Source organism: Conger conger, chromosome 17 (genome assembly GCF_963514075.1).
Source record: "Conger conger chromosome 17, fConCon1.1, whole genome shotgun sequence".
In the NCBI taxonomy this organism is placed as follows: Eukaryota; Metazoa; Chordata; class Actinopteri; order Anguilliformes; family Congridae; genus Conger; species Conger conger.
In genome coordinates, this window is record NC_083776.1 from 18472032 (window position 1) to 18730238 (window position 258207).

General features: G+C 40.8%; 5 protein-coding genes across 14 annotated transcripts; 1 reads left to right on the forward strand and 4 right to left on the reverse strand.

Annotated features, from left to right (window-relative positions):
- Positions 1-1130: 1130 nt before the first annotated feature.
- On the reverse strand, positions 1131-82985 carry LOC133116929 (beta-1,3-galactosyltransferase 1). The gene is made up of 3 exons (XM_061226951.1): positions 82763-82985; positions 38009-38057; positions 1131-3934 (listed from the first exon to the last, which is right to left on the reverse strand). Exon 3 carries the CDS (start codon positions 3660-3662, stop codon positions 2679-2681), a length of 984 nt encoding a protein of 327 aa, XP_061082935.1. The 5' UTR covers positions 3663-3934; positions 38009-38057; positions 82763-82985; the 3' UTR covers positions 1131-2678.
- Positions 82986-88471: 5486 nt separating this feature from the next.
- On the reverse strand, positions 88472-116258 carry LOC133116417 (xin actin-binding repeat-containing protein 2-like). Of its 5 annotated transcripts, none has more exons than XM_061225926.1 (10): positions 116124-116258; positions 115319-115427; positions 105811-105968; positions 102138-102263; positions 101548-101640; positions 101127-101196; positions 100805-100893; positions 90537-100263; positions 88717-88850; positions 88472-88610 (listed from the first exon to the last, which is right to left on the reverse strand). In XM_061225926.1, exons 3-9 carry the CDS (start codon positions 105859-105861, stop codon positions 88756-88758), a joined length of 10251 nt encoding a protein of 3416 aa, XP_061081910.1. In that variant the 5' UTR covers positions 105862-105968; positions 115319-115427; positions 116124-116258; the 3' UTR covers positions 88472-88610; positions 88717-88755. The 5 variants fall into 5 exon arrangements, with proteins under 5 accessions (XP_061081910.1, XP_061081907.1, XP_061081911.1 ...); XM_061225923.1 differs by lacking the exons at positions 115319-115427; positions 116124-116258 and adding exons at positions 108404-108442; positions 111419-111473; XM_061225927.1 differs by lacking the exons at positions 115319-115427; positions 116124-116258 and adding an exon at positions 111494-111570.
- Positions 116259-149545: 33287 nt separating this feature from the next.
- LOC133116708 (cysteine/serine-rich nuclear protein 3-like) lies at positions 149546-182350 on the forward strand. Its single transcript, XM_061226589.1, has 6 exons — positions 149546-149752; positions 157465-157571; positions 171287-171434; positions 176197-176456; positions 177006-177302; positions 178451-182350. Exons 3-6 carry the CDS (start codon positions 171302-171304, stop codon positions 179564-179566), a joined length of 1806 nt encoding a protein of 601 aa, XP_061082573.1. The 5' UTR covers positions 149546-149752; positions 157465-157571; positions 171287-171301; the 3' UTR covers positions 179567-182350.
- A 2447-nt stretch (positions 182351-184797) lies between these two features.
- On the reverse strand, positions 184798-198627 carry LOC133117105 (polypeptide N-acetylgalactosaminyltransferase 3-like). Of its 2 annotated transcripts, none has more exons than XM_061227234.1 (11): positions 198470-198627; positions 196183-196734; positions 194755-194927; positions 193066-193215; positions 191418-191652; positions 190963-191080; positions 189712-189912; positions 188446-188577; positions 187545-187646; positions 187004-187156; positions 184798-185862 (listed from the first exon to the last, which is right to left on the reverse strand). In XM_061227234.1, the coding sequence occupies exons 2-11, from the start codon at positions 196641-196643 to the stop codon at positions 185749-185751; spliced, it is 1839 nt and encodes a 612-aa protein (XP_061083218.1). In that variant the 5' UTR covers positions 196644-196734; positions 198470-198627; the 3' UTR covers positions 184798-185748. The 2 variants fall into 2 exon arrangements, with proteins under 2 accessions (XP_061083218.1, XP_061083217.1); XM_061227233.1 differs by lacking the exon at positions 198470-198627 and adding an exon at positions 197277-197460.
- A 17743-nt stretch (positions 198628-216370) lies between these two features.
- Positions 216371-255721, reverse strand: LOC133116674 (sodium channel protein type 2 subunit alpha-like). Of its 5 annotated transcripts, none has more exons than XM_061226516.1 (26): positions 255446-255721; positions 254279-254397; positions 251000-251089; positions 250722-250850; positions 248932-249023; positions 244074-244271; positions 243413-243476; positions 242726-242867; positions 241318-241524; positions 240559-240831; positions 239752-240123; positions 238240-238363; positions 237213-237451; positions 236817-236993; positions 236335-236706; positions 235345-235803; positions 231863-231986; positions 229969-230123; positions 229138-229311; positions 228594-228716; positions 222115-222393; positions 221257-221310; positions 220817-220954; positions 220083-220187; positions 219629-219899; positions 216371-219463 (listed from the first exon to the last, which is right to left on the reverse strand). In XM_061226516.1, exons 1-26 carry the CDS (start codon positions 255719-255721, stop codon positions 218370-218372), a joined length of 5850 nt encoding a protein of 1949 aa, XP_061082500.1. In that variant the 3' UTR covers positions 216371-218369. The 5 variants fall into 5 exon arrangements, with proteins under 5 accessions (XP_061082500.1, XP_061082501.1, XP_061082502.1 ...); XM_061226517.1 differs by having other exon boundaries at positions 239785-240123; positions 241315-241524; XM_061226518.1 differs by having other exon boundaries at positions 238240-238348; positions 241315-241524.
- Between the last annotated feature and the right edge of the window lie 2486 nt (positions 255722-258207).

The window sequence follows — 258207 nt, forward strand, 5'->3', positions numbered from 1 at the left end:
ACTCTGACATCCTATAAAAAAAGCTTTAATCCAACACACAATTATTTTACTTCATATATCCTGTGACAATGAATAAGAAAGGCATATTTGCAATGTACATTATTTAATGTTTCACCACCATGGCATGGGCATGTTTCATCTCTATAAATGAAAGCATGTTATTGTTCATGAAGAATGTGTAATATTTAAATTAATTTCATCAATACTTATTTGAATAACATTACTAAATATCAACAATATTATGCAATATTTATTTGTCAGTGCAAACGTACAATAACTAGAAAGCGACTTACCAAGGAGATCAATAAGTTGAATCCGGTTTATAGATTTTAGGGCTCCATGTTGGCTACAAAGTGCCAGGAACACAAATGCAGGTGTTCCTGCTAGTGATCCACCGCCATATTAGCAGTCCACCAATAGGCAAACGCAGTTGCCTTCAAATGAATGGAAGATGATATTCTGATTGGGTTATTGTATGTTACGCCCAAGACACACCTATTAATGAATTATGCCACAAAGTCCAGCTCATTTCAACCTGGAATCTTTGTACTTCACTAATCCAGCGTGAAACTAGCTTGTGAGCACCGTGAAAAATTACTTGTGAGCTGCAATTCAGACTATGTGACTAGACAGTGGTTTTCACTCCTGGTCTCGCAGGGTCTGCAGCAACCAATTCAGACCCAGGAGACCAGGTGAGGTGAGTTAACTGGTGATTAACTGCTTTAATCCATCAGTTAAATGTTGAGTAGCCAGGAAAGCCAGCACACCCTGTGGCTCTCCAGGACCAGAAGTGAGGACCACCGAGCTATTGTAAGACTACTGTATGAATACAGAGCCCTTGGTGTGTTTACTTTATTACATATACAGGGCATGGTTGGGCTATTCTGTTGTGGAAAGGGGGAGGGGAAATGAGGCTAGATGCATCTGAGCTTTAATTAATTAGCAAGTACTTTGGTGTGAGGGCATTTACTGAGTTTTTAATAAACTTCTTGGTGAGAAAGTTCAACTGTGTTCACACATTATGTGCAAACATTTTTCAAGCCTTAAAGCTACACTTTCACTTTTTTATACACTTTTTGTAAAGTTTTTGTATAGACTTTCGGAGTATAATTAAAGTCAAATAACAGTAATTGACAAGTATGTATATTTTTAATGTAAAAATGACATACTGTACATTAATATAATCCTCTATAGGATAATTGTTCATCTTCTCTTTCACAGTAAAATATGGCGACAGGTCATAATACTTGAGAATAAAAAAAATATCCATTTAAAATTAAACTAGAGAATGCAGCAATTGTAACATATTTCCCCAATTCAGGAAAATATATGAATTTGTAATAATTTCATTAGCAGTTATTGACTGAAGATTGATACAACAAATACACAAAAGAATACATTCACAGAGGAAAGTAAGTGGTTGCTTTAGGTTGTTTTTACAGCATTGTAAGTATGCCTGTTGATGCATACAAGTGTTCTTCAAAAAAAAGTATAGATACACAGAATGCCAACCAAATTAGATTTGATTAAAAAAAAACAGTTTCACCATCAATTCCAGAAAGTAAAAAAATACTTAAAACGCATTAAGATAATTTGATTGAAATTAATTTAAATGTCCACAAATATATTTCTTTAAATTTTTCCAGGACACTTCACATGAATTAAGCATCTTGATATAATTACACAACTGATCATTAACACTGAGCAACAATGATGCTCATCATTTTACAATATTGTCTTAAACGAGTTATACTACTGTACATCCAACAAAGATACTGTTCTGTATGTGTTTTATGAAGTTTAATGACATTCAGTGGCAGAAAAGTCCCATTGGTTACACTGGTAAACCGAGTTTGTGCTAAGTTATGATCTAAACTGAAGCACTGAGCTAGCAATTCTTTCTGAGCAGTATGCTTTAAACATGGGTAATGTAACATATGCTACAGTACCAAAATGACGCATGAGACCATGGTCAATAGCACAGGTTTTTAAAATGAAAAATAATTATGTAATTTCCATGCCTTGCCTTCCAATTTGCATACCTGCAAACCTCACATTAAAAAAAAGAATTGTACTTGCATGTTACAGTAGAGCAATCCAATACTATAACTATTGGATTTCACATTGGCTCAATTAATTCAACTGATTTCTGCTTGCATTTTGTTTGTTCTCTACTTTATTTCAGAGAATATTAACAATATTAAAATATTATTTCAGTATTAAAATACTATTTCCAATTTCAGGGAGAATGTGCTCCTGCAGAGATGCCTACACTTATACCGAACAATCTAAATATCAGGGAGGATAGGATCACTTAACAGCAGTAATCAAATTAAGTAATAGGGATTATGGGATGTTGGCCAATGTTGATACTTCAGTGTTGGGTGAGATTGTGTGATGTTGGCCAATGTTGATACTTCAGTGTTGGGTGAGATTGTGTGATGTTGGCCAATGTTGATACTTCAGTGTTGGGTGAGATTGTGTGATGTTGGCCAACGATGATACTTCAGTGTTGGGTGAGATTGTGTTATATTGGCCAACGATGATGCTTCAGTGTTGGGTGAGATTGCGTGATGTTGGTCAACGTTGATGCTTCAGAGTTGTGTGAGTGTGTGACGTTGGCCAATGATGAAGCTTCAGTGTTGGGTACAAAACGCGGAGGGTCCTCAAGCAGGCTCTTAACATCGGAGGTGCTTTTTGCTGGACATGTCGTTCCAGACCCGGTGCATTTCCTCGGGGGAGATCTGGTGCACGGTGACCACCCTGCGGTACCTGCAGAGGCTGTAGGCCATCTTCCAGTGGTTGAAGCCACTGTTCTGGAAGGGGTGGATGCCCAGTTTACGCAGGCAGAGCCCCACGTACACGTCCTCCAGGTGGAGCAGCCTGGTGTGGAGAGACGTCTTGTAGATGAGCTCGGCAACGTCGGCCGAAAACACGTACCCCGTCCCCGAACAGAACGGGGGGTACTTACTCTCAGGGTACAAGTCCCGAGGCATGTACCACTTGCTGCGCACGTCCCGGATCGGACCTCCGTTTATGACGTAACCCGTGAAGTACCTTCTCCTCGGTTTGGTGGTGGGCTTCAAAAGCTTGTAGACCAGGTTGTCCATATTTACAAAGATGTCGCTGTCCGTCTTCATGACGTACTTGGCCTTGGAGCAGAAGGTGGCCACCCACCGCATGCCCATCAGTGTCTTGAGGGTGAGGTTGTGGTAGGAGTCGATGAAGTCCTCCACCACGATGTCGTGAAAGATCTGGCTCTCCTGCTCCACCATCTGGTTGAGGACGGGGTCGGTGTTTCTGCCCAGCAGGAAAAGGGTGAGGATGCTGATGTCACCGAAGGTGCTCTCATCCCCCCAGGTCTCCCGGATGGCCTGTCGAGCATCGAACTCCTTGTGCGTGGTGCTGATCAGTATAACCAGGAACGGGGAGACGCTCTCACACTTCTTCGGCTCGTTAATAACGAAGTCAAAAGCATGCGGGTTCAAGGGCCGGGTTCGGATATTGCTGAATGTGGAGTTCTTGGGTTTCACAGATTTTCGGATGGGCACCGATATCTGCCCGACGTAAGAGGACGTCGGCCGTGAGATGCTCAAGTACCACAGAGCGCTCGCCCAACAAACGACTGTCAAAACGTACAAGCATGAGACTTTTGAAGGCATTTTGTTGCATTTAGTCGCGTATAGTGCATTGAATATTAAGTGTCTGTTCCTGTCCGTGATGTTGTTTCCTTCAGGGCAGCACTGCTCTGCTTCCACGTGATACTTGACATTAATTGCCGGGGATAGATAAGTTTACAAGGCAGAGACGGGATTTCTCCTTAAGGAAGAACATCGTTTTTCATTTGTTTGGTGTTTGAGTGCAAGACTGGCCTGCAATCTTCATGCCTCTCCGCTTTCTCTTTCTGACACTGCTCTTCTCCCTCCATTGGAATCTGAAAAAGAAGGATAAAACATAAGAACATGCATGAAACATTAATAAGAGCATAAATAATTATAGCAGCATAATGTATGGTCTCGCTTGTTTTGAAAATTTTCCAATAAGTGCATTGCCAATGAAAACTTCACACAACATAAAATGACAACAGTATTGTAAACATGAAAAATTTAGATATTTTTTATTTCATTTGCTTTAACTGCAGTAAATATAATTTATTATGATGATCATGATCAACATCAGCATGACAAACCAGCGACACTTACATCTTTACACATACTGATAATGTATGTGTAAAGAGTCATATACCATCCACATAAAATTAAAAGAGAAAATTAAAAGCAAAAACACTTAATCACATTAATCTCTTCTCAAACAGATTAAACCATGATTAAACAGTGCTCAAGTCAGACAGAAAAGTGTCATTAGAAAGGGAACAAATCCCTTCAGATACTATGTCCACACTGAGAAAACAGCATGTCCGTCAAAATGAAACCGTAATGCCTCGGTACATAGGATTACCTGCTGTTGTTCTACTGCAATGTACAAAATACCACCAGGCTAGGGTACTTAAAAAGTGCATGATTATGCACATTTTGTCAGTTTACTGTATACACATGCGTTCACGCACAAGCGCACACACTCACAGTCACACTCTGCTTTTTGAATTGGGCCCAAGCAATAAAGATGAAGGCTTAATATGGAAAGTCAGAATTTAAATTACTTTTCACAATTTAACAGAAATGTAGTTTCTATTATTGAAACATCTGAATGATCTTTGTTATATTAGAACCAATTATCATTCTACAGGCTTACTTGCCACATAAAATGTACCGGCAGTCTGCCAACCGCTCTGACGCAAATGGTCGACTTTGATCATGTTTTATGTAGGTACTTTGTCAATTTGTCGCTGGTCATTTGTAAACACATGGCACACAGCATATTATCCAAGCTGAAGCCAAGTCGACTAATTTGAACATCCCCTTGCCTCTACTAAAAAATAGCTGCTGGAACCCATTTCTGATTTGAGATCCAGGAATGCCAATCAATCAATCTATCGCACATAATCCTGATGTTACACAGGACAGATATTCATTGGTTATACTGTAGTCCCTTTGGAATTTAAAATGAATGAATTTGCCTCATTGACACACTTCCCAATTCTGCTATCATTATTCCAGCACAGATTTCTGAAATAAAAATATAACAAAGAAATAACGGAACTGAAAACATCCCAAACATCCCAAATGATTTCATGGATATCTCGTCTTATTAAACATTCAGGAACCGCTATCAATTATCAATGCAAAATAAAAACAATGTATCTAATTTGCAACTACATGATTAGTCTCTCTCGATAAGTGCAAGCTAAATGCAATCTTAAGGAACTTTAACATCAACAAATCTTCCCCACCTGGTTTCATATATACTCAAAACTCTTGTCTCTGAGGGGGCGGTGTTGCTGTTATTTACAATCACTTCATTCATTCAGTTCCCAAAAGAGTCAAAATCTGATTCATTTTAAGTATTAGTCATTAATCTTTCTCAGCTAGATGTTGATGGTGCCTGCCCTTTTTCCCAGTCTACTGACCTGGTGACAGTCCATAGACCTCCTGGCCCTTACTCTGGCTTTATTCAAGAATTTTCAGAAGTGGTGATGTGAGGTGACTTTAATGTACACTTTGAAAATATAGATTATCCTTTTACATCTGCATTCATGAATATTTTTTAATCAGTAGGCTTCACTCAAAATGTTGTCGGCCCCACACATCGCGGACATATTTTAGACCTGGTCCTAAGCTTTGACATTGATGAGGTTGAAATTCAGTCACACAATCCTATTCTGTTTGACCATTTTCTTATCACACTGCATTTACAATTACTCCACCCTGTAACAACTGAGTCTAGAATGTATACACGTCGTATTATCACTTTTTCCACTGTCAACTTAACTGATGTATTACCGACTTGCCTTGATTTCAATATTTCAGCTAGCCACTTGTACACTGATGTTATGGCAGATGGATTAGCTATTGCTCTATGCAAAATATTTTTGATTAATAAGTAAAAAGTTATTGCGAAGACCTGCCCCTTGTTATACGGACTACACATGGGTTCTCAAACAAAGGTCTCGTCAACTGGAACGCAAGTGGCGCTCCACTAAAATTCTGATATTTCTTTTGGATTGGAAAAAGAGCCTTGGTGCTTATAAGCATGCTCTCACTACAGCTAGGGCTTCTTATGTTGCAAAGCTTATTCAAGGAAATGAAAAAACAATACCTGATACCTGAACTAACTGATAATCATACAGCAACCAATCCTCAAATTCCAGCTTCTTGCAGCAGTAATGATTTCTTACATTTCTTTAGCGATAAGATAATTGAAATCAAAGACAAGATATCGGTCTCTACACCAGTCAGTGGTAGCTTTATTGAGAACATAGGACCACCTTCTAGATATACAGAACAACTTCAATCCCTTTCTCCTATAACTCAGAGTGAACCTGTCAAATTACTTTCTTCTTCCAAATCATCCACATGTCTCCTAGACTCCATACCCACAAAGTTATTGAAGGAGCTTCTGCCTGTTCTTTGTAAACCAACTATTCTGTTACTTTTTCCAGGGGCATCTTTTGGACCATTCGAACCGGACCCCCACCCTGAGGTCATGGACGACTGCTGCAGCCCTGCTCCTCTCCTCCACACTTCCTGGAGCTACAGATTAATTCCCCTCCCCTCTGAACTGCATACTCAACATCCATCCATGTGGAATTTCTAAACCTGCTAGCTTAATACCTGAACTGCTACCATCTCAACCTACTGTATAGGCCAGCAGAGGATGGGCATCCGCCTATAGCCGGGTTTCTCTCGAGATTTCTTCCCATCAGGGAGTTCTCGCCATTGTTTAAAGGTTTTCCGCCACTTGGGATTATTTTACTTTATATGCTATTTGGGGGGTTTAGGACTTCCCCTCCCTGTCCCGTCTCTGGGACATTCTGCTGTAAAAAGCACTATACAAATAAAATGTTTCTGAATTTAATTGACCTGTACTGTAATTGCAGTTAAAAGTCCCCCCAATAAAATAATATGTGACTAGGCTGAATCTTTGAGTATAAACAGTGCTCTCTCAGTCTGTCGATACATCTCGTGCTGCATTAAGCATGTCTAATCTGAGATATCACGCCCCCTCTTAATCGCATGCTGGAACAGTTCCCGCTATACGTGTGATCTTGTAGCAAGAAGAGTCGCATCTCAGTAACAGGTCTTCTCCACGGAAAAGAGAGAGCCTTGAGGAATAAGGAAATGAAACGGGTACGATTACTCAAGCTTCTGCAATGTCATGTGCTGTCCCAATTCACAGCACAGGTCAAGGGTGTGGAAACTGCTCCAGATATGAGTTGTTTTCCCCAGAGGAACCCCCAAATACCAGCTATTTCTCCTCAGTCATCTCCATAGTAATTCCCTGATCATTTTTCAATATCTTTTGCTTGTAAAAAAAAAGCTTATGTTTGAAATGTCTTCAGTGTTCCTAAACACTAAATACTGTACAATCTTGAAAATACCAATGAGACTGCGGAGAAGCCACAGGCAGTATTAATTTTAGTTGAATCAAGTTTTTTTTCCAGTAACAAATAATAATAATAATTTAAAAAAGTAATAATAACCACAATTTTTGCTGATTTAATTTTTTCCCTGCGCCCCTCTAGAAAACAGTGCAAGTGCAAATACAAAATATAAAAAGTAAACACATTAAGATTTTATGGTCAGCACAGGTTGTTAAGTGATTCCATGAAGGATTTCACATAATTTTAAGTTTAAGTAAAAACTTTCAAAACCTAAAATCTGTGTACCATGTTAAAGGTACAAGGTAGCTTTCATCCTTGTTCAGTGCAAAATACAGGAGAAACACTGTATGTATTGTACTACATTTAGTAAGTAGACTAGAGAAATGAGACAAGAACTTAGTTCTGAATTGACCTACCGTGTATAATAAAAGTAGCAAGCATTTAAAAGAAACATTCTCGGCTGTGGGTGAACGACCCCAAAACCCCGCTCTTAGTTATAGCTCTCTAAGTGCTGATGGCAAAGAAGTGCATGCCTGCATGATATAATTGCCGATTCATAATGTGAGCAAAATGGGAAAAAGTTCTGCTATATCTGGGTGTGTGAACACTTTGTAAGCTTTAATTCAGCTATTTTCCAAACCACACACCACAAAGCAACGCCTTAGGGGTAATTATGTATCTATCAGAGAGCAGGCTCTGTGGTGTCTGGATAGCATTAGCAGTACAGAACCGAATGCCTAGTTCTATAAACTTCACAGGCTACATTAAAGCTGTAGCAGTACATTTAATTTATTTAGCAAAACTGCACGTGAGGAGTATAAATAAATGATGTACTTAGTTCAGTGTACACACAAGGGAAGCTAAGCATGCTGGGTTCAAATACTGAACAACGCAAACTGGACTGACCGTTAACATGCCTGCGGTTATTGCCACTGCGGTCATATTTCTTCATACCTCATTGCTTCAGCTCAGAGTTCATTATGGCCAGCCTTCAACAGCTAAATCCCCATTTAACGGCTAAATTACCAGACTGTAATTTCAGCTGGAAATGCATGAAACACAGTCTGCCCCCATGGTACCAATCTGCAAAGCAGATCTTCCCAGGATGTGTTAAATAGGCCTAGATTTCCAGCTGAATATCCACTAAATAATTGGCTTGTGCTATATTTGGCCAAATATTTGCAGTCAATTGATTATGCCATCTTGGGAATTTTTACCCTTTTTCATTTTTTGTCGCTTTAGCCACAATTATGAATTGTTTTAAATTAATTGATTAAGTACTGAATATGTGTATTGTTTAAACAAATGTTTTAATGTACACAGTAAAATGTTGACTGTTAAATCAACTCAGTAGTTAGAGTACATTTTACTCTGAAACAGTAACTGTTTCGATCTCTTTTAGAACTGAATATTTTATTGTGTACAGCAACTGCAAGCTGAGCTCCATATAGTATGATTCAGTGCATGCAATCACAGTGCTTCAGAAGTAAAAGGATCAGCCAATATGTAATGTCCCAAAGCGCTTTATATTTCAAACCGTTTCATTTGTTTGTTGTTACAATACATTACGCTATCTAAATAGAGTTTCTCATTTGATCCTTTAGCCTTTGAATTTGATGAAAAGGTACTAAACATTTGCTACTCTACCACTCTGTAATTAATAATACAATGCTTGATAGACAGGGACTTCTGTTGCTATGGCTACAACCAGGTGACTAGAATGCACAGATGTGTGCACAGATGTCATATTCCACTACGACAGCTAAAGTATAAAAATACATCATAACTGATAGATGCATCTCCCTATGCTGGGCACATTACTTATAGTGTAAGTGAATTTTCTACCATTTTGCATTTCTTGTAAAATGCCTAAATCTCCAGCAGGAACGTTTAATGTACTGTACTAAAAAGCAACTGTCACGAATGTATCGCTTGGAAGCTCAGCTTTTGAAACTACCACAGCACAACACACCACAGAAAGTCTGCAACAGGAACAATATAACAATATTTTCCATCTTTAATAACCTACAAATTTAACTTTCTTCTTAGTGCATGTGTCAATGCAATCATTACCAGATTTGCAAGGTACAAAACAGTTGTATTAATTTGCAGTCTTGATCAGAAAATGTATCTGTACAGAAATACAAGGTAACCCACTGAATTGCATAGACGTTAAACCAACAAGAATAAATTATGGGAGAAACTAGATTTGTCCTAATTTATTGTGTGGCAAGGAGCAAATTTGTAGTAGGCGTACAGTACAAAGAAAACCATTTGTTAGAAAGCGACACCCATTCCCCAGTGTCCAATAGGGCTCTATGCTGCCTGGACTGCGGGAACAGTAATTACATTTCCTCTATTCACAAGAGGGAAATTGCCTGATTTATGACTGAATGCAGATTTATGGACATATCTGTCAAACACCATGCCGATAAAGACATGTCTGGTTAAATAGATGCCAGGTTCAATTTACAACTCTGCACATAACAGGAAATAAAATGAATGAGGCCCAAACATTTCTGGACTGCACATATGTAAAGACATACACAAATTCCCAGGGGTCTGTCTTAAACCTGTGTGTAAAATGATTGACCAAACATAGGAAAAATTATTGTAATATGTTGAAACATAAAACGTCATATGCTGTAAAAGTCTTTATATGAAACATTGTAGCATATTTATCAAAGCAGGGTATCCACCAAAATGGTCTGGTTTTGTGATGAATATATTTACTGAAATGAAGAGCAGTTGTTTTGCATGAATACTTATCAAAAATATTTATGAGGCCAAATAAATATCATAGTAAAAAAGAATTTGAGAAACAGATTCAATCCCATGTTGATGGAACACCTTTGCAATCAACAGATCAGGAATCTGAAATAATGGTTTAGTCGTTTACACAGTATCTATCAAACACAATCCTGCAGAAACATTTTATTAATTCGGTGTCACGTCAATCTATACAGCCGCAGTCAGACAGAGCAAAATTATTCTGAAGAGATGACAGAGCACAGGTGACAGTCAGGCTGCACTCCATCACCGTGTCTCTGGACAGCCAGGGTCTTGTCGCGGGATCCTCCGTATCCTCTCTATGAAACGGTGCATGAAGGTCTTGACAGAGGTAGCTTTCTCATTTGCCCTTTCACTTTCAGCTTTTTAATTAAAACGCCCCTGATGAGGACTCTTGCCAAGGTGAGGGCGTTATTATTCACAAAACAGATTGCCGAAATGATTACTGCCGAGGTCAGACACACACTGCTTTTCCACAAAACAGTAATGCACAGTGAGACAAAACTAACATATTTAGATGCAGTATGCGGCAAAAGGTTTTTTCCACCCCTTATTTTATGGAGACAGAACTGTGTTGTTTTTAGTTGATAGACTAAAAGTTGGTGTCACTGTGACACATTTATCGATGCTGGCAGATGACTATTTGTTGTTACGCAATTAAAATTTTGTTTGTATAACGTTGTTCACAGAGGACTGTCACAAAGACGCTTTACAGAAGGGAAATGCCTGCCCTAAGGCCCCAGTTACTCAGTGTAAGCAAAGCTGAGCTTATATATACCCATGAAGCTTTTCTTTCCCCAACAGGTTTTTAATCCCCTGGTGGTTGGTACAGCCTAAACAGATTTTTTACAGTGTTTGTAAAATTATAATAAAGTCAGTGTATACTAGAACTAGAATATTTACGGACCCAAAGAACAAGCTAGCAGTGGCTATTTAGATTTTTATAAGTAGTCTACAAAGCTTGCAGAGCATAGCCTAAGCTTCCTGTAAAAAAGGAAAGATTATAAGTTAGACATATATTTCAAATAACAAGGACGAAATGAACCCTTTACAGATAGAATGAAGGGAAATGAACATCAAAAACAAAGCCGGTTTTGGCCGCTTGTTCCCACCCCGGGTGTCGATTCGGTCAGTTACGAGCTGCCTTTGCGATGCTGCCTGCTGTGGCCAGCACTGACCTGACCCAGAGTCAGCACCAGACCGTAGAGCCCATCCAAATACTACAGCTGCTTCCACATAATGAGCAGACCACACTCACCGTGTACATGACAAATCTGAGACTGCGACTGGAAGCAGAGCTCTATGAAAAGCATAAAGGCAGAAAACAATTACACAGCTATTTCTGCGCTGTGTTTGAACGCTCATCTCCAGACAGACCTCACACACGCACGCTGTTTTTCCAGGCGAGGCGAATCTCCTCGCCGCAGAACAAATATGTGCAGAATGAAAGCAGAGATCAGCGCTGGAGACAGAGCAGATATAGCTGACAGCATCGCAAAGCCTGCCATGACTCTCGGATGGCTGCCGCGCTTTTTAAGAAAGACCTTGGAAAAGAAATGACAGCTTGATTTATATGGGTGATATATTTTAACATTTTCATGGCTGTGTACTCACAGTGTCAGATGTTTGGCTGAATGTCTCAGGCTGAAAGGCACATCATAACTTGGTTGATCATTTTGCCTAGCTGCTCATAGCATGCTTGTTAAAAACGTGTGTTTACACCACTTACGCATGGGCTTTGATTGGATGAATAGCAAGTCCTCTGACATTGCATATGTAGAAGACCCTTGTTGCCTTGTGGGAAGATCATTTTCACTGAAAGAGGTGCTGATATGGTCACGATCAAAAAATCCATAACACTTCAGACCAAAAACGAGCCATTTTCTATGCCGAGTACAAGTCTGAATTAAACATTAGGGGATTGTTTAATTTACATTTTTTATGCCTTAGGCTTAATTTAAATTGGATACTGTGATTACAGAAAACAAAATAGAAAAAAAATCAATCAGGCAATTAAATTACTAAAGTCACATTGGGCACAAGATAAACTTTGGATAGACTATAGATGACTAAAAAGTGAAAAAATAAGTCAATAAAACATGCCGAACAGGTTCACCGTTGCAGAAAAAATTCAATTAATATTTTGTTGCTGATGCTACGAGATGCTGAGCATTTTGCAGATTATGTCCTTGTGTGACCATCATGATAACATTACTAAAGTATTCAAGTATTTATTACCCCGTACCCAGACAACTTCACAGGGACTAGCCAGAGATAAGGAATGCCGGAACACGTGAAGCTCAGAGCAAAACAGTTTAATGCAACGCGACTAACGTCTACGATGTCTCCTTCAGAGTCAGGAGTGCACTGGTACCTGTGAAGTTGTCAGGGTAAGAAGTCCTGTATTGTCCTGGCTGTTCAGCACCTTATGGTCCTAGTTTAGGTAACCATCTTTAAGCACGTTGGGGCTCTCCCTTTCTGCATTACTAAAGTGTCTCCCTGTTTCTCAAGCCTCTCTGAGCAACTACATTTATGCTGAGCCATACCTGTTCCGCACCATTCCCCCTGATATGATGAATCGCACCAACTGTAAATTAGGGACTAATGGAGATAGAGGCAGATGCTGTTAACGTCGTCAACTGCAACATTTTGTTGACTACATATTTCAGACCAAACAAATCACTCTTTTTCATGCTTGGGAGACGCTATGTAGCACTTTTAATTGCCCTACAAGCTGTGGAAACTCTCTGGTTAAAGACAAGCTTAAACTAAAGTTTGAGCAGCACTGGCTTCTGCGATATGATGTATACATGGGTGAACCTGAGATTCATAAACAATGGTGGTTTCAGTGAGACGTCAGAGGAGAAGGGCCAGACTGGTCGAAATTGACAGGAAGGTGACAGTAATGCAAATAACCATGCATTACAACAGTAGTATGCAGAAGAGCTTCTCTGAACACAGAATACATCAAACCTTTAAGTGGATAGACTACAGCAGTAGAATATGTCTAAAAAAAGAAGTCTAATAAATACCTAATATTTAGTGCTCACTGAGTGTATATACTTTAAGACATGTTCCTACAGTATGGTTATTGATTCAATTGGCAATGTTCAGGGTTTAGTCCATGTCAAATTTGCTCTACTGACCCCTAGAGCTCCACTGGATGCCGCCAAGTGTGCCTGTTAAGCTGCAATGTCCTGTGATGCCCATGGTTCTTTCCTTCCGCTGGTGACCCCTGGAAAGCAGCCACTGCCCCCAGACTGCAAACAGCAGGGTCCAGCTCAGCCAAGCACAGATGATGCATTTATTAATGTATTCTTTATCAAATCTATCGGTAGCCACGTTACTAAGCTAGCTAGTTTGCGGTCTCCATTACTAGTTCTAAAAGCCGCTGGCTTGCAGTCGTCACTGAGGGAAGGACTCCAGTGACTCATCATTGCATTGGCATCCCATGATTCCCAGGAGAGACCATGCTTGGCTGCACACTCCTGGAATGACAGAGGGCTCCAGATTTGGGGAGAAAGGAAAATTTCAATAAAGCAAAATTAAAAACTTAAACCAGGTAGCTGAATTTTATTTTATTTCTGCTGATAACTGCTTTGGCAAGCACATCCTGAACAGCTTGCGAATAACGGTTCAGAAGACAACTTTCGGGGCCTGACCGGACAGCCAATATCCACTAAAAAAGAACAGGTCTGAAATTACTGCCAACAGTGGATTTCACCAGCAGTGAGGGACTTTCCACAAGTGTCTGCCAATCATAAATAATAATTCAATGAAATGCTCAGCAGCATTAAAAAAGGTCTGTATATTTTAACCATGTTGCAACACCCCTGAGCACAGAATTTAAGCAGATAATATATAGAGCTATGGAAATATGTGTCGTATTTGAATTGTGAAATAGTTCAAAAAGGTTGACTTTGATTTTTACTGTTGTTCATTCATCTCATATTCAATCATGACATTACGGCAGCTGACATTTTATTGAAATTTGTAAAATGTTCAATATATTTCTATATTGCTATATTAGTTCCACATTTCTTTCTCCATTCAGTATTTGAAAGAAAGCGAAGGGCATCATATCAGAATGACTTGAAAACCCTCAAGAAAATTTGTGAATTTAATATTCATTGCACTTACGTATATGCCGCTGAATGTGAATGAGAATCAGAGCTGGGAAGGGTTTAGTTGTTGAATTTCCATTCTTGAAAAATTGAATTTATCCAACAGGAAAAATATTATTTGATAAAGGGAACCTATATTTATGCATCCACAAATTCCATACTGCCAAGCAACAGTGACTCTTGGGAGACACTGTATGGTCCCAAATTCTTGATTTGATCCTGAGGTGCCGATATGCTCCCCCATTCAATATTTGCATGGTGTGTCATTCTGTTGTGTGCAACTTTCCAGCCCTTATGCAAGTCTCCTTCACTTGCATTAAATTTTCAACAATCATGAGCATGGTGCTCTGCTACATATACAAACAGGCACTGCAAAAACAAACATGCTGCATGAACAAATGTAAAGTAGAACTGGACACAGGATCAACGTCCTACCTTTTCACAACATTACAGTCTTGTGTGACCATTCCTGTGGTGTTTGGTTCTGTTCTGATGTGATCTTACTCCATTTCAAAATATATCTCTTTTTAGCACATCTCACCGTTCACCTACAAGGGATTGGACAACGGCCAAGAACACAACCAGAGTGTGGTAACAGGCCCGTATGGGACCCCTCTATCGCGATCCTCCATTCACATTGATAAGGCAGACTTGTTCATCTGGAAGGGTGATCGACATTTCACGCATGACTGCCTGTGTGACACAACCAGAATTTTATAAGAGCCACAAAGAGAATAGGCAGGCTGTTCCTAAAATATTAAAATATCATATACCTGTCAATAACATATTTAAACAGAGAAGCCTTTTAGTTCCAGTGCCCGATATGAAGGGAGTCTATTCACAAGAAGGATGCAAGTCTGTTTTTATGTTCTCCATCACACACACACATACACATACACACACAAATAAATAAATCTTCAGCACAACCTCCCCTCTCATATCTGATGGTGATTAGGCACACATTTACTGAGAGGGTAATTGTGCATCTCTCTCATCCCTCTGCATCTCTGGCACCGAATCCACACCGAACACTGCCACGAGTTGCCCTACACACAGCCTCACTAAGACGAAAGCACTTAGCTGTCAAGAAAAAAGGGATAGCCTGCAAAATCTCCCCTTCTCTGCACTTAATAAGATGAAGGAGTTTCAGGTTGAACAGTGCTCTCAGTTTGAGTGTGTGCTTTCGCTTTCAACAATGAACAACCAAACTGCAACAACATCGTACAGCAGGTCAAACATGACCACGGGAAGGAAATCACATTCAGAGTAATAAGCGGCGCTTTCAAATTCCTCCTCCTGCATTATTAAAGCAAGGAACAAAGCGTGTCGCTTTTGAGGAGATTATATCTGAACTCATGCACCATGCTGACCCGGGAAAATCCATGTGTTGCTAATTCTGAGCTGTGCACAGCTGAAGTGGTAAATAAATAATTAAGCTTGTCAGAAACAATAAAACTCATCTGTCAGGCAGCCAAGGGAGAGGATGGTTGCAGGGTATTCCAGGAGAGGATGGTTGCAGGGTATACCAGGAGAGGATGGTAGCAGGGTATCCCGACCTGATGTCATGGACTGCTGCAACCCTGCTCCTCTTTGAGTTGATGCCCACGCTTTGACACATCCTGGAGCTACAGATTAATTTCCCTTCCCTCTGAACTGCATACTCTACATCCATCCATGCAGAAGTTCTACATTACCTGCTAACTCAATACCTGAACCGTTACCATCTTAATCTATATGCTATTTGGGGGCTGATATTTACCATGTTTATTCCCTTCTGTAAAGCGTCTTTATGACAGTCTACTGTGAAAAGCGCTATACAAATAAAATTGAATTGCATTCCAGGAGATGATGGTTGGAGGGTATTCAATCTCTTTAAGACAGACTTGATCTCTTAAAACACTGCTGTGTTTGCTTTTCTATGTATATATTTCATGCTTGTTTTCAATTTTTTTTTCAGTGACCTACAGAATGACTGCTACCCTGAACCAACAGGATTACCAGAGCATTCTTCAGCACTATGCTATAACATCTGGGTTTACCTTGGACTGCTACTGCACAGAAGAAAGTGAACAGAAGCAAAACATCAATATTCTGATAAATATTTCATAAAAAAACATTGCAGAATTAATCTAATGCCCTGGGACATAATGAAGAAAGTGTCAGAACCTGCAACTCACTTTTCTCTGATAACAGCATGCTGATGACAGATGGTCGTAGTGATTAAATTTACTGCACCTCCACTGAATTGTTTATAGATACACGTTAAAGCACATTCACTTTAAAATGAGATATTCTCATTCTCAGTGTACTGCTAACAACCCCATACTCATGACCTGAATAATATTATTATTATTATAACTAAAAATATTATCTCTGAGACTGGGTAAAACATTACCTCTTAGACTGGGTAAAACATTACCCCTGAGACTGGGTAAAACATTACCTCTGAGACTGGGTAAAACATTACCTCTGAGACTGGGTAAAACATTACCCCTGAGAACGGTAAAAACATTTTTTTAAAAATTTTGAAATTATGTTTTAAATAACTTGATTGCAATAATGTTGTGCACAACACTGGAAATATACAACCCTACTATTGTTGCACACTGCAGCACAGTGACTGCAGTGACTGAAAGAAAAAGGCAGCCATCTGCTGTTGCTGACATGTGAGACTTACAGTACATGTCCTGCCTCAAAATCCATATACGAGCTCCCCTTTGAAAACGGCCTTCATTCAAGGACAGTGAATACAGCCAACACACATCACAACTTGTGGTGAAAGCGTTTGGTTTCCCAGTTTCTCTGTACTCCCATACTGCTCTATGTCATGCACTCCCTCTCGGGTCTTTGAGAGATCGTCGTTGTAGAGACTCAAGAACCTTCAAAGCGATCTTCATTTACTTTGGAAAATGTATTCGCAGGCACAGAGCCTCCTCAAATCTGTAGTCATTAACACAATCTGGCCGCAACCTCATCTCATCCTGATCCACAGCACCACAGTAACCAGGGTTACATGATATAATTAAAACAGCTCTTTGTACTGCGAAATACTGTGAATGAACACTGAATCCGTGATGGTATAAAGTAAAAATATTCTCTGTAGCACTAGGCGCAACACATTTTCACAACTATACTCTTTGTATGTGCCGCAAGCATTTATTTCTGTCATGGAAACACCTTAAATCCTCAACGAATCAGCAAATTGGAAAGTCTAATCCAGGAATACACAGAAAACAGTACATAGTCCCAGCAATGATAATGAGTCTCCACAATTGTGCCAAATTAAAATTTCTCTGCGACCATAACAAATCAGAAATGTTTATATTATAAACAAGTCAGACATACAGAACGTTTTGCTCACCAAAACCAATTTATTTATTTTTCACATTTTACAAAATATTTGTTGCAATGTGCTTCACAGCATACTCCAGCCTAAAGCCTCACAAAAGCTTTGGGCAATGAGGACCAAGGAAAGCTAAGGAAAAATGAGGTAGCTTCTTAGCAAGTTAAGCCTAAGGGTCATATATTAATAATGCAAAGAGGCAACACATGGTGCATGAAGATATTGGTGGGTTTTGAGTCTGCATTGAAATAGGGGGAGGGATTCTGCTGTCCTGACAGTGGTAGGCAAGTCATTCCACCACTGAGGAACCAGAACGGAAAACAGGCGTGAACGTGCAGCTCAACCGCCAGGTGCACGTAGAGAGGGAACCATAAGGCGACCAGAGTGGTCTAGCTGGGGAGTAGGGAGTGATCAAGGATTGTATGTAAGGTGGGGCAGTCCCCTTAGCAGCCTGAAATGCCAACACTAGGGCCTTGAAACGGATGTGTGCGGCAATAGGAAGCCAGTGGAGGCCAATGAGAAGCGGAGTGACATGAGCCAACCTGGGCTGACAGGTGATCAGGCGGGCTGCAGCATTCAGCATGCTGGAGGGGCTTGATGGCACATGCTGGGAGACCGGCTAGGAGGGAGTTGCAGTAATCCAGGCGGCAACTGACGAGCGCCTGGACTAGGAGCTGGGTGGCTTTCTCCGTCAGGAGATGACGGATACGGCGTATATTATACAGAAAGAACCTGCAGGTTCTGGCAGTGGAGGATACTTGTGGAGCCAGGATGAGGCAGTTACCAAGATTCTTTGCCGTACGGGAGGAGGAAACTACAAAGTCCTCAACAGTCAGTGAGAGGTCGATTGACGGAGAGGACTTAGCAGGGATGTAGAGAAGCTCAGTTTTGGCAAGGTTGAGCTTAAGGTGGTGGGAAGTCATCCACGCAGAGATATCAGCCAAGCAGGCAGCGATCTGTGTGGTGACTTGGGTGTCGGGGGGGGAGGAAATAAAGAGTTGGGTGTCATCAGCGTAAGAATGATAAGAAAAGCCATGGGAAGAGATAACAGAACCAAGAGACATGGTGTATAGCGAGAAGAGGAGAGGCCCAAGAACTGAGCCCTGCGGGACTCCAGTTTGAAGGGGGTGAGGGTCAGAGACCGAGCCCCTCCAAGTGACCTGGTAGGAGCCACCAGAGAGGTAGGAGGAAAACCAAGCGAGGGCAGACCCTGTGACACCCATCCCAGACAGCGATGAGAGCAGAATCTCATGGTTGACTGTATCGAAGGTAGATACAGTTTCAATAAATATAAGGTAGATATAGATATAAAAAGAGGTAGTGGATTGGGGTATGGGGTATGGGGTCACTAAATGGACAAGGCTATCTTCTTCTGTTGTGTGCATTCAGTGCTTGGATAGAAAGAGGGATAAAGGAATTTTTGTACCTCTGTTTTAAAGCAATGGGAGTGTTAAATCGTAAGACAGATGGCAACAACATGTATTCTGTATACAGAGGATGACTTGTATCTTGATAGATATTCACGGCTTTGTTAAACACCTGCTTGTTGAAATACAAGGAAATACAGGAAGACTATTGAACTTCACTCCCACTACCTTATTGGCCACATTCACAATTTTAGAAAGTGCATTCTTGTCTTTGATAGTGACATTTCCATACCAGCGTGTGGATGGGTGAGCAGGGTCTGTCACCCAGGCATGTGGATGGGTCAGCGGAGTCTGTCACCCAGGCGTGTGGATGGGTGAACAGGGTCTATCTCCCAGGTGTGTGGATGGGTCAGCAGAGTCTGTCACCCAGGCGTGTGGATGGGTCAGCAGAGTCTGTCACTCAGGTGTGTGGATGGGTGAACAGGGTCTATCTCCCAGGTGTGTGGATGGGTGAACAGGGTCTATCTCCCAGGTGTGTGGATGGGTCAGCAGGGCCTGTTACCCAAGAGTGTGGATGGGTCAGCAGTCTGTCACCCAGGCATGTGGATAGGTGAACAGGGTCTGTTACCCAGGCGTGTGGATGGGTGAATAGGGTCTATCTCCCAGGTGTGTGGATGGGTCAGCAGAGTCTATCACCCAGGCATGTGGATGGGTGAATAGGGTCTATCTCCCAGGTGTGTGGATGGGTGAATAGGGTCTATCTCCCAGGTGTTTGGATGGGTCAGCAGAGTCTATCACCCAGGCATGTGGATGGGTGAATAGGGTCTATCTCCCAGGTGTGTGGATGGGTGAATAGGGTCTATCTCCCAGGTGTGTGGATGGGTCAGCAGAGTCTATCACCCAGGCATGTGGATGGGTGAGCTGGGTCTGTTACCCAGGTGTGTGGATGGGTGAGCAGGGTCGGAAATGTAATTTTCCATAATATGGGACATTGGAAATGTATTAGAAATCATGAAATAGAGTGACATTTAAATTAATCACATTTTTTGGAGGAGTGCATAATAATATTCCACCTTGACTTATCCAACATCTGAAGCACATTTTCAACAAACATTCTCTCTATGACAGTGCACGTTTTCAATTGAATGACAGTATTGCTTTAGCTATAACTGATGGCAGATAATGGCAGGAATAAACACAGTTGGTTAAAATAAAGGAGTCATTACTTGATCCAGGATAATGTGCAAATGCATGCGCAACCCTAAAAGTAGCATCCCAAGTTGCTTGAATATTGATGGAGTGGGCTTCCTTATGGTTCACACACATAAAAGTATTCCCTGCTGGAGTATACACGTGTTTGTGAGAACTGAGAACCCCAGTTTGCCATAAATGCCTGCGTTACCCATTCTTGGTTGGCAGGTGTTGTGGAGAATTGACTGCATTCCTTGGCACGTCTGACTAAGCTTGAGGTAAGAGTATGTACAGTGCGGCTGAATTTATGGCAGATTGGGATATGCCTGCAGTTGAACAGGGGATGCTGGAACAGGCCACTGGTAAAACATATGTCATGCTGTTGTGACTTTCACAGCAACAGGGAGTGCCTAGAAACAGCAGGCTCCAGCTCATCTACCAGGAGACTGCATATGGGGCAGCCTGTTGCCTAGAGGCTAAGTTGCTTGACTGGGACCCAGAAGGTTGGTGGTTCAAGCCCCAGTAAAGCCATAATAAGATCTGCACAGATGTTGGGCCCTTGAACAAGGCCCTCAACCCCACATTGCCTCAGTCAGTCTAAGTCACTTTGGATAAAAGCATCAGTTAAATAACAACTAAAGCTTATTCCAGCCTGAAGGGACAGGCACACTTCTCCCAATCCTTTGTGCAATCAGGTACTCCATGTGCATGTGGATTAAATGGTAAAGGGTAAATGGTTGGCATTTATATAGCGCCTTTATCCAAAGCGCTGTACAATTGATGCTTCTCATTCACCCATTCATACACACACTCACACACCAATGGCGATTGGCTGCCATGCAAGGCACCAACCAGCTCGTCAGGAGCATTTGGGGGTTAGGTGTCTTGCTCAGGGACACTTCGACACAGCCCGGGGGGGGGATCGAACCGGCAACCCTCCGACTGCCAGACGACTGCTCTTACTGCCTGAGCCATGTCGAGCCTGTTGAGTAACTTCATAACAAATAATTTTTCTAAGCTGGTTAATTAGGGACATGCAGAGATGTGAAAATATTAATGAGTGGATTTTAAATAGAGTGAACTTTTGGCAGGAGTAGCCAGATGCTGAAAGCCTCATCAACACAAAATGTCCTAAAATATGAGCAACGCCTCGCTAACTGTTCTTGGGTGAGAAGCAGAATAGAGCCAGTGGATCTTTAATTTAATTACATATTATCTAAAATATAGAGAAAACTGAGATGTCCTGCATTTACAGAATTCCCCAAAATATTTTTCATAAGTCAAACCTCGAGTGAATGTACCAAGGAAGTGCTTTAGTGAGCAGAAATTAACTAGCGTCGGCCAGCTGCCAAGATATGAATTGGTATCAGTTACACTTGAGCCCAGCAATGAATCAGCATAAAAATCATTGCTGTACTCAAGCAAGGCTGTCGAAGAAATGAAAAACACTAGGGTACAAAAGAATCCCAAAAACAAGAGGCTACAGGCAACCACATAGCTTTAAAAACCAAACAACTGTCCACAAATGATACACACAAGAGTAGATTCTAAACTTAATAAATAAAGTCCATAAAAAGTGCACCAAATGCGAGACAAATGAATGAATCCTGACGTAAAGTCCATTAAAAGTGCACCAAATGCGAGACAAATGAATGAATCCTGACGATAATAATGCAGAAATATATTGGCAGTTCAGCATATGCATCATGATTATACCTAGGGGAGTGAAATGTATTTTAAGCACATCCAGACACTGTCTGCAAATTGTATAACATTATATACATTATATACATTATATTATATAACTTATGAACTTAGGCAAAGTTACGTAAAAATTATGAAAGTCATATTTTGTGACCAGGCCAGATCATTCCACTGGATGATCATCCTGAGCATACCTCAAAATGAAGCAAACAAAGAGTTAAAAATGTGATGCCACCAAAGATAAGATACATGCATTTTTTACACTGACACTAATTTTTCCTTCCACTTTATGACGGTGAAAGGAATGTATGTACAATTTACAATCTTTATCTTGAAAAATACAGATTTAAAAAAAATTCTAATAATTTAGTGTGGGCTTCAAGTATACTTGGACCCTAGTACAGACAAAGACAGCAAGCCTGTGAATCGGAGATAAGTGCTGGAACAAGGTTCCCTTGTAAAATGGCTGGACCTTCTGACTTTAGACTTTATAGACTTTATTTCATACACATCTACAAACAATAAATGTTCCAAATCTATGCCAAATAAAATAATGTTGTACATAAGTCACTTCAGGATTATACTGTATTAGGTATGGACAAGGATCAAGGGCCATTATATTAGTGGCTGGTCTCTGAACATCTGCCTGAAAACTGAACCAAATGTGAGGAAAGTGAGAGAATGCCATGAAAGGCTACAGCCATCTGTGAAAGTAGATCAGGCAGAACTGGGCAGGGCCTTCAATGTACAGCAATGATAAATATATGACACAGGCAACAAAGTGATAGAAATGTGTGTAAATACCATACAATACTACACAATTATGTGAAAAGCAAGGTGACATGAGTATTAATAACAGGAATAAAGTCAGTCAATAAACTAGGAGCTCTGACATGAAAGGCTGTGGCACAAATGCAATTCCAAATAAATTCTCTTTTCAATCTGTAATTGACATACAAGAAAATCCCTGTGATTACCATCTTAGAGTTGAAGAAAAAAAAGAAGCTCCCTGTCTAGCATTCCTTCCTCGTCTTCTTGAGTGCCCTGAAACAACCACAGACAACCCATGACTGACATTCTACCACAATGCATCTCCAATGAGACCGGAGATGATCAACAGTGCAGTCCGTAAGTATTTGGACAGTGGTGCATTTTCAGACTGTCACCTTTAATTTCTGGGCATTTACATCCATATTGGGGAAGTTTTTAGCTCAGATATTTCTGATTAGTTGGGTTTATTCAATCACTTCCTTACTGCAGGTATACTAAAGCCTTGAGTATCTAGTCTTGATTCTAGGCTTTTGATTGCCTTTGGAGTCTGTTATTGGCGATTGTCAAAAAGAGGGCCAGAGTTGTGCCAATAGATGTCAAGGAAGCCATAAAGAGGCTGAGAAATAAGAAAAAAGCAGTCACAGGTATAGGCGAAACAGACTGAGCTGTGAATAGAAACACATTAATAGATCTGGGAATAAATCTGTAACATGACCTCGACATTCAAATATGAACTCAAAATATCTTTTTAAAGCATACCTTCAGCTCTCTACATAATTGCGAGATGCTACACTCATCTTGATTCTCAACCAACAGATGCTGCAGCCGACATCACAACTTGTGCCTGGAATGGGTAATCGTGAATCGTATTCAGTTTTTAGTCGTGGAACAGCACCACTGTGTCTCAGCGGGCTGACCAGACAAAAAGTACCTCAGGGAAATGCTGGATTTCTACGGAACAGAGCAAGACAAATCACTTGAGAAAGCTGAATTCCTCAGAAGCATTTTAACAGCTTGTAGAAATATGGCAGATGGCCACTCCTAAGACACAAAAACAAGTTTACAGATTGTTTTTGAGAAACAGGTACTGTTAAAAAAAAAAAAAAATTGAAAAGGATTACCAAATGCAAAGGTGGTCAGAAAACTGCAGGAACAGGAGGTAAAAGAGTTCCTTTGCAGCGGTTCATAACGCCACCCTACTGCTGCAATGCACCAGCAGGAAAGCTTTAATCTGCCACACAGCAGTACGTCATTTCTGTTGGTCTAGGCAGATGCTGAACGCAACCAGGTGTTGGAACGCAAGTTATCAAGATGGAGCTCTTCACACAGCTCTCCTTAAACAGCCACATTTATATTGTGTGTCACTGTGTGTTACAGAGTTTACAGTTATTAAGTGATTAAGTGTTTAAGTGTATTTGGCTGACGTTTTATCCAAAAGTTGATTTGACTAAACAGGGGCCCACCCCCCTTGGAGCAATGAGGGGTCCCGGTGAAGCAACTAGGCGGCTAATATCAATGTGATGAACGAGTTTATGAATAGCACACGGTTTGAGAAGACTTCAGCAATGGGCTACCGGCTGTTATTCCACCAATGCGAAGACATTTGGTCCCTGGTTAGACATGACTTCTGAAGCAAAGCACCAAAAAGCAGGGCTTGTAGCACCTTCATTGGAACAGTCAGACTCCATTCCCTGAACATATCAAATCCTAACCGTTTCAATAACAAATCAGAAAAACAACAAACTGCAGCATCCAGAACATTTCAGAAAAATTGTTACCTTCAGACAAGATTGCACTGAAACACAGATTGAGTAAAAAGTAAAAGGGGTTTTCAGCTCTGAAATGAAACAGCAGTATTTGTTTCTTCCCAGTTCTTCAGCATACCACATTGCAACACAACCAATACGGCCTGTTCTGGGAAGGAGAAATGGGAAGAGAAATATATTGACATTTGAAATTAAAAGCAATAATGAGTGCAATTGTGTCTTACAAGTACAACATCCATTTTCCACTATCTGCAAAGGAATAACTGGGCAAATAATTTAACCTCTCAACTTGCTTGAGCTGAAAATAGAGTAGAATATTTTTCTTACAAAAAAGATAAAATCTTCAGCAAGCAGTTGTCAAACCAGTTAAAAGCTAAACCACATATCCAAAATATAATATTAATAAAAAATAGATGTATAATTTATCATTCTAATAAAAATGTAGAAAAGGAATTATAAATGAAAGATATGTCAAGATCAAACCGAAGACTCAACTTATTTAAAGCAAGAGCATGCTTAAAGTGCTTAATCTTTCATCAGTTTCATCAGAATGAAATCTCTCAAGTGCAAATCTTATACATGCAGATTTCACTAAAGGGTAACATTATTTGAATGGCTAAATTTGTTTATTTTCTAATGAAAACATTGCTTGCTGTAGCTTGTGAATACAAAAGGCCATATCATACTTTAGTAGTCGCTTTCCACACAGGCCATTTAGCCAGCTATTAACAGACATAACTATGTATTTACGTAAGCTAAAGGTTAGCTAGTGGTGTGCTGTAGCCTGCCTGCACAATTCTGTAACATAAGCACACATACTCAAAAATGCAGCAATTCATTACCACTTTCATTTATTTATTTATTTATCTCAAGTGTTGTGAAAGTCCGGGAGTGTTTAGGATTAAAGCAGGAGTCCCCTGCCCAGAGGAAATACACCTGTAGAATCTCTTGAATATTTGAGCAGTAATGTTAGTACTGTGCAGCAGGACCGAGCCATCATGGCCAGCTGAGGTACAAAACTGAATTTAGTTATTAATTAGTGGCCGCATTATAAGTGGTTACTGAAAGCTGGCCAGCCACTTGATTAATGATTAGCCACCAAGGCTAATCTCTTGCAAACCCAGCTCACCACTGTAGCAGCCAATCACACAGGTTGCCAGTCTATCATTGTAATGACTGAGCATGTTTGTTTTATAATATTTCATTATATTTAATATTTTATAAGTGAAAGTTCTGCATAGTATGCCTTTAATATCAGCAACCAATTCAGACCCAAGAAACCAGGTGAGGTGAGTTACTTGATCAAATGAAGCAATTAATTACAGTTAAGTGCTGCGTAACAAAAGCCAGCACTCCCTGCCACTCTCCAGGACCAGGAGTGAGGACCACTGCTATACATTATAATTTAGCCTATCTAGGGTGAATATTTATCTACCATATACAGTATCCAACATGATGTAATTCCAGGATTTCACACCTCCAGGGTTTTTGTCTCAATCGTACAACCCGGTAAGCTGTTCCACACAGAGTACAGAAACAGAAAAAGAAAAAAAAAAGATGCCTTAGTGCAAAGTTTCCCTGATTGAATTACCACCTACGGCTCTCCTTCTGCTGACAGAACTCACCAGAAATATGTTTTTGTAGCTTCTGCCTTAAAACCTGGGTACGAAAGTAAGAAATGCAAATAATTGCTTGCTTAGTCTCCCTTTGCTGAACCAGAGAGTTCAAATTGTCTGAGGTCTTTCTACATAAGTTTTACATTTAGGTTCTATTGTTGTACTTGTCCTAAGAGCTTCTACATATTTAATTATACAGTAGTATCCACAAGGAAACAATACTCCAAAATTGATTTGATGGAGAGCATTGTACTGTACATGGCAATATGGAATCAGTATAATTTGATCTGTGTCAGCATGACAAAAGTTTGTACAAATGTAAGTTACTTTCTCTAGCCTTAATGCCAAGACTTTAACATAGGTATAACTTTATTCAATAAAATTGGCCCTCCGTAAGGTCTTGATGAAAATGGCATTTTGTTGCTTGTAACTTGTAACAACTTGAAGTCAACTTGAACTATGTATGTATACAGTACATTGGTACCAGCACCAGTGCTGCCCCATCTAAGTCTGGAGGCTTTGCCTTTCTTAACACCTGTAAGAACTTCAATTCAAATGAGGAAATTGGTCCATCCATCTCCTCCTGGCTTCCTCCAGAGAATATGGAAAGATGAAGAAATGAATGCGGTATTTCAGATGGAGAAGAAAGCTGGTGAAGTCTAAAAGAAGATGCTCTGAATCTACTACATTAATCTCCCTAGTGTCAGATACTAGGGTTTCAAAGAATCAATTACTACGGCAATCAATTCTTTGAAATCAAAGGCTGTTGTGTTTTTTAAAGCCCAATCTAGTTCCAGTGCCAATAATCGGTTTTGCCAACCGATAATTTATATATATGTATACATAAAAAGAAATGGTAAAAGTTAAACACAATGAAATGAAAACAGAGTTTCTAAAGATAGATAGATACTTTATTCATCCCGAGGGAAATTTTAGGCAAATTTCATCTACATAGAAGCAGCACAACTACACAACAGCCTCTTCTGTGTGAACTCATGACACTAATGCAGTCAACAGACTCAGATATTCTTTTCATAATTATCGTTCTTGGTCTGGTGCCACCGAGGACAATGATTTTCTCGGACAAAGGTACTTTTGATATACACAATATGATGTTAAGATGCAATTAATTAAAAAATCTTATCAAGTGATACTTCAAGGGTTTTGGCGCAATGCCTTTTAACACAAAATTATCTTGCATTCATTAACAGGATTTGTCTGACTACTGCTCTTGCAGAAGTCTTACTGTGTGATTGTTTAATCTGATTTCAGACAAGAAAATCTCATTAAAATAAGTTATACTGCATTTTTTCTCTTTTTATTTCAGCCAGACACCACAAACACAATAAAACAGGACCCCTTCCATTTCTCTCAAGTTTCAGCAAAAAATCTCCAGTTCTTTATAACTTTAATTTGATTTAACAAAACAGAGTGGGTGATAAAATTTGCATTGTGTTCCACATCACTATCCTGCCATGTTACGAATCGGTACCATCCTTGCACAAACATCATTTTATATAGATAAATACTGGACAAAGTACATATTAAAAAATGTTTGAGTGGGCTATAACATCTTCAGCAGTCAGATACACAAGAATGCTCAGTAATGCAGGTAGGAGCCAATACATTGTAAAATAAAATAAAATAAAAGTGACACAGAACCGATCTAGGTACTCAGTGTCACTTTCCGTCAGTGAGAGGGAGTCACAGCATAGAGTGGAGGTAGTTTGCCACTGCAACAATGTTACGGCTAAGTCACTCAAAGCTCCTCTGCTGTAGAATCTGATGTGTCAGAAATAATAAAAACAAAATAGACAGTTTGCACAGGCATAGAGGAAATACAGAGTACATACACAGACTACGCATATTCAAAATAGGGTTGTAAAGCACATCATCCAATTTTAGGCCATTAAGATACTGTTGAGAATCGTACTGACATGATTAAAAATGTATTTACTGCACATTTCTTTACCTCTACAACAAACAGATGTCCACAAACAGATTACTTTCGGCTGATGCCATGGCCATCTCTGCTAATTCAAGCACTGATGCATCAACCGAATTAGAACAGCTGGGTCTGAGGAGACAGGAATCTACACCCAGGACAGTACAGCCACACAGAAACAGAGCACAGGGGTAGAAATCATGATCAAGCAGGAGAATGGCTTTGTGTGGAAAGCTAAGACATTTAAAGAGTAACTGCACTCACTGTTTCAGCCTGGCTCTGCCTATTACACAGTTTAGAAAAAAAAAATTCAGGGGTAGGTAGACTTGGTGTGTCCATCTTATTTGCATGAAGTATTTGCTAACCAATCAGGGTCCGGCAGCGTCCCGTTTCGTATTGATCCGTAACAGCTGGCTTGCAGCCGTTTAAACTAAATTGATGAACAGGGTGGACTGCAGAAAGCATGTTCAAACTCTATAGGGCGTCAGAACAGGCTTTTCCACCAGTTTTATTAATGCCAAAAGATATTATTTCATTAATGTTGTAATAATAGCATGGATTAAAATATTTCACTATAAAGCAGGCATGCAAACACGTTAACAGCTAAAAATTATTTGCGAAAATGTGTATAATTTAAGGTTCCAACACCTGAAGCTCCACAGCTGCGTGTTGCTGTAGGTTTAAAGCATCTTACAGGAAATCCTGTAAACCCATGGCCCCAGACAATGTAAACAGAGTGTGAAACTGCTCTCTGCACCAGCTGCCAGAACACAGCCAGCTCCAACTCTGGAACATCTCATTACCTGCCCGCGCAAAGCAGCTAACCATTACAGAATAACACTCTCAGAATGAAAATACCTGCCTGCTCAAAGCAGTGACAGTACAGAATAACACTCCCAGAGTGAAATTACCTGCGAGTGCAAAGCAGCGAGCCAGTACAGAATAACACTATCAGAGTGAAATTACCTGCCGCGCTCTGCTAAGTGGTGCACAGTGGCTGCCAAATATTATGTTTGAATATTCCTTCTAAAAGAAAAACACATTTTTGCATATATTTGAATATATATTCTATATTTCTAGTTTGAAATGTGTAATTACATGCCAGGATGTGACCAAATTTCAGGCTATGTCAGGCCTGCAGATCATTTGCCAAAAACACCAGATGGTCAACTTGTCAGGGGGCCAGAGCCAATCTCTTTTTATTGACTTTATTTGCAGCGGAGGAAGAGACGTTCTAATCGTACCAAGGAACCAGGAAGGAAAAGTGCCCATGAAGTAACAGCATAGCAACAGCGCATATAACCTAGCAACTTTGGTTTTCGAAATGCAAGATTTATTTTTGGTTTGACACATCCCAAATTCAAAGGAAGATAGCTGCAATAAACACACACATCATTTTTTTCCTTTCACTTTCGAATGTCAATTTTCACACACAAACAGCATTGGAATATCAAACCATTGTTCGACAGCCATAGCGCAGGCCCTTTTCAGCGACCTCTCAACTCCAATAATTGTTCCAATAATAGGTTGAGTATCACATAATGATGCAGAAAATCAAGAGGTTCGTACAAGGAGGCTGGTCCACAAATTCATGCGAAGTAAAAGATTGCCTGTGACAGACATTCCATCATGTTGATGAATCGAGTATGACACTGATATTCTCAAGCAGCCATTCTCAAAGCGCAGGTCTGAGTCTGGATATCTGCATTACGTCAAATAACAACTAAGGGCTACAGTTACTTAGCAGCAGGGGCACAAAAGCTATTTGTAGTCAGAGAAAATGTAGTGGTCGATGCATTCCTGTTTTCCATTTAGCGGTGTGTCTTCGAAAGACCTGGAGGTCAATGCATGCAAAAAAAGTGAAAATGTACTCCTGTTGCACTGGAGATTTCAGCTGTGAAATCCAATAGATACTGTGCTACATGAATGCTCTACAGCAATGCAAGACGGTACTGTCTTAATACAGCAATATAGGACAGCATTGCTGGCAAAGTAACTGCTGCGTGAAAGGAAAGACCACAGATGACATAAGCAGTAAAAAGAAGAACCGGCTTTTATTAAAACGGCACAGGGTCGCGGTGCTGCCAAGAAGGACCCCCAAATTCTATTAGAGGAACCGACTCACACTTAATTCAATAAAGCACACAGGTTGAAGGCACTGATTCCATTGACACCACAGTGAGTGGGACAAATCCTCTCAAGCTACTTCCAGTGCATTAATGACTGCCTTAAAACATCTCTGCCAGCACCAAAATGATCTAATGTACTGACCCAGGCCTTTTCCCAAGTGCCAATTACCACACTGATCCTAGGTCCGGAAGCAGCAAGTTCCCCTACTGCACTGTACACATCATTCACACATTTCATAACTCATATCGATTCCTACATGTCATCACCATTATCATAAATGGCATTAATGTACATACTCACTGGAAGTACATGTAAAGTTTATTTACTGTATATGAACACAACTTGACACAGCTGAATTATGGTTGAAGATGTTACTGTGTGCAGAGGAGCAGCCTCAGATGCCAGAGGAGACTGGGGCATGGGCTGATCACAGCCTTGTACAGATTTCACAGGAGAAAGATGGCGTGATATAACTGTACGAGAGGCCGGGAAGCATCAATGAGCATGCGTCCTTGCACAAGTCTACTGTCCCTCTCTGAGAAAAGCCAGAAAGTATTACATTTCAAGACACTGCGCATGTGCAAAGGTGACCTGCGAGAGATTACTTTTTCTCTGCGTTACCGCTACATTTCACACAAACACCTAACAATCTGGGCTATCCAACGACTCACGCAAGAGTAATAAGGACTCAACAGCTCATCGTAAGAAACGTTCCCATAGGGACCCAGTGTAAAAACGGCACAGTGGTCTGCATAATCAGATTTAACCGCAGAGCAGTTTAGCCTCTAGGTTGGACCTCTCTCTGACAGAACGGCCAGAGGGGTACAGGGGAGGCCTGCTGCTCCAAGGTCAAAGCACAAGAAACCTGGCAGTGCTCGGCAGCCAGGCACTGTCGGACAAGTCTCTTTCAGTTCTTCCCCCTCGAGCTCAGCCTGCTGTGGCTCCTTCTCTTTCTGCTACTTTATGATTCATAACCGAGAGCTTATGAAGTCATTTATGAAGATCTGAAAACATAATTCTATAATTCACATCTTATACATTCATCCGACAGTAATTAATATTCACTCTTTTTCACTCTCATATTCACCCAATGTTATATTGAAATGTAAACATTATTACATTCATGCCTTGATACAATCGGGGAAACAATGATTTATGATCAGCGCTATCATGGTACTTTGTAGTAACATACAAACAGGTACAGTGCATAGCGCTGTCACTTTCTATTTCATGGAAATGACACATGAAATCGATGGTGAAAAATGACAGGAGGTAAACGATGTACCAAAGCCTGACATTGAAGTCGATTTTCCATTTGATGAACGCAGTGTGGGTTTGTTGGAAATTGAAAAGCTAGGCATAGCTGCAGCTGTGTCCTAATTTCAGAACAGTATCGAGCACAACCCGTCTAAAATTCTTCATCGCTTCACTGCATTACATTACAGTCCTGTGACAGATGCTCTTTTCCAGAGAAACTTCCAGAAGTTGAGAACAGTAAATGCAACAGAATTAGTCGCAGAATACAAGAGTGTGATATCACCAAGAAAGCCAGAGGTAGCATTAACCAAACAAACTAACACTTAGCATTGTACACACAGGTAAATGCAGATAACACACAACTGACCTATAACAAACGTTCAATTTGACCCCAAACAGAAAAGCGGTCAAACTCTTAACATAATAGGAGGGTTAATTGAGCCCGATCGCTTATTTACCAACATTTCAGTCCTTTTTAATACATTTAATAAGTGTGTGAATGGCAACTGAAGTGTCCATGTATAAAATGTGTGTGTGCATAGCTTTTACTGGAGTTTAAACTATGGGTGAACCAGTGGTACTACTACTGGAAACAAAATTCAGCATACACACTGAAACCTCAAGGAATGGACTTGGGACTGCCCACTAAACCCTTACATGCTGTCCTGTTGTAAAATACCAAAACTTATTTCTCCTTTGGGCTGTCCTCTTTGTCTGGTATTACATTATGTGAGGGGTTTTGCAAAGGGAACCTAAGTAAATACAAAACACATTTGTAAAATTATTATTTAATGTATTTAATTATAAATGTTATCAAACACTCTTATCACCAGTGTGAAAAAGTAATTGCCCTATTGACTAGTGTGCCACATGACTGGTTGCGCCACCTTTAGTAGAAATAATCAGTCTTTCACATCACTGAGAGAAGGAGAATGTCCAATCATCTGCCCATGATCTGAAGCTGAAGCACAATTGGGTGATGCAACAAGACAATGATCCAAAACACAAAAGCAAGTATACACATGAATGGCTGAAAAAGAAACAATATTAAAGTGTTGGAGTGCTAGAGGATTTCTTTCCAGCATTTGAAGACAGAACACACTCTTCACAATACACATAATAAATGTCTGATGTGTTTATATGTAACATATGTGACATTACTCAATGCTTGATCACCTTTAAGAGACCATGTTTTATTCCCTTACTCATGCAGCAAATGCAAGAGGAGAGATGCAGTATGAAATGGAGGTACCATATTTCTGTGCATTATCTCATCATATAGAGGGATCCCTTCAGCGTACAGTACCGCCGAGGTGTGTTATCTCTGCATAAAGGGCAACGTCAATGCACCTCTGTCTCTTGGTAAGCAGAGGTCAACAATACAATTGCCTAGGGATTTTTTTTCCAAATTCTTTGCTTTCTTTCATAGAGGGAATATTCAGCAGGCAGTTGTTCCATTATGTCCATTATATAAATCTATGATTTAGATTACACTTTCATTCCTCCAATGCAGAAAGGGATGATTGAGGGCCAAATCTCCAATACACCCAGACCCTCCTCACCAATAGCTTCTGAGAAAATTTTACATTCTGAAGGGTGGCAACCTGAGACACACAAAATTACAGACAGAGACTGGATCCTTGTGTTCGGTGCACTGAATACATGGTTCCACCATCTCAAACTGAAAAAATTAAACTTGGAATTTGTTTCAAAGGACAGCGAATATGCTAGAAGTCACGACATAACCCAAAACATTCATAAAGAGGAGGAAGTACAGTCGACAACACTTGAGTATAAACACATTTCACCTCCAGAGTCTCCCGCTTTAAAAGGCATCAGCTTTATTCAAAAGGCTAAGCTTTCATGTCCTTCATTACCTTCCACAATGCAGGTGTAATCGATTGGCGATATTGACAGATGAATTAAAGCGTGACGGGCCCGAGGGTGAATGGGGCCATTAATTATCCCTTGCTTCCCTGGCTCCATTCCCATTTGGACCCTTAGGGAGGAGCAGTGTCACATCCCATGTCCTCTCTCTATTCTAAATTTGTCCCAGCAAAATAACGCGGTGACAGTTTTGAGCCAATCTTGAATTACTTAACAATTTAAGAAGCATCTCATCTACACTCAGTGAGCAATTTATTAGCTATTTATTAGATTTATTAAGTCTTCTGCTGCTGTAGCCTATCCACTAAGAGGTTTGAGGTTTGAGGTTCTTCTGCATACCACTGTTGATATGTGGTTTATTTGCATTACTGTCACCTTCCTTTCAGCTTCGACCAGTCTGGCCCTTCTCCTCTGACCTCTGTCATTAACAAGGTGTTTCTGCCCGCACAACTGCTGCTCACTGGATGTTTTGTTTTTTACACCATTCTCTGCAAACACTACAGACTGTTGTGTGTGAAAATCCCAGGAGATCAGCAGTTTCTGGGATACTAAATCCACCTTGTCTGGCACCAACAATCATCCCCCAGTCACTTGAATCTAATTTTTTCCCCATTCTGATGGTTGATGTTAACATTAACTGACCCGTATGTGCATGATTTTATGCATTGCACTGCTGCCACACAATTGGCTGATAATCACAAGAATAAGTGGGTGTGTGCCCAATAAAATGCCCAGTGAGTGTATATGTGATTCACTTGAAAGTTACAATTAAATAATTATTGTAAAAATGTAGACTCTCAACAGTTGCTCATAAATACCTCATTATTGAGTATGCAATCCAGAAGGAAGCTGTAATGAGATAAAACACGCAATAATTAAATTAGCTTCCTTAATTGAAGGACTGTAATTTCTGATCTGAGAGGGGCTTTAAATGGTCTCAAAACCAAATAAAAGAAACTGTTTTAAATGCTGATTATACTGACTTAAACAATGTCTCATCTCAGAACTCAATTACCTTTTTTAGGGCTGAGCTGATTTCATTTACATATGGTCCTGCACTGTTAGAATTAACACTGGAAATTTTACTCTGCACCATTTCAACTCCCCAAGCAAGAAATCATCAAAAGGCAGCCGACAGATTAAGTGGCCATGCAATAATAAAGACAGGGTGCTTGTCACAGACAATACTGGCTAAATCACAGAGCAAAACTCAAAATCAAAAAAACCCAGAAAGCAAAAAAAAGAAGAAAAAAAGAAGGGCGAATCACAGAAACCATGACACCTGTGACTTCTGTCACACCAAGCCATAAAACTAATTGCACTTCTGGGAGAAATAAGAGATGGCCCGGAACCTCCCGTATGACATTCCCATTCCACCACAGCAGTCATCAAGCTCTGTGCAGCATTCCAGTCTCCTGAATCTGGATTAATTTCATTCAACTGACGATTGCCGGCTCAGCTGGAATAGCACAGTCCTGCAGTCATCCGTTCTGTGCGGTGTTTAGAGCCGGATATGCCCACACATCGCACCAGAAGAGGACAGGTCAGACACCACATTCAATGAAGATATTCAAAGCACTAAACAGTGTGCCTTTCAAGCTCTGCATCATATGCAATGTGCGTTTAGCAGGCAGGCCCATTTGCTGATAGCTGTAGCCTTAGTAAATAAGACGTTAATTTCACACAGATTGCGTAACGCACCAATTTACCCTCACACAGATTGTGTAAGGCATCAACATACCCTCGTCAGGCTACATTTTGCCCTGTGTGTCCTGTCCACTCAGTGAGCACTTTGAGTATTTGTTAGACTTATTTTTTAGACTTATTGGTCTTCTGCTGCTGTAGCCTATCCACTTAAAGGTTTGACGCATTGTGTGTTCAGAGATGCTCCTCTGCATACCACTGTTGTAAAGTGTGGTTATTTGCATTACTGTCACCTTCCTGTCAGCTTTGACCAGTATAGCCCTTCTCCTCTGACTTCTACCATTAACAAGGCTTTTCTGCCCACAGAACTGTTGCACACTGGATGTTTTTTGTACCATCCTCTGGAAACTCTAGAGATTGTTGTGTGTGAAAATCCCAGGAGGTCAGATATTTAAACCACCCTGTCTGGCACCACGGTCAAAGTCACTTGATGATGACATTTCTTCCCCATTCTGACATTTGGTCTGAAAAGCAGCTGAACCTCTTGACCACATCTGCATGCTTTTATGCATTTAGTTGCTGCTCAGAATCAATATTTGAATTGACAATCTAGTGTACAGCTCTACCTAATAAAGTGCTCACTGAGTGTACATCTGGCCCAAAGTATTTTCCAACACTGGCACTATTGCACTTCTGGTGCAAGCTGCCACTAATATAATTCCCAGGCTAATGTCAGAAAAAAATGGGTCTTTTAAAATGTTAGTACATTCAATATTGAACTGTAACTGACTGGCCATCTCTATTCTACAAAGAGACTCCCTGGGGTACGATGCCCCCAAGGCTACTTATAACTATTTCAAATGGCTTTTTGCACAGTGCTATGCTACATGAATGCAGCCATTTAAGACTCAACTACAACTCCAAACACTTCTCTACCAGGACACTAGAGAAGTGAACATCAACCCTTTGAATACAAAATGTATTTGTACTAAAATCGCTTGTATATGAAGTGACGCTGTTTGACAACACTGCGCTATAATCATGTTGTTTGGGTAGTGGTAAGTGAAAGCATATAAATTAGATGAAGGAAAACAACACTGTACAAAGAACCAACCATTTTTTAATCATGCAGCAAAGCACATCACAGAAAATTTCTAATCTTTCATAATTATACCGCGCTATGACCAATTTCTCTGCCCGTCTGAGGTGTAGTAATTCCACTCTGCCTTTATTACACATTCTGTGACAAAGTATAACTGGCTGTTTGGCATTGATAATCTGTACACTGTAATGTACTACTTTCTCTCGATTAGTCCTGCTTTAATCAACACCATCCCATTTCCCCATCAGTATACCCCAATAACAAACTGAATAACTGTTAACCATGACTCTTCTGACCGAACAGAATATAAATATAATAAATATAATAATATAATATAATATGTTTGTTTTTTATGTGCACTGTGTGACTGTAAAAGAAAATTAAAAAGAGCCGAGTCCTTGAGAACTGACCACCATACTGTAAACTGCATACCATATTCATTTTATTGATCAGTCCTTCATTTCACACACATGCTATGAGTAAGGAACAGTACACTATAAACGATGCTGTACTTGCACACTGTAGCAAAGATATATACCTTCAACAATCCATAAGCAGCCAGTTTGGAAGCAATATAAAATGAGACACAAACATGATACATAGATGTGCATCACTGTCATTGGTAGCTCACTGGTAGTTAAGCCAACTTCTGTTCTTAATTATTTAATTAGCTAAATAATATCTTGATCAAGCATCCATCTTTGTATATGCACCAGCTACAGCTGGAGACTGTTTGTATTTGTATGTTTGTATTGTAAGGATTGTGCTGTGCTCAAGTACAGGAGAGAACAATTATCACCTCCAGAGCTGTCAGAAAAATAAATTAAGGTAATTGGTTGGAAGAAAAACCAGCTGACCCTCCAGGACCGGAGTTGTGCACCCCTGATTTAAGCCCATTACACATCATGCAGAACAATGTCTGTCATCTGAAACAGCATAATCTCCGGGGCTTTCTTCAAGATGTTTCACTAGAGCTGTGTAAGCTGGAGATGCTTGTACAGGTATGCCTGCCGCATCGGTGTCACGCCCTGCAATGCCTGCTGAAATTAATTTTACGCTGGAGACACAAGCGACCTTTCTACCATTAAGCACACAGGCAATGAAAACAGCGCTTGAAGGTCAAAGCCGTATAAACACCCCCTCATTCGTCAGGGAGACGGCGTTGACGAGGCGATGAGAAATTGCATTACGTTACACAGCAGATGTGGCGTTGGAGGCCAGCTGCTGATGCCAACACAGTGACAAGGTGTTCTGCTCAGAGCTAAGCCAGCAAAACAAAACAAAACAATGCAAAGGTGCACACATCGTGGTCAGCAATGTTCAGCGCAGTGTTATTGGGTGCACAGATCAGTGTTCCTCAGTATGCATTTTAAAATGCAGACAGTTTCAGATTTGGAACATGGATAAAAAAAGAGGCACTCACTGTTTAGTTTTTTTGTCTTAGAGCAGTGGTCCTCACTCTTGGTCCCGGAGAGCTGCAGGGTGTGTTGGTTTTTGTTGTTACTCAGCAAATAAATGATCAATGAATTACTATTATTATTATTATTATTATTATTATAATTCACCTCACCTGGTTCCTTGGGTCTGAAGTGGTTGCTAATATTAAGGTGAATACAAAAACCAGCACACCCTGCAGATATCCATGATCAGGAGTGAACCACAGTTTTAGATAACAATATTGATTGTTTTTGGGCTATGGGTCATTCTAGTGCTGACACTTCACTGGCCCAGTTGCCCAAGATCAACACTGGCAGTCTGCCATTTTATGGCTTATGTCACTAGACAGTCAGGGTCAAACACTTTGCTCTACCAACGAAGAAGAACATTTGGTAACATATTTCGTAACAGAAACCGACGTCATCTTCTTTACCTTGTTCAGCTGGATCTTAATCTGATGAGTGGCTCCCTCTTCTCCATCTCTGAAAAAGAGCACAGGATATGCAGTGGTGAGAGACCACACACACCAGAAGAGTTTTATTACTATGGCAAACCAGCAAAGCTAAACTAATATTTTGCTTCAAACGACTTCCCATTTATTTTCCGAGGGACATGACGTGAATCATGTGCACAAGTCTTGGGGAATTGGAGTTGTTGGCTCTGTTGCCATAGTCACTGAAATAAAAATAATCTGTTGTCCCTAGGACTTACTATACCACTCTTCTAAAAAATTGTTTTTTTACCCATGAGAGATTTAGAAAAGAAAAAGAAAAAGCACACTTGGATTGATAATTGGTTTTCCTCTGAAATCTTTATACATTCCAAAATTGCCTTGCTGAAACAAGCTTGCCCTTTGTGTTAACATAAAATGTCAAATTAAATGAGAATTCAGGATTCACATCTATTCCAGAAAACATCATATTTTCTAATTATACTGCATTTGTGTGCCAATTGAGCTGTTGACGCACTTGAAAGTGAGGACGCCGATAGCACAGTACATCTCAAAGTCATTTTTTAAGAACTTTGAGTTGAAGCATAAGTACGGTGAGGACCAGGACCAGGACCATATTGAAGAAAATTAGGTATGGACTTGATTGGATGGGTCCCAAGTACTTTGAAAGGGTCGTAAGGGGAAAAGTCTTCCCTTTGAACCAAACATAAAAGCCAATGCTCCATTGCAATGATGTGGGCACTGTGCTGTAGATGGAAGGAGCTGTCCTTTCAGCCCTTACTGACTGTGGTTATTAATCTTGGTGTCCTGGGCAAATTCCCAAGAAATTGTCTACATTTGGCTACCTCTTCACCGCTTCTAATTGGCTACACAAATCCCTTGCATTCCTACAGTATCTAGTTTGATTCTACAGCAACTTATTGCAAAATACAACAACATTCTCAGTTGACTGACCGGGCTAAATAAAGGTTAAATAAAATATTAAATTATCTGGAACCAAAATGTTTTTTAGCCCATCTGCCCAGAGAGCAAAATTGCCATACTAGCACATTCCTTTCCATATTTGGTAGTCAAAACAAAGATGCTAAGCCTACTTTCAGAAAATGTAAAGTACCTAATTATTAGTCACTACAGTGTGGCACAATATAAAAGCACTTAATTCAAGGTAATTCAAGTATGGTTAAAATGTAAGTAATGCACAGGCAACTGCTGTTTAATTAACCTGCCAGACAATTGGAAAATTAGCCGGCACCTTTAAGATGTGTTTACAAAGGCCAAAAAGAGACAATGTGAATCTCCAGCAAATACCAGCATTATTGAGCGTTCTAACTTCAGGTCATGCAAGGTAGCCATTAACTTGGTAGCTCTTTGTCACCAGCTATTCAGTTTTATTGTGTAAGTGGTTGAGAAAAGCGGTTTATAAGCAAAACATCCCAAGCCAATAAGTCAGCTATCAGGGACAGGCACATTCCCAGAAACTACAGTATGAACACTATTCATCACTTTTCACACACGCTGCAGACCTGTTGACCCCTTTGTGCAAAACACTACGCAGAAATCTCTCCATAAAGCACTTGTTCCATGTTCTCATTTAGGAAGCAGAAGTACGGACACTCAATACAATTAACTCAAGTCATCACCACCTGCATTCAATTTACACACAATTCTCTCAGTGCAAACACCAAGAACTAAAATGGTTAACACACCAATCATAACCTCAGGATTAATAAAAAAGGGCCACAGGTGAGTTAATGTGCTTTGGAACAATGGATCTAAACAATGCAGAAGGAAGAGGAAGAAGGGATAGGAAAAAATATTGGGACATTGACACAATTCTCATCTTTTTAGCTCTATACACCACCACAATGGATTTGAAATGAAACAAACAAGATGTGCTTTAACTTCAGACTTTCAGCTTTAATTTGAGGGTATTTACATCCAAATCAGGCGAACGGTGTAGGAATTACAACAGTTTGTATATGTGCTCCCACTTTTTAAGGGACCAAAAGTAATGGGACAAACTAACAATCATAAATCAAACTTTCACTTTTTAATACTTGGTTGCAAATCATTTGCAGTCAATTACAGCCTGAAGTCTGGAACGCATAGACATCACCAGACGCTGGGTTTCATCCCTGGTGATGCTCTGCCAGGCCTCTAATGCAACTGTCTTCAGTTCCTGCTTGTTCTTGGGGCATTTTCCCTTCAGTTTTGTCTTCAGCAAGTGAAATGCATGTTCAATCGGATTCAGGTCAGGTGATTGACTTGGCCATTGCATAACATTCCACTTCTTTGCCTTAAAAAACTCTTTGGTTGCTTTCGCAGTATGCTTCGGGTCATTGTTCATCTGCACTGTGAAGCGCCGTCCAATGAGTTCTGAAGCATTTGGCTGAATATGAGCAGATAATATTGCCCAAAACACTTCATCCTGCTGCTTTTGTCAGCAGTCACATCATCAATAAATACAAGGGAACCAGTTCCATTGACAGCCATACATGCCCACGCCATGACACTACCACCACCATGCTTCACTGATGAGGTGGTATGTTTTGGATCATGAGCAGTTCCTTTCCTTCTCCATACTCTTCTCTTCCCATCATTCTGTTACAAGTTGATCTTTGTCTCATCTGTCCATAGGATGTTGTTCCAGAACTGTAAAGACTTTTTTAGGCAAACTCAAATCTGGTCTTCCTGTTTTTGAGGCTCACCAATGGTTTACATCTTGTGGTGAACCCTCTGTATTCACTCTGGTGAAGTCTTCTCTTGATTGTTGACTTTGACACACATACACCTACCTCCTGGAGAGTGTTCTTGATCTGGCCAACTGTTGGGAAGGGGTTTTTCTTCACCAGGGAAAGAATTCTTCTGTCATCCACCACAGTTGTTTTCCGTGGTCTTCCGGGTCTTTTGGTGTTGCTGAGCTCACCGGTGCGTTCTTTCTTTTTAAGAATGTTCCAAACAGTTGATTTGGCCACACCTAATGTTTTTGCTATCTCTCTGATGGGTTTGTTTTGATTTTTCAGCCTAATGATGGCTTGCTTCACTGATAGTGACAGCTCTTTGGATCTCATATTGAGAGTTGACAGCAACAGATTCCAAATGCAAGTAGCACACTTGAAATGAACTCTAGACCTTTTATATGCTCCTTGTAAATGAGATAATGAGGGAATAACACACACCTGGCCATGGAACAGCTGAGCAGCCAATTCTGTGCTACTATGACATTGCAGTGTCACCATGGTTAGAGCCAACAAAGAAACTCTCATCTGAGTTTCTCACATTTACTTGTGAGAAACTCAGATGAGAACAAATGAAGAAATTTTGAATCAAAAAGGAGTAAAAGACCTGCATTTTGAAATATGTGCAAGACAGTCATCATATAATATTTCTTGGGTTATGTATTTCAGGAACATGTAGTGCAGGCTATATGATGGCCTACTTTCCCTAATACGTTTTAGTGATTTACGGCATTTCTACAGTAATATACATGTACGTAATCACATATTTTTTTGTTGAGAATATTTGTGCTTGATGCCAGAAACACACTACATCTGTATTGATGCAGGATTTGACCTCAGAAAATGGAGGATAAGAGAGCAGAACATTATTGGCCACTGGGCCATTGTGGAGGCAATGTCACACTATGACACCATCAACCAACCGGGGATCCTCCACCACCAAACCATCTTGGACCAATACAACACAGTACATCTGCTGGCCTTCCTCAATGGTCTCTGGGATAATATATCTCAACAAGAGCAGAGGGAACCAGAACCCCAGAACAGCCATGCTACATTGCAATCTGGGACAAAGTCAGTCTCCACCACACATCTGTGGTGCGCAACTGGTTCACTGATGATCCAAGATTCTGTAATCAGCTTCCTACACCCCATTCTCCTAATCCCTACAGAGGAGTTTTCATGGGCATAGCGGTGGAAGATATATGGTACAGTATAAAAAAAAATCTATATGAGCAGAAAAACCTTCTCCTGGAAATCGATGAGGCTTGTGGGGAGAATACCGTGGAGTCTTGTTAGTTGTGGAGAAGGCATACCAATGGCCAATTCCCCCACTGCCTGGCCTGGGTTAACATTGCCTGTGATGTAGACAAAAGCCTCTGACCTGACCCAGCCCAGAGGCAGGACTGCAGAGACAGTGTAAAAATGACCTTTTTCTTTCTGTAATAGAAATGTGTATACCTCACTCAATTCAGTTGAACAATTCAGAATTATTGTTTTACTTCACAGCTTTTCACAACTGCTTTTACACATTTCCTGAAATGAACATGTCATTTATGTTTTTAAGTCAGGCGTTTCATTCTGTCTTTGAAGACTGAGGTTTGACCAGAACAGTCTGTTTTGTGTTTATAGTTTTATCGTTTTGTCAAAATGGCGCATCATTTCAGGAAATGTGTGTAAGCAGTTGCGTAAAGCCAGTAAAAAGGCTCTTCTGGCCCAGAATTACTAGCAGCACAAAAAATACTAAAATAATATTGTTATTGACATGAACTTTATTTTCCAGCATGTATAGTGTGCTTTATATTAATCAACCAAAATGTTAAAATCTTCCAAGTAAAAAAGCATTCTCCCAAAAAACACCTTTCACAATTAGCACCCTGGTTTAATACTTTGTCTAACCACCGCTGACACAGAGTCTTTTCTTATAATTTGTGATAAGGTTAGAGAACACATTTGGATGGATTTCGACCATTCCTCTATGCAGAACTTTTCAAGATTGCGGATATCCTTGAGTTTGCTCTTATAGACTGCCCTCTTCAGTTCAGACCACAGGTCTTCAATGGAATTTCAGTCTGGAGACTGAGATGGCCATCACAGAACATGGATGTTTTCACTTGACCATTTCTGTGTGGACTTCAATGTATGCTTGGAGTTTTTCTGAACCAAAACTAGAACCAGTTTTTCTGCCAAAATGTCCTGCTGAATTAAGCCATTGATCTTAAATGGTGTCCACTGGCAGCAAAACCTCTCCAAAACATCAATGACCCACCTCAATATTTGAGAGCAGGTATGAGGTGCTCCTCCTTGTATGCATTCCTCTTTTGCCACCAAACATGGCAATGGTGTGTATGACTAAAAAGTTCAGTATTGGTCTCATCTACCCAGTGAATACATCATGTAATACACACTAATTTCCCTGGATGTTTAAGCAGATTGAAAGTTATAGCCAAAATTCAATGCTTACTGTACAACCTATCAGGGAAGAAGGTTACTTATGAACTTGTTTTCTGAAATGGAAAACCTTTGGGATCAGCCTGGATGCCAGCTTTTCGTATACTTAAAAACATATTTTTGGAATAGCATCAGATCCACAGGCAAAGACTCAATTCACAATGGTAAACACAGTTCTGAACAGTTGCCCATTGTTCAACTGCCAATGACAGATTTACCCCTCATCCCTCTAAAACCTAGTGTAGAGGAGTATGAAGAGAGACAGGTCAAGCTGACAATTCCTCTGTGCAATTCGCTGTCAGAGTAACAGCTTTCATTTTGCTGGATGCAGCTTGATAATAATTCCAATGGGAAAGTTTAAATGGAATATATGTATTCACAGCTTCAGTTATCAATAAAATAATCAGGTTCTGATATGCATCCCTGTCTTCTGTGCATTAGGCTCCATTTCATTAACAATGCTTCAGGGGCTAAGATCTACATCTCTTTGAGATTACAAGTAGTGTCAGCGCACTAATCTGAAGTCCAGCCTACACTCTACAGCATAAGATTTGCCACTCATTTTGACACACTGAGCATATGCAAATACATTTTTCACTCTGATTGGATTGGGTTATGAATTGATATGGTTTGACAATTGACCTCTTAATGTATAAAAGTTGTGCCAATTAGTCATGCTCCTAGTAGTTCTTTGAAATAAAAACAACACTACATTTTATTTATAGTACAGTGCTTTTCACGGTACTCAAAGACGTTTTACATAAAAGTGTCAGTATAAAACCTGAGGTTCTGATGTTTTTTTTATCATGGGTGTGAATAAGTGTTGTGGTCCTTGTATCAGTGCTGTGTATTTGAGAATTTACCTCTATCACACTGTTTATATGAGGTTTGCTGCCTTCTTGCTGATTGATGTGATAACGTTGGTAAATAACAGCATTTCCCAGATAGATTTATGGGCCTCTCTTTACTGATCCTTTCCCATCCCTGTCAAATGCCAGACAAATGTGCATCAGTGACCAAAGCCATTAGAAGCATCAATCAATGTTCATCTCTCAAACTTTGTATTGACGCTTTAGTTCACTAGATCCTAATTACAAAGAAGAATGGGCAGCTGTGAGAGCAGTTTTTAAAATTCAAAGCACAGCGCCTCTAAAAAAAGGACACCATCTGATCCACTGCAGAACTCTGAGTTAGGATGCGACTGACCTTCATCTTATAAGTGTCCACCTACCAAGCCCTACCAGTCGTCATTAGTGCAGAGACACCTCCAAAGACGGATTACTTTAAACAGCCATGAACTGTTCGCAAACTCAAGTCAATGACAGGGAGTTACAGCAAATGGTTCGCAACATAAACCACTCCATTTACAGTCAATAATTCATTCCTTAATACCACTAATACTTGCTTAATACATTTTAGATGCATTTCAGAACCTTAAGTGAAGAGGTAATTTTGATAATGCCAGTTTGTCCATCTGCATGTCCGATAATTTGATAATCTGAGATGGATATCTTTCCTGCCGGACCACAAGCCTCCATTTTTCAAACAGCAGCTATGCTTCAGATCATGTTCCCTGACCTCAGATAAGAGTGGGATTTAATCCTTTCTGTAGTGCCCCATTTTCTTAACACAAGCTTGAAAATGACATTCCAAAAATAAAATGGTTACCATTCTTGAACCATTTTGACTATAGGCATAATCCTCTTCTGAAAGGAGGTTTGTTTTCCAAGAGTCAGAATTATCCAAATATTACTTATCTAAAACAAGCATTCATATTCAAACATAGACAAAGCTTTTCTCTCACCTAGAAGATGTTTTGTATTTGAGCTGATACAGATGCTTGTGGCTTGTTTCCAAATAAGCCATTTGGAGACTCCAAAAGGACACATGGTAATAATATTCCGGGACTGATGTGGTGTAAAAACTTATATATTGTATACTAATTACTCTGGAAAAGTGTCCTGAAATTCTTCGGTAAATGAGCTAGCTTCCCCTCTGCCTGTCACCCTCCCCCTACCCGTCCCTCTCCACCTCCCTCTTCTTGCTCACCCCTCTGCCAGCAGGAGGTCCGGAAGTACCATCTAGTATGCTATATTATAATGATTTAGATCCACCAAACCCCATGAAACCGGTCAAAAAGATCCCATAAATCCATATGGTATTTATTCAAAAGCAGGCCTGCTCCTTATAAGCCCTCTACTGTGGAGTCAAAGGCTACTTTACTGTCCTGCACAGAAATATTCACTCAGACAAGTGATTTCAGGCCTACATTTTTTCATTGCATTTTTACAATACATTTGTTGGAAAACATCAGCCTTTTTAGACATCAAGTCAAGAACTATTTTTAGTTTGTTTCTGGCTTGCTTATGCAGTGGAGTTTTATACAAGCCTAACAAACTATACACCATTGGAAATTAATGTCACTCACTAAAATGCTCCTCAGTCATCACTTTAATAGCGCACCACTCGCCTGCAGTTTATTATACTGCAGTCGCTTGCACACGGAAGGGGGAGAGGCTTATACTGAGAGACCAGTCCAGCTCAGACAATCTCATTGGTGGGCTGATCACAGAGAGCCTATACAAAATATAGATAATAGCATTCCTATGGACAGGTACTTTTGTAGAAGTATTCAATGATCAAATGGATGAAGATGATAAATCCTCCAGATATATTCTGAGTTCATATTTAAAAAAGTTAAAAACTACGATGCACTTGGTTCGCAAGACCCTTTCCGTCCAAAACATATTTGAGGACCCCAAAAATAAGGAAAAGGAAGGAAAACAACAGCATTGGAAAATACAGATGGAACCAAGAGTTTTAACGCTTTCAAATGGTATATCCTGTGACCATACTGATACTACTGCAAATGTCACAGTGGAAAAAAAGGGATGACTGCAAATAAACCCACTCCGGCCTGTGCAACTTAAATGGTTAAAGCAATTACACTTCCACAATACAGAGCTCCTGAAGCTAATTCCAGGGCATTTTATTTCACCATGTCTCTCAGGCAGTGTATATGTCCTTGCTTTCAAAGGAAGCTCCCATCTACTGAAAAACACCCAGAGGTAATCGGTTAGCATCCCAGTGTCACACGGACGGACAGGCAGCTCAGGGCAGAGGCCACAAGCATGAGGGTGGGAAGTGAGCTTATTACCCCTGCAAGGCACACACTAACAGAGAGACTTCAGGGGTTTCCTTGGGTATGGTCTCTCTCTCTATGAGATGGTAGGAAAATGCAAACGCACTACGCCAAACACACTACAGAACACTACACACACAAACAGAGAGACAGGGCATTGGGCTTTGTCTCTCTTTGTCTCTCTCTATCTCTCTCTCTTTGAGATGGTAGGAACACACACACACACTACACCAAACAACACACTACACTACACTACACACACAGAGAGACTTCAGGGCATTGGGCTTTGTCTCTCTAAATCTCTTCTATAGCTTGGTAGAGAAACAGCTTCAAGAAGCATGCACATAAATATGCACGCATGCGCGCGCACACACACACACACACACACACACACACACACTACACAACACAATGCACTACAGAACACACTGGCTGAAGCTGTCACTTTCAACTCGAGCAGATTTTAGTATCAGAAAATGCTGACCTGATTAAAGTGGCCTATCTCTTCCAGAGTCTATAATGCTGTGCACTGAAGTGTGATACGGGCATGGTGCATCTCAACCTGGAAAGTGAAATCAAAAGCGGCTTATTTTCCACCGTTCGTGCCATGAAAGATCTCATTTTCTCGCTCTGCGATTGATCCAGACTCCAGATTAAAAGCCCGGTGCACACTGACATTGTGAGGTCTTGGCAATTGTACTTTACAACATCAGATTATTTAAAAACAACACTTGATATGACTATAGGGATCAACGTGAGTAGGCCTCTTCAATAACAATGATCCGTGCAGATGCTAGTGGGGGAACAGAGATGTGGGGGCATACCAGCTTCCTTGCACAGGGTCAAGAATATTGTTTTGATACCTCAAGATAGGAGAGCACCACGTAGGTTTGTATTTGCCTAGGTTCTGCCAAACTCATGGACGGTTATTATGATCACTGACTGATACAAAATAAGCACACTTGGTCGCTGCGTGATGTAGTCAAATTAATCGGGAACACATTGCATTTACAACATGGAAACTTGATGTACTCTTCAAGGGTTTTATCGATGTAATCACTCTAGGACTTTCCACTCGAGTCTTCGAAGCAGGTTCCGATTTGCACTTTATTGTATGTTGCACTGGATAAGATCGTCTGCTGAATGACAAATGTAATGCAATGTAAACATTGTTTGCTCACTGGCCCTACATCACCGCATTGTCGCTGTTCAAATGAGTAGCATTTAGAGTGACTGCTTGCTGGCTTTACGCCGCTGGGATGTCGGTGTTCGCTGCATTCTACAGTGACGTCTAATGCTCTAAACACAATGTTGTCCCCAAATAATTTGTTTGTGCATTGTGCAAACGTCAGGGCGACGTACAGTATGCGTGCATCCTGGGTAGGAACCATTTTGAAGACATGAGTCATAGACCAGAGGGATTAATATTCACACAATCTGATTTGTACTCTACCCACCTGGGTCGACAGAGACTCCCTGCCGTGCCCATCAACATGCCACTGTCTCCCTGGAGAAATTCCTCTTATCTCTCAAGCAAGTTTACTCCACCGCAATCTGACAGGCCTCTGGAGTCTAACTGCTGTCTGTTATACAGTAAGTATGTGTGTTGTTGTTTGACATAGACCACTGCGGCTGAGTGTGGTTGTTTCGCTGCGTCTGCCTCATCCTCGCAGGATTATTGATGCTCCGAGAAAGCCTGACATATCCCTCAGAACAGCAAGATCTTTAATCCCAGACTGGTAGAAGAAGCTGAAACCCACTCTAACGCGTGCCTGCAAATTTTGCCAGTTATTCCCAGTGTTACTGCAGTATCGCAATGCTATGTATGGGCAAGTACTGGTATTGGTCCACATTTTGAACCAGACGACCATGGTGAATACTGTATGTGCAAAGATTTTCAGGTTAGTCCAGTTCTGTTGAATAGAACCAGCAATGGTGTCATTTTAACATTAGTGTGCTCTAAGTATAACATTTCCTACCAAAACAAACAAGCATTCCTTCAGCTTTGTTGCCTGATATCGTGTCAGGATGTGTGAGTTTATGAATACCATTGAAAATAGCAAATTGAAGAAAACCATAAATGCTACAAGGTATGAATTGTTAAAATCAAAAGTGGCTCGACGTCCTAACAATTACATGTATGATCTAAAAAGCCTACCAATTAATATAATGTACTTAAATTATTAAAATTTTAATAAAGTATTAAAATCAATTTAGCAGAATGCTTTGACAGAGGCCTGATTTCCCCCATTAACCTTATTAAAGGCCTAAAGAAGTCCTCAGTGAAGCAAAGTATTAAGAAGAATAGTTTAACTATTATTACTAGACAAATCCATGTGCTTATTACACCCAGAAAACATCTCAGAAATATGTTGCTAACCACGTACTTAAAATATAAAGATGTGCAAATCCCTGCAGTGTCCTGCGATAAAAGCAGCTTTAATGTTGATTTTTGTAAAAAAAAATCATAATAATTGCAACCCAGGTGTGGGATGTTACCAAATTTGAGATGTTAAAAAAATCCCCAGAGAACTGGAGGAGTGAGAAAGGCACTTTAAAAGCAGTCTACTGCAAATGGAGCTGCGTTTAGCCCTGAACTCCAGCAGTGCTGAGAGTTGTCACTGCTTCTCGTTTCTTCCCCCCCCCCCCCAAAAAAAAAAAACAGACCAAGTACAACAGCTCCCTGCTCATCAGTAAAACAGCAACATCATGTTCTCTACTCTGGTAACAAGGGCTTCTTTTCTTTCACCAACTGTGCGTTTACATCACTCTAATCTTCTAACAACATGAACACAATTAATTACATCGTCCATTTGAGCAAGACTGCGGTGAGGTTATCCGTATAATTATACACTAATGTACGCGCCGAGTTGCTTTACACACACGCACGCGCACACACACACACACACACACACACACATGGGTTAGCACTGTATATATTCAATTCTTTCATCTTACTTTAGAACAGGATATGAATGAAAGAAAAAAATATATAATTTGTCAATCTGGAAGGAAATCCCTCGGGTTCTTCAAATTAGATTTGTTATAAAATTAAAAGGAAAGGAAACTTCCTTGGGGCAATTAAAAGTCATGCCAATACACTAATCTAGGCATACAAGCTATGGGTCCCACCCTATGGGTCTCTGAAGAGAATCCAGAACACAAAGCCATTTCTGTGGTGTCAGGGCTTAGCACAGCCACAGACCGCCTTAGGTCCAGGCTTTCCTTTTCAGTTATACTTCCAATCGGTGACAGTTGATTGAAATCATCAGCTGCAAGCCCTAGTGTCTGTGTAGAACTAGTTCTTCAGGCCTGGCAGTTGTAATTTGCTGCCATCAAATCTTTTGTTAAAAGGAGTACATTGCCTCCTTTTTCCACACATTAACTGGGCTTCACCCAAGCATCCTCAAGCCAGGCTTATGCTGAGAAAGGCATTTAAGACGGCCGTAGCAAAAAGTTGTAGTCGTGTTATGTTGCAGTTGTTTTTGGAGCCTTGGAGCGGTTTCCCTTTTTTTCGTGTTTTTCCACTGAAACTACTCTGGAAAAATGACTGGCTTATTGATCGCACCCTCTCTCATTCCTGGTCATTTAGATATATGATTTAAATTAATTATTCGAATTATTCTTATTCAATACAATTATTTAATCACAAGACCTGGTATAGAGTTGGTTTGTTTTGACTTGTTGGTTGATGCCACCTGGTTACTGTAGACTGGCCATCAAATGTAGGTTTAATTGATAACTGCCATTTTCAATAACAATAACACAAATAAAATTAAATCAAGGTTAATTGAAGGGTTCTAGCATGCAATACCACTTGTGTTCATTTGAACATTTTTGACTGTTGGGAGTGCTGGATAAAAATAAAAAATTCTTATAAAAATGTTTACTTGATCTTAATTTCCCTGGCACTACAGGGGAAACATGAAGCCAAAATACAAAATACACATTTTCCTAAGCACGTAAATATGAAATTGTAAAATACATTTTAAAATACAAAAATACAAGTAGCTAGATTATCCCTTTTAAGCAAGTACATAAATAATAAAACAGACTTTATGTCTCTTTCCCATCCCTCAGAGAACAAGTGCATCTACTGGGAGTAGGGAGACAGGCAGACAACTCAACTTCTTCGTAGAAAAGAAGGGTTGTCTCCACTGACCACTGAGGAGATTCACAAACCATCTATCATTTCACCTTGATTTAACCTGGAAGGCCAACTGAAAACTTGATTACCTGTTGCAGTGAGGACCAGGGGAATCAAAATCAATCCAAGGAAGTGTTCAGACAATGTGATTCTTTACATTGGTAGGTATGGGGGTAACAACTCATTTTAAAAGTTCCACAGCACAGCACAACAAGCCTCATCTGAAAGGTAACCTCAATAGCACAGTGCACCCATCACTGTGTTGGAGTACTGGATTTCAGTTTTTTGCTGATAACTCCACCAGCACCTCTTTAAGCAGCAATATAGCACACATAGCCATGTACTAAACATGTGCCCACCTGCTTAGCTTCAGCAGTAAGGGTTACAGGGAACAGGCTGGTTTTAATCTGGATTTAAAACAAACTTCACATTAAAATTAACACACGTTTTAAAGATGATAGGTGTGCCAAGACTCATGAATAGAGCGCTCTTCCATTCCGTTCCGCTGTTCCAGACAGAATTCGTCCCAGACTACCAGTGCCTGGAGCACTGTGATCTTCTCTGCCAGGTACTGTAGTAATCCTATGAATTAGGATAAAACAGGGCAGTGCTGCTGTCAGTTTACTGGACACTACAGGAACCAGATCAGCCTTCAAAGCCCATCCCGGCCTGGAAAACCAGGACCATTAAGAGAGCAAAAAGCAACAAACCTCCTCCTGTCACCCCAGGACTGAGTCCATTGAACAGGCTTGAAGGCATATTACATTACATTTACATTTATGGCATTTGGCAGACACTCTTATCCAGAGCGACATTACAGTTGATTAGACTAAGCAGGAGATAATCCAGCTTAGTCTAACATCCGTACAATAACATCCGCACGGATGTTATTGTGGCTAGACTGGGAATCAAACCAGCGACCTTGGGTCCCAGTCCCAGTCCCAGTCATGTACCTTAACCACTACAGGCCACATAGCCACAGCATCCTCTGATCCAGCACTGCATGAGTCTCCTGCTTCCATACACCTTCCCTACCAGCTTCCCCACCAAGGTATCCACCCACTGCTGAGCTTGCAAAACACCTTTAGTTATCAAGGACTCCATTGTGCAGCAGCCTTTGAGCAAGAAACATTAGAAATCCCTCAAATCCCGTTCACTCCGGAGCAAATTACATCTGATTGCGGCACATGGAAACTGCGAATTGCCAACTGCCCCCGGCCCACCAACAAAACGGTCGATTGTTAATGGTTTTTTATATTGATTTTATATACTCATCTCTTGTGTGCACCTTTCCAAAAAAAAAAAAAAAGTTAAAACAGCCAAGTTAGGCTGAATTGCTTGTTCTCGTCAAAAGCAAAGAAATTTAATAAAAATCGATTAGGTGAATATGGCACCACAACTTCCACACAATATCCACAGATATTAGCAAAAACAGGTGGGAAGAGGACTGAATGAATCTGCAACTCCAAAGGTGATGAGACGTAATGCAAGGTCAGGAGGCCATTCCATCCCATCTCTTCTCACCTCTTTTTGCAAGATATCTGTCGCTATTTTGTAGAAGTGGTGATGCCACATTCATGGGGAGATATTTTTTTTGGCTTTCACCAGTCAAGCCCAGCATTCAAAACACAGCAGGCTATGGCTGAGTGGCAGATACGAGCAAGAAACGTATCTGTGGACAAAGCACAACAGGATCTCCCCGCCCGCAGGAAGCCTGGCTCCAGCTAGTGCTGGAACTAGCAACATGTTTCTGGGTGTAATAAGCACATGGATTTGTGTGAATATGACAAACATCTTAAGCATTTTGGGGAACAGGAGGTCTGGACAGAAAAGATGGCAATCTTGACTATCAGCTCCTATTCCGCTTTAACCTTGCCGTACGAGAGGCCGGGAAGTGCCATGAGCATGCATGGTTATGTAACAGGTGAGAGTCCGAGGTGGGATTTGAACCCCGGCCTCTCACTTGTCCAAATTATTTGTTGAACGAACGCGTTACCAGTCAGCTAAAGACGAACTCGCCTCTAGCCAAGGGCAACAACGTTCTTTTGAATTTGAGGGTTACGTCATTGGGGAGTGTTGTCGCGATAACCTGCTACCAGCCTTCACTTTCACTGCACCATCCGTGCTTACTAGCGAACTAGCTGAGCTAACCATGCTACAGTTACACAAGTCAACTGTTCCTCTCTGAGAAAAGCCGGAGAAAACATTTACTTTCATGGCTCTGTGTATGTGTGATGTGTGAACAACTGCGATAAAATGCTTGTCTCTGTGTTCATACTATATTTTGCCCAAATAAATATTCAATTTCATACCTACAATCTAGGCTATCCAAGGGCTCATGCAAACCCAATAACAACTCAGAAAGTTTGGATCAACAGCTCATCATAAGAAACGTTCCCATTGGGACCCATTGTAAAAACAGCGCTGAGGTCTGCATAAGATTTAAGCGCGGGGCAATTTAGCCTCTAGGCAGGACCTCTTTTGTTATTCTCTGCCACTGGTCTCACATAGCAACAATTCTGTCCCTCAAGGTTCCCATCAGCCATCTGGGTTTCAGCACAAGGACTTGCAGTACAGGTCACAGGGCTCGGCCACTGCACCCATACAGTGCCCCAATCACACGTGTCTGTTCCAGGCCGGCACGGACACCGCCATACTGTCATCTTCACAATAACGGCACCCCCCTTAACTGTGGTCTAGAGAACAGACAAGGCTCATCCCACCTGAGGTCATGCTCAATAATTGAGCACTCAAGCTTCCACAAGTTTAACAAAATACAATTAAAAAAACAAGCTTTATTTTCCAACATGTGTAAAGTACATATGACATCCATTTTGATGTGTATGGCCAATGGAGGCACCATTGTATGTTTTAATTTCAGACTTGGTGACCCCAAGACACCAATTTCTGCAATTCTTAAACTGCGATCCTTGGGTTACTTATCGCTTCCCTCACCATCTTCCTTACTGTCCATGGGGATACTATCCACTTACAATCTCTTCCTAGGAAGTTTGCAATGTGTTTTTACACCTTTTTATTATTGCACTTACAGTGCCAAGTGGTATGTTTTTGTACCCAATACAGTACCATCTGTGCCTTCTGAATTAACAGTTCTTTGGCTTTTCCCATGCTGATGGTTGACAAAGGGATTTTGCATGCTTGTTACCTCATTTCTATTCTCAAGTGAAACAGGAAATGAGGGAACGACACAATATAGTTCCTTTAGACAGATGAACAAAATTGCCAATTTCACTTAGTTTGATATTATGTAATAATTGTTAGGGGTGCCAATAATTTTGGCACCTGTGTTTTTCTGAAAAAAATAGATTACCAAAGAAAAAACACTGAAACATGAGAGTAAATGTATTGAAAAAAAGTATATAGTTTTCCCATATGTTTGAACATAAAATATAGATCATTATGCATGTTGCAGCCTTTTTTCTCCATTTCTATTAAGGCTGCCAATAATTCTGGAGCCCACTGTAGAAAAGAAATTGAAATTTGAGCACCATTGATAAACACATAATTTACAATCAACCCATCAAGCAAAATTCATTCCAAGGGGTTTTAAAATTGATGTCTTCAGGTTTTGGACAATACAGCATTTGAACAATATTGGCTATCGATACGGTCTTTTTTTATAGAGACGCTGTATGAAAAAAATGCTGTTGTCATATGTATTTACAGAGAAATTGACGAGGTCAAATTCAACAATAACATTTTTTTCCCAAGAAACAAACAGCAACAACACAGACAAAATGCTTGGCAGCCATTCCTGATTTAAACAAGTCAGCCAGTCAATGTAGCTAGAACTGTGAGAATGAGGAGTAGCTTAGGCCTACAGTAGATCAAGTTGTATAATGTGACTGGCCAATCCAGACATTTTACATATTCCTTTCAAATGGGTGGTTGCGTCACATATCATTTGGTATTTGGTCACAAATAAAAGGCAGTAGAGTGGACAGAGTTGGCCTGTTGACCTGGGACAGAAAGGACCCCTGTACAATGAACATGAACAACATTGAGTAAGTGCTAAATTTCTGTCATCCATACACAGAGACCAGGTAAAGCAATAAGCAAATTTTTTATATTAGATGTACCTTTTTAATCAGAAGGGCTAGAGACATAAATTGGGTGTCTTTTTCCCGCAACCAATCTACAACAGGAGATTTTTCAGGCCACATTAAAATTTATTTAGATACTGTGCTATACATTTATGCCACTCCATAACCCAAAAGCACCAATCAGTACATATCAAAGTGGTCTATTCCTTGTCGTAGTGATGCTTGTGAAAAAGAAAAAGAAAGAAAAAGTGTTGGTGTGACAGCAAGGCAGTGGGAGGCGCGATGCAGCAACACAACATCTCACAACAGCGCCCCCTTCAGTGGGCCCCAGCAGAGCCAGACAGGAAGCTGCCCTCTCCCTGGTAATGAGAGCTGGACTCTAGCCTGAGTCCTGCAGCTGATGGCACGGGTGTGTAGTGCTGGCTTCATTCCACAGAGCCGATCTGCAACTACAGGTCGAACCTGAGCTGAAGCGGTCAGAAGGCAGAGACATTCCGTCTGTGGTTCTGGCCTTTCTGTTCGGTGCGTGGAGCACATCAGCGGTGGAGCTTTGGCATGAGTGAAGGCCGTCTGATGCCCAATGAGCAGGGCTATGGCACAGCGGGAAGGAGGTAGCTTAGCCAAGTGCATGGGTGCACAACTTCGGTCCTGGAGGGCCAATCTGCGTGCTGGTTTTTGTTCCAACCAATTGCCTTAGTTTTAGTTTTCAGGCAGCTCTATGAACTATGCTGGTTCACTCCTGTACTTGAGCACAGTAAAATCTTTAGGATACACTTGCAATCTGTGGCTGTGGCTGGTGCTTATACTGTGGCTGGTGTCGGATCAAGATGCGATTGAACTAATGAAAACATTAAGAGCTGAAGTTGGCACAACATCCTGAAACAGATCAGCCCTTGTTGTGCACACTAGTATCACGACGGCATGATCGTAGACTGATACAGAGATGGAGCTAATTCTGTGTACTAAATTTCTACAGTACTCAACATCTTTGTTTTCTTCTACAGGGGTTCCTTTTTTTAACCTTATGCTAACTGGGGGCTCAGGGCTGGCATTTCCCTTTTGTCACTCTGTGGTGACAGTCTTGTTTTGTGCTATACAAAGGAAATTGAATTGTATTTAATGGGGGTTGGATGACTGAGAAAAGGGGGTTAATAAAATTGCTCCCCCACCACAAACCCCTGTGGACAGGAGAATACTGTATACTGGGGGTTTGAAAGTACTCTAAGTGCAGGAAAAAAGCTGTTCAACCACCACCATCCTTGGCACTGAGCTGTGAAAGAATAGCCAATCAAGCTGACTAGTGCCAAGAAATTACAGGTTGTAGAACAGGATTTAGTAGCAGAAAAAAGGCTCTAGGTTTCTGCATTCACACTTTGAAAGAGACCCTTTTGAATCAAAAAGAATAGTGAGGAGGCCATAACTCAAAGCTGTCATGTAAATAATAATAGATATTTAGCCATGTCATTTAGCTGATGCTTTAATCCAAAGAGACTCATAGTTGATTAGACGAAGCAGGAGCCAATCCCCCCTGGAGCAATGCAGGGTTAAGGGCTACATCGGGGCTTGAAGAACCAACCTTCCAGGTCCCAGTGATTTACAGTACCTTAGCCACTAGGCTGCACCCTGCATTATCCTGACATTATGAACCAGGGCTGCTCCTACTCAAAGATTAAAAAGATTAAAAAAAGAAAATCTTTAAAGTAGTGGCCGGAGGCAGCCGGGCTGTGGTCTTACTCCATACTGTATGAGGGAGGGGACACAGCATAGACAGCAGGCTCACCAAAAAGTATTAGGACATTCTCACGCACACTAGAGAAGAGTACTGCCAGAGCACTGCCACCGCCCCCCCCCCCCCCCCCCCCGACACACACACACACACACACACACAAAACACAAAACACACTCGCATTTTGAAACACATCGTTAAGCATTAGAATGACAAAAAGCCAGTGCCATTTAGCAGAAAGGAAAAATTGATGCGAAAAATATTTTCTGATTTGGTTATTATAAACACTAGATGGGCACTAATGGATCATTTCTGAAATATGAATCTCTACACACAGCTCTCCTGAGCCCACTTAGAGCTGGACACTGAGATGTAGAAGGAATGAGGTCGGCAAACTGCACTGCACATCCATACTCTGGGTAAGACTGCCAATGTCCTCCAAGGGTTCACAAATGAGTCTCCGTCATATGTTGCAGCCCCCACGCTAAACTGATGTCCTGTGAATTATTCATGTTTCCTTTTATAATTTCTATGCAGAATTCCAGTGAAAGTATGGTAAAGCAGTTTATCACCCCATCTACCCAAATTAGCATTCAGGCGGCTCACAGTGGAGAAGTGGTGCCAAAGCAAACGTCACAAAGTTGCTAACGGTGACTCACCCAGGTGTTTGCACTATTGGCTTCCATTTTTGTATATGTAAGCAAGGGCAAACCAGACATACAAAAATAAATTAACCAATACAGTTTGAACGATTTTATATGTAAATTCACAGGAACATACTGCACATTGTGATTACATTACTTCTACTATTTCAGTGTTAACTTCAGTTAGGGTCTGAATTCATATAGAGCAGCACTTACCAAAGCAAGTAATAAGTAAATAAATAATTTCATTCAATGCAAAGTCAAGGCCTGACTGCCTGACATTTTTGCATTATCTAGAGATGCTTGTAGTACAGTGGTTGTGAACATGCATGCAGAAATGGTATGTAGACATTTAAAACTACAAAAACATTTGAAAAAGAATTTGAAAGAAAAAGGGAAACTTTAAGAAACTTCACACTTATCTGTAGCAGCAGACATGGTGGATTGAATGGTTTTCCCTAAATTCACTTACTGTGTCGCATACCTGAGTGTCTAAACAAGGGGGAAAATTTTCTCTAAGTGATTCCAGGAATAATTGCTGTTCATCTGGATTGTTAAACAGCCGGTTTGTATTCAAATGAGCAGACATTGTTTGACAGACATAGATTTGGCAGGCAGTCTGTTCTAAATTTATCATACACATGCAAATAAGGAATTAATTTAGTGGCGATGTTTGACTGATGTACGTCTCTTCTGGGACACTAGTAACTGGAACAGCATACCAAATCCAGGTACTCAAATTTGATTGATGATTGCCCAAGTGTCCATGAGTATAGCTAGATTATGCAAAGAGTTGCATTGTCACCATATCCTTTTAAACAGTTCCTGTTAATTTCACATTGATGAAAACACACAACATACTGCATGAGGGCAAAGATTGGTCTAGCTGGCAGATTAACTGGTTTCCATTTTTATTACTTTCAAATAAATTACAAAAACCTTCATGGATCAAACGATTCATATTGTTTTGGTGTGGTACCATTTATAAACAAGGTGCCACACTGCTTCAAAATTAGTTTGGTGGCTACAGTTACTTTCAGGGTGCAGTTTAGAACACCACAACTCAGGCAGCCTACAGATTTGAATTACAGGGATATGTGGAGAACCATTTAAAAAACTTAACTTTCGTCTTGATTTAAAGACCAACGTGTTTGTTGTCTGGTGGAGGTCATTCAGAAATACTGTAAGCACACAATATGCCCCCTTGCTTGGTTTTTAACATGGAGTGCATTAAGACAGGAAATGACTCCAAATTACCGTGATGGTAATGGCCATTTAGATCAAGCCAGTATGCTTGTAATGCACAAAACACAGTAATTACCGATGTTTCATGTGTACAACAATTTGGAATTTTGTCATTTGGCAGATGCTTTTAGCCAGAGCAACTTACAAAAGTGCATTTCACATGATAAACACGGTGAGACTGCTAAACTCAGAATGCCAGTTAGGCTGCTAACAACTCTCTCCTTCTGATTAAAAGGAGCCTGTTCAGTTACAGTGCAGTCCTCATCCAGCACACAGATACTGTCTGAAACTGGGTTCAAATGTAAAAGTACAAATACTACCAAATGAAACCAATCAACACACTTTGCATAGTTTTAATAGTAAAAATTAAATGTATCTACACCATAAATAATTAGTTGAGTTAGTTGCCATGGTTATATTTCCCAAAACAGCAATATACAGCAGTGACTGCCATTTTAACAAACAGGGGACAATGATTTGACCCCCAGGGCTTCATAACTAAACCATGTAAAAACATAAATATACACTGGAGAAGAGGTGGCAAGTCAATAAGAGAGGAAAAATCAAGTCTATATACCGTAATCATTTCCTTAGCTAGAGTAAGCAATGCATTTTGGATTGGATGTCCTGAATATGCTACGCCAGTGGTTCTCAAACTGGAGTACCCCTGTGTATGCTGGTTTTTATTCCAACCTTAATTGCGATCCAAGAATTTTAACAAGATGTGAATTTCCCAATTAGGTGTTTTTCATGTTTAGAGGGATTACTTACCTTAAACCAAATTATGCCAGAAATAGCTTGACAAATAAAATGTATATATTGTGCTAATTGCATGCAATTGCATACAAAAAGTTGACAAATTAATGCCTGTGGTTAATAGGCTCCTAATTCCTAAGTCGAAGACGTTCAATTTCATTTAAATTTCCCCTGAAAGACATCAACACAATGCAGGTTTGCCTCACTTCCTTTGCATTTGAATTCTTCATTGCCTTCCAGATGGTTAGTTTTGGTGGCTATGTGTCCACACATTGACCAATTATGAGCCAACAGATTCACCAAAGTCTTGATCAGTAATCCATCTAAACATGAAAGCACTCAATTAAGAAATGAACCGCTTGTTAAAATTCTTGGATTGCAACTCCTACACAGGAGTATTCCAGGTGAGACGGGTGCGTGGGGGTTGGACCCAAAATGCACGACTCAGAAACAATAGTAAAATAAAGTCCCGTTAGGGCTTTATTCGGGACGAGTCCCAGGAGCGTAGTCAATACAAGCAAAGTCCATACACGAAGATCCAGCCAAACAAATACAAAACAAACAAAAAGCACGGTGCCGAGGGAAGAGGCAATCTCGTAGTCGGTAGGCGTGCAGGGAGGTCCGGTAGCAGGAGAGCTGTCAGCGGGGCAGATGAACAGGCGGACGGCAGGCAGAGGCGTAGTCGTGGGCGAAGCGGGAGTCGAAACCATGAAACAATCAGCGGGGCAAAAGTACAAAAACGGTAGGCGGGGACGTAGTCGAGAAACAAAACGAAGGTCACAAAACAGAAATCAATAGTCGATGGTCAGTAAACAGGCGTGGATCGTAACGTGTAATCAAACAGTAAATAATGCTCAAGAGTTGCGTGAAAAAACAGAGGCAGACAATTTCGCAGTGAACAGTTGCGCGACTGGGCTATAAATGCAGGTGTAGACAGGTGTAGACAATTAGTTAGAGAGTAGCAAGGAAATGGAAAACAGGTGCGATGGATGACAAGTTTAACAAGGAGATTAGTAATCGTTAGTAATAAACCTATCCTGCCCTAGCATTAGTAAATTAGTAAATGACATGCACGAGAAACGTAAGGTAACATGAACACATGATTAGTTTGTTAGTCTCTACCCAATCCTGATCTAGCGTTAGTAGTTTTAGTAAATAGACAAGTAGAAACATTAGGGGAGTGAAGGACAGAACGAGAGAGAGAGAGAGAGAGAGAAAAGGCGGAACGCAAGGTTTGCGGAAAAACATGTAAAAGTGTATGCATAACAACGACCAGTTAACGTAACAATAAACACACATCGAAACATAACACAAAGCGAAACTAAGACGATAATCACTCAACATAACCAGGTAATATAATCGTACGAAAACATAACTAGACATGACAAGAAAATAAATCGTAACGAGACATAACTAGACATGACGAGAAAATAAATCGTAACAAGAAATAAACTAAACAACATGACAAACCTAGACTAACATAATACATGATAAGACACTACGTGACTAAGACAACATGAATAAACATAAATCAACATAAAACATGGTGAGACAGACCTGAAACGTGACACCAGGGTGGATTTAGAGAGCCACAGTGCTATAGTTTTGTGTCCAGTGTTATGGCCAATGCCCCAATACACAGGTACAAAAAGCAGCAGAGAAAAGTAACAGCAAACGTTGAAGCTTACCTTAGACCTACTTTTTAGACTTAAGTCTTCTACTGCTGTAGTCTATCCACTTAGAGGTTTGACTTGTGTGTTCAGAGATGCTCTTCTGCATACCACTGTTGTAATGCATATTTATTTGCATTTCTGTCACCTTCCTGTCAGCTTGGACCAGTCTGGCCCTTCTCCTCTGACCTCTCTCATTAACAAAGCATGGAGTATAAAACGTCAGACCGCAAGACAGGGGGAGGTCACGGCTCCTATTAGCAGGCATCTAATCTTAAATTCAGCTCCTGACTCCAGACCTGATCTATAGGGTACCTGATGTGGCTGAATTTTGAATGTCAATGCCATTTCAGGAACCTGTCAACCCAGTACCTTCCACTACTTCTAAAGAAGTCATTTTCAAAACGTTACAGATCTTTTTGTGTGTTTCCTTGCTTCTAGACCTCTTGACACTGCAGTGAACTAGAAATGAGAACTGAGGTCATGGCATATCTGTCAAATAATCCGCTGCTTCTCAGAGATGAAACTGAGATGACGGAATCAGTCTGGGGCTGGCCAATATTGCTCTTTACTCGCAAACAAACTGCAAAAAAACCAAAAAGCATTTTGACAGCATCCTTGTTTTCATCAATGTCAAAGCTGGTTCTGACTGATGAAGACACAGTTTTGACTCTGATTCAGACTTGGTTGTCTTCATCACAAGGCATGTTTACAGTTTGTTTGCAAAACATATCTGTGGGCTCCAGACTGATTGTTTTATCTCACTGTAATGAGCATGTCTGGGAGCTTACTGGATGTGCTGGTCTCTTCCGCTAGTGAAGCAGACCGCCCTCTCGGAGCAGAGAAATGCATTATGGGCCGCAGAGCAAGGCTCTGTAACACTGCCAGACAGAAGGACCAAGAGCTCCAGTAGCCTTCTCTGGCTTGGTCATCGCAACAGCCAATGCCAACAGCCAATTGCCATCAGAAAAAAATTAGCATAATGTGGGCTTGTACGCAGTAGCAAATCACAAACTGCAATCTGTGCCCGGAAACACTACAAAAACAAACTTCTGGGTTGAGTCCTCTGTCAAAGCAGCTTAGTTTGACGGAGAGGCTGCAGGGCAGTGAAGCCAGTTATCGAGGCCAACTTTGACTATCTGCTGCTCTGAATTTCTGTGTAAGGTTCGCCTGGCACAGGACCTGGGTGAATGGCTGACCAGTGGATTGAGAGTGAGAGAGAGAGAGTACTATGGAACCTGCAGAGAATGGAGGACTGGTCAGAGAAGGCAAGCCTGAAAGACCTCTTGTCCTGGCCTGTACTAACCATGAATATAGCCGTAACCCCAACAGTCTCTTTTCCACATAGATAAATTAACTTTGTCCATTTTCATAGTAACCAGAATGCACTGCTTTATGGGTGAATGAAAGCAAATTGTTTCTAAGTGAGTAGGAATAGAGCAACCCTGACAAGCGCAAATGTAGGATTATCCACAGGTGATAAGTGCAGGAGAATAAACATAAATAGCTAGTCAGCATGATGTGCACAGTGATTAATGGGATTGTAAACAAAATAAACATTTGCTAAATATTACATTACATTACAACACACATATCTGGTGGTCTGGAAAAAATACAGTACAGTACTGTAATCTTAATGTTTTTTTACAAGCATCATTTGCATCACCATTGCTGTGGTTAATATCATTTACCAATAAATATTTTTACTTTTTTATCACTTACTGAAGCTATTTATGGCTGACAGTTCAATTAAAAACAGCACAGAATTTCCCCCTTATGTTCACACAACACCATACAGCTGCTCATTTGGGAGGGAGGGGTCTGATTTAAGAATGTCTGATTCCAAGGACTGTTCCCCAACCATTATAGGAGGGGTGCACAACAAGAACTGATCACAATCATATCTCAATCATATCTTATCTGACATATGTATGCAGCTACAGCTGCAGACTGCAAGTGTGTGCTAACGATTTTACTGTGCTAAAGTACAGGCTTGAACCAGGGCCATTTATAGAGCTGTCAGCAAATTAAAAACAAGGCAATTGGTTGGAACAAGAGCCAGTTCACAGACCGGTCGTGGAGGACCGGAGTTGTGCATCCCTGCACTATATGAAAGCACCAGGGCGCAACCTGCAGTATAGCACCAGAGGCAGGCATCTGAAATCTTAACTTAAAGCTCAGTTCCCTAACCACTGCACTCAGTGCAAAGGGGAAAAATGGTAATAAGATTTAAAATCTTTAGATCTAAAAATCTAATTAAATAGCTTTCTTAGGGAGGTGTAAAAATGGCCATTATTAATCTCAGAGATAATCATGGGTCAGAGGAATATGAATAACAGTAAATCCATAAAGATGGCATAATCAAAGATAACGAACCAACTTAATTCATCTCCGTGCCACAGCCAATTAAAGAAGCAAGGTCAAGAGTAAAAGTTAATGTGAGGCATCATCTCTCACAAAAGAGCACTTCAGCCTGTTACCTTTTATTATTCAGCCTCTAACGAACATGACCAAGGGAACACCAACTTCTCAAACCTCACATGCCTCATAAGCCCTTTCTGCCATTTTACATTTTGCAAGATAATTGAGGGACTACCAAAGCCCAGACATACTATGTCTACCGACATACCGGTTAATTATTCACTGTATTGTCTTTCCCGCAGCCATGAAATAATCACAACTCCCTTACTAGCAGCAGGAGAATGTGTCATCAATGCCCACTTCTGTCTTTCATGTACGCCATTTTACATTATCTTGCAACTGCAAATGTGCCTGACTGTGCAACATATGCTATGTCTGTGTCACTGAGTATTCTCCATTTTAAGTAGTAACTGCTGGCAAGGGTGTGACAGTGAATATAATAGGATTAATATAGTCATGGGTTAACCACACAGTGTAGCCATGCTATACTAGAGCACGGTGAGTTATTTGTCGGTGCATACTTGTTGCAGTAAAATCTGTTCTACAAACAGAAGCCTGTATCCCAGCCAAATCAGGCGAACATTTCTCCCAGTATGTTGTCTCCCCACCAGCCCAATTTGAATAACGGTGCATGCACAAAAAGAGGTTGAAGGGCATCACAACATGAACTTCACATCCACTGCATACACAATAAAAAGGGCTGTGAAGGTGTAAACATGCTCAACACCAAACTGTGCAAAAGTTACTAACTGTTAGCTGACAGAGTCGTTTTTAAAAAGCCACAAACTTCTTAGACGGGGAAATACACGGCTCAGGCAAATCCTGCCTTTCATAGCTTTTTATTCCACACAGAGGAATTACCACACTTCCAAACCCGGCAGGAAATAACAGCTCAAATAAAAATGCCTGACATTTTCTTCGTCCCCGACACAAAAGAGCCGTAATACCTTTCCATCCATTGTGTCCTTCCTTTAGAAAAAAAAAAAACAACAACAAATAAAGCATTTCTTTTCACATGGCTATTTTTCACATAAAGAAAAATCCCAAGAACTGCTAGGTCATTTGTTTTGTTTTGTTTTGTTTCCCATGACTTTTTGTACTCACTCCAGCTGCGAGGATGTCAGAAGAGACTGAGCACCAAGGCCAGTGGATATGAGCCGTCCATTAAACATTCTCCTCTCTGTTTTTAAAGGACAGCTGAGTGTCTGTCCTCCTGCCATATGTTCTGCTTTACAGCCAGTAGGCAGAGAGGATAACAGAGACGGGATCACAGCTCAGAAGGTGCTGTGGTTGGGATCAAACCTTCGCCTGTGCACCACTGAAACATACTGTACAGTATAAGAACTGGAGACAGCTTCACGTACCGGTTCCATGGATTCCTATGGGAGCCGCTCAATGGAGCGAGAAGCCAATTCATTGAGGCTGTCATGTTTGACTATGGGGCTTTTTGGCACCAGAGCATGCACACTGGGCACCTAAATGGTATGGAATGAATATGAAAAAATCTTCCATTTTCTTCTGCGTGGCCCAGAAAAACTAATTTGTCCCTGGAGAGTAATTAGTTCAGTGTGAAGAAATTTATAAGTACAGTCCAAAATAGTGTAAATTCGCCAGGGTAAAGTCGTAGTTTTGAATGGACTTCTATGGGGAAATGTGTTTTTGGCATTAGAGGCTTAATAAGTTGCAATACCTGTGGTTACCTCAGGAGTTTGCGAGCTTCTGGGGAACGTCAAACCCTGGTCCCCTGGAACTCACTGTATGACTCAAGAGATAATGCAGCTATCCAACGAACTGTTACATGTTCTCCCTTTCACCGGGGAAATCTCACCGAGGAAATAACCGCACTCATTTCTCCATTCAAAACTGAATGTTTAACAGAAAATTAGTCCCAAAGTGTTCTTTTTTTTTGACTGTCAAATACATTTTCTCACTGTTATGAGCAAGCCGTTCCTTATTAGCATTTTAGGAGCTTATGATATTGGTTCAAATTTATGATAAAAATCCAGATAAGCTATATTCTTTCATATGTTTCTGCTGCATGAATGGGATAATAAATATGTTTCCCATTCAATAATGTATAACTGCCGTAAATGTTTAATGGCTTCCAAATTGTTGTGTCAGATAATGTTAAACCAACCATGTCAGAGTGAGAGAAGCTGCTTCAGGATCACTGAAATCTCACAAGATGAAATTGAGTCGACGTAAATTAATTATGCAGAAGGCCTGCCACGTTCATTCATGTTGTAGGCTTCCATAACAGACACTTGGAGAGACTGCATCCTATTCTTGGATATTCTTGGGGTGCCAACAAATGCATATGTCAAGGCCTGGTTTGAACAGCATGGCTACCAACAACACAATACTTCGGGGCACAAATGCTGCAATCCATTGTACACGGAACTCAACCTCCATAGCGGTAAAGTGCAATTGAACAGTAATTTGAGTCAGAATTCCCGGTCGGAAACTAGCCCGAGATCCATGTAGCCCGAGTTCGCCGACATAGACAAACATGACGTCACAGTGATGACAGTTGAACAGCAAACATAACTCCCATTGCACCAAATTTTACTTGATAAAACTTACTTTTACTTTATGTTGTTATTGCGCTATGAAAATGTGTTGCAGCAATTGAGCACTTTCCATTCATAATGTAATTCAGTTGAATTATACTTAGCATTACAAGTCTTTCCCAGCATGCGGTAGGCCTACCTACTAACATTAATAGGGCATTGCCAGTTAGTGGGCAAAACTCGTTTTCTTAATGAGTAGTTAGAGCAAACAGCAGTTTGCTGTGGGCCATCTATGTTTTCCTGAGCACATGTACTGGGACACATTTAGATCGGAAGTCGGGAATACCAATCCGGAACTATCCACTTCCAAAGGACTGCAGCATATAGATTGGTCTCCATCAGTCTGTGCATCGGTCTGTGCATCGTCTTTTGTTAGTCTAACTGTAGCATTATGCGTCCTCCACAGGGTGGTGACGAAGCTCGGTCTCGGTATGAACTACAACTAACATTTAGCAGGCACTGTTTTTCAACATTGAGTCTACAGCATTGCTGAGACCTACAGCGTATCAGTAAGTGAGTAATTGATTTAATTTAAAAATATTTATGTAGTGTAGCCATCATGAAATGGCTGGGCTATCATGCGCTCACTCGTATGCGGTCTGATGCATAACTGCTCACACACGTAATTTAAAAAAACAACAACTTTCTAATAATGTTTTGAATATTTGCTAGTGGCAATATCTCCACAATCTCGTTCATCTTCCTTTCCATCACCAGGCTATTACGCATGTAATGAGTGAACCCCGCTGTCATTTCAGGAAAGTGTAGCCATCCATAGTTCTCCTCTAAAACACAGTGCAGCTGCTCCACACCCCAGAATACCCTCAAAGACATTACATTTTGGCTTCCCGGAGCTCTATACAGCATTTATTTTAACATTAGGAAGACTGAATTAAATTTTTTATAATACATTTAAAAACAAATTTCATGTTTTTGTCATCCAATACACTTGTATTACGTTATGTGAAGAAAATGTAAAATACTAAAACTTTTCTTCTACTGGGTGTCAGGGGGATACAGCTGAGCTTACATAGAGTGGAGTCAGAGTCTGTTAATATGTGCTTTAGCATGCAGCTCAGAGGCGATCAATGACCTCTGACCGCATGAGACAGCGATGAACACAGACCCCTAACTGAACCCTGTGTGACGTTGTGCTGGGGTTGGCCACTGGTCATGAGGTGGACAAACCAGACAAAAAAATAAAAAATGTAAAAGACATACTGCCTTTTACCCACAAACATGCAATACGACCAGGCCCCTTATGTAGCCCAGTGATTAGGTAATGGGCCGCAGCTACAGTGATTACAATGAATCACAGCTGCGGCCATACCTGTGTGTAGGGCCGGTGTTGCCCTCTGGTAGACATAACCTTAATATTGCCGTCCCAGAGCCACACCTTTCATATCTTGGGCAACACCATCAAATGCACGTCGTCTTATGGAGTGACTAGCCACAGTCAGTACTGGCATGACCCAGACTGGATTTGTGATGACGGGGCTCAACCATTCACCACAGCCTGGTGTCATTACGTGTCACCCAGCAGTCCTGGACTGTCCCCCTCCATTTTAAAGCAGACCAGCTACAGTATGTGTAGCTCAGCGGTGATGTGTCCTGCTTGGCTGTCAAAGTGTGAGCTGGGTGAATGGGGTTATTTAACTATATTCAATTATATTTAGACTTTAAATCTTAGTTCTATTACTTTTGGGATGAGACAATTAGGTGAGAAATTTTGACTCATTCCAAGATTTGCCAATGGGCAAATTTAATTTGTCAAGCAGACAGTAACTTAAAAGAAGCTAATATTTTCTACTTGTGAGGAAAAGAAAGAACATTTTAAGTCTCATTAATTAAAACACTTATTGGGACATTTGTTTGCAGTGTAGGTGCTGGAGCTGGAGTAAGACAGACACTATACACTACACACTCCAAGAAGAGATGTGTCATTTTAACTCATTTGGAGAGGGCGCTCAGCGACAACACATATTGTGTTGATTTTGACACTGTAAATGTGTGAGCCATTCATTTGAATGGGCTCAATGACAGTGGTTGGGCAACAAAGGTCTGTCGTTTTTTAATCATTTTTATTTTCATTTGAAATGATATATATTTCATCCACTCAAAAAAAAACCCCCAAAAAACATATTTATATGCACGTAATACTTGTGCATTTGCATTTAATGTGTACTTTATGATTTTGGCCAAAATGATTATTCTAGAGTATTCTTGCACATTGTGTGTGAAAAGCATTCAGAATTAACACAACCTGTGTCAAAGCACTCTTATCATAGCATGTGTAGAAACAATGGAGTGTAATGCTCATCCATTTTGTGCACCACGAGAAGCGCGTCTCTCCCTCCGTCTGCATGCTGTGGTTTGGAAGCCCCTGGACAATGTAGTTGATGATGGCTACATTATAGCCCTGAGGGTCTGCTTCTCTCCAAGACAAATGGCTCGTTCAGTCGCTTATTAACCTCCTGAGACCCTGTGTCCTCAAACAAGGACATGGCATTTTGGCTTCCCTGAGCTCTCTACAGTATTTCTCTAAACATTCAATTCAAAGAAAATGTGTATTTTTTACACTTGTATTGTCAGAAAAATGTCAATACCTTCCTATTGGTTCTCAGGAGATTAAAACAGACTGCCCAGGGCTGTGCCTTGTGGCAATTGCGTGTGAGGCTCAACTGGCCACCTACTGTATGCAGCTCATCGTCTCCTTGCCTAAAAGTTCACCGATTCCATTATCTTCCAAGCTTACTGTATGTACTCCTTTGTCATTATTGGATGTGCTCTGAACTATGAAACCTTGTCATTTTTAATAAGTCTTGGTAAGGAATAACAAAGAGCGGGGAAATAATGAGCACTAATTCTCTCCTGTTGATTAGGCAATTAGGGAAACCAGCCACCGCCCACACATGCAGTTAGAGTTCTCAAATTAAACTATCGCACATGATTGAACTTAATTAACTAATATTGACCCTTTGCCAACATATCTATACTCAAGGTGATGCAACAGTACAGTTAGTTGCATCTGGGCTGCATGGTGCGGCAAGTTTAATTAGTCAATAGCCTCAAAAAACATATTGAGGCAATTAAAATATATGTAGCGAATTTGTTTTGCGTACTGTTCAGACCAATATCCCCCCACGCATCCAAAAACCTCTTATAAAGGAGGGGAGAAGAGTAATACAATATTCTATACAGACCAGTGCTATTACTGGCCCAGGAAAGAGTGAATACATAGAAAGCATTAATAATAATGCTTTATATGTAATACATATACATATGTAATACAATACATGTAATTAATACATTCAGAATGGTGTTATATTTACACACCAATTCTGCGGGTACGCTAAGATTTATGGCTAGCGTAACCACAGTTGCACGTGATTCTAAGTCATCTTCAAGGCCGGCCTGTAATTGCATGCAAAATGCGTACCAGAAGCGCATGGCGAAACAACAATGCGACGGCCGCGCCCGACACCGGCCACGTGCGAGTTCTCACCCCGGCGGATGTTTTTCTCACGGCGGCGTAAACGCGCGTTACTGAGAGCTCCTCATCGGTATGCGGGAAGCGAAACACCTTAATGCTACGGCGTGCGCTCCACAGTTTCGTTTGATTGCTAATGTTCCCTAGGAGACGGGCTGCTAAAGAGGGGCGGGGGGGAGCGAGGGGGAATGTGCGCGGGGAACGGAATGGCGGGCGGGGGGATAAAAACGGGGAGCAGAGGAGGAGGAGGAGAGGTCTGCGGAGAGGGGTAGCGGGTGTGGAGGGGCTGTTGCTCTGAAAGTCCCAGAGAGTTATCGCCTTTATTTAACCCCCCCCCCCCCCCCCCACTGATAAATTCAATTCAATACTGTGCCACAAAGGTGTCGGAGATGAAGAGGGAATCTGACAGATAATTTGTTTTCCGTTTCTTAAGCACTATGCTTTTGCCTGAGAGCATTGATTTCACGCTCTGGAAGACCATACCAATAACGCGTGTGTTTGTGTATGTGCATACTGCATATATACATATAAAAAAATGTGTGTGACATTATAGGGTGAACATCACATTAATTTAAATAGCATTGCACAAAGGATTATTCCCAATAGGCTTCACAGTACGTCGTAGCCAAAGACCCCCACAAAGCAAGCCAGAGGCAACCATGGCAATGAAAAGCTCCAAGAAGGCATGTAGGAAGAACCTTAGGAGGAACAAACCTGTGTACGGGCAGTCTATCCTCTTCTGGCCCACTCATTGGACCTCAGAGTACTGTAAATATCTACTCTACACCATGGAAAAGTCTCTATTTACAGTGCACATTGGATAGGTTGATATTTTACAAACTTGATAGAATCACCCAAAGTACAGATTTATTTATAGTGCGCAATGGATTAGTGATGAGACTACTTACAGTACTTTGCACACTGCGAAGGTGTCAGTTACATCCATTTTTGTCAGCAAATTTGCTCAAGCTCTGTCAAGTCGGTCAAGAACAATTTTAAAGCAATTTTTCCAGTTTGTTTGTGATTGATTGCTGTCAGAACTTGGACTGGGTCACTCAAGGACACGCTCAGTCCTTTTTAAGCCAATCTAGCCAACTACCAGCCTTGTAGGTTTGTGAATCACCGTCCTGCTAAAAGGTGGATTTTCACCTGACCTTTTAAGCATTGGGCTGATGCAGCTTTTCTTCTAGAATGTGAGTGGCCTAGGTGAGAGGCGAGTGTATAAACATGCACTCAACTACTATTATTGCACATAGAAAAATGCCAATCAAATATGCAACATGCCATGGGTATTTTCTGCCATATATATTTTCTATATATATATTTAATTTAATTTTAATTGAATGTCCCTTATGGTAAGAGAAATACTATATAGAGCTCAGGGAAGCCAGAATGTAATGTCCTGGTTTGAGCATGCAGGGTCTCAGGAGGCTAAAAACATCACCAAGAGTGCATGCATGGCTGACCCGTGTTTAAGTGTAAGTAAGACAAGTGACAGGGGAGCAGCCAAGCAGGCACTTTAATCTCACAATGCCACCATAAATCTCCCTCCCGCTAAACAAAATGGCCTCGTTCAAACACACGCAGCCCTTAAAAGCCTCAGAAGACCTGCTGATGAGGCCCAGTGAACAGGAAATCATTCAGCTCAAACGGAAACATGCAATTCCCATTATGCATCTGACACAAATGGCAAGATATATAAAGAAACGTGATAATGAAGGAAGTTAAAACACATTTGAAAATAAAATGTTAATCAATAAAACAGATAACCTGCATCGGAAAAGACCAAATTTACAGTAATCGCATTATAATAATGTTTTGGCACATCCATGCGTTGGCTCTACAAAGGACACAGGCAAGTTGTATGAATCTTGTTGAGAAAACTAACTTTAATCATTTACAGTGTTACTACCTACATGCAGTACAGAGATTATTCATTGTTTTTATTTATTTTTCCAAATTGTTTTATGGCCTTCACTGTGTTTGCAGTGAAGCCTTGTATCTTTATTTCAATGCTGCAATGGTAGATCAATTGATTCATTTTATCCATTGCTTTCAGACTGTAAAGCAGGCTTAGGGCAAATGCACAGAAGACATTATAGGAATTAACCACTTAACATGAGGATTAGAGATTGGTGGTTAAGTGTGCTGAAAATTAAGTGCCGGTACTTCAGTAAAATAAGTTGAATTTTAATATTGCAGATATTTTGGTGTTCCTCTTGTTCCACACTGGGCAACACAGCTTCTCTTGGGATCTTCTAGGAACAGAAACTATAAAGAAAGAGAGTGTCACATGGCCAACTTGCATATGTTTGTCCCATAATATGATAAAGCAATATTAATTGTATCACTTTAAAATCAATCTCGAAATAGTACATTCCTATACATATGCACTTTAATGTAATGTCTCTGAACATTAATATTGAACATGATTGTATTGCTTGCTGTTGCTGGGCCAGGAAACCCTTGAAAAAGAGATTAATCTCAATGAGACTCTCCCGGTAAAACAATGGAAAAATAAAATTAATGAAACTGAGTCAAAACAAAAAAGATATTAGATTTACAATAGAAATACAACATTTTATCTTCATTTCTCTTCTCTCCTTCTCTCTTATCAAATGCAGTGATCACTCATTGTAATCAATCCTTCTCATCATAATTTACTGGGTCAGAAGCCCCTCTGCACAGTTTTATTAAATCCCAATTATATCAAGATAAAAGAGTGCTGTAACGATTTAATCAACACAAGGCCCTGAGGCTAATCAGATGCAGTCATGTTCCTTTGTGATGAAATCAAGAATCTTCGATTAAGGAGGGGTACAGGATCCACCTCAAGACTGTAAAAGCTTTCAAATCCTTATAAGCTTTAGCATATTCAGGGTCACCAGTGTAGAAGCTAAGAACAGTAACTTCATTGATCAAATAAGACATTGTTCAAATAACCATCAACAGCAACTGAGAGAGAAAGATAGCAGCAGATACTATACCCAGACAGCACTGTTACAAAGGGCAATTTGGCCATTTTAACATGAACATTCAACTGTTTCCACAGAGGAACACTACATTGCTGCTATTCCTACTAAAACAATGATTGCCTTGTTTTAGAGAAATTCCACTACATGCTAAATGCTAAGTGTCACACGGTACACTATTACTGAATAATAATGAACAAAGCCATTCCAATTACATGATCCATTTTATTTTAAGGTCACTGGTCACCTGTCAATCATGTATACTGTATTTGCTCAGAGTTCAGTCTGTAACTGGAACTAGTAACAAGTAACAAACGCTTAGTATGAGTTTAGTAGTAGCTCAACAAATATAAAGCATCAGGCTTGATATGTTCACTTCACAGTCCCTGAAGATAAATAACTGCAGTGTCTGAACACTGCAATATCAAACCTGGCCTCTCATAACAGCTAGATATTGTTACGACAAAACACACAATCAGTGCAGATAAAAATATATATATTTAAATATTGTAGACATTACCTGTGAAGTAAGTGATAACAGTACACTCTGAAATATCATTTGGCCACACTGCCCGTCTGGGTAATGCATTATACAGAAGAACAAGCTGGCCTCTACTGAAGAACGTCCTACAGCAGTGTTCCTGAGGAAAATATCTACTCTATATCGTCGCCTTGCATTTCTCCCATATCTCTGTACTTTGGTGACCTGAGCAGTTTCGCTTGTTTCTGAGAAACACTCCAAACGAACAGTCGCTTGTTCTGGGACCAGAGAGGAGATGAAACAACCTCAGAAGCGAGGCTTTTAAAATCCTTCCCTCCATTAACATGCAAGGCGTGATTTTTCTCACTTCCATGTGCAAGCGTCGCGTGCAGTAATCAAGCGTACCGTTACAGACAGATCGTCCTCAGAATTCAAACCACAACCAGAACGTCTGTATCCCTAAGCTGAATGCAGTTTTGATTGTCACGTGGTCTATAGCGTTCTTTTTTTTCAGACTGAAGATGCACTTCTGGATATTGTGGTGGATCAAATGTTGCACATGTCACTTTCAAGATCACCCAAGCTGCTAATGAAGAAGCAAAGCAGGTAATGTACACTTTCAGAACATACTGCCTAGATGCACTCCCCAACTTTGTTACACTGAATATTCAGAAAAAGGTTTGAAGAATATACAGTAGTATACACTCACCAAGCACATTATTATGAACATTTTTACTTTATTACACCTACTTATTAGCTAATGCGATTATCTAGTCAGCCAATTGTGTGGCAGCAGTGCAGTGCATACAATCATGTAGATACGGGTCAGGAGCTTCAGTTAATGTCCACATCAACTCAAATCAGAACGGGGAAAAAAGTGACTTTGACCGTGGAATGATTGTTGGTGGCAGAAATTGCTGATCTCCTAGGATTTTCACGCACACTTGTCTCTAGGGTTTGCAAAGAATGGTGCAAAAACCCAAAGAAATCCAGTGATTAGCAGACAGAAACGCCTTGTTAATGGGAGACATCAGAGGATAATGGCCAGACTGGTCAAAGCTGACAGGAAGGTGACAGTAACGCAAATAACCACACATTACAACAGTGGTATGCAGAAGAGCATCTCTGAACACACAACGCATCATAACTCTTAGTGGACAGGCTACAGCAGTAGAAGTAAAAAAAAAAAAAAGTCTAATAAATACCTAATAAAGTGCTCGGTGAGTGTATATTTTCAGTTGCTCTTATTATAAGTGCAATCAATGGAGGCCAGAAGGACTATCTTTCTATGCAAAATCTTTGCAGATTATCTCTGAAGCCTGTACAGTTTCATGCTGTATACTGGTACCAGCAAACATGTATTGTTTTTTTATTTATTTATTTATTTGGTAAGCCTAAGATTTGGCCTGTGTCTGACAGATTCTTTTCTCATTTAAAAGCCACAAAATCGACTTTCTTTGGCACAACTCTAGTCCAAAGGCAGTGAACAGCCAGATACTGAAAGACTAGATACTGAAATGCATCGTATACCTGCGCAAAGAAATACAAAGTGAATACACCTGACTAATCAGAAATACCTGTGAAGCCATTTGACTCAAACAATATGGCACCCTGAAATGGGTGGCTATGTATAAAAAGTGCTTTAATTAATAAGCTTAATAAGATAAGAATACTTATAAACACAAAAATACTTAAATAAAAGCTATGCACTTATCCACATATTAATTATTTTATTGGGAAAATTGTCAAATCAAGAAAAAATATCCCAAAATGTCCCAAACATTATGGAGTTCGCTGTATACATGACAAAAATACTCAATATAAGGAACTGCTATTTTTTAGTACTAAAGGAAATTGAATTCTGATACAGGGGATTTCATGGGAGTGAGAGGACAGCAACACGAGTAATATCATGTTTTTGTTCTCGAGAAGAGATGATACACAGGTGATAACAGGTTCTGAAACAACCTGCCACTAGTATGGCAGAAATATCAAACGGCCGGTGCAACACTGAAAGTGGAGCTTACAGCCCATGCCACCAAACAATGTAAAAACAGGCAGAAGTTACCAGTAAGTGGCAAAACAGCTTTCAAATGCTGCAATTCCCGCAGATGTTTTGAGAAACTGAGGCCTAAGTGAACTGACAAAAAAAGGGCACGTAGCAGCCAAAACTAGACGGGCTGGTGGAGAAGGAATCGTCTCTGCTTGGAAACAGTGCCGCTAATCCTGTGATCTCCCCTGCCTAGAGAGCCGCCAAACATCCGGCGCACTGACAGCAGGGACCGGAGAGCCAGAAAAACTCAGCAGTGAAACCCGATTACGGCCCCTGCTCTGGGGACGCGGTTTAGACACGCTCAGTACCACCCCCAGCAGAACACGAGAGCTGGGTCAAACAGCTTCGTGAAATAAAAAACAAAAAACAAACACACATCAACTGTCACATTTAAACAGTTCTAAGGAGTCCAACATTGACATTTTTGCCTTGTTTACAAATGCGATGTGTGACCGTTGCCTCAACCTGTAACGTATTAAAGGACTAGTGAGAGTCTAACACGTTACCAGCTTTACAGAGATGCGATGGCCATGTCCAAGGTGACCTAGTCTCAAATAATTTTTTAATCAACCCTTTTTTCCAGGGGCTTGAAGATATATCACTTACAAAACACTGCCCTTTTATTTTCCTCTTTAAAGTGAATTATGAGACCCTTTTCCAAACCTTGGCCTGGGTACTGCAAACACTCGGTTTCAAAGAAAAACAGAACAATTGAAAGCATTACAACAGGATTTTATGCCATACCACTCACAGTATTTGTTGAAATACACAAGGAATAAATATGAGGTATTATAGCCCTGAAATTGAAAAGACTAAAAGGAGACCTCCATGTGTGCCCTTTATAAAAACAAAACCTGAAACAATATGTAATTTCCAAATTCCACTCCATCTTGCTATTCCATCGGCGATTCTTTAGGTAGAGCAATCTGACCACATCAAATACAGTAAATCTTTCACAGCAAGACTCATTTCAGGTCCTTACAGAGGGACCTCAGTTTTGAGCTCTTGCCACGGGAGAATGCCACCATCTGTCTGCATGCACAAAGAAATCAATGAGCGCCCAGCTGCTTCCAAACAGAAATGTACTGTATCTATCAATGTCATTAAAGTGGCCTCAAGAGAGTAATTGGAAAAGGGTTTGTCCGCTTTATTTTAAAAAAACCATACTGGAAAACAGAAAAACAAGGTTAGCAATTTAATTCAGTTAACAGTTTCGCCTTGGATTTTATTGCATTGTATGTCCCTCGGGAGATACAGAGAAGTTGTGCCACTGCGTGTTAGTTTCATGGTTAACATGATTAGGGAATAGTCCCACAACGCTTCAGATGCCAAAGACAGAGATTATTACAGTCAAACCATGAACTGCACAGTCCCACTTGACACATCTAAAACCAATTAATTTCCCATAGAACAGGGCAATACATGCCCCAATGCATCAAGGATAAAGTGAAGAACATCTGTGTCTCAAACAGTCTAAGAAAAATTTGTTGTAGTGCCTATATTAAGGCTTTGCAAATACACGCGCGCTCACACCGCACAACTTTTCTAAATAATTGCTCTGCATTTGGGAATGTGAAAAAGAGAAGTGTGGAAAAACAAACAAATAAAGAATCAAAATAAAGATATCTCATGAAATTGCAAGAAAACGCCAGTCTAGCTAGTGTAACTGTCTGCCTGTTTCACAAAAAGTAAAATGCAGAAATAAATCCTCTCTTGGAGACTCCACCTTCATTAAAGTATACTCTATATGTCTGGAGGGGAAATTTGTGGATAGAATGAATCTATAGGCAATGGTAACCAGGGAGTACAGAGAAAATTGGAGGAATGGCATTTCCTTTCAATGAGGTAATGATCCAAATATTTTGAGTTAGAATGCAGGAAGAAGAGGCAGCTATTTAGAATGAAACCCTTTCCAGTGAGAATTCTTCCCAAAAAACAAAACACTAAAGTTCAAGAATATCCATTGTAAAGAAATGTCTACAACTTTTTCCGGAAGTGTTTCACTAATGCAGTTAGCCAAAGAGTGTTACTACACTTAAATGTCAGCAATTTTATTGAATTCATCCCCATCCCATTCAAAATATACTCAATTACATTTGTACCACTTTATTAGGTACACCTGCACACAAGCTTAATGCAACTATACTGTACAATTAGCCAATCATGTGGCAGCAATTCAATGCATAAAAGCATGCAGACATGGTCAAGGGGTTCAGTTGTTGTTCAGACCAAACAACAGAATGGGGAATAAATGTAATGTCAGTGACTTTGAATGTGGAATGATTGTTGGTGCCAGACAATCATTCTCAGAAACTATCGATCTCCTGGAAGTTTCATGCACAACAGGCTCTAGAGTTGACAGAGAATGGTGTGGGAAAAGAAAAAACTTTAATGAAAGAGATCAGTGGAGAATGGCCAGACTGGTTCAAGCTAACAGGGACGCAACAGTAACTCCATCATGCGTAAGTCTAATAAATACCAAATACAGTAGTCACTAAGTGTACATCTTGGAGATACAAAATACCAAAATGATTCCATTGACTTGATGGCATTGATACCATCTTTCATTTCACAAAACATTCCAAATGATTGATGACCGTGAGTGAAATGTATAAACCTGGACTCACTATACACCGACTAGTATACAGTAGCGTTATCAACCATAAAATGCCATCTGTACATGCACACCGCAGTATAATTAACTTTTTCTTTTTACGAAGGCTGCAATTGTAAAACCTGTCAGTACGCATTTGTTCCCATCACTAGAATGCTTTTGCCAGGAATTAAGATGGAATCAACCCACCTTATCTTCATATTGTAGTCTGCCTGCACTTGTTTAACCCAGACATCAGGCAAACTAAATGGACCCATATAGATTAATATCCCTTGACAGAATGAATGGGGCCTCTAGCACATTCCCCTTGTAATGATGCTCAAAAGCAGTATTTTATGCAGAATATATCTTTTATTACTGTGGCTTTGGGACACCCTAAATCACATTACAGCCATTGCTTTTTTATCATTCAAACAAATGTTTCCTACATTTTAAATTGGCAATTAATAAAAGGCACAGCAATGAATAGTTGAATATCTCTACACAGAATATCTTGTATTGAGCCAATACATGCATTTGGTAGAGTAAGTAATGATTAAAGTAATAAAAATAAAAGTAACAATCTTTAATAAGTGGCAATATGTGACATTACAAATCACAATATTTTGCAATTGGCCAGAAATATACTGTGTCTCGACTATGCCGATCCAAGCTGGCTGTTAACAAAGACCCAGAAAAGAGCAGGGCTGAAAAATATATATATATGAAGCCATCCCCTCACCACACGCATCTTTTACCTGAAAATATCTGTAATATAACCACATGTGCTGCCCAAGGACAGGCAACAGAGCTGTACTGGTTTCTGGATTTCATGCCAAATTGTACTCTAAATATTTAATCAGCTCAATCATTAACTTGACACATTTATTGATACGTTTCAAATGACAGATGAATTCTATTCTTGTGTCCATGCATATACTGCAGCTGATTTCATTGTATTGTAATCTACAGCCAATTAGAATGATTTGTGACAAAAAACATTGAACTAGACAGTAGGCAGCCTACTCACTTACAATGAATGAAAAAATATAGGCGACAAATTTACAGATAACCTAAGACTATTACCACACCATTTACTGTATTTTATGTTCAAGCATCCCGTACCCCTCCCCATCTTCACTAACTACTTTTATTTTCGATTGCCACTAATGTCCCGAGTGGCAGTGAACAACCTCTTTATTACAGCCAGGCTGATTCTCCTCTCTGAAGCCCAAGTACAAATGCATCAGATACATTGTTCTGATGAAATTCAAAATAAGTATTATTTACTGAAATAAAGAATTAAGAATGAAAATAATTCATACTTGGTTTTGTAATCCATACGCAATTGCATGTACTGCAAAAAACTAAAATAAAGCTTACTAAGGACAAATGGGACAGTTGTAAAGGCACCAGGGAATAGTTGGTAGTGACAATGGATATGGTGCCAAAAGCGGCTAAAAAATAAATACTACAAAATGAGTGTGCTTAAAGTGCACTGTATGGTTTTTGAATACACAGACGCCCATGAGAATAATGTACCCTTTCCAACTCAAGCTGTTCTGTTTGAATTTGCATCAACACTTAGTAAACAGAACAGACCATCTCCTTGTGCTGCTGAGTGGCTCATCGTGTTAAGGCACTGTCCTACGCCATGGTTGAGCCCCAGAGTCCAGCATCAAATCCCAGCATCAAACCCACGCCAGGGCTGAGTGTGGCCACCGCAGGGTGACATTTCATCGGTGGTAACATTACCCAGGGTTTACGGCCATTTTGTAGTCCTTCACCGAGGGCTTTAAGGCCATTTTGTAGTCCATTACCCAGGGCTTTAAGGCCATTTTGTAGTCCATTACCCAGGGCTTAAGGCCATTTTGTAGTCCATTACCCAGGGCTTAAGGCCATTTTGTAGTATATTACCCAGAATTTAAGGCCATTTTGTAGTCTATTGCTCAGGACTTAAGTCCAGAAGGTTCATGAACGTTCATATTGTCACCCAACATAGACTGTGGTCATTGTCCTTGGCAGTCCAGCTGGCCAAAGTATAAAACCACATACAGTCATATGATTCAGCATTACAAATTTGGGGGGGTGGGTCTATACAATCTGTCTCTCTGTATAGGCCTATTACACTCGTTGACAAGAAGTGCTATCCGCTTCCTTAGAGCAAAACCTGTACATTGCAGTCAGAAGCAGGGGATGTGAATATGAACAAATCTCATAAATGTCAGACTGCATAAAATTTAAGCTGCCGTGCCAAGTTTCCATCCATCTGGGGACAAACTGCTGAATTTTAGGACAATATAGGCCACAACAGGTTCAATATAGAGCATATTAATGCAGAATAATTCACGTAGAAATGATTGAAATGTTCGGAAACAAATGCCACTACAATCCTTTCCCAGAGAATTTGGCGCACACTCCACTGTCAGGCAGATTCTGTTTTGATCTTTATGCATTGGTGCAGTTAGAGAACAATCAGTAAGCTGGTATTAAAGAAATTATAGCTTGTGGTCAATATAACGTTTTTCAACAATAAAAAACGCACTCATTACATTACATTATTGGCATTTTGGCAGATGCTCTTATCCAGAGCAACGTACAGTTGATTAGACTAAGCAGGAGACAATCCTCCCCTGGAGCAATGCAGGGTTAAGGGCCTTGCTCAAGGGCCCAACGGCTGTGCGGTTCTTATTGTGGCTACACTGGGATTTGAACCCCCGACCTTGCCTGTCCCAGTCATTTACCTTAACCACTACACTACAGGCTGCCCCTAAAAATGTCAGATGTTTGCTTCGGAATGAAGGGATAGCATGCAGAGTATGAAATCATGATTTCAGCCAAATTGGTGAACAGCAAATGGACTGCAATACACTATAGTACTTTTATCCAAAGTGCTTTACAGTGAATGCCTTTCATTCACCCATTCACACAGACACTCACACACCAACAGTGACAGGCTGCCATTCAAGGCACAGACCAGCTTGTAGGAAGCAAATGGGAGTTAGGAGTCTTACTTAGGGACACTTCCACACACCCAGGGCAGCAGAACATTCCGGCAACCCTCCAACTGCCAGACGACCCACCGACTCCTGAGCTAATGTTGCCCCACAAATATTTTCTCATACCTGCCAAGAAGAGCAGCCATATTATAATTTTAGAAGGGTGTCCGGTAGGTGGTCAGGATTTGTATGCTGAGTGAGGATGTCTTGTCACTCAAGATGAGCATATCATGGCTACAACTGGGTAGCTGCACTGCACAGTGTAAAACCAACTCTGACAGTGCACTGTTAACTCTAATAGAGACAATATAGGCCCTACTGGACTAAACTCATCATCTGAGTGACTGCTGAGTGCTAATAAATCGTCTTTAGAGTAGACGTATACAGTACTAATACATTACAGATGTAAAGACAGTGATCTATAAAAAGGCTTTAATAAGCGTCCATCATCTCTTTGAACAGACCACCCCCGGTTGTCCCCAGCTTAGTCTAATCAACTGTAAGTCACTATATTGAAAAGATAATGTATGTAATGTAATATTCAGCTCCACAGAGACTAGCTGCAAATGTGTCTCAATGGACAGACAGTAACATCACCCCAAATGGCACTATTACCAGCACCCACAATATAACAATGCACTGTTGCTCCTCAGTGTCATTCTCCAGCGCTGAGATTATGGATAATGGATCAAAATGGATCGCACAAATGTGTTACAAATGTGTGCTGCAGACATGGCACAGTGGGATGCCAGTGCCTAGCTTAAAGGAGTATTAGCTTGTGTAACATTATAGGTTACACTACCAGGTCTAAAACAGTCATGTTGTCATGTGGAAAATGAAAAATTATCAGATCAATTTATTGCCATTGGAAGCCACTGTTTTCCAAATTCAATGATGTGCAAAGTATGGCCCCAACATGTAACAGGTAACAAAAACAGACAAGCTCAGTGCAGAAACTGTCACAAATTTCACAAGGAATCGTCTTGTAAGACCTTTTCATTACAAATGATCTGGCTTAAAGGCCAATACAATGCTGTCCACGGAATTTTCTGTGACGAATGTGCATAATTATTGAGCAATAAGTACTGTACTTCCATGAATAGTAGTCTACTTAAATTCCAAAAGAATATAAATGATAGGCAATTAAACTTAATTTTCATTTTAATCGGAATTATCTGAATCCCAGCAAACATTCGTCCTGAGATCACACGACTGGACAAATGCAACGCGTTACAGCATTCAGAAGTTTCAGCAATTGTACTTAAATTATTGATTGAAGGAAGACTTTCACAGCAGTATGCCTTTTGGTGGTGAAAACCAATACGTCTACATATGAAAATAATAGCTAACAGTTGTCAGTTATATTATTTTCTTTATATATTTAAATTCTATAAACGTGTTTATAATATTGAAAAACGATGTCGAAAGAAACAAGAGCGAAATACACATCCTTGATTTTGGCCAAAGGCTGGGGATGAAAGCTGTTCAGTAGCAACCAAAGGACCAATCACATTCTTGATTAAAGCTTCCTGTCTTCAAAGACATGTCAGTTGCGGGCATATAAAGAGTTCGCTGTCTTCAACTGGCTTTCAGAAAATGTTCATCCCCCCGCCCCCCCTTAATTAAGCAAGTCGTAGCTTACTACTAACTGTGAAGGCTACCACATTTCCGAATATTTGTATCAATGGAATGGAAAACGTGGGCTTCACTTATAAAATTGCGTAGCCTATACAGATTCCTCGCTCCCATCCCATCATTTACGACGCACAATGTTTTGCCCCAAGACATTAGGCTACTCAACAAAATAAATGAGGGTTTGCTAACTTTCTTAAGTTATTACAATATACAATTTATTAAATGTTAACGTAACCGGCTTGACATAACATCCCAATGGTTTCGCACATGCCGGCAGAAGCTATTGCTAAGAACGGGGGATGACGTCCTAAAACGTTAGCACATCGGGAACGACGAACGTTTAAACAATAAATGTCCCTTTATTCGCCCCTATTTTTTTCTGTCTGACATGCAGACATGCACAAAAACTAGTTACCTTGATTTTGATTTTTACAAATAAATTCACATATGAACTCGTTTTAAACGCGTTCCCACGTTTACGTCCATGGGATTATCACTTAAAGGCTCTTTGATTAAAGGAACGCTGTTTGCTGCATCTGACAGATCTTCGTATTACTTATTTCGTAGATAATATAATGTGGCAAACAAACACTAGCGTGTAATTTCTGGAAAGACTGCACACAGAAATCTTGATAATCTTTGACATAATAAAGAACTTTATGAATATAAATACAATCACGAATACAATTAACACTGCCATATTCAGTCATACAATAGAATGAAAATTAGTATACTGAACATACCGATATACTATAAGGGTTTAAACCCATCATAGTATAACCAGTGCTGCTCCGTGCAGCACAGGTGCAAAGTCCTACAGCACGGAATTATTATTGACGTGTCCTGCTATGGAGGGAAGAACAAAGCCAATTCTTTCTAAACAGTGTAAAACTCCCCTTAAATTATCAGCAACTAAAAAAGTGTCACGACTCGACTCACCTTGATATGCAGCAGCCAAATAATGGAAAAATAACTGTTGGTCCGAATGCAGTGCCGAAACCCTCTTCAGCGTCTTGATAGGTTTTCCATGCGTCAGACACTCTCCATGCGCTGTGAATTCGAAATGATCCAGCAAGAGCATTAAAAAATAAATGTATTCAATTCATTCCACCAATGTTATTGTCTTCATCCTATGAGATAAGTGGTGCTGATGCCACAACCGTGTCCTTATCAGCATCTTTGAGCGAAGAAGCCGTAGGTCCCAAGGAAACAACGTGATAGAGAAGCATAGGGTAGGTGCACAGGCTGACAGGAGGACCGTCCAATCAGTGTGAATTCAAGTCGAATCATAGCCAATCCGGTTGAAAGAAGGAAAACGAATATGTGCAGCAGGATAGACTGTCGTGGTCGAAAGCGAGAATTTCCTTACTAGAAGTTTACTCAAGTTATTTTTGTTTATATCAGTAAAAAGAAAAAAAGAAAAAAAGAAAAAACGCGTGTAGATTACAAAAACTTCGCGATTAGGCTCTTTGTGACTTCGATCATTGTTCACATTGTTTGAATAATAAAATAAACATTTCAAAATAATTCAAATTTACATTATAATAGGCTAGCTTTAACATTTACTCGCATATGCTATATTGAGAGGATAACAAAACAATTTTGGAATGAGATTACCGCAACCCTGTTAAACATGGCTGACGTCAGCAGAAGTGTTTATAGCTTGCATGTTTTTTAAAGCAGTGGTCCCAGACTCGGTCCGATAGTACCCCTGTGTATGCTGGTTTTCGTTCCAATGCAATCAAATAATTTTAACAAGCTGTTAATTTTCTTAATTAGGTGCTTTTCATGTTTAGACGGATAACTTACCCTCTTAAACCACATTTTGTAAGATACATATGCATACCATAATAAATAAACCATGTTCATATTGTGCTTATTGTGCTATACTGCAAACAATGCATACGTTTTGCAGAAAGATTGCATTAAAAGTGGTAAATTATTTTCATTTGAATTTGGGAGCCTGATTCACTTTTAAAGACAAAAGTGAATCAGGCTCCCAATTGGTGAAACCTGACACCTGGTCGGCGAAAGTAACCATTTGGAAGATAAGACAAAGCAGGCAAATCTGGATTGCGTTGATATGTTTTTGGAAACAAATTAAATTAAATGCATATTCAACTACCTAATTATGAGCCTATTACTTAACCCCAGTCTTTTATTTGTTACCACTTCTTAATTGTTTACAAGATGGTGCAATAAGCACAATATGAACGTGGTCATTTTTTATTCTTCATGCTATTGCAAAGCTATTTTTGGCATTTGGCAATGTGGTTTAAAGTAAATTTTAAGATTAAAATAATCTAATTAAGAAATATTAACAGCTTGTTAGAAGTATTCGATGGCAATTGGGGTTGGAACAAACACCAACATACACAGAGGTAGCCTACTCCAGGAGTTTGGGAAACAGTGTTTTAAAGCACCAGAGGAAACCCAACCAGCTGTGTTCAACCGTGTGGACTCCTGCCGGTCATAATAATTTGAATTACTGGCAAAAAACGTCTATAAAGGCTGAAGTTAATAGCTTACATACAAGTGGAGTCGGAATTGTCACGAAAAAACAAAACAAAGTAATTGGTATCCCCGCCTGCTTGTTTCATAATTAACTTGCAATTGTTTGTAATTGTGTTGTGATTTACAGCAGAAATTCAAGAAAGAAGAGCTCATCTTTAACAATCAACACAATCCTACAAAGAGTGATTTGGTTTAAATATGTGGATGAAATACTTCACCAGTTCATTTCTTATAAGCCTGAAGGTTACCTTTTTATCATGACTCAAATGTCATACAAAAATAGAAGGTGTTAGTAGCAGCCAGAAAAAAATCACAAGATGTACAACTGTTTTCTGTGTCTAATATCTATACTAGCATATCTTCCTCTATGTGCTCAATATTTTGGCTGTCACTGTATGATGTCTGTGAGAAAAAGTCACTTCATAACTATTCAAAATGACACCAAAGGGAATTGCATGAAGCATGGCTCCATTGTATAGTGAGGAATGTATGACTAATGCCAAAGTTCACTGCTGAATGTTGACCTTCCTTCGCATGTGTCAGAAATATGTGACTAAAATATTTAAAAAACGGCTGTAAAAACCTTTCAGATGTTATTTCTGTTATAATATTTGGCATTGATTTAGAGTATTGGAACATTTCATCACAATGTAAAACAAATTCCCTCCATTTGCAGTTTATTTACACTGATGGGGATACTATTTGAGCAAATAGCACTAAAAATACAAAGTATTATGTTTGGCATTCATTTCAAATGAATTAAATGTATACCAAATTATTATTTTTAAAAGCCAGTTCCCATGGGGGATTCCACATTTGCACATAATCAATTGGTTCCAAAACTTGGGTGCATCAACAATAGTCCCAAACCCTGCTGCTCTACCCAGAGACATTCCATGGTCTATGGGGGTCTGTTTAAAACATGAGGCCATCTCTGCTCTTTTCACCACTGCCACTTTGCTGTATGGCCCTAGCACAGTTCCATGAGGACTCCCCCCTTTATATTCTAGGAAATATCTAGCTAGCTAGTCTGCTAACGACAGATCACTGACACCAAGGGAGGACTTCTTGATTGCTCTAGCCACAGCACCCAGTTTGTGAAGTTTGCTATGAAATAGCATTAGTACCTACTTTTTTCTAGGACTTCCAGAAACATTAGTGCAATCAAGTTAGATGGACATGCAGCTAAGTTTTTGGAGGCCTGTTTGTATCAGAGACTAGCCTAAAAATGGAGTTTCTCCGAATATTGCAATGTTTAGTTATTTTATTTATCTTGTGTGAGCCGCATACACTTGCTACTGTAGCTACAGTACTACAAATGGATGTAAACAGAAGTTAACAGGAAGTTTAAAACTGGTTTATACGGTTGTCAAGGATGTTGTCATGGAAGGGAGGCTCAGGAGATAAGAACTGGCAATCAGGATTGCTGTCTTGGTGAGGGTGACATTGGCTTAGCAGGTAAGAACTGTCATCTGGCAGTCAGAGGGTTGCCGGTTCAGTCCCTCCCTGGGTGTGTCGATCTCCATGATCAAAGTGTCTATTTTCCTCAGGGCCTGTTTCATTTGTAACTGTTGAAACAGTTGTTCTACCCCATAGCAAATGTTACAGATTGAGAGATTGTCCTGCAATCTGACTGCTATATTACTGTATCCTACAGTACATCGCAATCACTATCATTTCCACCTCCAGTTGGAGCAAGAATATGATTGGATCTGCTCAGTCTCATAGTACTATGAGTGAGGGTATTCTGACAGCCATCTTGGTGACCTTTATCATTCCATTTACCATCTCTGTTCACTCCAGCAACACCTGGCTCATGTGTACCTGGCTCAACCACAACAGGTTTTCACTAGGTGTAAATAATCAATCGGAAGTCAGTTATACTGTAACTTCACACAGCAAGAATGTTAGTTATGGTCTATTCTTTTGGAATATTATCTGTTAGTCCAATGGCATTTCAGTTTAGGGTAACCTTACTGAAACTGTAGAGTAAAGCTGTAATACATGTTTAAAATATTGTAATACTCCTGATACTGTAACATTAGACAGGATGAAATACTGCATATTTGCAAATTCCATTATATAAAATGAATTTGTACTAGGTAATATAGAAAAGGAGGGAAATTATTTAAAAGATCATATGAATAATTTGTCAAACACTTTCATTTGAAGGCAATTGCTAATGAGGTAAAGGATATCATATTTGATGTTTATTGCTGTTATCTCAGCTTGAATCAATACAATCCTTATTGTTATTATGAGCTTGTGGTCCCAGAACAGTTATTGATATATAAAAAAGATATATAACTTTACACTGAAAGCTGCAAAAGTGCAATGCTCACAATCCCATTATATACTGAGTAATTGAAATGATTTGTCAGAATGAAAAGTAAACACAAAGTAGTAAACATCATATAGATTTTATTTTCATTGTATTTATGGATCAAGATAGATTGAATAGAGTGTACTGTCAGTTAACCAGCCTCAGTATAGGTTATGATATCCCTCAGGAATCCTTTTAAATAAAATAAAGTAGAATAATCAATTCAGATGACATAAAACCGTCCTTATCAAACATCACAGATTGAGATCATAAAGAACAAAATTTGTTGTCTTATAATATTGTTTCTGTTCACTGCACTCCAGGTGCTTACTAAAAACCAGTTTAAAAATATGGATATTCTGAAATGTAGATCCAGGATAGAAAACCTTGTAAAGTACAAAAAAAATTACTGTGAGCACACATTTAAGTTGATTAAGTTAAGCTGTCCATGGACTTGACTGTAAAATTTTAATTAATTATAGTAATAAGTAAAAAACAGATCTGACTAAATTGCATTTGGTGTTGTCAGTTAAACATAAATAATGCTGGTTCATTCATCATCATCCTCACAACATCCGTTTCTTCTGATTTGTTCCTCCACAGACACTATTTCAGTCTTACTAACATTGCCTGTTCATTCCAATGAGCTGCAAACACTTATGGCAAGTATGTCAAGATATTCATCTCTCTTCATATTGCCCATTGGATTCTTTGGATATCCATTTCCCTTCATTCCAAAACCAACAAGATTGTTTTGCACAGACAGTTTTTAAAAGGCTTCTCATGGGAAGATTCCCTGAATGCATCATCATTGAAACTGTAATTTTTGTTAAGAGCTGCAAAAATGTCCTTGAGAAAGCTTGAAGCGTTCAGCTGCTGTTCTTTCACAAATGACAATCTATTTTTGGGATTCACATTTGTGAACAAGTCATTGGTAATACTGTCCTCTGTGACCTCCTCACTTTTGGCACCCAATGGTACAAAATGCGTTTTACAGCTGATAATGGAGTACTGTCGATTGTGCGTTCCTTTGACCCACTACTGCACGTGTCCTCTTTGAGCAAGTTCTCCCGTATGACACCATGTGAAGGGCTCAAGGCCAGAACCGTTGGGCACAGCTGGCTGTTATCGCCAAGCATCACACAGTGATTGTTGTTGTTGTTGAAGTTGGCCTGCTCGCCTGGTGCCTGGGCATCTATCACTGTGACCTTGACTACTTCTGCTGCTGCTTTTCCCTCTTTTGTTTCCTGCTCATTTACTTTTTCATCAATACCTTTCCCATCCTCCTGCTCATTCACTTCCACAACCTTCACTTCCTGACCTGCTTCTTCCTGCTTTTCCCCGCCGTTCTCACCACCTTTAGGTCCCTCCTGTTCTTGCACTTGCACAGTATTTTCAGTACTTTTAACTTCCGGTGTCGTTTCTGAGGCCGCGAGAGGTACTATGGGCTCTACAGGTTTAGGTCCGTTTTTAGCTCCAGTGTTTTTGTTCACCTCTCTCAAAGAGGACTCACTGGACTGACTTTCAGGGGCAGTCTTGCAGTCATCTTGGGGGGGCCAGCTTGGCTTGACCAGCTTGACTTCCTCGTCCATGATAAAGGCTTTCTTTGGGGAATCAGTTTGAGGGGGCCATACCACAGCAAGTTTACTTGTGGGTTTTTTGCTCTCATCAAATGGTGTGCTCATGCTAACTTCTGTGACATGTTGGTTTGCTGTATTTTTGTTTATTGAGCTTACACTGTTTCCTGAACTGGAGCTTTTTATGCCAGCCTTTTCTGGGGAGGAGGATCTGAGTGTTGCCTTCTCTGTTAAATTATTTGGATTTTTAGAACTCCTTAACTCCTTGTGAGGTTGTCCAAATGCCTCATCGTAATTTCCTTTGGACTTGAAAAGCTGTTTGTAATGTGGCTTGCAGTATGTATGTCCATGGAGGGAGGCATAGTTGCCAAGGCTGCAGGGGACAACAAAATAAATTCATTTAGAATTAAAGGAACATTTACCAAATTTCTCTGGACATTCGTATTTATATAGGATAATCCATCCATGCTTGAGATTACCTTAATTTACTACTGCAGTGCTCACAGCGGAAACAGGATTTATGGAAATTCTGTTTGTCCGCAATCACCGACTCCATGGGATAGACCCTCTTCCGACACACCCTGCACAGTTCTGACTCGAGAACTCGAACCTTCTGGAAAGACAAACAGCTTTTCAGACATTGTTTAAAAGCAGTAACTCTGTTCTACACTACATGCCACACAGTACTACAGGAGTGCTTGCACTGATTAGAGCTTACAATATATCACTGATGACAGCAGGCAATGCCTATAGGTGGAGCTAATTAGAGAGAGGTGTCAACCTACATAAGTTTGCTCAAAATCTGATGGAACAAACCAGATGCATTCCACCACTGTGAATCCTTGGTCATAATCATGACGATTTATTTCACTAAGTCAGTTGAGTCCCATTAAGAATGTAAAATGTGGATAATTTGCAAGATTCTAAAACTGCATTTGTGAAAACCACAGAACATACCATTTTCATTCCAAGCATTTCAGGAATGCAAATACAGATTCTATTAAAATACAGCAGTACCTCAGAGATACAAACACAATGAATTTCTTTTTTTTTTGTCAAAATACACAAAAATGTAAGTCTTCATTGACTGTAAATGTGACTTACATTTTTACTTCTTTTTTACTTACATTACTTTTACATTACTAAAAATATTTTTAAATAGGGTACTCTCAATTCATATTGATATGAAACCTAGAGTATACAAATGGAGGTGGCAGAAAATATCCCCCTGAATTGATTATTGGCCTTGATTTCAATCATTTACCTTGATTAGGCTAACAAGTTTGCCAATGATCTGAATAATCCCTTGGCTGGTGCTTCTTTCTTTACACCATGTTAGGGAGATATATAATATATAAAAAGTTTTATTCACTGCCCAGTAAGCACACTTAAAAAGACAGCACCGCTAACTACCGCATAGCAATGAAGGCTATCTAACTGGTGCTTCAAGATTGTTTCAATTACAAAATTTGCATCTTGTAGATCGTTGCCAAGAATATTATCTGAGTGAGTGTGTAAAACAGAGAGTAGCTATATGTGTCCACAATTTAGAATAATTTTTAAATATGTGCACAATGTTTGCACAAATAAAAGGTTGTATTTCTTGTATTACGTACTTGCTACACCTGATGGTATTGAGATGGCTACTTAATCCTATTAAACATAATTATCTTGTTAATAAAGGAACATTTAAAAACAATTAAAACAAGTTGAGACAAATGACTAGTAATAAGGAGATGTTTTCTGCCTCCTTAGTTTGAAGCTCAGCTGCCACCACTGGCATTTGACCTTTGAGAGAGGTCTGTCTCTTCATTCATTTCATTCAGTCCAAAGATTTGAAAAATCATAATTAAAAGCAAAATCTAGCTTGTTTTTGAATGTGTCACTCACAATTAAGGACAAAGCAAATAGACAGAACATAAAATACATGCTTTCATGCATTTCACATGGAAAGTCTTTAAAAGAACACACACACACACACACACAGGATTTCATACGCTGAATAAAAATATTTGTTCTGGTTTTGTTTGTTGAATAATTAGATAGATATATTCATACAATGAATAGAAATAGCTGCACATAAGGTTACAAAAACACCTCCCGAAAGACTGGACAATGAGAACCGGGCTCCGATGCTAAGAAAAGATTGCAAGGCTGTCAGATTGAAGTACTTAAAACCAGTTGATGGAAAATGTGGATAAAGAAGTAAAAACATGTTAGTTGGGGTTGCAACTAAAAGCCAATACATTCAAAAGCACACCGTTATATCAGTTTCCTCATGCTGCACAACTCTGTTTACCAGATATGACAGTCTCTTCCTTGTGTGACACTATCTCTGATGTCCTTTCCTCCGAGCTGCTATACTTTAGACTCGTGAAAACACTCTCACTCTCTGTACAAGTCTTCTGGAAGGTTTTTGGCAGTTCCTCACAAGAGGCGTTGGCAGAGTCTTCACACTCAGAAATTTTCCTTTTTAATATGTCCGCATACGACGGAAGGTCCTGCTGGGTTGTGGTACTCTCTGAGTGCTGGGAGACAGTTCTTGCACTTCTTGATCCACTTATCTTGTTGCCAAACTCATCAAGACCTGAGAAGTGCTCTGTGATTGACTTAGTTTCAGAAAACCCCACTGGTTCTGCTGAATCCCCAGGCATAATTTCCGTTTGAACAGGCAGTGGAGAGCTCTGCTGGAATCCTCTGTGTTGTCCCAAAATGTTCATCTGCTCCGAACCATCCTTCATGATTTCACCCACCTCCAAATCCTGCTTCTCCTGTTTAATTTTTTGTTCCTTGATGTGAACACTTTGATCAGTCTCTTCAAAGAATGTTTTAATAGCCTTAATGTCAAAAACAGGAATTTCTCCGACGTCAGTTGTTTTTTCTTCTTCTTCTGTGTCACTCCCAAGTCTCTCAGGTATTATAATTGGATCTTTTCTAACATATACCTTCTGTTCCTGTGATTCAAATTTGTTAACAAGTCCCAGAAGGTCAACCCTTGGAAGCTCCTCCTGCTCTTTTTCTTGTTTTTTTTCTTTTCCAGACTCCTCCATATCTGGACTGAAGTGCTCTGGGGTGTCAGTAGGATCACTCCAACTATAGCTCCTACTTACTTCTGACATTTGAGCAGGTGATTCAAACTTGTTGACAAGCTCAAGCAAGTCAACTTTTGTAACCTCCTCACATTCTTTGTTTGAGCTCTCAGTGTCAAACTCATCAAAACCTAGTCGCTCTGGGATATCAATAGGATCCTTATGTATGTCAGTATTGTTCATTTCTAACATTTCAGCTGGCGATTCAAATTTGTTAACAAGTCCCATCAAGTCAACTCTTGGAGGCTCCTCCTGCTCTTTGTCCATTTTGTTTTCCAATTCAGACTCCTCCATGTCTGGACCCAAGCGTTCTGGAATATCAATAGGATCCTTGCGTACATGGCTCTTGCTTATTACTGGTGTTTGAGCCGATGATTCAAATTTGTTAACAAGTCCCAAGAGGTCAACCCATGGAGGCTCCTCAAACCCTTTCTCCTGGCCTTCAGTCTCCTCTATGTCTGCACCCAAACGCTCTGGGATATCAATGGGATCCTTCCGTACATAACTCCTGTTCACCTCTGCCTTTTGAGCTTCTTCAAAGAAGACTTTCTTGTTTTTCACTGACCCACATGCTACATGCTTCTCAGATAGGTCAGTTTCCTCATGGATTATTTGTGGACGTTCTGCAGTCTCACAAATTTGCACAGTTACCTCGATAGGTTGTGGGGTTAAAGGGGGGGAGGACTCCCGTTCAGGACTCTTGACTGCAGCATCAGTTTTAGCAGTCTGATGAGGCTTAGATGCCTCATCAGACTGGTTAAATGTTGATGAAGACATGTCTTTGTCTGCCTGGGATGTGTGCCTGTCAGACTTGCAGAGAGGTGAATCAGTTACGGAATCACTGGTGGTGAGGCTGGGTAAAGGAGATTCCTGTTCTAGTGAGGGTGACAAAGATCTGGGCTCATCTGTTTTTACCTCACCCAAAGCTTGCTTCTTGTTTTTACGTTTACCAGAGCCAGAGCTCATTTTAGATATTGTTTGTTTTATTCCACCTACAACTTTCTTTTCAGATTGACAGATTTCACTTTCATCCTTTTCAATGGAAGCAATGTTTTCATCTAAATACAGCAGTTTAGCTTGTGCTAAATTTCGCACATATGCAATAATCTCTTTTAGCCTTGGCATATTATGCTCAACTGCTACTCCCTCTAAATCCCCCTTTTCCTCTGGTCCAATCAACCACTCAGGAACATTGTTAAGCACCCTCTTCACAGATACTGAGGTTGTTTTTCCTGAAGCACACTGCAACTCTTTTATGTGACTTAGTAGCTTTTTGACTTCTTTACGTCTTTCTGAAACATCAACTATAGCTGTTGTGTGCTGAGTGGCTACCTCTCCTTCTGCTTGATCATCTGTCAATTTTACTGGTGAATCCTTGTTTTCATCTTTTGTTTTCTCTTGAATATTTTGTTTGCTTGTTTGTCCTTTATGTTTTTTAGAAGACTTGGTCTGCTTCTGAACCTGTTTGGTGGCCTGTTGAGTGTGACTTTCAGTGAAGGTGATTTCTTCTTTGACCTGGATGTGCTCTTCCCGAAGGGCTTTAGTCTGAACTATACTTGTTTCCTCTTGCTGATGAGTTGCCGATTCTGAAGCAGGTGGTATTATCTCCTTGGAGAATCTTTCTTGTGTCTGCTGCCTCATCTCCTTCTCCTTCTTTGATTTCCGTTTGAATTTTTTTGTTGGAATTTCTACCTTGTCATCCTTGGAAACTGGGGCCTTCTCTTTTTGATTTTGCTCTTGTTGTACCTCTGTTTTGTGTTCAATTTCTGTGTGTTTCACCTCACTGCTTGCTGTCTTTTTGGTGTTTTCATGAACCACCTTGACACAATCTTCCTGGAACACGTTTTCCTCCATATTTTGACATAAGAGCTGTGTGTTTGTGGGAGAAACTTGGTTTTCTTGTCTGTGTTCCTTATTTTCATCTTTCTCATCTGTCTTTTCAACTTTTGGCATTTTAGGTGAATTCAACTTGAAATAAGGAGTTACTTTTGGAATTCTGGTTGTCTGAACAGGAACTGTACCTATTCCCTGCATCATAGGTCTTTCATTTTTCCTGGAATCTTCCATTTTCAGGGATGTAGCACCTTGTCGATTTGTAAAGTCTTTTGAAATATCCATTTCTGATATATCATTTGAACCGATTTGCACAACTTTTTCAAGATGCTCAGAGGTGGCAACAGCAACACTGGTAGAACACTGTTCTTCAATGTTAGTAGTAGAGTGATGCTGAGAAGATGAAACTGAGGTTACCAGTTGCTCACTAGAAGAGACAGTTTCTTGCCTCATCGAGGAAACACATGTTGTGTGATGTGTACCAGAGGTTAAAGTATTCTGATGAGAAATAATGAGTGGTTTATTTGAGGAAATCTCAGCTGATTTCCGATTTATTGTAGAGATCAAAGGTTTGCTTTGGGGAATATGTGAGGGCACTGTTTGCATGAACGAACTGTGTGATATTGACTTTGGTTTGGGTTTAGTCAGAATCTTTTGGGTTTTCTTCTGAACAATATCAGATGTGTCATTTTTTTCTGATTGCTCCTTTGAAATTCTTTCAACAGAAACCTCTTCACAAGCATTTTTGGCCTGTACATCCTCTTTAATAGCAGAAGAAGAAACTGAAGTTGCCAGTTGTTCACTCGAATAGGCAGTTTGAAACGTCTTGTCAGAAATGGATTTAGTGTGCTGTGTGAAATCCTGATCAGAAGTAAAGTGCTGTTTAGTTGAAGAAATTCCAGCCAGTTTCTGATTTACCAGAGTAATAACTGGCTTGCTGAGGGGAATATGTGAGGGCCCTGTATGTGTCGAAGAACTATGTAGTATTGTTTCTGGTCTGGGTTTAGTCAGAGTATTATCCATTTCCTCTTGAATTACATTGGATGTGATGTTCTTTCCTGATTCCTCCTTAGTTATGATCTCTGTGGTATCTTTTTCAAAAACAACTTTGGTTTGGACATCCTCTTTAATGAAAGGAGAAACTGATGTTGTGACATTCTTGTTTTTCTCACTTTCTTCTTTCTGTTTCCTGTACCGTTCTTCAGCCAACATTAGTGGGGTTTTGAATTTCCTTGCGTATGGCTTTGGTTTGATGGGTTGTTGCTCAACAGGTGGAGGTAGTTTTACTGGTGGGATAAAAACCTTTCTTGGTGGACGAGGAACTTCTTGCGGTGGTTTTGGCAATGGAATTCCGGATTTTATTTTCCTTGGGGTTGCCACTGACACTTTCCTTTCCTTTGGAGGAGACATTGGAGGTGTTTGAGATGGTAGGGAGCACAATTCCTGCTCAGGAGGTGGGGGTGGTAGACAGTCTTGCGCTGCCACTGGAGCTGCAGGGGGGGGTGGAGGAGGAGGGAAATGATCAGGCTCTGATATGGATTCAACTGGTGGTGGAGGAGGAGGAGGAGGAAGGTCACTATCCTGCCTCATAACAAACTGAGGGTGAGTTAGATTTTCAGATTCTACAAATGGTGGAGGTGGAGGTGGAAGGGGAAATTCAGACTCAGATAATGGTGGTGGGGATAGTGGTGGTGGCGATAAGTCTGGTTTCAGTTTCTTCTTATCTAATGTGATGAGGCCTCTCCGACCTGTGTTGAGATTGCGAAACTTGACGTCATGCTTTTCCCTCACAGTTTTGTGTTCAGTGACTGTCTGCACCTGTTTTACTGTTCTAATTTGCTGTGTGTGCTCTGTACTGGTGCTTGTACTGGCTGATTGCTTTTGGATCACATTTGCCCCTAAAGCCATTGCATTGTCAGTCATCTGATTGGTCACATTTTTCTTCTTTATGATCATGGATCCAGGGAATGGCAATTTCTGTTTCACATGTTGTTCTTTAACATTAGTATCCTGTGAAGAATGAGAAATATTGATCACTGTGGATTGTGTTGTAAGCGAATGATCCTGGGTTAAAGATTTGCTTTGAACTGATTTAGTGATTGTGTGCTTTTGTTTACTGTTCTGCGATTCAACACTTTGAGAAAGATTTTTAACAGCAGGGACCGGACTTGCCATCTCGTCCTCTGTTTTAGTCAAAATTGAGCATTCATGGATCTCTTGCTGAGAAAGTAATGGAGTTTTCACTGGTACTTTGATTCTCCTAGAATTATCAATTCTGCTTTTGATTCTATTATGCTGTGTCTCCTGTAGCAGACTTTTTATTGTGCCTTTAACATCACCTTTTATAACCTCCTCTCTCTCAACTGGAGTTTGCTCTTGTATTTTGGGTGAAGCAGGCAGTTCCAGCAACTGTTGTATAGTGCCTTTCACATTCCCTTGCACTGTCTCTTCCTGCTGATAGACCTTCTTCTCATGAGATGCATCTCTCAAACACTGCATTGCAGTTTTAATATCACCTTTAATGATCTCTTCTTTTTCCACATCTCTCACCACCCGCTTTGCCATTTCCAGTGATTTTAGGGTGCTTTTGATGTCACCTGGCACTAAATCTTCAATGATAATTTCAGCCTTTGTGCTTGCTGATTTTTCCAGAGAGTTCAGTGCTCCTCTGATATTACCTGGGACAATATCAGGCTTTTCAATTTCCTTAAACTGATATTGAGCATCCATAAGTGACTTCAGAGCTGTCGGTATATCACCTTTGACCACCTCCTCTTTTTCAAGAAGCACTGTCTGGTTTATAGCCTCTGTCAGTGAAGTTAGGGTTGCTCTCAAATCCCCCTTCACTATCTCTTCTTTCTGTAGGCCATCAAGGGCATTCACAGGCTCAGTCATGAAAACCTTGACTGTACTGTGCACATTACCAGGGACAATGTCATCCTGAGTAACTGTACGTTCAATTTGAGCTTGATTCCTTTTCAGGATTAGTTTTGTCCCTGCAATATCACCACCAACAATCTTCTCTTTCTCTTCCTTATCTGGGAGAGTCTCGTCTGGCTCACGCTGAAGTTGTTTGAGATAATCCAATGCTCCAGATTCTATGCAGGTTGAGTAAAAGCTAACATTTCCTCTCTCTGTGTCACTCACTTTTATTTTTGCAGACAGTTCAGGACTACCCGGGTTGGATAGAAGTCTTTTGAGGGTATGTCTCACATTCCCCCTGACAACATCCTCTTTCTCAATTCCGTTTTGCTGTCTTTTGTTGAGAAGAGAATATATGGTCATCCTGACATCACCCTTCTCATCCTCTTGAATGAGGATACCATGTTTGGTAGACCCCTCCTTCTTCAACAGGTTGTTTATCGCTTCCTGAATGTCACCCCTTATTATTTCCTCCTTTTGTACATGTTCTCCCATCTCCTGGTTGAACAGCCGTTTTACTGTTGTATTGATGTCACCCCTCTCCTCCTTGTCTATGATGATCCCCTTTTCAGTTGTGTCCCGTTTGTTAAGAAGGTTAATCATTATACTGTTGAAGTCCCCCCTGATAACTTCCTCTTTTTGAATCTCAGGAGCTTCTTGATTCATAAGCTTGTACTTGGCCATTCTGACATCACCAATCTCATCAGCCTCTAACAGTATGCCTTGTGAATTTACCATTTTCTGACAGTACAATTCTTCAAGTGTTTCTTTAATACTTTTACCTACAATTTCAGTTTTATCCAGACTGCTTTCATTGAAGTCATGGAAGGGGGTTGTTTCAAAAAGCCATGTTGTTGTCTTAACATCCACCTCTGGAATTTCCTCTCGGGTTATCACATTAGTTTCTGATTGGTTTATGTGATCCAGGGATTCTTTTTCAAAGAGCCACACTGATTGCTTAACATCTCCCTTCAACACCTCTTCCTTTGTCACCGTCTCCATCTGATCATACTCTGAGCCTTCACCACGAATATTGTCGATTGTATGTGTCTCAAACATCCAAGTGGCAGTCCTAACATCACCCTTTTGGATTTCGCTAACACTAACTGTTCTGATGTACTTTTGCGATTGCTCATCAGACTCAAAAAGTTGTTTGTTTGATTTGACATCTCCCCCTTGAATATCTTCAATGGTCTTAATGGAGACTTTCACGTCCTCTGCAATTTTATCAAGAGGCTGTGTTTCAAATCTCCACCTGGCTGAGGTCACATCTCCTTTCTGAATGTCCTCTTCAGTGACAGCTTTAATGACATATACCTCCTCACTGTCCTTTATTGAATCAAGAGGCTTGGTTTCAAAAAGCCATCTTGCACCCAATACATCACCCCGCATAGTTTCCTCTTTGGTGACAGTAGTAACTTCATGATAATGGCCCTCTTTATCTTGGATTGCATACAATGGCTGTGTTTCAAACAGCATAGTGTAGTTTTTTACATCACCCCTCTCCATGTCATCACGACTAATCGTCAGAACCCTTCCGATTTCTGTTTCAGAGGAATCCTGAATCTTATCTAATGAAGTGGTCTCAAAAATGAAACGTCCTTTGTCAACATTGCCTCCTTGTATGTCAGTCACAGTACGGGTATTCTTGGGTTCCTCAGTACTCTCACAGATGGCATCTATTGGTTGATTTTCAAATAACCACTTACAGTTGACCACATTGCCTTTCTGAATTTCCTCAGCCTGAGTGGCCTTTAGCTTTTGCATGATTTCCTCAGAGGTTGATGTCACTATATCAGAAGACTGGTTTTCAAATATGAACTTCATTCTGGATACATCTCCAGATTGAATATCGATCTCAGTGACCCTCTTAAAAGAGCCACCTTCTTCCCCTGTGATGTTCTCAAGGTTCTCAGTTTCAAAAAGAAAACGGGCCATGCTAACATCTTTTCCTTGGACATCCTCCTGTTGGACTGTGCAGGGTTTTAGGATAGTTTCAGAATCATCTCTGAGGGTATCCAATGCCTGTGTCTCAAAGAGCCAAGTGCAGGTTTTCACATCGCCTTTGTGAATTTCCTCATCTTCACTTTTGTTCACCACTTCCTTCTCATACAGTGCATCCATTTGTTGAGTCTCAAACAGCCACCTGCATGTTTTGACATCCCCTTTGACAATTTCAAAGCCTTCCTTAGTCACAATCTCTTCATCATCAACATTGCTGAAATATTTAATGGAATCAAGAGGCTGCGTCTCAAAAAGCCACTTTGCTGTTTTCACATCACCAGATTCAATCTCTTGTTTGGATATCCCCTTGATAATCTGGAAATTCTTTAAACTTTCGTCAAACTGGTCAATTGGTTTTGTTTCAAACATCCATTTGCAACTTCTGACATCTCCTTCAACTATCTCTTCCCTTCGCACTGTTTTTACCTCATGGTAATGGCCAGAGCTGTCCTGCATAGCATACATGGGTGTAGACTCAAAAAGATCCTTGTTTGATTTCACAGACCCACGAGTGACACCTTCAACTTGTATTTTTTGAGTTGCATCACATCGGCTTAAGTCCATAGTTTCAAATCTTTCCTTATAGTTTGTTACATCTCCTTTATCAAATTTTTGTAGATCCACAGTCCGTGTGAACTCCTTCTTCTCTTCTCTGATGTTTTCAAGTGGTTGGCTCTCAAAGATCCACCTCTGATGTCTCACATCCCCTTTTTCCTCTTCGGATGCAACTACCGTTTTAAGTTTACCAACTTCGGGACTATCCTTCAAAGCCTCCATTGGAACGGTTTCAAATAAATGCCTTGCTGATCGCACATCACCCCCTAAAATCGCTTCTGTGGGTACTGGTCGGTCATTTGCATTGTCTTTCAAAGTGTCCATTGGCTGAGTCTCAAAGGCCCAGCGATACTTTTGTACATCAGCTCCAATGATCTCTTCTTTTTCTAGCTTAGAGCTTTGCCATTCTTCATAATTGACGCTGTCTAAAGTTTTTGTCTCAAACAGCCATCTTCCCAAATTCACACCACCCTTGTAATTATCCTCCATTGACACACCACAAACCACCTTTACTTCACTAGGATCCTTATTAATTAGGTCCAGGGGTTGGGTTTCAAAGAGCCAGCGTGAGGTTTTGACATCCCCTTTCTCCATTTCCTCCCTACGTATAGTTGTAATCTCTAGCATCTCACCCGAGTCTCCTCGGATAACACACATAGGTTGTGTCTCAAACAACTTGGTTGTCATCTTAACATCACCTTTGATTTCTTCCAGTTCTGATTTAAGATTCAGGAAGTGGCTTTCGTCAATGGTTTCAGTGTGTCCCAAAGAGTCCAAGTGCTGTGTTTCAAACAGGTACCTAGCAGTTTTAACATCCCCTCCAGTAATGTTTTGTGTGTAGCCTGCTTCCTGGGTTTCCTCTTGATGTATCTTATTGAGAGTGTCTAAAGGCTGGGTTTCAAACAGCCAGGTGGCAGTTTGCACATCTCCTCTTGCCAACTCAGGGAATCCTTTTACCTGTTTAACGGAGTCAGGGGTTTCTGTGCCCAAAGTGTCAATAGGCTGTGTCTCAAACATCCATGCTGTGTACCTGACATCATTGCCCGCTATTATTTCCTGCTGGGCAATGTTTTTAGTGTTGTCATCATCATCTAGAGATTCATCTTTAATTGAATCAAGGGGTTTATTTTCAAACATCCAGCGCATGGACTGAACCTCCCCCTTGAGGATCTCGTCCCACTCCAAGTACTCCCGTTCTGGGCTCATACTCTTGTTGGGACTGCTTCCTGTGTTCTCAAATGCATACCTAGCCTGTAGGACATCGCCCATCTCCTCCTCCCCACCCTCCAACTGGTCTGTCACTTCGCCGAAAATGTCCCGTTCCAGATTTTTCCGCACCTCTGGGTGGATGTGCTTGTAAAGGCGCTTCAGCTCATAGAGGTTTCTTTGTTTGGAGTACTGCTCCTTGTTCATTGTATACTTGGGAGTGCAGGTTGGTTCTGGAAGCTCTGGTGAGTGGCAGTGCTCTGGAGATGGGGGAGGGAAGTGTGCCACGCTTCCATAGGCAGAAGCAGTGACTCCCCCCTCCATTTTGATAGCCTTGGATGTTTCACACCTCTTTTTTACAGAAGCTTGGGACATAACATTTACAGCTGGATCCCACTGGCTGTAATTGAGATCGATCTTTCAGAGACAAGAATAAAGGTGGTGGAATCAGTATGCATTTTTTTTACCACTCTCCTCCTTTTTATTTATGAGGAATGTGTTTAATACTTTCAACAAAACTTCACCAATGGAAAAATTACCTCTACCTGAATACACTTTATTTTATTTTTATGTTTTAATAAATAGCATATTCATCATCTCAGTGTATAGCACTGAATATGTACAGTATATGCTGTCCTCTATACATTTTTTATTTAGTTATCACAATTTTGCACATTTTACATACTGTATATATTTGAGGGAATATTTAATTTTGGAGGGAATAAAAGCTAAATAAAAAAGATAAATATTCTCTGGCATTATCTTTGGCTTATATTTAACAAGCAGAACGCTATAGAGTAGGTGCAATTTGATAATTATATGTGCATAACACTACCATTCAATGTAAAAAACTGTATCATTACAGTAAAATGTTTACAGTATTTCATAGTTTTTTAAAAAGACTGGGAGGCATGTAGAATAATGGCAATAACTGGGGTACGGTATTATTGTACTGTACCTTTATTTGTTTTGGAGTCGACTCCTCAATGGTTTTTTCAAACTGCTCCTTCAATGTCTGTGTTGAAACCTTTGCAGAGTCTTCACCAACTTAAAAAGGTGAAAGTAAAAACGCATGATACAATATTTTTAAGTCAGTCATTAAAACTGAAAAACAGTATTGTAATATATTTAGTATAAAGTATTTTTGTGACAATAATCTTATCTTTGTTGAATTAGGCATACAAATGGAAATGGAATACACAAAGCATGACAGAATACACAATGTATATGCTTTCACTACATAAACTCAACCTAGAAGTGACTACATCATAATACTTTACCCATTTCATCAAAATGGTTTTCATAGCTGGAGGTCAGGTTGCCATGGTGAACGCTCTGATTATGTGAGACCTACAACAAGTAAAGGAAACGAATCACTGAATCATTATTAGTGTCCAATATATTTTATTAACCCAAGAGCAAGGACACTATTCAGTGAACCACATCACTGATGAACAGCATCTGAGCTGAAGGACGAAACACAGTTGGTTTTGTACGATTTAGATTGTTCAATCAGTTTTTATGATGGCACATTTCGAAAAGAGAAAAAAAATCAAAAGGTATGATTATGTCATGGATCAACAATAGTCAAGTTGTGCGACTTACCCAAGAGTGTTTGAATTTCATGCAGTCATACAGTAGAACTTAACATCAGAGCTCTTAAAGCATAAGAATGCAACTCTGTTTCTGCCCTGCTTTTACCTTTTCATTTTTGAGGAGAGACACCTGCTGAGAGGAAGAAAAGACCTCTTTGCCACTGCTCCGCCCTGTCACCTGTGATGAGCTCGACACATCCTGCGGGAAAAGACATCCTGTCCCACATTACTGTAAACACACACACCTAGGCAGACATGCACACTCAGACACGCATATACATATTCACACTCACACGCACAAGCTCACGCGCGCGCACTCACACACAGAAGCACACGCATGCACGCACACACATATACACACACGCACACAACACACGCACACGCACACACAGGCATTTCATGTCCTGCATCTGACTTACAGTCAAAAGCTAACTAAACAAAATACAACTGCACCTATCCAGAGAAAATCTATAAAAGTTACAGGCCTTCATGACTTTTGATGAAGCTACAATACTACGACCCAATTTCCTGATCCCTTTCAGTACAGAATGGATGACAGAATGCAGTAAAAATCAATGGTCTGGTGGCATCTGTTAACTGCTGATCTCTCATCCTTGTGTCCCACAGTCCTAGGAGCTCCCCTTCTATCTAAATTGTTAATAATGCCCATTATTGCCCATAAGGCCCATTGGTTACCTGCACAGATCTTTGCTTGAAGTGGAACTGGGTGACGGTGCTTTGCGAAGACGACACTTCCTGGCTCTCAAATTGTCTCTTCACACTGGTGAGCCCACCTGGCAAGGCCATGCTCTCGTCCATAAGCTAATGAACATATTTATAGTTATTTCATATGAAATTCCCTGCCATTCACTCCAATGGTAATGTTATTTATTTTTACATCCTATCAATATCCTTTTATATTTTTCTTACCCGTTCTTATTTTATTATTGTTCTGTATACATAACATCTTATGAACTGGGAAGCTTCTTGCTTTAAATGAGCTAAAGTGTTTACGCTGCAAAACAAATCAGTATTTCTGTCTTATGTTCAATCTTATTTCTATTACTTTTTGCTGTATATGGCAGAAAAATGGCCAATGAGATTTTTACTGTTTTACTGTCTTACAATGAGGTAAGAAAATTTGGTAACCCTTTATTTTACAGCCCATTAATTACCTAGTACTTACTGAGTAAGTACACAGCTATTGCACGACAGCTACTCAAGCAAAAAGTTAAAACAAGCTATTATTGAGATAAAAAATAAATAAGACAAATCAACTAAATATCTGTACACAAACACTTGTTTAGACAGACTATTATTTGCTTTGTAAGCATTTAAGTCTAACTATAATTAGACAAACATGCCTGGCATTTTGCTTGCACAATGACATAAATATTTATTTTGAAGCCCTGTGAGATCTGCTTTATATGTATAGTGATTTATAAATAATGTTTACATTTTTAATACTAACTAACAAAAAAGCATGTGTTATTTTGCTTGCACAATTATATAAAGATTCCTTTATCTCCTTGCTTTTGTATGAATACACAAGTGTCCAGCATGTAACCTTATACACATTCTGTATCCAATGTAGACACATCCTTCCCAAAGAAGTGGAAGTGAGCGATTGATGATGCATTAATGGATAATGGTTTCTGAGGCTATCACGTACGGCACTGAAGCTATGACGTACAGCACTAAGGCTATCACGCACGGGGCACTGACTGCCATGTTGCCAAAGTCCGCCGAGTAAAAGATATTTCAATCTCAATGGGCTCTTCATGGTTAAATAAAATAATATGAATAAATAAAAATGTGCATCATATGAGTTTTCCTAAGCCAGGAAAATGATTAATAGCTAAAACACTAAAGTGTCAACTACTGAACAATGATAAAATATTAAAGAAATGCATGTTGCTATTAAATAAATATTAATGGAAGGATTCATTACTTTTAAACATCAAAAAAATAATCCTTTTTCTGGAGTTCAGCAATCATTCTTTCTCCACATAGTTTGAAATGTTTTTTCTTCCTCTAAAAAATGTATATTGCAAACTGCTTTTGAATTGTTTTTGAATTGCTTCAGTATACAGTAAAGATTGATTGATTGAACAACAGATTATGTCTTTATATGGATGTAATGGCTCACTATGTACTGACAGAATGTATTGATTACAGTGGTTTAAATGTCTGTTTCAATGAATCTGTATGTGATCGAAAGCTCTGAGCTCTAAATGGAGTTAAACATGAGACCTTTCTGCAAATTCTAAAAATTTTGATTTAAATTTTGTACTGTTATGAATACAATGAGTCAGGTGAGTATAATACCAGGGCTGAACCTTTTATTCTGAAGTAACTCCATGCCTTCTAAAGTAGTGGCTATTCTGTCTGGTGTTAACAACCATGGGCTCCTCTAAACAGTTTTCCAAGGATTTCATAATGAAGATGGTTAATTTCCATCAAGAAGGAGAAGGCTACACACACTCCATCAAACTGCCTATTTCCACTATCACACATTATTACAAAATGGAAGATAAATGGAACTGCTCAATTCAAGGCAAGGTCTGGAAGACCAAGAAAGATTTTGGACAGAATGGCCCAAGACCTCATGAAAAATGCTCAGAAGAACCCACACATGACTGCAAAAGAGCTGCAAAAAAGAGTAACAGACACAGGTCTAGCTGTTCACAGGACAACCATACAACATACTTTAAACAGCAAAGACCTACATGGCAGAGTTGCCAGAAAGAACAACCTCAACACAAAATTAAGTATCTGAAGTATGCAAAAGAAAACATTGAGAAGCCTGAAGCCTTTTGGAGCAATGTGCTTTGGAGCCTTTATAGAGAAGAACACCTTGCCAACTGTGAAGCATGGAGGTGGATCTTTTTGCTTTGGGGTTGTGTGGCAGCTGAGGCCCAGGATATATTGTGTGAGTGGAAGGAAGAATGGATTCCACCAAATATCAAGACATTCTACAGGCTAATGCTCAAAGGTCAGTGCAGACATGGAAGTTGAAGAGAAGTTGGATATTCTAGCAAGACAATGATCCAAAGCACACCTTGGAATCAAAAATGAAGTACCTCAAGGAAAGATGGATGAAGGTTTTGGAAGGGTTTGGCCATTTTCATTTTTATATTATATTGAAACTGTAAATAAAATTAAATAAAAAGTAATAAAATTTGAAGAATGTGTCATGTTTAACGTTGTACCATTTAGAGGTCAGGTCCATTTCTGTTCACTTACATATTAATTGTAAAAGGCTTTTTGACCAGGGGTGCTCACATTTTTGCACACTACTGTATGCCGAGTGTACATGTAGTTTCTCACTGTGCTGTTGATAGATGTACAGTGGGGAGAAAAAGTCAGACTACACAACCAACTACACACAATCATTTTCATAATTTATTATGGGCTAATACCATTATGATACTGTGTTTATACTCAAGAATATGTTATTTTTGAATGGTATATGTCAATGTCAGTGTGAAGTATTCATTGAAGGTCTAAAAACTTAGTTAGTGTCCGCCTTTCACCTTGATTACTCAATGTTTCACCTTTTCCCTTTTTAACACCTCCTAACAATGTTGGATTCCCCCAGCGGTGGGAATGCCATCCTAATAAGCTCTCCTACTTGTCATGTATTCTTGAATAAGAAGTGTAATTAGAGTATAAATAATGAAAACATCCAGGATTTGGTCCCAAATATATTGATTATGTCCAGAGTAGTGTGGATGTAGTTTTTCACTTTACTATTGACAGCCAGTCTAATGTGGCAATAATCAGTTTAGATTTACACTCACTGAGAACTTTATTAGGTACTTATTGGACTTTTTAAAAACTTATTTGTCTTCTGCTGCTGTAGCCTATTTACTTCAAGATTTGACACATTGTGTGTTCAGAGATGCTCTTCCGCATACCACTGTTGTAATGCATGGTTGTTTGCATTGCTTTCACCTTCCTGTCAGCTTTCACCAGTCTGGCCCTTTTCCTCTGACCTCTTTCATTAACAACACATTTTTGCCCACAGAATGTTTTTTTTTTGTTTTTCGCTCCATTCTCTGCATAATCTAGAGACTGTTGTGTGTGAAAATCCCAGGAGATCAGCACTTTCTGAGATAGTCAAACCAACCTGTCAGGCACCAATAATCATTCCACGGTCAAAGTCACTTAGAATACATTTCTTCCCCATTCTGACTTTTGGTCTGAAAAACAGCTTTTTAGTTGCTGCCACATGATTAGCTGATTAAATATTTGCAGTAACAAGCTAGCGTACAGGTCTACCCAATAAAGTGCTCAGGGGTGTCTCAGTGTGGTCCTGATGGACCTACAGATGAACTGATGGTGCACAGTAGTTCCAGCACCTCACCTCACTGGAGGAGCCTGGACCGTCCGTTTTGGAGACAGCTGCCTGGTACATGGCCACACGTTCCTTTAGAGGGATGTTCTCAGCCTCCTCAGAGTGAGCTCCTGTTGTGTCAGAGTCCTCAGGAAGTCCTGTCCTGGGTCTGTTCACGCTGCCTGCAGCTAGGATGACAACAGCCATCAGTTAAGAGCTGCCTCCATCTTACACAGCACAGGAAAATAAAACATCACATCCATATTTTATACCACTTATGCAGGGTCATCAGGTTTGAACAATAAAGCTTTAACTTTGAAGTAGACTATTAGGAAGAGTAAATTTGCATACACGCACACACACACACACACACACACACACACACACACACCCTTAACCCCACATTGCTCCAGGGGGGATTGACCACTGCTTAGTATGATCAACTGTAAGTCACTTTGGACAAAATCATCAGCTAAACAACTATAATGTTAATTGTGCTAATTGCTTATTTTAGCTTACTATATGAACACACTGGCAAGTCAAAACACAGAGCAGAAAAATGTGCCCAATCAGCTAAGCAATTCCACTTAAATGTCCATGTCCAGCACTCTGCTTCTGTGATGTGAAGCTTGACAGACCCTACCTGGTAACAGCAACTTATTTGATGCAAGTGAGCCATAAATCAAGTGACGCAAACAAACCAAATGTTGTCCAGATCAGTAAAATCTTTAACCTTTATTTAACCAGGAATATACAATTGAGATCAAAATCTTGAGACCTTTGAATTACACAGTTCTAACTGACATTTTTGGCAAAAATGAGTTGGTGTCATGAATGCGTTTTTATAGGGCAGTATTTTGACATTGTACATACTTTTCTGTTTTGTTGTGTAGGATGTGAAAGCTTTCAAGCTCAACATCTCAACACCCCTCAGAATGCAGTCAGAACCTTATACTGTAACCCAAGGTCACAATTTATTTTGAAAGCGGGACCTGACTGAGAATGAGCCAGGAGTACAACAGTAACTAAAGAGCAGTGCAGAGGTTAAGAGCAGGAGCATACTTCAGTCACACAAATTCATGTTCACATGATTTACATAAATTACATGTTCACATGACATATGTGACACGTCACAGGACAGTGATATATCTTGGTTTCTGATATGTCTTTCACACACAAACGGATGCTATATTTTTCTCCCATTTTATTCAAAAGACTCAAAGCAAGCCAACATTGTCCCTCTCTCTGCTTCTGTACATGATTATTATTAAAACACAAATCACTTTTACAATTAAACATAATTACAGCAAGGGGGCAGTTGTAAACAAGAACAATAAAATGGAAACCATTATAAACAATAAAGAATGATGGCAAAGAAAGGTATTAAAAAAAACACAACAGATGCTGAGGATTAATGGAATTTATTACAAAGCATAGCCTTTGTTCAGGACATTGCTAAGGAGATGCTAAGCAATTGAGCTCAGATGATGGTTTAATAGCATGTGCAATTAAATAGTAGCTTCAGGTAAGTGTAAGTACCCCTGGTTGCATCGGAAGTTTTTCTAAATGAATTCTCTCAGTCAAACCAGTCGATCCTATGAATCTTGCCTTCAATGCACATATATAACATATTCCCACCCCAGATTTCAGGAGAGATGTTCATGAATCTGACAGTGGCAACTCCAACACTATTCACACCTGCAGGTATTATGGGCTTTCACAGGAACAGCCAACAAAGTGAATATGAGAATATCCATTTTTATTTTCCCCACTACTGTTAAACATCCTCAATCCTCAATACACCAGACCAATTTAGTCTCATATTGTGAATTCACACCTATGTCACATGTCATTGGAGATGTACTGTTTCTCCAGATGTTGACTGTTGTCGACAACATGTTGCACACATCATGGTCTAGACAGGAAAAAGAGGTGACAATTACATATACCTCTATAGCTACTTGATTCTGTTTTGCAGTCAAGAAACTATTGACAACTTTTAATTGCTTACTATTGTTATGTGCATAGAATGAAATCTATTAATACCATATACATGGTAGCAACATGCCACACTTCCCCAACACCTGGTGCACTGTGAACATGGGCATGGAGCCAGTCCTTTCTCTTGCTCTACCCTATATACACAAATCTAAATAACATCTTGCTGTAAGTAGGAAGACAAAGTGTATGTGTAGAACTCTCATACAGAACAAGTCATACAGTAAAATTATATAATATTTGATTCCAGATTCCAGAGATTAGGTTGCCTCTCTTGGGAATGCAATGCATAAAGAGCATGCTGAATTAGTGTTCTTTCTGCAAACCATCAGGTCTCTCTCCATATTTCTTCAAATGAACTTGTAATTCAAAGTTGATGTGAAGAAATTAACTTGTGCTGAATTTCTCATTTTGTTAGATGAACATTTGGTTATGTACTCTACATTCCTTCAGTGAGATGAATACAAAAAACCACAAAGTCATCCAGGATTAAGCTAATTCTCGGTTTTTAAATTTCATTCAAACGAGTAACAATGCATAAACAATTATACGACACAGGAATTAATTTGTGATAGTAATGCCTTGAGGGATGTTTCACTATTAAACTGAAAGCCTTAATTCTCACCATATGGAAATAATCTGTGCGCATTCATTTGACGGAGACCTTGGGGAGAAAACAGACTTCATAATGTTGAAGAAAAACATTATTGGAATACAATGCCTGCAACAACTGCTGGATGGCAGAGTGCAATAATACAATCTGTACTGGTAGTTTGCCTGTTCCAGAGCAACTTACAATGGACACGGCATCACAGTACAGCAAGGAAGACATATGCAAATGTATTGTCTTCAACAAAATAATATTTTTAATGCAAAATTGAAATGCGACTAAATCAGTGACCTTTAAGCATATACTGTGAGAATGCTTGCATCTGTCTCTTCAGAAGAGACTAAAACAAAGCGGTACAATTTTAAGGTACAATTGCACGTTTCAATTTAACAAACTGCCCGTATGTGCTTATTAGAATTAAGATATAATTTAACAGAGATAGAGATTACCAATTACTGTCATTGGCAGCATCAAACAACAACATTAACAAACAGAATGGGAAATGCTGAATACAGTACATTCACTGAAATGCAAAACAGGTAGGATGAAAGTTTTGAATTTTCTATAATATACTGTTGGATGTACATCAATGCACATGTTTAATGGCTTTCTAAAAACACCTCAAGGAATTAATGAACAGTCTGTGAAGTTCAGGCTAAAATGTCAAGCCTACCCTACCAAACCATATGCAATGGTACATTTCTTAATCTATGTTGGGGGTGGGGGGGTGGGTTACAGTTAGGGTTAGGGTTCGGGGGTGACTTCTGAATTGGTTTTATTGTGCTGTGAATACAATTGACACCAAAATGATTGTATTTACTAGACTGGGGTGAGCAGACAGTGCTGATGGATGGATGTTCTTTAGGCCTACTTTATGCTTTTATAGGAAAACGTTTTACTTTTTCACATCGCACAGGTGCCACATTCAAAAGGAGTTATAAGAATTTCCATGCAACCGGTTCGAACAGATCCCTAAAAAACTGTACACCAGGCTACTAATTATCATAGGGCTATGCAATGAAATGATGCTCTACTTTAACTACCATTTTTAGATTCACAGCTCTGTTGGGTACGTAGGTGTAAACCTATCGGTCAGCAGAAAAATTATGAGCGGCCAGCGCAGCAAACTCCCAAAATAAACACGGTTTTATCATCTCCAGCCATTAAACACAAGTGGCACGCAGCGTAAAACACCTGAGGTGATGTACACGCTTGCAACAACCTGACAGAAAAACGTGACAGCCTCTACTCATGAATTCCACTGGATCAGTCTGTTTATGTGTATGGAAGCACAATCTATGCTGAGACTTGTTTTGATGCCAAAAATACAGAAAAAAAAAATCACCTTACGAGTTCAGGAGACTCGAGCGCTTAAGAGGAAAGTGAAGCAATCGACGTGCCAAGCCCATTTGAGAAATAAATCAACTTTATTTTAAACCCCGGTGCCCAAAGAATCATGTTTCCCAGTGAGAGAGAGAGAGGCTCTCAGGAAGAAGAACTTCCTCTGAGAGAGGCTCATTACCGTAGAGCTCTCTGAGATCTTCCCCTTGTCAATTGAAAAGCATTTTCTCAATATAAGCATATACAATGTTTCTATGTTTTTCACTAAGTACTATTTCAAGGTGCAAAACATACTTGTAGCATTGTTGTCTTTATCATGGCTGTGAGACACCACTTGGTACAAACTGATCCCTTATTTAGATGCACTTCATATACAGTGAATGTCTCAAAACTGCACTTGCAATCACTTCAACGGCAACTCACTACTGTCTGTCATAAAGACAGACAACCCTGAAGTATTCTCTGCGAATCTCTCATGAATGATGCAGGAGAACTCAGCCTTCTGGTGGAGGTTTTGGGATTTCATTAGAGACGGCGGTTGGTCTTTGCCTTTGGAATGTGCTCAGCAGTTATATTGAGCAGTTCTGGCCACTGACCTTAGAGTTACTGCTGTCTCCAGTCAAGGAATTAAAATTGACAGCTGTGCATGTTTGGTTGTAAATAAGACATTTGCACCTCAGAATTGCCATGCTCAGTGAAAGATTGTAGGTCTAACCATTGCAGTGACATAATATGTTCACACGTTGGTCAGTGACAAAAGGCAGGTGTTAACTTGTGTGGCTTCAGGTGCAGTCAAGAGAGAGAAATCGCTTTGAAACGTGTCCCAATAGTTCTGGCAAAAAGTGAAAGAGAAACTGTAGTGATTTAATGTGAGGAAGAAAAGTTCCCATGTTTTACATTAATCAAAAAGTCAGATAAAACAATACACATCCCAAATATTGTTCTGCTGTAGCTTATTACTTAACTCTCTGCATAACAGAGAATCTGTAAACGGGAGAGAAAGGGGAGACATGCTAAATGACGTCATGCCATACCCTGTGGGTTTTCACATGGACATGACTGTTCAACCTTTCACATGGATGTTTGCAATAATACACATAGCTCACTAACTTTCAGAAATGTTGACATCCTACCGCTTCAGACTCAAATTTCATAAGTCAAATTCTCTCATATTTCAGGAAGCTTCAACAAAATATGCCATCGTACACTGAAGTAATCATCAAAGCCAATAAGCTGACCAAACAATCAAAACTAATTTTCATACCTTGTCCAGAAAACAAAAAGAAAATCTGTAGAAAATTTCTGCCATTAATTTTTTAAATTTTAACACCACATATTTCACAAATAAGAAGATGTTTGAACCTATAACAAACATTCTCTTTTGTCTGCATCCATTCTGTAGTAACTGACCACGCAACTAAATTTTTTGTATTCATATGCATGGGGAATCTACAGAAGTGAAAATGTAAAACTCACAAAAAAGCAACAGGTACAGAAAGACCGACAAATCAAAACATCTGGTCCAATCAGCAGTCCCCTTTCAACACTACATGAGCATTTGCTGATTTCAACTGATTTCGCTTAGTTTCGCTATGTGAAAGTGCTGAGGTAGCTATCACACACAAACCAGGGAAGACCAGCTATAACAAAGCAAGGCCACTGTGCCTGCTGACGGACAGCGGTGCTCACCAAGTCTTCGTTACTGGATCACAGTGTGGTCAGACCCATAGAATCCCACAGAAAGGCCCTGAGGGTGTTTCTCACCAGGAGAGCAGTGGAGCAGTGGCCCCTTTGGGTGGGAGACCAGCTCCAAGCGGGTGTCTTCACCTCTGTTACCCAAGCAGACAGTGACAGCTGACTTTATTTTAGACCCCTTCCCTGTAAAAGGATGAACGGGCTGGGGCTTTTTTTAGAAGGTAAAGGCCAACATGCCCTTAACCTCAAGGCAAAATTGTATTTGTGAAGACTCCTGTCGCTGTCCACTGACTGCCCCCCCCCCCCCCCACTGTTTTCCTCCCTCAAGCACAGGAAATCATTGTGTGTGCCCTCTGTTTTGTTAAACCGAGTGCACGGTTTTCAAAACTGAGGGTACTGAACGGGGCAAACCGAACGCGTGGATCTCAAAACCGAGAGTATGGATTACCACTTTTAAATATACTGTGTATTTTTAACCTAGGGGGGCTCCATTGCTTTTGGCCAGATTATTCAGTTCATGGCAAATAATAATAATTAGTAGTAAAATTAATTGTTATTTATGAAGTTATTTACATTTGTTTCATAATATATACAGTATATACACTCAGTGAGCACTTTATAAGGCATTTATTAGACTTATGTTTTAGACTTATTGGTCTTCTGCTGCTGTAGCCCATCCACTTCAATGTTCAACATGTTGTGTCTTCAGAGATGCTTTTATGCATGCCACTGTTGTAATGCGTGGTTATCTGAGTAACTGTTGCCTTCCTGTCAGCTTCAACCAGTCTCGTAATTCTCCTCTGACGTCTCTGATTAACAAGACGATTTTGTCTGCAGAACAGCTGCTCACTTTTGTGATGGTTTTTATTTTTCACACAATTCTAAACACTAGAGATAGGTTTGAGAAAATCCCAAGAGATCAGCAGTTTCTGAAATACACAACCCACCCTGTCTGGCACCGACAATCATTCCACAGTCAGAGTCACATGTCAAGTCAATTTTCCTAATCTAGACATAACCTCATCTATAGCCGGGTTTCTCCTGAGATTTCTCCCCACGGTGGAGTTTTTTGCCTGCTTGCTATTTTGTAGGTTCAGCTCTGGTGTTTGCCCTTCTGCTACTCTGTAAAGCGTCCTTGTGGCAGCCCTCTGGAAAAAGGGATACATGGATAAATTGAATTGAATTGTGTGCAGAGCAGCAGAGAGTGGGCTCCAGAGTCTGAGCCGGCAAGATGTCTCTCCTCACAGGAACCAAAAAGCAAGCATCCGCCAGGAGTCACTTAAAGGTCCCACATTGTATGCCTTTCCAGTGTATTATTGTAGGTTTTAAGTACCACAAAACAAGCTCTAGCCAGCTTTACATTTACAATCTCCAGCACCTCTCATGAGCTTTACCAAAAACAGGCTGTTTTAGTGACTGTGTCTGATTGGCAGGCTAGATCAGCAGCTATAAGGCCGGCCATGCTGAAGGCAGACATATGCAAATGAGCGTATTAGTAATGTCAAGTTATGGAAGTCCAAGTGGCTAGTTTAAATGCAGTTTCTTCACACAGATTGTGTGGATTTATTTGGGGACTACAAACTACTACATTTCTTTGGGGACTGTGCGTTTTGATACTTTCACAGTATTTTTATAGCAACTCCTTTACAATCCACATAACAAGGGAATGTCATTTATGGGACCTTTGATGTGTTCACAGTGCTCGTGGCTATACACAGGCCTGGCATGGCAGACAGCATCCATAGGCAGAATAAAAATATCATAAACTATCGTAATGGCTTATAACAATTATATGCCATTTGTAATCATGGTAGGTAGTAACGACAGTATGTAAATGTCTTATGCATTATCTTAGTTCTATTACATTGAGGTGATATAATTTCACCAATGTATTCCTGTCAGTAAAACTGAATAAAAGTAACATTGAGTAAAAATGATGCAGTGCCATCATGATTTTAGCACATCCCCAAAATAACAAGCAGCTGAGGATAATATTGAATTACTTTGTCACCAGTGTAAACTGTGTTGCACGAATAATTGCAAGGAAGGAAACGGGTCCACAAAGCATTTTTTATCTATCCCAATGTTTTTTTCTTTGTGCTGTGAAACCTAATGAGATCTCTGGCAATAAAATGGATAATATATGTAAACGTATATTTGTTTTACTTTGGATAATGACTTCCTGACATCTTAAAATTCCAAAAGAATTTGTTTTCCGCAGCGGCGAACTGGATTATTACATAATGTAATTACCGAATCTTTGAATCACACAGATTGCTACGCCAGATAATTAAGGTCCCAGCAGTGTGGGCCTACATATTTCAGCATGGAGACCTCAAACTTACAGACACATCACCATGCTTAATAAACACCGATCAGCTACCTCTCAGAAACCTGTGCACTGCTGATAACACTTCTCGAATTCCCAGACTCCAAACATCAAACCCCGTCTTCAAAGAAAACACCATCTGGCGAATGCGATGCGCAGCTCTCTCCCTCCCAAGATCTGCAAAATTCATCACATATGCTTCTGCTTCTCGTTTGTATGGCGAAGAGACGTCTGTTTCTGTAGGACTGTTTCTGGAACGTTTCTCTCGCAAGTAGTCAAGCATCAAACATTCTCAGTGGGGTTCCACTGCGGGCTTCCTTTGGGAATAACAACTGCCTCTGTCTCTGGCTGGCTTTGTTATGAAAGACCTGTACTGGAATGGTATATTGAAAGTGCCTCAAATTGCTGTTGCTGAGCAAACCAGAGACAGTCCAAAAAGCAGGCTTGAGCTTCACAAAGCACCCCTAGAACCACAGGTGTGAGCTATGAAAACCAGTCTGAGCACAATATGAGTCTGAGCACAGTCTGAGCACAATATGAGTGGGTCAGTAAATGGAATGGTTCACTTAAAAGCAGAACTTAAAACTCACATGTACCATTCCTATTATTACCCTTACTAAAATTAACTCTCATAGCAACTATCTCTCCTAGCAACTGTTGGCCATTTCTCCTTTTTGTATGGATTTAGCAATCCGTATTCTTCATCCCAGAAAGAAATAAAAACAGCTAAAGAAAACTGAAATTGGTACATGTTTCAAGGATTGATATGAGAAGTGCAGTAGAGCAGGAAATGTCTCTCCGCTGCGAGTGAATAGCTCTGTGTACACCTTTACTGCCACACAGTAATCTGTCAGCATTTATCATTCCACTCTCGCACTATAAAACCGGCCAAGGCTCAACCTCAAATTACCCTTGCAGACTCTCTCCTATGGTCTGAGATTCTGCATGGCGCTGTGTAAACATCACACTTTATGCCACATCAACGCAGGCACATCCTGTGGCCTTATCAATATTCTGACTGAATCTAGATTATGTAGTCGTGCAGTTAATTAACGATTGGTTATGTTCATTTTCATTCTAGACAAAGAAGATGAAAAAAGTATGATAGACCTAAAAAATTACACTACATCTGAAAAAATAGAAATTGGGATACAGTAATAAATGCTTAAAGCAGAAAATATGTACTGCATGCATATTTATCTCAAGACATTAATATGTAAATCTGTTACCATACATTTTTAATCAAAAGCTTGCCCTATGTAGGGTAGCTTGCATTTCTGACACACTTTCGTGGCAGCTACTTCCCCTTTGTTCATAGTTGATGGAAAGTTAATGTAAATCAATAACAAAAACATCAACCTACTGATTTACTGCAACCAAACATTCACTCACTTCCCCCACCTCTGACTGTAAAACCGCTTTATTTCTTTGGTTCCAAACAGAACTCGTTCACTGGTTGTGGTATTATATGGAACAAGTGCAGACAAAGAATTTGATTTTTTCTTTATCTCCAAAATGGCACCTAAAATGCAGCATCAGTGCAGGAAAGGAAGGTCATGTCTTACACTGGCTGAGGTCTTGGTTGTGCTGTCGGGTTGGTTTCAGGTCTTTCGGGTTGGTGGCTGGTGCTCCTCTGGTTGTGGGAGTGTGGGAACCTCTCTCAGCTCTGTGTGCCTGGTGCAGACAGGGGGGGAAAGAAACCAATGAACACACCCACAGCTGTCCTGCTTGGTCACTGTGCAGGTCATGGTCCCACAGACTCACTCCACTGCCCCCATAAACATACTACTTGGTCAGCGTGACCGTCTGAGGGGACAAAATAGAAGACAAATAGAAAGATGGGAAGGACATTTTTTCAGTGGGTTTTTTCAACCATTGGGACACAGGACTGAATAACAAGAATGCCTTTAACTCCTGAGACCCTGCATCCCCAAATTACATTTTTGATTCCCGATACAGTATTTCTGTTTACATAAGGCACATTCAATCAAAATAAAATAAAATAATTTGGTCACAGGATACAAAAATTACCTTGAATTGATTATGAAAAATAGTGTTGAGCTAAACGGCAATCGGGAAAGAAATTAAATCCAGACCTCACAACAGAATTCAAAGCTCAGTAAATCATTCATAGAAAATAAATCCACCATAAAAGTTGTTATTCCCTCAGTCATACATTCAGAATGTATGATGCTATTCAATATCTGGGAAATTTGGTTAATTGGATCAGCTTCAGCTTATTTCATATGAAATATTTTTTTTCTTCATAGCTCTGTGTGTGATACTTCCTTATTGGTAATGGAAACTACCAGCAGCAACAATACTAATAATGATAATATTCTTTTGTACAAACAAAAATTAATTTCTTACTTAAATTCCAGTCCAGGGGGTCCACACTTTTTTGTATTTCTGAATAGTTAATCCATGGGATTTCACCACACTTTGTAAGAACATTCCAGAACCCAGTCCCTTCCTTCCTCAGCAATGAGCCCAACTCAGCTCTGAGGAAGACATTCATTCATAAAACGCTTGAAGTGCATTCTTCCCATACACAAAAAAGACAAATAAAGGTCAAACCCCTACTTTTCAAAGAAGACGCTTCGTCCTAATCAAATTACTTCACTACTGTGATCCTTCTAGGACACTTCCCTGTTTACACACACATATAACTTCCAAGCACTCATATACCTTCCACTTATTTTTGGACCTGAAGACATCCGAGCTATTGAATTTAAAAGTACATTATTAGCTATTCTATTTGCGAAACTATACTGTTTCACTTTTTCGTCATCTACATTAATATACTGGACATATTTATGGACAGGAGCCACATTTAAGAGACGGACTCATGTTACAACGTCGAGGAGCTCGGAGCCAGGGTATCTGAAACTTCTCCCATACACGTCTGTCTTAGTTATATTCAGCCAGGGAGTCAAAGGTCAACAGCCACACTAACAAAATGGCTTCCACCAATGTCATGTGACAGGACAGAGAAGACAGCCTTAAGGCCTCCTGTACCTTCAAGTTCCAATAATACAGCCTATGTTGTGAAGAAATAAAAATGATTAGTAGACTGAATTCCTCTGAAATTCTTGCATTTGCTTTTAAAACACCACTGATACAGGCTCACTAAAATGTGTTAGCTTAAAATGTTCCAATGCAGATATTTGTCTTAATTTAAAAGTATTGATTTTGTTATATAAGAAATGTAGGAGAGGCAAAAATATAACATATTTCTGCTGTTACCACTTTTAAAGATAAGAACTCTTCAGACCTGGGCAATCAATTTGCACAGTCAGAGTAGCTACGTTTTCACTTGTGGGTTTTAAATCACGTGCATTCTGGGAGTTGGCACTGGGAGTTTCAGCTTTGGAAGTGTATTCCTGGCTCAGAATCACACAACCCCTTTCCCATTTGCGATAAGGATGTACCAACAGATTAACACTGCTGATATAGCTGATTGGGAATCGGGTTTTGAAATGTCAGCCAAAGACCAGTTTCACAGCTTCATGCCCTGCTATTGAAAAAATGCAGAGGGATTTAAAAAATATATTATTTGCAGTGAGCACAATCTCTCCCATGCAGCTTATCAACAGTAGCCTTGGAAGACGCCTTATTTGAAAGTGCTGATGAGGAACAGCAGCAAATGTGTACCTCCCTATGAGCGGACTGTTCTTTTCTAATTTCAGGTCTTCCTCGATCCTATTGGTCTGTGCACAGAGGCCCATTACATTACATTACATTTGATTTAGCAGATTCTTTTATCCAAAGCGACATACAAAAAGTACATACGAAGGTCATTAGAACAAACTGCAGAACAGGTTGGATAAGGCACAATTCACACAGAATCAGTTGTACAGCCATGAACATTTAGTCGGGTACACACGGTAAGTAGGCAAAGTATGTATTAATTAGGTCAGTAAGTGCAATACCAAGACAAATACAAATGGAAATACAATATAAAGACAAATACAACTGCAACAGTTCTAGATTAAACTACAAAGAACAACGGACTAAATTGCGACAGGTGAAACAAGTGGCGATAGATCAGCCCTGTGTGATTGCTTTTTGGAAGGGAGCACTTTTCTTGCTTGGGATGTCTGCTGACTGCCTTATTACTTTGGTAACAAACCACTGATTTATTAACATCAGGCAAGATGGAGTCCAACAATAATTTAGGAAGACCACCACCTGTGGCAAAAAAATGTTACTATTTGGGAGCATTGATAATGGGCACTAGTCTTGGGTATTCAGCGACATGAACTCACAATCTGTGTTGTTTAATAATTACTGCAGTTATTTAGCTGAAGGTTTTATCCAAAGCAACCTACAGTACAGTAATGTACTGATTTGACTATGCAGGGGACAATCCTCCCAAGAGCAATGTGGGGTTAAGGGCCTTGCTCAATCTTATTGCGGCTATACTGGGGTTTGAACAAATATTGAACAAATAAACAAATATTATTTAGGGTGCAACCTGTAGTGGCTAAGGTCCCCCGAAGGACTGGTACCCAGAAGGTTAGTGGTTCGGTGTATCCACAATAAGATCTGCACAGCTGTCGGGCCCTTGCCCAAGGCCCTTAACCCCACATTGCTCCCTGGGTGCTGCAAGGTGGCTGCCCACTGCTCCTATGAAATTACGATGGGTCAAATGCAGAGCCAAAATTACCCCACGGGGTTCAATAAAGTATATTTTCATCTTCTTCTAATGAATAACTATCAGATGTAATTAGTAACAACGATAGGTTTGTAGCATACTCTAAACTACAACCAACCCAAGAGAAAATTAATTCTGTTTGAATTATCCTCACTATACACAAGGCAAGATACAAGACCCAAGGCAGGGTGGCAGGGTAATTAATGTGTTGCACTAATATCATATTGGATTGCAGTAGACTAACCCTGAATTCAGATAGCAGAGATACTTTTTGTTTTCTTTTTTATATTGTGTAGATACTTGCACACTAGTTTTAGCATTCATTTCCCAAGAACAAAGCACACATTTCAACCAGATTAAACCTGCCCCCAAGTCTCCACAATTTAATTTGATACCACAGTGCTCTGCTACAAAATGTTTGAAGCTTCCTTCGGGAGTTGTTAGTTGATAGTTCTGGATCTTTCCTGTTCTCTGTTTGTTATGGTAAGGGAATTTAAGCTGTCGTATGCTCCCATGACTAACCTTTTCAGTGGTGCTACACTGGGAGGCGCATGTCCTTGTGAGAGGTCTATGTTTCCCCACTGTGCTGTACTGCTAATCATCTGCGCACACATTCATCACTGCTGGGTCTGTCAGGCCACACTACACACACACACACACACACACACACACACACATTATTCTCATGTCTGCGGCAAAGCCCAAGCACACATCAGACCTGGCTTCAAACACTATTTGTTTCAGATTCAAATACTTTTCTGTGCTCCATTGGTCTTGCCTGGTGCATTTGAGCCTGCAAGGAGGAGCAGATAGGCTTTTGGAATCCTTTAATTTGTTCAAATACACTAGGCAAGCTTATTCAAATACACTAGGCAAGCTTATTCAAATACAGAAAAGTAATTGAATCCAAAACAAATGCTATTTTAGCCCAGGTACTGGCACTCAGGCGCACTGGCGTGTCAAAAGTATCAGACGCCGAGGCATTTCGACCCGAGGACAGGACAGGAGAGGAGAGTCGAGGGGAAATTTAATGGCAGTGGGACTCGGTTGTCTGTACCACCATTTCAGTGACAGTAACTAAAGACTCACTCGGGACCAGCATACAGCCGAAGCCCATACACTCTGCCAGCTCTACCATCTGCTTTGTGACAACTAGGCTGCAAAGGGCAAATTTTTTCCGAAAAACCATTTCATACATTCCTTGTATATTCAAGGCAGATTTGCAGAGAGGGATATGCACCAGCCGCCCACTGGGGCCTTTTGACTTTTCCTGCCAATGAAATAGTGAGCTCCACTCCATCATGCGGACTTCTGCACAAAAACGCCCTGCATTTGTCCCTCTGATTCAAAGCAACACATTCCAATGCAATATGTGCAGCTAATCTATTTGGTGATAAGCCAAAAAAATACTGGAGAGATTTCAGTGAAGGACAGACCAGGCAGATCATGTCTTTGAGCCATTGGGCTCATTTATTAAAGTGTAACTCCACTCGCTGTTTCAGAAGGCTTGTTGGGGTGTCCATCTTATTTGCATAAAGTATTCTCTAACCAATCAGGTTCCGGCAGTGTTTTGTTTCTTATTGATCCATAACAGCTGGCTTGCAGATTTTGAAAATGAGCCGTTAAATTAAACTAACTAATTTGTTGGTGTCAGCAATTTTCCAATTGGATATCTGATTGGCATCTATAGATGACATCACCGCTCCCTTTCACGATTCGGGTGGGGCCAGAGTGAACTGTAGATCACCTTTTTCACACACTTTATATGCAACAGAACACAATTTCAGTGAATTTTTTTTTAAGTACAAAATGATATTATTTCATAAATAATGACATGGATTAAAATGTATACATTAAAAGCAGCTATAAAAAGATTTGATCTAGAGTGTAGTTACCCTTTAACATGCAAAGTAAATGCAAATAAGCATGGGGTGAGAATATTTTTATACACTACCAAGACTTAACATTAACTTTTTGGCTCACCAGCCACTGTGGTTAGTGGTTTTTCGAAGTTACTACACTGTAAAACACAATGTTGCAAAATTACAATACCTTGCTGCCAGTAAGTTACTGTAAAAGTTACAGTACTTGTTTTAAAGTATAGACAAGCAGACCAACTTACATCCATGATATTACGGATTGTTACAGGGCTTATTAACTTATTAATTGCAAAATATGTACTGTACGTGTTACAGTAATTTACTGGCAGCAGAGTTGCCATATTTGTAAATTCCCTGTTTATTTTCAGCAAAACTGATCAGTGTGTAGAGAAAAAAACCGTAATGATTATTGCTGCGTCTGTTTGCTCTCACCCTTCATCATGTCTGTGTATATGGGTTTGTACAATGCACAGATGAGGATTTGCTCAGCCAAGCTTTAGCCAGCGTTACATTATTAGTCAGTTGCAGACCACCACCTCTCCTGGAAGGACGGGGAGTCACCCGAAATATGGCACCTGTTTCCCGCAATCCTATGCTACCCTTTTGCGAATTGATGGACAATCATGAATTAAGGAACCAAACAGGTCACGTGCAGAGGAAATCCCCCCTGGTTGTGTACCAAAAAGCACTCTACCAGCCGGTCAGTTGGTCTCCACCAAAATAATGTTCTAATGTTCTTGGCTGAGCAGCCTAGAATTTCAGCATTCTAAGCCTCCTACAAACTATAAAATCGTACTACGGTGGATGGATGTTGTGGGGAGAAATTTGTGTATTGGACCACTTCACATATACATGGTAATAACCGCTATCAGTTCCCCCTCTGGGGATTTTCCACTGGTCTCCAGGGGGGAGCGGGGCAAAGCCCCATGACCATTAAGGATTTGAATGGCCCAATCCAAAGTGCTTGGGATAGGCGCAATTCCTTACCACCAATCAGAGGTTACACTTGATTTGTAGACATATTTGAATATATGCAAATGTAACCCTATAAACACCCCAAACATCATTGCTTTTCTGAACATTTTCCTGCTTTTTATTGTGAACAGTTGATCTGCTTCTTCACTGGGATAAAGGTCATTTTCCCATTCCTCAGTAAATTCTGAATTTACTAACAATGTGAACAGAGCCAGTTTTCTTCATCTCACAGAGGAGCACACATCTGTCATGTTACAAAAGAATAATATTGATGCATATTGGCAGTTGCATATTCAGATACAGTACATTGTTTTTCCTTGTGTTTGTGCCTATGTCAGCACATGGAAGTATAGTTACTGTAGTATGAGTAAGTCACATTTAGTCAATGTAAAGTAAAGGACCGAGCACAAGGTCAGAGACTGGTTATAGGGGGCTCTTCGATATCACTGCTGAGGTCATCTGCAATAGAAACAAATCATTCCAGTTTGGCCAAATCCCAGCTGCTCACATCGCAGACTGAATAATGCTACACAGTCTGTGCCTAAAGTCAAGCCAGTTCAACCCACAGTGTTCCAGTTGATGACCGTGAACTCTTACATAATATGTCTAAACTTTCATAACATCTGCCCCCGAAGTGTCCTCTTCAATGAGCACCAAGGAATTACTCCAGCTCAAGAAATTATTTTAATTACTACATAATCAGAAACTGACATCTTGACACTGAGGTAGTTCTTCTGCATACAGATTTTTGAAATAACATTGAAATGAATGCACTCATTAGTGCTGCAGGACCTTAATGTTTAATCACTCCCTACTCCTAGACCTCCATTAAGGTAATGTTACTGAGAAAGTTTGGCTTAACTCATAAATACAGCTGCAGTTTCGTTTGCGTAACAATGGTAGGAGACAGGGCTAAACTTATGAATTATATGGCCAAGTGGAAGCAAATAAGCTAAAACAGAATGGGGCCCAGAATTGATCTTTGCAGAATTCCGCATGTCTGAGCCACAGAAGAAGAAGCACAATCAACAATAGACATCATAAAACATCTACTCAATAAGAACCATTCAAGGGCAGGGCCAGAGATACCAAGCCTTTTATCATTTTTGTTTTATTTGTGGTTCAATCTTGGTTCAGTGAATTAAAAATTATTTCATCTAATCAATTTCAGGTGGTTATTTCAGCAGGGGTGGGGTCAGTTCCAGTTAGTTTCTTTCAAATTAGGAAATCAATTGAAATTTGATTCATGAACTGGGACTATATAGATATGAAATATGAAGATTTTTCAATGAATTAATTGAACTGCACAGCATTTCCTAAACTGTCCAAATTTTCATTTAATTGACCCTGACCCTGGTTTTCAGGAGAAGAAAGGGGAATATAAACTTGCATGTCACTGCCCTGGAAGACAAAGTTAATAAACAGACGGACATCGTGCATGAGACGGGTGCGTGGGGGTTGGACCCAAAATGCACGACTCAGAAACAATAATGGAATAAAGTCACGTCAGGGCTTTATTTGGGACGAATCCCAGGAGCGTAGTCACAACAAGCAAAGTCCATACACGTAGATCCAGCCAAACAAACGATAAACAAACAAAAAGCACGGTGCCGAGGGAAGAGGCAAACTCGTAGTCGGTAAACGTGTAGGGAGGTCCGGTAGCAGGAGAGCTGTCAGCGGGGCAGATGTACAGGCGGACGGCAGGCAGAGTCGTAGTCGAGGGCGATGCGGAAGTCGAAACCATAAAACAATCAGCGAGGCTGTACAAAGACGGTAGGCGAGGACGTGGTCAAAAACAAAATGATGGTAAACGAAACAGAAATCAATAAACAATAGTCGGTAAACAGGCTTGGATCTTAACGTGAATCAATCAGAAAAAATGCTCAAGAGTTGCGTAGTAAGACTAGAGGCAGACAATTTTGCAGTGAACAGTAGCGCGACTGGGCTATAAATGCGGGTGTAGACAGGTGTAGACGATTAGTTAGAGCGTAGCAAGGAAATGGAAAACAGGTGCGATGGATGACAAGTTTAACAAGGAGATTAGTAATCGTTAGTAATAAACCTATCCTGCCCTAGCATTAGTAAATTAGTAAATGACATGCACGAGAAACGTAAGGTAACATGAACACATGATTAGTTTGTTAGTTTCTACCCAATCCTGATCTAGCGTTAGTAGTTTTAGTAAATAGACAAATGGAAACACTTAGGGAGTGAATGACAGAAGGAGAGAGAGAGAAAAGGCGGAACGCAAGGTTTGCGGAAAGACATGTAAAAGTGTATGCATAAACAACGACCAGTTAACGTAACAATAAACATGAATCAAAACATAACACAAAGCGAAACTAAGACGATAACCAATCAACATAACAAGGTAATATAATCGTACGAAACATAACTAGACATGACAAGAAAATAAATCGTAACGAAACATAACTAAACAACATGACGAACCTAGACTAACATAATACATGATAAGACACTACGTGACTAAGACAACATGAATAAACATAAAATATGGCGAGACAGACCTGAAACGTGACAGGACCCCCCCCTTAACGACCGACTCCTGGCGGTCCTTGGAATTTATCAGGGTGGTCACGATGGAAGTCCTTGATCAATGTCTTATCTAGGATGAGACTGGGAGCTACCCAGGAATGCTCCTCAGGGCCATAGCCCTCCCAGTCAACCAGATATTGCACACCACGGCCCCTCTTACGAATGTTCAAGAGCTTTTTCACGGTGAATGCAGGGTGGTTATCAATGATGCGGGGGGGAGGGGGTGGGGGATCGGGGGGACAAAGGGGGTGAGAGGATACAGGCTTAATACATGAAACGTGGAAAGTAGGGTGAATCTTAAGTGAAGCGGGGAGTGACAGTTTAACAGAAGATGGATTGATAATGGTGTGGATCTTAAAGGGGCCAATGAAGCGGGGTTGTAGTTTGTGCGATGTGGCTTGGAGGGGAATGTCCTTAGTGGACAGCCAGACGGAGTCACCTGGTTTGTAGGCTGGTGCTGGTGTGCGGTGGCGATCAACAAAGCGCCGATTACGATCTGCCGTGCGTAAGAGCGCGGCCTTGGCATCCCTCCAGATCTTAGCACAGCGCTTCATGTGGGTGGCGAGGGAGGGAACAGCAATCTCGGCTTCCTGGTCAGGAAACAGTGGAGGTTGGTAGCCAAGAGAGATCTCGAAGGGAGACTTTCCGGTGGTGGCGCAGGGTAGGGTGTTGTGCGCGTACTCAACCCAGGTGAGCATCTTGCTCCAAGAAGCCGGATTCTGGGTTGAGACACAACGAAATGCGGCTCCCAAATCCTGGTTGGCCCTCTCGGTTTGCCCATTGGACTGGGGGTGATAGCCGGATGAGAGGCTGGCCGTGGCACCGAGGGTCAGACAGAAAGCTTTCCACACTTGAGAGATGAATTGTGGGCCCCGGTCGGATACAATGTCTGAGGGGATTCCGTGGATGCGGAACACTTCCTTAATCAGAACGTCTCTTGGGAGGTGGGTAATCCAGGTAGGGGGATGAAGTGGGCTGCTTTACTAAATCGATCCACCACGGTGAGGATGGTGGTGTTACCTTCGGAAGGGGGAAGTCCGGTAACGAAATCCACCCCAATGTGGCTCCAGGGTCGGCTGGGCACGGGCAGAGGTTGGAGCAGACCAGCAGGGGCTTGGTGGGAGGCCTTGCTTCTGGCACAGGTGGTGCATGCCTTGATGAAGTGTCTGGTGTCGGGGATCATGGTGCTCCACCAGAACTTTCGCTTAAGCACCGCCAAAGTGCGGGTAAAGCCGGGATGGCAGGACAGGGGAGATGAATGAGCCCATTGGAGCACCTGTGTCCGAGCAGCTGATGGGACATAGAGGCGTATTCCTGGGTTGGACCTGGGATCGGGTTCCTCCAGTAGAGCCCTCTGGATAACAGCCTCAATTTTCCAGGTTACAGATGCGACAGTGCAGGAACCCGGGAGGATGTTCTCAGGTGCCTCACGTTCAGGACAGGTGTCGAATTGTCGGGATAGGGCATCTGGCTTGACGTTCTTAGAACCCGGGCGGTAAGTGAGAGTGAAGTTGAATCTTCCGAAGAACAGCGCCCATCTGGCTTGGCGTGAGTTCAGTCTTTTGGCCGTCTGGAGGTACGCCAAGTTCTTATGGTCGGTCCAGACGATGAAAGACTTCTCGGATCCCTCCAGCCAATGCCTCCACTCCTCTAGTGCCAGTTTGACTGCAAGGAGTTCTCGATTTCCCACGTCATAATTTCTCTCCGCTGGTGAGAGCTTCTTGGAGAAGAAGGCACATGGGTGTAACCGGTTGTCGGAGGCAGAGACTTGTGACAGCACGGCTCCCACCCCAGTGTCAGAGGCATCAGTCTCCACAATAAACTGGCGAGTGGGATCGGGGTGCACCAGGATAGGGGCGGTAGAGAACAGTCTCTTAATTTTTACAAATGCCCCATCTGCTTCGGGGCCCCAACGGAATGGCATGGCAGTGGATGTGAGCTTGGTGAGGGGGGAGACAACTTGGCTGTATGATCTTACGAATCTGCGGTAAAAGTTGGCGAATCCCAAGAAGCGTTGGAGTTGTTTCCGGGTGGAAGGCGTAGGCCAGTCAGTGACCGCTTGAATCTTCTTGGGATCCGCCCTGATCTGTCCCTTCTCCAGAATGAAGCCAAGGAACTCGACAGTGTCGGTGTGGAAGACACACTTCTCCGCCTTGACAAACAATTTGTTCTCCAAAAGTCTCTGGAGAACTTGCCTGACGTGAATCTCATGTTCCTTGGCATTGGTAGAGTAAATTAGAATGTCGTCCAGGTAAACAAATACGTGTCGGCCCAGTAAGTCCCGAAGAACATCATTGACTAGCGCCTGGAACACAGCAGGTGCGTTAGTGAGGCCGAATGGCATGACCAGGTCCTCAAAGTGTCCAAGGGAGGTATTGAAGGCGGTTTTCCACTCATCACCTTCTCGGATACGAACCAGGTGGTAGGCATTGCGTAGGTCTAACTTGGTGAAGATCGTGGCATCGTGTAGAGGGTGAAAGGCAGAGTCCATCAATGGCAGAGGGTATTTGTTTTTTATTGTAATGTTGTTAAGTTCTCTGAAGTCAATACAGGGACGCAATGAGCCATCCTTCTTCTGCACGAAGAAGAATCCGGTGCCCACAGGTGAGGAGGATGGGCGAATCAGTCCATTGGCTAGGCAGTCCCGGATGTATTTCTCCATGGCCTCCCTCTCAGGTCTGGAGACTTTGTATAAACGGCTTGAGGGGAGTGTGGAACCGGGTAGCAGCTCGATGGCGCAGTCGTAGGGTCGATGAGGGGGAAGCGTCTGTGCCTGTGTCTTGGAGAAGACCGTGCCTAGGTCATGGTAAGGGGTGGGCACCTTCTCCAGGGAGGGCTTGGGGACCTGTGGTGGGTTGGGTGCACCCTCTGCTGGTGCAGGAGCGGATTGTAGGCAGGATTGGTGACACTCACGACTCCAGGCTTGAATCTGGCATGAGCTCCAGTCAATGGTGGGGTTGTGTCTCTGGAGCCAGGGTAATCCCAAAATGAGCTGGTCGTTAGGGGACCGGATGACACGGAACTGAATCATCTCGTGGTGGTTTCCAGAAATGATCAGCTGAATGGGTTTGGTGATGTGGGTCATGCGGCAGAACGTCTTTCCGTCCAATGACCGAGCATTCTCGGGGTGGGGTAGTGGGAGGGTGGGAATGTCCAATTCCATGGCCATCATTTCGTCAATGAGGTTCGCGTCAGCTCCAGAATCCACCAACGCGTTAACCTGGATTGCTCTGTCGGGAAGCATCAACATGGCCGTAAGCGTGGAGCGATGGTCGTTCCTGGCAGCGCCTTCATATCTGTGTGGGTGTGTCCCAGCCTCCCACAATAGAAGCAGGAACCGGTTGCTCTCCGACGTGTCCGTTCCTCAGGCGATACTTTCATGCCTGCACGGGAAAGGTCCATGGGTTCGACTCCTTCGGCTAGCTTCTCCTCCGGTCAGGGACTTAACCCTCGCCTGGGGTATGCCTGGGTGGGTGGGACCTGTCTCTCAATCCGGCGTTGTCTGGCACGGTTGTCCAAACGGATGGCAGCACGGACTCGTCCTGGAGTGCCTCACTCAGGCTGGCCAGGAACAGGTTAGCCAACGCTGCATCATTCCAGCTGGTGGCTGCCGCGAGAGTACGGAACTCGATAGAATGGTCCGCCGCAGTTCTCCTGCCTTGGCGAAGGGCGATCAGACGGCTCTTGGTCACTGGAAGCATGCTGGAAAACCTTGCGGATCTCCTCGGCAAACTCCGGGTACCGGGGAGGGAATGACCCCCCGGACCACACAGCTGTCGCCCAGTCCAAGGCTCTCCCCTTCAGTAATCCCATCACGTAGCCGATCCGGCGGTCATCGCTGTTGTAGATCTGAGGTTGCTGTCTGAACACAAAGTCGCACTGGAGCAGGAACGCCTTGCATCTCTCCGGTTCTCCGCCGAACCTCTCCGGGGGGGGTTGTTGTGGCTCCCGGAATTGCCAGGTTCCCATGGGGTGGGAAGGTAGAGGTGCAGGCGGGTTCGCAGGTTCCTCCAGTGGGTGTGGCTGGACCGCGATGGCGAGTCTCCTCATCTCCGCACACAGCTCACGAATCTCCAGACGAAGTTCGGAGATTCCTTGTGAGTGTTGCTGGACAATGGCGCCTTGTTCCTGGAGTGCGTAGAACATGGCGGTTGAGTCAGCAGGGTCCATTCTGGCGAAATTGTTCTGAGACGGGTGCGTGGGGGTTGGACCCAAAATGCACGACTCAGAAACAATAATGGAATAAAGTCCCGTCAGGGCTTTATTTGGGACGAATCCCAGGAGCATAGTCACAACAAGCAAAGTCCATACACGTAGATCCAGCCAAACAAACGATAAACAAACAAAAAGCACGGTGCCGGAAGGAAGAGGCAAACTCGTAGTCGGTAAACGTGCAGGGAGGTCCGGTAGCAGGAGAGCTGTCAGCGGGGCAGATGTACAGGCGGACGGCAGGCAGAGTCGTAGTCGAGGGCGATGCGGAAGTCGAAACCATAAAACAATCAGCGAGGCAAAAGTACAAAGACGGTAGGCGAGGACGTGGTCAAAAACAAAACGATGGTAAACGAAACAGAAATCAATAAACAATAGTCGGTAAACAGGCTTGGATCTTAACGTGAATCAATCAGAAAAAATGCTCAAGAGTTGCGTAGTAAGACTAGAGGCAGACAATTTTGCAGTGAACAGTAGCGCGACTGGGCTATAAATGCGGGTGTAGACAGGTGTAGACGATTAGTTAGAGCGTAGCAAGGAAATGGAAAACAGGTGCGATGGATGACAAGTTTAACAAGGAGATTAGTAATCGTTAGTAATAAACCTATCCTGCCCTAGCATTAGTAAATTAGTAAATGACATGCACGAGAAACGTAAGGTAACATGAACACATGATTAGTTTGTTAGTTTCTACCCAATCCTGATCTAGCGTTAGTAGTTTTAGTAAATAGACAAATGGAAACACTTAGGGAGTGAATGACAGAAGGAGAGAGAGAGAAAAGGCGGAACGCAAGGTTTGCGGAAAGACATGTAAAAGTGTATGCATAAACAACGACCAGTTAACGTAACAATAAACATAAATCAAAACATAACACAAAGCGAAACTAAGACGATAACCAATCAACATAACAAGGTAATATAATCGTACGAAACATAACTAGACATGACAAGAAAATAAATCGTAACGAAACATAACTAAACAACATGACGAACCTAGACTAACATAATACATGATAAGACACTACGTGACTAAGACAACATGAATAAACATAAAACATGGCGAGACAGACCTGAAACGTGACAGTGCAGTGCCTACGATCAGAGTGCGCCCTTCTTTGGCTCAGAGGAATGTAAAAATGGAGGGAGCTCCTTCCTTCATTATCAGTGAGTAAGTATGGCGAACCCATGGGTCAGCGACCGCATCTGCACACAATCCCATTTGCACAATCTATCCCTTCCTTTTCACAAAACAGATTATGCAGACAGCTTGCACTAAAATGGATTTTAGGGAGACTGAGTAGAGACATTTCAGGGATGCATCATTGTGCTTACCACCCCCTGCCCAAAAGCCCATATGTTCACACTCATTCTCAGCCGTAAACAATGGCTCTCTCTAATCTCCTTCTCACTCTCTCTCCAGCTTGAAAATCCCACCCCGTATAATACAAATGCCATGAAATTAAAATGAGGAAGAGAAAAGGAAAACGGAAAGGAAATCCTTTAGTCAACTGTAAATATTGTTGGAATCTGATAAATCAATTATTGTCAATGATATCATTATTGTTATTTTGTTAATATTGTTTGTCTTTTTTTGTCATTATTTTCTATTCATGTTTATTCAGATTGCATGTATGGCACTCACTTTCCTTTCCAAAGAGGGGTGGAGGGATTAAAAAAATACAAATACAAATTGTTTATTGCATCCCACCCTACCAAAAATCTATTCCTGAATACAGCAATAAAATGAAATACTTACTTATTCTGCTTTAATATACATACAGTTCCCCTTTCTATTCAGGATTGATCTTTATATTATGAATGGCCCAATTTAAGCAAATGGTATCTGCACTACTTTCTTGTGTTTTACTTCTGTCTCTCTTGATTATGTATGTTCAAAAATAAACTTTTGTATTTGACAGAATTATTATATAGCTTGAAAGCCATCAACATGACTTTTGCAGGTCATTCAACTCACCACATGCAACTGAGTGAGAAGTCCATTTAGAGAATTTCTAAAATACGTAAAAAGGAAGCTATGCTTTTGGTGAAACTGGCAAAAGCTAAACTGTGATGGAGGGGGAGTGCACAATGACCAATCATTATATGCCTACTCTAATTTGACTCCAAAGGAAGGTGGTAAGCACACATGTAATTAAGAGAACCTGGTCCTGGAGATCGGCCAACCTGTAGGCTTTCATTTCAAACCTAATTTGGCAGACCTGACTCTACTAATGAGAAGCTCAGTGAGATCACTAGCTGTTGAATGAGGTGTGCTTTGTTAGGATTGTAGTGAAATGCTACAGGATGGTAGATCTCCAGGAACAGAGTTAGGCAGCCCAGCCATAGGGTATCCGGTGGAGATTTTTTTAAAAACATGGTAATCAGAGGCATTTATCCGATTTAAAAAGAGAAATTTGGCAGGCCAGGTCACACGCTCTCATAATGATTAGATTTCGGAGTGAGCACGCTCACCTCATTGAACGTGGGAACCGAACACTGCGGCACTACCTTATCACCCAGAGGCCGGGCGCCTTGGCACTGTGGAATATCAGGCTACCTGCAACGCTCTACCCAGTGAGGTCACCGTGTCTGACGGCTGCGATGGTCACAGTGTGCATAAGCACGTGTATAATCTTTCTTAAAGTAATTACTTAACGTAGGAGTGCTATTGCAGTACATACTGACGTGGTTACTGCCTGGTAAACGAGGGTTTGTAATCTGCCCCTTTTTTATTAATGTGTTTTACATTACATTACATTAGGAACGGTACTTCCCTCTTGGGTTTTCAGCACACTTATCCCTGGTTATGGGTATGCACTTTGTTGTACACCACTCTGGATAAGAGGGTCTGCCAAATGCCTGTATGATGTTTTAGGGGCCATTTATCAGTGTCCGACATGTTTTATGAACACTGCTTTTTAATAAAAGTGTTTCATACAAAATTGTAAAAAGAAGTAGCTCGACCATACACAATGCTCAATGTATGGTATATTACCATGAACAATGTGCTTTATAGTGTATTATAAACGTTTGAGCATTGTGAAAAAAAATTGTGATAAACTCTATTTGTAGAATAATGATGGTGTGTTATAATAATATAAGGTCAAAGTAATTATTTCTATAAGGAAGGGAAATGAGTGGAATAAAGTGAAACTGTCACAGATATTATTCAAATGCTGTTACCTCAATCCACCAGAACATAAAAAGCAGCAAAAAGATAAATATATCACTGTAGACATGTTGCTTTCAAATTCTTCAGGAGTTATAAATAAATAAATAAAATAACGACCAGAAAAGTGAGGAAGTGCATACACAAGCCTCAAAAGTCAGCATTTGCGCCTTCACAAAAAAAACACAAGCTGCGAATTAAGCACAGATAAGCATGGCATTGACATTCATAGCAACTGCGCATATATTTAACCGCTCCCTTTTCTGTGATACGACCGTGACTGACACCTTATCTCAGCACTGCAAGCCACGGTACGATCTCAAAAAAAACCTCTAAATATAACAGGCTTGAGTGACAAAAGAGAAAGGACGGAAGGTAGGATGACACATAGGCTTCATGTAGAGGCGTACTTGATACAGCGCGCGATTGCCAACAGACACATTTAGAGTGACTTCGTATACGTACTTCATATACATCTTTTGAAAAGCTCTCTTGACCTTAAGTGACATCTTGTCTAGGTGTCTATGACGTGTTATTAAGGTAAATCTCAGTGTTAATTTGTTTGAGGTAACAGAATGCCCTATAATCCGTTCATAGTAGCTGTCTTCATGAACCACACTCATGGGAATCCAGGAACATTCCCCTCTTTCCTAAGGCATAAAAAGCTCCAGGAGAGAGCAGTGCCATTGCTGCACAAATGAATATAGGTTAAAGGAAGACAACACTTGTGCTTCGATGTTCTTCTCTCTCCTCTCAGGCTTGCACTGGAAACACAATTATTTATACTGGACAATCTCTACACAATAGAAAATGTGGGGTGCAAATCTGTTGTATACGTTTTCTACATAATGATATTCATTTAAATTCCATTTCATTATTTTAGCATGGGTTCCCTTTGTTTTTGATTATACAGTGGTGTGAAAAAGTGTTTGCCCCCTAAACCTAATAACTGGTTGGGCCACCCTTAGCAGCAACAACTGCAATCAAGCGTTTGCGATAACTTGCAATGAGTCTCTTACAGTGCTCTGGAGGAATTTTGGCCCACTCATCTTTGCAGAATTGTTGTAATTCAGCCACATTGGAGGGTTTTCGAGCATGAACCGCCTTTTTAAGGTCATGCCACAGCATCTCAATAGGATTCAGGTCAGGACTTTGACTAGGCCACTCCAAAGTCTTCATTTTGTTTTTCTTCAGCCATTCAGAGGTGGACTTGCTGGTGTGTTTTGGATCACTGTCCTGCTGCAGAACACAAGTTTGTTTCAGCTTGAGGTCACAAACAGATGACCGGACATTCTCCTTCAGGATTTTTTGGTAGACAGCAGAATTCATGGTTCCATTTATCACAGCAAGTCTTCCAGGTCCTGAAGCAGCAAAACAGCCCCAGACCATCACACTACCACCACCATATATTACTGTTGGTATGATGTTCTTTTTCTGAAATGCGGTGTTACTTTTACGCCAGATGTAATGGGACACACACCTTGTCAGACCACAGAGTATTTTCCCAAAAGTCTTGGGGAACATCAAGATGTTTACTGGCAAAATTGAGACAAGCCTTAATGTTTTTTGCTCAGCAGTGGTTTTCGTCTTGGAACTCTGCCATGCAGGCCATTTTTGCCCAGTCTCTTTCTTATGGTGGAGTCATGATCACTGACCTTAACTGAGGCAAGTGAGGCCTGCAGTTCTTTGGATGTTGTTGTGGGGTCTTTTGTGACCTCTTGGATGAGTCGTCGCTGCGCTCTTGGGGTAATTTTGGTCGGCCGGCCACTCCTGGGAAGGTTCACCACTGTTCCATGTTTTCGCCATTTGTGGATAATGGCTCTCACTGTGGTTCGCTGGAGTCCCAAAGCTTTAGAAATGGCTTTATAACCTTTTCCAGACTGATAGATCCCAATTAATGATCTTTCTCATTTGTTCCTGAATTTCTTTAGATCTCGGCATGATGTCTAGCTTTTGAGGATCATTTGGTCTACTTCACTTTGTCAGGCAGGTCCTATTTAAGTGATTTCTTGATTGAGATTGAGGTGTGGCAGTAATCAGGCCTGGGTGTGGCTAGAGAAATTGAACTCAGGTTTGATAAACCACAGTTAAGTTATGTTTTAACAGGGGGGAGCAATCACTTTTTCACACAGGGACATGTAGGTTTGGATTTTTTTTCTCCCTTAATAATAAAAACCTTCATTTAAAAACTGCATTTTGTGTTTACTTGTGTTGTCTTTGACTAATATTTAAATTTGTTTGATGATCTGAAACATTTAAGTGTGACAAACATGCAAAAAAATAAGAAATCAGGAAGGGGGCAAACACTTTTTCACACCACTGTATACATACTATATGTGGCAGGACTACCCTCCTGTAAAATCCAGCTATGCCAGGTTGACCAGCTTGAAAATTAAGCTGGTCAAGTTGCTCATAAGCTGGCCTAGCTGGGTATGAGCCGGTCAACCAGTATGGCCAAGCTGGTCATAAAGCTGGTCTAGTTGTGTATGAGCTGGTCAACCAGCTAGAGCTGGTAGCTTGTCTGTTTCAAAACATACAGTAGCTTGAACAGGTCAAATCATGTCAAGTTGGTCTGAACTGGTCAACCAGCTAAATCATGTCAAGCTGGGAGCTGGTGGGAATTGGTCTACTAGCTACCAGCTGTTTCAAAACCTAGCCTGAGCTGTTTTCTTTCAGCTCAAGGGCTGCCATCTTGTTTCCCTGACTCTGGAGTGTCGATAAGATAAGCGTTGGCTTACCATGATGTGCAGCCCCTAGGATAAAGGCAACACAGTCCTATCCGCACAGTGTGCGGTAGAGTCACTGCCACTGCTGTTATTGTACTTCTTTGACCGGTGGTCTCAAACTCGCAGGTTTTCATTCCAACCAGTTAATGCTGCCTTAATTCATTCCAATGACTCATTTGGCCATATGCATTTAACTGCATTAAATCACAGAATATAAGAAATTATTTAGACAACACATTCAACTTTATATACATTATTTGCAAACCTACAGATATTAAAAACCGAATTCAGCAAATTATTGAACTAATTGCATAATGGAGATCTGAGGCTGGAATAAAAATCAGCATACACTGAGCGATTCTACGGCCCACTGTCGAGGGGGGTGCGGTTCCTCTGGGTCTTTTTCAGCCTAACTGTTTTGCCGAGCAGGTTGAACTGTATTTAAACTGCATCCTGAGGCTAAGCAATATAGCCTCATTGCTGTTCACTCTGTTTCTTGTCCCTTATTGCTACTTTGATATTACAGTGGTTATTGGACATGGCTTGTTTTATTAAGCTTAATAACAATTTTAGTGAAAGACATTCCAGACAACTGTATTCAGATTACTGCACTTGTTTTAATTGTATTCAGAGATTAAGATATCTCTTGGAGCACAGCATGGCTGGGCTGCGGGGAGGTGGGATTGTTGAGTCATTCCCCATTCCCCTGGCACCTGCATTTCAGTGAGTATGGCACTTCTCCCTTTCCATGTGGGACTGTATGTGGTAGCACAGGCAAGTCGGGTGAGGTAACGGTTATGTTCAGTCATCTGGATATTATGAGTCAGTTCTTTGACGTGATCTCTTTAAGAGCTGCTGCCAGAGTTGAGAGGTCAGTGGTAACATGGTTATATGTTGTCAGAATGAGAGAAAACAAAAAGTAAAGTTCAGGATTGAACTGCTCAGTCTGTGTCTGTGCATCCTAGTTACAGTAACTAGGTGCCATTTCCCCGTATGGCAGCCTGCTTTCAGTTCACCTGGTATGGTAGTAGCACTCTATTGTGACTGAATATTTTATTTCCATATTAATATCAAGTGCCTATTCTTATTATGAATGGAATACAACTTGGACTCTTTGAATGTACTGCTTTCTTTCAAGCCAGTGTGAATAAATTGGTTACCCCTTGTTAAAACTTGACATCATGTCTCTGTCCTTATGTGCAAGCTTACTTGAGTGCGCATTAACTGTGCAAGTGGCAAGGTTACATTTATTTCAAAAAACAACACTCTTAATCTGGCAGCAATTTTTCATTTATTATTTCACTAGATATATATATATATATATATATATATATACAGTGCATCCGGAAAGTATTCACAGCGCTTCACTTTTCCCACATTTTGTTAGGTTACAGCCTTATTCCAAAATGGAATAAATTCATTTTTTTCCCTCAAAATTCTACACACAACACCCCATAATGGCAACATGAAAGAAGTTTTTTTGAAATTTTTGCAAATTTATTAAAAAATAAAAAAACTAAGAAATCACATGTACATAAGTATTCATAGCCTTTGCTCAATACTTTGTTGATGCACCTTTGGCAGCAATTACAGCCTCAAGTCTTTTTGAATATGATGCCACAAGCTTGGCACCCCCAACTTTGGGCAGTTTCGCCCATTCCTCTTTGCAGCACCTCTCAAGCTCCATCAGGTTGGATGGGGAGCGTCGGTGCTCAGCCATTTTCAGATCTCTCCAGAGATGTTCAATCGGATTCAAGTCTGGGCTCTGGCTGGGCCACTCAAGGACATTCACAGAGTTGTCCTGAAGCCACTCCTTTGATATCTTGGCTGTGTGCTTAGGGTCGTTGTCCTGCTGAAAGATGAACCGTCGCCCCAGTCTGAGGTCAAGAGCGCTCTGGAGCAGGTTTTCATCCAGGATGTCTCTGTACATTGCTGCATTCATCTTTCCCTCAATCCTGACTAGTCTCCCAGTTCCTGCTGCTGAAAAACATCCCCACAGCATGATGCTGCCACCACCATGCTTCACTGTAGGGATGGTATTGGCCAGGTGATGAGCGGTGCCTGGTTTCCTCCAAACATGACGCCTGGCATTCACCTGGCATTCACACCAAAGAGTTCAACCAGATAATTTTGTTTCTCATGGTCTGAGAGTCCTTCAGGTGCCTTTTGGCAAATCCAGACGGGCTGCCATGTGCCTTTTACTGAGCAGTGGCTTCCGTCTGGCCACTCTACCATACAGGCCTGATTGGTGGATTGCTGCAGAGATGGTTGTCCTTCTGGAAGGTTCTCCTCTCTCCACAGAGGAACGCTGGAGCTCTGACAGAGTGACCATCGGGTTCTTGGTTACCTCCCTAACTAAGGCCCTTCTCCTCCGATTGCTCAGTTTAGACGGGCGGCCAGCTCTAGGAAGAGTCCTGGTGGTTCTGAACTTCTTCCATTTACGGATGATGGAGGACACTGTGCTCATTGGGACCTTCAAAGCAGCAGAAATGTTTCTGTACCCTTCTCCAGATTTGTGCCTCGAGACAATCCTGTCTCGGAGGTCTACAGACAATTCCTTTGACTTCATGCTTCATGCTTGGTTTGTGTTCTGACATGCACTGTCAACTGTGGGACCTTATATAGACAGGTGTGTGCCTTTCCAAATCATGTCCAATCAACTGAATTTACCACAGGTGGACTCCAATTAAGCTGTAGAAACATCTCAAGGTTGATCAGTGGAAACAGGATGCACCTGAGCTCAATTTTGAGCTTCATGGCAAAGGCTGTGAATACTTATGTACATGTGATTTCTTAGTTTTTTATTTTTAATAAATTTGCTAAAATCTCAAAAAAACTTTTTTCACGCTGTCATTATGGGGTATTGTGTGAAGAATTTGGAGGAAAAAAATTAATTTAATCAATTTTGGAATAAGGCTGTAACATAACAAAATGTGCAAAAAGTGAAGCGCTGTGAATAATTTCTGGATGCACTGTATATATATCTATATTTATATATATATATATATATATATATATATATATATATATATATATATATATATATGAAATATACGTTCAAACATACTAAAAAATATATATCTTTTTTTTTCAACTTTCAGACCGGGTTCTGGGCTGCTCGGTGGTATAAAACAGTGAGTGGCATCTAAGGGTGTTAAACTGATTTAAACAAAGGGGCCATTAAACGGCACACATTAATTAATGCCATTTTAAAGTGCTTTACAGTGAAGGGATGATAATTATCGAGTCACTGTAAAGCACTTTGGATGTCACACATTAATAAATACCACTGTAATTAATTCTCCGCATTCACCACTCCACTGTGACACATAGTGTCTCCCAAGAAACCATATAATACCACCCTGACATAGAGGTGGTATATGAGTGTACATAAGGAAGAGTGTTCTATAACGCCTCAATAGACATTACAATCCCACCTCTTCATCCACACAAGTGGCAGAGGAAGCAACATTGCAATATGACTACAGGGGAAAATTGAGTATTATAATTGCTGTGATAAAAGCTGAAAACAACAGGGATTTCTGGTCTCCCTACATTTCGACACGAAGGCTCAAATAAGATCCGAACCTTCACAACTGCTATCCTCTGCTTAGGCCAAATATTCTTCCACACTCTGCTCTCTTATAGTTGTGTGCGGCAAGCACATACCAGCAAAAGAGTGTCATAATTCATTCAGATCAAAAGATCACACAAAATGTCACATCAATTCAGAAAGCATTGAAGACAGAGCCCAAAAAAAGATAAAAAGTTACAGTCATATATAGCTTTTCAGCCTGATCAGCAAATAAATGACAGTAAAAAGAGCTAAATATCAGAGGATTAGAACAATGTTCAGAGGTTAAGGATGGACAATAAAAGTGGGACCTCAGTCATGTAATATTATGTCGGAGAAACTGGGGAACTACTGAACAGTTTTTGGTTTTTCGCTTAAATAAAACACATATCAGAGCAAATATTTTTCATCCAGAAAAAAGATCTTTGTCTTTGCTATGACTATCGGCCATCAGTACAGTTCTAGAATATTCCTGGTGATTACAGTTCAATCAAAAGTAGTATCCTGTGTCAACCTCGGTGATATGAGAGCTTAATGTATGGAAATGGCACAGCTGAGGAGGTTAGCTGACTCATTATGTGATTTGGGGTGATTCCTATGCACTGAAATCTTTAGAGATATTGTTAATAGACCTCTCTTAGGCGTGTGTCTGTGAAATAGAGGGAATGAAGGCGGCTCGTGGTTTTCAAAAAGAAGAAAAAGGAAATAATGACAATTTTGTCAATCATGCTCAGTTGGCCCAACCGGAATCCACTTCCTGATTTGGAATCCGGATATGCTGCATCAGGGTCAAGCAAGTTAGGCTTAAAGATTTCTCCCACTTCCTAAAACGGACCCTTGAAGCAGGTTTATATGAGTTATTTGTTTGAAAGCCATAGTTATATTCATTAATCTGTCTTTGATTCATGCCTATGGTACAACAGAAGGACATTGGTGAGCAAACACTCATGAATTCATGATTTTGATGGCCTACAGAAGAAATTTCCACTGCATAAAACATATACTGCACAATACTGGGGCTTCAAGAGAAGGTTAATTATCAGATAAAGTATTTAGTACTACATGGGTCAGGTTGGTTTCTTTGTCTGAATTTAAATGTCAGTGTGCCCACTCCTTGAACACAATACTTGCTTGACGTCATTCTCACAGAATTTAAAATCAGCTCCATGCCGTGTGAAGCTCCCTACATACTAGTTTGATGTACACCAGTTGTTCATGTACTTAATTACTCCACAGTCACTAACTGATACACCAAAGTGACCAAAATTCACCAAAGTGCCAAGTGTGAGATTCCCTAAAGGAAAAATAATATAGTTTATATTATTATGGGAATCAGCTTGGATTGCGTTTGAATACTGCAGCTCTATCATATCCACAGTTATCATAGTGACCAGTGTTCAACTTTAGTGCTTTCCAGCAGATTATCCATAGCCAAATCTCAAGCTGGAAACTTTACAGTTGCAACCTTGTCAACTGAAAGATGCTACTGCCTAAATCATGGCTGCATACAGTTTAAGAAATGCCATTTTGTCAGGCTTGTTTATGCCATGCAGTGCACAGCAGTGTATAATTCAATATGGGGAGAGCACTTGCATTTAATGCATTAATGGAGGATAAATCCATCCTAGTCTCATTAAAAAAATGTTTTTTTAGTTCATCAAACAAGCCTGTATACAGTATAATGCAACACACAACGTAACATGAATAACACAACCCTGAAAGGTTTTGTTCATTTTACTGAGAAAAAAGCTCACTTATCAGTCATGAGGATTCTGATTAAATATAGCTGTAACCTTAACCAACAGACTAAGTAGATCAGAAGACAGGAAACTTTAATTGGAGCCTTTGAAACAGTTTCAAACTTTTACCCCCTGCTTTACATTGTACCTTAGAAGATTAGATCATCCTTCACAAACAGTCAATGATATAATGATTTTAATGTTTAACATGGCTCATCCTCAGCATTAGGAAAAAACAGAGGTAAGCATCTTTCACCAAAATCAATAATCCCGGGTGCTAATAGATGAATAATACTACTCTGTCTTTCAACAAAACATTACCTGCAAACTCACAGGGGACATTATTCTCTCAGCATGAAGACTGACTGAGTCAAGCCACCGTGATGCAGATAAATGAGATACAGTATATCACATTATTCTTTTATATTTTCATACATATTGAGTCATTCACAAAACCTATTGTACAAACATAAAGCAAAGCATGTACTATACCACAAGGAAATACACAAAATCTTTGTAAAGATGCACCAAACTTTTGAAACCTCAAAGGCAAACAAAAATTTGTATTGAGGGAATCTGCATTTAACCTTTGAGGGGGATGATTTATATTTAAAAAGTTTATTTGGCTCTTGCAAGTTACGTGTTCATATTATACAGTACATAATACTACTCATCTCAGGTATAGATAGGTCCCGAATAGTATTAAGGTATGGAGATTAAGGTTGACCAGTGTGTACCACTCCCTTGTACCAGATCAGGTGGGGAAAGCTGAGACCTAAAAAACAGAAAGCCTAGCAATAATACTGTTTTTTGAGGTCAGCTATTCTCTGCTCGTTAACAAACCATTGAACCAGTACGTTCAGTGTTACAGAAACATGACTTTAATATTCTTTATTATCAAGTATCCTTAAGCTTTGTGTTGAACATGTTACAACACCAATAATTTCTTGTAAGGGTTGAATAACAATGGCCAAACTGGTCTGGCACAAAGTGAATTATGATGCAGTCAGATTAAAATAGACAGGGGTTGCAAATTAGCCATGGCTAGAAAGCTGTATGCATGGCATCTACTTTGTATTTTATATATGAAGCAATGTTGTATGCATTTGTTTGTATTAAATAAACAAATTGAAAAAAAAAGAAAAAAAAAAGAAAGCAGTTTTCATATCTCAACCACGGGTCCGACTCTACTCACAGTTTTGTGTACTTTGGGTTTGTCAAACATCTTCTTGAGGTTGTCCAAAGGGATTTCAAACCTCTCAATCTTCCTGTTGGACTGCAGGTCCTCCTTGTACACTGTAGTGGTGATGTTGTCTCCTTGGAGGCTGGAGGGAGTTGGAGGGGATGTGGAGTTTGTGCTCACGGCTTCTCTCACCACCAGTGTTCCATTTCCGGATCGAGTTTCCATTGTTAGGGAAACTCTATCCCCTGTATCCCCAGTGATGGAGGTCTACTGAGGGAGATGGAGATAGATTGGGGGAGAGAGAGGGAGAGAGACAGAAAATGTCCGGTGATATGACAGCTCTACCCAATTGGAATACAGATAAAGATACAGTACAAATATAGCTGCAAGCAGCGGCACCGGGTTCCGAGCGAGAAGCAAACCTGGTGGTGGAACCCTGCCATGAGAGACAGGTTCCAGAGTATCTGTATGCTGTTCATGAATTAAATAACAGGTATCTGAATTTTCATTGTTATTGGACAAAGCACGAGTGAAAGTTTTACCTCATGTGGAAGAGCTTTGCACTTGTACTGAGTCCAATAAATCACGTTTGGTTAAATTAGGAGAAATATCTTCCTGTTCATGCAAGGGTTACTATGTGACCTTTGACAGCCATATTGATCCGTTGATACTAAATTGGGAATCCTTTGTCCATCAAAAAGGTTTTGATGCAAAACCAACACACACTGTAAAGGAGCAGTGGATGTTTTTCTGATTTTTCAAGGGTAGTGCCCCCTTAAGGCCAAATTGAGCCAAATTTTCCCTGTCACCTCAGAGCATGGTTGTGAACTTAAGGAAAAGGTAGAAGACATTTAGACTGTTTTTTATAGTGCCACTATTGGCAGAGAGGTGCCAAAAATGTCATTATATGTTATTATAGCAGTTTCAGTAAAAATGGCCATGCCATGACAAAAACAATGTATTGTGGCAGCCATGTTGTTTTGAAAACAACATTCTTCTGATAATTATTGAGGTCCAATCTCCACAGATTCTTTCTAGCCTAATTTGGCGATTATGTTCTCAGGACTGAGGCTGGAGCTAGGTGACAAATCCTGTTTGAGTCATTATCTCCTCATCTGGCACCCGTCCTGATTCTCTCTCCCTTCTGCAAGACTCCTGCCAGCATGAAGGAAACCAGAACGTCACAGTTTACACGTACTCTAAATACTCACGCCAGACCTGACTCAGAGAAAGCTTGAAGCAATTTTGAAACAGACAACTCCAGACAGCCACAGTCCTTTCTTCTCGCTCTACCCACTCCTCTAAATCCTGCTCTGGCCCTGAATCACTGCACCAGACTCCCTGAGGATTTCCTCCATGGCTGCAGGAGACAAGAGGACAAAGTCCTTTGGATTCTGACCACATCCATCAGAGAGGCTCCAGAGCCCAGGTGACAGGATTGTAGAAATTCCATTATTCCAGAACAAATCATGTAAGGCCCACAACAATTAACCCCCTGCCCTATACTCACCGAGTGCTCCATTTCATTTTTTTTTTTACCCCTGTACAACCGCTGAAAACGCTCTCCTGTTCAAGGGTCAAATTGAATAGTTTATGATAGAAATGCTGTTAAATCTTTAAATGTTAGTTTATATGTTGCTTTACATACATGCCCTCAGTGACCACTTCATCAGGCATCAATTTGACTTTTTTTTTGTTGACTTATTGGACTTCTGCTGCGGTAGCCCATCCACTTCAAGGTTTGACGTGTTCTTTGTTCAGTGATGCTCTTCTGCATATCACTTACTGTCACCTTCCTGTCAGCTTGAACCAGTCTGGCTATCTCCACTGACCTCTCTCATTAACAAGGCATTTTCACCCACAGAACTTCTGCTCACTGGATGTTTCTCTGTCAACTCTAGAGACTGTTACGTGTGAAAATCCCAGGAGATCAGCAGTTTCTGAGATACACAAACCACCCTGTCCAGCACCAACAATCATTGCACAGTCTAAATTATATAGATTAAATTTATTATTGCATGCTTTTATGTATTGTGTTGCTGCCATTGGTGTTGCTGCCATCAACAATTGGTTGATTAGATATTTGCATTAACGAGCTGGTGTCCAGGTGTACCTAATAAAGTGGTCTGAGTGTATATTAATTTGCACAGTATTATGATTTACAAAGCAAGCAGGTGAGCACTGCTTAAGGCAGTAACCCTTCTGCATTCAGGACAGTTTATTTAGTATTACCTGCAATACTACAATTTGGTTGCATTTTTTTTCCATAAAGAGACCATGAAATGGTTCAGCTGGATAGTGATTTAGAATAATATTTACATCAGTCAGCTCACATGCCAAAAAGAAACTGGATTTAATTTTGTGTTTGTGATTTTAATTCAACACTGCCCCGTATTGTGACTTTCCAAAACACCGCAAGGGAAGTATACAGAGTACTATCTAAAGGATATCTACCACGTTAAAAGGATCTTCCAACAAGCTGTGTATTGGTTCCCCGGAAGGTGTAGGTGACACCGGGTCACTCAACATGATGAAATCTGAGAAGAAAACTCCATCACACGCAGAGCTGAGAGGTCCTCTCTGACCCAGGCTACCTCGGACTCCTGGCATCCGTTTAGTATGTGAAACCAAACTTCTACAAATTGATCTTCCCCTGGTGTGGGGCCAGTAGTTAAACTTTAGCGGCCTTACCTTTGATCCAGGGCTATTCCGCTCATCCAGGCCGGAGAGGAAGGGAAATTGAAGGAAGATTCAAGGTTCCGGCGGAGCAGGAGAGATCCCATCGCCCTAATGAAGCGGTGGAACGGGAAAAGCCGATAGCCGGGCGCGGATGCCGACAGGCTCCAGTGCACCTGTGCGGAATGCATTATTTAACAAGAGCCCAAAGGAATGCGTGTAACTTTCAGCTATCCGTGTCCACGGCGAGTGCTCGTCTTACAGGGCAGGAGTGAGACGCCCCTGCCTCTCCGCTTAGACAGAGGGGAAGTACTGAGAGCACACTTTTGGTTTTAACCCATTATGGACTAAGGCGCCCTATAGAAAACCCATAGAAAGTCCTTTGAATCACAATGCTTTTCAACGGTCATATGATCAAATACAACACTGGCATCGCATTCTGTCTTTTAAGGGAGATGTAAAGTGCAGGTAGCATCCACCCATAAGGGGTTAAGTGCATTTTGTTTGTTTTATTGTTCTTAATCATTTTAATGGCTTTATTGTATCTTATTGGGTTTATTGTTTATATTGTTACATTATATTGATGATTTAAAAAAATATATATATTACACACTTAGTTGGATACACTTTAATTACTGTATGTACTCGATTTAAAAATCTCCCTGCATCTATATTGGTGGCTATATCCATGTACTGTATAATACTGGTTGGAGAGGCATAGGAACAGATGTGGAATCAACATTTGAAATTTATTTGCACTGATCATACTTTCAAGGTTATTAGCCATTAGGGTGCAATAACACTGCAGGTTAATACGTGCTTGAAGATCCTTCCATGTAATTATTGAAGGGGTCATCCAACTGCTCTCAGGTCAACTCTCTATGTGAAGGTCATTGTGCTTTCCTGTACTCATACTTAACACTAGCTCCTCCACACACTGCAGTATGCTGTGAGATAACACTGGCTCTACACACTGCAGTATGCTGTGAGATAACGCTGGCTCAATACACTGCTTTATGCTGTGTGATAACACTGGCTCCTCTACACACACTGCAGTATGCTGTGAGATAACATTGGCTCTACACACTGCAGTATGCTGTGAGATAACACTGGTTCTACACACTGCAATATGCTGTGAGATAACACTGGTTCTTTCATTCTTATTGTGACAGCACAAAATTGCATTATACAATATTATATCAGGTACCAGGTAATTTGGCCCATAAAATATTACTACTAGATGTTTATATTTTGCATATTAAGAATAAATGGTAAAATACAGGGCTGTAATCCTTTCATATAATTAGTCAAATTACATAGCACAGCAGTATAGCTCAGTTCTACATAGAGCGGAGATTAAAATATTGGCAGTTTATTATTTAAATATTTTCTTGAATTCCGCTCTGCTATAATGTAATTGCATTTCCTTTATTTTAGAACAAAGAATATCCCTTTCATCTAGCAGCATTCCTGACTTTAATACATTATCTATGCAATAAAACAATAAGCATACTTTACATGTTGATTAATACAAATCTGAAATTCCAATATGCTTCTAAATTTAAAGTCATATATAATACTTGATGGCAAAACAACGTGGTCACCGAAAGTGACTATTAATAAAACAGTCTCACAGGGTGTTACAAAGACACAATTTTAATAGCTAATAAATCAGAATGTTTTCATGAAAAAGGAAAACAAAGCCTCAGACCACGAGCAGTTTATTTGACTTGGTACAGTGCCCAGACTTTAAGTGGAAGCACAGATGGTACCTACATTTTTTCACAGTTTTTTATGGAGGAAAATGACTCAATTTGATCTTTTTTTGTATTACTCACAGATGTCTTTGGTAGTATAGAGTGCTACTCAAGTAATAACTCATTATGAACTACGGGTACAAACAGGCTAAGAATTATTAGGTTGCTTCTGTGTTGACAAATTGATCTGAATCATCATTTCTCTTGCAGGTGACACAGTTTTAGCCAAATAGTTTGTATTATGAAGACGGATGAGACAGTGAATAAGTGGAACATTGATAAGGGCTTTACAGTCCGGAAACCACTTAATATCATTTCAATTCAATTTGTTTCTATTTAATGAGCCTTACAAACATGACGATCACGTCATCACAATGTAATATCTTAATAGTACCGCATGCAGTATTTTCCCCACATTTTATTGCCCATTCACCCTGCACTGTACAGCCAGTTTATTTGTTCATTTGGATTTGTCTTTATTGACAATTTTTTCTTCTCATTTTCTTATGAAAATATATTGCTCCCCAGGCATCCTTGATATTAACCTACATCCTCCTAGAATTTCCAGAGCACAGTCTGAAAACCTTTGGATTTCACAGTAAAGATGCCACTCCAGATCTGACCGGAGCCGTGATTCATGCACACAGCTAGACCTCCCAGGTAGTCTGAGGAAGGAGGCCGCTGCCACTCTGCCACTCCTGTCAACTCCAATCATCACTTAATCAATCAATGCATAATCGCCAAAGCAGGGAATTAATGAGAATAATGAATTATGGAGAGTGAATTCATTACTAAAAGCGTGAAGAACACAGTTCTAGGCAATTATGTGTTATAAGCTTCGGATTGTGATAAGTTTGGCTGTGAGTCTCGTTGGATAAGAATGCTAATTGGTTGCAATGAGATGTCATTTCCATGAGAAATGACAGTTTTCCCAGCAAAATCTGAATTTATTTTTGTATTTAATACAAGTGCAATGTTCTTTAGAATGTCTTACAACTGTTATGTTTACGGTGTTTTCAGTAAATAAGTAAATAACATAAAATTGAGCACTGCATCCCATCAATAGAGAGGGGTGAATGAATGAATGAATGAATGAATGAGGAGAGTCTCTGAAGCTGTCATCAGTATGGGACAAATATCAAAGCCCAAGACTGGGATTAGACACCTCTGGCGCACCTACTTATGCAGGGTACATCATAACTTGCAAATAAATGTTCTGCCATTAAATATACAGTACGTAACTATCTAAAATGATTATGACGTCAATGTTAGTTACAGTGTTTCAAATGTATATACGTATGGCAGATGGTATGGAACAAAATGTGCTGTGAAATTAATATTAGAAGCAAAAAGGGGGACTAGTATCTCCTGGTCAGAAAGGACAGTGGGGCAGCCGAGGATCATGGGAGATCCGCAGATACGCAGGGGTTTGTTTCCACTTGGGGCAGGGTGCTGAGGGTATCAGTGATGCACTTCTGCACTTCTCTTTCAATTTTCATGGACACAATACTATCTCTTAACTGAACAACTAAACAAAGGCTATTGGGCCCCCTTTTTTTTTTGTTCAAAGCTCATGACCAGACTGGCAGCACCATAACAGCTTATTTGTTACTTTCAGTAAATGTGCACTTCATAAATGTATAACTTCATAATATGACACCTTTTGTCTCCCCCAGTTTGAAAATCTACCTTGACAACTGAAAGCTTATCTCAATGGGTGAAGCTTCCACCAGTCCGTGGTCACAACTGGTCTCATCATGGTTTGGTCCAGATATACCTCGCTGTTCTAAGAACAGTTATAAAGCAGGCAGGTTAAATGTCACAATCCGATTGGTTAATAACAGTGATAAAATAACAATATACCACTGCTATTACTTCTTCTAATGCTTGTTTACAGTTCTATTTAAATTATCACTCTGCGGGCGAAGTGGCCATTCAAGTCCGTGACATGAAAGCCGATGCACAAGGCTTTTCATTCTCCCCAGCAATTATACACACAGTAATATAAGGCAGCCATCTTGCACATACTGTGATGATGACCATATCAACACTTCCCGCTGTTAATAATTGCATATTATAATAATGGCAGTTTCGCAAAGCAAGACAGATACCTAATATTTTCCCATTATTGGGTAACACAAACAGTATTAATATCAGTTAACAATGCCTTGCCTATATTTGCAGTGAGACAAACACAATAATGGCGAAATGCATAATTTCCTGATCTAATGGAATCCTTATTATTATTGATAGATTTGACTGAAATTTGACAGAATAGAAAGATAGCAGTGTAGAAACATCTGTTATATTGGAGGGATAATACTTTTTCTTTGCAATGCAACAACTTTGTAAATCAGCCACAACCAAACACTTTTATATAGACACCTCAATAGATATGTCCCATATGAAATAAAATCTGCATAAATATCTAATGCCATCATTTGTTTGAATTTGACCACAACACAAACTGCATTTTCCAGTTCAATTTATTTATGCATGTACTCATTTAGTCTGCACAAAACAAATAGAAATCAATACAAAGCAAGATATGATATTATTTAAAAAAAACAATCATTGACTCAGCTCCTTAGATACTGCGCCTGGCCAAACAAGTCCCACTATTGCATTGCACTTCATGTAAAGTATGAAACTTCTCATTCAAATATTTATTCTTTCATAGCCTAAGCATGAAGCACCATCTAGTGACTGAAAAAAGAATCGTCGACTCAATCACATCCATTTGTATTGCCTGTTCAGAAATGTACAATTATTGGGTCCTTATTTTTTAATTTTTTAAAAAGCTAATTATAGTACGGTTTTATGGTAGGTAATTTTGGGAATTCATACTGTTAACAAAATCATAGATATTATGCTATGGTTTTTTATGGATTGGACCTATGAGGAGTCACTGAAAATAGTGTGCACACATTGTTAGGAAGGAAACCATGTGCTACAAGAACTGTAAGAGTCCCCATTGATGACTTGGTGTTGATGTGCCTAATTTTGTTAAGAAAGAAAGTAAGATCAGATAGCCGCGGTTTACATTTTCAGAATAAATGAAAAGTATTTTATATTTCACTTTTTTTCAATCTTACCGAACTGTGAAGTCAAACTGGTACAGTATATATTTTTGGAGTATTTGGATGCATCAAAATTGTTACAAGTAAGGATACCTCCCTACGGAATAATACCTCCCGAGAGACAAAATAATAACAGATATACCAATTTTAAGAAAGCAGCCATTTTGCAGGCATGTAGAATACATATTAATCATATATCGTTTAACAAGTAGAACAAAATGATTGGCCCTGTCATTTCATAAAAAAACTACAGTATCTGGCCCCCAGGAAGACGTATTTTAAGAACACTGACTGGCATTAATGTGACATTATTTCTAAATCATTTATATCCACAGTGCCTAGCTCTCTCCAGAAACCAAATCCACAATGGAGATATTCAATATTATCACATTAACATGGAGATATTAAATGTATTATTTTGTATTGTGTGACATGAGTTTAAATCTGAGTTTATATTGTTTGATACATTTTTATACAACAGGACACTACACATACAGTTTAATGCGAAAGTATTGGGACAGTGGCTTCGTTTTTGCCGTTCTGTACTCCAGCATGTTACATTACATTACATTAATGGCATTTGGCAGACTCTCTTATCCAGAGTGACATAAAGTTGAATAGAGTAAGCAGGAGACAATCCTCCCCTGGAGCTCAAGGGCCCACTCGCTGTGCAGATCTTATTGTGGCTACACCGGGGATCGAACCACTGACCTTGTGGGTCTCAGTCATGTACCTTAACCACTACGCTACAGGCCGCAAAATGTCAGATTTGAAAATAAATAATAGATATAGATTGTGCAGCTTTAATTTGAGGGTAATTACTTCTATATCAGGTAGCAAATACATCTATTTTTATACATACTATAGTCCCCCATTTTAGGGGAGTAAAAATATTTGGACAATTGGTGGCTCAGCTGTTTCTTTGACAGCAGTGTGTCTTTGCATCATTATTAAATGCACAAGATAGCAAAAAAATGCAGAGGTGTGCATTTGCTGTTGTCTCCCAAAATGAGGAACAAATAAGTGTCAATCTCAGTGAAGCAGGCCAACTGAGGCCGAAATATCTGAATAACTCAATTGATTTTTTGTTTCTGAGATACTCAAACCTCAAACAGATAATCTGCCATCTGCAATCAATCCTCAGTCAAATTTCTTCCACATTCTGATGTTTGGTCTGAACAACTGAACTTTTTGCACTGAATTGCTGTCACGTGTTTGGCTGACTTGCATTCATGAGCAGGTGTACATATCTACCTAAAAAAGTGTTCACTGGGTGTATACTCATTCTTTGCTTTATTTCAAATTGAATGCGCTGGAGTACTGAGCCAAAACAAAAATTGTGTCACTGTCCCAATACTTATGCATTTCAATTTATGTCAGACATATTCACAATTGCCAACATTACATTAATGATCAGATAAACATTGGTCATTTCTATCTGTAATGCAATCTCACTGTGTTACATGCTGCAATTGCTCATTCTCTCCCAAAGGGACAAAATTTGAAATTCCATTTGGGAACGATTGGTCAGCCGAAGTCACGTTGCTTGTGTAGGACTGTCAGACAGATCCTGCACCATTGTTTTCTCTAGCAGGCGGAAGATTGGTTTAGCTTCAGAGGCAAGTATGCAGATGAGGTGACGAGCAAAATGGTCAGACCATAATTACAGAACTCGTATCACCGCAATGAAACGGAGTCGTTTTATATTGAACGGATATGACGCGCAAATGTAAAATGTAATATTTTAGCATCGTCATTCGTTCAGAGGGATAGTGCGTAAGAGCTTGCGAGACATCTTATGATTTGACAAGATGAATGGTAAGTTGTCTTCGCTTCATTATGTTACATGTTCTTAATCACCGTATATGTATACCTTTTTTCCGAACGGTTACTCGCGTTTCCTGGCGCGGCGTAGACAACAGCCGCTGTAAAATCCTATGTGAAAATATTACAACATATTGTTTATTTCACTAATGAGATTAAAAGGGCATACATGGCACCACACCATGAAATATAGTACATGCCATTCGGATCTGGGTTCGCTGAGATCCAATCTGTAAGCACTGAGACGCTGTCATTTATTCATGGTCATTTCTTTGTTACCAGTCTCCATAAACGCAGGATGTACACGATCACCGTACATCCACACACATCCGTACATCTAGCCTAATGCAAATGGTTCGATTTGTAGTATGTGGATATGAATGTATTTATTGTTTAATCTTTAGCAATTCGTTTTGAAAATATCCAATAATACATTCATAAACTCATAATGATAAACACATTTTTATTTTAATATTTTCTGTTCTGCCTTATCACATGAGTGACAGGTGAGTTTAAACAAAAGTTTTGCTAAAATGGAACTACTTGCTATTTCTCTCTCTCTCTCTCTCACACACACACACACACTTACACTCAGTGACCACTTTTTAGGTAGACCTGTACACCAGCTTGTTTATGCACATATTTAATCAGCCAATCACGTGGCAGCAACTCAATGCTTAAAGCATGCAGACCTGGTCAATAAGTTTTGAATGGAATGATTGTTGGTGGCAGACAGGGCGGTCTAAGTAAGCCGCTGATCTCCTGGTATTTTTATGCACAACAAGAGTTTGCAGAGACAAAAAACATCCAGTGAGCAGCAGTTCTGCGAGCGAAAACACCTTGTTATTGAGAGAGGTCAGAGGAGAACAGCCAGCCTGGTTCAAGCTAACAGGAAGACAACTAACTCAAATAACCACCTGTGACAACAGTGGTATGCAGAAGAGCATCTCTGACATACACAACATGTCAAAACCTGAAGTGGATGGGTTACAGCAGCAGAAGACAGCACTGGGTTCCACTCCTGTCAGCGAAGAACGGGAGTCTAAGGCTACAGTGGCCTCACTGCTCACCAAAACCGGACAGTTCAAGACTGGAAATACTTTGCCTGGTCTGACTAATATCGATTTCTTCTCGAAGTGCAGATGGCAGGGTCAGAATTTGGCATAAACAGCATGAAACCATGGATCCATCCTGCCTCGTGTCAATGGGTCAGGCTAGTGGTGTAATGGTGTTGGGAATGTTTTCTTGGGCCCCTTAAAACAAATTGAACATCACTTAATTGCGGCAGCTTCCCACCCAAATTGCACATCAGGCAAAAGTAAAAAATGTGCATTATCCTGTCAGGAATTGATGAACAGTCAGACGAATGAGGAACCAAAAAGTGCAGGGAATCCCCTCAGGTTGCATCATTTTGTGGGGGAAACCCCCTGGTCACATACAGTAATGTGCATCTGAGTATTGTTGCTGACCATATGCAATATGCATCCCTTTATGGTCACAGTCTGCTCATGTTCTGATAGCTACTTCCAGCAGGATAACGCTCCATGTCACAAGTCATCACAAGCTGGGACCGTGAACATGTTCTCCAGTGGCCTCTACAGTCACCAGAAAGAGCACCTTTTGGGATGTGGTGGAACGGAAGATTTGCCGCATGAACGTGCAGCCGACAAATCTGCGGCAACTGTGTGATGCTATCATGGAGTCGAAGGAATGTTCTAGCACCTTGTCGAATCTATGCCACAAACAATTAGCCTGTTCTGGGGGTGAAGGGAGGTCCAACCCAGTACTAAACTGGTGTACCTAATAAAGCGGTCACTGAGTTCATACTCCAAACAGAGAACAATACAAAACATCCATCCATCCATCCATCCATTATCTGAACCCACTTATCCTGATCAGGGTCGCAGGGGGGCTGGAGCCTATCCCAGCATACATTGGGCGAAAGGCAGGAATACACCCTGGACAGGTCGCCAGTCTATCACAGGGCACACACACCATTCACTCACACACTCATACCTACGGGCAATTTAGACTCTCCAATCAGCCTAACGTGCATGTCTTTGGACTGTGGGAGGAAACCGGAGTCCCCGGAGGAAACCCACGCAGACACGGGGAGAACATGCAAACTCCGCACAGAGAGGCCCTCGCCGACGGGGATTCGAACCCAGGACCTCCTTGCTGTGAGGCGCAATACAAAACAAATATTTGTAATTAATTTTGTCCACATACGTGTTCATAATGGTGGTTAGTAGAGTGTATCAGTGCTACCCACCTGAGGGTGGATGTTACTGTGCTTTAAGTGCCACTCAAACACAGTACCAGGGAGACTAATAGCAGAGGATTATACTGTACCAGTGGGTATGTTATCCCTGACAGGGAGAGAGCAGAGCAGAGCAGGGCCTCAGGAGGTAATTATTCATCTGTTAATCAAAGGGGACCTCCACTCCACATGAATGTCAGTAATCCCCTTCTGATCTGTAAGAATTCTGCAGGAACAGGGATATTCTTAATTATATTACTTCCTGCCTTCTGAATTGAAGAAGTCACTGACTCACTGAAATAACGCAGACATTTTGTGAGCATTTTGTGACTAGGTCTATATATTTCTCTCACAGATGCCACAGGAGCTAATGCTTTATACATTCAAAATATTACAACACATTAGTGCTATATCATTTAATAATTTACTGAATTTCTATATAGTACTAGGCATATTACAGGCATACTCAGAAAAGTGATGAGATGTGCAAAACAAAACAAAACACCAAATGGAAAAACTAGCTAAAGAAATACAAAATGCAATATTTTAAAAAAGTAATCTCTTCAGCACACTTCTGGCTTCCTGTGCTTTTATACTCACACCGTCTATCTCCTTCTACTCATCAATTCCACCAAGAACGCAGATTCAGATCTGTTTGTTGACTGACAGTGGGTTTTTGTGAAGAAAAATTACGCAACCTGCCTGTATTTCTTTACTGATCCGATTTTTTTAAATAAAAAAAACTCAGTTGTTTTGAGGCCAAATATTTAGGAAAAGTCAGGGAAGGATGAGAGAGCATTAACAGTGTTTTAAGGGAAGAACTATTCAGTGAAAGTGTTCTGATTAAGATAATTTGACATTCAATTGGACACTTCTCAATGTTGCAAGCATGCTAATTTTCTGGAGGCATAATTTTCTCAAAAGCTTTTTAATTTTATGATCACATTTATTTATTTTTGGTGATATTTTCATGTGAGACATCTTCGTGTCTCACTTTGACATATTTGAGTTGCTTGTATTAGGAAACCTGAAACATGTCAACGCACTGGGAATTATGGGAACTAAACTGTGCAAATCCAAATCTTTTGCAGCAGATTATGCTTTGATCCTCTAATGAGCAGGAGCATGCTCTCTCTCCCTCTCCCTCCCTCTCTCTCCCTCTTGGAGGTTCCATCATTTGCTTATTCTAAAAGGCAGAGGTCACTGCTGATTGGATAAAGTCACTTTGGTCTTCTAATTGTCTGGCTTTGCCTGGGGTGTCCTTTATGAAGCCTCATCAATAAGAGCTTCAGAACTCTGCAGTGGAAATGTTTGCCTCCATTTTGATGTTAAAGTAACATGGTGGTTGGCCTTACTTTCTATATTTTTATATGCAATTTGCTCAAGAGGGCATTGAAGGAACACAATGAAAGTATTAAATATATCCCTTCTTTAGTTTTGGAGTAGTAAGCCTTTTAAATTTATCATCCTATTTTCAGCCGGTTGAGAATGTTCTCCTAATAGTTCGTGACATGAGGATAACCACTCGGCTTATCCCTCCTGACCCACAGTTTGCGCCACTGGCCTACAGGAAAGTGGGGGCACATCATAGCTAATCAACAGTTCTCATTACCACGCACAGACAGTTTGGGTGAACTTTTATAGTGGGAAATTTAGGCTAAGTTTTAAAATACATTTAAATGACTGGCAAGTATCACATTGTAATGCAATCTCACTGTGTTACTCTTTTAAAGGGATGCAGGTTAACGTGTCAGAGATCATATGACTCCATTCTGTTTTATCGAAGCTTATTGTTCAGTTTGAATACGTGCACGTTACTGTGTCATATTACAATATCATTTAATCTCGTAAATCATATAAGTGTGTCCTTTGTTATTGTGTTTTATTCAGTAGTATGAATACTAAAGGGCATGGAGTGGGCTGTCGGGCCTTGGCAGTGGTTGCCAGGACAGGCTGTGCCAGGCTGGCACCAGACGGTGTAAATATTGCAGGGGCTTTTAATTTTGTTTTAGTAACATCACTACTTTGTCATGCCCTGATTGTGGCACACAGGCACACAATGCACAGCATCCACCCCCACGCCCCTGGTACACACAGAGCAGGGCAGGGAGGGACTGACATCTTTAAAGACAAGAAATCAAAATGAACTTTTTCCCGATTTATTAAATTCTTCATTTCAATATGAACACACCTTAAAGTGTACATTCCATAAAGTTAATACAATTGTAATACTTGTGTTTCCACTTCCTGGAAAACTATTTGAATTTAGATTTTATGTCATAGTGTACCACTGTATGTCGATAAAATGTTTGTCTATTTTCCATTCCTCTTCAATCAGTGTCCTATCACACAGCCTTGCATGAAAGGACATAACTCTGACATGTTTGACTTAGGTCAAATCGACTGCCCGCTCCTCAAAATTCCCCCGAAAGATTTGTTTCACTCACTTATGCATCATATCGCGGACCTAGTGCTGCTCTAACTACCATTTCATAATGTCTTTAATTTTTTCACACAGGGCGAGGTTCATCTGTCCCTTTCTCTCTCTTTGCTCAATCCATCAACACAGAAGAATGTAATGCAATTACAGCACGTAAAGGAGTTAAAAGGGTATTAAAACCTGTTCACAGTCAATTACCGTGTACATGCAGGAATGAATAAGCCAGGTCATTTCAATTACGGAATATGCCATACATTTGTCATACAGTAAGATGGACTCAGAAGGCTGCATCTTGGTACAGTTGGATCTAAGGCAGTACAACCCTCATCAATCTGGCCTCCTAATGAGCAACAGCAGTCGGTGGAAACCATACATATTCATACGCCTGGCCTGTTGCGTCATTCACACTGAGTCATATAACGCAACAAGAATGGTCAGAGCCAAATACGTGCTCACATCTGCGTATGGACAGCAGCATCAAGCCTGTTCATCTGACCAGTTAGGTAGTTTTGTTGTACTGTAAAATACAGTTTCTTATTTCCCCACATATTTTAAGGAATAAGGCAAGGAGCCAAGCAGAGGTTTCAGTGGTAGCGTTGTGGCCTGCTCACAGCATGGCTCGTTGCCATGGCGGCTGGCTGGAATGTTGAGTTAGTCTCTGGCTTATTAAAAGTTCACCCGGTGCAAAGCACAGTGGCTCATCAGCAGTGTTCTCATAGATAAATATACTAAAAAAAGAAATCAAATTTATCATATGAACCCGTCCCGCCCTGTACACCCCTCCACACATACTCACTGATTTCTGTTCTGATCTGTTGAGCGCCCTCATCAGCCACCCAGACCGCTGGCCACCCTGTGGAACCTGCCCCTAAACTGTGGCTGTGTCCGAAACCGCATACTACTCTGATTTCTGACAGATTTTCATTGAAGCGTAGTATGAGTAGTATGGCAAGTACACGATTCCAGACGCAGCCTATGTGAGCTACGCAAGCGCACTGCACAGCCCTCATGACCAACTGTCACAGGCATACTTGTTTTGAGAGACATTGGCCAATATTTTGAAACTTGGCAAGTGAAAACAGGGCCATTTTTTTCACGGTTTATCATCATTCAGCTAGTTCTACCATTGATCCTCTAAATATAGAAATGTCAGGTTGCGCTAGTTTACATGTTGAACATTGTTCGACCTTACTTTACAATAGTATGATATTTAATGTTTTATCTTTTTTTATTGGCATTCTTGATTTGTAATTTTTTATGACAATAGAAGGCTGTTGCAATTATATTTTTGGTATTCAACTACACATACTAATAATATCAAGAATAACTTTTTTTTTTTTAAACTGGCAATTTAAATGTACAATATCTTGTCATTTGTATGGAAGAATGTATTGGATAATACTGTATATTACAATATACCAACTATTGTACTTTGTTTTGAGTAGAATATATGTGAATATAATACAATGTTTCATTATGCAAAATAAAAAAGATATATATTTTTTTATTTTGCATATATCTGCATACCTTATAAATATATTTTGGAGAGCCTCCTTACATAAAAAATTCATTATTTAATGTATTACAACATATTTTCCTTGTGAAAGGGAGCAGCTACAGTAATTCTTTGTTCACTACGTTATTGTACAATTTATGAATTCTTGTGTAATTCTGGCATACCAGTCATTTGCTTAAAATAGATCAATTGAATTGAAGAAATCTAAGGCAGATTGGTTTATTATTTGCATGCAGTAGACATCCTGATGTGTTCCATATCATTAACAATAATGTATATCAATGTATAAATTAATACAGAGTGCTTTGGGTGCTGCTGACCTGAAGCACAGAAAAATTATATTTTTCATTATATTTCATGTTGATCATTATTTGAAGATTTTGTGCTCTGGCATAGTTAAGTTCTACTGTGTTCTAGGCCTGTCACTGCTATGCCTACCTGTTTTAAAGTGGGAAAATGACTTGGCAGCACATTTTAGGAAAGCACACAGGAAATTAAAGTGATGAATTACTGTGCAAATGTTTCACAATTATCCAAGGGATTATTGTGTTTCAAAAAGCCCGGAAAGGCAGGTTAAAGCATTGCTTTGTCTGTGGAGGCCCTTGCAGCTGAAATTTAGGAGAACTGGTTGAAATCAAACCTGAAGCATTGCATCTAGGCTGCATACATGGGCACTGATCTTTGTGTCTTTGCAGTGAATTCACTCGTCTTTAGAGAAGTGTGGTGTGGTGTGAGCTATTTTGGAAGGGATGCAGGGAGTGCTGAGGAATTTGGATACGATTACAATCTGCTACTCTTCAAAGGTGCATTGCCAGATGAATCAAACACTCACGGAATTAACAGAGTTTCAATATTAGTCTGCTGCCTTTGCACATGTGCTGTTGCACATTCTTTTGTAGGTATTTCTTGCATCAGCTTCAGCTTTGATGAGGCCCAAAGAACACTGAACAAAGCACAGGGAAGAAAAGCCCGCTATCTTCATACGCACGTTCTCATTACGTGCACAATACTGTACTACAAACACCATTAGAACTGTTTCCACAAATACCAATAATTATGGGGGACAATAATTACATATCAATAGTAGAGAACCTTTGTGCTAGATTTTTATAGAGTGTGCGTCATGGACAATCTTCCCATTGCCTATTCGGGCTCTGCATTCAGCTTTTTTAAATGTATTTTACATAAACATCAAAAAGGTTAAACAGCAGCATACCAGTCAGCCCAACTAGTCTCATCATTACACTTTTTTATTTCATTTTTTTCTTAGAAAATGTTCTTGTCACCCTGTGTGAAAGGAGGTCTTGGTTGAGGTTAGATTTCAGCCACTGCTGCCAATGGGGGCCGGACTCGGCCATGAAACTTGGTGTACAATGGGACGCTTGTCTGGGAATGTGCTACCTGTGGATTTGAGCAGGTGTCGAGTCATCTTTTGGTGGCAGGAGTGCATTCTCAGGGTCTAATTTTAGACTGTGTATCTCCCTCTGTAGCCACCTGCCTCTGACCGTTCTGGAAGCCTCTGTCTCCTCACCTCACGGGCCCCACCCTGCTCACAGTGCGGTGTTATGTGGCACGAAGAAGAAGCCTTCGGATCAAGGTAGAACACGGCTCCGAATTCTGCCACATGGTCTGTGAAAAAAAAAGAAGAATATATATAGGCGAGCAACATTTACCATTTTCCATTTACCATTTACTCAGGCTGAGGAGGTAAGAGCAGCCACTTGGAGGTTTGTCGGTTCAATCCCGCCCTGGGTGTGTCAAAGTGTCCCTGAGCAGGACACCTAACCCCCAATTGTTCCTGACAAGATGGTTGGCCAATCGCTGTTGATGTGTGAGTGTGAGTGTGAATTGGTGATCAATTGTATAGCGCTTTGGATAAAGGCGCTATGTAAAAAAAATGCCAAAATACTGAGAATACACTGAGAATGGTAACATTCTGCAAAGCAGAGCAATTAATGTGTGGCAGTATGTGTAGATTTTTCCACTTTATAGTGTTAATTATGTCATATGCTGTCACAGTTACTTTGTACCTTTATATAATACAGTAAAATCTCAACAGGAAGGTGTGGAGAAAAGGGAAGTCTGTGAAAACTCAGACACCAGACAGGATCCCCGTGCTTGTATTAAAGATTAAAGGAGCACTCTTTGTTAAGAGATTTTGACAGTTCTGTCTCTGCCAAACTGTGGGCTTCCCATAACTTTTAGGAGGCAGGGTAAAATGCGGTCATAAATAAAATATTCCTTTTGATGAATTATTCAGGTAATCATTGTGATTGATACTGTGATGAATGCCTCTGATTATGTCTCTATGAGACCGGAATTATAAAGAATGAGGACATGGTGCCTTTATGTAGAGACAAATAATATTTCCACCGCCTTCTCCGTTGTGGTAGCTTCAAATTTTAGGCAATGTTCCACACTAATATTTTCATTTTGGTTGCTGTTTGTGTCAGGGAGTGAGCTCTACAGAAGCAGCATCATTTTGCAGCAGATTAATCATTTCTGGGGGCGCTGTTTTAACAATGCAGGAAGTTGAACATACATTTTAGGTTTTACACATTTTTGGGAAAAAAGCCATAGAATGTGGTTTTCACTGAGACTCTGAGATTGTGGACTGGGTTAATGATTTGCCTCTGCGATGTAAAGTATGTTTTCAGGACAACTCGTTTAATAACACATCATGCCCAGTTCCACATCACATTCACATACCTCATTCTCCTTTACCTGCCCATCCTATCCATGCTTACATCAATACCGTAGTTCTGAGTTTACTACGTGATACTACAGTTCAGATCACACCACAGAGATGGGGCTGGGTCAGCACCTGGCCAAGCGCACTGGAAACATATGTATGCGCTGTATATAATGTAATGTAATGTAATTAATCCACATGCACAAGTCAGTGACTGCATTGCACATTCATACAGTACCCTCCCCCAGTACTTGCTAATCTAAACTTTAATTCAGTAACCCGAAACAGCATAAATTCGAGTTGTACATCACATCATTCATATGGGTACAACAAGTCCTTAATGGGTCTTAATTGTATGAACGGCGATTGAGAGGTCAAAGATGGTGAAGATGAGACCGTGAACAGACCGAGAGCACGTGAACGCACAAGATACTCCGCATGAGATCATATTAGGCCAATTAGGAATATTACTGGAGCAGGAGAATGACTGTGAATGTGCCCTGCATATTGTTCTGTGTGTATAATTGTAACGCAGACTGTCATACAGTAAGTCATGAGCGCACTGTAGCATTTCATCTCCATGGTAACAGGCAGAGCCCTGCTCTCTGCAGCCAGCTCTGTAGTTAATGGTGTGTACAGTACGTGCACCGAAGCCACTGCGATAGGCAGGCCATTCCACTGACAATCGCCTGAACACATAAACGCAGTCTCATCGCTATCCCTCCTGCAGTTACCAGTGTCCCTGTCCACTGGAGAATTAACAAGAAAATATCATAATAGTGTTTTTGTTGTTGGGCGAAGTGCAGAATCGATCTGCGGCAGGCTGGGTCGTGCGCAGAGTGTAAAGTAGACGAGCAGTCTGACTCCCCCCTCTCCTGTGCGCCGGGATGTCTGTGGCCTGCGGTTAGCACGTTAGCACGTAGAGGAGCGATGCAAGCTTAATTTCCATAAACCACTCACTGCACAGTGTTCGCCTAAACGTCTTGTTTCGTTCTTAATTGCCTCATTTGTCCTTGGCTGTGATTTGCACATTCTCTTCAGCTTTGATGAACGTGCATCTTTCAGCCCCCCACCACCCCCCACCCCATTTCCTCTCATCTTAATAGACTGTTTACAAGGCATTTATCTTTACTTATACATGTATGTAAGTGTGAGATTACTATAAGGGTAAAGGGTTATATTTTATTATTATTTATTACTTATTATTGCACAGGTCCTCCCATAGTTTGAGGCAAATAAAAGTATTCACAGTGACATTAGCTCCAGAGGTAAGAGTGATCGTCTGCCAGTTGGAGGGTCGATCTCAGCCCTGGCTGTGTTGAAGTGTCCCTGAGCAAGACACACCTAACCCCCAAATGCTCCTAACAAGCTGGTTGGTGCCTTGAATGGCAGCCAGTCACCATTGGTGTGTGAGTGTGTGTGTGAACGGGTGAATGAGAAGAATCAATTTTCAGTGCTTTGGATAAAGGCGCTATATAAATGCAGATTTTGCTTTGTTTTTATGTTTACATTATGTTTAACGTTATATTAAATGTTACGTAGGGCGACCTGTAGCATAGTGGTTAAGGTACATGGTTACAGTACATGGTTTGCAAGGTCAGTGGTTCGATCCCTGGTGTAGCCACAATAAGATCCGCACAGCTGTTGGGCCCTTGAGCAAGGCCCTTAACCCTGCATTGCTCCACCCATTATACACCCATTATAGGGCATATAACATATTTTTCAGGTACACCCGCTGACATTACTTTGAATAGGTATTTGGTGGATGTGTAGTGTATACATCCCTCTGTGATGATTTATAGTTATTTTTAACTATCTTCAGCCTCTTTTCCGTCTATTTCTTTTCACCGTGTGGGTGGTGAGCTGTTGACGGCAACAAGCATTTGTTGCCAAGCTGAAGATTTGCCAGGGTATGACACCTGACTTCTGTGCACATTGCATCTCTGGGCATGACAAGTCCTACTTTTATAGAAGCTGCATCATTATTTTGTAGAAAGTACACTTCTGAAAATGTAGCTACAGTGTGTGCTGTAGGCTACATGGAGATATTATTCATTTAATAAACTGGAAATTACCCTCATATCTGCTTGTATTGGTGATGTTGTTTTAATCTTTTTGCACCACACTATTTAATTATTATTTAATTTAGTATTAATCAGTTATATTTGCTTTCTTTATTTGCATGCATTTTATTTTACCTGTCATTACCTAGTAAATGGTGTGCTCCAAGCAGAGTAGCTGGTACTGGGCTAGATAGTGTTCAGTTAGCAAGGACAGGGCAGCTATAGGATATAGAGTAGCTATAGAGTAGGAGATAGTAAGCTAGTATGTGTGGTACTATGTGCTTGTGTAACATGAGACTGTTGTCTGTGAAAGTCTGTTTAATTATATATTTAATTCGACCAGACCTTATTTATGGCAACCTTTCTTTCTGTTCATCTCAGTGTCCTTTCTCTTTTGTTTTGATCACTGTAAATAGCCTGCACTATGCATTTGGTTAAATCTTTATACATATAAATTGTATGCCATGGGTTTTCATACTAATATGCTTTGGAGTAGTGTGGTCAAGGGAATACTTTGGCATTTTTTTAAACTGGATTTAGTTAACTTTAGTTAATGTAGGTAGTTGCCATTACCCAAACAAACAATCAGAATCAGAAAGAAGGCGACTTACAGTTCAATCGACTAGGCAGGGGACAATCCCCCCTGGAGCAATGTGTGGTAAAGGGCCTTGCTCAAGGGCCCAAGGGTGGATCTTATCGTGGCTACCGCGGGGCTTGAACCACCAATTTTCTTGTTCCCAGTCATGTACCTTAATCACTACACGCTAAGTGGCTAAGCAATTGACCCATGGCCTGTAGCACCAATCTGCCATGGCATCATTCACTCCCCAGTTCTGAAACTGCCAGAAGCTTAAAGAGAGCTGAGAGATCAGGCTTTCAGCTCTGGACTTCAGTATCAAACAGGTTAGCTGTGATCAGACTGGAGACTGAAGAGCCTCACACAAGAGCCCCACGATGTTGAACAGAGTCATTGAGCCCTGACTCTCCAAACGACTCCGACTAAAAGCATCTTCTGCCAGGATCCAGGGTTTACTCTATAATGGCCTCTGAATTTCAGACAGAATTTTGATAGATCACAGGCCCCTTTGAAAGGCCTGCAGAGGGAGGGTGTTATCGTTGAACATGACAGTGTTGAGACAGCTCACACTGGATTCTGGCTTTGTGCTGATCCCACAGAGGTTGAATGACATACCCTTGCCTTCTCTATCCTGGTGCTCACACTATTCTGACCCTGTGTGACCCAGGGCCCAAGTCACAATGGAGTACAATCCTGCTGGCCAGATCTTTCTCCCAAAAAAAGAAAAAAGATTTTCTGCTGGATGTTCTACTGTTTATGGTAAATGGTCGGAATTTATATAGCGCCTTTATCCAAAGCACTTTACAGTTGATGCTTCTCATTCACCCATTTATTCACACACTCACACACCAACGGCAATTGGCTACCATGCCAGGCACCAACCAGCTCCTAAAGATCATTTGGGGGTTAGGTGTCTTGCTCGGGGACACTTGATACACCTAAGGTAGGATCAAACCGGCAACCCTCCGACTGCCGGACGACTGCTCTTACCGCCTGAGCCAAAGTTTCCCAACATTCTTTCTGCAATATCACAGTAATGGCTGCAGCCTGTAGCCTAGTGGCTAAGGTACACGACCGGGACCTGGAAGGTTGGTGGTTCAAGCCCTGGTGTAGCCACGTTAAGATCCAACCCTTGAGCAAGGCCCTTAACCTCACATTGCTCCAGGGGGGATTGTCCCCTGCTTAGCTTTTCAACTGTAAGTCGCTTTGGATAAAAGTGTCAGCTAAATAACTTAACATGGCCCCTAAACACATCGTAGGCCATTATTTTAAACACAATCTATTCATTCAACTCTTGGCCCTTGAATAGAGAAGTCATGAATTGGCTCTCCTGACTGATTCCCTGCCCTGAGCAAGGACGGTGGTCCGGATGGACACTAATTAAAACCAGGCAGAATTCACAAGCCCATTTTCCCACACTGTGTGTATAAAAGGTTTACCCTGGACTAAGACGCAGGAGAGTTCTCAGCACAGAACATTCTGAGAGGAGAGCAGGGCAATTTTAACTAATGTTGACAGCTGGCCCGGACTTCCCCACTCAGACTGGCAGTTACGAGTGCAGAGTTCCCACTACGAACCAAGATCATTATCTACTGCAAGGCCTCAGAGTCCCCCCTTCTGCTTCTCATTGTCCTGGCTTATTTAACTGCAGATTTGGGCTTCCCTTATACAACAATCCCCTCTATCGTTTCATCTGCCCCTGCACGGTATAAGGGCTGAGGATCGTGAGGCCTTACGTCATTACTTCGTTCTCTGATTTAAAATAATAATAATAATAATAATAACTAGAGATGTGCATTTCCTTCAGAAAATGCAGAGTGTGATTGCGGCAAATCTGTGGACTGTTGTTACTTCTGCTAATACGATGGTGTTTAAACATTTGCATTTATAAACTAGTGTACAGGTTTACTTAATGAAGTGGTTACTTATTCTATATGAACTCTGCTAGAGGGCAGAGGCTATTGTGACTTCACATGCTTCCATGAGCACACAGCTAATTTGTAGAAATAATGTGGATTGGCTGAACTGCAGAATGTCTGTCACCACTCTAGAAACTGAACATTACCCCATTAATTCCTATGGGACTTAATCCCCTGGAAAACCTTAAATATCTTGGACATTAATGGGAATATCAAAAAGCATTGAACAAGCACACCATTGGGGATTGTGCCAGACATTTTCCAGTTGTTTCGGTGTCGATGGTTCGAAAACTGTGGGAGGAGTAGGCCGTGGAAAAAATGGCGGAATAATAATTAATAATAAATTTGACTTCCGAATAACGGTAGTGTGTTGCTTCACATTCACACTAATAATGGTTTAATTTTATACTGTAGCTGCATTTCCAATAGACTGACGAGAATTTGATTTTCAGAATGTTCATTCACAGTTTGACCCTGGTTTCCAAATGGAAATGAACATGAACATACCTTAGCATTAGTAATCTTTACGCAGTTGACAGTTCAGGAATAAGTGGTCTAAATAGATGGACACCAAGGCTTATGGGAAGTTGTAGTTAGCGAGCCATGCACATTGACTGTAATAACAGTAGATCTGTAGACTGTAGATCCTTGGTCCTGCAGTAACCATGATTTGTTTCCTCACTGCAAAATAATGTGTGGTTTTCTGAAATCATGTTCCCACTGCTTCCCCTGACAATGCAATTTGGAGTTGTAGTCTCTAGAGGTAGGAATTTGTGCACAACTGAAAGTGACCCGCCAAGGTTCTGATGGAAAGGCATCTTTTGATATGGTTCAAAAAAGAGAGATTGGCTGTAGGTCAAAGAAGCTTCAGGACTCAAAGCGATTTTCAAGTGAGCTGGAAAAAACACAAACGATAAATAATGCTGAAATACGCTACATACAGCAGCACAGCATTCCTTATTTTCATTCCTTCCTTGCTCGGAGAATGACTGGCAGTTGAGAAATGAAAATACGCAAAAGCAGAGTGATGTTGGTGTCCCTTTGTTCATTTGGCTGAGTCTGTTACCTGCACACTGTGGGGCTGTGGGTCTCACAAGCCCCACTATAACTTGCCCCACTAATTATAGAATGGATTCACTCCAAAGCATACAGTTTTTATGCCTACTTCCAGAACCCAGCTACACTTGATCAGAACTCGGAAGGAGCAGCCAAGACAGACAAGATGGAAGCTAAATAAATGAATGGAACATTTTATAAAGGTTATTGTTATTGAAAAAATAGTACAGCATACATTATAAGCACTCATTCTCTAACCACAGACTTACGTACACAAAGTACAGTGTAAAGAGTATGTCCCTTAAAAAATGTGCAAAGCAATTATATTGTATGGTGATGCATGAGAGCGAAAGGAAATTAAAGTGCATCTGGTATCTGTCAGTTAATTTTCCTCTGTCTGTAGCTCTGTGCTCAGGAGCTGGTGAATCAGAAGAAATATGCGTTTCCCCGAGGCTGTGGCCTCTGTGTACACACCGGCGTTCTCTATGCAAATGACATTTTCAGGAAGCAGCATCATTAAGGACGGCGAGATTGAATTTGAACACTGCTGGACTCGCCAGGCACTTCAAACCCTCATGAGTCCTTTTTCTGACAAACGGGACGAGAGCACAGAAACCGGATTCGGTCTCGTATCTGATTGGAAATTATGTTGCGTTTCAAAGTTGGCAGAGAGACACCAGCCAGTAAGTTACATTGTGGGGAAAGTCGGTGACTATTAAGTGCATAATTGGCTGTTCTCCAAGACTTGTGGGATCAGTAGTCTCAAACAGACCTTTACGTTCATGCCAGCTCTGTGAGGCGTTTCCACCTGTTGCTTAATATGTAAGTGCATACAGGCACTTATTTATGGAATAAATGGCATAATTTTCGTTCAGATCAGTGTGCCTGAATCTCTTTTTATATTTCAATGGTCAAAAGGGAAACAGCACTGGGTTTTAACCCCTTATGGGCGGACGCGACCTGCACGTTACATCTACAATTAGTGCTTGCTGTACTTCCATAGTTTTGACTTGTGTGTTCATATAAGAACTAGCAGTCTGTAACTAGTGTTATAAGGCAGAAGTCTATAGTCGATATGAAGTTCATATATAATATACTGTAGACCTAATACAGTAGTGGCAGGCTTCTACTTCTTGTGCCCTTACCAAAAAAAGTAAATCAATTTATTCAAGATTAGTAATTTACAGGAAAATAAACAAAATAGCTTACTTTGTGTTCTCAGAAGGGGTTCCACTTCACTCAAAGCATCTTTAAAGTGAGCTGAAAGAAATTACACACTTTGTTTTTTTATATCCTACTGTGTTATGGCATCCCCTGTTGTCAGTCCTCTGTTGCCAGGATGACTGGCAACTGACAAATCCCAGACACGCCAAACATGGGAAGACTAGAATTTGGTACCTCTGCATTTAATTGGCTATTATTAAAGAGAATGGAGAGAGAAAGAATTGGGCCTTGTTGCGATCATGAAAACCCCAGAACTGGCACAAACACAGCTGAGATTACTATCTTGGAGGGACAAAGAATTACTAGACATTACACTTTTTTAATGAAAACCTTTGTGAGTAGAATACCTGTGACAATAGCTCCTGCAAAATGGCGTAGTTCACATGGACCAAGACTCCAGCTTGCACCTCTCCTCGTCTCCTTGGCTTTGGGGGAAAAAATTGGGCAGCTCACAGCAGCAGAGTTTTTACATGCATATATACCTGCTAACATACAAGCACACATGCACACAATATACTCATGTATATGCAGTTTTACAAACAAGTAAATACATATTAAATACCAATCAATTACAAAATATTTGTGTATGTGGATTTCACACTCCAGTAAAATCCCCAACCATTACCTGCTAATGCAGTTCTAATTTCAGAATAGTTGTGGTGATCCTACATTCAGATCTGTAAATCCAACAGAAGAATGGGGAATCTGTTGACCCTGCATCATCCCCAATTAGCTAGGTTTTCCTTTAATTTGGTTCTGATCCCAGGATGCAGAATGAAATGACCTAAACAGTGCTTCTTTATCCTGCTGAATGTCATTTTCCTGCCAGTCAGTCACCTCTTCACAAATGATCAATTACCCCTCACAGCACAGCACAGGGCACCCAGACATCACAACCACACGTGCATCTGCCTTCTGTCATTGATGCTGCAAGCCTATTAGTCTGGATGGTTTATCGTGCACCTCTCTCTGTCACACACACACACACACACACACACATACACGTGCACACTCTCTCTCGCTGTCTCACACACACACACACACACTCTCTCTCTCTCTTGCTCTCTCACACACACACACGCTCTCTCTCTTGCTCTCTCACACACACTCTCTCTCTCGCTGTCTCACACACACACACACACACACACACTCTCTCTCTCCCTCTTACCGTCTCTCACACACACATTCACTCTCTCTCGCTCGCTCTCTGTCTCACACACATGCTCTCTCTTGCTCTCTCTCTCACACACACACACACACACTCTCTCTCGCTGTCTCACACACACACACACACACACTCTCTCTTGCTCTCTCTCACACACACGCACACACACATACACGTGCACACTCTCTCTCGCTGTCTCACACACACACACACAGACTCTCTCTCGCTGTCTCACACACACACACACACACACACACACACACACACACAGACTCTCTCACTGAAGGGCAGATCTGCAGACAGCAGGAGTGTAGGCACGCCTGGGTCTCAGACATACAGCCCATGTGATCCTGCAGGCTGCCTGAGCCTCAGTCGGGCAGTAGAGCTTCAGCCGGCAGCAGCTAATGAGTCTTTGTGTGGGGAGAGGGAGGGAGGGAGAGAGAGTGTGTGTGTGTGTGTGTGTGTGTGTCTGAGAGAGAGGAGAGTGTGTGTGTGTGTGTGTGTGTGTCTGAGAGAGAGGAGAGTGTATGTGTGTGTGTGTGTGTCTGAGAGAGAGGAGAGTGCGTGTGTGTGTGTGTGTCTGAGAGAGGAGAGAGAGCGTGTGTGTGTGTGTGTGTGTCTGAGAGAGAGGAGAGAGAGCGTGTGTGTGTGTGTGTGTGTGTGTGAGAGAGAGAAGGAGAGTGTGTGTATTTGTGTGAGAGAGGTGGGGGGGGGAGAGAGTGTATGTGTGTGAGAGAGAGGTGGGGGGAGAGAGAGAGACTGTGTGTGAGAGAGTGTGTGTGTGTGTGTGTGTGTGTGTGTGAAAGAGAGGGGGGGGGGGGGGGGGGAGTGAAACCCCCTCTTCATTAAACACTAAAGCATATGGTAGCAGCAGTGGAGTCGGGGCTGAGAAATCTGCAGGTCGTCCCCTGCTCCCTCTCCCCCACACACCAGAGCGTCGGGATTGCACACAGCAGAAACGCAGCAACATGGGAGCTCCCCGTACAGCACGTCTGCTCTGTTTTTAACCAGCTTCATTTCATTTTTATCTCCCATTACTGTTCCATGGTGGAGCTGCGGACCTCGGGGTATACCTGGTACAGAAGCAGGTCAGTCATTGTTCGCATCAGTGCAAAGTTCAACGTTCCTGTATTTACTCTACTGCGCTCTAATGCGCCGGGTCACGTCAAATAAGCTCCGGTCAATCTTTTAAAGCCGCCGATGTGAGATTTTACTGTCATTCTGTGCGCCGCGGTGCTTTTGCAGTGCGAGGTGGCCGCGTTATTGCCGGTCGGATAAACCGCTCCCTCCTTAATTAGAACTGGAATGTACAATATCCTCCCGTACAGGAGGAAGGGAAATTCAGAGTACTCGGTTTCTCTGTTCAGTCAAGCTGGCCGCGGGAGGGGCTTTGTAAATGATTGCTTTTCGCTGCATTATTTTTTCCTGAAATCCTTGCTCAGTGGTGTGCTTTCTTGCGTTTGGTTTTAGTCTGATGGAGGAGAACACAAAGACATATCCGTGTGGCAGTGGAGGACAGCAGGCTGGTCTTTCTGACCGCTTCATAAACCATAAAGTCGTGAACTCTGATGTAATTGCTCGTCTTGTTTATGATGTCATACCAATTAAGATAGAGCTAAATCTTAGGCATCGTTGAGGGGAGATTCAAAGGCACACACCTGCTTTTATAGTGAAGAAAACAGATGGGAGTGCATTTCAGCAAATTGCTTTCGGGTAATACATATTTTCTAGAGAATTTGAAATGATCCCTTTCGAGGCGTTAGCTCATTGGCAGGCTTTCATTGCATAATTGACAATCAATCACAGGAACAGTTATTAAGAAAAACAAGAGACCACAATAACACTTAATTAAGAGTGGTTGTATATGTATGTTTGGACATACGAACATGTGATTCCATACATAATAAATAATAAGTATCATCAGTACCATCATAATAAACATGACATTTCTGTCTTTCTTCGAAAGTACTGTAGGATTTTCAATTGTAATTATGTCATGCAATCTTATTTTAAATATCCGTAGTTTCAACACGGAGCCTTGCTTTTGCTTGATGTTCAGTTGCAGAATTGCTTTCACTAATGGAGCAAGTGTACTAGAGTTGCCATGGAAACCATTTTGGTTATCACAGTGAAGTGCAGCCAGTGCCTAGGGCTACAAACACAAATGGGTCTTCAACAAGGGCAACTATCACAATCATTCTGGAGTCAGAGAATTACAGTATATATCGTAGCCAAAGATAGACTACAGTATATATCGTAGCCAAAGATAGACTACATTTCTTTGCCTTTCTGTATACTTTGACCAGCCTTGAAGACCAATACAATCACTGGTACGTAGGCAAAATGTCCAGGGTAAATTGGTAATTTGAGGTATTTTAGGGTACATTATGTGAGTGGAATAGACACTACAGACTCTGACATGACTTTATATGCTAATTTATAAATCTTGGGCTTTTTTTGGACACATGCATTTGAAATAATGAAACAGGAATACATCTTAGCCTTGAGCTGACAATGTTCTGTACTGTATGTGGTCTAAGAACAGAATTATTAGTGTACTGTACATGATTGTCAATTCATAGGTTTATGGCTACACACATTGGATGGTTTTACACAATAATTTCATACATTCCCATATGGTTATCAATTCATCTTCTTAGTCACAAGAAATGTTATCTTAAACATGAGAAATGATTCCGACACCTGACTTAAATATCTCACATCTGCAGTTTACTCCCAACGGAAAACCTTCAACCTAGCACGTATTCACCAGCCTGATGGCCGTTTCTGTAGTAGCGAGACGCTTTCTTAAATGGCAGATGACCATGCTAGGCGTCGTGCAGTGCTCAGTTGGAGCAGTCGGGTCAGTACCGTGACCGCAGACTGACCCACAGGGACCGTGCAGGTTCTGTGGTTCTCTGCGCTCGTCCTGAAACAGCGCTGCCAGCTGATAATGGGCAGGAGCAGCGCTAGCCTGAACAGAACACCCAAACAAGCCACTTTGGCAGATACAGTACCAATGCTGACGTGTTAAGCTACTCTCTGGTTCCTCTGTTCTATAGCACTGTAGACATGATGCAATCTAATTGCGTTTGTGCCCATCTTTAGCATACCGTGTTCACATTTAAGTTTAGCCATGAAAATCTTGCTTCATTCGGTTTCTTGAAATACAGTTGAACTACAATGCTTGTTTTCCGCATGCTCTACCTAGCGCTGACGTGTCAAGTTGCCCTCTGGTTCTTCTCCCTCTCTCCCTCAGCTTTTCTATTTCTGCTTGAACTAATGGTTACATTTTAATCTGTTCTCTGTTTATCTGTTCTAAAGTGAGGCAGATTCAAATGTAGGGTCACTAAATATTTTGCATTTCAAAGACCTATGGATATTGCTAAATTCACATTTTGTTATAACGAATACCTATCACAGAGATTGTAATTGGGTTAGCCAAAATTTTCCCAAACGTTCCAACCATGAAATTAAATGAATGACAACAAAACATACTGTGTATTTATGAATTTTAGTTCACATATGAATTACCATTTCATTTTATTTGAACTCATAATTTTAGAAGCAATAACTATTGTTCATGTTTTACTTCTACGGTTATACAAAAAAACATCATCATACAACTCTACAGTTCACAAACACACAGCTGCATGCATACATCCATGCACATACACATACAAACACACACACATACAAACGCACACGCTCAGAATCTTGCATCATTAGTGTGTTACTATTACTGTGTATTACAGTATCCGTGTATGCGTAATGGTATGTATGTATATGATCATGTTGTTCTGTTATTCATCTTTGATACCACACGTTCCTTGCCGTGCTTTGGCAATAAAATGCTAATTTTGTAATTTCAATAAAGCACAAGGGTCTCTCTCTCTCTCTCTCTCTCTCTCTCTCTCTCTCTCTCTCTCTCTCTCTCTCTCTCTCTCTCTCTCTCTCTCTCTCTCTCTCTCTCTCTCTCTCTCTCTCTCTCTCTCTCTCTCTCTCTCTCTCTCTCTCTCTCTCTCTCTCTCTCTCTCTCTCTCTCTCTCTCTCTCTCTCCTTTTATTTTCACATACCCCTTTCTGCCCCAACGCACCAAGTAGTTATGAATTTCGTATTCGTATTATGTATGTATTATTCATATTCATATTCTCTCCTCTCTCCATCACTCAAGTATAAGCAATAATAATAAATAACAAATACTTGAATGAGTAAAAGCAATAATAATAATCAATCATTAACAATAATACTAAAGCAAATCTCTCTCTTGCTCTCACAAAAACACACACACACTCAGAGGGATCAAAGTGGCTTTTTGTAAGCGTCATTGTGGGGCTTGCCGAGAGAGCAGATTCACTGCGGTCACTCAATTAAACATGGCAGAATGGACTTCCTGAACATGAGAGATCTCTGCCAATTAGCAGAGCCTCTCTTCTAAAGCACGTTCAGCCTCCTGCAGCCTGCTGATCAGACGCTCGAGGAGCGATGGTGAAGTGGAGGTGTGTGCGTGTGTGTGCGTGTGTGTGTGTGTGTGGACTCTGCACTAATTGGGTGTGCTGAGGGTGGTGCTGGGAGCCAGCTGGGCTTTAAACAGTGTTTCCCTTGTGCGCTAACAGGTGCAACCGGTCACCATGAGTGGAATACTAAAGAGGAAGTTCCAGGAGGTGGACGGGTCCTCTCCGCGGGAGTCCGATGACGAGGTCTCCGTCAGCGAGAGTGGGGACAGCAGCGACAGCTTCAACCCCCCGGCTCCAACACTTCCCCTGTGAGCCATCACCCAATGAGCCGTCCTCTCTAACCCCACACCACTCCCCCCTACCCCCTATACCCCCACACCACAATAGTAACAGTGGAGTTACATTCATACAAATCAAATTTCCTGTCAAATTTCCCAAATGTACCCTAATAGTAATATTCTTTTTGGCTACAAATGAGTATGTTTTCCAAGTAAAAAAGGAACAAATTAATTATATTGCTGGCTTGGGGTACAATTTTAATAAGCTTTCGTACCTGTGTTTCTGGGAGTGATTGCACTGAATGTACAATGATGTCCCCATTTTGAGATAATTATTTTTTAAATTTGGTTTTATTTATTTTTTAAATAAGCAGCACAAGACGAGGGTAGATCTACATTTCTTCTTCAGTGGTAACTAATCCTGTTCCTGGATATCTACCATCCTGTAGGTTTTCACTCCAACCCTTACACACCTCATTCAACAGCTTGAGATCTTACTGAGCTGCTAATTAGTAGAGTTAGGTGTGCCAATTTAGGGTAGAAATGAAAACCTACAAGGTGGTAGATCTCCAGGAACAGGGTTGGTCACCACTGATTCAACTGATCTGATCTTTTTTTTTCTGCTCATACAGTATATCCTTTGTAAAAATATTTCACTACGGTCGTTGGAGTGAGCCAGCAGTGGTGTGTACAGCTGTTTAGCCAGAATAATATTTGGAACAAAAAACACTGTTTTAAATTGTTTCAGCAGTCTTGCTCCATGTCAGCAATGCATTTCTAGCTTGGATATTTTATCAATAACTGTATTACAGCATTGCCACCTGGCTGTAATGTAACTGGTAAAGGTGGGCTCAGTTGTACTTGATACCTTGATGAGTAGTCCAGTAGAATAGAAGTGTGGAGTATAAGTGACATGAAAGGGATATTATCTCCACATTTGCATCCTGCTTGTTGAGTCAGCTTTAATGAAACCCTCTGCCCAGTTAAACAATGACAGAGTGCTGAACCGTGGAGGTTCGTTTTAATAAAGCAGACGGACGAGGGGCGAACCATTCATTAGGAGACGCGCCAGTGAGCAAAGCCCAATAATTGAGCTGGTGCTTGTGAGTCCTGCCACAGGGCCAGGGAACTGTGCATTTCTGAATGCCTCTCAGCTGGCTACGGCTATTGTTTTCCCAAACCCCTCTTTAAATAACACCCATCGTCCACCTTGCACCTTCAACCGCTATGGCCTTTCAGTCAGATTCTCCAAAGACTTGTGAATAAAACAACCTCTGAATAAAACAAATCTATCCCGCCCCTTACATGCTGCCTTGAGCTTTGGTTGGTGGTTGGCTCCTCTGTCTCAGAGTTGATTGGGTGGTATTCTGCTCTCTCGTTCTCTGGCTGTGGCTCTTCCAGGATTCCAGGTGTCCGTTGTCCACATTGGGCATCCAGTGTGTGTGCTTTAGAATGAGTTTCTGTCCCTCAGCAGGAAATACTGGGACTGGATGGCTGTGTCTAAGCCTAATGTCATTTAAACACAGGCATGGGAGATGGATGGCTCTGAGGGATTATTGCGTAGGCAGGTGCCAGAGAAACTAAGCAGCCTTGAGTTGGCCCCTGATGTTCTCTTTCAAAGGCTATGGAACCTCGCGGAGTTCTTTTGAGTGCACCGTCATGGCAACATTCCGTTCTAATCGCTTGCAAAGTTATATTGAGGCAATATGCAACCTACCGGTTGGCAATAAATCGGATTATAATACGCATTCATTAAATTAATTCTGCTTCATAGGAACACACATTATTTTGATACACACCAGTTTATCAAAATTCACAAGGTAGCCATGGAGTACCTTGAAATGCCTTTTCATTGCCAATAACAAGGATTAATTACAGTTTGACCTTTCAGCAACAGTATGTACTCATTAAATCTGTACGCTTTACAAAAGGCAGCTTAAAATTTTATTTTCAAGCTTGCCCAGTACATTCTCAGAAATAAAGGTATGAAGAGTGCCTTAGAAAGTACAAATGCTTGTCACTGGGGTCATACCCAATAGGTACAATGGGCTCCAGAATTATTGGCACCCTTAATAAAAATGTTGAAAAAAGACTGCATATAATAAATAACATGGATAATGATCTGTATTTTATGTTCAAACTTACAGGAAAACTATCTTTTTTTTATTTGAATACATTTACTCTAATGTTTCAATGTTTCGTGTTTCGTGTTTCGTGTTTCACTAGAGTATAAAAAAGAGGTAACAAGCATGCAAAACCCCTTTGTCAACCATCAGCATGGGAAAAGTGAAAGAACTGTCGATTCAGAAGACACAGATGTTAACTGGCCACCAATTGACCATAGATTGTGCAGCAGGACAATGAGCCCAAACATACATAAAAATCTGTGCCAAAATTGTTATCTAAAACAATTTCCCTTGAAAAACCTGTTGTCTGAACTGAAGAGGGGGGTATCCAAAGTTCTGCATGGAGAAATGGTCAAAAATCCCTCCACATGTGTCACAAATTGTATTAAAAGTCTTAAACCAGGGGTGCTAATAATTGTGGAATCTGTTTTTTGGGGATAGAGCTGGTTGTCTTCTCGTAGTGTTCTAGTAAGAAAATGTTCGCCTAACAGGTGACTTTATGAAATGCTGAAATATTTACTTTATTGTGCTACACACACTGCTATTTATATTTTTGTCTTTTTCAAGTTTTAACTACTAACCCTCCCCCCCACTAACAAACTATATTATGAGCAAGCAAGTTATTTACGGTAGATATATTTTGCTTCATATAGCTGGCTATATCACTAAGATATGATGAAACGATGCAGCTGTAACTAACAGTTTAAGAAAAATATAGGTTTAGCTAAACACGCCCCGGGATTTGTTGTCTCATTTTCTTTGGTTTAACCACAGGAGATGTAGAATCTAAGGATCGCTTGCTGGTAGACTTTGCCATTGTTGATGGGCAAGGTTTATGCTTGTGCATGAATAAACCGCCATGCCATTGGCTGTGTAAATTGGAACCAACATGAGCTTGAATTATTGTACAGCTGTACAATGTTTTGGTACAGAGTGTCGGTCCATGAACTGTATATTTTCAAACCCGAATTCAAGGACTATAAACACAGGCAGTGGGTGAGTCAATATGTCAGTGAGTCATTCTCAATGACAGGAAGGGATTTACAATGGTCTTGTCACAATGTTTTAACACAAAAATCTTACCTATTGTACCTTTAATAAAGCACACTGTTTTACACATTGGAAAATAAAGCTTGTGTCAATAACGTTTTATTTATTTTATTCATTTACAGCATTTTTTGTATATATTTATCTAGGGTACCAATAATTCTGGAGCCCACTGTACATAAAAGTTTACCCCTAGCAGCAATATACTGTATCATTAAATTGATTTTTTGCTTGTTGAACATACTCATTTGTACCCAAAGAGAACATTACTGTACTTTCAGGTACATTTGGGAAATGTGATCCTTGAAGAACATAAATGTACCTCCACTGTCGCTTTATTACTGAGAGCGTATGGTACATTGTATATCTGAGTGTTCAGTTGTTCAGGCAGTGCCTGCAGAGTAGGGGTCGTTGCTAGTATTGTCTCCAGACTCTTTCCGGTGGCTTCTCAGCTGTCTAAGCCAGCCTTGCCTCATTCCCCCTGTGTATCTGACATCAAGAGGAGAGGCAGGAGCTCTGCTTTCTCTCCTGACCAGAGCCAGGAATAGGTATTTACACTTACACAAAACCTTTTTCTCTTTTGAAGGAATATAGAAAGAAAAGAGGATGTATCGCTTGCTGATCCAAATGAATATTTAACAGAAAGTACAAGACAGAGTGTAATGAATGGATATTGTGCAGCAACATAAATATTCAAGATGGATAGAGGTGTAAATACAGTACAATTGTAAACAGTAATCCCTGTGTGGAAAATGCAAAGTGTACCAAATTAGGTATGAATCAGAATTACTGGCTGGCAACAATTTTTACGATTAATAAATATAGTTTTGGTGGACTAGTGGCTCACCTGGTTCTGTGGTGCAGGGATGAGCCCGAGGGTCTCCGGACCTGCTATTGGTTGCCCGAGAGCACAGTGCACAATTGGCGACTGTGTTGCCCATGTTCCGTTATTTAAAGGTCTGCATTTTATTTATCTTTAGCGATTCCTGCTGGTTGATTATCTTTTATATGTAATTGTTTGCAATATAGCAATATTTGAACATAGGACCTTTATTCCCCTTGCCATGCACAGGTATTTTTTCACATAATATGGCATAAGAGGGTAAAAATTTAAAGAACCACGTTGATAAAAAAATCTTAATGATTCTAAAATTGCAACAGGTTGGAACAAAAAACCAGCATACACAGGTTGGCAACACTGGTTTAAAAGTCCAGGTTTCATGGGGGGAGACCGCACATGAAAAGTCTTCCTCTGACTGAGCTTTGTGTGAAGGTTTCGGAGAAGAACGATGGCCATCTGCACCCTCCCAAATCAACAGCAGTATGAACACCACTGTAAATATTAAATTGGACATTTCAAATTACGGTGGTAATTTGACAAGCCAAATTAAAAAGCATTTAAAATGCCAAGCCCCAGTTTTGATGGTTGATGGAAGGTTGATAGTTCAAGCCCACAGCTGTTTGGCTAGGCCCTTAACCCCACATTGCTCCAGGGGGGCTTGGCCCCTGCTTAGCCTAATCAACTTTGGATGAAAACATAAACTAAATAACTGTAATGTAATGTAACGTAATGTACTGTTGACGGGAACGCCCTGTACTGTACCTTCTTTCGGTTCAGCTGCTTCCATCCTGAAGAAGGAGAAGCGGATGAGGAGGAGGAGCGTCCATTTTGAGAAGGTGACGGTGTACTACTTCAGCCGCAGGCAGGGCTTCACCAGCGTGCCCAGCCAGGGAGGCAGCACCCTGGGCATGTCCAGCCACCACAGCTGGGTGAGGCAGTACAGCCTGGGGGAGTTCGCCCTGGAGCAGCAGCGGATCCACAGGGACCAGCTCAGGGACCATCTGAAGGAGGAGAAGCTCAACTCCATCAAACTCAAGGTTGGAAAACACACAGTGCAGGCTAGCTCTTTTATGCAGGAGCTAATGATGAAACTTAACATACCTATCCAAGAAACGTTTCAGCAGCCAATTGTCCAATTACTTTTGGTCCCCTAAAATTTGGAGGACTATGTATAAAAAGGGCTTTAATTCCTACACAGTTCACCCAATATGGATGTAAAGCCTCAAATTAAAGCTGAAAGTCTGCACTTTAACTTCATAGTGATTGTTTTCTTTAAACTGTCCGGTTGCTAGGGTACAGAGCAAAAACATCCAAAAATGTGTCACTGTCCAAACTTACGGACTGCACTATATATTTGTGACTTTTTTGTGACTCATTTCATCTGCGTCACTGGGGCCCGGAACGTTGGTGGTTCAACTCCCGGTGTAGCCACAGCTGCTGGGCCCTTGAACAAGGCCCTTAACCCAACATTCTTCCACAGGGGATTGGCCCCTGCTGAGTGTAATCAACTATAAGTCGCTTTGCATAAAAAGCGTCAGCTGAATAACAGTAATTTAAAGTAACGTCGCTCACCCTCCTCTCTCCAGCTGACAAAGAACGGCACGGTGGACTCGGACGAGGCCAGCGTCCTGACGGTGGAGGACATCTCAGATGACGACATCGACCTGGACAGCACGGAGGTGGACGAGTACTTCTTCCTGCAGCCGCTGACCACCAGGAAGCGGCGGGCCCTGCTGCGCTCGTCGGGCGTGAAGAAGATCGACGTGGAGGAGAAGCACGAGCTGCGCACCATCCGCGTGTCGCGCGAGGACTGCGGCTGCGACTGCCGGCTCTTCTGCCGCCCAGAGACCTGCGCCTGCAGCCTGGCGGGGATCAAGTGCCAGGTGGGCCGCCCCGTCTGTCCCCAAACCATCAGCTGAGAGATAGTCCTGTGTCCATGAAAACTGAAACTGAAGTGCATCACTGGTACCCTCAGCACCCTGCTCAAAACAAAGTCAAAACAAACCCCTGCGTATCTGCGGATCTCCCATGATCAGCTGTCATACTGTCCTTTCTGACCAGATACTAGTAGCCCTTTTTGTTTCAAATATTAATTAAACGGCACATTTTGTCCCATACCATCTGACATATATTCATTTGAAACACAGTAACATTGACATCATATAAACTTGGCAGTTATATTTAATGACGGGACATGTACACTTTCAGAAATAAAGTGACAGTGGAGGTACATTTTTTGTTCTTCAACATTCAAATTTCCTAATTGTACCCTGAAAGTACAGTAATGTTCTCTTTGAGTACAAATTTGTTTGTTTTCCAAGCAAAAAATGTAGAAGTTAATTATATATTGTTGGCTCGCGATACAATTTTATTTACCCATAGGGTACCCCCCAGTGACGGGCACGTTTCCTAACTTTATTTCTGAGAGTGCCAGGGGCGACATGTTCTCCTGTATTCCACTGTTACTCAGCATCTAAATGGCCAGTTAAAATGGTTGATTACACAATCGTCACATCACCTGATTTCTAAACTCCATACTGGTTTCAGATTTTTAAGGTTAAAACAAAAACCAACCTGCAACACCTCCAGGACCATATCCCTGCTCTAATACATTGCTCTAAGGGCATTAATATGCACAGTAAGATTATCAGTATTAACTACAAGTTCTGTATGAGTTTGAGAGGGAATGTATGCAGCTCTACTCAGAGTGAAATTGATTTAACATTTTTGCTTTAAAAGGGCAGTTCACCCAAAAATGTATGTTTCCACTTACCCAGAGTACCATCTATCCATCCAGATAGTATGATAGATTTTCTGGATTTGACCATGCAGTTCACCACAATAAAATAATGGAGTGTGGCAAAAATGAAGTTGTTTGCATTACTCTAGTATGCAAACTTTGTTAACGTACCCTAGCTGCCTCCCCACTAACAAATATAAGACTCTTGTCACTTGTATGCTGCACATCGCTACACACCCATGGTGTCTCCATTTTGATTAGCCTATAAGCAGCTCACTCTGGTGTTCGCAGGTGGACCGCATGTCGTTTCCCTGTGGCTGCACCAAGGAGGGCTGCAGCAACACCGCAGGCCGAATCGAGTTCAACCCCGTCAGGGTGCGGACGCACTTCCTGCACACCATCATGAAGCTGGAGGTGGAGAAGAGCCGCGAGCAGCACAAGGACGGTTGCCACGGAGACGGCGGCCATTTAGCGCAAGCCCAGCGCAGTCTGGAGTACCCGCTGGCGGACGGAGTTCCGCAGGCAGCGCTCATGTGCCTGCAGGCATCCGAGGGCATGGATGAGCCCATCGAGGAGGAAGAGGAGGAGGAAGATGAGGAGGAGGAGGAGGAAGAGGAGGATACTGAGGACGATGACAGCTTATGCAGTGGCCTCACCGACTCCAGCACCCAAAGCCTGGCGGCTAGCGAGTCCGAGGAAGACGATGATGATGATGATGATGATGATGATGAGGATGATGATGGGGATGACAAGTCAGACGATTTCGAGGAGCGGGTCAGCATGCCTCCAGTGTCCCACACTGAAGTGGTGCCTCTCTCGTCGGTGCTTTGCTTCTCTGACACAGCCGGGGCACGCAATAGCCATGCTAACAGCGACAATCACGCTAACGGCAACAGCTCCTACTTCACCAGCTCCTCCGCCGAGTATTATCAGCTGCAAAACCCCAGCTCCGCTTCAGTCAACGTCAACGGCGGCCAAAACGCAGAGCCCTACGGCGAAGTGTCTCCTTTCCGGGACAGAGTCGCCGGTCAGGGCGAGTCCATCTCCCTCAGACCCTTCGACGTGAGCTCGGAGCAGTACGCCACTTTCTCCAGGCAGCCCAAGGAACAGTACGCCAGCCGCCATTTCCCTCTGACCAACGGGGGATCTCCCGTCATCCTCCACCGCACGCCAGACCAGGAGAATAACGTCCAGCCCAATGGGGTGTACGGAAAGGAGACCGGAGTTCACTCCAAGATGGACTTCCAGAACTACTTGAACAATAACTCAGAAGAGCACTATGGGAACTGCTTCATGCCCACACAGCCCAAGGACATCAGCAACGATCCGTCTGAGAGCCCCTCTTTAACGGAGAGTAAAAAGAACCGTCTATCACTGGAGAGCTTTCCAAAAGTCACACCTGTTTAGTGCGCACGGTCCATTTTAAGAACACTGGTTCAATCGACTGAACTAAACAATGGAAGTTACGGATTATGTGATTAAACGATGGGGAAGTATGGATTTGGCATTAACTTAAATTTCAATTAATTTTAGTTTTACTTGTATAGCTCTATTTAAAAGACGATTTACTGACAAATGGGGGAAATAGGGATCGTTTTTTGTTTGTTGGAAGCAAATGGAAGCTTAGCTACACATGAGTAGCTGCAAATTTTATTTTTAAATGTTTGCCTGTTTTACATAATGGTTCAAGCTCTCAACATTTTTTTGGAACAACAATTTAAAATGCAAAATGAGAATCAATAAATACAAATTGTAAGCTTTAGGCCAGTTTAATGTATGTATCTCACAGTAAAGCAATCTCAAAGTAAAACTTCTAGTTTTAAGTAATTATTGTTGATAGGACTTTTATACGTCCATGTGTCAGTGTGTGGAAAAAAAGTATTGTTGCAGTGTATTTATGGGGTTATGAAGTGTATGTAAAAATATACATTTTGATAATGAAAAGCATGTTATTTTTGAGCTTGATGACCTTTATGACATTGACAGTATGGGTTTATATAAATCTGTATCAATGTACTGTACAATATTTTAGCTGTCGTCACATCTACTGTGTGCTTTTATATTGTTTGTAAAAGCATGAAACTGGCACTGAATATTTTGGTAAAATGCCAAAAGCATAAATTGAGACGTTAATGATAAAAAAGACACACAACTTGCACTTTTCTATGCTTACATTGGAGAGGGGGCAGTTGCCATGTAATTTTCTTAAAGTACTTGAATCATGATAAAATTTGTTGACCAGTGTAATTTCATTTGATTTTTATTGTTTGATGTTTGTTATCAGTATTTACATTTTTATTATTTTACTATTATTCATGAATTTGCTTAGATTATTTCAAAAGACATTTTTGTTTACGAAAAAACAATGAAAAATATATTTGCCATGAGAATATGAACGAATGCAGTAAAAAAAGATCTTGCAGATTAAATTCTGCCAATCACTTTCTGATATAGCCTTACTGTACATTCTTATGTAACAGTGGTTCTTAATCATATCATTTTGAAACACATCAAGGGCATCTAGGGCATGACAAATGTCAATGAACTTATATGTTAAATTGGAATTGAAATTCATATTTTCTGACAGAGGAACCATTCCCTGGGATTGAAATGTTATGGTCCGAGCACAAATCATATTTAGTGATTGGCCATGGTAATGATGATTTTAAAATGCCTGGTAAATACAACCAATAATTTTGCCGTTTTTCCCCTGCACTGAACGTGCCCTAAGTGTTCTGTAAGTAACTTATTTTTATCAACAATAATACATATTTTCGTTGTAGCCAATATGTTTCAGACATTTACAAAAACCGGGTATAATACCCGAGAGGCCAAAATTCTGTCAGAAACTCGCAAATAGAATTTGATGTTTGTATCAGTCAACGGCATGCATTGTTCAGATCAAAGGAACGGTACATAAAAGAGCCACTAGCACTTTCTTGTTTACGGTACTTTGAATATGAGAGCCATGAACTGTAGACTGAACATGGTTATTCTTTGTAAGTAGTAAAGATAAATCATAAAGCCATGCAGTGAGCATTTGCAGACAGTATGGGTGCTGTTTGTTTTCATACAAAGATGAAAAAAAAAAAGTATGTCTAAAAAATTTAAGTATCTATTCTTTGAGAGTGCAATAGCATGTATGATATAACATGATACAGTTGTTATGTTTACAATGGCTTTGACCACTCCACAAACACACACACAAGGTTTGCACACAAGAAAAAAAAACAGGTGTTTGGAGAAAAGAGCAAATGCATACAAAAGCTATGGTCCCGCACACTGTATCTTGTAACATTGAACAATGTTTGCTGTTATTTCATAAAACAATGTGTGCAATATACAGTGTGGGAGCTTAGCCAATGTTTTTACAGTGGAGAAAAAATTATATACAAGGTATTTTCCACACCAAAGGCATTAACACCATCTACATCACACAGAGTAACAGATCACCTTACTTCTGAGGTTTGTCAAGTTTGATTAAATCTTTTTATTTATATTTTGTATTATCTATGCTTATAACAGATAAGTGTTGCTCAATCAGCATAGACTGATACCAGGTTATCAGTTATGCCTAGTACACCCTTTATGAACCCGAAGCTTTATGTATGGCCCTCCTAAATGGCAGAGATCGTCAAATATGGCCCTTGAATCCAAATCCATACATGTTCTTCTCCCTGAATTAAATGAAAAGTTAGTGCTACCGTTTGGCCAGAATATGTTCACACCTAACTCCCAGGCAAAGGGAACATGGAAAACCAGCAGTTCTCGGCCCTCGAGGACTGTGATAATCCCTGGAAGAGAGTATCTCCAAACGCATGACCACCACTGGAGGACTGCAACACTTTCAGTGTTTAAACCTTACAGTTACAGCGCCACCTGCCGGTCAGTGGCATTACCCGGAAACATTTAAATTCAGTTTTAAATTGTTCCATAATTGTTGTGGTTTGTACCCTGCTTTTGCTTTTGCAGATAAATGTCTGTTGTGCTCAATGAAGCTTTGAGATCATTAACCTATGGAAATCAGTACAAATTAAAATATTCCAGATTCTGATTTGCACAAATATTTGCTAAATGGCTATTGAAATGTATTTTAATTTTTAGCCCAACGGGAATGAGAACAAGATCGGTAATGTTTAATGACATTTTCCTTTTTTTAAGTCCAGGCTTTGAAATAAATGAAAACCTAGATGCTTGCTGTCTTGTTCTTTATTATTATGCATTCATTATGGTATTGTTTACACTGTACATGAGCATAGAAACAATGATGTGGGTTTAACTGGCTGATCGTCATATGTTGCCACTCCAACATCAAACCAGCTTAGTGAGGAGATATTTACATTTCTTGGGGAAATTCATGATGTGGGTTTAATTGGCTGATCGTCATATGTTGCCACTCCAACATCAAACCAGCTTAGTGAGGAGATATTTACATTTCTTGGGGAAATTCATCACGAGTGAGATTCCCTTCCGCACACCACTCTTGTAAACCATTTGTGGCCTTTCGGTCAGCTTGAACTAGGCTGCCCATTCTCCTCTGATCTCTCATTAACTAGGCATGTTCACACACAACTGCCACTCACTGGATGTTATTCTTTACTGCACCATTCTGTGTGAACTGTGTGTGAAAATCCCAGGAGGGCAGCAGTTTCTGAGATGCTGGAACCACCACGTCTGGCACCAACAATTCAAACAACAACTAAGCCTCTTTAACATGTCTGCCTGCTTTATACTGTATATCCAGTTGCAGCCACATTATATTTGGAGGCCATTTGCATTAATGTACAGGAGAACCGAAAAATACCCACTGAGTATGTGTATATCCATTCCAAGGGAGATGCAGCAGATGTCTTAGCTTGCAAATACATTCCGTTTATTCACTGCAAAATAATAAATTCAAGTATTTTACATGTTGAGACATAAAATCTTATTTAGCAAAAAAGATAAATAAATGTTGAAAAAGATCTTGTGCTGTACTAATGTCTTAGAAGTGTAGAACAAGGGACAATGAAAAGTGCAGAATATCATTTTATTTACACAACATTGTTTTATAGTTTGAACTATAAAGTCACAGTTCTGTAGCCAATCATAAATTAAACATTTCTATTTAAGATAAACATTTGGACTGCTGTTTTAATGATTTCATCCGGTCATGTTTTTCATATTAAACAAAGTAGTACCTTTAAAGAATACATTCTGACCTTAAAGTAATGATTCAAGCATGTATAAATGTTCTGTAAAATGTTCTGCATATCATTTCAATGCAACTTTAAGGCAATGAAAGCTTTTTGTATATCCTTGAAACAATAGATTTTACACCGTGATAGTGGACACACCGTGATATTGTACACAACGTTGACGTCACATGCTTTATGGCAACACGTCATACTTACACTAATCAAACTTAGTGATAAAAGTCACAGCTAAACAAATAACTTTTATTATTATTATTATCATTACTACTCATAATAAAATTCATAATAATCATACATCTATAAATGGTAGATATCTATGAAAAAGGCATTTGGACAATATTTCTTAATATTTTATATTAAGGACACTTAACTTAAGCCACAGATCAAGTATCACTCTAATAATACTCTATTCTAATTATACAGAGTAATATTGTCTGTGTTTCTACAGATTTTAAATAAAGATGCAAGGCCTCGTCCTAGGGAAGACTATGTATGTGCAATTTAAACAGAGAAGGAAAGGCGGGTGAGGCCTTATTTTGATTTAATGTATCCAGCGCCTGTACACTACCTAAACAGATTTCCCAATGGGTAAATATTCAAGCATTATCAATGTAAGGAAAATACGAATCATATTTTAAGGTAATATTTACATGTCTATCCCATATAAGATGTATATTATTTAGGCGGAAAAAGTATTGAAAGTACCTAATTATGAATCTAGTGTAGGCACACACAAGTATGTATGCTACATACAGTGGGCTCCAGAATTATTGGCACCCTTAATAAAAATGGAGAAAAAAGCCTGCATATAATAAACATGGATACTGATCTATATCTTATGTTAAAACATACAGGAAAACTATATACTCTTATTTCGATACATTTACTCTCATGTAAACATTATTGTAAATAAAATCAAACAAAGTGAAATTGGGAAAATGAACTCTAAGAAAGGTAGCACGAAGACAGCCCTTACTGAGCATAATAAACAAAACCAAGTATCTTGAGTTTCCGAACCTTACTGGAATTACGAAAGGAAAAGAGTGCTATGGCCAGATGAGACCAAAAAGAAGCACCTCATACTTACTGTCAAATATGGCGTCTCGTCAATGTAAGAATGCAAGTCATTTCTCACATATGAAAAGCACAGTGTAAACCCTTCATAAACTCAACTGCATAAATCTGTCAAATTATTTATATCAAAACGATCAAATTGCAACAAATATTTCATCCAAACCTAACAAGACCCATTCCAAAGCAATAATACACACATTTTTCTTGTACGCATTTGAGTAATTTGACCTTGCATTTCCTCGTTTTTTAATCCCCGGAGAATCGAGGTCACATGCCAACTTCAGCACCAATAGAAAGGCCTCTACCACCATTCTCTCATTCTAAACTGTGCAGCCAATTTACACCCCTTTTGAACACAACGTGAAGGCATTTCTCAAAGTGCAAGTGTTTTTATTTGTCTTTTGTTGATTTCTGATAAAGAAAAACCATACCGACCTGAGGAAAGCTTGTCAATCAGTAGCAGAGTCCTTACAACAGTTTATGTCGGGTGTGGTAGTATAAACATGGAAAACTTCACATTACATATTTTCTTAAAATAAGCTATCGGTACATTATGTATTATGGATGTTCATTACCATTCACATTTAAGACAGGAAATTCCAAACAGGACATTTTATTGCTGAATTAAATGCAGGAATGGCCATTAATTGCCATCTAAAATGTGGCTATCAAGTTAGATACTGTATCAGCCAAATAGCACATGAAAATAGAAAGCAATGGTATATAAAAAGTATACCAAACAAGGGATGGAAGAAAGCTAGCTATAAAAACATTCAGTTCTCAGTCTTTCCACTTTATTGTACTTTGCTTCCCTGATGTTAATGCAAAGCTTTCATTACTGGAACCTTGTATACAACTTTATTGCAAATGGCAGTTTGAATTGTTGATAGCTGCCATACTTGGTTCTATTGGCTGAAAAAACATCATATGTACAAGCTTCCTGATAGAATTGTCTTCAACGTACCAATTTTAGTTTTCAAAACTGCCGCCATTAGACAAAGCTTCACCTCCCTTCAAATTCTTGTTCACCACAAAACCTTTCACTACAACTACGTCTTTCCTGAGGTGAGGTCATGTTCTCTTAAGCCACACAAAAGGAAAGTGCCCATATGTTGCATCATGGAATGCAATAGTTGCCACGCCCCACCCCCCTCCACAAAATAAATAAATAAACTGATTCTGTGTGCTTGTGTATCCATACAAATATCACTTTATAATGAATAGAAAACATTACTTTACAAAATACAGATGAATCCAGCACACGAGCGGCTGCTGAAAGGGACTCCTCCCGGTTCCTGCGGTGGGAATGGGGAGGAGACCTCAGGTGAACACCCAGAGCTGGTACCTGTCTGACGGGTTACAGGCCACCAGGGTGGGGTGCTCATTCAGGGCTGTCAGACACAGCCTCCACTTGTGGTTCCACAACAACTTGTTCTAAAAATAAGCAAAGGAATTTAGGAAGGTTTTTACACGAATAAACAGATAAATAAATGTTCAGGAGTCTGTAAATGTATACTGAAATATGTATAATACTCAAATAAGGCTCTAGGAAAATAGACAATTTTGGCAATAAATGACTATGATTAAATGTATGTTGCCCGTTTCGGCATTGCATTGACATACTTGTTCCTGACTAATTAACTAATACAGTGCAGACCGTAAGTATTTGGACAATGACATTTTTGGAAATACATTTTAATACCTCACATTTCAATAATTTGGTATATACCTGGAGTACTTGTACTCACAGGGACAGAGCAACAGGTGGGAACAGGTTGTACATGCTCGTTTCGGCTCAGTGCCTTATGTCATCAAATAAAGGTCTAATTAGCATAAATTCTCTCAGAGCACATGGGGGAAGTGAAGAGTGGGAGATGGAAAGCACTGTGATGCTTTTATTTCAATTGTTCCATTTTTACAGACTAAAAACATACAAAACAAAAAGTTTTTGGGAACATGTTTAGTAGAAACTGCAATTTTGGTATTTCAAGTGAGCTGCAGTGGCAAAATAATTTAAGTCTCATACTGTCATTCCTCAAATCTTAATAATTACAGTGAATTTGCACTCACAGTGACAGAGCAGCCACTTAAGAGGGTAAAGACGTGAAAGTTATTTATATGTATGAATGAATGAAGTGTATAGGTTCTGTATCTAATTCTTTAATGCAAATAATAAATAAATAAATAATACATCCACAGAGCATGCAGAAACATGCAGAAAGTACTGCTTGCCCAAATTATATTGACTATGAATTTGTAATTTCAATGTTTCACAGACCATAAACCTTGTTGTGCTCAAGTTAGTCTGTAAAATCAGACACTGTTTGCCTCCAACAATGCTCAAGACAAAAGTATGCCGAACTTTAACAAACAAAAGGCACAGCCGGCTGCCAGTTAGTGAATAAAACGGCCGACTTTGTGGTAAGAGCACAGCTCCATCAGAGAGCCAGCCCAACCAGCATTAACATTGGACCCAAGAAACCCGGCAGTAAATCTCAAAAGCGGAGTGATAAAAGTTGTAGAAAAACACAAGTGGAGAGAGAGAAGGGGTATGGTACATATACTTAAGTATTACCTTCTTCAACTCCCACTTCTGCTCAGGTCCAGTGGAGGTGCCGAGTCCCTTGTTCTGACATTCCTCCAGGGTCACAGCGTCCTCTGAGCCCTGCATGCACAGCTCCTTCTGGATGTTGTGCCGGACCTCGTGGTGCGTCGAAAACTCAAAATACTGACAGATTTAACACACATCAGTTAACTTTAGAAGGATGTTGCTCAAGGAATACAGCACCCTGCACACCTGCCATTCCTCAATTTTAATCACCTCTTCGTCAGCGTACAAATAAATTAACCGGTGACCAAATTAAAGTAAAAAACAGGACTACCAGAAGAGAATGACAGGGATCCATTTTGAGATTACTTCTAAGGCAAGTTTGGGGCTACCTTTAGCCTAGTGACTAAGGTACATGGAAGGTTAGTGGTTGAAGCCCCAGTGTAGCCACGATGTGATCCGTAAAGCTATTGGGCCCTCGAGCAAGGCCCTTAACCACACATTACTCCAGGGGGATTGTCTCCTGCTTAGTGTCAGCTAAATAAGAAATTATTTTTCTTAAGTGCACCTGGTTTCCTCCTAGTCCATGGCAGGTGTACAGGATCAGTGGCTTAGCTCCCTCGTTGTTCGCACCAGCATCCAAGCACAGCTCTCTACCAATGCTCTTCAGCTGAAAGGGAACCAGAAGGCTGTTCAGTGACACGGCCTCCGATAGCAAACCCCCTACACCAAGGATTTCATCTGCAATCCTGGAAGCCCCATCTCTCCAATGACACCTCTGCATGTCAGAGGAATTGGAAACATAGTGTGAGGACTCCTTATACAATTACTTAAATTAAAGTTCGGAAACACACCTAAAACCAGCCAAAATTGGCACTCCAGATCTGGAGTTTGAGATGCCTGATCTACAGTGTGCTTAAACTCATAGCAGGGCCCCAGACAAACTTTCCATCCATCCATCCATCCATCCATCCATCCATTATGCCGTGAAAAAATCTTTACCCCCTTCTTCATTTCCTCAATTGTTGCATATTTGTCACTCAGAATGAATTCAGATAATTAGGCTAAATGCAATAATTGATGAAGGGAAACAGAGTAAACACAAAACGCATATTTTAAATTATTATTTCAAGAGTGGGCTAAAATTCCACCACATCAATGTGAAAGAGGGGGGCAACTACTGTTTTACATTGTGATATGGGCTGTTCAATAACTTCTCAGTAAATTAATGAAATAATTATAAAAATATGTTTTGTTTAGATTCCCTTTGTCCAATATTAGATTTTGCCCAAAGATTTGAAACCATTCAGTGTGACAAATATGTAAGAGAGGAAATCAAATACTTTATCACATCTATCCATCCATCTATCTGTCCATCAGCCAGTCTTTGACATAAAAAACAACGAATGCCATGTGGGCTTTCAACATTTCTCAGCACGTAATCGATTGAGTAAAGCAGATGCACTTACTGAGCCAGAACGGGCAGGATGGAGATCAGGGACGAAGGCCTCGGGATACACGTTACTCAGGTACCAGGAGAAACTCTTGCACTTAAGACGCTCCCGAAGCTCCACGCGCTCGGAAATGTCACCAAAAGACCGCTAGAAATCCCAGTCGCGTTAGAAAGGGGGGAACTTTGCAGAAAGTCATTACACACTTCTATGAATATGAATAACTGGTGTTGCGTCATATTTGAAATTCTATGTCGTTATCAGTAAACATGTAATTTGCAGAAGACAGTTAGCCATTGGCCTAGCCATTTCGCGAACCTCAGCTACATTTAATGAGATGAGCCCAGATTAAGTATAATAATCGGGCACCGGCCCTGAAGGGATATCCAACAACGTTTGACATCCACTCATTCTTCAGAGTTGTGTCAACAAGTTAGATATTCTTAATATATCCTTCCTTGGCTTCACTCTCCAATGTTTTCTGATCATTTTTAACTGAACCTCTAATCCAGGCATAGTTTGACCCAAATATAAACAGGTTTCTATGGCCACTTTCTCATGGGGATCATTTACATAATTGCATGGATATTGGTTTCCTCTCACACAAACATTTCAGCAAACAGCACAGGCTAGAAGAAATCCTGAGCTGATCTAAAACCAGCCTGTGTAGACGAAAAACATACAAAGCTGAAGACATGTTTCAAAGTAACATATCTTCATAAGAAGATTCAGTGGCAATTTGAACACAGCAGCAAGCAGTTTTTTCACCATCAGGGTTGGGGAAAACTACTGTATACAGAACACAGAAATCTCCTGCCACTGATTTGAAGTCACTTCCAGCTCAATGACCAAAAAAAAGAAAAATAAATAAATAGTTGCAGCTTCATGGATTGCGTCGTGAGCTGGGTATGGCCTTTTTCTTAACTCCTCTTTAGCACATCTTCATTCGGTGACGGTTACGCGAGGTTCAGACTTTGTCCAGACAAAGGCTAACAGAGGGCCCAGTGTGTGGTTGCTAAAAACATGACCAACACGAAGAGGAGAGCGGCCAATGGCAGGGCCCCCTGCCCTAATGAAAACAGACAGTGTAGCCTAGTCCCTCCTGCAAAGAAAACATTCCACAGAGAAGGCCTACAAGAGAAAAGGCACGGAGCAGAGTAATGCTTTAGCTGGTCTGTCCAGTGAGCGACTGGAGCTGGGATCCTGCCTGATGCATCACGCCTGCATACGGTGCTCTATAATTATAAACAGAGCAGTTATGAAACATAAAGATTTGCCGTTTACCTCTCTGGACATCTGCGCAGCCTGCGTGTTCCGCCGGTAAACAATGCCCTTGTGCTCGCCCATCCACACCTCAGCCAGGCGCACCTGGTTGCGGATTATCACCTGGGTGCCCTTGGGGAAGGTGTGGGGGCTCTTAGAGCGGAAGACGTGCCCCACTACGGAACAGGGGAGGATCTCCAACTGGCCCCCGCACTGCCATACCTGTGTAGAACAAGAGCCACTCCTTTAGAAAATCACACTGAAGAAGACTGAAGACGACAAACTTTGAACCGTGTGGGGTAACTTGTCCTCTGTATTTGACCCCATCCTAGTTACTTAGGAGAAGTGGGCAGCCACCGTGCAGCACCCGGGGAGCAATGTGGGGTTAAGGGCCTTGCTCAAACTGCTGTGCAGATCTTGAACCACCAACCTTAAGGGTCCCAGGCATGAACCTTAGCCAGCCATTATGCGACAGGCTGCCCCAAATAATAACAAAGCTTTGCTGCTATCAATCAAAAGAGGAGGCAGGGATTCAAACTGCTATAAGAAAAAGACAGTTCCAGAGCAAGTTTCCCCAAGTTTTTTCCCCAAAGCTAAACTGTTTTTCATCATTTGTCTGGAATCTGCAAATATTAACATTAAAGTAGAGATTCAGTTCTCTCTGAGCCAGAACACTGAGTAACTGCTCTTATGGAGAAATCAACTCCTTGCTGAACAGACAGGCAGTTCCAAAAATCACACAAAAACTGAGAAAGATGACGAACAGACTAAATGTGTTAGCCGGACAGAGACAAATACTGTATATGGAGTCTGCTGTACAGGCCTCCGGCTAAATCGCCATCTTATTATTATTGTTGATCTGCAAGCATGTATGCAACTATATTATATTAGAATCAAATTTTTTGACACATGGCATCATTAGTAATTATTTTATATTAAAAATAGATATTCTAAAAACAAATTAACCAATTTTCCAGTGACAACTGTTCTACAGAAGAGGCTTTGATTGGTTTTCAATTCTTTAGAATTTGGTCAGAAATCAAATAACCACCTCAAATACACAGACCTAAAGAACAATTTCCATTCTATTCAGAGCTGATCTAAAATGAATAATAATTAAAAACAACCAACAACAAAACATTTATTTTTGTTCCCTACGGATATGCACAGAAAGATGTAGGGATCACCATCTACTGAAGGAGTGGCACAGCATAACAGTAAAAAAGTATGCGGAAACAGATCAGTTTAATAGCAGTGGGTAATTGCACTTACTCTGAAAGACATTTCGATATTCTCTCCACCCCAGATTTCCATTTGTTCATCATAGCTTCCAATGTGATAGAAGAACTCCTTTGAGATAGAAAACAGCCCCCCTGCAAAAGTGGGTGTCCTGCGCAGACACAGTACATGTGTCATTTTAAATCACAAGTAATCCAGAACAGATCAGATTAAGCTACTGTATAAAATACTTTCAAAGGAGCAGGACATATCCGGCAGACAATCAAAGCTTTATGTATTTCAAACTTCTTATTCATGGCCAGGAGGCAGAATCACTGGGGGTTTCAGACCAGGCTTGATCGGGTGCTAGGTACTATTTAGCTTTTAGGCAAACTAACTACACTTTAGTGTTGGGAAAAGGCAAGCATTGCTGGGCAGAATGGCCTGTTGTGATATGCTGTGATAAGTGTGCTTTAACGGAGTGTGATTGCTCAAAAATGGAGTCTCACTTGATAGGATAGGTCTCATCTTTTCTCCGGAGCTTTTCATGGTCCGGCAGGCCCTCCCAGCCGAAGGCCAGAGTCCAGTCAAAGTTTCCCCGGTTGTGGTTCTGTCCGTAGGGGGAGGGTTTCTTGAACTCAAACGTGTTGAGGTCGATGGTGGTGATGTCTGGACTCACCACTGCTGTGTAGTTCTCTGCTATTCTGGCCAGTAATGGCTCCAGCCATCCAGGGAAACACTCACCTGACACACACATTCATGTCAGTAGTGACTGGGCCCTGGTCACCTGACCAGACTTCCAGATGTGCCATTATCTGGGTGTATGCATATTTCCCATTTTAACTATGCTACAAGCCAAGCAGAAAGTTGCAGTTGCTAAGATGACATGTTAATAAAGCTCCCATCAATGACCCCAATATAATTAGGCTGAATATAGCACACTGATTTAAAAGGCTGCTGTGTTACATGTCTAAATGATCTGTTCTGACAGGAAGCAGAAATAAACAATATGGCAAGAAATGTTGCAAGAACAGGCATCAGTAACAATCAAGGCACATCCACAAGTACTTGGCAGCCCTTTCAGTTCCAACGGTGCAATAAGGCACTCTCGACCTAATACCTTTTCAACTAATCAAAATTACTGTTATATTATTGTTTTGAGCCACTATTAAAACCATACTAAATTCTCTCAATTTTCTCAACCAAAGCCAAAAAAAGCCTTGGGATTTGGGTGGAGCTGCTTCACATTGGGCTTGGGACTGGGTTAAGAGTGATAGAGGAGCCAGGCAGGATTCCCCAAAGGGAGTGCCACTGGTTGAGCCTGTCGACAGCACACTGAGTGGCCCTGCTCCTCAGTGACTCAGCAAGTGACGTCAGAGAGGCAGACTCACAGCGAGCGTCAGAGAGGCAGACTCACAGCGAGCGTCAGAGAGGCAGAGTCAGAGAGGCAGACTCACAGCGAGCGTCAGAGAGGCAGACTCACAGCGAGCGTCAGAGAGGCAGACTCACAGCGAGCGTCAGAGAGGCAGACTCACAGCGAGCGTCAGAGAGGCAGACTCACAGCGAGCGTCAGAGAGGCAGACTCACAGCGAGCGTCAGAGAGGCAGACTCACAGCGAGCGTCAGAGAGGCAGACTCACAGCGAGCGTCAGAGAGGCAGACTCACAGCGAGCGTCAGAGAGGCAGACTCACAGCGAGCGTCAGAGAGGCAGACTCACAGCGAGCGTCAGAGAGGCAGACTCACAGCGAGCGTCAGAGAGGCAGACTCACAGCGAGCGTCAGAGAGGCAGACTCACAGCGAGCGTCAGAGAGGCAGACTCACAGCGAGCGTCAGAGAGGCAGACTCACAGCGAGCGTCAGAGAGGCAGACTCACAGCGAGCGTCAGAGAGGCAGACTCACAGCGAGCGTCAGAGAGGCAGACTCACAGCGAGCGTCAGAGAGGCAGACTCACAGCGAGCGTCAGAGAGGCAGACTCACAGCGAGCGTCAGAGAGGCAGACTCACAGCGAGCGTCAGAGAGGCAGACTCACAGCGAGCGTCAGAGAGGCAGACTCACAGCGAGCGTCAGAGAGGCAGACTCACAGCGAGCGTCAGAGAGGCAGACTCACAGCGAGCGTCAGAGAGGCAGACTCAGCGAGCGTTAGAGAGGCAGACTCACAGTGAGCGTCCAGGAAGGTGAGGGTGTCCCCGCTGGCTACAGAGGCTCCCAGGAGCCGAGCGGCAATCAGGCCTTTCCTCTCCCGCTGCCTGACCACCCGCACCAGGTGCAGCCGCTTCAGGTAGTTATCCAGCTCCTCGTGCAGGGCCTCTGTCAGCAGATAACATAATTATCATTCATAATTGCACATTAATCAACATTTTCAGTATCAATGAAAATGAGTTACTGAATGAGCTAATTTTCATCTGTAGTCCCTAACCTGCATGTCTTTGGACTTTTGACTTCGTTGACACTTTTATAAAGAGTGACTTACAGTTGATTAGACTACGCTTGGGGACAATCCCCAAGGGGGCTTTGGTCAAGGGCTTTGCTCAAGGGCCCAACAGCTGCGAGGATCTTATTTTGGCTCCACCAGGGCTTGAACAACCAACATTCCAGATCCCAGTCATGTACCATAGCCATTAGGCTACACCCTACAACAGTGAGAAATTCACTGATCATTCACCAATCATCTCGAACAGGGGTCATCATATCATGGTCCTCAAGGTCCAAGAACTGCTGGTTTTCCACCCTGCCTTCACCTGGGAGTCAGGCGTGAAAACAGTTGGCCAATTATTAGCACTAATTCTTCAGCTAATTACCTGAGAGAAAAGAAAACCATGGCCTAATTTCGATTGGTTTTGAAGATCAAATCCTTCAACTTCAACTATTTTTATATAGGAAAAAAGGTTCATCAAAGCAATTGAAACACCCCAATATTTAAAGTCCAAATGAATTATATCAGTTGAACAGTTGATCATGTATACCAAAAGGAATGTAATATCCTCATGCACGCACGCACGCACGCACGCACGCACGCACGCACGCACGCACGCACGCACGCACGCACGCACGCACGCACGCACGCACGCACGCACGCACGCACGCACGCACGCACGCACGCACGCACGCACGCACGCACGCACGCACGCACGCACGCACGCACGCACGCACGCACACACGCACACACAGAGCAGCCCCCTTTCTGCCTGGCTGCTGTCTATGGAAACTGATACAATGATAGACATGGAGCTATAAATCCCAGCAAGGTCTGTTGCCAAGGCAGAGACTTGGGCTTTGACTAGGAGGAAAGGAGGAAAGGGAATCATTTAATTACTGAGTAAACACAGCAAGCCCATTTCCTGCTGGATGGCCCACTACAGCCCAGCTGTGCTCTGCTTCTCAGGCCAGAGATATGTCTATGAGACTTGCACACAATCACCATTCTTCTTCACCATTCTCCAAATCAAATTTCACTTTTTCCTCAACTTAGTCAGTTCTTCATAACCATACAAACACATCCTAAACTATATATTCCAAAAGAAATTATAAAATTGTAATACTAGAAATAATTTCCAACCACTTCCTGGAAAACAAGATTTGACGTCATCCAGTACCAGAATGAATTTAGATGTGTCACTTTTCTGTTCTCCCTCCAATCAATACCCCTTCACGCAGATGCAGGTATTCTTCCACACAGAGCCATAGGCTATGGCTCATTTAACATCAGTCAAGTCGACTGCCCGCCCTCCAAAAGTGTTTCCCCGAAACATCCGTTTTACTCGAATATACGTCATGTCGCGTAAGCTAGCGCTGCTCTAACTTCCGTTGCAGCTCGTATTTAACAAGCCAATCAGCTGGAGGCTTTACCGTCAGTGCTGGCATCGTCGACCAGGAGGATCTCCCGGAGGAAGATGGCCGGGGAGGTGTGCAGGACGCTGTAGACCGTCCGCAACAGTGTGCTCCACGCTTCGTTGTGAAACACGATGATTACGCTGGTGGTCATCAAGGGTGGACAGCGTTTGAAAGTCTGCTCTATGCATCTGCAAAGGAGTTAAAAAAAACAGCTCATTACACTCACTCTCAGAGTCAGTTTGGTCACTGCTAGTTCTTTCTACAAAGGATGAATATTTTTGTGGCATTACAAGAGGTTTTGAAACTTCAGCCAAATAACAGAAACAAGAGAATACTTGTTTTATGAGGAAAAGCAGACGCCAATGTTTTAGGGAAGAAAATGTGGCTAAATTGTGTTAAATTGCTTCTAGGACATTCAAATAAAAACTTTTTTGAAAAGGACCCATAGATAGCCTTCGGTAGTTAAGGGTTAAATATGAATCTGATGGATTCAGAGCATGAAACTGGCTGATGACTGAAATACAGTGTTATTTTAATCCTTATATTACTGACTGTACACCAGATGCCCTGATAGAGTACATTATACATTTACTACTAACTTAAACAGTTGAACAATTGAAAATTGTCCATTCCTTGCTCAAGAGCATGAGAGCACTCAGAAATAAAACCCGCCTCCCTCTTGTTATAAGCCCATTACAATTATTAAAGTTTAAAAAAAGTGCTTCACTGTAGTCGGAGTAAATAGGACCATTTCATACATCCTACCACCAGATGGCGCCGTTTCCATATGAAATAGTACTTTCATGATAGAAAGGTCCCATATTGTGGAAAACAAGACAATTTCCCTGGCCATGTGGATAATAAAGGAGAAACACTATGAATGTATGAAAACACAGTCTCCTAAAGAAATCCACACAATCTGTATTAAGAAACTATGCATTTACACAAGCCATTCGTCTAACTTCATGACATCACAACTATGCTACTACGCTCATTTGCATAGGTCCACAGAACAGTGGTTCATTAATATTAATTAGGCTTAAGGGCAGTCAAACAGGAAGGAAAGAAGTACAATATTGGATCTTTAAATATCCTTACATCAAAGTATCTTTGAAATCTATTAGTCTCAGTCAACCAACATACCATCACCCCTTTCCAGTCTAACTCAAGAAATGCCATATCACTGTATTCCATTCCGAAGCACTACTATAATTTAGCTGACGTTTTTATCTAAAACAACTTACAGTTCATTAGCCTAGGCAGGGGACAATCCACCCTGGAGCAATGTGGGGTTAAAGGCCCAACAGATGTGTGGATCTAATCATGGCTACATCGGGGCTTGAACCACCAACCTCAGCCACTAGGCTACAGCCGGCCCCTCTAAAAAGAGGAATGGATGAGCATTGCCTACAGGGTGTGAAGTGACTTTCCCCAAACACATACTCAGGTGGTCTGGTGTCGGGCCCCAGGTCGCGGCTCAGGGAGATGCGGTCGGAGGCAAAGAGGTTGAAGCAGTGCTTCTTTTCTCCCTGGTCCTTCTCCTCCTGCTCGGCGGGGCTCAGGTCGTCCGTAGGGAAGGGTTTTCCGGATGCCCCAGGAGAGCTGTGGTCCTGGAGCGGACGCTCCAAAGCCGGCTTCAGCTCAGCAGCGGTGTAATGGCCGGGCAAACACGAGACGCCGTCCAAACCCTCCGAAAGCCGGACCGGGGCTTTGATCTGCATTTTAGGCCCTCCGCCCAAGTTATGGACAGCGCCCATCACCATGCCCAACATCGTGCCCTCCTCTGCAGTCTGGATCACTACTTCCCGTTGGATCAGGAATACGAAAGTGACAAAAATGAGGCCCACAAGCCCCAGTTTCCAGGGGTGCAACAGCCTCCGCAATCGCCGGCGAAAGACAGGCATGCCTTCTGGGAATGTCCAGCAAATTCAGAAGTAAGTCTGAGGTGGAGCTTCACAAAATGTGCAAAGTTGGTAACATCATTTGTACCTGAGGCTAATAAAGAAAAGAGGGAAGTGTATTATTTGCAATACTGGCCTATTACATATACTGCAGCCTAAATGTACAACTTAGTATTTATTTAGTTTAATAAACAACAGCAAGTGTAAAATAAGGCGTTTCAGAACAACCCAAGTCACAACAGAAAATAAAAACGTTTTATTTGAACCCATTTATTTGAAATATTTCAGCAGGACAGTGCGTCATATTATGTGCTGAGACGATGGGATGCATTTTCAAAGTTCAAGTTCATTCTTAATTTCGCTCAATTTAAAGCGAGAAGAGCATATTTAAACATAATAAACGGCTGACAATTTAGAAGAAAACAGTCATGGACAACATAAATTAACTGACAGACTCGCCAAACCGTAATGAATTATAGCCTACCCTACTACTCAACCCGTGACATCAGCAAAGCCTGCTTTCCCTGTTACAAGCCTGAAAACACCATGCGATATCAGAATGTGACTACCGTGTACAATTGGCAAAGCTTAATAAATTTGAGCATAAATCATATACCACTTTTCAAAATTACTTACCATATCAACACACAATAGACGACCCAAAAAACATTTTTTCAATAGCCAAACGTTATCAAACTATCCGTTGAATACCCACGCAACGGAGACGTATGATTCCAAACTAAATCAGTCGCGGTCTGAAACGGGACCTTTTTCAGAGCAAGCAGCGTAGGCTGCTCAATCTCGGCTAACTACTTCCGTGTAGTTGGATCCAGGTGGGTTATTCTCAGGTAGAAGGAGGAGACTTAGTTACGCGCTTGCGTAAACAGCATCTTTTCGACATATCCAGTCCATTTGACGGTAAAGATGCCGATAAATTATAAACGAATACATCGATGGATGTAGCCAAGTGTTTCATTTCAAGAACGTATATTATTTTAATGCTGCCCAGAGTTTGACTGGTCTAACAGCCATAAAGCCACCCATTCGGATACAACAAATAAGGTCTAAGTTTAGGTGGCCTTATGGAAAGGGAGAATTGCAGTACCATTGCAGTCGCCACAAGACCACGATTTCCATACACAGTAGCCTAATTGTAGCCTTTTTTATCATCATTTTTTCTTTTTTTTGCAAAACGCAATAAACAGCTAACTGCGGTTAAATCTAAATCATCAGTAATGACAGGTCTCTACTTGGTGTTTGTGGAGGCTAGTTGAGACCTTATTACGGCCCCCATCTCCCGTTGACTGAGTTCTTAGAAATAGTATAGCCTCAGCAGGGAATTTCTTGTCTATAGCAATGGCCCTGCTGTAAGCAATGGGATTTGTTCAACCGGCCAGTCCCTGAAACTGTTGCTGGGTTACACACAGTGGCGGAACGTCATTCTTTTCAGTAACGCTGATTCCAACCGGCTACACTTTGTAGAACCGAACCCGAACAGTTGATACATGTGGTTATACTTTCTTTTTCTTTTTTTAAAGTAGAAACTTCGGTCAGGAGTGCTTTTTCTTTATTCAAAATGTGTCCCAACATATGAATTTACAGAATGATTACAAAGTTGTCTATACTCTATAGTTTGCCGACAAGATACAACGTGGTGTTAGGACAAGGTATTTATTAATCAAAAGGTATGATTCCAACAACGAAAATAAAAAAAAATGGCCCAACACATTGTTTCCATGGTGAAAGAAAGCGTAGACCACTTGTTTTTGATGACTAATCTAATACGTAACAAACGCTACCCCATACGGATGTTGGCTTAAACAACTCACCAATCAGTCCGGTAGTTGGACACATCCTCCGCCAACGTTCATTGCCGACAGATGGTAACTGAAGTGATAAATAGCCGGAAGACTAGGATGGGTGGGTGGCCATTCGATTGAAAAGTCTTTGAGCAGTTTGTAGTTTCTTCGGATAACACGCCTACAAACAGCTAACAAGTCTCAACGGTATTTCTCTTCTCTCGCACACACTCCATTCGAACCAGGCGGATTAAAACCTACTCATACATGTGCTGCAACGTAAAATTTTCGCCTTCATTGTGATAGACAGATGTGTGTCACAGTTCCTAGTGTTAAAGGCGCGCTGCCCATTCATCGCGCTGTCCCCGGAGTCTACGAAACAGTGAGGAAATTGTGATCAGACCTGTATTCAAGCTCAGCGTTTTTTCCCCCAGTAGTGTACTTTTCCTTATATTCTAATGGATATCTTGGCGATTATATATTTGCAATTTACGGATAAATTACCACTCTTACAGTATACACCAGGAAGGACACCTCTTTATGCAGTTGGAGACGCATTTCGTCGACTCGAGAGTGGATTTGGATCATTACAAATGTATTTTCTCCAACAGCCTGCTTGGCTGCCTGGGTTGAATACAAGCCACGAAAACGCCATCATCATCATCACGTATCTTACACTTACTATATACTGCATCCGTAGCCTATCCCTTTAGTCTATAGGACTGATGGATTATATTATGATTTTCCAATTCCCCCACTCCTCCCCTTTGTTCAGGACTGCACACATTTTAGAATGACATTTTGCACAGGTGTAAATATAGCCAGATAGAAAAAAAATCGATACTATTTATAGGTTATGACGGTAGGCAGGTGAATACATTATATCATACCTGTTCTATATTTCAGCAAAATAAGTCACTGCATTATTTATATTCAGTAATTACCTACTGCCAGGCATTTCAAAATCACAAAAGCTGAGGTCCAATGCTACACAGCCACAAGAAAACTACAATTTCAAACACAGGTATAACCCTTGTGTTGATTTGAGATTTGGTATATTTAATTCTGTATTTGCTCATTCAACTCAGTCATGCCTATAATCACCAGTCGTTTCACATTAAGGCAAACAGAAGAGACGATAATACGTGAAACAGAACTGGAGTTCAGTTGTTCTCTTCTGTAAAGTCAACAGTCACGTTGAACAGATGGCCTTCCTGAAAGCCTAGCTTGCAATTAGACCAAAAGTGTTCCATTTAGTGTAATCTGGCTGCGATAATTCACTTATAGCTGTTTTGTCTGAGCACAGAGTGTAATATGGACAAACCGTATTAATTTGTCAGAATCATAGCACATGTTTTGATTTACAAGTCAGAATAAATAGGGGTGACTGAGGATGGTTGAAACAATGGGTTACTTGTAACACCATCAATTTGACCAACAAGGGATCAGTCGTGGTAAAGTGAACACTTTTGTCCAGTCCAATCTCACACATGATAAGATCGATGACTCAATATTAAATATTGGGTGTTTTAAGCCAAAAAAAGCTGATATTGAGGTACAAAATTAATAATTCTCATCTATTTTTTGTTTAGCCGTCACAATATTATAGGTAAAATGGTTTAACTTCTGTGGCAGTAACAAGCAATAGCTGGCTATGTAATGGCTGCCCAGGTTGGGGATGGTTGTAACACTTAATTCTGATTGAAACTCAGTGATTATTTATTTCTCAGCATGCCTAGGCAATGGAAGAGGTTTAACAGACAGGGGTGTCCCAGCAGACACAGTATATATACTACATGGGTAGTCAGCTGACATATTCACTCACACATGAGCATGCACACATACACACACGCACAAACGGACTGTTACAGTATATTTTGGAATAGGATTTGACAGTGTATATTATATATTTATTTTATAATAATATTTACCAAATGAATGCTCTTATATATCTGCATATATTCCGGCTGAAATTAACAAATTAAGTAAAACGGTCTTTGATTAATCACCTCCGTAACAGTTTTAGGAGAGTAAGAGAGTAAATATCAACACACAGCACAGAAAAATAAATCTTGGGCCTATGATAATGTATGCCCTTTGCTCAAGATAAATTTGCTCTTGGGGTGTATGTACACATATGTGCTCAATGACTCAATGTGAAACAACCTTTAAAAAAATACCCAGGGCCTCTTCAATGTGGCCTTTCTACCTTGCTACCACAAAGCAGTAGCTCTCCCTGATCCACAGCTGGCTTTGTCCATTGGGAGTCTGAGGCTTTTGCAACACAGTTTCTTGCTTGTTCTCCACAGCAGCCATTTTAACCCCTACTTCTCAGTATTCACTGTAATTGAAGAAGCAAGGCAAACACCAGCAAATTGTCTTCTATTATAGATGTGCATTCTTGTGGCAAAACAAGAACAACATTAAAAAAGAAGTAATGCTTTTAATGTAATTGCCATTGACATGTCAAATCAATCTACACGTATGTTTTTGATATCACCAGTGAGAATCATGCTTTCACGGTGCATCACAGTGGATATTTTTTGAGGGAATTATCAAAAAACACAAGACACAATGAGGGGAATAACTGTGGGGAAAAACTGAAAAATGACTCTCTAACTTCATAAAGGCTCTCGATCGAATGCTAGGATAAACAAAGGAGCAGCACGTTGACACACTACACATAAAACATACTAAACAAACTAATTATGAGAGTCAAGGAATTGTAAAATTGTAAGCACACTACAGACAGCAGAGAAGCAGTGGCTCTTTCAGGGTGCAGGCAGATTGCAGTACAGAGCCTCCCCACTCCATTTCTCTCTGCTGTTACACACAGCCACTGCTGTATGTCTGCCTGGGAGTACCTTAACAATCAATCAGCAACGGATTCATGTTTCAGTAGCTGCCAACCTTACTTTAAAACAGGTTCAATCTTGGGATTAAAAGTTTTCTTGTCTTGTCAAAATCAGATAATTATTAGCAGAATCAGCACACAGGTTGTATACTATATACCTTAAATCACTTTTCATTCAATTAGTTATTCAATTCCATGTAAAACAGTGGTATTGTCGGCTGTGCAGATAAATAGAAACATTACTGAGATACTAACACCCTAATTTCATTATGAAAGGACTGCAAACACTACACTGTTTATCTAAGGGCTACTTCCATCCTTTTGTCTTTATGTGGTTTGGAACCTTGAAATCACCTGTCAGGGACAGGTGTTGGATCTTCTGGTTTGAACCGGATTTCAGATTTTCCTGGATGAACAGGTTCAAGACCCTGGATCAGGATGTATGTATGTGTGTGTGTGTGTGTGTGTGTGTGTGTACATTTGTGTATGTGTCTGTGTGTTAAACTGTTCTTGGCAAAGCTGCAGGCTGTTCTGAATGCCGTTGCAAGTTCACACACATGGGGCCATGTAGTGTAAGTCTATCACAACACAGATTATGCATCACGTGTACATTAGCTCTACCTGAATCACTCCAAAGAAACAGCATAACAATGTACATGTTCAGCCACAAAAGTACTTGAGAGCACACCAGCCTGACTTTTAATGAGTGCAGTCATGCATCTTTCAGTCCTCTTTAACTTAGTTTAGCTATCCTTGCTTGCAGTCTGCTTGCAAAATATTAGCTTTTTTGGCATGCTCTCCATCTCGAGATGTTTCTCTCCTGTGGAATCTAGTTTGCTCATATATTCTGTAATGCAATAATGCAGATCAATAAAATGCTACTTAGCAGGCTGACAGACAGGTAAGTGTTTAGCCTCCAGCTTATAATATAACTGACTGCTGATATTGCGGTCAAGCTGTTCGGTTTCAGACTCAATGTCAGTGCCCTGACTGTGAATTTTACACGTGAATTCAGATCATCAAATAAATATATAAATAAATAAATAGAATGCGCACATGCGCGCGCACACACACACGCACACACACACACATAGGCTCTTTACTTATTTCCCATTCTCGTGGTTGTCGGCAGCTCAGTTGGAGGCACGTCCTCTCTAAATTTCAGCCGGCTCCGGAACATTCCCCAGCACCGCTGCGCTGCACGGTAAACTTTGGACCGAAGCCCAAAGCGGCGTGATCCGGCCGAGGCCGCGGGCCGCCGGTTCGGGGGGGAAACAGAGACGGTGATCTGCCCTAAACTCCGGAGTGGGGTATCTGAAAACACCCCAGGGCCTGGCGCATGTGAGGGCTCTTTCACCTCCACGCAGAGACACGGGAGGACTGCCCGGAGAGTACGGCTGCTTCAGAGAGACGGATCACAGGCCCCTTTTGTGCTGGCTAGGCCTGGCCGCAGTCCAGCCGGGGAAAAGCCAGTGACAGCATGCCGTTATTCAGTGCCGAACGGCATCGCATACACTCTCAGAAAGAGTGACAGTGGAAGGTACATTTTTGTTCTTCGAAGATGACATTTCCCAAATGTACCCCTAAAGTACAGTAATATTCTCTTTGGGTACAAATGAGTATGTTTTCCAAGCTGAAAAGTTACAAATTAATTATACAGTGGGCTACAGATTTATTGCCACCTTTGAAAAATATGCACAAATGTGCTGTAAACTAAAAAATAATAGTTATTCACATAATCCTCATTTTCATGTGTAGTGTGCTTTATTAATGATTCAATGGAATCAACCAGTCTTACATTTTTGACATAAAAACATTTATTTCCCCCCAATTATTGGCACCCCTGGTTTAATACATTGTGCAAACACCCCGGCTGAAGAGAGATAGTTGCTGTTTTTGCTTGGAAGCATTTCTGTGTGGATTTTAATGTATGCTTGGAGTGCTTGTCCTGCTTCCCAGCAGAGGCAACCATATTTTCTGCCAAGATTTCCTGATACTTTGTTGAATTTCTTGTACCACTGATCTTAAATAGTGAATTGGACATTCCATTTTGCCGCCAAACCTGTCGATGGTGTGTATGATGTGTACATTGTTGGTCTCATCTGACCAAAGCACTCTCTTCCAATGATAATTCCAATGAGGTTTGGCAAACTCAAGATGCTTGGTTTTGTTTATTGTGCTCAATATGGGCTGTCTTCACACCACCCTTCCAAAGGGTTTGCTGGTATAGAGGTGCCATTTCGTGTTGTTGTTTGGACAATATGCACTTGCACCCTCTTCCTGGCAAGTTTGCAATCATTCCATACGTGTTATGCCTTTTAATTATTGCCCTTACAGTGCTAAGTGGGATGTTTAACTGTTTATGTATTTTTTTTGTACCCATTACCTTACTTGATTACCATCTCTGTCTTCTAAATTGACAGTTCTTTTCCCATGCTGTTGATTGACAGGGATTTTGCATGCATGTTACCTTATTTTTATATTCTAGTGAAACAGAAAGTAATGGAATAACACAATATAATTCCTTTAGACTGAGATAAAGTCAATTAAAGTACAATTGTATTGCCAGTTTCACTTTGTTTGATTTTATTTACAGTAATTGTTAGGGGTGCCAATAATTGTTTCACCTGCGGTTTTCAGAAAAAAAAACAAAAAACAAAAAACACCAACATTGAAACATGAGAGTAAATGTATTGAAATTAAAGTATAGTATAATATAGGTATGTTTGAACATAAAATATAGATCATTATCCACATTGTTTATTATATGCAGGCTTTTTTAATAAACATTTTTTTAAGGGTGCCAATAATTGAATAACAGAAACAAAGTTATTCAGATTTATTGATAAAGCAATGAGAATCCACCTGCACGGATGTAAGTGAACCCTGCCTGGACAGCCTGTAAGGCACTAGCCTGGGACACAGAAGGTTGGTGGTTCAAGCCCCAGTGTAGCCACGATAAGATATTTGCTTCTGTTAACCCCATATAGCTACAAGGGGGGACTGCTTAGTCTAATCAACTGTAAGATGGTTTGGATAAAAGCATCAGCTAAATAACTGTAATGTAATAATGCAACCTTCCTCACCTGGCATCCTGCATGTCTGGCCCACTACCTGCACCCAGTTGTATAGCTACAGCTGCAGGCAGACCATTAATTACCATGATAAGCATGCATACAAACAGTGTTTCCTGGTCATATAATTATGGATTATTCAAAAGTATATACAGAGTATTTAAACTAGGCTTCCAAGACAAAAAGCATCATTCAATTGTTCTTGGCTGTTTTCTTTGTATCATCTTCTGTTGATGCTTCACACAAAACATGTTGGGTCAGGGTATTCAGTGGCTGCAGTATGTTGTTTATGGCAAAGACACAGCACTGGAGTGGAAATACAGTATGTTCATTGTATAGACTTTTGGCAAACGCTTTCCTAATTCCATATCCCTTTGAAGCATTGAGTCAGCTGCTCGTTCTCCAGCTTTCTGGAAGGTGTTTTTATTACACAGGGTTAGGAAACCTGTGAAATTCCCAGCAGCAACACTGAACAAAAAGTTTATGAATTTAACTGACAGTCATTCATAAATAAAATGTAATGTTTCATGTCTAATGGTCTCATCATTACACATTACAGGGCACACATTGTCTTGATTTGGCTCTGTTCTGCATAATTGTATATTTTTAGTCAAACAATTCACATACACTTATTATTAAAGGGTGTTTCTCCACCCATTTCCAGGCACCATAATATTTGTGACAAATGGCTTCACAGGTGCTTCTGACTAGTCAGGTGTGTTCAATTGTTTCCTTAGTGCAAGTATGAGCGCTTTCAGTATCTCGTTTTGATTCTGTTTGGAGTCTGTTATCGGCATTTGTAACATGAGGGTCAGAATTGTGCCAAAGAAAGTCAAGAAAGCCATTATGAGGCTGAGAAATAAGGGAGGAAAAAAACAGTCAGAGACATAGGCAAACTTTAGGCTTACCAAAACCAACCATTTGGAACATCATTAATCACAAGTAATTGCAAAGGGACTGGTAGGCCAAGGAAGACCCTGTACTTGACTGAAGAATTCTCACCTTAACAAAGAAAAACAACAAACACCCGTCCAACGCTGCTGTCTGCAGAAGACTTCAGAAACGCATCTACAGAGGCTACACTGCAAGATGCACACAACTAGGTAGCTGCAAAGACAGGATGGCAAGGTTAAAGTCTGCTAAGAAGTACCCAAAAGCACTCCCATTATATTACATTATCCAGAGCAATGTACAGTTGATTAGACTAAGCAGAAGAGAATCCTCCCCTGGAGTAATGCAGGGTTAAGGGCCTTGCTCAAGGGCCCAACGGCTGTGCAGATCTTATTGTGGCTATTGTGGATTAGAACCACCGACCTTGCGTGTCCCAGTCATTTACCTTAACCACTATGCTACAGGCTACACAGGCACTCCCCCCTGGTGCGGGTGTTATTTTTTTGGGCATAATATCGCTGTCACAGGTACTGGCTCACTTGCCTTCATTGATGCTCTAACTGCATTAATGAATTAATTATTTAAATAACTGCTTGAAGAAATATTATGAAATATGTGAGATGGCATAATGGACCATAAGTGTTAAATGAGCGCTGAGAATCTGCCATTTAACCATGCGAACTGTTTGATTACAAATCTAATATTGTGGAGTACAGAGCCAAATCAAAAACATGCATTTGTCCCAAACATTATGTTTGTGTGAACGATAAGTCAGTTATTCAGAGTCGGACTCTTGTAGGCCAGAATTACAGCGAGTGTGTCACCATGGCTGAAAAACCACATTCCTGACATTAATTTAATGTGAGTGTAAAATGGATTACTGTCAGTAAATCAACCATTTGTAGAATAATGCAATTCAATAACACACACAAGCCTTTTGATTTTAGAATACCTTTCCCAACAAAGAAACAAAAATATTCCCTGCCTTCTTTTAAAATGTATCATTATTAGATATGAATCCTACCTACCCTAATAAGATTATTCCCTGAACAACTTCTGTTACACAAGGAGAAACAAAATGAATTAGACAAGACGATTTGTAGTCCTTTCTTTCATAATGGTTAAAATCAACATAATCTCATGAAATAATCTATTTATCTATCTATCTATAATCTATAATTCATGGTTGCAGAAGCACAAATAAAAAAAAGAGATTGAGATTGAGATCCCCAAAAAGAAAAGAGTAAATGCTGGGAAAATGTATAATGTATATCTGCAAATGTATTCAGACATTGTAGAGCACTAAAGTGCAGCAATGAAAGAGAAAAAAGAAAAGAAAATGGGTATAATGCAAGCTCTTTTAGAGAGTTACAGACATCGCTGCTGTATATGCACACGCTATTGATCAGAGTCTCCATTCACAGCCTACTGAGGCATAAATGGGTATATAAGTATTGATTTAGAATAAAGAGATCTCACCTCTTTAGCTTTGCTGGAGACTGGCTGTCTTACTCATGTACAACCTGGTTTTACTGTACGATAGTGCATCACATGCCAGAGACCCAGTTCTGTGCAATAGAGATACCTCGGCTGTAAGCTCCATCAGCCTTGTGGAGGTCAAATCAGGTACAGATACCAGAAAAAACATGTTGATCTTGAAAAGGCAGAAGGAGCTTGTTGAGATGATAAGCTTAATTGACCGTAGGATGGGTGCAACAGTATCCAAGGTCAAAAGATTCTGTATGCTTTGGCAGGAAGGAACAAGCATTTACCTGATTACAGAAGAAGTATGAGAACGAAGTATAAAAAGGCATTGAAATAGTGAAGAAACGTAATTGTTAGTATTTAATGTAGATACAATGCCAGGAGGGCAGATAATTACTGTACATACATTACAACATAAGGAATGTGTGAACATAGTAAAATGTTGAGTATGATATACGGCATATGGTTCCTATTGGCGTCACGTGTACTCTGTAAGAGTTAAAATAATACTGGACCAGTTACTCTCCACTGTCTACTGTACTGTAGAAAATTGCTTTACAGGTAGGCTGACCATCCAGTCTCAACGTCAGTACGGATCTGTCAATCTATCTGATTTATATGCTGGAACTCTGAGGATATACTCAGCTCTGAACTAACGCAGGATATTCTGCAGCACCGGGTTTTTACTAAATGAAAGTAGCTAATAATCGCACTGGGCTAATTTTCCAGCTGGATTTTACTTTTATAAGAAAATAAACTCACGGGGGTATTTTCCAAAAATGTAGAATTAAGGAACAGTTTTTTTGTAGCCAGTGTAGGCTTGTCGTTCTTGAAATATAAGTTCGTACACAGAGGCCAGTCTTCTCGAACTGACACAACAGATTTTCTACTTACCGCAACTTATTATCGCCGTTCTTGACAATTCTTGACAATTCTTGGCATCTCGCTTACCTCAACAAACCACCGCCATTTTCCTGAGGTGGCCAGAAAACCAAAAATCTACCGCAAGGTGGCGCCCCAGGCTTCGCTTTTTTACGGATCCATCCGTAATCGAGTTTGTTGAGAGAAGATACGTCGTGAACTGTATGAAATGTATTCTTGCCGTACTGTCCCGCGCTATGACCTGGTTTTCCGGTATTTCCGGGTTTAAAACTGTTTCAGGTTTACTTTGAATTCCAGTTGGTCTCAGCTGGAATTCTCAGCAGGGATAATTATTTAAAGAAGTATAAGTACATAATATACATACCCAGTTGAATCCCATTGAAGGTGTGACCCATCCTCAGAGCTAAAAAATGTTCTCTCCATCCAGCCAGCATTACTTTTTTATCAAATTATCAGGTATTATTGGATAATTACCTATTACAGTGATCAATACTTCTTACAGTAACAAGCACATCTTACAGGAATGTTTCTTTCATGCTGTTAAGAGATTTCTTTTTTGTTTGTCTAAATGCCATCTAGCGAAGAAGTTCCATTCTGAAAAAAAACTCAACTGTTTTTTAGGCTGTTTTTTTCAGCATATTTCTGGCACACCTTTTTTTGTCATGGTGAAAAATTATGATGAAATAGGGCTGTCTTCTTCTAATAGCCTTATTCTTATTTACTGTTTGGACGCTGATCCCAGAGTACATTAGGCAACAAAAGGCTGACATGTATGTCCTTCAAAGTTAAAATGTTACTTAAAATGTTCAGTTTGACAGCATGGCTGGTGCTGTGATTTCTGCTTTGTAATAACTGTCAAACTAAAAAATGTTTTATTGCCTATTTGTAAACAAATCTGTGCAAAGACATTGAACAGAAAGTGGTTTTTGAACACTTTCCAAGTTGTGAGCCAGTGCATAGGTGTGGAACCTGGGGTGGTCTTTTGTTGCTGTATCCCATCCACTCCAGTGTTCAACATGTTGTGTGTTCAGAGATGCTCTCCTGCATACTACTGTTGTAACACATAGTTATTTGAGTTGCTGTCAGCTTGAACCAGTCTGGCCATTCTCCTCTTTCCTTCCTCAAGGCATTTTAGCTCACGGAACTGCCGCTCATTGGATATGTTTTGTATTTCCGCATCATTCTCTGTAAACTCTAGAGGCTGTTGTGTGTGAAAATCTTAGCAGTTCAGCTTTTCACATTTGTTCCCCATTTCGATGTTTTGTCTGAATAACAACTGAATCTCTTGACCACATCTGCATGCTTTTATGCCTTTAATTGCTGCCACATTATTGGCTGATTAAATATTTGCATTAATGAGCTGGTGTACAGGTCTACCTAATAAAATGATCACTGAGTGTACATGTACGTAAGTCTGAATTATATAATAACATTGTGAAAGGTAAAGACATACTCATTTTATATTATCATATACGTACCATGTAAGAAAGTAGAATAAATTATTATAAATAGTTTTCTTTCCTTCGTGTAGGTCACCAACGAACAGCTGTCATTGTCCTTACGGGAACCAAACATATATTATTATTACATCCCTGTAATGGAGGGTGTTTGGTGATGTAGGCTAATGGAGGGTGTTTGGTAAAATAACTATGATGACTGGACTGGAGAGAAACTCTGAGAGATTGGAAATGTGCAGCCACGGGCCAGGCTTGACTCAGCGAAGCTTCCCGATTGTAGACTACATTATACACAGCTCTGGCAGTTTTTAATTTAATCAATATCATAAAAGCATAGGCACCCACTATAATCACTACCCACTGAAACATTCATCAATGAAAGTGCCAATAAGGCTTGTATTGCCCTCTGTATGGACTCCTGTGGTCATGGGGAGTACATTACAGCCAGTTCACTTTCACCATCTTTTTTAATCCATGTTACTTCGCATTGAGATAATCTGTGTGCTGCTGGCTATAACATCACAACCTGTTCCCACACGGGCTGAATGCTGAGATCAATGCCACATGTGGCAACTGTGGACCATAAAGTCTGCTGTAAATGCTGTCTGTGAATGCATGGATTGACATTTATAAAGCAGACAGACACAAACATTACCCTCCCACATAAATAATTTGATTAAACCCACAGGAATTTGCCTAGAGACTGAAACAAATTATATTCCAGTACAAATTCATCCTAGCATGTTTTAAGCTGTACAATGTATTCTGTAGACTTGGTGTGTATTGCTCAATAAGGAACAATCTAAAACATATACACCTAAGAAAGCAGAATTCCAGATGAGATGAGAAAAAAAGTTGTTGAAATATATCAGTCTGGAAAGGGTTACAAAGCTATTTCTAAGGCTCTGGGACTCTACCAAACCACGTTGATAGCCATTATCTTCAAAGGGAGATAATGACTGAAAAGAAAATTTTGGAGTGGCCTAGTCAAAGTCCTGACTTGAACACAATCAAATTTCAGGACCTGCTCAATGCTCAACAACCTATTGTATGAATTTGTCTCAATTAATTCTAATACCAACTGATACCAAATTTTAGGAAGTGTTTGTTTGCAGTTATTGGGGCAATTACTTTTTCACATGGGTGATATGGGTGTTTGATATATATATATTTTAAATTAACTAAATTCAATTAAACCCATATGCAGCCAATATTAATTTGCTGCTAATTACAGCTGAAATGCAATCATAATTTCAATCCCATTGTAAATCACAAAATGGGAGAGAGAGAGAGATAGAGAGGGAGGGAGAGAGAGAGAACAAGGAGGTAGTGAGAGAGAAAAAAATGAGAGTGAGAAAATTATGAATTTTTGAGTGTCAATCTAAAACTGTCAATCTGAAACTGCGTGTGTGTGGGGTATTTTCCTGACATCTGAAACCGGTAAGTTGCAGGAGAGGAGAATCGACCCCTTTTTCACTCAGGAGACTACACAGCTACTGATACAAGCCTGTGTGATGTCTCGTCTGGACCACTGTAATGCCTTACTGGCCAGCTTACTGGGCTGTGTCCTCTGGCCACTGCAACTGGACCAGTACACCACCGCCCGCCTGGTTTCTCGCCCTGCGGAAATTCACACAGGGCATGGCTCTTTTTTAAACACCCTTTCCTTGATTCTGGTGTGCTGTGGGCATTGAATTCACACTAGCACATCTCCCACACTGGCATGTACTGAGCTGAAACAGCACTGTCCTTCCCTATGCGCATTATATAATGTTCACATCTTCATGTACTGAGACAACCAGACCTCTCGGTTCAGCATCCTTTGGCTAATAGGCCCCGCCACTTCAACACCCTCGTCCCCGATTGGTTGAATGACCTTCCCCAATCAGTGAGCATTCATTGGCTGCCTTCCTCAAATGTCCCAAAACTCACCTTTTCAAATTACACCTCAATGATTATATAAATAACAACAATAGCAACAACAACAACCACAGCAGCAACGACAAAAAAAAAAGCAATAAACCCATTTTGTCTAAATAAGGCTACGAAATGATGGAGCGTCAACCATAATCAGCACAGTATCTTAAAAGTTTTATTCATTCTTACCAATCATAGCACATCTATCTGCACTCTACATTGTATACCCTAATTCTCTACTTCCTTGCATATTCATGTATTTGTATTTGTACAAGTGTTTGACTCATTCAGGCATCACTGATGCCAGTGCAAGGGGTGGGGGGGAGGCATATAATATAATAAACTGATGTACACAGGAAACCACTAAGCAGTTAAGACCAGGAAACTGACTAAATTCTCCAATCAGGGACATTAAATGTGACTAGCAGGCAGCTTGCCTCATCATTATTATTCTACATTTACATTGATGAATTTGCAGTAATGCTGGAAAATGCAAGCCCTTGTCTCACTTATCAGATAAATTAAATTACCTCAAAAGTATCACTTGCAGATGATTTGGTTGTGAATAAGTTGAAAGCACTAAAGCCACTCAACGCCATTATAAACATTTAAAGTAGATTTAGCAATTAAGATATGATATTCAAAATCATTGGACCCCTTGGCATTCAAACCTGTAATAATACTATATGGTGGTGTGGGAGAAATATGGCGGAGAAATTTCATTACAGTTACATGACAAATCCTCAAAATGTCAACAATATTTTGTGACATCCAGATTTCACTTCATCCCACATAATTTGTTACCTATTCCAAACTTTCAAAAATCAATTTAGCATATCTTATTGATGTTTACTTTTTTTATCTTAAAATAATACTTATATCCTTTAATAATATATTTTGGGTAGCAAAGGAATAGTCATAATTATTCACCAAATCAATGTGCACAGTTATTGTGATACTGTGCCAAAAAATGTTTTTACTGATGTGAGTGAAAGGTCAGTTCTAGTCAGTTCCACTTAAATACATTCACTATGAAGTTGGATGTGAGGATGAATTCACTAATTCCTGCTAACTTGAAACAGCCTTAAGGCCAACCATACTCCACCAATACATACTAATCAACCAAATTATAACACAGCATCAGCACAATGACAATACACATTGGGGTGCTCATATGCACACACACACACACACACACACACACACACACGTACATACACAGACAACAAATGAAAAGAAAGCACATTGGCAGGTTGCCTGGGAAAGAAAAGGAAAATACACTGTGGCAGCCTATCTAACCACAGAGAAAAAAATTTAAATACAGACAAAATAGAGACAGGCTGACACCAGCAGAATTAGCCGTCCTGAGAGCAGACTCCATTTCAGGAGGTTGAGACAGAGCTGAACTTTCACTCAACATGGCAGATACGCCCACATAAGGGAAAAATATATTTTTGCAAATTACTTCCTTAATCCTGAATCAACTTACCTTTAACGGCCAACTTCCGTGACAGATTTTTGTATATTTTCTGTCAGTACTGCATATTATCTGTCAAATATGCTGTAGAAATATTTATATGTTCAAATCAGTATTCATGTAGCAGTCATGTATTTTGAATTGAAAGGAAATTGAGAGAGGGAGACCACAACTACTAGAGATAGAGAGAGAGAGGGGGGGAGTGTGAGAAAGTGAGAGAGAACGAGAGTACCATTTCGTACTTAGTACCGTTTAACAGGCATTAATTCCCCTTTCAGAGGACGGGGCGTTTACCGCTGAGTGCTCGTTTGATTTGAGGGTGTCCATGAGAAATGGACACTCTAAGTGAAGCGGTGTTGCCTCTGCGGCGATGGTAATGCTCGTTGTGGCCTAGCTGAAAGGAGAGCGGAAGAGTCGTAAAAAGGGATAACTGGAAAGAGACACACTCTGTGCCTAATGCCTTCTGCAATTACGCTGGGATAGCCACTGGGGACAGGAGCCGATACAATTAGTCACTGTTTGTAATGGCTATGATGCATCTATCAAGAGGCAGCTGAAGTTTACTAGGGCCACTCGCAGTCTCTCATGTACATGCATGGCATGCCCTGACACCTACTCCCACATAACAGTAGAGTATTATATTACATTTTGCAATGCCACCTGTTTAATTTATTTCAGCCGCTGGATTTTTAGGGTCCCAAGCACCAAAGGTTCCAGGAAATATTGGTGATTTTCAGAGGGCTGGTTCTCCCTACAGTGTGACGTAGTCATTATACCAGAAGATGCGGCTGGGCCTGGAAAACAAATTTGGTTAGTATTCATAACTGCTGCCATGATGGATTTTCCTCCATTTTGAATTTTCTTAAAATCTTCCTGAAAAAAAAAAAAAAAGTTTCTCCTTGGTACACGCTGCAGTAGTTGTGCATTTCTTTAAATATAAGAAAATAGATAAAGTAAAGATACAAAGACGGGTGGCACGGATGGTGCAGTGGGTAGCACTGCCGCCTCACAGCAAGGAGGTCCTGGGTTCGAATCCCCGTCGGCTGGGGCCTCTCTGTGCGGAGCTTGCATGTTCTCCCCGTGTTTGTGTGGGTTTCCTCTGGGTACTCCGGTTTCCTCCCACAGTCCAAAGACATACAGGTCAGGCTGATTGGAGAGTCTAAATTGCCCATAGGTGTGAGTGAATGGTGTGGGTGCCCTGTGATGGACTGGCGACCTGTCCAGGGTGTATTCCTGCCTTTCGCCCAATGTATGCTGGGATCGGCTCCAGCCCCCCTGTGACCCTGTTCAGGATAAGTGGGTTAAGATAATGGATGGGTGGATGGATGGATGGATGGATTTGGCGAGGGAGCGCATTGTCAGGTTATTCTTACGAGACTACAAATATTAAATGGATAAATACTATTTATCATTATTTGTTGATAATATTTTATTATTTCATGTACTCTTTTAAGGATGACAATTTTACAATTTCAGTTGTTCCACACTTCAAATACAAAGAAATAAAAATGGGCTATTTCTTAGAGAAAATATAAAGTCACTTGAAAAAATGAAGTTGGCCAATCTCCAAAAAAGAAAGAACTAGGTCTATCAGTGCCTAATTTTCACATTTATTTCTAAGCATTACCTATACTAAGCTGCCCATAAAACTCCAACATCTTGGTTGGTAACAGGGAGGAACTCTTACTTCTTACAACTCTGTTGATAGAAGTTGTATTGGGGTAATAATCGCTCAAGCAATTTTAATCTGCAGCAAAATCGAGACCCTGTATAATTGCAAAACATAGCGGCATGCCCATTTCCCAACCGTTCATGGGGTCTCCTTGGAAACAGGAGAAGGAAAGAAAGCCTGAGAGGGAGGAACAGGGCGTGGCCCTGTAAACACACACACAGAAGGATAATGGCCATGATGACGATGATAACAGTGACAACAGGCTATTCTTTTTCTTGCCTTTTTCTTTTGCTTGTCTTTCCCTTTTCTCTGTTCATTGTCCAGTGACTCAACCTTCAACTCAAAAGATTTTTTTTATTTGGCCAAAATATATAAACAAAAAGTACACATAGGAATAGAGTAACGTATATAATTTATCCTAATTTGCAGAGCCTTTCCGGGGGAGGGCTGGAATGGCGAACAGGGAGCACAGCACAGGAAACGCTCTGGTCAGGAAATGCTTTCCGTTGGTAACAATCATCATTCCCATCACTCCCAGTGTGTGGCAGTTACCGCAAATGTAATGTGCCAGAACATTTAATTGCAATCATCATGACACAATCAATTATTCAGCAAGTCAAGTCCGCTATACGGTGTACAGGGGGGTGAGTTTCTCAAAGCACGGCCATGTCCAAAAACATACTCCACTACCACAAAATACCGTCTCCTAAATATATATTTATATTAGTGCACAATGTACCCCTGAATGCAGACTGTGTGTACACTGGATGAGAAATTGGTTGAGTAGGCAAAGTATTCTCTCAGTGTTGTGTACTTAAATATAGCCTACATTTCTGGGTTGTTGTGTGAGCAGACATCTCAGGAATTTTACCATACATTTTCAGTCGTCATCTTTGGGTCCAATCAAGGTCTGACAGAACATAGAGGCAGTGGCTTTTTATCACGAGCGCAGGCATCTTACGACACTTCTGTGCCACTCCGTTGGAGAATAGCATGGGGAATATGTCACGCAGTCTGCAGTATGTTTAGTAGACACTACATGTTTTCATGCCCACACTGGAAATATGTATATAATGAATAAAACATTTAGAGAAACTTTCCGCTTTCTTAACGACTTTAATCCAGTGTACTAAATTTACATATGTAATAATAATAGGCATGTTGTTGTACATTTTAAAGACATCGCTATTGGAAAACTCACCCCAGAGCAGTAGCAATAAAACAATAAAAAACAAATAAAATAAAAAATGAAACATGAAACACGACAAAGTAAGACAGAAAAATGCATAGCCTAGGAGCAATGACTGATTGCAGCAGCCAATCACAGTAGACACTGTAGACACATACATAACTGTCAGGTTATTCATGAAGTTACTGAAGAAAGGACTATTGTGTTGTGTATACCCACCTCTCAAACTTCAATAGCAAAAAACATGCGACTGCTTTCTTATTTCTGAATGGGGCAAAAACAATGGCTGATAAGCCTTCTTCAGCATGCATGAGATCTGAAAGATTATTGCAAAGTTATTAAGTTCTTTATTAAGATCTCCTGGTGCTACCTTCCCTGAATAATAACATAGGATTTGTTTTATGTTTCTCAACACTTCCTCTATTCCCATGTATTTGGGCATGGCTACGGTATGGCTGGCAATACAAAAGTGCATGCCTACAGGAGACTGTGGATCATTTCTCCTGATAGCATATTTATATCTGGAAATATTCATTTTCAGAGGCCTTTTCATCTGGCAGACATACAAAAGATCAAAAGGACATTTTATATACAGTTCAGTTAATAAGTATTTGGACAGTGGTACAATTTCTGTTATTTTGGTTTTGGTTTCATTTGAATGAAACAATGAACATGAGTTACAGACTGTCACCTTTAATTTGAGGGTATTTACATCCATATTGGCTGATACATGTAGGAATGACTGTATTCATTTTTATACATAGACCCCCAGTCTGCACTTTAACTGCATATTCACTGTTTAATTTCAAATCCAATGTGCAGGAGTACAAAGCCAAATTAACACAAATTTTAACACTGTCGAAATACTTACGGACTGCACTGTAGATGACAGGAGACTTGGAACATGCATATGCATCAAAGCTTCACATGGCCAGATCAGAGCCGTAAAACAATACCTGTAACCGACATCAATCAGCCATTTGTTTCATTTACACAGTTCAATGTAATGTACTTGAATACAAAGACATTATTTTGGTTTCAACCATTTTATTGGATATTACCCATTGCCTATTATGCAAATCTATGTTATTTCAATAGTATCTACCAATACAGAAATAATAGCAACACTGAACAGACATTATGGCAATCAAAACTTCAAATGTGGTATCATTAGATAAGGTTATAGAAAAATCCTGCATGCAATATACCAATATAGATCTAGAAGACCTCGTCAAATATGAACAAATACATAAAGGCATCAATGATTATCTGCTGAATATGTAACTAATCACACCTACTCATTCACCTCCACAGTCAACTGACCCCAGTTTAAATACAAGAAAATATACCAAAAGAAGTATGCAACAAAACTGAGTTCCAGACCTCACTCCAATCTTTAATGGAAATTACCCACTGAAAAGAACTGCAGTGGATCCTCAAGTACCTATGATCCCATATTTACAGTACTGCCCTTACAAAAATAAAGAAATATATATACATTTACAGTACTTACTAAAATAAATAAAACAAAGTATGATGCCACTGAAGATTTTTTAATTCTTGAGGAAAAGAAATGGCTGCAAGGACAAGAAAATAAAGACTTCCGTCTGATTCACGTTTTTAAAAAATTGTTCCAAAAATGGTAAAAATGTTCATTTATTTAAATGAAACTGCTTAGCACTAATACATTTCATCTCTGTGGATCCAAAGCCTGTTGAGAAAGGGGAGATAATAAAGCCCAGAGATCCATGCACAAGATAAACAATATCACATTAAGCCATACACTAGAAGAGCTGATATATAGCTGACACAGGTATACTATGTCAAGGACATTTGCTTTATCACACAAACTCCTGAGTGAAAAGAGAAAGATAGTATGCATTTTGTCTGGGGAAACTGCTGGTTGAACTGAAACAATCTTGGACAGTAGGTATGATTGTATGTAATCGCTGCAAATACTGTTGGATAGATGGCCAAAGCTGATGAGCACCTCAAATGCTGAGAGCGAAATTGAAATACTCAAGCAAACTCCCTCATATGACAGTTTGGTCCTTTTGGTCCTTCATGCAAGACTATAGGTATGCATGCTTCCATGCCAAAAAATACATCTTTGAAGAAAAAGGCTTTGTAGTCCCCAAAACACATTTTCAATGGTTTTGTTGATGCGATCATACAAATTTCTGTTACAGTAACCTTTAAAGCGCTTATCAGCAACCCATTTGTTCCATTAAGGTTCGGTGGAAGCACAGAAACTAGCCACTTCTCATACAGGGCTTTTCTATGAACCATTCTAGGCAGATAGTACATTAATGGCAGCTTGCTTGGAAAATTCAACGATTCAACTGACAAACCAAATAGAAAGGAAATGAGCTATGACATACAGCTAAAGTTGAAGTGCTGGGGGTTAACTCAGAGCTGAATATTTACACATTTCAGAATTGGATTGCTACTAGATAGCAGTGTATAGTCTTCAAACCCTCACTCCCCATTTAACCAAAAAACTATTTTGTCATAATATACAAAAATTGGGCCTCATAGCCTAATGGCTAAGATGACAGGGACCTAGAAGGTTGGTGGTTCAAACCCCAGAGTAGTCACAATAAGATCAACTGTTGGGCAAGTGAACAAAGCCCTTAACCTCACATGGCTCCAGGGATGATTACCCCCCATTTAGCCTAATCAACTGTAAGTTCCTTCGGATAAAAGCATCAGATAAATATTTTTGAATCATCTGTAACCAAGGTAACAGTTATTATATGCAATTGCATTGCAATGCAAGACACAGTGTCTGACAGATGCACAGATGTGTTAACAACTAACAGTATTCTTACATGTGTACGTCTACATTCAAATTTAGCAGTTTAGTGTCAGATATCGCAGCATCGGTAGGCACAGACCTTCAATTTAGATGCAAGCAGTCACTATCACTTTGGCATAATTATGCAGACGAACAGTCTTTTCACACAAATGGGCCACCCTGGAAGGCTGTAAACAATTTGCCACAGAACTTGACTGAAAACCGAATTCTCCTCTCAATCGTCCTTGGTATTCCCATCCTCCCACACATCTTTGCCTTTGTCCTCTTTCTCTGTCTTGTCTTCCTCGTATTTGTCTTTGTCGAGGTTTATGACGCTGTCGTACGAGGGGGGGCCGGCCGTCGGGGCAGACACCGTGGTGGGCCGCAGGAAGCGGTAGCGTCTGTAGGCCCTCTGTATGATGGTGGCGGAGCTCTCCTCTTGCTTGCGGCGGAGGGTGGTGGTGATGGGCTCGTAGGATACCTTGGAGGGGTTGGAGGCCATGAAGCGCTCCTCCATCTGCCCGCGGAGGCCGTCCATCTCGCCGTCCTCCCCGAGGACGCGCTTGGTGAAGGCGAACAGGATGTCCAGGCAGTGGATGCGTTCACCGTTGACCATGGGCAGGTCCATCGCCATGAGCTGGAGGGTATTGGGCTTGGGTATGCGCAGCGGGGGGGCCAGCGAGTCGGAGAAGTCCGAGAGCTTGTCGTAGCCAATGAACTGCGAGGCCTGAGGGTCGAACCTCTCCCACACCTCATAGAACATCTCGAAGTCGTCCTCGCTCAGGGGCTCGCTGCTCTCCTCCGTGGCCACGCTGAAGTTCTCCAGGATGACGGCGATGTACATGTTCACCACGATCAGAAAGCTTATGATGATGTAGCTCACAAAGAAGGCGATCCCCACCGTGGGGTTTCCACAGTTTCCCTTGATCTTGCTGCCGGCGTGCACATAATTACTGTCGCAGTCAGGCTCTCGCTTGTTGAGAATGGGGGACAGGAGGCCGTCCCAGCCTGCCGACGTCGTGATCTGGAACAGGCAGAGGATGCTGTTGCCGAACGTTTCAAAGTTGAACATGTCATCGATTCCGTCCCCCCTCTTCACAAAGGCAAAGTTAGACATGCCAAAAATGGCATAGATAAACATGACTAAAAAAAGCAGTAGACCAATGTTGAACAGCGCAGGAAGTGACATCATCAAAGCAAACAGAAGTGTTCGGATTCCCTTGGCGCCCTTTATGAGACGTAGGACACGTCCGATTCTCGCTAGTCGAATGACTCTGAATAACGTCGGTGAGACAAAATACTTTTCGATCACGTCTGAAAGAAACATACCTGGAATGAAACAAAGGCAATTAGAGACTCGCTAACATGTTTTCGAATTTCCACGCATTACACATTTACTTTAGGAACTAACATTTGTTTCATCACTTCAGTGGAAAAATAAAATTGGAAAAAATGCAGTGTGAACTGAAAAACATGCCCAATATGGTTTCTTACCGATTATTGACACAATGACCACTACAAAGTCAAATACATTCCAACCAATGGTGAAGAAATAATGACGAAGAGAAAACATCTTCAGCAGACACTCTGCGGTGAAAAGGATGATGAAGACTACATTAATCTTGTAAAGGTTTTTCTTCATCTTCTCAGTCTGTTCATCCGTTTCCACCATCATGGTGATCATGTTGAGTATTATGAGTGCCATTATAAAAATGTCGAATGCTTGCTTCATAATGAGGTCAAAGACAAATCCTTGTAACTTGTTCTGGAAGGACAGATACAAACCCATGAAGCAACACACCACAACTTATCAAGATTAATTAGAATGAATGAAAGATAATTTCAATATTTTATTCATAATTACTTTAATAATTCATTTTACTTAAAATGACCATTATGAATATGGCCCTCATGTTAACTAATATGACATATGGGCACGATTACATACTGCAGGCCTTGGAATAGGCTTTTGCGGTTTCTTAGATCCAAGCTTCTTCATTGCATTGTAGTATTTTTTCTGCTCCTCTGTCATGAAGATATCCTGACCTCCAAAGTAAAGAAGGGAAAAAACAGTTATAAACACAGGTTTGCTGGAACTACATTGATTTTAATACTGCAGTGCTCAATTGTGAGAGGTTCAATGAAATGCTGTCACAAAAAACAGGGACTCCTCCTTCTGAATTGCCATGGAGATTGAATTTTGCACCCTATCTACAGTCAATTTAAAGATTGGCTGCCATGACTTGAGTTCACTTCTCCTGCTCTTTGGATGAAGACAGTTGCCTTCCTATGCAGGGTAGAGGGCATGAACAAACAAGTAAATAGCCTACATGTTGATTTGCCTGAAACTGCTGGCTAAGTATTAAAGTAGCGAATGTCCCGCAGCCTGCTTCGGGACACTGTACCCAAACCATTTCATGATGGCTAAACTAAATAAATAATAAATGGCTTACCGGTACATGCTAGATGTGTAACTGAGACTTAGAACTAAAAACGTTACCTGCTAACATTAGATGTAGTTCAAATGGAGACTGAGCTAACTTTATTTAATCTTAAATAAATCTAGTTAAAATATTAAGCTAGTTTAGACTGAAGATATTCTCACAATGTACATTATTTCCTAGGCAATGGCACACACCCCCCAGATTTCTTCTTTTCCAATGAGCAAAACAAAATACTTATCTTTCTTTTTTGCTGATTGAAGTTGTCAATGATAACACCAATAAAAAGATTCAGAGTGAAAAAGGCTCCAAAAATGATGAATACAACAAAGTAGATGTACATGTTCCGGCTATATTCATAATCGGGTTGTTCACGCCGCTAAAATACATAAAGAAAATACAATCAATTACAAGCATGAACACATTTTAAAACATAATAATTATAAACATAAAAATATAATTTTCCTGCAAAGAGTCACTCATCTTCATATTAAAAAGATCTAATTTCACAGAGGATGTTGGGGATTTTGTGTTCACTTATGTGTAAATTAATTGTGGGGTTCCTCAAGGGTCGATTCTGGGGCCAGTAATAGTTTCCATGTATACCCTTCCAAATTTCCTATTGACTATATCACATTAATTCATGTCTAAAGTGCATTACATATCTGCAAGAACACGTACCTTACGGGAATCCACAGCTGAATACATGATTGGCATCCAACCTTTGAAAGTTGCCTAAAAGCATGAGGAGAAAGATAAATGTGTTGTTCTCCCCAACCATATTGTACCTTGCTTGCCTTTGGAGGTTTATTTGGATAGTTTACATTCATTAAGCATGTTAAGCATGTTTTGAGGTTGATCCCTTTTGCGAAATAATCCTGATTCTTGTTAGCAAGTCTAGTGTAGGTGGTTCCATTCAACATGTAGGTGGAGGGAGAAGAGCACTTCCGATGATTGATGATTTAAATGATCAATCTGCCCCGTGTTTCAACGCAAAACCCTTTCAAAGGGAGAGCCAACCGAATGCACAGTGGTTAAATAAAATTATAGGCAATAGGGTGTCTATGCACCTGTCATGCTTGACCCCAAATAAAAATCATTTTTTAGGAAATTTTTCAGAAAATAAAGAAAACTATTCCCTTGCTAATGGCTAAGAAAGTACGATCAATGTGGCACTTCCAAAATGTATGTGAGTGCACATCAGTTACTGGAAAACATTGACCACAGTGATACATTTTTCTTCTGATAGTTCCATTTAGCAAAAATCCAAATGGCTTGCTAAGCTATTACGGCACATCAACCAAAGTATCTTCCACATCAATTTAAAAGCAGTTAGTTTTAATCAATTATACGTGCAGCAATGTCGCTGAACTACAGTGAAAGACAATTTTCTGCAAAATGGTCGACACACCCACAGAAGCCAGAAGGAAAGGCAAATACAGCACACATAGCCAGATTTTCCAAAGATAGATTTGAAGCAACAGCGTGGTTAATCTCTGAAGTGCAATCTCCATTAGGTAGTGTATATACAGGACTCACCACTTGCAGTAAGGCCAGGTATCCAGCTGCAACATTGTCAAAGTTGATCTTATCATTCCTCCAACGAGCACTTCCCGTCTGCTCCAAGGCTCGACATTGAGTGTCGTTGTTCACAACGTCTATTTCAAATGGAACGTCCGTAGTGGTGTTGATACAGTGGTAGTACTTCCCAGCGAAGAGGTTGACACCCATGATGCTGAATATTAGCCAGAAGATGAGGCAGACCAGGAGCACGTTCATGATGGAGGGGATCGCTCCAACAAGGGCGTTGACAACAACCTGCACAGAAATATACAACACCGGTCTGGGTCAAATATGGAATTGTTTTAAATTATTTATTTATTTTTTATAGTAAAAGATTTTGCCTGGTGCAATCGAACCAGAAGGCAAGGTTTGCACTTTGAGAGTATTTCATGAATTCCAATACACCAGACAAGCTCGGTGAAATGTAGAAGAGTATTTCAATCCAAAACAATTGAACCAGGTCTGAACAATACCCACATATGGTAATGAAAGTCTTACTAGTCATAATAAAATGTTTATTTCCTTTCAACATGTTCATTGGTTATGATAAAATATAGTAAAGCCAAAATCTGGAAATATGGTAATGTGTCCCTATAAGTGCTCCATTGTATAATTCATAATATCCCATCAATATAATAATATAATATCATGATACATCTTTTTTTTTATCCCCCCCCCCTCTTGGGAGGTCAACTTCATTTTTAATAATACAAAAACAAACATATATACAGTGGTAAATTTCAGAGAGAGAGAGGGGGGGGGAGGGAGAGAGGGAAGGAAGAAAACAGTATGAAGCCTTTGAGGGGAGGGTAAAACAAAACAGACAGTCACTAAAAATAACAATAAATGGAAAAAAAAGAAAATAAATAAAGAATAATAATAAAAAGAAGAAGTGTGGAAAGAGTGACTTGTGTGTACATATGAACACGCAGACCAAGGGGCAGATAGACAGGAAGATGAACAGACAGACAGACAAGTGGACAAGTGGGTGGTTGTGGATTGGAGCCTTGAATGGATAGTATGGAAAAAGGGAGAGAAGAGGAGAAAAAGTAATAGTAATAAAAGTAACGATGAGGAAAAAATAAAAGAAAATAAAAGAAAAATGGATGGGTTGGATTAGGATATGGCATTGCATGGATAGTGTTTCTAGAGTATGTGAGTATATGTTGGATAGGTTTGCCATGTGTGAGCTTTGGCGCTGGTGGTGGTGTGTTCCATGGATATGTGTTCTTTGAGTAGATTAGACCAATGTGTTGTGTTTATTTTGTGTCTTGTTTTCCAGTTTAAGAGGATGGTTTTCTTGGCGATAGCTAGGGCAATGAGTATAGGTATGGTATTTTGATTTGGTGGGTTGATTGTTGAGAGGTCTCCTAGTAGACAGCAGGAACCCTGGAGGACAAAAACGGAGGTTCAAAGATAATCTCAAGGACATGCTCAAGAAATGCGGAATAAAGCCAGGGGATCTTGAAGCAACTGCTATGGACCGCCATGTCTGGACTACCTCCGTGAAGTCTGGCGTCGCCCTACTAGAATCAAAACGCACATTCCAGAGAGAAGCACAATGACAGCGCAGGCATTACCATGCGCAACAACCCCTAGCATCTCTAGACTCAGCCCTCACATGCCCCAGCTGTGGCAGGGCATGTGGATCGAGGATTGGGCTTCATAGCCATCTTCAATGGCACCGCCGTCAGCAGTGGTAGCCACAACACTCCACCACTCACCCCAAGGAAGTGACGTCATCTTCGGCAACGATGGACAGCAGCAAGCAAGCAAGCAAGCCTAGTAGACAGAGGGATGGACAGAGTGGAATGCTACAGCTCATAATGAGAGATATTTGGTTTATGACTTGTTTCCAGAAATGGTGAGTTGGTGAGCAGAGCCAGGTCGAGTGGAAGTAATTATCTGGGGTATTCAAAGAGCAGTGAGTGCAAGTGTCTGAGTCCACAAATCCCATTTTAAACATCTTTTGGTGAGTGATATGAGTTCTATGAATGACCTTGTATTGTATTAGTTGCAGGTTAGTATTGGTGGTCATCGTGAAGGTGTTCCTACAGATTTGAGTCCAGAAGTCTGAATTGTAGCTGAGTGATAAGTCTTTTTCCCAGGCTTGGATGGGGAGGGATATTGTTAGGTCTGTGGTTGATATTAGTTTGTATAATTTGGAGATAATTTTTTTGGTGTTGATTATTTTATTCATTTCATCCATTAGTGGAGGTGGTTGTAAGTAGTTGTTCATTATTTTCATTTTATATTTTAAAACAGATTTTAATTGAAAGTACTGGAGGTATTTCTCTTTCCCAATATTATACTTATGGACAAATCCTGGAAGGTGATGAAGGTGCCATCCTGAAAGATGTGTTGAAGATGTGTGATACCTTTTTGTTTCCATGAGGTGAAGGAGAGTGATGTTTTGTTAATCAAGAAGTCAGGATTGTGCCATATTGGAGTGTATTTGCATGGGGTCATTGTGAATTTAAAGATTTTGTTAATTTTCCACCAGGCATTCCGAGTTGTTGAAGCAGTTGTGGCGTTTTATAGAGGCACTGAGGAATGGTAGATCCATCCATCCATCCATCCATCCATCCATTATCTGAACCCGCTTATCCTGATCAGGGTCGCAGGGGGGCTGGAGCCTATCCCAGCATACATTGGGCGAAAGGCAGGAATACACCCTGGACAGGTCGCCAGTCTATCGCAGGGCAGACACACCATTCACTCACACACTCATACCTACGGGCAATTTAGACTCTCCAATCAGCCTAACGTGCATGTCTTTGGACTGTGGGAGGAAACCGGAGTACCCGGAGGAAACCCACGCAGACACGGGGAGAACATGCAAACTCCGCACAGAGAGGCCCCAGCCGACGGGGATTCGAACCCAGGACCTCCTTGCTGTGAGGGGGCAGTGCTACCCACTGCACCATCCGTGCCGAACGGAATGGTAGATCGGAGATGGAAATTTCTTTACATTCTGATTGTTCTATTTCTATCCATGGGTTGTCCTGTTGGTTGGGATGAATCCAGTTTGTGATGTAGTTTAGCTGGTTTGCCAAATAGTATTGATAAAAGTTTGGGGCTTCCAGTCCTCCTTGAGTTTTGAGTTTCTCTAAGGTAGAAAGTTTGATCCGGGGCGTTTTATTTTTCCAATAGAATTTAGTTGTGATGGTGTTTAATGAACTAAACCATTTTGTGGTGGGCTGGGTTGGAATCATTCAATTTTTGGTAGTATGGTCATTTTTACAGTTGCTATTCTGCCAATTAGAGATAGTGGTAAGTTTGTCCAACGGTTTAAATCATCTTCAATTGTATTTATTAACGGAATGAAATTAAGGAGGAACAACTCTGACAGCTTGGTGGAAATATTTATACCCAGATATTTGATATTGCTAGTGGAGGTGAGGGGAGAGTTCTGAGATGTAGCATTCCAGACGGCATTATTTATGGGTAAAATGGTTGATTTTGTCCAATTTATAGCATAGTCGGAAATTTGAGAGAATGAGTTAATGAGACTGATGACCTCATGCAGGGAGTTTGATGGGTCTTGTAGGTAGAGCAATATGTCGTCTGCGTAAAGGCTGATTTTGTGGTGTGTAGAGGGGGTATGGATTCCCTTTATTTTATCTTTTTGACGTATTGCAGCAGCTAGTGGTTCAATAAACAAGGTGAATAAAGCTGGTGAGAGTGGGCATCCTTACCTGGTCCCTCTGTGCAGTGTGAAACTCTGTGATGTTAGTCCGTTAGTCCGTTAGTAGAAATATTGGTGAATTATATAATATTTTTATCCAGTGAATAAACGATTCTCCAAAGCCAAATTTGTTGAGTGTTTTAAACAGGAATGCCCAATTTACTCTGTCAAATGCCTTTTCTGCATCTAGTGAAGCGATTATTGTTTTAGTTTTGTTTTGATTTGATGTATGAATTAAATTGAAAAGTCTACGCATATTGTTTGAAGAGTGTCTTCCTTTGATAAATCAGGTTTGATCTGGATGGATTAGTGATGGGGTAGCCATTTCAATTTGGGTGGCTAGTGCTTTACTGATAATTTTGAGATCGGTGTTGATGAGCGATAGGGGGCGGTAGCTGGAACATAGGGTTGGGTCTTTATCAGGCTTCAGTAATACTGAGAGGAGGGCTGTGTTCATATGCGGTGGTATTTTTGAGTTTAGTTTGATGTCAACTGTCATTCTGAAGAAGAGTGGTGAGATTGTGTTCCAGAAGTGCTTAAAGAACTCAGCTGGGAAACCATCAGGTCCTGGTGCTTTATTGTTAGGCATCTGGTTAATTGCTTTATAGAATTCTTCCAGTGTTAGGGGTGCATCTAGTTCAACTGCTAATTTTTCATTAAGACGAGGTAGGTCTACATGGTTAAGAAAGGAGTGGGTATCTACTAAATTTGGTTCATGATCCGAGGTATATAATTTGTTGTAAAATTCCCGGAATGTATTGTTAATCTCAGTGGGTGTGGTCACGGGTTCCCCTGCTGAGTTCTTTATGACTGAGATGAGAGATTTGTCTTTGTTCCGCTTGAGTTGGTTTGCCAGATATTTACTTGATTTGGTATTGTGTTCAAAATTGTCATGTCTACATCTTAAGCACTGTGCAATACTTTGCCGAGCTCCACTGTATTAAGTACCCTTATTATGTAGTAATATCTGAAACTTGCCTGATAAACATTGAGGAAGTGACAGAGACTCTTTAGTGAAGAGTCTTAATTATCTAATTTACATGAATTATCTGAATTATGTTATTTATCTTAGCTACAGTAGACAGATGCATTGCAGACCCAGGACAGGCTGGAGGGCTTCTGCTATGTCAGTACGCCTAAAGGTCACCCCTGGGACACTCCTAGACCCTCACTACATTAGCTAATGCAAGTCCTCAGTGGGGCACACACAGTGAGAATGGGTTTGATTAGCAATTCTGTTATACTCAGTCTATCCCTAGTGTGAACTAACAGCAGAAGTGGGCCAGGGAGACACTGAGGTGCATCTGGATGCAAACTGTATGCATATATAAAAGGATATTTTTTTCGTAACACTTTAGTTTGGGGCGGGGTGGTGAAAGTATTTATACTTGAGTTGAAGAAAGGATACAAGGATAAAATAATATCTAGTAAAAGGCCAAGTCTTAAAGTTGCTGGCTTTTAATGTACAAGATGGTGGTATAACCTCTCACCCCCTTCTCAAGTGATGCTTGGAGGTAAGCCCTCTTTGCCACCAAGGCCATCCAGGGGGACTGCTATGCTCACTGAGAAAGCATATCTGGACATGCAGTGTGCACTAGTAACAACACAGTGTTGCTTCAGAGGTACTTAGCTAAATTGCTAAGTGAATTCCCTGGCATAAAATTCAACTATGACCATCTTGGAGTTACCAGCTACCAGCTGGTAAAACATTGCTTGAGCTGGTCAAATCATGTTGAGTATGGAGCTGGTCTGAAGTTGGCTACTAGCTTCGACCCTGAGGATATTGTAGAGCTATGTAGAGTTACAGACCTGTCTCTCAGACAGTGTATATCTTCTGCACAGCTGTGGCCATTAACCGCCACCTCTGGTTTAATCTGGCTCAGTTCCCAGACAAAGAGAGGGACTCTGGTTTTAGACACCCCTCTCTGCGCCAAAGGTACCTTTGGCGAAGTGGTAGGTGTTATGGCGGCTAGATTAGAAGCCAAACAAAGAAGCCAAGCTGGTTTCTTCACATGGTTCTTTGCTGTTGTTCAAATGGATCAATTTTACATTTTTCAATTTTCACTGTAGACTGAACATAAGATTCTGAGTGATACCAGATATGTTCATAAATGTAACTACGGACGCTTAGTGACACAGCATTGGCTTAAATTAGATGCACCTAAAATCTTCTTATCCTACTTTCATCTGTGAATATCTGCAAAGGGACGCAAATTATAAAAGTGATATGGAACAAGCCATTCAACATTATGGATATTGGCACAGCTAGGGGCTTGTTGGTCCTCTACTTCATGTCGTACAGCAAAACACATTATATTGAAATGTTTAAGATTGTTTATGCATTCTTATGAGTAAATAAGTCATTTATCTCCCTATATCTCTGCCTACATATGTATGAAGCCTTTCAGCTCCGTCCACACCTAGAACTATAACGATATCTATAGCCATAGCAATAATGATGTGAGCATCTGCACTGATGAACGAAAGCATTCTGTAAATCCTCTCTCGGCTATGTCATCTGCCTAAACGTGACTCCCTGTCAATTCTGATGGATTCTGATTGGCTATCAGTGTTTCTATCGTTGACACAGCAGGAAAATAATCGCTCTGAAAGTGATCCCTGATCACTGTCATTGTTCTTATAGCTGTGCTGTGGGCTCCACTTTATTATACGTGCTCTGTAACCCCCACCTAAAGTGTAGTGAGAAGGCGGGCAGTGTACATCAGTGAGGGTGTACAGTAATGGAGATGCCTGTGGTGAATCTTACCCTCATTCCCTCAAACCGCGACAGGGCTCTCAGAGGCCTGAGAGCTCGCAGAGTCCTCAGGGACTTAATGGGGCCCAGCTCTGCGACGTTCAGTGCATTGGCTACCAAACTGACCAGGGAGACCTGAGGAGAAGAGACATCAGCTAAACACAAACACCAGAGACAGATGGACTGATGTTCAGCGATTGCAGTCCAGGGGGTGGTTTGACCACAGACTATCTTGGACAGGTATTTTTATTTTGGGAAAGAAAATGTTTTTTTTTTTCTTGGCATAGGCGGCTGCCCTTTTGGCTAACAGTATGGATTGAACCGGCTCTGCCTACAATGGCTTCATCAATTTCAGCAGTGAAAATAAAATGATATGCTCATGAAATTGCTATAGGACTTACACAATACAATAAAAATAATCTCAAGTGAATAAAATTCAATGGGCCAACTTTCAAGCGTAGCTTTGACAAATAGTCATCTTGAAGTAAATGTAATTCCACACATGACAGTGGCTACAAACTGTTTCAATGTTTAAAACTTAACTAATGGTACATACATCAACAATCAGGAAGTCCAGCCAGCACCAGGCATTGGTGAAGTATTTTGCAAATCCATAGGCTACCCATTTCAGCAGCATCTCGAGGATGAAGATGAAGGTGAACACTTTGTCTGCATACTCTAGGATGGCTTTAAGAGTTGTCCACCGCTCAATGTAAATATCTTCAAATGCCTGTTTAAACCCAAAAGTACATTTTCATGACTGTGATTGGAATACTGTATTAAATTAGTGAATAAAATGCCTTACTGTTGCATTTTTAGGCTGATGGCCACAGGCACACAAAATGAAATGGTTCAATCGCAATAGGCCTCAGGACATACTTTTAAAAATATATAGTATTGATACTACCTTATAATTATAGCAAGGGTGCTCAAACTGTGCCTGGGCACCTTCCACAGAATATAGGACTTCATTCCAGCCAACTGTTCTCCCAAAAATTGTTCAGCTTTGATTAGAAAACATCCACACATCCAAAATTTAGGACCATGCCGATTTCACCAACTGTAGTTAGTTTAGAAATGCATCAATTCACGAAATAGACTGTTCTTAATAGAAATTTGCCACATAACACCGAGCTGAGAATGAAGGCTTGAGCCTGAAAGTGTCTTTCACTAGACATTGGCAGTGCCTAAGAGCAATTAACGGCTCGTTACACTGCAGGAATTGCAATTACAGGGGAAATGAAAGACCAGCATCTGGAGGTGTTCTCTCTGAATCTCTGGACTAAAGAAACAAAGAATAACACCAATACGTAGCTGAGCGCAAAGTTAAACACGGAACCGTTCTGATACAAAACTATCCCCTTAACATCTGCTCCATTCTACTCACCAGTGCCCCGCTGCTCAAAAGTATCATGAAGATGATGAAACTCTCAAACCAGTTATGCTCTACAATCTTGAAGCACGTCCTCCTCAAGTTCCACCATATCTTCCCCTTCCCCTCGTTGATGTTCACCTGACAGCACGGGAACCTTTGAACACAGCCTGAAACCAATAATAACCAATACTTATTTTGTTACTGATATATTCCAAAGGATATTATTTCAGAATGCCAGGAAATTAAAAAAGCAGCTGGACTGGATCTCAAGCTGTTGAGTGAGGTTAGGGTTAGAGGTTGCTTTGTTAGGGTCGGAGTGAAAACCTGCAGGGTGGTTGATTTCCAGGAACAGGGCTGGGACCTGCTGATTCACATAGGTACACTGGGGGAATATGAACTATGTACTAGATTTGGGGGGTAGGGATTGGGCTGACCTCTGCCCCTGGGTAAAGGAGAGCTGGGGGACCCTGATGGCCAACAGAGTAAACATGGCTGTCACCTTAACACATCACTCTCCACCTTATCTCCCACAATGCCCCGCTTCTTCCTCTCAGGAACTAAATACAGTGCTGCCATGAAGTAAACATGCACCCAAAATAATTTCCCAAAGCACAGCTTGATTTTGGTCTGATCAACCATTCCTATACTGTATGAGGATACCCTTATGGTCAGAATATTTGGCATGTTATTTCTAAGATGTACATTCGGCGATATTGTTTCTTAATACTGCAAAAAAGAACCAATCCCATCCCACTGTAAACTCTTTTGGAGATTAGATTAGTGTCGCTGGAAATCTATATGGCAATGTTCCAAGCAACAAAAGACATATCAGTGCACCTGGCAGTGTATGTTTGTGTGCGTGTGTGCGTGTGTGTTTATAGTATGTGTGTGTGCGTGTATGTCTGTATGTGTGTGTGTGTATGTGTGTCAATAGTATGTTTGTGTGCGTGTATGTCTGTATGTGTGTCTGTGTGCGTGTGTGCGTGTGTTTTTAGTATGTGTGTGTGCGTGTATGTCTGTATGTGTGTCTGTGTGCATGTGTGAGTGTGTGTGTCTGCAGCAGACCTTCCCAGGCCCATGCCGCTGTGACCCAAATGGGGACTATTCAGAACTTCGAGATTAGTCAAATTTTTATTTAAATAATTTAGAGGAATGGTTTCTATTTTTTAAATAGACTCTCATTTGTCCATAAATCATTTAAAAGTGTTTCAATAATGGCTTTCTGAAAGAAAATAAAACAACCTGTAACAACCTGTCTGTAGAAGATAGCACGATATGTTACCATTCTTGAATGGAAACTGCTAGAAAGGGATCTTGCCAAGAATAAAGGCACAACATTTCTCAGGGGACATTGAAACAAGCTGTGGTCATGCAAAAAATACCCTCTGACAACTCAGCTCAACTTAAGCTCCATCTGACTCTTAACTAATAAAGTGCCTGTCAAAAAATCATTAAAGCTGAGGTTTATTTTGCACAAGAGATTACTTTTCATTCATCTTTAGTATGCCATTCCGCAAGATGTGTGTTTTCATTTTTTTTGTCAATGGAAACTAATTTTAATTTAATTCTCACTTGTTTGTGAGCTTATTTGGGGGACTTCCATGACATATTGAAAAGTACTTTCCGAGTATCAGTGTTCAATTTTGCAAAGACATATCAATATCTGCTAGTGACACTTTATTTGTACATTTCCACAGGGTGGTCCTTTGTATTTGTGTGGATGCTTTGCCTGGGAAAGCTTGTAACTAAGGTACATGACTGGGACCCGGAAGGTTGCCAGTGTAGTCAAGATAAGATCCGCACACCTCTTGAACCCCACAGTGCTCCAGGGGGGATTGTCCCCTACCTAGTCTAATCGACTATAAGGATAAAAGCGTCAGATAGCTTACTAAATAAAGCACTTTACCCTCGGTGAAGCAGGCCTCCGGTTCCTCCGCCTCCTCCTGCACCATGTCCAGAGATTCCCCACCATCATCCGGGAGCCTGATGTCCACCGTGCTGCCCTCTAGGGAGCTGAGCTGGGAGTCTTTCTGCCAAGGGAGAGAGACCACAGCGCTGAGAGGCCCTGGCGCAGTGGCAGAGACCTGTACACCATGCCCCCACACTCTCAGAAATGTACCGTGAAAGTACAGCTATGTTCTCTTTCAGAGTTCTCTTTGGGGGGGAAACAGGTACATGTTAATTATATATTGCTGGTTCGGGGGACAATTTTATGTACCTACAGGGTACCGGTCCAGTGACAAGCATGTGTATCTTTTTAGGCACTTTTCACGCACTTTTCATTTCTGACAGTGCATTATGGGTGATTTTGTGAAAATAGTTGAAACCTGTGATCTAGAGAAAATGTGTGCCATTTCCCATTTCCTTTGCAAGCATCAAAACACAAATGTATGCATTTCTTTATGGTGGCCTATTGTTTAGCCTTAGATGCCATCCTAGAAAGTGCCTTTACATTGGCTTCCATGGGGGACAATTAATGCACAATAGGGAATGACAGCATAATCATAACAGTATAACATAGACACTGAGATAAACTGTCTTAGAATGTTTCTAATGTAATGTTTAAAGGAGTAACATGGTGGTTAGTCACACTGTTTTGCAATACTGCACAAGAGGCCATTGAAGGAACAGGTATTAAAAGTATTAAATATATCCGTTCTTTAGTTTTGGAGAAGTAAGTGCTTTAAATTTATCGTCCTATTTTCAACCGGTTGAGAATGTTCTCCTAGTAGTATGTGACGTGAGGGTAACCACTCCCCTTATCCCTCCCCTCTAACTCCTGACCCACAGTTTGCACCGCTGGCCTACAGGAAAGTAAGGGCACGTCATAGCTAATCGACAGTTCTCATTACCATGTTTGAGTGAACTTTTATAGGCTTAGAAAAAAAAGTTTTAAAATAAATTTAAATGACTGAATAATAAACAAATTCTGAGAATTTGTTTTATTGTTGCCTAAAGACAACTGGCAAGTGTCATATTCAACCACCATGTTACTCCTTTAAAGGATCATGAGAGGTACAAGTTTTATAATCTGCCATTCACTTCCAGAAGCAGAGGTCTTGATAAATAAATCAAAAATACTTAAATTCCCTTTTTTTCCCAATGTACAAAAGCTGAATGTATACATTCTAATAATATAAAATTTTATTCAGGAAATGAAGCATTTTAACATTTTAACATTTTAAAGTCCGAAGAGATCCTGAAATGGATTTTCCAATGGATTAAAGTAAAATCCATTTCTCTGCTTCAATCAAATTTGTTATGCCTTACATGCTTGCTATATGTTGGGCTATGAAGTCCAATAAACGATCAACAAAATAAATAAATTAACTGGAAATAGTGACACTGAGGAATCATAAAGCATTTTATATTACAGTGATGTGACACTAGTAAAATGATAAGAGTGGAACATATAAAATGCATATTGAGTGGAAAATTATAATTGATAATGGACACAAATGTAAGCAAGCAATACATTGAAAAGTTTTGCTTTTCAATAGATAATGTTGGTAATCCTGATGGTTAGTTTTGAAGTAAAATAATCTTACAAGTCTCCTCACTGAAAACCTTGAGAGCTTCTGAGAAAAGCTGAAACAACGATCAAATAAAGTTAAGTGAGGTAACCTATCAAATAGCATTGAATCCTATCTGTTTTCATTACAAAGAATGAAACAATAAACACACATTCCTGAAAAATAAACATTGGTGCTGTTAGGCCCATTTAACATGAAGAACATTATTATTATATTATATTATCCAAGCAGGGTTCTGCCATATAAATAACAGCAACCTTAAAAAGCACTTTAATATATAGATAGACATCAATATGCATGTGTACACACAGCACAAGCATAACCTGTCTGAATGTCACTACTAGAACAAACATACTATCTATTGCACTCTCAAAAATGAAAGCGTTGCAAATGACCTTGTCATAAAGAACATTTGTCCGTAATTTACGGAGAAACTGAAAGCTATCCACCAAGGAAAGTGCTAGAAGGATAAACATGGCACTGCAAATTAAGAGTACTGTAGTTCCTCCCATCAAAAAACACATCAAGGAGGAGCAACAGTCAACTGCTGAGCAGGGCACCTCTGCCTCTTCAGCCTGACTCAGACTACTTATTGTTCATGACCAATGCATTAACCCTCCTATTATGTTAAGAGTTTATGACCGCTTTTATATTTGGGGTCAAATTTACCCCAACAGTTGAAGTAAATGAAAAATTTTTGGACACTTTGTGTATTGCCTTCTTATTGTCTCCCAAATGACTAGCATTTTATCCATAAATATGAAAAATCTGTGAGAAACACCTCATTTCAGAGCCTGAGGTATGGGAAGTGAAAGTTTGACACCTGTATGGGAACGTGCCGCCAGAATTGGCAGAGAGGAGCAATAGGTATAGCTGCAGTTCTGTGTCAATGGAAAGTCTGATTTGTTTCAGTAAGAAAGGAGTATATGTCACTTCAAAAAAAAATTTAAGATCCAAAATATACACAGTATACACAGAGCTGTCCCAAATAGTGAGATCAGTAATATAAACTGCAGGTTTTCCATTACTAATCTATTTTTACTACTGTATGCCCAGTACTAATACCTTTACTGTGCTGTGAAAAAGTATTTGTGCCCTTCCTGGTTTTCACTATTATTGCATATTTATCATACTGAATGATTTCAGATCCTGAGACAAAATGTAATTCACATTAGGCAAAGGGAATCTGAGTAAACAAAAAAAAACATTTTTTAAAGGTCTAGTATTGTGGAAAATTACATTTCCCTTGTGATGATTGTAAAGGAGTTGAAGGTGCTATAAAAACACTGTGAAAGTATCAAAACTCACAGTCCTTAAATAAATCCACATGATTGGTCTGAAGAAAATGCACATTTAAATGACCCATTTGGACTTTCGTGAAGTGCGCATTTTTACTTCAGCATGGCCCAGAACAAATCCAAGCACTCGAGCATGGATGGTGGTCAGTTCATTGGAGCTAGCCAGCAAATCAGAACAGAGGTTCATTGATCTCAATGAGCCTTAAAGACACAGTCACTAAAACAGCCTGTTCTTGGGAAAGCTCATGAGAAGCATTGGAGAATGGACATGTAAAACTGGATAGAGACTGTTTTTTGTATCAGGACCTAAACTAAAACACAGGTGCGCCAGATGGGACCATTAATGACCATTTCATTAATTAATTTCAACAAATTACTATTACCCATATCACCACTGTGAAAAACTTAACTGGTTGCACCACCTTTAGCAGCAATAATTGCAATGAGGACTGATTTTGTCTTTCACATAATTCATAAATTCAACATAACTGGTTTAAAAAATATTAAAGCCAGGTTAGGATATGGACAAATATAAGCGAAGAAAAATGCTAATCTACCTCCTTGCTGTCCTCCATGTCTGAGAATTCACTGCTGAAGTCATCAATGTCCTCAGACTCTCCGACGGCTATGGGCACGGAGATGGTGAGGTCATGGTTGTTGACAAAGACGTCATCGCTGGGGTACTTCCCCACGCTGTTGCCCATGAGGCCAGGGTAGCCATTGTCCTCCTTCAGGTAGGTGGGGTCCTTAGTGAGCTCCACTGTGGTGGTATGGTTGGCGATGCAGTTCTCTGTACTGTCGTGGAGCTCCTCAGGGGGCTTGGCCTCCACGGTCTTCTCTGGCCTCCCACACAACCTCTGGAAGAAGCGTCGCACCCAGGCCTTCATGGTGCCGATGCCCTGCTGGATTCGGCCCACTGCGATCTGCAGGTTGTTCATCTCAGTGTCGTCCTCTGTGGCGGCCAGGTTGTCCGCACTGAACGAGCTGAGCAGCAAGGCCAGGAACAGGTTCAGAACCTGCTCCAGAGGGAAAGAGCGGGACACAGTATAACCACAAATTAGATGGAGAAACTTGTGGATTTTTATAATGTCATTCTTCATAAGTAAACCACATTTTGTGATATTGTTAGAGTCCACAACGTGACCCTAACACATTCCCTTATATAATTAATTCAAACCACAGAATGTAGCATTTGTTCTGCAACCAACTACAGGCAGTAGAGCCTGAAAGTCCCCAATACAGTGGGAATGAAGGTCATTCGGAATGATGTTGAAATAGAGCAATTTACACAATACAGGCTTTCTGAGGTTCTACTCTAGTTACATTTCTTTAGCGAGACTTAACATTATTGTTGGTGGCTAAAAACAGCTTTAAAATACTGACCACTTTGGCTGACACTTTGCACGACTATACACAGTGTCCATACTTCGGTGAAAAGTAGTTTTCGAAGGTAGGAAGGGATGGGAAGGGATTTACAATGGTCTCGTAACAATGTTTAAAAAAAAAGAAATTTCAACCAACGTTTCAGAAAAGTAATGAAAACGTACCACTAAGTTTCCTATGACCATGACCATCATGAAGACAATGATGCACTTGGTCGTGCCAGCCACGTTCATGCATTCCCACATATTCTCGATCCACTCCCCGCACAGCACCCGGAAAACCACCAGGAACGAGTGGAAGAAGTCCGACATGTGCCATCGAGGCATCCTGCAGGGGGGGTCATCACTGCTAGTTGCGTTAGGACAGAAACGATTCTTGTAGAACCTCCCAAAAAGCTGCATGCCAACCACAGCAAATATGAAGATGATGATAGCCAGCACGAGTGTCAGGTTTCCCAGTGCACCCACGGAGTTGCCGATAATCTTGATCAGCATGTTGAGTGTGGGCCAGGACTTGGCCAATTTGAACACCCTCAGCTGCAAATATGTAAATCATTAGCATTCACTGTTCAAGCCATGCGTCTCCACTCCAATACATACTGTGAAATAGGTATAAATATTTAAAGAATCGCCGCAGCCACTCTTACCAATCTGAAGGATCTGAGAACGGACAGGCTAGACTCCTTTTCTGACATGCAAAGTTCCATTAAGCTCAGACCAACAATGACCCCGTCAAAAATATTCCATCCTTCTTGAAAGTAATAGTAGGGATGCATAGCGATCACTTTAAAACACATCTCGGCTGTGAAGATTCCTGTGAACACCTATACGTAGAAAAACAATGTCAAAAATAAGAGTGCTTTGTGTGAAATAAGCGTGTGTTCTAAATTACTGTTACAAGTTAAATCGCCAATTAGGCTCTGTTAAAAAGAGATGTGTTGAGTATAACAATAACTAAAGTTCACAATCAAATGTTTTGTGGCATTTTTGTTCCATTTGCCACAAAATTGTGTTTGCAAGTCCCAAAGGGCCACAGCACTCACCAAGTTCCCCACGTTAAGCGCACGGCTGAACTGAGCGTTCATTGGGTCATGTTCCATGGCCATGAACAATGTGTTCAAGACGATGCAAATGGTGATGGCCAGGTCTACAAACGGGTCCATTACAATCTTTCTGACCGCCTCCTGAATCCTCAGCCACAACGGGCAACAGTCCCAGATAAGAAAGGTGTTGGAAAACTTGAACCAGCAAGGCGGGCATTTCTGTCTTGATTCCTCAAGTTCTGCAACAGTTAAATTGGAACAGTTCACAGCATTTTCAGCGCTAAAGTCCAGTCCAATATTAACGGGAAAGTGGACTGGAATCATTGCGACTTGGCTTCTTAATGTATGTGTTTCTATCATTGACTTAATTTGTGCTGCCATAACAGTCGCTCCCCGTAAAGAATGGCTTCAGTAAGTTCACCATGTGAAAGTGCCATTGTGTGCACACAGAGGCATTGGGCAGAGGGACTGGTCCTTCCCTGTTGTTATTTATGTAACCAGTAACACTTTTCAATACGGTCACATGAATTGGCATGAACTAATGTAGTTGTTAGCATGTATTGATGATATACAAACAAATACATAAACAAAGCTGAACAGCTTAACTTTTCAGTAGATAGATAATTAATAACAACATTAGTTCATGCCAAAAAGTATTAGTAAAGTATTACCATGTAACCTATACCTATACTCAGTGCCTGAGTTTATTTTTATTTTTAAGTTGGACACATGCACTAATTACAAGACTACAGGACTGAAACAAAATGACAGCCATTTTCTATTCAAATGTAGCACAGCATTATTGCTGCTACTTCCATTATTTTAATGGAAGAAAGTAACTCAACCAAGAAATTGATATCATTCAACACATAATGTACTGTAACCACAAACCAATTTACCGAATTAGTCACATCCGGGAGTCACATGCCCACACCCTGTACAGTTGATATTCATATTTTGCTTTGCGTATATCTACTTTATGTGCTTTTCTTTAGTGTGTTAGTGTGTAACAGAAAAGATCCTGTACCTTCCATTGTATTTGTTAAAATACTGGCAACACTCAGAGCTCGCTGTCTTGCGATTGGATCTGCTAAAAAGTCCATGGATGGCTGGTAGGAGCCTGATCTTTTCCGGAACTCCATTTCAGTCCCCTGGAGAACAAACACACGACAATAATAATCATAATAATAATAATAATATATTTATTTATACATCACCTTTGACACAAATAATGTAGCACAACTGCAATAATCACATGAGAAACACAGATGCACATGCACACGCACATGCACACACTCTATAAACACAAATCATATAACAGTTTATAAAATGAGAAATCAACACATACTTATTTCTTTACTACTGTTATATTATGAAAGCAGGATTGTGCCTTTCTAAATATACAAGTTGGTTATTAATGAAGATATTTCTACACTACAGACTATAAGAATCTGAGTGATCTTTATATTGATGAACCAATCAACAGCAAATATGTTCCAAGTAAGCTCTGGTTTTGCCCAAAATTCCATCTAAATGTGAAGATTGTTTGTCATATATTTAATCTCATGAGACAAGATCACATTATTACTAAATAATTAAAGAACCGGTTATTACGAACAAGTTCACTGGCACATTTACAATTCTCCCAAACTGCAAATGGGAGGTGTTTTATATATTAATCCTAGAATAAGGATAACTCCCTCAGAGAGGTTTAAAAAAAAATGTTGGCCAGAAAGTAAATGACTGGGACCCACAAAGTTGGTGGTTCAATCCCTGGTGTCGCCACAATAAGATCCGCACAGCTGTTGGCCCTTGAGCAAGGCCCTTAACCCCACATTGCTCTACGGGGATTGTCCCCTACTTAATCTAATCAACTGTAAGTCACTTTGGATAAAAGTGTCAGATAAATAACATGTATTGAAATGATTTATTGTAAGTCAAAGCACAATATTCTTACCTGATACCATCATGGCAACTACTGTTTAAGTCAACAACGCTATTCAGCAGTTTATGGCATACTGGTATTGTTCACCATTTTATTTTGGATATCAGACTTCTGCAAGGTTTTTTACATTTGGCATGGTTGGAAATTGAGGCACTGGTCATTTTCTGTAGTTATTTTACCATTATTATGGGGGTCTATGTACCTCCCAATAACTAACTAATTTATGCTAACTATTCTTTTCATAATTCCGTGATGTTTTCTTAAAACAATGAAAAACAACTACAAGGCATCTAAAATATTTTTTTTAACAGATTTGAACAAAATTTTATATTGACCATTAACATTTCTGATAGGATTTTTTACATTATTACCATATATTTTTTCTTTCTATTATGGTCTGTTTGAACTGAGTATCAATACTGAGAGCACTACATTGATGCTAAAAAGATACATTATAATAGAGGAGGGGAATTGTCAAAAAACACCACTTAAAGCACACAGAAGAACTGTACAATACATACGGCATATACAGACAGCACAATACCGGCCAAGTCAGAACATCAACGCTAGTGGTGGTAACTACTCTTTCCTTACATTGTCACTGGTACTGGGCTTATTTATTGTCACCTCTGGCAGAAGGAGTCCAACCGGCGTGGTGGGTAAGGAGGACCTGCCCACCAAGGACACCACTCCATTACGGTCAACAGCCGAGTGCATCCTGCCATTAGCCGGGAGACGGGCGCGCGAGCTCGCGCTAGTTTGACTGACGTTGCTGTTGCGTCGCTCCACCCTGTGCGGCACTAAGAGGGAGCCCCGGCGACTGATGCTGTCCTCGAATATGCTGTGCTCGTCGTCGGCAAAGCCGTTCTCCGAACTCGCGTCCGGCTGTCGACCCCGGAGGCTGAAGAGACTAGCCCGACTGTTCCGCCTCTGGGAGAACAGAGACCCCCGAATACTGAGGAGGGACTGGTGGAGAAACACACTTTTTAACCTTAACCACTTGCTCTGCAAGCTGCAGATACTGTACTACATAGGGACTATTATTAATATGACTGGTATTTGTCTAATACGGTGAAGTCCGTAAGTATTTGGACATATCATTTCTGTTATTTTGGCTCTATAACCCAGTGCATTAGATTTGACATGAAATAATTACTGAATGCTTTCTTATACCTGCACTAAGGAAGCAACTGATACCTACAAAATATGAAATAATAATAACAATTATAATAATAGTAATAATAATGAAAACGAATAGGGCGCTCACTTAGCTTGCACTCAGTAATCAAAATGGCCGACCCCAGAAGGTTTACAGACAGGGATAATCCAGCGTAAGCCTGCAGCTGTGCTCTAAATAACCACACTTCAAAGCACCCATATTCACCACAGCTAAGCTTTCACCTGGTGGGGGGAGGAGCTTCTCTTATCATAAGAAAGCCTGTTGGCGTCGATGGAAAAGCTCCTCTTGATGCTTCCGTCTGAGTCGGACTTGCAGAACTTCTCGTCGTCCCCTTTTCCCTCCTCCACGTCTCTGTCCTTCCTCTTCTTGCGCCTGTTCCGCCTTTCTTTAGCGCTCTTGGAGCTTAATTTCGAAGCCTCGGAGGACGATTCGGGGAGACGTGCTTTCCCACCGTACTCGAGACAGACGACCGGGGCCGGCGCTATTAGTGAGGCCTGCCATCCAACGGGCATACACACACACACACACAGTTAACAGGGGGACCCAGGTACAGGACCCACAAACCAAACAGAGCAAATGAAAACAGCTGAAAGCATTTTCAATTCCAAAACAAAACCAGACAGACAGGATATACTCTCCAAAGATGGAGGACTGTGTGGAGCTGTCCATTCAGAAAAGCACAACTACTTCCAGTACTGTGCCTTGGATGGAAGGGCTTATCCTTTCCTTTGCTTTTACTGATGTTCCAGGGAGATTATTGACAGTACCTACAGTACATTTACTCTATTTATAAGTGCTGTATGTCCTCCAGCACAACCTTAATGTAACCTGTACAACCCACATTATCTCCTTCATAGAGCGGACATGGCCATTTGTCAAATATACTGTGTATGATAATTCAATCCTCAAATGAAACAGAAACGCATGGATCAGAAACACGGCCCATGGATGTATTTTTTGGCGAGCCCAGTATGAGCGACCTGTGCATCCTCCTGCTGTTTCTTCAGCTGGTCCATCATGGCCTGGAACTCCTGCTCCTTCAGCTCAGCCTCCTCTATGGCGGCCTGGTTCTGCTCATCGTAGGCCATGGCTACCACTGCCAGGATCAGGTTGACCAGGTAGAAGGAGCCCAGGAAGATCACCAGGACAAAGAAAAGCATGTAGGACTTCCCAGAAGCCCGGAGAGTCTGGAAGACAGTGCGATACATGACACTCAAATCGCACCCTAATACGTATGTTGAGTCACTGACAGAACTGGAGAGCAACAAGCAAATCGTTCACAAAGTTGTGGTCTGCTCTCTGTGTTAACATTTAGCAACGTCATCTGATAATTATACAAAAACATACGTCATGTCACGTGATAAATCATTTTACCAACCTCTCAGAAAATAGGAGTTAGATCCAAAAATATATTAGATCCATACTTCTACTAAAATTGCAATTATTTTACTTGGATCAGTATGGAACACAAATCAAAAGCTTCAGGATGATATAAGAAGCTCAAAGCATAAAAAATATGCATGTGGGCCTCTAAGCATTTCAATGTTCTCTTTAAGTAAGCCATTGAAAAACTAACAAACAAAATTCTACTGTAGTAAACATTTTTTATAGCTTAAAGGGTTCATGAAACAAGGTGGCACGGATGGTGCAGTGGGTAGCACTGCCGCCTCACAGCAAGGAGGAACTGGGTTCGAATCCCCGTCGGCCGGGGCCTCTCTGTGCGGAGTTTGCATGTTCTCCCCGTGTCTGCGTGGGTTTCCTCCGGGTACTCCGGTTTCCTCCCACAGTCCAAAGACATGCAGGTTAGGCTGATTGGAGAGTCTAAATTGCCCATGGGTATGAGTGTGTGAGTGAATGATGTGTGTGCCCTGCGATGGACTGGCGACCTGTCCAGGGTGTATTCCTGCCTTTCGCCCAATGTATGCTGGGATAGGCTCCAGCTCCCCTGCGACCTTGTTCAGGATAAGCGGGTTAAGATAATGGATGGATGGATGGTTCATGAAACAGTTGTGACAGTGATCCATCTGCATTGAACATGACTGAAATACAGTCCCAGTGGGGGACAGTGTAAGCAATTTAAACTGAAACTGCTTCAGCTTCCAGATCTTTCTATAAGATATTTCTTGTTGTGTGATTGTGTAATTACAGTATTTTCTTGATTACTAATGTATTTTTTTTCCTTAATCCAAAATAAGTTTATTCAGGCAGCGGATGGACAGTATCCATAAACATTTTCTGTTTAATAAATCATTTTATGTATGGTGGATGGTGGCTATTGCAGAAATGTATAGTATATGAGGCAGCTAACCAAACTTGAAGTTAAACTAAGAAAAAGTGGAGGTAAAGTATAGCACAAAGCTGAATAAATGTCAGCCTAAAGCATCAGACCTGCTGATAGAGGTTCTCCCAGTAGTCTTGCGTCATCAGCCGAAACAGGGATAGGAACGCCCAGCCAAAGTTGTCGAAACTTGTGTATCCAAAGTTTGGGTTGCCGCCCACTTTGAGACAATGGAAGTCCTCTGGACATGTCCTACAACACATCAAGGTATGACCAACCTCATCACAACCAGCCCCTCAATCTGAATCCATCACTTTTTGCATCCAACTGTATGTTTTAAACAATTTTGGTCATGCCATAAGGTTCATGAATTGCCATTAACTAATATTTACATATATCATTATGAATTACTGATGTATTAATGCATTAATTAAGCATGAAATAAAATGTTCATTATGTTACCTACTAACGAATGTACTGTAGTTGCATGAATATTTACACATTAGCAAAGCATAGATTAAACTCAATAATTAACCACTAATTAACCATAAACAAAACTGTTTTTCATTCCAATATGAATTGGTGTTAACTAATGTAGTTGTTAACATGAATGAATGAATTAAAAATACATTAACAAAGCGGTACAGATTAACTTTTGCACTAGTTAGTTAACAACAACATTACTTCATGCCAATTCATGCAACCTTATTTTAAAGTGTTACCCAATTTTTTTTTGCACACATGGAAACAAAGTTTCCAAACACAAGTGATAATACACAAGGGAGATTTAGCCTCACCCAGCATCGCTGCCATTTCCACACAGGAGAGGATCGGTTGCATTTTTTAAGATATAATAATTTTCTAGACAAGAAAAGAAGCATTGGGCCAGAAAATCAGCAGGGGAAAGCAAATCTATACTATCCAACTTCATTGACACATCTGACAAAAACACCAGACACAAAATGAAACAAAAACAGCAGTACGATACAGTATTATATACTGTACATTTAATATGAGGATTATTTGCATAACACACACACCCAGAGCAATGTGAGGATTTTCCACACACGCTTTGCTGACGCCTCTCCTATGGCCATACCCAGGTGCTGAAATGTACTGTTCACGCCGTAAGAAGTGCATGTGCCTCTCCACCATTATGAGGCATCCACTGCTCCGTGGATGTCCCGGATGCAACAAACACACCCATGCTGTGTCTCTCCTCCATAAAAGGGTGTTTCAATGACCAAAAAAACACAGTTCCAAAAGGCTGACCAGCTTGTTTGAGAATTTCACTAATACTCAACTTTCTGCCTTGCATTAGTCTACCTCTCGTACACTGGCTGGGATTCACTGCTAATACTCCTTTTACTCACTCCACTCTAGAGGAATCAGCAATGCAGAGCTTTAAATCTTCAAGTTATAAACATTCAAATGTCCACAACAAAAACAGCCACTTACTTGGATCATTGTTGAAGACCGTCTTCTCGGTGTCATTCATTTCCAGAGGTGCAATCTTTACACATTTGTATCTTAAATGACCCATAAACAGTTGCAATCCTATTAGTGCAAAAACACTTAGACAGAAAACAGTGAGGATCATTACATCTGAAAGTCTCTTCACTGACTGAATCAGAGCACCAACAATGGTCTTCAGGCCTGCAAGAAATACCATAATTTTATTTTAATAAACATCTTGTGCATGCATGAGAACAATACATGAAATATATGTATGTTTCAATGAAAATATAAGCATATGCTTTTAGAAACAAAAAGGTTAGATTCACATGCCTATCATTAAAATACATTGTGCACTATTTTCAGACAGGTTTTTCCATTTTCGACTGGATCAAGGTGAGAGGTGAATGATGACTGAACTTATATATTGTATTATGAGAATATCATTTATGAGCATTCTAAGCCACATTGGGATATCAATTGTTTATAGATACACAGTGCAGAGCGAATATTTGGACAATGTTACAATTTCTGTTGTTTTTGGCACTGTACTCCAGCCCACTGGATTTTAAATGAAACAATGAATATGAGGGTAAAGTGCAGACTGTGTATTTACTGTACATCTATATTGGGCAATCTTCATTCATAGTCCCCCCATCTCAGGGTGCCATAACATTTGAGACAAATGGCTTCACAAGTGTTTCTGATAAGTTAGCGGTGTGCTCAATCGCTTCCTTAGTGCAGGTGTAGAAAAGTTTTAGGATCTAGTCTTGATTCTAGGCCATTTGATTGCCATTGGACCCTGCCATAAAAAGAAAGGTTGCACACTCTTAATTCAAATGCAGTTTTTTAATTGCCAACGTTTCGGCAGCAATAAAGATCATGTGCTAATAAGCAAGGGCAAATCTAAGCACAAACTCAAGAAAAAGGACAGCGTTTTTTAAATCAACAGAAATAGATAGGACTATACACCAATGAGCCAAAACATTATGAAGCAAATAATGTTTATTATCTTGTAACAATGGCGCATGCCAAGGTCTGGGATATACCGTATTAGATGGGCTACAAGTGCTGGTTCTTGTAGTGGATGAGTTGGATGCAGATGAAATGAACAGGCTTAAAGACCTGAGCGACTTTGACCAGGGCCAAATGGTTACGGCCAGACGATCAGGATCTCTGAAATGGCTAGGCTTGCGGGAAGCTCCCGGTCAGCAGTGGTGAATACGGACTGACAGTTGTCCGAGGAGGGACAAACCACAAACCGCTGACATGGTGTTGGGCATTCAAGGCTCATCAATGCACAAGGGCGGCGAACACTATCCCGCCTGAATGTGTGTCAACACACAGAGCATCACAGCCTGCTGCGTATGGGGCTGCGTAGCCACAGACCGGTCTGAGGGCCCATGATGACCCCCGTCCACCGTCAAAACACAACGGGCACATGAGCGTCAGAACTGGACCTGGAGCAATGGGAGAATGTCGCCTGGTCCGATGAGTCCCGTTTTCTTCAACATCATGTGAATGGCAGGGTACAAGTTCACCGTTTACCCAGGGAAGGGATGGTGTCAGGATGCACTGTAGGAAGAGGACAAGCCGGTGGAGGGAGTGTGATGCTCTGGGCAATGTTCTGCTAGGAAACCCTGGGTCCAACCATTTATGTGGCTGTCAATTTGACACGAGCCACCTACCTAAACATTGTTGTGGTGTACCAGATGACCTCTTTCAGCAGGATAATGTGCCCTGCCACACTGCAGAAATTGTTTGGGAATGGTTTGAGGAACATGACGAAGAGTTCAAGGTGTTGCCCCAATCCCAATCCCCAGATCTCAATTCGGTCAAGCATCTGTGGAATGTGCTGGAACGGAACAACAAGTCCGATCCATGGCAGCTCCACCTCGCAACATCCAGGACTTAAAGGATCTGCTGCTAACGTTGTGGTTCCAGATACCACAGGGGACCCTCAGAGGTCTTGTAGAGTCCATACCTCGGCAGGTCAGAGCTGTTTTGGTGGCACACGACATATTAGGTCATAATATTTCAGCTCATCAGTGTATATTCCACCACACTGTAACAGTTGGCATACAATAACCATATTGCATACCACAAACAAGAAGAAATTAATGACAGACTACAAAGACACTACATGTTAATGTACATTTCTGAGAATCATCTTATCACCAGTTGCTTACCACTACAGATGCAGGACGTTCAAATTCAAAAACAGAGCTCACAGTCTACAATAAGTAAATTCAACAACAATGTTACCTACAATGAATAAAAAAGTGTAAAACAAGACTAAGACCTGAATGCTATTTTACAAAAATATTCTTGCAGATTAATTGGATTAATGTCTACAGAAGAAGTCTGAGAGTCTAAATCTAAATTAAGTCTGAAGAAGACTAAGTTCATACCTAGGTGGATTGACATTCCCAATCAATCAATCAATCAATATAGCAGAGAGAAATCGAGACTAGATATGGAAACCCCTTATATCTGCCCTGTGGAAGCGAATGAACGAACCCTGAAATGGAGGACTGCATAAAAAGCAATCATTCCTGAATTGTTGTAAATACCCTCAAATGAAATGTCTGCACTTTAACTTCATGTTCATTGTTTCATTTCGAATCAAATGTGCCAGAGTACTGCGCGAAAACAACAGAAATTGTACCAGTATCCAAATATTTAAAAACAGCACTATATGAACAGATACAGAAAATTTGAAATGTCACATTCAATTTTCAAAGAGTCAAAGATTGAAATGTGCTAAAGTTCAATCTCTCTCGGAGCAGTGGGGAGCTTTCTCTCACTGCTGTTGTGGTTGGGATGAAGCGCCACAACAAGAAAAGCAAAATGCAAATGAGAAGACTGCTTTTAGTTCATTTGCCAGATAGTTTACACAAAAGGGAAACAAAATTGCAATAGCAACAAAACATAAGCTTGTACAGCCTTTGCCTGTTTTTAGCAATTGATTAGAACAAAAATATATTTGATAATGGACAGTCATACTTGAGAGTAGAGAAGGAAAGAGGGTGTGTCAGCTGCACCAACAAACCCAGGGAAGTACGGATGCATGATGCAACTGCAATTTCATAGGAGAGTTTAAAGTATTAAAGTAAAGTGTAATGTAATATCATGTAATGTAATATAATATAATATTATATAATAAAGTGTGCCGATTGGCATTAGTGCTTGTCACCTGCACTTGCATCCTTATTATAGGGTCCACTGGGTTTTTGGCTGCAGTGTCACTAGATAAGAATCTGTCACAGCCACTCATTTCATTCCCAGGGCAGAACATATTTAATTCAGTCAAATGAAAACATGCACAGCCTTCATTTTTTGAGGATTTCTGAGGTGCCCTGGGAGGATAAGCAGTTTTAATATTTTTTTAAAGAAGTATAGTGTCCAAGCTTCATAAGAGATTAAACTCCAATTGAGAGAAAGTTCAGATAAGGATCAGCAGTTATACATAAAGCTCCTTAGTATAACTACATATTTGAAGTATATTATACACTCAGTGACCACTTTATTAGGCAGACCTGTACACCAGTTTGTTCAAGCAAATATCTAATCAACCAATCATGTGGCAGCAACTCAATGCATAAAACAATGCAGACGTGGTCAAGAGGTTCAGTTGCTGTACAGACCAAATATCAAATGTGATCAAAGTGACTTTGACCATGGAATGATTATTGGTTCTAGACAGGGTGATTTCAGTACCTCAGAAACTGCTTATCTCCTGGAATTTCTACGCACTTCTCTAGAGTTTAAAGAGAACGGAGTGAAAAACCACTGAAAATCCAGAGAGTGGCAGTTCTATGGATGGAAATGCCTTGTTAATAAGACAGGTCAGGGGTGAATGGCCAGTCTGGTTTGAGCTGGCAGGAAGGTCACAGTAACTGAATTAACCCACGAGTTACAACAGTGGTGTGCAGAAGAGCTTCTCAGAATACACAACACATCAAACCTTGAACTGGACAGACTACAGGAGCAGAAGACCAATAAGTCAAAAAAAATAATAATAATAATAAAGTGCTTACTGAGTGTATATGAAACATACATATTTTCCATTGCAGTCCTTTTTAGAACTATTAAATGTTCACCAAACTTCAAAACTATACAGTAATCAAATGAAGACACAGAAATGCAACTGGCTGACAGATTTTAATGTCAGGCAATAATATTTTATTAATTAAGAAAATCTATTTCAAAATGTAAAATTTCACTGAAATAGTGGCATATCAGCTTTGTTGGCTGTATATGTGACAAGTCCATGTGTAGCATGCAGGTTTTTCAAAGTGGCCACATTTGGGGATGACAGAGCGTCATCAGTGCACACGAGCAGAGAGAAGGGAACAGTGACAGGAGACGGAGGAGGAAGCCACAAGCACAACCACATAGACAGGGGTTTGCAATGTCTCATGCAAAATCTCCTCAGATCCCAAAAACTGCTCTGAAAATCAAATCAAATCAAAATTAAGTAACGTCTAAAAGCACGGAATCCGTTCCACCTGCGTGGAGTGGTCGAGGATTCCTGCCGTTATCAGCCGCCTTGCAGAAAATCAGGCCAAGTGCGTAATGGGGAGCGACTCTCAACTTGGATAAAGTGAAAACCAGCCTTTAGCCCTTAGCAATTAGTCTTTAACCTGGCTCTCACCTGGGATGACAGAAATAGCTTTCAAGGCTCGGAGAACCCTGAACGTTCTCAGTACCGAGACATTGCCCAGGTCCACACAAGCTGTCACATATCTGCAATGGGGAGGTCACACATACACAGAGGCCATGACAGAACACCAAAGTGCAATTCTGAAGGAAACGTCACACACGGACTGGCTGATGGCTAAACGTGGGCACGCCTTACCTGGGATTACTGAAATAGTTTTCAAAGCTCTCAGTACTCTGAAAGTGCGAAGAGCTGAAACATTGCCTAGGTCTACAAACTCTGTTACATACCTGCAGGGTTAAATTCACAGTTACTACATGTCTGTTCCGCCCAGGAAACACACACCCATGCATGCATGCACACACAAATGCATGCATGTATGTATGCACGCCAACCCAGACGCGCACACACGCACAACCAAGACCTACAGCCTGTGATCCTACACTAAAGACTCATCTGCACTGCAAGCACAGACTGTCAGTAAAGCACAGCTACGGTAATGCCAGGTCGTTGATGAGGTGGTTCCAACTGGATGCAACCAAATGTAGCATGGACCAAGTGTGAACCCAAGGTGGACCTGTTGCAGAAAAGCTTTGCACACTGAATGTGTTCAATATACCTGGCTTTCTGCATCTTCTGCTTTCTGTGTGATTTGAGTATCGATTCACATAAATTCACTCTAAACTGGTGGATATATAGTTTTGTGACAATGGAGAACAGGAGATAAATTTCTGTGGTGTCCTGGTAGAATATAAATAGAATCTTTTGAAAGAAAGGCGGGGGTGAATTTGTGGAGGTGGTGATTCTGAGAAATGCTAAGGCCATGACATGGCTGAATACAGGAAGTTTCATTTAAACTTCAGACTGACAGGCCTGTTTGATTTCTCAGATGTATTTGTTCTCAGTGTGCGAGGCCAGGGCTTTTGGACAACACAGGTTTCTGCGCATAGCATTACAGCAACAGATTCTGATTGTTGAGGAAAATATGCTGCTTCACTGAATTAAGTTTTCCACTACGTAGCTGTACTTGCCCTTCAAAGCAAGGGAGGTTCCTACGGTAATTTTTACCGCCAAGAAAAAGTGTTTAACATTATGTTATTATGATTAATCGAGATTTACCAGAGTAGACACTAATTATGTATAAATTATTTGCCATATAAAGATAATATGTACAAAACATAATGCTGCTATGACACATAAAATGTCATTTACAGTGTTCTACCTCAGCAGTTTCAAATCTGTGAGCTACCGCATCAACCAATGATAAGCATTTTTATTCAAATCCAAATACCTTAAGCCAAAATGCACATATAATCAGTAGTTTTCTGTTTTACCTGTAGATATTTTTCTTCCTGGCATTGACTAATGTTAATAAACAAATTGTGTAGTGCAAGAATCCAGTCAACATTTATGTGGTAAAATAGTGAAATGCCATCTAGACACTTAAAAAAACAGCTACATTTGGCTGCAAAGTGATAGCCAGTCTATATCTGGGTTAAATCTGAGCGATATTGCAGCTAACCCAGTCCGTTTACATCAAAATGTCTCTCAAACCATACTTCCACACCTCGAGACATCTGGACACTAGGAAGTGAGCATTAAAGTGAAAATAAACTGGTCCCTGTTTTTGCAGAATGAAGCACATTTTCATCAGTTTCACCACACAGTAAGAGATGATTGTATTAAATTACAGTGCACCATTGTAACACTGTTCCTCACTGCATGACCTGCATCATGAATGCTGTGACCAGCCTAAACTGTAACTAAATCTGCCCAACAAGCATTAAAAGTAGCAGAAGTGGTAGCATTAGCAGCCGTAGCAGCTGCAGCAGAACTATTTAACTTAACTGTTTCAGCAGCAGTAATGCAATATCTACCAGAGATGCCATATACCATTTGCATCACTATCAATGTCATCATCATCAGTGTTTTTATTGATCACATTGATGAAAGAACAAAACAGTGATGGAAAACAAAAAAATACTTACGCCATGACGATGACACTAAAATCCAACCAGTTCCAGGGATCTCGTAAGAAGGTAAATTTTCCTATGCAAAAGCCCCTTGCAAGTATTTTTATGACCGATTCAAAAGTGTAAATTCCAGTGAATGTGTGCCTGTTTAAAACAAGTTGGAAAAATGGAGGTTATATCGTACAAAAAAAAGATAATAAGAAAGTGTGTATAACTTTAAATTACAAATGATTCTCATCAGAATCCACAGTAAGCAATCCACTGCTACTACATGAACAAAGATGATGACTTACTCTACAGATTTTCCCCAGGATGGGAGTTCACTCCAGGTCATGAATGCACAATTGGTCAAGATAGTGCACATGATTAAAATACTGAAAAATGTTGCGGCAATTGTCAAGGAAACCAAGCAGCTCGGAGCCATAATGCTTCTGATTCAAAATACACAGCACAAGAATTCACCTCACAGGAGATCACCTCAGTTATCAGTCATACGAACACGATTACACATTAATCACAGTTATACTGTGAGGGGCCGTCTAGGCAGTAGCGTCATTTCAGGAAAAAAATTACGTAATGAATTTATGGTTGCGGATAAGACAACGTGTCTACCCTGGTGTAAAATCCAGCTATGACCAGCTTGAAATGCCAGCTACATTCAAAACATATCTTGAGCAGGTCAAACCAAGTTGAGCATGGAGCTATTCTACTCGCTGAACATAGGTTATTCACATATATGTATACTCCTGTGTACTCACACACATACGTAAAAAATGCTAATGGAAATAAAAGTATACGTATATCTACACTTTTATTTCCATGTATGTACAAGTGTTTCACCAATGTATTTCAGAAGTGTATTAGTTGTGTGAGTTTTACACATGTATGTACAGTATGCGTGTTTCACATGTGAATGCACAGTACTGTTCATGTGAGTGTTTTACATGTGTAAATGCAAACAAAGTTTTTTTTTGTTCAGTTTTTTTTATAAAAATGTGAGAAAATGTACTCACCACCCTCACAACACTGTTACACTCACCACTCTCAACACTGTTACACTTACCACTCTCACAACACTGTTACACTCACCACCCTCACAACACTGTTATACTCACCACTCTCAACACTGTTACACTTACCACTCTCACAACACTGTTACACTCACCACTCTCAACACTGTTACACTTACCACTCTCACAACACTGTTACACTCACCACTCTCAACACTGTTACACTTACCACTCTCACAACACTGTTACAATCACCACTCTCACAACACTGTTACACTCACCACTCTCAACACTGTTACACTTACCACTCTCACAACACTGTTACAATCACCACTCTCACAACGCTGTTACACTTACCACTCTCACAACACTGTTACAATCACCACTCTCACAACACTATTACAATTAACACTATCACAACAATGTTACAATCACCTCTCTCACAACACTGTTACAATCACCACTCTCACAACACTGTTACACTTACGACTCTCACAACACTGTTACACTTACCACTCTCCCAACACTATTACAATCAACACTATCACAACAATTTTACAATCACCTCTCTCACAACACTATTACAATCAACACTATCACAACAATGTTACAATCACCTCTCTCCCAAAACTGTTACAATCACCACTCTCACAACACTGTTACACTTACGACTCTCACAACACTGTTACACTTACCACTCTCACAACACTGTTACAATCACTGCTCTCAACACTGTTACACTTACCACTCTCACAACACTGTTACAATCAACACTCTCACAACGCTGTTACAATCACCTCTCACAACACTGTTACAATCACCACTCTCACAACACTGTTACACTCACCACTCTCAACACTGTTACACTTACCACTCTCACAACACTGTTACAATCACCACTCTCACAACGCTGTTACACTTACCACTCTCACAACACTGTTACAATCACCACTCTCACAACACTATTACAATTAACACTATCACAACAATGTTACAATCACCTCTCTCACAACACTGTTACAATCACCACTCTCACAACACTGTTACACTTACGACTCTCACAACACTGTTACACTTACCACTCTCCCAACACTATTACAATCAACACTATCACAACAATTTTACAATCACCTCTCTCACAACACTATTACAATCAACACTACCACTATCACTATCAACTGTACGTCGCTCTGGATAAGAGCGTCTGCCAAATGCCAATAATGTAATGTAATGTAATATCACAACAATGTTACAATCACCTCTCTCCCAACACTGTTACAATCACCACTCTCACAACACTGTTACACTTACGACTCTCACAACACTGTTACACTTACCACTCTCACAACACTGTTACAATCACTGCTCTCAACACTGTTACACTTACCACTCTCACAACACTGTTACAATCAACACTCTCACAACGCTGTTACAATCACCTCTCTCAACACTGTTACACTTACCACTCTCACAACACTGTTACACTTACCACTCTCACAACACTGTTACACTCACCACTCTCAACACTGTTACACTTACCACTCTCACAACGCTGTTACAATCAACACTCTCACAACGATGTTACAATCACCTCTCTCACAACGATGTTACAATCACCTCTCTTACAACACTGTTACAATCACCTCTCTCACAACACTGTTACACTTACGACTCTCACAACACTGTTACACTTACCACTCTCACAACACTGTTACAATCACCGCTCTCAACACTGTTACAATCACCTCTCTCACAACACTGTTACACTTACAACTCTCACAACACTGTTACACTTACCACTCTCGCAACACTGTTACACTTACCACTCTCACAACACTGTTACACTTACCACTCTCGCAACACTGTTACACTTACCACTCTCACAACACTGTTACAATCACTGCTCTCAACACTGTTACACTTACCACTCTCACAACACTGTTACAATCAACACTCTCACAACGCTGTTACAATCACCTCTCTCAACACTGTTACACTTACCACTCTCACAACACTGTTACACTCACCACTCTCAACACTGTTAGACTTACCACTCTCACAACACTGTTACACTCACCACTCTCAACACTGTTACACTTACCACTCTCACAATGCTGTTACAATCAACACTCTCACAACGATGTTACAATCACCTCTCTTACAACACTGTTACAATCACCTCTCTCACAACACCGTTACACTTACGACTCTCACAACACTGTTACACTTACCACTCTCACAACGCTGTTACAATCACCGCTCTCAACACTGTTACAATCACCTCTCTCACAAAACTGTTACAATCACCTCTCTCACAACACTGTTACACTTACAACTCTCACAACACTGTTACACTTACCACTCTCGCAACACTGTTACACTTACCACTCTCACAACACTGTTACACTTACCACTCTCGCAACACTGTTACACTTACCACTCTCACAACACTGTTACACTCACCACTCTCAACACTGTTACACGTACCACTCTCTCAACACTGTTACACTTACCACTCTCACGACACTGTCACACTTACCACTCTTTTTGCAAAAAGGATATGAATGCACCAAAACCTTAATGGATAATTTCCTGAGAAAATTGAAGGGACTAAGGATGAATAAAGCAGAAGTGGCGTTAAAACGGAAGATGGTCTTCCCTCGGTTCAACACTACAAAAGTCTGTAACAGAAGGGAGAGGAAGAAATAACAGATTAATGAAAGAATCAGAAAAACATCAGAGGAGCAAGCCAACGATATGTTGACTCCACGGGTAGAGTAACACAACACAACCCTGACAACTGTAAGAAAGCCAGTGTGAATGGCCCCAGTGTACTAAACTCTATCCTGTGAGGAAAATACAAATACCACTCCCGACCCTTTTTAACCAGAGTTAAAACAGAATAACGAAAAAAAACAGTGAAACTAGCAAAACATAGAATGGTCAAATGGGCCTTATTACATTTTCATCGATCTTTCATCTTCTGCCACCTGAAATGAATATTGATATAGCATTTAGATAAATGGTACCTGGTATAAATACGAAACGTTTCCCCCCCGTTCAAAATTTAATTTAGTCTAGGACTACATTTTCCCCAAATATGGTACTCATGTTTACTGGGCTGAACATGAAATGAATTAATCTGAGGTGCATTGCAGGATAGCCAACCTAGACCTTCAGCTCTCACACCCTGCGTTCTGAAGATAAAAAAAAAAAAATTTCTCTTCTTATTAATTCCCAAAAAAAGTGCACATCTTTATCTTGCGCCATAATGAACACTTAAAATGCGATTCCTCTGGGTCTTTAAAAAGCATATTTGCCTGTTGTTTATTGTCCTCTTTTTCTGCAGCTATAAAACCACCACTCATACAGCACAAACAGCACTTAGGAGGGCTGAAGTACTGAATAAATAAACATTTTGGGTGGCAATGCAACAGCAAGGGGCGTGCTGCAGTGCATCATGGTACACATTCAAACGAGCGGACACCTTGAATATAAGCTTTTGGCATGGCACATTACATTACAGTTATTGCGCTTTCATCCAAAGCCACTTACAGTTGATCAGACTAAGCAGGGTCCAATCCCCCCTTGCCCATTGCTCAAGGGCCCAACAGCTGTACTGAGCTTATCCTGGCTACACCAGGGCTGGAACCACCAACCTTCCAGGTCCCTGTCAAGCACTTTAGCCGCTAGGCTAACGGCTGCCCGGTACAGACCAGGATGACTCACTTTCTGATTGCCGTAGAAAGGGTCCAGCTCCTCCAGAGGTGTGGAGACCATGCCCGGGGGAATGTCTCCGTATATAAACGGCAGAGACTTCCCCGCCTCCAGGTTGCAGTTGGGCGTGCAGGCATTCTCCTCGTCTTTGTCCTTGTCTTCGCCGCGCCTCTTCCCCTTGGGTTTCTTGGCCTTCTCGCAGGCGATCCTCTCCTCGATGGCCTTGAGAGACTCGCGGGAGAATGGGCGGATGCTCTCCGGCCCCGGTGGGATCACTAAGTGTGCCATCTTTTCATCCTGCGGCTTCACAGCGTACTGTTATCCTCCGGCGCAGGGAAGGTCTACGAAAAACCAAGGGAAGGGAGAGACGAGTTAGGAAATGGAGCACAATGTATACAGAGATATACTAGTTTGACTTCAGGTCTTAATTACTTAATTGACTCAACAATATCTTATCTGACATGTGTTTGAGTACCAGCTACAGCTGCAGACGGCAAGTGTATCCTAATGATTTTACTTTGCTCAAAGTACCAGCTTCAACTAGAGTCATTTATAGAGCTGTCAGCAATTTAAAAACAAGGCAATTGGTTGGAACAAAAACCAGTACGCAGAGCGGCCTTTGAGGACCGGAGTTGTGCACCCCTGATCTACAGTCTGTAAAAATGATTTGCCCCCTTGCCGTTTCCGCTATTATTACACATTTGTCTCAACGAATGGTTTCAGATTTTTAGGCAAAAGGGAACACGAAACACATTTTTAAATAAATTTTTTCATGTATTTAATGAAGACACATTAAAAACCAATATCACCCCTGTAAAAAAAGTTATTGCCCCTTAAACTGAACTGGTTCCTGTAATTAATTTGTAAAATCAGACTTTCACATCACTGTGGATGAATTCTAGCCCACTCATCTTTGTAAAACTGCTTAAAATAAAACTAATTGTTAATCTTTCAAGCCAGATCTGCTTGTTTCATGTCCTGGCACAGAACATCCATTGGGTCCAGCATTTCTGCCCCCACAACATGTGGCAACCTATTCCACAGTGACCACAATGCCTGTGTGGAATGTATTCTAATTTCCATTTATGCGCCCTCGTTCTGCTAATTGTACTGAACCTGAAGAATCTCCTGTAGTTCACTTTGAGGCTTTTAAATTCATTAAAGAGATCAATATTAATGGACAGCACAGTGGCGCAGTGGATAGCACTGTTGCCTCACAGCAAGAAGGTCCTGGGTTCTAATCCCTGTGTTCTCCCTGTGCCTGCATGGGTTCCTCCCGGTACTCCGGTTTCCCTCCACAGTACAAAGGCATGCAGATTAGGCTACTTAGAGGGGGCATTAACAGGGTGTTGCTGCAAAAGAGCATGCATGCTCAGTCAACCTACCCTGTATAAATGAAGGTTAATAAATAAATCACAATCCCTTCTCACATTTTACTGAACTTGAACACTTCTACATGATCCCCTCAAAATACATCAGTCAACTGGGTGTCTCGGTGGCGCAGCCTGTAGAGCACTGACCGCATGCTCATTGCGAGCCGCGAAGTCGGCGGTTCGAATCTGACTGTCCGACATTTGTCGCATGTCTTCCCCTCTCTCTCGCTCCCATTCTTCCTGTCTCTCTATACTATATACTGTCCAATAAAGCTGAAAAAGGCCTAAAAAATATCTTTAAAAAAATAAAAAATACATCAGTCAACTGAAATGTCAACAAGCTGTAGCTGTTGTCATGGCCCTGCCTAGATGGGACTGCGGAAAATGCTAGAACATCCATCCATCCATCCATTATCTGAACCCGCTTATCCTGAACAGGGTCGCAGGGGGGCTGGAGCCTATCCCAGCATACATTGGGCAAAAGGCAGGAATACACCCTGGACAGGTCGCCAGTCTATCGCAGGGCACACACACCATTCACTCACACACACACTCATACCTACGGGCAATTTAGACTCTCCAATCAGCCTAACGTGCATGTCTTTGGACTGTGGGAGGAAACCGGAGTACCCGGAGGAAACCCACGCAGACACGGGGAGAACATGCAAACTCCGCACAGAGAGGCCCCGGCCAACGGGGATTCGAACCCAGGACCTCCTTGCTGTGAGGCGGCAGTGCTACTCACTGCGCCATCCGTGCCACCTCTAAACCTCTAAATTGCTGGGTTTACAGTACAAAACACACAACAAAACAAAAACTTCCGAACACCGAATGACAAACAGCTACCCAGGACTTGAGTGCATTTCTAGGCATTACCCAGGGGGAATACTTGGCTTCCACTGAATAAATACATCAATAGGGTTGTCAACAATTTAGTTTCCACTGAGATTGTCTGTTTTTCCCCTTTTCTGTTTCCTGGTGAAATATAAAACCCCCACTGTCTGGTTTTCCTACAGATCCACAAATGTGATTTTTGTACCATTTTTTAAATCAAGTGCATATTTCCTATGAAGCTATTTAGAATTATCACTGCTCCATGTTCATTATCTGGGGGAAAAATAATCCTTTAAATCACATAACTACAAAATGGGCAACATAATCAGCTATTTGATTTGAGTGAAGCCATTTGATGGCACTGAAAAATATCTTTCTTTAAGACAAGCAATGGTGGTAGCTGAAGAATGGCCCACTTCAGTGAAGAATGTTAGCTATAGTGTCCTACCCCTCTCTTTCGCAACAGTGTTTCTCCAGTGAGTGGGGCTACTTGTAGCACTGGTGCAGAGTGATTCATATTCAACTGGGGAAATAAGATCAAGTTCAATTAAAAATTAATAATGCATA

What these genes read in the sequence shown, in the direction of transcription:
- LOC133116929 (XM_061226951.1), bottom strand. Translation starts at nt 3,662, where the DNA reads ATGCCTTCAAAAGTCTCATGCTTGTACGTTTTGACAGTCGTTTGTTGG.
- LOC133116417 (XM_061225923.1), bottom strand. Translation starts at nt 108,431, where the DNA reads ATGAATGCGCACAGATTATTTCCATATG. An exon ending in GCACAGATTATTTCCATATG is followed by an intron (nt 105,969 to 108,403) that starts GTGAGAATTAAG and finishes TTGTCATCCTAG; the next exon opens with CTGCAGGCAGCGTGAACAGA. An exon ending in CTCTCCTCAAAAATGAAAAG is followed by an intron (nt 101,197 to 101,547) that starts GTAAAAGCAGGG and finishes TACTTGTTGTAG; the next exon opens with GTCTCACATAATCAGAGCGT.
- LOC133116708 (XM_061226589.1), top strand. Translation starts at nt 171,302, where the DNA reads ATGAGTGGAATACTAAAGAGGAAGTTCCAGGAGGTGGACGGGTCCTCT. An exon ending in CCCGGCTCCAACACTTCCCC is followed by an intron (nt 171,435 to 176,196) that starts TGTGAGCCATCA and finishes CTTTCGGTTCAG; the next exon opens with CTGCTTCCATCCTGAAGAAG. An exon ending in TGGCGGGGATCAAGTGCCAG is followed by an intron (nt 177,303 to 178,450) that starts GTGGGCCGCCCC and finishes TGGTGTTCGCAG; the next exon opens with GTGGACCGCATGTCGTTTCC.
- LOC133116674 (XM_061226515.1), bottom strand. Translation starts at nt 255,721, where the DNA reads ATGGCACACTTAGTGATCCCACCGGGGCCGGAGAGCATCCGCCCATTC. An exon ending in TGGACTTCCTGATTGTTGAT is followed by an intron (nt 228,717 to 229,137) that starts GTATGTACCATT and finishes TCTTCTCCTCAG; the next exon opens with GTCTCCCTGGTCAGTTTGGT. An exon ending in GGTCATTGTGTCAATAATCG is followed by an intron (nt 219,464 to 219,628) that starts GTAAGAAACCAT and finishes GTTTCATTCCAG; the next exon opens with GTATGTTTCTTTCAGACGTG.
- LOC133117105 (XM_061227234.1), bottom strand. Translation starts at nt 196,643, where the DNA reads ATGCCTGTCTTTCGCCGGCGATTGCGGAGGCTGTTGCACCCCTGGAAA. An exon ending in CCCGACACCAGACCACCTGA is followed by an intron (nt 194,928 to 196,182) that starts GTATGTGTTTGG and finishes ACTCCTTTGCAG; the next exon opens with ATGCATAGAGCAGACTTTCA. An exon ending in AGAAGTGGGAGTTGAAGAAG is followed by an intron (nt 185,863 to 187,003) that starts GTAATACTTAAG and finishes GCTTATTTTTAG; the next exon opens with AACAAGTTGTTGTGGAACCA.